General features: G+C 41.7%; 1 protein-coding gene across 1 annotated transcript; it reads right to left on the bottom strand.

Annotated features, from left to right (window-relative positions):
* Positions 1-117975: 117975 nt before the first annotated feature.
* On the bottom strand, positions 117976-249044 carry LOC136121030 (rho guanine nucleotide exchange factor 28-like). The gene is made up of 28 exons (XM_065874826.1): positions 248946-249044; positions 230649-230770; positions 226732-227012; positions 221972-222179; positions 219385-219496; positions 215711-215753; positions 211155-211278; positions 210685-210817; positions 202549-202604; positions 201428-201476; positions 200394-200538; positions 200190-200317; positions 198819-198959; positions 195631-195878; positions 184117-184239; positions 182795-182912; positions 179394-179648; positions 177760-177836; positions 166621-166799; positions 165498-165589; positions 163818-164000; positions 160352-160483; positions 157294-157394; positions 154320-154358; positions 154178-154225; positions 147978-148463; positions 145979-146279; positions 117976-119190 (listed from the first exon to the last, which is right to left on the bottom strand). The coding sequence occupies exons 1-28, from the start codon at positions 249028-249030 to the stop codon at positions 119027-119029; spliced, it is 4173 nt and encodes a 1390-aa protein (XP_065730898.1). The 5' UTR covers positions 249031-249044; the 3' UTR covers positions 117976-119026.
* Positions 249045-288358: the final 39314 nt, after the last annotated feature.

Here is a 288358-nt window from a genome sequence, read left to right as displayed (position 1 = left end):
ATGTTTCCAGTCTGTCACTGGGAAGCCGCGAAGAAGACTGCCAAGAGATGTGTAGAACTGGAATATTAACTAGCTCCCTCACAGCCTGTTCTGACATATTCATAAACTGGATGACGACTTTAGGACCAACATTTGACAACAAAGGAGATGACAACCAGAAAACAATGCTTTGAGTTCATACACATAAATGGTACAGGTGGCCACGCTCACAGGCCTTCTCTGGAAGGTTGCTCTTCAATTTGGAAATGATATTACCAGCAACTGAGCAGAAGCTTCGGGTCCATCTGAACTGTGGCTCTGCCGGTCCACTCCTCATTCACCCGTGTCCTGCTGACTGTAGCATTCACTGGAGGCTCCACTTTTAAGTTAACTCAGGCTGTCGGCTCATTCAAGCGAATTCTCCTGACGCTTCACAAAGAATGAAAAGATAGCCATACCTGAAGCTACAAATGAGAAGCCTGAGTGGGTGGAAGGAGCCATTATCTTCCCCTTTTGTCTGTCTGAGGCCAGCGGTTTTCAAGCTGTCCAGTGTAACTAATTAGCAGAGAGAATTCTGAAGGTATCTTCTTGCCACGCTCATAATGAAACAACCAATTTATTTTTGTGTGTAAACAGATTTGCTATCATGTAAAATTTTTACCTGATATTTACACATTTTCTGCCCCCCCAAATTCAGTCATTTTCATACTACCTTTACAGTTTGGGCTATGTCCCTGGATCACATTTTTTTTTTTTTTTTCCTGGATCACTTTTAAATTGGCTTACTTTGATGACAGTAAGTAGCTATTTCAGACTTGTCTAAGCAGTAGCATTGTGAAATTACAATTTTGGTATGCTTTGTGTGTGTGCCTATATCATTTTTACAGTGTATAATCTCCTACCATGCAAATTTTTTAGGGCCTTGGAGAATAATAGAATACGGATGTGGCACTCCTTAATTAGAGCACTGAAACAATAAAACGGAAAGAAAAACAGTATTGGAGACCTTTGACCTTCCTGGAAATGTGTGGGAGTCGAAATGGATCTGTTTATTTGTTTTTGAGAGGGAAACACTGGGTATTTACCACCTGCTTTGAATCTTTCACCTATCTGTGTGCTTATGGAGAAGCACTCTCCATAAATCAATATCCAGATGCACATTTATTCATCTTTTTATCTGTATTTTTCCTAGTAAACCTATAAATAACCAACCAAAAAATGTTACTCGTGTACTATATAAAAGCATCCTATGTTCTACAGTTTGTAAAAAAAAAAAAAAAATGTTTCATGAATTCAGTTGGTTAATTGGAAGGGCGTAGGGGAAAGCATTTTGATGTGTGACTTCAAGCCGGTTGCTACCACTAAATTCCCAACCTTACTGCTCCTCACGCCCTGGAGAGCCAATCACTGAACCTGGTGCCCTGGGACTATAGTACATAGTCATCTGATCAACTTGGGTAGACAGAGCAGGACCTGGTCTCAGACCTCCGTCCATTTTTCTTTGTAGGGAAGTTGGCCCCATTGGACTCCCTCGAGAAACCGTCATACAGAAAATCTGGATTCATGTCAGGTGGGGAGACAGTTCCTTAAACACCAGAGAGTTCATGGAAATCCATTTGGCCCTCCATATCCATGGGTTCCACATTTGTGGCCACAAGCCGTCTCTCCCTCCTCCCACCTCCCCCATAGTCAGAGAGATGGAAACGCCACTCTGGGCAGGTGTGGCCAAGAAGGGAGACCCTCTCCCCTTACCTCCCAGTCAAGGCATAGAGTATCTCACTGAGCGGGAAAAGACACCAGCATTTCTCACCTCCTTCAGCTCTCATTTGCAGAGAATAAGTTTCTGGCGGTGCAGCCAAGAGGTTGCTCCCTTCCTTCCCGCAAGCCCCAACTCATAACGGACAGGTCCTACCTCAAACATGGAAGGTCCAGAATACTGGCGCTCCAACTGCCCTCACCTCAGCTTGTGCTATGGGTGGAGATCCCATGCTGGGAGAAACACATGGAGAAGACCATAGGCCACTGCCCCTGCCCAGCACCCTGCTCATAAGGCAAGAATGTCACCCTCTTCCCAGCTCTAGAGCAGTGGCTCACAGATTTTTCCAGGGAATAAGGCAGACCACGAAAACAGCGAGTTGCGAACCTCTTCCTAAGGGAGCTAACTTTATTTGAAACCGACTGTGGGGAAGTTCAAGACTAAGGATGCTCTCAAAAACAGCTGATATTTTGGTGGTAAGCAAGTTAAAGGCAGCTGGTAGCTCTCTCAGAAAAACTAAACTGTAAGCCAGCCGGTTCATCAGAGAAAACAAGGGAAAGGGGAAGCTAAGAAAAGCCCTCCCGGGGTCAGAACAAACCTCAAAGCCTGCCCCCGCAAAGGTGCTGGATTTAACAGGATCAGACCGAGGAGCAATTCATGCCCTAGACATTGTCAAAAACACTAGCGCAGGGCTTCCCTGGTGGCGCAGTGGTTGAGAGTCCGCCTGCCGATGCAGGGGACGCGGGTTCGTGCCCCGGTCCGGGAAGATCCCACATGCCGCGGAGCGGCTGCGCCCGTGAGCCATGGCCACTGAGCCTGCGCGTCCGGAGCCCGTGCTTCGCAACGGGAGAGGCCACAACAGTGAGAGGCCCGCGTACCACAAAAACAAAAAACACTAGTGCAATCAGCCAGCAATTACAGGAAACTATCAGGTGGGTGGGATACTGAGCCAGACACCTTAACAGATAAACCGAGGGAAAAAAGAGAGAGCCCTGCTTAGGTGATTGTCATCCTAGGGCGGTTGTGTGCGTGACAAAGTCTCCACCCTCTGAGAGGTGACATCATAAGTTTCATACCATGGGGGAAATAGACATCCCTGCAAGGGGCCAGCCAAATAAACAAACAGCATCAAAAACAAGCCCCAGAGAGGGGCAGGAGGTCAGTATCCCAGTGGAGTTATTTTATATCTCCTGAAAACGTGCAGTTTTCAACAAAAAATTATGAGACGTGGAAGGAAACAAGAAAGTATGACCCACACCCAGGGAATGAAGAAAGAAACAGAAACTGCCTGTGAGAGAGCACAGATATTAGATTTAACAGACAAAGACTTCAAAACAAGAAAGGAAACCAGGCTAAAAAGGGAGGTGTGGTAACGGTGTCTCATCGATAGAGAATATTAATGAATTATTTGGCATTCTTTTACAATGGAGCTTCGCCTTTTCTCCCCGATTATTTAATCATTTCTTTGAATCAGTATGAACACATGGGTATTTAGTTTATTCTATGCTTTGGGTTCTAATTCAATACTCCTACACTTTGCTGTGCAAATTATTCCAGCTTTGTCCATTGGAAGCTCTTTCAGTTGACGTTCCCCCATGAAGGTAGCGTTTGATGGGTTTTGTTTGTTTTGTTTTTGTTTATTTGTTTGTTTTAGCCTTTCTTTACTTCCTGGCACTAGAAGATGCTCCAGGCTCATCTTATATATTTCCTGCCCAGCACTAGAATCAGTCATTTTTCCAAGGAACTCTGGTTTCCTTTATTAGAGAACGGTGTTGGAAGCCTCATTCTGGGTGCTAGGTTTCTTTGCAGAGAAATGAAGATGTTCTAAAGTTGGTTGTGGTGATGGTTACACAGTTTTGTGAATATACTAAAGAGCATTGAACTGTACACTTTAAATGGGTGAATTGTACGGTACGCGAATCTCAGTAGAGCTCTCATTGAAAAGAGGGAAAAAAAGAAAATTAGTCTGGGGGATTACTCTTTCACAAGCAAAAGAGAACTATATAGACAAAAACCGTGCATAATAAATTCTTTTCCAGCTAGAATACAGCATGTGGCCCCAGGGTGCCACATGAGGAATTACTACCTGCAAATTAAAAAGTCTTAAAAACTTGTGGGCCTTTTTAAAGAAAATTAGACCATCCCAAATCATTCAAATGACCTCTTTCCTAGGGCCTTGGGGAGTATTACATGTGGCATTGTTTAATTAGAGCTCTGAAACAATAGGATGGAAAGAACTACAGCTTCAAAAACTCCTACATTCCTGGAAATGCTACAGAGTTTAAACTAGTTTGTCTTTAATGAGAAACAGCGCAGTGGCTTCTAGGCAGCTGCCATGAACTTTTAACGCATCCTGGCTGGTAAGAAGCCCCCCTCCACCCACCCCACCCACCGTACTCAAAACAAAGACCTGGGGCCATATTATGCCTCTAAAGCTGTCAGAAAGCATAAGCCTAAACAGGTGTGAGAGCAGCTTGTTTCCTGAATGCACTCGGAAGCCCAAGACTCCCTTCTCCCATGTGTGGGGCATGATTTATTGCTATGGAAAAGAGTGGGAGAAAGAGGAGATGAGAATTCAGACCCAAGCGGTTATAGGGCCACCTCTAGTGTTTATTATCACAGTTCCCAGAGAGGCCCTGCTGACCTCCTTTCTTGCCCTCACTTTATAATTTGTTCAAAAGCCAAGGCATGCTCTTGACTGTGTGGACATACGTGTAGACATAAGCACAAATGTGTACAAGGAGTTAGATAAGGACATAGGTACTTACATGTATGTGTATACATGTGAGACTGAAATGGAATGTGATGGGTAAGGGTGCCTCTCTGGAGTGAGACTTATTGGGTCCCAAGTCTGGCTCAGTCATGTACCAACAGAGGGCCATGAGTGTGCTACGTCTGTGTCTCAGTTTCTTCATCTATAAATGGGAAGGAAATAATATGTACCTCTGTGATCACCGTGATGATTCAATGAGATACTGTATAGAGCTTGGCATACAGCACATGCATGGCATTGTGTAGGTCTACTTATCATTCATTGGTGATACAATCAGCGTCCAATTTGAAATGCACACACTATGTCCAAAGAAAAACACTTCCAGCTGAGATGCTTTTTAGTTTCTTTCCAATACTTCCTCTACTTTGTGACCTAATTTTCTTTGCAGTTCTGTAAAAAAGTACTTATTCTGATTACAAAAGTCTTTCACGTTCAGTAGGGACGCTTGGAAGTAAAAGGACTAAAGAGAAGCTAAAAATCACCATTATTTTCTGTCAACAATAAAAATTCACATTTTGACATTTTCCTTCCTTTACTTTTTCTATGCTCTTTAACCTGCCTGAGATCACATTATTTATACAGCTTTTTTGTCCCTTTTATTTATTCTTTTTAAATTAATTTTTATTGAGTATAGTTGCTGTACAATGTTGTGTTAGTTTCTACAAAAGATTTTTTTTCTTTTGACGGTGTGGCATGTGGGAATCTTAGTTCCCTGACCATGGATCAAACCCAAGCCACCTGCATTGGAAGCAGCGTCTTAACCACTGGATCACAAGGGAAGTTGTTCCTTTTATATTAAGCATTATAAACTCATCTATATTATCAAAGTTATTTCTAAACTTCTCATTAAATGTGGCATATTGACCACAAGTGTTTCTCTCCTCTCTCTTCTAAAACCCACTTTGAAAGTAAAAGAATTTTTAAAATATGCAATCATAGGGACAAAGAAAATGAGAGGTGAGAGCAAATAAAAGACTATGACAACAGAGTGAAGTAAGTCAGAAAGAGAAAAACAAATACCGTATGCTAACACATATATATGGAATCTAAAAAAAAAAAAGAAAAGTGGTTCTGGAGAACCTAGGGGCAGGACAGGAATAAAGACGTAGACATAGAGAATGGACTTGAGGACACGGGGAGGGGGAAGTGTGAGCTGGGACAAAGTGAGAGAGTAGCATGGACATATATACACTACCAAATGTAAAATAGATAGCTAGTGGGAAGCAACTGCGTAGCAAGGGAGATCATCTCCATGCTTTGTGACCACCGAGAGGGGTGGGATAGGGAGGGTGGGAGGGAGACGCAAGAGGGAGGAGATATGGGGATATATGTATATGTACAGCTGATTCACTTTGTTATAAAGCAGAAACTAACACACCATTGTAAAGCAATTATATTCCAATAAAGATGTTTAAAAAAAAATTAAAAGACTGAAAAAATTTTGGAGGATGGCAGATAGAGAAGCAATGTAATAAATTTTTAGAACAGAGGGGGCTACAGTTCCAAGGCCTGCAGTGGTCAATAGCCCAAGAAGGTCTCTTCACCCTGCAGAACTCAGGCAGACCTAGGACTTGATGGCAACAGGTATCACTGAAGGGTAGAGTGAGATGCAGAGCTGGGAACAGGAGGACTGACTGAAGTCTTAACGTGGAGCTGTTGGATTCTCTGCCCTGCCTCTCTGCCCCTTCTCTCCACTCCCACAGGAAAACTGACATTTAGTCTCTGGATAAATTGAGCCAGAGAGAATCTGGACTCAGGGATACCAGACACAGCAGGGGTGGAAGAGAAGCATGCACATCATTTCAGGAGAATTGCTGCAATTCTGCGTTTGAATTGTAAGAACTCCCTGGCTCTCTTCTCCTTCTGCTTCAAAAAATTTGACCACTAGGGGCTTCCCTGGTGGAGCAGTGGTTGGGTCCGCCTGCCGATGCAGGGGACGCGGGTTCGTGCCCCGGTCCGGGAAGATCCCACATGCTGTGGAGCGGCTGGGCGCGTGAGCCATGGCTGCTGAGCCTGCACATCCAGAGCCTGTGCTCCGCAGCAGGAGAGACCACAGCAGTGGGAGGCCCGCGTACCGCAAAAATAAAAAAAGTAAAAAAAAAAAAAAAAAAAATTTGACAACCGGACGTGTACCCCTAGACAAAAGAATGGAGGAGTCTTTCCTGCAAAAAAACAAAACGAAAAAAACAACACATGCCTTGGGAGAAATGAACTTCAGACAATGGTATTTGAGGGTCCCTGAACAAAAAAGCTGGCTTGCTACCACAATCGCCTTCAGGAGCAACATGTTTTACCTGCACACACAGAGCTTCCAATAAGTTTTCTGGTGTCTCACACTTAAAAATAAACAGAAAACCAAAGATCATCACGCAACAAGGAAATCCTCTGTGGAGGAGGCTGCTAATGTTCTCTTTTCCTCAGCACCCATCTCACAACATTGTCCAGACCCTTGTGACTCATGGGGCCATATGATGGTTCTTCCCATGTGCGCAGAGAGGTTGATGTCACCTCCAGGCCTAGGAGTTTAAAAACAGATCTGCTTTCTCCAGAGCAAGAAGGTATGGTATCTGCAAATACAGCAGGAAATAAGGGAAAGGAACAATCAAAGAACAGGGGCTTTAGAAATTAGAAATATGAGAGCTAAAATTAGAAATATTAGAAATTCAATAGAAGGATTATACAATGAAGTCAAGGAATTATTATGGACTGAATGTTTCTGCCCCAAATTTATATACTGAAACTCTAATCCCCAATGTGATGGTGTTAGGAGGTGGGGCCTTTGGGAGGTAATTATATTCAGATAAGGGCCTGAGGATGGAGCCCCCATGATGGGATTAGTGCCCTTATAAGAAGAGGAAGAGACACCAGAGTTTCCTCCTTCTGCCATGTGAAGATACAGTGACAAGGCAGCCACCTGCAAGGCAGGGAAGGGTCTTTGCCAGGCAACCAAATCAGCCAGCACCTTGATCTTGGATTTTCTAGCCTCTAGAACTAAGAGAAATAAATTTCTATTGTTTAAGCCACCAGTATATGGTATCTTGTTATGGTTGTCCCAGCTGACTAAGACAAGAATCTCCCAGAAAGTCAAAGGCAAATAAATAGAAGAGAAAATTAGAACACCAATCCAAGAGGGTCAATGCTTAATTAGTTGCACTTCTGGAAACAGTAGGAAAACAGAGGGGAGAAAATGTTCAAAGAAGCAATAAAAAAATGAGTCTCCAGATTTAAGGGGATCATCAAAATCTCAACACAATGTAAGCAAAACACCCACAACCAAAGAACATCCTTATGAAAGCTGAGAACACTAGAGATAAAAAGAAAATATTAAAAGTTTCTATGGAGGGGAGAAATTGTAGGAATCATATTCATATGACCAATATCACAAGATCAGTATCTGAAGATAGAATATACTGAAGAAGGACTTCAAAACTCTGAGAGAAAATTATTTCCTATCTAGAATTAATTATATAATTGAGTGAGAATAAAATAGACATTTTCAGACATGCAAGGTCTCAAAATATTTACCTCCCGGGCACCCTTTCTTAGGAAACTACTAGAGGTTGTTCTCCACCAAAATGAGGGAGCACATCAAGAGAAAGGAAACGTGGCATCCAGGGAACTTAGAGACACAGCACAAGAACCTACTGAGGGGAAGTCCCCCACTGACACTGCCCATCAGGTGAGGAGGGCACTGGGTACAGATCAGAGGGAGGTAGGAGTAGGTGGGCCCCTGGGCCGAGCAGCTGAAGTTTGTCAAATGGAGTAATTGGAGCCTTGTTTTCCCTGACACTCCAAGGACAGAGTTAATGGCAGGAGCTGAGCTCTGCTGGAGTGAAGAGATAAGAGGACCACATCTATCACTCCTGAGGCCAGGGAAACCTCCCTGACTGCACATGTGCAGAAAGGCTCCTCGGGGGTCAAAAAGGGAGGGGGCACCACCCCATAATAGGTGCTGTCAAACCTCCCACAGGCGTCTGCACTGGAATCCATCTTGGCAAAAAGTTGCCCATGCATATTGGGGAGGGTCCTCAGGCAGGTCAGATGTGGGAGAAGAAGTGAGATAATTGGTCAAAGGTAAACAAAGACCTGGAAGAACTGCCCTATATAAATGATTTCACCGCCTCCTTACTGCTCTCCTCCTCATTAGGGAGGACCCCACACCCTCACTCTCCAGGAGTATATTTCTGCCTTGCCTCTATCTTAAATAAATAAACTACTTCTCTGTGTGCTTTCCCACACAGCACTAATTGTCTCTAATAATAAACTTTGTGCCTGTTTTTACAGGTTTTGCCTCTTTGAGAAATTCATTTTTCAAATGGGGTAAGAGCCAACCATGCTTCTAGCTTATAGCCTCTGGTGGACTAGAGGCTAGGATTCCTGGTGTTCATCCCAGCTGCCCAGGTTCAATTCCTGGGCAGGGAACTAAGATCTCTCTCTAAGCCACTGCTCACTGCTGTCTCTCTGAGATCAAGAGCAGATGGAAGAAGGACAAGGGACTGAGTGAGGAGGTCTCCCAGGGGAAAAATGACCCCAAAGGTTTGGGGGGTTTGGAAAATAAAATGACATTTGAAAGATATGTTGGAGTTTTATAACACAATATTGTAAAGCAACTATACTCCAATAAAAGTTTTTAAAATAAGATATGTTGGAGTTTTAATTTTTTAAATATAATATAAATAGGCACATAGAAAACTAAGCGAAAGAAAGGCAATGTAATAAGCAAAAGATAAATATTATAAGATTTCACTTATATGTGGAATCTAAAAACAAACAAAAAAACAAAACAGAAACAGGTTCATAGATACAGAGGACAAACTTGTGGTCACCAAGAGAGGAGGGGGTGGGGGGATGGGTGAAATAGGTGAAGGAGATTAAGAAGTACAAACTTCCAGTTATAAAATAAATAAGTCATGGCAATATACAGAATAGGGAAGATAGTCAATAATATCGTAGTAATTTTAAATGGTGACAGAGTGTAACTAGACTGATTGTGGTGATCATCTTGCAATGTATATAAATGTTGTATCACTATGTTGTACACCTGAAACTAACATAACGTTGTATGTCAATGACACTTCAATTTAAAATAAATGAACAGGGCTTCCCTGGTGGAGCAGTGGTTGAGAGTCCGCCTGCCGATGCAGAGGACACAGGTTCGTGCCCCGGTCCGGGAAGATACCACATGCCGCAGAGCGGCTGGGACCGCAAGCCATGGCCGCTGAGCCTGTGCGTCCGGAGCCTGTGCTCCGCAACGGGAGAGGCCACAACAGTGAGAGGCCCGTGTACCGCAAAAAAAAAAAAAGAGGCTTGTTCTCAAAACACGCATAGCTGAATGAGAGTGCATAGGGAGACTGACACAACTGGGAGAATTGGACTTTATTTCCATGTAAAGTGCAGTGATTATTAAAGGATAAATAATAAAGATGTGCTAATCTGAAGCTTACATGTACATCGTTAAAACTCAAGAGTAACCCTTAACAATTGTTTAGTGCTTAGACCAACAAAATATATTTTTCAGGGAGAAGTGTTTTATCACTAGTGTTGTTTAGAATTGCTGGCATATGTTGGTAATAAAAAGCAGACTGACTTATAGTTAGTTTTATTACTGTTTTTAAATTATCTGCAGACAATGAACTGCCCGCTTATTGCTTGTACCCAGGACAGCCACTCCTTCCTGCTACCCTGGGTCACCACTGCCACCAGCCATTTAGGAAAGTTCCAGTAGTTCCATATCCTTGTCAACAGTTGGCATCATGTCTCTTAAAATTTTACACATTCTAGTGGGTGTATAGTATCTCATTGTGGTTTTAATCTTCATTTCCCTGTGATTCATGATATTAAAACCTTTTTCATGTACCTGTTGGTAGTGTATATATCTTCGTGAAGATTTTGTTGAGTTTTTGTTGGAACTGTTTAGCCTTTTATTCTTGAGTTATAAGAGGTCTTTACATATTCTGGATTCAAGTCCTTTGTCAGATATATGTTTTGCAAATACTTTCTCCCAGACTGTGCCTTTTCTATTCATTTTCTTCACATTATCTCTAAATAATTTTACTGCTATCTGTAGTAATTTTTCTGTTTTCATTTTGTATTTAGCCTACTTGCATATTTTTTTCTTGATCATTTATTCTAGAAGTCAATCAATACTAGGAATACTTTTTTTTTTCCAGCTACGCCACACAGCATGTGGGATCTTAGTTCCCCAACCAGGGATCGAACCCACACCCTCTGCAGTGGAAGCACGGAGTATTAACCACTAGACCGCCAGGGTAGTCCAGGAATACTTTCAAAGAAACAACATTTAGCTTGGTTAATCTCTATTCCTCATTTGTGAGTGTGTTAAGTGTATACACGAGTTATTTTATTCATTTCTGAATTTATTATTTCCTTCCTTCTTGTTTCTTTGAATGCTCTGTTACTCTTTCTCTAACTTGTGATTAAACCCTTGGCTAACTTTTGCTTTTAAACATTTTATTTCCTGATAAATATACTTAAAGCTACGTGTACCTCAGACCTGCTTCATCTGAGTCCCTTTAAACTTTTGGAAACAAGCAGCATTGTTAGAAGGCAGTTTTTTAAATAGGGAAATTCACCAAATTTGGGGATTTGGATAAAGAGGGAGAGAATAAATGTTCTTTCATTAACTGCTCTTCCCAGTAGGGTTTTTGCTGCCCTGATATCACTGGGATGCCAGTGGCCTGAGCTATAGGGCCTGTTTCTACAGCCCTGGGGCCGGTAAGGATGATCCTGAGACCACACAGGAAAACAGAGCTTTGTCTCTCCAATCTATCCTCTCCCAGGTGCCTCTGGTGGCCCTGTGTCCTGCCTGCAGCCACCACCACCTCCTCAGGCCCTCCACTCCCAACACACACACACACACACACACACACACACACACACACACACACACACAGGTTTCACTCTCCCTAAGGATTTCTCGCTTTTTTTTTTTTTTTTTTTCCTGGAACTAACCAGAAATCCCTGCTTTCTTCTTATTCCACTAATTTCTCTAGAGTTGATACTAGAAGATGCAGCCACAGATCATGGTGACCCACTGTGGGTACACTGGATCCAGAAATACTCTTCATTTTCAACATTTTCTTAGCTATTCATTAAGCATTACACCTGTAGTTTACTTTAAAAATAATTTTGTCTGTTTTTTTCCCCAAAAACCTCTCTGGGATTTTAATCATGACGGTCTCAGAACTATAAATTAATCTGTGAGGAATTAACGTGTTCATAACAAGCAACACTGCCATTTAGCCATCCAGTGCGAGACTTTGGAAATTCAAGCGTTATTTTATGTCTCTCAATAAAATTGCATTATTTTATTCATTTAGGTGTCACACATTTCTCGTTAAGGTTTTCTAACTGTGTGATATCGTTCACTGCTATGGTGGGTGGGATACTTTTCCATTTTATTTTGTAGTATTATTGTCGATCTACAGAAAAGTCTCTTGATGTTCGTAGACATGTTAGCTATTCATGGCTCTACTATCCTCTCCTCTCAATTCTAATAATTAGGGAGAAATTGGTTTTAAAATTTCCTCTCAAAAGCAAATAAAAATTATTAAACACACTTTCTTTTCATAATAAAGAGAGGGAAAGCTCATATGTGTATTTACTTGGGGCTTCGTCCTTTTCTCTGAGAGTGTTAAGTATCATTATACTTAATATCTTTTTCCCATCTTAAATGTACTATACGGTGGAGACTATAGAGGACAAATTTATAAGATTATTTAGATCGAGAGGGATCATCCCACTCCATGACTCCACTGTTTATATTTTTGTTTGAACACACACACACAGACCCCTGCATAAAAGGAGACTGGGTTATATCTGGAAAGTGTTCACTACATAACTATATGTGTCCACTAGCCTGGTAGACAGCAGACAGACAGAATGAATTAGCACTTTCACAGTCATTAGTGGACATCCACAGAGCAGAGAAAAATCTGAGTCACCCAGATGACTCAGATGAGCACGACCCCATCTGGGGTCAATCAAGAAGACGCTGTGCTTTGTTTCAGCTCTCACACAGAGATGAGCAGAGAATGGAGAGGTAGGGGACCGTGCAGCATGGGGAAAAAAAGCTCCGGCCCTGGGGTCAGTTGAAGGGGGTTTGAATCCCAGCTCTGCAGTTAGTAGTGGGGGCTTAGGCGTGTCACGTCACACTCTGAACCTCATTTTCTCTTTTGTAAAACAAAGAAAATAGGATCCACCAGATGAGTTGCTCTTGGAATTTAAGACTATAATCTGTTTGAGGCGGGGGTGGGGATGTATATTTTCCTTAGGAGCAATGGTTCAGTATTTGCTAATTGAATTGGCTTGATTTGGACTTTATAAAAATGGTAACATACTATATGCGATCTTGTAAAACTTATTTTTTCTCTGCTTTACTCAATATTTGAGAGATTCTGCATCATGTGTGTAGTTCTAATTTATGCATTTTCACAGCCGTGTGGTACTCTACTATCACTATCTGTTCTTAAATTTGCCTATTGATGATCTTTTGGATTGTTTAGATAATTTTTGCTCTTACAGTGAGCTATGACCACTTGCAGATGTGCTAGAAATTACCTAGAGGATATGTCCAGGACTAGAATTCTTGGGTGAGTCAATTAAACCCAATCATTTTCCAGGGTCATGGGACCTGCGCCGACACTCCAGAGCGTAGAAGTGATCCTTTCATCCAGACTCGTGTCAGTGCTCGACGTCAAACTTCTCAATTGTTTGCCAATCTGGTGGGTATAAAATAGGTTCTCGTTTGGGTTTAATCTGTATTTCCTGCCTACTTCTAAAATTGAGCATTTTTTTTCCTGTATATATCCATTATTTGTGTTTCCTTTGCCATAAGATGTCCATTTCTGTGATTTACCTAGTTTTTCGATTTGGTTATTTATGTTGTTGTTGTTGATTTCATACCTGTATTCTTGATACTAAACACTTGCTGGTCTGTATGTTGGAAATCTCTTCTGCAAGTTTGGATCTTATCTCTTTGCTTTCTTTATGGTTTCATTTGATAAACGGAAATGGTCACCTTTCATTTTACTATTCTTTATTTCTATGGTCCTAGCAGTTTCTCCCCATTTTGCCTTCTGTGTAACTACAGTACAGAAGTGACAATACAGACCAATATTTCCACCTGTACAGTACCCCCCAGGAAAAAGCTGGAAGATAGCCCTCCATGGGGAGACCGTCACAATCCTCTTGGTCAGAGGGAAGAAAACCTTACTTGGCCCCAACTTACCAGAACAACAGAAAAATGTATTTTATGCCCCAAAAATTTCAAATCAGATTAGCAAACCCGGCTGTCTAGCTACCTTTAATAAGCCCCAAGCCATCCTGCATTAATGACATAATTCAGCTTCCCCTGACTTTCTCATTTAGTCTGCCCCCCCCCACTCCTCTTTGCCTGTGTGCCCACTCCATCAAATCCTTTTCTTTACCGATGAGGAATAAATCTGTCGAACATGGCTCTTTTCACTTTTTTAAGTTCTTTATCATTGTTATGCCCATATGCCTGACACCATTAAGTTTCCCAGTCCTGAGAAAAAGAGCAGTATTCTTTTTCATACTTAGGTAGCCCTTATATCCAGTTCTTCTGTGCGTTAAAAGAGGAAATCAGATTATTTTTCCACCTACTTGGCTTAAGGGTTTCCTAGAATTTATAAGCAAGTTGCCCGAAAAGAGAATGAAAAGGGGCTGGGGAGGCAGGCAGGACAGAGGGAAGGATCCCTCAAAAAGAAAAAAAGAAAAGCCCCTTACTTGTTCTGACCCCCTTCTCCTCCTCTCAGCGCGGCTTGCTAAGACAATGGGAGAGCCTCCTCTTAAGTCCACTCCTTGCCTGGGATACCTCTGTGGTTCCTGTCCACGCAGAATTGTGCAGACGAGTGTCTGAGTTAACCTGAGAAGGGCCCTCACGATACCTGGACTTCAGTGGTTTGGAAAGAGTTTTGCACAGAACACTAAGGAGGCTGAGGAAAAAAAAAAAAAAGGTACAAAAAAACTAGTTCACCTTCTCCAAGAAAACCCACCATCTGAGAGGGCACGTCTCTTCTGACTGGTCGGTGAGCTTGCCGTTTTAGAGGCACGGCCCTTGTTTTCCAGAAGAATAGACCATCCCCATTCCTCTGATGGCCTCTCTCTTTGGAAACTTTTATTTATGGTCTGATGTGTTGAAACAATAAACATGGGCACCAGCATCTGGGGCTGGGGGAGGCCGGGAGAGGCGTTTCCCAGCTTTGTGTGAGACGTGAAAATGAGGTGGCAGCTTTAGCAGACCCATTCCGGGCCCTTTTCGTCCTGCCAGAGTGCAAGTACCAGCTGAGGCCCGGCACCTTGGTTTATTGTGTGAAGACAGGAAAGAGATCTCTCAATTATCTTCAAATTAACTGCCTCTTGCCATTATCTGTTCCCCGAGGACCAATCAGAGCCTGCGCTTGAAAAAGCTGGGCGTCAGCCTCCCACTTCCTCCACGCTCCGGGATCCCTTCCCACCCATCCCCTCCCGGACACGCGCCCAGCCAAAGTCATCTGTGGCTGCTATTTCTCATGACAAACTTGAATGCTTTAATTAGGAAGCATCTGCGTGTCCACTCTTCCCAAACACCATATGGTACTCAGTATGAAATAGGTTTCGTTTTCATGAAGGCAAAGCCTGAGGAAAGGGCAGTGTTTTGAATAGCAATTGTTGTTCCCACATTGGGTGAAGAATTAATCTGCCGCGCTTCAAAAGGGGAAACAGTGTTTGGAAGAAGGGAAGGCTTTTTCTCTACCCGGCAAAACCTGGAGGAAAAGATATCTCATGTTAGGACACAGCAGAAATCTACTTTCAAGGCTCAGAAATTGAAAACCCTTTACACGTATATTCCAAGAATCTGCCAGTCTAAAGACTTCAGATAAAAGATGTCCTATACTAACGTTTCAACATCTCTTATGTGATGAATCTAGAAAATCTGGGACCCAGTCTGAGAGTGCTAAAGAGGCACCCACTTACCCAGCAGTCTGCTTGTCCTGGTCAGGAGAATGGTTCTCCAAGGGTGTCCTGCGTGGTAGGGAAAAGCAACTACTTTGCTTCTCTGACAGCCATAGACTGACTTGGAAAACATGGCCCAGCAGGATATGGTCTTTGGGTTTATTTTCCTTTCAAATATTGTGTCCTTGAAATAACAAATCTAAGCTTTCCTAAGTTCACATTTCTCTAAAATTCAAGAGCTAACACAAGGCCACACTTCGAGATCTTTGCTCCAGTGAGAAACAGGGGGAGATACAGGCCAAATTCCAACATGGGCCTTTTCCTGCCTTTATGCAAATCTCTCAACATGCAAATGATTAAATAATTAAACCATTCTGGTGTTTCAATAAGCCATTTGTATTTTCTCCCCTGTCCAGTCAGCTCCCATTCTTTTGTTGGAGGCTACAGGAAAGGGTTAGCAAAATCCTTCTGGAGGGTGAGCAATTGGACTGGGAAGGGCTATAATTACTCATTTTCGTTTTAAAATAAATAAAGCAGTGGATGCTATGGAGTGAATGCCATCCCCCGCTTCCTCAGTGAGGGGACTGGTTTCTTTCTTCCTCGTCACCAGGGCCCTTGTTCCTCACGCCAGCACAGGTGTCAGTCACCTCAGTTCCCTCTTAGACTCGACTACATAATTATAAGCTACCACATGTGGCTTCTGAGACACAACTTTAATTATCCAAACTCAGAGCACACAACAGACTCTGAATTGACTGAACAAAAGCCTATTAGAAGGCGATCCCCTGTGGTCACATTGTAATTATTGTCAGGGGCATGGCGGCTGTGGAATTATCTCGGCAATATCTCCCTAAACTTCTATGTCAGAGTCATGTGAATGATGATTTGTGCCATAATCTCATTTCCTTTAATGGCGTGACAGTGAAAATAAAGGAGGGGCTGCCTGGCTTGGGCTCAAAACTCAATTCAAAAGGCTACCGCAGATGTGCAAACACAGCACATCCAGCCATTACTGCCATGAGAGCATCTGTCTTTACACCAGGCGAGCCTGGAGCTGGGAACCGAGGGGCTTTGCCGGTCACAGAGTAGCCACCCAGGCACTCAGCAAGAGCAGCAGAAGGCCCCTGTAAAGGCAAATAAACAGGAACCACCCAGCAATGTGGTTCAGTGTGTCTTTGCCAAAGAAGGTGTTCAGAGAAACTTAAAGCGGTACTTCACGGCAGTGGAAGGTCTTGAAATACAGAACATTACTGTGATGCTCATGAGCCTTCTTTGCTCTCACTAAGGACTCTTTGCCCCCAGGAGATGCTCACATTTTATCCTTGGGACTCCATGAGCAGTACATGTCGCAACTCGGCATGTATCTTTCACTTCTTAAAAATGTGAAGTCGACTGTTCAGCTTCTGTTCAGAAATCCCAGGTCAGCTTAATCACACAGCTTTTAATGGAACATATAAAGAAAAGGCATTAAGTTCAAAACCTACTACTGTTTTAATTGCTTATTTAACAAAACTGCGTCAACGGCTTTCTCTGCGTGTTATTGGCAGGGCAGATAGAGTGATTTAATCAGAGCATGGACTCCTACATTACAAACATAGGAGAATTTTGATTTGTCATCACAGAACTTAGGGACAAATTATATCATCATATTATCACAAATTTTTTTCTTTCCTGCACCTCCACCTTTTTCCTTAGAACTATCGTGTTTTTGGAAGATGTGCTTAAACAAACCTCATAGCCCCCATGAGAAGCCAGCTTCTCCTCATGGTTTGTCTGTGATCACTTCCAAATTAGCAAACCCAGGCATCCAAGACCCATATGATGAGGACCCAGTGTGTGAATCTTGTTTATTTTCCCTTCCTGACCTGCACATGCCATATAAGCTATCCAAACTTAACTCCTCAAAATGTTCATGACTTTCTACCTGGCCATGTCTGTTCACTCTGTTCTCTCAGGCTGGAACGTCCTCCCTCATTTCCTATCCCATCCCTGCTTATGACATCCTATCCATCCTCCTGGACAATTGCAAGTACTACTTACTTCTGCTTACATTCCCAGGACTCGCCATTTGCACCTAAACCTAAACAGTGCTTTCTTTTAGCAGGCTCACCTCTGATGGTCCTTACCTCATTCCACCACGCGTCATGATCATTTGTGTGCTCGTCCCTCTCTGCCTCTTTCCAGAATGTAATCTCCCTAAGGGCAGTGATCAGGAATCACTCATCTATGAACTCATGTATTCATTCATTCAACCATCTACCCATTCAACAGTTATTTGTTTATTATTGATTCAATAACACTATTGAGCATCTAACAGACATTGAGGGACGTTTTAGGTACTGAGGATCTAAGGATAAGAGTGATTAAATAAGACACAGTTCTCTCCATCCCTATCATCAGGGAACTTTGAGTCTAATAGAGAAACATCCTGTGTATCAGTGTTCCCATAGGAGTGGCCCTCAGAGCACACCTAGAACAGAGCCAAATACGTGGCATGTACTCAAACTACATTGGTTGAATTTTTTTTTCTACTGAAGTATAGTTGATTTACAATGTTGTGTTAGTTTCGGGTGCCCTGTAAAGTGGTTCAGTTGTACATTATATATGTATGTATATGTCCTTTTTCAGATTCTTTTCCCCTATAGGTTATTACAAGGTATTGAATATAGTTCCCTGTGCTATACAGTAGGTCCTTGTTGTTTATCTATTTTATATATAGTAGTGTGTATCTGTTAATCCCAAATTCCTAATTGATCCCTCTCCCCCTTCCCCTTTGGTAACTATAAGTTTATTTTATATGTCTGTGAGTCTGTTTCTGTTCTGTAAATAAGTTCTTTGGATCATTTTTTTAGATGCCACATGTAAGTGTTATCATATGCTATTTGTCTTTCTCTTTCTGACTTCAGTTAGTATGATAATCTCTAGGTCCATCCATGTTGCTGCAAATGGCAACATTTCATTCTTTTTTGTGGCTGAGTAATATTCCATTGTATATATGTACCACATCTTCTTTATCCATTCATCTGTTGATGGACACTTAGGTTGCTTCCATGTCTTGGCTATTGCAAAAGTGCTGCTATAAACATTCGGGTGCATGTATCTTTTCTAATTAGAGTTTCATCTTTTTATATTGGTTGAATTTACAGTCAGTAGTAAACTGAGTAAGCCCAATTCCCCCTGAATTCACTTTAGAGTAATAATAGCTTTACCTAAGGGCGCAAAGATGTGTTATCTATGACGATTCCTAAACGATACATCTTTAGAGATATATAGCTCCCTTTCAATAATCCAGAAAGGAAAGGACTGATTTTCCTCACGCATTAAGACTTCAGAGATACTTTCTGAAAGCATATGAGTTAGCACAGACTAGGGGGATGGAGGTGGCAAGAAGGAGAGAGGGGAAGGTGTAATAATTTCTCCTTGAACACTTGGGTCCTTTCCCTCTTTCAGCGGGCAGTTGAGTGTCTGTTAGTTCCAGGTGATGCAACATGGAAAGTGTCATAGAGCTTTGTCCTCTAATGTGAACATTAACTACTGCCGTAAAATCCGAGAAGGCTTCTTGAAGGAAGTCGCCTTGATCTGACTTGAATGAGACAAGTTCATGTCCCCACTGGGAAGCTGAGTCATCCTCATTTCTATCCATCTTCTCTCCAAAATAGTTTTGTTTTGTTTTTTTAAATTAAGATCAAAAGGTGCTTTGATATTTCATTTTTTACACAATTCTTCCTGCTGAGATTTTTTTAAGTCAATGCAAAACCTGCAGTTTAACTAATGGTAAAGTGTCAGTGTTGATTTTTTAGTTTGGACAAGTGCATCATGGTTATGTAAGCAGAAATTAGGTGAGGGGATACAGGAATTCTCTGCACTATCTTTGCAACTTTTCGGTAAATCTAAAATTATTCCCAAATAAAAATATATTTCAACAACTGATGAAAGAAAAATTGATATTCTAAGGCAAGTCAAGGAAAATTTGAACATAAACATTTTTCCCTGACCTTTGGCTTCCTCTCTCCTCTCTGCTGTGCATTGTATATCTGCATTATGCATCGACCAAACCCCCCTCCTCTGCCCCCACTCAAACCTGCTCAACCATAAAGAGCAATATTCTCCTAGCATCAACAAGATAACTCCTTAGGAGATAATCTTTCTGCTTAATCTTGTATGGGACCATGATGACCCACGTTTTGTATGTGTAAACCTCGATTGTGTAAACTGTCAATAATATGCCATTTAATGTACATATGACGTACACTTAATGTCTGTCTCAAAATCTTAAATAACTGTGCTTTGACCTCTAACAGGCGGAACAGTTCTCGGAGCTATCTGAGAGGCTATTCTGGGTTATAATCCTCAATTTGGCTCCAATAAAATTTTCCATTTCTTTCTTAGATCTACTGATTAATTTTTTTGTCGACCCAGTCAACAAACAAACAAAACACACCTTCCCTAAAGCAGTCACTAATAAACAGGAATATCATTTGGAAGCAGAAGCAAAATGCTCACCTTGCCCGTCTCCATCTCTGTTTATGCTCTCATACATCCTCTTCTCAAGCTGACACAAAGATGCAAATCACGGATCCGCTCGCCCCCATCTGTAACCTCTTGAGCTCTTGAACTCTGCATGCAATTATAGGTCAAAGTCTTCTTGCCTGGATTGGACGAGGTGGACCAAGTGACATTTTTCCTTGAGGCGCTAATGGTGACATAGGCTATCCCTGGGGTTCTGACCATGGCTCCGTCATTAGCCAGCTACCATTGTTTTGTAAATCTAATGAATGGTTCCATAGGAAATAACAGAGGAAAGGCTTATTAAAGGTGAAGGCTTCATCCATTAAAATGCTCTTTGTCCTTAATGAAGGTCACTGGAAGACTGATTGCAGGAGGAAATCTTGCTTTATGCTCAGCCATACGTCTTAATCACCCCGTCGAGCAAGTCGTCAGACTGGATTTGCGTCTGCTTTTATTCTTTAAAAACTGTTGGCGAGGGGATTACTGAAACAATCTTGATACGTTTTGCTGTTAGAGAACTGTGTGTGACATACAGCATTCTCCAAATTATGTGAGTTTGTTTTCGGAGGTAAGATATTTTCAAGTATGTATTTTTCCTTTAATCTCTAATCTAACTAAAACTTTGAGATTTCCAATCTCCAATATAGTAACCACTAGTCACATGTGGTTATTGATCATTTAAAATGTGGCTGGGATGAATTGAGATGGGCTGTAAGTATAAAATGTACCCACAAGATTTCAAAAACTTTGTACAGAAATAACTCTTGGAAAAATTTTATATTAATGACATGTTGAAATGGTGATTTTTTTTTTTTAAGTAATGTACTTTTTGGAGCAGTTTTAGGTTTACAGGGAATTTGAGAGGAAACTACAGAGTTCCCATTAATTCCCTCACCACCACCACCCTGGCCCTACCCAGACTTAGTTTCCCCTACTATTACCATCTTGCGTTAGTGCAATACATTTCTTACAATTGATGAGCCAGTATTGATACATTGTTATCAACTAAAGTCCACAGTTTACATTAGGATCCACTCTTTGAGTTTGATATTCTATGGGTTTTCGCAAGTGTGTAATGACGTGTATCCACTGGTCATACAGAACAGTTAAACTATTCTAAAAATCCTCTGTTCTCCATCTATTCATCCCTCCCTCCTCCCGAATCCGTGATCTTTTGCTATACCCATGGTTTGGCCTTTTCCAGAATGTCATATAGTTGGAATCATATAGGACACAGCCTTTCAGATTGGCTTCATTCACTTGGCAATATGCATTTAAGGTTCCTCCATGGTTTTCTTTTTTGTGGCCTGATAACTCATTTCTTTTTTTTTTTCTTTTAATATTTTTTATTGAAGTATAGTTGATTTACAATATTGTGTTCGTTTCAGGTGTACAGCATAGTAATTCAGTATTTTTGCAGATTATACTCCATTATAGGTCATTATAAGATGATGGGTATAATTCCCTGTTCTATGCAACATATCCTTGTTGATTATCTACTTTCTTTTTTTTTTTTTTTTTTTTAAAACATCTTTATTGGGGTATAATTGCTTTACAATGGTGTGTTAGTTTCTGCTTTATAACAAAGTGAATCAGCTATACATATACATATGTTCCCATATGTCTTCCCTCTTGCGTCTCCCTCCCTCCCACTCTCCCCATCCCACCCCTCCAGGCTGTCACAAAGCACCGAGCTAATATCCCTGTGCCTTGCGGCTGCTTCCCCCCAGCTATCTACCTTACTACGTTTGTTAGTGTGTATATGTCCATGACTCTCTCTCGCCCTGTCAAAACTCACCCTTCCCCCTCCCCATATCCTCAAGTCCGTTCTCCAGTAGGTCTGCGTCTTTATTCCTGTCTTACCCTTAGGTTCTTCATGACATTTTTTTCCCCTTAAACTCCATATATATGTGTTAGCATACGGTATTTGTCTTTCTCTTTCTGACTTACTTCACTCTGTATGACAGACTCTAGGTCTATCCATCTCATTACAAATAGCTCAATTTCATTTCTTTTTAAGGCTGAGTAATATTCCATTGTGTATATGTGCCACATCTTCTTTATCCATTCATCCGATGATGGGCGCTTAGGTTGTTTCCATCTCCGGGCTATTGTAAATAGAGCTGCAATGAACATTTTGGTACATGACTCTTTTTGAATTTTGGTTTTCTCAGGGTATATGCCCAGTAGTGGGATTGCTGGGTCATATGGTAATTCTATTTGTAGTTTTTTAAGGAACCTCCATACTGTTCTCCATAGTGGCTGAACCAATTCACATTCCCACCAGCAGTGCAAGAGTGTCCCCTTTTCTCCACACCCTCTCCAGCATTTATTGTTTATAGATTTTTTGATGATGGCCATTCTGACTGGAGTGAGATGATATCTCATTGTAGTTTTGATTTGCATTTCTCTAATGATTAATGATGTTGAGCATTCTTTCATGTGTTTGTTGGCAGTCTGTATATCTTCTTTGGAGAAATGTCTGTTTAGGTCTTCTGCCCATTTTTGGATGGGGTTGTTTGTTTTTTTGTTATTGAGCTGCATGAGCTGCTTGTAAATTTTGGAGATTAATCCTTTGTCAGTTGCTTCATTTGCAAATGTTTTCTCCCATTCTGAGGGTTGTCTTTTGGTCTTGGTTATGGTTTCCTTTGCTGTGCAAAAGCTTTGAAGTTTCATTAGGTCCCATTTGTTTATTTTTGTTTTTATTTCCATTACTCTAGGAGGTGGGTCAGAAAAGATCTTGCTGTGATTTATGTCATAGAGTGTTCTTCCTATGTTTTCCTCTAAGAGTTTGATAGTTTCTGGCCTTACATTTAGGTCTTTAATCCATTTTGAGCTTATTTGATAACTCATTTCTTTTTCATCACCAAATAATATTCCACTGTATGGATGTACCACAGTTTGTGTATCCATACCTATTGAAGAGTATCTTAGTTGCTTCCAAGTCTTAGCAGTTAAGAACAAAGATGCTGTAAACATTCATATGCAGGTTTTGTTGTGGACATAAGTTTTCAACTCATTTGGGTAAATACTGAGGAGCACAGTTACTGGATTGTATGGTATGAAAGTGTTTATTTTGTAAGAAACTGTCCAACTGCCTTCCAAAGTGGCTGTACTATTTTGCATTCTCACCAGCAATGAATGAGAGTTTTGCATCCTCCCCAGCACTGGTGTGGTCAATGATTGGGATTTTAGCCATTTTAATAAGTATGTAGTAGTATCTCACTGTTGTAATTTGTAGTGCCCTGATGACATATAATGTGGAGTATCTTTTCATTTGCTGATTTTCCATCTGTATGGCTTCTTTGGTGATATTTTATTTTTACTTTTATTTTAATTTGTAATTTTGAGTTAAATAAAATGTTTTATTAAATTTTATTTCAACTTTCTCTTTTTCCTTTTTTATGTGGCCAGCAGAAAATTTGAAATTGCATCTGCAGCTCAAATTACATTCCTATCAGATAGTGCTGCCTTAGAGGATCAAAACAATATGTTCAGTGACTGCCTGAGCATAGCTTCTCTTCAAATATACAGTATATATACATTTTTTAAATTGAAATATAGTTTTACAATATTATGTTAGCTTCAGGTGTACTACATAGTGACTTCACATTTGCATACATTACGAAATGATCATGATAAGTCTGGTAACCATCTGTCCCCACATAAAGTTATGACAATATTATTGACTATATTACTTATACTGTATATTACATCCCTGAGGCTTACTTTATAACCAGAAGTTGGTACCTCTTAATCCCCTTCACCTAATTTACCCCATACCCACCCCTCTGGCAACCACCCGTTTGTTCCATATATCTATGAGTCTGTTTTCATTTTGTTTTGTTTTGTTTTTTAGATTCCACATATAAGTGAAATCAAACAGTGATTGTCTTTCTCTGACTTATTTCACTTAGCATAATACCCTCTAGACCCATCCACGTTGTCACAAATGGCAAGATTTCTTTTTCTTTTATTTTTCTTTTTGGCTGAATAATAATCCATTATATATAACCATCTTCTTTATCCATTCACCTATCGATGGACACTAAGGCTGCCTCCATGTCTTGGCTGTTGCAAATAATGCTGCAGTGAACATAGGGGTGCATATATATATTTTCTAATTAGTGTTTTTGTTTTCAAAAAGCATATTCCACTTCAATACCCAGAAGTGGAATTGCTGGATCATATGGTAGTTCTATTTTTGATTTGGGGGGAACCTCCATACTGTTTTCCCTAGTGGTTGCACCAATTTACATTCCCACCAACCATGCACCAGGGTTCCCTTTTCTCCACATCCTTACCAACACTTGTTATTTATTATCTATTTGATGATGGCCATTCTGACAGGTGTGAGGTGGTAGCTCATTGTGGTTTTGATTTGCATTTCCCTGATGATTAGTGATGGTGAGGATCTTTTTTTGTGTCTGTTGGCTACCTGTATGTCTTCTTTGGAAAACTATAGTAGGCAGAATAATGACTTCTATTCAGGGCCTCTGCCCATTTTTAAAATCTAGTTGTTTGTTTTTTTCAGGTTGAGTTCTATGAGTTCTTCATATATTTTGGATATTAACCTTACTGGATATATTATTTGCAAATATCTTCTCCCACTCAGTAGGTTGCCTTTTTGTTTGGTTGATGGTTTCCTTCACTGTGCCAAAGCTTTTTAGTTTGATGTAATCCCATCTGTTTATTTTTGCTTTTGTTTCCCTTGCCAGAGGAGACAGATCCAGAAAGAGATTGCTAAAACTGACGTCAAAGAGTATACTGCCTACGTTTTCCTCTGGGATTTTTATGGTTTCAGGTCTTACACTTAAGTCTTTAATCCATTTGGAGTTTATTTTTGTACATGGTGTGAGAATGTAGTCTAGTCTGATGGACCTAGAGTTAAACCCAGGCAGTGTCATTGTGTAGTCAGAGGGAGGTAGCCTCAAGCAATTTAAAAACTGGCTCAGTATGGGTGGAGATACCATGCTCAGTCTGCGGGGAAAGTGCAGAAAGGGTAAAACTGGCTGTCCTTTCTCCTTCCAACAAGAGCACTGGTACCTAGAAACAAAAGGCCAGGTTCCAGCCTTTTCATTTACTAGTTAATTCTGGGAAGACGGTCAGATGGACACTAAGTTATTTTAATGTAGGTAACAATCTGTTCTGTACATCCAGATGTTGTTGGCATGCCCTGGTGAGACCCCTGAATATGGCAGCCCCATGCTCTGTGGTGAGAACAGGTGGAGCCTCCACCCATGCTTGAGCACACAGTACCAATCAGCCAGGTCAACCAGGTGCGCTCAAACCCTCATCAACCCTCCTGACAGGGGAGCGCCCTGCCATTGTTCTTTAGGGAACGTTACGACTTTCCTTTCCTTGCAGCCGTAGGTGGATGCTTCCACAGTACCCGACACCTTGGAGGAACATTGGGGAAAAGCCAATGATCACAGACGCATGGCATTACAGAAATGTTCCCCCTTTTCTTATTTTAAGGAATTATAGGCAAAAGGAGTTTCTACTTCAGCCACCTACCGTAAGAAGACATTAACCCAGTGGTTGTTCGATCATCTAAACTGTAAAAATGGTTTCTGCTTGCTCTTAGGCTATAGTGTGAAATGGCCTCCTAGAGGATTCTGGGCCTCCAGGAACTTGGCTTGTCGTCCTCAACAGCATCTTTTGAAAATTTCTTTCTCCAGTTAGCAATTACATTTTATACTGTGCATCTTTTGTGAGATATTTTCTTTTCATAGTTTCATAGATATTTTCTTTTCATAGACAGTTTCATTTTCTTTTCATAGCCTAAGATACTAATCGTGGAACACACACAAAAAATCTTGTTTGTCATAAGATCTGAAATAAGAAAGCAAGGCTTATGTCCTGAACTTTTTAAAATGTGCTTGTAATTGGCATTTACACAATATTGTTTTCCTGTCTTACCTAACGTTTCAATGTGTATTTTCTGAAGAGTGTATAGTTCTAGGTCTCATGGGAGTAAAGGTGAGTTTGGGGAATACATGACACAAAGTACTACATCTGACTTGTCTGGGACAGTCAGTGCTTTCACGAAGCGTTGCTAGGTATAGATGTTTGCATCTCTCTGATTTTAGACTTGTCTAATTTTAAATTGTAAGCCCTTTGGGCATCAACCATGACTAATTGTATGTTTCAAAGAGTTCTTAGCGCGTGGTTGGTGCTCAGTAAATGTTAAATAATTGAAAATGTTAACAATAATTACATTTGTAAGCACATTGAACAGGACTGTTCCCAAATATGTGTCAGTGGAGAGCCCAGTGTGTTGTTGGCAGGCAAACAACATGGAATGATAATAACACCAAATGGTCCTCTTGTTTTTCCTAGAAAAAAAATGGGGAATATAGTGGCACTCGAACTGATTTTAAGGTCTATAGTAGGCAGAATAATGGCTTCTCAAAATGTCCATGCCCTAATCCCTGGAACCTGTAAATAAGTTACATGGCAAAGGAGAATCTCCAGGTTTACTAAGGCCACTGTCTAGTAGGGAGCGTAGACAGTATTTTGTCCAGTAAAATGTAAATTTTTTTCTTTTTCAAAATTCCCTTTACTGCTGTTCTAATAGCTTTAATAATATTTAATAATATTTTTTCTTTTTTTTTTTTTGCGGTACGCAGGCCTCTCACTGTCGTGGCCTCTCCTGTTGCGGAGCATGGGCTCCGGACGCGCAGGCTCAGCGGCCATGGCTCACGGGCCTAGCCGCTCTGCGGCATGTGGGATCTTCCCAGACCGGGGCACGAACCCGTGTCCCCTGCATCGGCAGGCAGACTCTCAACCACTGCGCCACCAGGGAAGCCCTAATAATATATTTTAAAGAAAGAAAAAACTATTTTTATAAACAAACATGTAAACCAGTGATTTTTTTCATACAGCTACATGTTTTTCAAGGGCTATGTGATCACATACAGTTCTGAGACTTTTTTTTCCCCCAGATCCTCAATTTCTTACTGTACTTTTTCCTAAAATTAATCTGGTCTGAGACTAACATGCCTATGTTCCCAAAAGCCTTCCTCTGGTTTTTAAAGAAGAAAGGCAATGATATCCTTGGGAATGACTGCATTTCAATGATTCTAAGAGACACAATTTTTTTTCACATTTTAATATCTCTGAAATTAGGGTGCATCTTACAATGATGGTAGGTCACAGCTTGGTAGTATTTTTTCTTTCTTAGCCGCACATAATATAACACAGCATATAAATATGATGAGTAATAGCTTGCAATCAATGCACATATTCATATTCTATAATATATGATATTTAAACTGAAAATAGAAATTTTAGATGTCAACTTGAAAATGTGTGGGGATACATAGTTTCTCAAAATTCTGCAACAATGTGAGCAAAAAACATTTGTAGACCATGGATGCAGACCATTTTCTGCTGAAGTTCAGTGTTTTCATCACAGAACAGAGAGGATTGCTTAAACTAGTCAAGGAAGGGGCTGGCACTGGAGGGTGGTAGTGTAAGAATCGAGCTGTCAGGAATTCAAGCCCAGAGTGCTCGGCATAGGCTGGTCTCAGGAACCGGAAAAATCATTTTCCTAGGCTTTGCACCATTTCTTATGGGCCATGTAGTTTCTCCTCTCTGATTTTCTCTCATGTCTGCCCCCGTTTTTCTGCTTCTCTTAGCAGAAAAGCTTTTTCTTATCTACCCATCAGGGCTCAGATAATGGCCTCAGACCTGAATCTACACAACATTTCAGCTCAGCAACCCACAGCTCACTGGCTCAATTGCTCACAGGTCCCAAACCAAGGAGAGGGTTCTGATTTGTCCAACTCACATAAGACATCCACTCCTGATCCAAACAACTGTGACTTGGAATACCAACATCACTGGGGGCAGAAGTGGTAGTGGGTGGTGGCAGTCCCCAAGGACGGGAGCTGTGAGTAAGCAGGCAGCCACAAACATGTCTACTAGAGTCAGCAATAATAATAACGAACACTTAACAGAGTTCTTACCGTTGCCAGGAACCCTGCTAATCGCTTCAAATACATGAACTCACTTAATCCTCAGTGCAATGCTACGAGGTGGGTTTTGCTATCCACATTTTACAGATGAGGAAACTGCGGCACAGAGAGCTTAAGGGAATTGCCCAAGGTCACAAGTTTGATAAGTGGCAGAGCCTGGCTTCAAACTCTTTGAACTAAACTGCCTCAGCAATTTTCTCTCTTTGTATCTGGACTTGCTTGTGGCCCTAAGCGTGGACTATTCCGTAACCAGGAAGTAGTAACTTACAGCGAGATGGTAGCAATTGACATATATTGCATAACAAAACACCACTGGATATCTTGGGAATTAGGAGGCAGGGAAAGAGGACCTAGCATTTTTAATACGTACTTCATTTCAGGCAGTTTGTATACATTGTGATACTTTATGCACACTATAATCCAAAGAAATAAGTACTAAAATCCCATTTTACTTTTGGAGAAACGGAGTCCAGAGGATTGAGTAACTTGTCCCAGGTTTCACCACCACGAGGGAGCGGAGCCAGAGTCCTGTCCCAGGCCTGACCCCTGGGCCTGTGGCGTTTTCTCTGCCTCCTGTCAGGCTATTGTCAAAACAAACCAGGTGACATGCAAGGTAGAGAGTAAATCAGGCAATCATACAACAAACCAAAACAAGAATCAACTTTCTCAAAGCAAAGTCATTGTTCAAAATTCACTTACAGATATGGATTTGATTAATCCGATGAAGAATATTGGCTATTTCCTTTTGCCTGTACAAGCATTAATCTAGCTGTCCTCTGACTCTCTGTTACAGTTATTGAAGTTTCGACTGAAACAAGGAAAAAGCCCTGGCCAATTCTTCACCTAAGATACAACTTCATGATAAAGTTGATTTTTGCTCTGCCCTTCCTTGTAGCTAATTCTTTGCTTGTTGACTTAAGGTGAATTTCCAAGGTTTCATAGTATAAGAAGAATTTTAACTCTTCTAAGGCACACTGTAAAGGCAGGGACAACTTTTTAGAAAGTCGATTGGTTAAGGCTGGTAAGCTCTAGGAGGTTGGCAAATGACAGGTAGAGCCTGTTAGGCTCTTCTCAGCACCAAGAAACCATCTTGTCAGAGTCGGTCCGGTAGTGACAGCAGAAATAACATGTCACCCTTGAGTGGAAGAGCACAAACCATTTCAGTTCAGGGCATGCAAAGCATTTCTTAAGTTTTCCTTACCTGCTGGGTTTTTTATTTGTTCAATCTTGCATTCACCCAACTCAACGGCTCAACTGCCATTAAGAAGGAGCTGTCTCACCAGTAAAGGCAGGCTGGGGATTTGAACACTGAGTTTCAATGTAAAATCAGAAAGTGACTGGGTCCATTTGTTAGAAAGAGCCAAAGGAGAGGCAGCTCCTGACCAGCTGGGCTTTCTCTGAACCAACAGCCTTAATGGAACCGCCTGAAAGCAGGGAGGCAGTTGATGTGCACCCGGGCTTACTGTGTGCCAGACACCATGCGAGGGTCTTTATCTATGTCATCCCAGCAAGTGTCCCCCTCACAGCAACCCTTTACAGGAGGCCTTATTAAGCCACGTGTTCCTGATGAGGAAACAGAGGCTGAGAAGGTACATGAACTGCTGGGGGTGACACAGCTAGAAGTGACCTAGCAAGGAGTCAAATCCAGGCCTGAACAGCTCTCCAGACCACATTCCGCCACTTCACCATGAGACTCCCTACAGATACTACCCTAATGGACTGCACAGAGTAAGAAGCAACAAAGAATCATTAGCTAGGCCTTCCTAGAAGAACCTGCTCGTAAGTGTTAAATTGTATTTTGTTAGCTGAGCTGCAGCTCACTTCTTGTCCCCTGCTTCCAGGCCTAGAGTCACAGACCCATCTGGAACACAGCTGCCAGAGCATTCCTCCCCAAATGCCATTGTCATTGTGTTACTCCCCTACTAAGACCCCATCACCTATATGATAATGTTCTAGAGCCTTCCCCTGCGCAGGAGAGGAAAGAGACTGAGAAGGCTTGAGAGAGAATCATGGAGAGGAAAAGGCTCTGTGGGAGGTCAAGAAGGGTCAGGTCAAAGGTACAGGAGGGCAAATCACCTGACAAAGGAAAAGGGAACTTCCTTCCTCTGAGATACAAGGAAAGATGAGACAACAAATTCCAAGTCGACTCAGAGGCGGAGTGTTCTTAAAAGGGAATCTCAGACAAGAGATAAGCTGCAATGAAACCTTTTTAAAAGATCCTCCACAGACATAGATCTCTGAGTGTCTGCCAAGAATCATAAAAGGAAATCTGGCTCAAGAGATGAAAGTAACATTGTGTAACAAGGAGAAAACTCGGCCTGCTGGGCTCCTGTGCTGCAAAAACACTCATTCTCAAGTACGGTTCCTGAGGGGGGACCCGGGCTACACCACTCAGATCTCCCCGTGAGAGAAGGCCTGTTATCCCAGCTTCTGGGCATCTGTCAGTGGACAGCCTTCAGCTGGTGGCCGCTTCAGGGAAAGCCTCACTGCAATGAGCCATCTCCATCAAGATCATGCCCCTTCCCAGGCAGCCCCTACCTAGTAGCCTAGTCATTATGGAGTGTGAAGACCTGACCATCTGGCTCAACTCAGGACAACCTGGAAGGCCACCCTAGCTCAACAGCTCCCCGTGGGGATGGCCAAGGCTCTCACTGGCCCTGCATCGCATCTTCCTCCTCTATCCCCACCTGCTGCAGGCTCCTCCCAACCACAGGTGTGGAAGTCAAGGACACCCCTCAATAAATATCCTGCTCGCTACATACACCCTTGGGGCTGCTTCTGCAGCAATTCAACCTGCAGCAGAACTGCTATGAGCAAGGAGCTAAGAGCGCACTAGAAAACTGGTGTCCCTTTGGCCTTATCCCAAGTCCATTCGGACTGTCACAGAGCAGCACAAAATCTCTCACCTTGGGGCTCGGACAACTGCTTGAGCAGGTCTGTTGCTTGGCTGCATTATTATCAAAATAGCTTCCCATGCTACAATGTTCTTATTTTCAAAGAACTCACGGTGATTTCTTCTTATTGGTAAGACTTCTTGAGGTTAGGCAGGTTCATCTTTACTATCCACATATTAACTCAAATTAAGACTTATTAAACACCTATCCAGGCACTGTACTAGGGGATGAAAAAGTGAAAAAAAGTCCCAGGCCTTACAGGACTCCCAGGTGGGTAGAGGACAAGGCATCTGAAACAATGTGAATAGGACTTCAGTGGAGGCACAACAGAGTCTTTTTCCAGTCTAAAGGAGGGTGTGATTGGAGTCTCAAGATGGCAGAAAGAGGGGTGGCTAGAACACATGGAGATCGTGGCCTTTATCACAGGCAGTCAACCATAGTGGAGAACACTGACCCTGAACCCAGACTAAGTGGGTTTGAATCCTGCCTTTGTCACATTCTAGTTCTCAGTAGGCAAGTTACTTAACTTCTCTTGGTCTCAGTTTCCTCTTCTGTAAAATGGTGGTTGTATTACCACAGACCAGGTGGTTTAGATGGGAGTTTATTGCCCACAATTCTGGAGGCTGAGAAGTCCAAGATCAAGGTAGTGGCTGATTTGTTTCCCTGGCAAGAGCACTTTTCCTAGCTTGCAGTTGGCCACTTACCCTCCACGCCGTCACCTGCAACAGAGAGGAAGCAAGCTCTCTGGTGTCTCTTCTTATAAGGACACTAATCCCATCATGAGGACCCCACCCTCTTGACCTCCTGAAACCCATTACTTCCTGAAGCCTCCATCTCCAAATACCAAGACATTGTGAGGTTAGGGGGGGCCTCAGGATATGAATTTGGGAGGCACACAAATCAGTCCATAGCAGTGGTACAAAGAACGCTTTCCTCATAGGGTTTGATGAAGATGAAATGAACCAATAAATGTCAGGTGCCTGCACCCGTGATTGCCACTTATTAGTTAAGCTCTCTTTTCAGGTGCTAGCTGTTTTTATTATCAGAGTCACAGAAACGGAATCAAAAACTGGGACATGTCAAATGCATCAAGACTTTCCTTGCTGGAGCTCAGTGCCTTTGGGCACATTGTCTCTCAAAGGAAGAGAGAAAATGAGCTTATTCTTAGGAACTAGGAACAGGCCTATTTTCATGCAAATATTGGCTTGGAGAGCCCCTTTGCAATCAATTATTACTAAGGTAAAAATCTCCAACCTCTCTATGTTCTTTGTTTTCATACCTCTCTCTTCTTTCCTTTGTGATCAAATGCCTAACAGTCTCGGAAACATGTCCACTTAGGGGATTACTCCTGTTAAAGAGTGTTTAGCTCTTAATCCCACAGGTCACAAGCAGGTTGAAATATAAGACATCATAGAAAAAGAAGAATTTAGTAGGGTTAAGCTAGAGGTGAGAGGTGAAAAGGGGTGAAATGGAATCCCAAGGAACCCCACCTTGATGAAAATACCAGTTAGAGATCGACAATGGATAATTTTTCAGCCCGACTTTCAGTAGCTCTGGAATTGGGTTCAAAAATAATAGTTTTTATTTGGCTTCGAAGGCTTTTTTTACGTCCATAGGGCTTCAAATATATTTTCTACTGGAGACAGGTTGGGTTGTTGGATGAAGTTTTGCATTGGGGAGATGTGGTTAAGAGATTCAGGAGATCCTTAGTTAAGTAAACAAAAGGAGATCTCAAAACAGTTTAGGCTGAGAGAAATGTGTCCTTCATCTTTTCTGGAAATTTTGTTTTAAGTCTCATCCCTACAGGACTGCTGAGTTCACTGACAGTTATTGACAACTTGGTTATTTTGATTGTTGCCATCTCAGTCATTTCCACTGTTGTTAGACTGTAATGTTGACAGCCCAAATCCTCAGATCCCCGGCCGGCCCTTTAGATCTTGCAACTGTTTGGTCCACCTCCTTGGAAGAATGGAGAAAGACTGTTATAATTAGAATGAAGGATGATGGAAAAATTTGAACATACACTGTCAAGGGTGAGGGGGAAACAGATGCCCTCATTCATTTCTTTAAAATAACAGCTTTATTGAGATATAATTCACATAAGATTCATTCTTTTACAGGGTACAATTAAGTGGATTTTAATATATTGTGCAACTAGCACCACTATCTAAATTCAGAACATTTTCATCAGCCCAAATAGAAACCTTGTACCCATGAGCAGTCACTTCGTATTGTCCCCTCCCCCCAGCCCCTGGCAACCAGCCATCTACTTTCTATCTCTGTAGATTTGCCTATTCTGGACATTTCACTATAAATGGACTTATATAATTTGTGACCTTTTGGTTACCTGCTTCTTTTACTTAACATAATATTTTCAAGCTCTCATACATTCTTGATAAGGTGCAAATTAGCTCAATGTTTGGATAAAAATGTGTCACTATCAACCAAAATTTTAAATGCATATACTCTGATTCAGAAATTTTATGTCCAAGAATTAATCCCTCAGAAACGTTCCCACATAAAGGCAGCTGTGCAAAGACATTGGTTGAAGAATTAACAAAGGTTAAGAAAAAAAAAAATCTAAAGTCTATCAGTTAGGGATCTGACTGAATACATTACAGTCCAATTCTACAGTGGAGTGATGTGCAGACATTCACAGAATGAGTAGGTCCTATATGGAATGGTGTGGAATGACCTCCAGAAGCTATTGATGATAAGTGAACATAGCAAGACAGAGAACAGTGTGTAAAGTCGACTTTCACCTGTGTAAAAAAAAGTGTGCACATATATTTATGTGTGTGTACGTATGTACATGTGTATATATATGTATGTGTGTGTGTATATATATATATACACACACACACACATACAGGGAGAGTGAGAGAGAGAGGATGGGGAGGGAGGAGGGAGGGAAAAGACAAAGCTCCTTCTTTGGAGCTCAGGAGGACGAGGAGGAAAATATCTCTCGTAGGATGTCTAAAAATGACAAACAGTGGCTGTCTCCAGGGAAGGGACATGGGAAAGGGGGTCTAGAGGACAGGGAGGGGAACAGAGGGTGACTTACTCCTTACTGTATTCCTTTTAGTGTTGTTTGACTTTTATTTATATCCTTAAAAATTAAAATGGACATGATGTCGATAGAGTTTATGAAGTCACTCCATGGGCATATTAGGACTTGAGCCTCTGCCCAGCTGGGACCGACCGACACCCCAGGGAGAGAGGACCGGTTTTAGTGAAGCAGAAAGATCAGTGATTGAAGCTCAGCGATTACTGTTCTAATCTTCCCAGAGGCCTGGTGTCACCTGCATAGCACTTTCACCTGCCATGTAAAGTAGACACATGCCCTTTGATGTCAAAGACTGCCTGGGAGGAGAACTTCAGAGCTGCTCCATGAATCCCCCATTCCCACTCCCCACATGGTCTCTCTCCCTAATGCTCCTGACCTCGTCGTGCCTTTGGGGAGGGGTTCTGAGTCTGTATTTATACCACTGAACTTTGAAGGGGGCTGTCAGCATTGGGTCTGCGATGCAGGCCATTATCTTAATCCTCCTTGACCTTTGGTGGAAGCACTGCCATTTCCTGTCCTATTTCCTCAGCCTCTCCCTCATCTACTGAAACACTGACCCCAAGCGGGAGAGAAGATATAGTCAAGTTCTCTGCCTCAATACTGTTGCTTCCTGCAAAGTCAGAATCACTTGCAAGTTTGACTCCAGTCAGAGCTCATTGCCTCCCACTAGTGTTGGAATGAAAGTCAAAGAAAGTGAAAGACAGATTGTGTACCTTTTATTTTTAGAAGGGGTGTTTAATAATGGAAGGCATGAGTCATATTTCAATACTGTTAATAATGGCTTTATTTATTTATTTATATCCAATAAGAAGTGAGAAATCCTGTATCCTTAGCTGAAATCTGATATAATTCCTCCCCAGCTGTACAAAAGTCTCTCTGTTGCTAGCTAGAATAAAAGTGTCAATGCATATCATGTATTAAAATTCCCCTGTATTTACCTGACACCTTTTAAGATATCTCTCTAAATTGCCTCAGTAACCTCTCACATCAAAGACTGGTGAGAATGTGTTTTCCTTCCTGTTTGTGTAATGCCTATTCAGAAGGGTGGTAATTAAAAGCAAATCATAATTTTTAAACCTTAAGGGAAACTATTGCATGTAGTGTTGCTGGAAACAGTCAAGTTAGTGGAATGTTAGCTAACACCTACATAAACTACAATTAGTAATGAAATGCCAACTCCAGCAAGCTTTAAAACAAAACCTCCCCCCAAAAAAAAGCATCATGTAAGTAACAGTCGCATTCACATATGTGTATGAAATATCCTCTCTCTGAACTGTACAGCTCTCTGTGTTGCCAGTACTCCAGCGCTCTGACTGCTCACATGCAGGCCCTGAGAAGATGGGCGCCTTGTCCCTGCAGCAGTGGTGCACCCCATGTGTGCCAAACTGGATGCAGCCTTCAATCTGCAATGCCAGCGGCAGCTTAGCCTGGAGAGATCAACAGAGGATGTTTCTCAGTGCCTCTGCATTCCTCAGCAATACTTGACCTTGAAAGCTACGTGGAATGAAAGGAAACCCACTAAAGCTAGCTTCGTGGGTGTCTTTCGATTAATATCCTGTTCAGAGATCCCACCCACGAAACATCAAATCCTTCTTTCCTTTCCAACTGCCACTGCCCTAGAGAGTGGTGGTCTTATTTCTGGCTGTACATTGTAGTCACTTGGAAGGGGTCGGGGTGTTAGGGGAGCAGAGGTTAAAACATACCCCATGCCAGAGACTCTAAATTAATTAGTCTGTGTTGTGCCTTGGAATTAGTATTTTTTAATACCTCCCTAGGTGATTCTGAAGTACTGCCAGGGTCTGGAAACCACTGGAGCCCAGCCCAGACCTTTCTCATTTTCTTACTTGGATTATGGCAAAGGCCTCCTCAAAGCCATCAGGCTTTTGCACCTGAGTTGTCTTACTTTGTTACAGTAGCTGACATTTCTTTTATGAATTCATGTTTCCTAAAGCACAATGAGAAAATAAAGATGGGCATGATGAAAAAAGTAACAACTATGATCAGAAATAACATTCAATATTTTGTTGTCTTTTTCCCCAGATTTTTCTTGTGTACATGTATATAAAATATATATTTACAAAAATGAGCTCCTGCTACGATAGTTCTCCATAATCTTCAATTCTTCTTTAGTGATCTATTGTGGGCAAATTTCACTGACGGTGAATATAGAACCATATCTTTTCTCTTGGTCACATGGCACATGGCTGGGCCCTTGTATTTTTAACCAATCCTTTATTTTAGGGTGGAACATTTACATCGTTTCCTTGCTGGGGTTTTTTGGTCATTGTCTGTGTTAGGTTTTGTTTTGTTTTTACTATTATAAGCTACATTGGAATGAATCATTTGGAACAAAGATTTTTGTGAATGAATCTGTTTACTTAAGATGTATTTCTAAAAGTAAATTTGCTGAGTCAGTGTATCCATTCATTGTAACACATATTGCAAATTGCTCTTCCAAACCACCTGAAAGCCACTAGTACTTTAAAGTGCCTGTTTCTCTAGTCCATCGGCTAACACTGGTCACTACCTTCTTAAAGAAACCTTTGGTCAATCTGGTAAATGAGAAACGTCATCGAAGATGTTTCGGTTGCTAGTGCACTTGAATATTTTTTATCTGTTTTATTGGACATTTGAATTTCTTCTTTTGCCCATTTTCTAGGAGGTGTTCTTTGTCTTATTGTGTAAGAGCCATTTGTATGTTCAGGCTATTAAGTCTATTAAATTTTCCCGAGTTTGTCCTTTTTACGTTTTTTAAAGTTTTTTTTTTTTTAACTTTTGTCCTTTTAATAGTGATTTGGTGGTATACAACTTTTAAATCTTTACCTATTCAAATCTTATTCTGTATGTTTTTGTTTTTTTTTTTCTTTTTGCGGTACGCGGGCCTCTCACTGTTGTGGCCTCTCCCGTTGTGGAGCACAGGCTCCGGATGCGCAGGCTCAGCGGCCATGGCTCACGGGCCCAGCCGCTCCGCGACATGTGGGATCTTCCCGTACCAGGGCACGAACCCGTGTCCCCTGCATCGGCCGGCGGACTCTCAACCACTGCGCCACCAGGGAAGCCCCTTTCCGTATGGTTTTAACTTTTCCATATCATACACTGACAAAGCTTTCCCCCAAGTTAAAATTATATAAATATTTACCTGTGTCTTTTTCTAGTACTTTCATGGTTTTGTTTTTTAAATAATGAAATCTTTGTGACTAACTTCGAAAGCACAAATCAGATCATTCCACTTTCCTCCTTAAATCCTTCCCTGCCTCCCCATTGCCTATAGGATTAAGTTCAAGTTCCTTCACGCCCCTCACATTACCTGGTCACCCTTTAACTACTATGTCCTTTCCATACTTGTTCATAGGGTTCCTTTTTTCTAGAATACACTCTAGGAGTCCCCTTCTCCCTCTATAGATAGGCGACCAAGACTGTTTTGATCATCCCAGCACCCAATACAACCTCAGGAAGAAAACAGATGTTCAGTAACTATTTGTTGAAAGAATGAATAAAATGTTACCTTCTCTGGGAAGACTCTTCCCACGCCCCTGGGTAGAATCTGTTTTATTGTGTTCCTAAAACATGCCTTTCTGGCCACTGTTCCATTATATCACACCATATTTTGTCATTATATTGTATTATAAGTCATCAGACCCACATCTATCTATCGATCCAGTCCAACTCACATCTTATCCCTTGCTCCTCAACAGGAGTGGGACATGCAGTAGATACTCCATATATGCCGTTGGAATTCAGATAAATGGCTTCTGATGAGATCTCCCTGCTGGAAGTTCTGCCTTTGGTGTGCCCAGATGTGTCCTTGTATTTAGAGGTGAAGACCCTGACAGTCTCTAAAAAGACAAACTAAGTTATTAGGTGACAATATATGCTCCCAGATAAAAGCTATAGGGGGGTCAAAATAGTGCACCATGAAAACAGTGCCTCAGAATAATGGCGAAGCATGGTAGTGATGGCTTCGGGCACCCCCTCTTGAGCACCATCCATTCATGCCAGTAAGGATCAGAGCATCATTGCTGGCCCCAGAGCCCTTCCCTAAGTGGATTCAGAACAAAAGAAAACAACTCTGCAATGGGTGAGGAATGGTAAGGTAACCATCTAAATTTTCTATAAGAATGTTGTACCTGAAGAATTAATATATTTCCACAGATGATGAGAGCTGAGTTACTCATATACTGTTCTCCTTGGCTGCCTTTAACTTAGACGTTTAATATGGTTATTTACTGTCCTTCTACATAAAATGCTTTTTAATTTTAGCAGCTTTATTAGATGCCTCCCTTTCATTACAAGCCACCACAAATCCTTTAGACAGTTAGCGGAGTCCTCATTATAAATAATAATCAAAACACTTTCCTCTGCCTCAGTTTCCTCTGCACAGAGGGCTCCATGCGTGAACCACAAAAATGGAGGCTTTTTTACCAAGAAATAGCACTGAAGACCTTTAAGAAAGTTATCTTACAAACTGGTTCCACTTTGTAGCTTGGGACAAGAATTGGGATTTTCTCTGGATGACATCCATGATCATAATCTCTGACATTAAACTGACCTTGGGCATGTCATTTTACCACTGCAAGGTTCAGTTTTCTTATCTGCAAAGCAGCAATGCGGGTGGGTCTATATGATCTCAAGGTTCTTTCCTAACCCGGAGCTGTATCTAATCATCTTTTCCAGGAAGATAGGAACAAAGAGACCACCCCGGCAGAGAAGAGAGAGCCCTCTCGCCTTCTGTCTGGCTCCGTAACCCTACCTTCTGGCAGTCACCCTGCTACACATAAGGGGTAGGGGAGTAAATTCCCAGCCCAGCCACACAAACACACAAGGACCGCTGAGGGCACCTGCATTGTGCCAACCACATGGCTTCCCTTGACAAAGGAGCCCGGCTCTAAGCCAGCTAAGTGTCTGCTAACTGGATAGACACTGTGCTGGGCCACTTTTTAACGACACTGTGCTTTCACTATATGCCTTAGAGGCTGCTAGCAATGGGATAATTTGGTGCTTCTACAAAGGAAGGCCTTTTTTCCTTTTCTTTTCAACTGTATCTTGGGTTTTAATTGCCAGATGTGGGGCTTTAAAGCAGAATTGTTTTGGAGCTGGGAGCCCATTTACACTTACTCAAAGGGACTGGGGACCCAGGCTGGACCCTACCAAAAACAACTTTCTATTCCTAAAGGACATCGCATACCCTCCAGCCTTCACCAGTTCCTGGTGCCCCCAAGTCCACCAAAGAGCCAAAAAAGAGTGAGCTGGCAGGACTGGGACCACCCCTCCTGGATTCCCCCGGCGAAGCCTAGACCTGGACCAAGAAAAGGTTGTTGAGCGAGCGGAGCAGCCTCTCTCTCCTCCACACCTGGCTGAGCCATAAACCCCAGGTGAGGTAAGCATTCCAGTGACTGCCCAGCTCACCTTGCAGCTTCCGGATGAGTCATGATACATGGCACAGACCTCACATCCTACATTCCGAGGCTTTCACATAGCTCCAGGGACCAGCTTACCCTAGCAGGCTGTACTCGGGACAAAGGACAGAGCCCAACCGGTGCCCAAGCAGACATGACACGATAGGGCAGCAGTTAGCCTCATGGGTAAAGGTACCGCTGCAGCCCTAGACTGCCTGGTTTTGTAGCCTGGTTACGTGAACGTGGGTAAATTGCTCGTCAGAAAAACACAGCTGCTCTGTGACAATTAAATGAGTAAATACAGAGTGTGGAATACAGTCCTGGCACAGAATAAACCCTCTAAAGGTTAGTTACTTTATAGACATCAAATAAGCGTCTATCGCCCTTTGTCTCCCTAGATGAAGCTCATAGAATGATTCACACGAATGTTCATGTTTAACCCTTTGAATTTTTGTTCTCCTTCCATGACTTCCTTTGGTGGTGTTCATTTTGATGGTTTCTGCTAGACTATAATGCTGACAATAGGTGGAGGTGGGAGGGCATGTAGTGGGGTGAGGGGGGAGAGGTAACAGCTATTAACTCCTTAAGAGATATCTCCAAAAGAACATATGAATATGGAACAATGATTAGATTTTACTCATAAAACACATGTAATACTGCCTCATATCCTTTTTGCATCAAGGCAAGGGAGACAAGTCATCAGGCTTGAGAGTGAACTCGTTACCAGAAAATGCAGACTCTTAGGCTAGGGGGGTTTTGTTTGCTCAGTTTTGCATATATCTGACCCAACTCTTGTGTTATTTCAAACGGTGGGAAATTTACATGTGCTTGTACATTGAATAACATCAATATACAAAATCAATGCATTTTTTTTCCCCTGGGGGAATCATTATCTCCCAAAGCAGGTCCATTTATGGTCCCGACTCAATTTTTTTTTTTTTTAATGGAGAAATTTGGATAAACTTGGTGATTCAGAAGCGTTGACTGCTACACATAACCCAGTTATGCTTAACTAGTTATTGAACCATAAATGCATGAACTTTGATTTGTAAGTCTCCTCCTCTGTAGCGAACCGTGTTTAGTGATGTTAGGAGGGCTGAGTGAAGTGCCACACTAATGAAGAGGAAAGGCTTTTATAAGGAGCTACTAATTCGTCAGTTAACCACTGTAGAGCTCTCCATCACATTCAGTCTGGTAGATCCGTGTCCATCACACTTTCTACACCTACGAGCTGCGCTGCCCCACAGATGCATGTGGGTATTGAGCGCTAGAAGTATAGCTAGTGTTACCAAAAAACAGAAATTTTAATTTGATTTCATTTTAACGAGTTTATGTTCAAATAGCCCACGTGGCTAGTGGCTACCGTATTGGACAGTGCAGATATAAGAACATTTCCACTCAAATCTCCACAGTGACATAAAAGTCTGCAACTAATCCTTGATGATCTCAAAGTCAAAAACTGCAAATACTCTAAGTTAATATTCCTGCCACAAATCTTTATCAGATTTTTTTAATAGGCAGTGAGCTTATCACCCAAGATATACCGTCTTCAGCCTCTGCTTCAGGACCACAAAAGTATTAGGGAAAGAGATACACTTAGAGAATTTTTCTTTCATTTTCAAGTGCCTACAATTCTCAGATGTTAGACTGATTTCCTCCAATGACCGGTTTTTAGATCAAAGTGTCCAAAAATGATAGGCAAATACATTGTCAGTGATTTCAATTCAGGATGAAGCTGGAACTGAACCTCATTACATTACTCTGAGTGACACGGAAGAATCCTTTACACATCTCGCTCTTTTCGGCTGTAAGCTCTGCGAATCTCATTAACGGATTTTCCTTCGGTCGCCTGAACAATCCATGAGTGACTCACAGTTTGGAACACTTTGTTGCTGAACTACTTTGAAGGGTGGAAGGTGGGAGTGTAGCAAGAATGGGCCGAGAAGGGGAGGAATGGCTAATATGTGCCTTGTTGGCAACTTTTCATTTCGGTAGTTTAAAAAGCAATTAAGGAAAGGAATGAGGGTCCTGACTAGATAGAATTCAATTCCCCCCTTTTAATGGATTCAGAACATGAGGAAACAAGGGTAATCCACCATTGCGTTACTGCTATCACTGGAGTTTGTACTTCAGAGAGCATTCATTCCCTTCACCAAGAGGACACAGAGCTCTGTGTGCTGATTTGGGGGTCAAAAACTACCAGAAAAAGATGAACGAAGAGAACTGGAAGCAGCGCCTCTCAGAGCAGTGATGAAAATGTCTGCTCTTTATTCCGTGGGTCTTTGCTTCTTGTGTGTCCAGACACCTGTCGTGGACTGAGATGCTGTGGGTGGCCCTACCTGTAGGATTTCCAAGCTCATCTGACTCTAGATAAACCTTGGTGTTTTTCAAGGAAGGGCCAGCTTAGGTGCTGGACCGAACAGTGAATAATTGCTTTCTGACTAATTAATGAGCCAGGGTCCTTTGATGTTATAAGGGTGTGGATGGAGCTTAGCGTGGTTGCTTCATGAGGAATCCTGCATCATCGACGGATGTGGCAAACCACTCGGGAGGTGCTTACCAAGAGGTGAACCATCCGTAATGAGATGGTTTTGTAGCTGAGGTTATGAGTCATTGATGTGCATGCCAGGTAGAGGCCGGTGCTGGGCCTCAGTGACACAAAGAAGGTGTTTATAAGCATGGGTTTTAGGAGAATTCCCCCAAATCACAGCAACCACTTATTGAGCACGGGGTGTGCTTTCCACAGATTATCTCTAATCCTCACCATGACCACTTCTGATGGGTGCCATCATTTCCCCTTTTTCCCAGATGAAGGAATCCAGGCCCAGAGAGGATAAAAACCTCACCCAAGATGACACAGATAAAAAGTGATTGAGCCAAGATTAGAACTCTGGTCTTTCTGGCCCCAGAGCCTGTGCTTCTTCTGTTGTTTCTCTAAGACAGGTCGCAGATGGCTGCCTGTCTCAGTTCTGTTTCCCAGTATGATAAGTCCAAGGGCAAGAGGAGGAGTTTCAAGGGTATATTGGCTTCCTGGTTTTAGAGCCGGCGCAGAAAGGAAGGGGAACTAAAGGCCAAAGCCTGGGCATCCTTGGCTGCAGTGGTGCCCCCCTAATACTTAATCCTCTGAAGGAAGTCAGCTGGGGTCCTCGTTAGCTGGGTATGTCCTTGGCAAACCCACTATGCAACCGCTGAATGCAAGTACTTTCTGTCTCACTTTGGCCTCATCAAAGTTCCTGGTGAGTAGCCACAAAAAATTACAAATACAACCATTTTACCTCAGCAATTCTACTTTTAGCAATTTAACTGACGGATGTGCTTGTGTGTGTGCTAAAGGATGAAAGTACAAGTTACTCCTTGCAGCATTTTCTAATAGTGAAAAATAGGGAACAACCCAAATTTTCATCAGTGGGGCACTGATTCCGTAAATGACAGGATGTCCATCTAATGGAAGACAATACAACTGTGAAAGATTGAGGAAGCTCCCTGTAAAATGATATGGAAAGATCTCTAGGAAGGAGAGTTAATTGGAAAAGGATGAAAGTGTTTTAAATATGCTAACTTTTGTGTCAAAGTAGAAAGAAGAAAAGAATCTCATATTTCCTCTTAGGACATAAGGAGACCCTGGAAGAATGTATAAGAAACCAACACCAGCGGGCACCTGTGGGGCTGGGGAGGAAGAACTCGGCAGATGAGGGACCAGGATGGTAGGAAGGGTTTTATCCTTTCTGGGTTTTCATACATGTGAATGTTAATTGTAATCAAGAAATAAATCAAAAGAGAAAAGTGACACATCCTATACTATAAGATGCACTCTCTCTCAGGATGTATTTACAGCAGGGCTGTGCTCTTTTCTCCAGTAAAGAGAAATACCAGACTCAGAAATACCAGGCAGATGGCCAGGGTCCAAATGCTGACTTTCCCACTTCCTAACTGGGTTAAGTTTTCTGAACCTCCGTTTTCTCTCAAAATAAAAAAGGGAGGCAATGACAATATCACTGTGTTGATAGCAGACCAAGATAATGTGTAAAAGTGCAAAGTTCACCCTAAAATGGTCCCAATACATAGTAGCTGTTAACCATTCTAATGCAGTGAACCCTGAGAGCCTGGGCCTTGTTGAATGTCATGAACCCAACCTCCAGAGCGTACCCATTCCTCCTCTTCTGGCTTTGAATTTCACCTTCTCTAAGAAGTCTCACTAGAATGGACCTGCAGACACTTAGCAGTGCTTCTCCCGTACCTCCTATCCTAATGATGCAACCAGCCTTACCATCTTACCGCCAGGTGAACCCATTGTCACCTGGTCACATGAGTGATCCTGGTAGTAAAGCAAATCAATATCTGATGGTAAGTCCTGGGAGGCCAGGTTTTTACCTAACACGGGTGTCTCGAACTCACGTGCTGTAAATGATGTTGGTGACAAGGGCACATCTTCTGGGAGAAAAAGCCAGTAGTTGGCAATTACTGAAATGGATTTCATGCACCTGCAAATTGCTGCTCAGGTCTCGGCTTTCCTGACCGTCAGATGGTAAACGGAAAAGAACTTCTTCAAGACTGCATTTGAATTTAGGAAGCTGAAATTCCCAGGCTCAGCGGCCCATTTTGACAGTCACTTCTGGCCCTCTCTCCCACCTAAGGGCTGTGGCACGGCATTGTCAGGGTGCTATGCTCCTGCAGCACGGCCCGCTGTGCGCTTTACCGTGGCTTTTCTCCTCGATAGCAACACATTCCAGGAAGGACTACCACCTGCCTTTCAACACACACTGAGCAGTTAAGCTGACTCAAAGTTCTCTGTCCACTCTCCTAAATCTAGAAAGTGCCTGTCTCTCCCCTGCAATGCAAGAAGGGTCACCATCTTCCGGCAGCTAAAGCTCCCATCTTTCCACTCCTTTTTGCCTTGCCCTTTCCCTCCCAATGCTGAGAGGAGTTTTGTTCAAGGATGATTTGAACAAAACAATATATCAGGCCTGGTTATCGCCCACCGCCCACCAAAGAACCTGAGCACTAGATTCAAACCTATCCCCTGTCTCTCAAGAAATGAGAGAGAACTGGATGATTTCTCCTTTCCAGTCACCACTGCTTTGCCCCTTCTCCCTCTGCTTCCCTCCTCTCCTGTTACATCCCTTGGACCCTGAAACCTAGGACACCTGAGACTCCACCGCTCATCACTTATGGAGCTGGGCCTGGTGTTCCTCCATCGTGCTTGTTCACTTTCAAGCCTGACTAACCACCCCTGACAGCTCTGGCATTTGCCTTTTTTAGGCACTCAAGCACAGCCACTAAAAGAAGCATAGTTTAAAAGACGATTGTGGAAGCCCTGTGTTTTCAACTCTGATGACACATTTGTAGGCCACTCAATTCTAAACAATAAAGCCTTCTCCAGTTCATACACCTGACAAAGACCAAAAATTTGATTATTTTCAATCCTTAATCATTGCTGACATTTACTGAATGAGTATTAAGTGCCAAGCACTCTTTGAAGTACTGGCCTCAGGTCAAGTTCCCTAGAGGAGCCTGAGATGGGGCTTCCTGGGCCTGCCAGGGAGAACTTTTATTGAGGAGAAACCGTAAAGGAGTGAGAGAAGCAGCGCAGGGCAGGGAGAGAAGCCGGGCAAAGTGTGTTTTCTAGAGAAGTCTAGCCTCAGCCCGATTCCAGGGGAGATCCAGATGGCGAGTTGTACCCGACTGTTGATCCCTTCCAGAAGCAACGGTGCTGGCTCTACTATCCCTGGACCAGAAGGTCACTGGCTCTGAGCCACCCTCAGTGGGGTTGAGTGGGGAGAGCACCTAACAAATGTGGCCAGCAAGACAGCTCCCATCAGCCAAGGGCAAGTCTCTTGGGGAGGTGCAGGTGTGAGTAGCCCAGACCTGCAACAGGTGGGATGCGTGTGGGTACCTGGATAAGGGGTCTGTGTGGAGTAGGAATGGTATCCGTTATCACTTTACAGATGTCAAATGATTTAATCTCCACACCATTGGAGGTAGGTTACTATTATTATTGATACCATCCATATTTTACAGAAGAGGAATCTGAGACACAGAGAGCAGCAAATTGGTGAAGTCCACACAGAACCATGATTTAAACCAAGATGGTCTGCCTTGAACACCTGTGCCTAGCCTCCATACGGAGCTGCTCTTTACATGGGAAGATCTGAAGCAGCATAAATGGGCAAATCCTTTCCCTTACATAGTCACTGAGTCGCTTAGGTTAGCAGTCTCCCCCACTCAGGTAAAATGACTACGACATTTTACGAAGATATAATAAATATTTTTTCATTACCGCAACGCGTAAAGATTGACTAAGACCAACACTTCGGAAAATAAAAGAAAAACTTGTTGGCAAGGCTATTGCACCAAAATGTACATCTCTCATGCAATGATGTATATATTTCTTACTCCGTTTCTAACTTTAAGGCACAGCTCATTATATTTTACTAACTATATTTCCCATACTTTTCATCCATATCTTATTTTTAAAGGTCAAAACAAAAATTATAGACAGTAGGAAACAAACTCCTATATGTGTTATAACAAAGTTTTAAAAATATGGCTTCGAGCAGAAGTTCACATCCCACTTGCTGTGTTTATAATCATGTTTGGTTATTTTCTTTCTCCTGACATCTTCAATTTAACATGAAAGATGAGACAGCGTTACAATTTCCAGTGCTAGGGTTGTGTAAATGGTATGAATCAGAACTAGATGTTCAAGAAAGTGTTTGAAGAGCAGAGATTAATGTAGTTCTATGAAGGGTGCAGAACAGGGCTCTGTTGCTCAAACTAATGACATGCCCCTAAAAAAAGCATTAGCACCTGGAGCAAGGCCAAGGTGAGGAGGCCACACCCTCTAGGCAAACAAAAGGGGAAAACACCTTTGACAATAGCCTTTTGCCCAACAACTCCTGGTTCGTCTCATAATTAATAATGCCACAATACTATCTGCGAATAATACAAACTCTAGGAAACAGACACATTTCATCCCTTTCTCCTGCTACTAGTTAAAGGCTCCTAGTGCGGACGGCTTTGTACGCTGTCTGTTTAGCATTATTCTTCGAGATCTAGACAGTCTCTCTGGGAACCCCAGCCCATGTGTTTCCTGCAGTGTCTTGGCTGAGCTCAGCAAAGCCTAGGATTTCACAAGGTGTTAGGTAGTAAGATCTACCGTGACAGTGTGGACTTCCCCTCGAGGGACCTATTAGTAGGTCAGAATACCTAGCAGACCTACCTAAAAATGGTCCCAGAGGGGCCAAGGAGGTTAACCCAGAGTCCGTGTGGCTGTGAGGGACCAGCTGAAATAAATCAACTGAAAGCTCCCATGGGCCCTTAGTTTAGATAAGCAAAAGCTAGGAAGGGAAGGAGAGAAATGAGGTCTCTATTCTGACTCTCAGAGGGAGAGAAGGAAGTTTGCTAATTAAATTTGGGAGCCCAGGTGAGGGAAAAGACTCCATGATTTGGCTAACGGGGAGGAAATAAATTTGTTGGAAAATTAGAATACTGAAACTCTCATTTAACCTTTGGTCCTTTCTGAATGCTTGAAAGTGGAGAGGTTGGTCTTGGGAAAAAGCAGACAGCTCTGGATTTGAGATTCCCAGGGCTGTGTTGGTGCCACCATGCTCTTTGTTTCAGTAAAAGGAGAGTCTTGCTTGGAGCCCATCCAAGGCTGTCTCATTGCCAGAACACCTAGAGGACCTTGTTATAAAGTGGTCCTTTGTCCCAGGGCTTTCCCTCCCACCCTCTCATCTCCTCCCAGACCCTGTGGCATCAATCATCTCCTCTTGTTTTACCTCTTTAATCTTTCCCTTTCCACTGGCTCCTTCCACTTGGCCTACACACTTGCTCCGGTCCCCTAGAGCCTAAAACAACAACAAAACCTGCCCATGAACTTGTTTCCCTCTCAAGTTACTGTCCCATTTTCTTCCCGTCACCACTCAACTCCCGCTTCCTCTACTTCCTCACCTCCCAGTTATTCCTCGACTCTGCAGCCTGATCCTGCCCCACCTTGGACAGCGCACTCTTGAGGTTCCCGATCCACACATCCAAAGGCCTCTTTCCTCTCTAGCAGTTAACACTGTGCACCACTCCCTTCCTAAAATTTTCCTCATTGTCTTTCAATGCTTTCACTGACAGCAATCAACTACCTCCCCAATGCCTCCCAGACCACCGTTTCCGAGTCTATTTTGCTAGCTCTTCTTCGCCAACCACTTTAGACGTTCGCTAAGGTTCTGTTGCTTACACCCCTCTCTCCATGTGTTCTCCCTGCATGAAGATCTACTCTCCCAGTTTCTACAATCTTCTATACGTGATGCACTCAGATATAAATGCTCAGACCCAGCCTCTCTACTGAACCCAGCATTGCATTGCAAACTACTAGATAACGTGTAGGCACTTCAAATTCAAGAGGTATAAACCAAAGTCATTATCTTCCTTGTTAAATCCTTCTTCTTCCTAAAACCCCTAAGTCTTCTGCTGGCATTGGTACTCTGGCTGCATTCCTTAGGACCATCTTTGACTTGTTTCTCTCCCTCATCAACCGCATGCAATTTAATTTTACAACTCGGATGATACTCCCTCCACTTTGTCTTTCATGGAGGAATCCTTCTTTCTGTCCCCACTGGCCTAGTTTAGACTTCCAGACGGCCTCCTTTCACTTAGAGAATTTTAGAAGTCAGCCAGCCAACTGGTTTTCTCATCACTTCCTCTAATCTGTCTCTCGCACAGACGTAAAGCATCAGGTCATTGAGTTGGTGACGTCATTCCCATCCTCAAAAACATTTGGCAGCCCCCCTGTTATTCACAGAATAAGTCCACCCTCCTTAGCCTGAGCACCCAGGTCTTCTAGAAACCAGTGTCCAACACCTCCTCCTATTACCCTTCCTTCTCCAACACAAACACCCTGGTATTTTTTCAGCTTGCTGCAGGTACTCTGCATTTTCCCTGGCTTTTTAGTATTTTTTCTGCTTAAATACTACTTCCTCCATGAAGTCACCCCAGATAGCAACTCCCCCCCTCCAGAAAAAATAATTCATTACTCTCTTGCTCCGCTCTAATCCACCCCGTCATTTTTGACTTCTATTATACTAGTGCTCCTCAAAGGATCCACATCACCTGGGACTTCGTGAGGAAGGTAATGTAAATTCACGGGCCTGATCCCTAACCTACTGAGTTAGAATCAGTGGGGATGGAGTCCAGGATTTGTCTTAGCAAGCTTGGCAGATGACTGTGAGACAGGCTAGTTCAAGCACAACTGTGTTAGAACCCATGCCCTAGTGCCAATATTATGTGTTTGCACGTGTCTCCCCACATAGACTGTGAACTTCCTGAGGGCAGGGCTTGTCATAATGCTTGGCTCCTCTTGTAAGCATAGGAGTTTAATGCAAGCTTGTTGAGTAGCCACTGGTTGTATCTTGGTGTGGCCTGGAGTACCGCTTAAGTACAGTGATTCTGTGAAGAATTTTGCTGCTCATCAGTAAAAGAATCGACTGTCCAGTTGCAACGTATATATTGTATTTGTCTGTCTTTGTTTGCTGGATTTGATATCAGTGGTGGGAAAAGAGGAGAATGTGTCATTTAATATAAATGTTCCCAAAGAGTTTCTTGCCCAGCCATTGACTTCACCTTGGCTTCCTACTGCTGAGGAAGAAAGTGAGTGCTATCAGACACTGATTATCTACCAGGCACCATGCAAGTTGTTTAATCCTCCCAACAACCTATGTAATACATACTATGATTATCTCCATCTGAATGATGAGCAAATAAAGGCTAAGGTAGGTCATGATCAGCTAGGAGCTCAGCTAGGGGTCTGAGGCTGTCAGTTCTACTCTGAGCTATTACAATAACCCCCTCTATGGCTTCATGCCTGCTAACTAGAACTGGGCTTTTCGTGGAGGCCACAGGATTCTCCACTGGGTCTCCTGAGATCATGTGATTTCCCAACCCAGTTGTGAAACCAGGTTTTACTCTGTCTCCATGTGCCCTGGCTTTGCTTCCACTCTTCTCAAGCACTGAAAACTCTAAGGCTACAACAGCATTTTTCTTGCCAGTTTTTACTAGACTCAAGGTCAAGGCAATTATCACCTGGGCAGAGCCTCCCTCCCATCTTCAGACAGAAGTGAGAAGAGATGCTCATGAAACCCGTTAAAACCTGCCCGGGAGCGCTCTGAGTCAGCAGCCCTGTGAGTCACGGAACACTCTGAGTTGGAGCTGGCAGCAGGGCCATTGGTTTTTATGGAAATGTACTAGGTACTCCCAGGGTATTGTTAATTAGCTTTCAAGGCCCTGGAAATCTCCAGTTGGGGCATGGGATGGTTATTCACAGTTATCCCCTGGCTAGAGGGAGATTGATTTTGGACAAATCCTGTGGTCTGGAAGGCTCTGCTTGCTGAAGCATATGCCCCAAACACCCAGGATGCACCCCTGTCTAGAGCTCTGGGTCTGTTTTCAGAGTCTTGGACTTGAGAGCTGAGTAAAAAGAAAGGTCAGACTCACAGTCCCCGCCCCCCACCTCCATGGGCTTTTCTCAGGTACAGGTTTACCAGAGGACCTGGGGAAAGGCATGTGTTGGAGCTTGGAACTCAGCAAGCTGGCTTGGACCCTGCACAGGTTCTCTTTTTTTGTGGGTGCAGGGGAGGCGGCAGGGGGAATGACTTGACTTTGGCGCCTACTCCCATTCAGCATCTAGAAAGAAAAGCTCAGCTATCTGCCTGGTAAGCCAGCTTGTGAGCACTTTGACCACAGTGTTGAGAAAGTTAACCCCAAACACCAGCTGTCTTCCTTCTTCATGCATTCATTCAACCACCCTTGAGCACCCTTTAGCACCTACATTTACATCAGGTGTTGTAAGTCAGCTGGGGCTGAGTTATGAAGAAGACACCACAGCCCCTTCCCTCACAGAAGTCCCAACCTAAGAGGGTACGTGTATTACTTATCTAGTGACTCCCTAGTCTCTTGGGGTCATCCCCTGCAGGTAACCCCTTGACTCACAATCCCCAGAAGAAGTAGGAAGGAAAACTCAGGCTTCACCCCACTCCCCCTCTCCACTCCTCCCCCACCCTCCCCTCCCCCCTACTCCCGCCCACCCCTCACCCCGCATAAGGAGGCTCAGGAGCAGACTCCCAGCGCCTGGCCCCTCTGGCTCCTCCCTCGTGAGTCCTTCCGGCGTCCTCTTTAGGCAGCCGTAACGTCACTCAGCTGCTCAGCTCTTCCTGAAGCCCTCCCTCAGCCTCAGCCAGGAGAATTCTGTATTTTTCCCCAGCCCTCCTGAGAGCCCTGCTCTACCTGCATTAGAGCCCTCCTTGTTCTTTCTAGATAGCTGCAGAGAAAAATATCTCCTCCACAAATGCGGTTGCCCACCCCAGATTCCAGTCTTACCCACAAGTTACAGACTGGAAAGTTCAAAACTGATTGGGGTCAGCCACATTCTTATTCTGAAACTCTCCCCGGAGGTACTTTAAGAACCGGAGAAACAAGAGAATCCCATCTACCTCCCCCTTACATTGTCATCTCCCAACTGTGGGAAAACGACAGACACAGAGAAGAAATGGTGGGCAGCCAGGGTTGGGGGAAACAGTGGACCTCAGGCCAAAGAAGACCCCTGGCACGTCCTCTCAGAACGTGCTCCTCTCGCTGCTTCTGACGACCCTCTGCGTGAGGAGACAGGTCAGTGAGGTGAACACCAGAGGGCAGGGGACCTGGGAGCAGTGGCAGGGCAGAAGGGGATCCATAGGGGAGCGTGTGCCGAGGGCGCCCCTGCTGGCCTCCTCCAGCACTGCAGAGACCCTGCATACCTAGTGTGAGACCTCCTCCAGGGACACGCAACCTGCAGTGCTGTTTCTGCCCCCTTTCAAGGTGGGTGCGAGGTTTCAGGCTGAGGAGGGGACCGGTGGACCCCAACTGTTTAGTCCCCGAGGTAATTAGCCGTGCATGGCAGCAGAGAGCTTTAGGCTAGTTATAAATTGCCTAGAGTTTGGTTTCACTTCAAATAAGTAGAGCAGAACTACTTTAAACTATATCAAGTTATTACAGATAAAGACATCCAGTTATTTCCTCCCCTCCCTGTAATATGACATCACCCACTCCGTTGTGCTGATTTTTCTGTTTAGCCTTCCCTCCCCAGATGCATCTCCACCTTCATCCCCCGACTCTGAGCTGGGTTCAGGGGAGTGATCCCTGTGTACTGCCTCACTGGGGCCCCATTGCCTCTGGCTTCCAGTCGGTGGGTCCGTGGGAGACTGGAGGGCAGGAGAGAGATCCAAGTATTTCTTCCTGTGCTCCATTTTCTTCAGCAGCGTCTTTCGGGTGCCTCCACACTTCTCGAAATAGAGCTCCTACTGGGCAGCCCCTCTTCTGGGCTCCAACCCTCAACATGGTTGGGGAACATGGTTCCTAAGACTTGGAGGATAACGGGTTCCTGGGGGCCTCAACCTCCCTTACCGGTTCCCTTCACTCTGCATGCACCTCTGTAAATAGTCCTTACCATCTTTTATCTACAAAATCTCAGCCAGGTGTGCCTCCTGGTTCTTGCCAGGATCCTTTCTGATACTCCCATATGCTGTGCAAATGCCCTTCTGCTCCAACACCAGTGCCATCCGATGGTTAATCTAGCTTTTTTGTAGGCGTTTGAGAGGGGTTTTGAGAGCTTAAATTTGTAAATATGGAGACGCTGACTAGATTTCCAGTGTGGTATCTTCATTGGCTATTGGGAGAAGAGACTAGAAAATATAATGGGGAGGGGGGACCAAAAGGTCTTCTGTGTAAAAATAATAATAATTTACTTTTTTTCCCTTTTTTCCATGAAGGCTTCATGTGCTGGGCACTGCGTTAGGTCCTGGGATGAAAAGACGCCCAAGACACAATCTCTGCCCTCATGTTGCTCACAACTTAGGAGGGGAGAAAGAAGCATAAAGAAATAATTATAATAGCATGTGCTGTGGGCCATGTCAGAGCCATGCACAGGTCTGAGACAAATACAGAAGATGACACCTAACCAGAGGATTAGGAAAGGGTCCCAGATGAGGTGACCTTGAATCTGAGCCTTACTAGTGAGTAGGAATTAGTTAGGAGACGGACGCATGGAGGGGAAACTTCTAAACAAGGATATTCCGGGCAGAGCTGGCGGGATTACCATGTGCTTTCACGCTCATCCTTACCTCAAGATTTGGACCCTACCTCAAGACTCTCACACTGCAATTGTGAATGTTGGAATCACTTGGGAAGCATTTATGACTTACGGATGCCTGGGCACCCCTAGATTTACCCTGAAGCAGTAAAGTTAACCTTCAGGAACACTCACTTGCACAGACCCCTCTGGAGGCCCTGGGAGGAGAGGGACCCTGCAACGTGTTCACAAGGTCACATTTTTATAACATTTTCAAAAGTAAGGTACTGTTTTGTTCTTCTTCTTGACAGGGTCCCCTCAAACTATATGCTCTTCTGAACCTACGAACCTAGATCAAGGCCCTACCCAATCCAATTCAATCAGAATCTCTGGGCAGCGGCATGCCTTAAAGCTGCCCAAGTGAATTTAACGTTGGGACAGTGTTGAAACATGGTATATTTTCAGAACTGGAAGAGATCTTAGCGTTCTCAGTAAAACTCCCTAACTTTAAAACTGAAGTAACCCTAAGCCCGGAGGGGTTGAAGGTCCCACAGCTGCTCATCATTGAAGAGCAGAGTCCAAACCTAATTCCCGAGCTCCACATCCATGCCCCTCCTGCTTAGATATCTGGAAACAAGCGCTAGGTACCAAGACACATGTGCTGGCCCTCCCTTCCTTCAAAATCTGGGCCCCAGGGCTCTGGGTTGGTTGGCATCTCGTGGCACCTGCTGATTCACGGAAGCCCAGTGTGACAAACAGAGGGGGTGAGGGCAGCAGGCCTAGGGCTTGGGGAGGTCCCTTAAAGGCTGGAATCCACAGGGAACGCCTTTGGCTCATCTGCTTCAAGGTCAGAGAGAAGAGGTGCAAGACTGTAGCTGCTGGAGCCAGAACATCTTGCAAGAGGCTTTTCTGGAGCCAGTTTTCACCACACTCACAGCCTATGCAATGATCACCTGGGCAGAATCTCCCTTTTCAAACAATTCTGTATGGTGAGAAGCCCAGGAAACCCACCAACATGTTCCCAGGGGCACTGAGTAAGGCAGAAGGTTTTCCCCCAGGTCTGTAAGGTCGTTTATTTCCTAACAGTGCACATCCCAAGGTATTCATAATTAGTCTTTAAATTAGACTTCAAAATGCCTCTTCAGAAGTACTCCTGTACATTCAAAACTCAGCAGGGATATGGAAAGGATGAGACAGTTTGGGGAAACTAGGATAACTTCACTTTGCTGGGAAGTCTATGAGCCACTGGGGCATCTTCAGCTTGGGGACAACAGGAGAGACGGAACTTCAGCTCTGTGTGGGAACTTGCAGCAGGGGGCAAGAGGCTTTGACCTTCACAAGGAGGCTGTGCTGCAAAAGCCTGTCTATTGAGGCAGGAGGTGGCGAAGTTCTGAGCTGCTGCAAAGGAGGCAGAATCGCATCAGGAGAAAGGAGGAGAAGAAATGCACTAGCCAGCACACACAAGATGAAAAGCATTGCCCACCATCAGGATGTTGGACAATGTCTCTTGAATGCTAATTTACTCTTTACAAGATTTAATGGGTACTATCACGATGCCGTTAATGAGACATAGATGTCTCGTAATTACGCTTGTGAGTGCCTGGGACTTCTGCTGCCTCCCACCCACCACTCCCATGGGCCCCCTTCCTGCTCCTGTCATGTGGCTGATTCGGGCAGCGCCGGAGTGCCTGGGTCCAGGCATGATCAGCTGGTCAAGGCTTCAAGCCTGGATCTCTCAGATCCCACAGCTTCAGACCTGTAGTCAGGAGACAAGATGCTTGTGTACATGGGGAAAGAGAAGTTGCTTCCTTGAAGAGACGCTTATAGGAATCTGCTATCCAGTGAAAAGTCGATTTAAATGTTGAAGAAGAAACAATCTCGGCCATGGGGTGTTAGTCGGCCTCCTACCACAGGTGGCTGATTTGGTGGTATGGGTTTACAGAATTTGCTAGTGAACCAAACGTTGGAATCCAAGTAGGATGGATTTGAAGAGAAATATTGAGTACCTTAGCTTCAGAAAATTATGCTCATCTGTGCTCCTTTGGTGTGGGAATACATCAGTCCCTGATGCATCTAAATCATGCGTTTCCATTGTTTCTGTTCCTGTATCTTAACTGACAAAATGTATGTATACACTTCCATAAGACGATGAACAGTTTCAGGCCATAAGAAACATCTTATATAGGCAGGGGAGAGAGAGAACTTTACGGGGAATGCCCAGAGAACCATGCAGGCAACATACACTTGGACGAGCCTCCATGAAGCAGATGAGTTCAGAGGACAGGAGATTCGTGCCCTTCTTTTCAGGGGCTGATAAAGGAAGAGAATGAAATGAATTTAGGGAACTATGATCAGCCTGAAGTTACTTTTTCACTTTTAAGTTTGTCATTCTGACTTTCTGTTTAAGAAAGGCGTTTACAAATCCATGCATTAACTTCTAGCGTATTTCCAAAATTAATCACAATAATCTTTTATCTCTTCCTGCTGTTGTAACAGAAGTCAATCAATGTAAACTGTGTCAAGTAGAATCAATATTTATGTTTTTTTTTAATTTTTAAAATTTTATTTATTTATTTTTGGCTGTGTTGGGTCTTCGTGGCTGCGCACAGGCTTTCTCTAGTTGCGGCGATCAGGGGCTACTCTTCGCTGCGGTGCACGGGCTTCTCATTGCGGTGGCTTCTCTTGTTGTGGAGCACGGGCTCTAGGCGTGTGGGCTTCAGTAGTTGTGGCATGCAGGCTCAGTAGTTGCAGCTCACGGACTCTAGAGCACAGGCTCAGTAGTTGTGGCGCACGGGCTTAGTTGCTCCACGCCATGTGGGATCTTCCCGGACCAGGGCTTGAAACCATGTCCCCTGCATTGGCAGGCAGATTCTTAACCACTGTGCCATCAGGGAAGTCCCAATATTTATGTTTTTGATTCCATAAGAAGGAAATGCAATGTGCCATAAAATGTTTTGGGTATTATGGGGTCTCAATCATTCAATGTAGAACATTCAAATTTTCAAAGCATATGATATCTTGAATAATGACTAGCATCTACTGAACGTCTTTCATGTGCCAGGCCCTCTAATGAGTATTATCTCTTTTAATCTTCACCATAACTTCACTAGCTAGGTACTATTATTAGCCTTTACCACATTCACACACATGCTTTACAGACGAGGAAACTAAGAGGGTAAGAAAACCACCACTGACAGAGCCAGACTTTGAACCAAGGCTCCCAGTTCCCAAAAGTGATAAGATGAACCCTTTAGCCCATGGTACTTATGGAGATACACTGCCCCAATCTCTCTTCAAGGAGAAACGTGCTGCCTAGCTGGAGGAGTGTGGTCTAGCCTCCAGCTTCAGCAAGTCCAGGGTCTACCTCAGTTTCATTGAGACCCCCTCCCCCGAGGTCACCATCCTTCCTGGGGATGCATAAAGGCCAGCCATTTTGAGCCAATGAATGACTCTGATGGGTGCTACTTACCCCAAACTGACCAAGACCTTGTCAGGTTCCTAGACACTTTAGTGTCTAATACATAGGAGATACTCAATTACTGTTTGAGGAATAAATGGATGGATGGATAGATGAATGGATGCATGGATGAATGCTCAATGACCATATTCTTTTTTTTTAATAAAACTGTATTTTATTAAATGTTGGTACCAATAAGTGAGTTACAACATGAAATACATTAGAATAAATTTCTGCATAGTCTATACAGACAGACGAAATATATCAATAAAAATGGGCACAAAGCAAGGAACAACATAAATCTGAATGAATTTCTATACAGGGAGCCACAGCACACGTAGCTAAACAAACATTCCACTAAAAACTAGAACAAAATACAGGAACAGATTACTGCATTGGAAGGAATGTCAATATCATAGTTATTTGGGCAGTTAAATCAAGTAGTTCACAGAAAATTAGTATACAGAAGGCAACAAACGAATTGAATTCCAACAGAAATCATAGGATATCCCCATAACAATGAGCAGAGACACGACGAAAAGGCATCATAGAGGTTTACTTTTTATCTTCAGAACCTACGAAGCCTTCTCCTTTAACTCCCACCAAACACAGACCCTCTGCCACTGCTTCATCCTGACGGGTCTCTTCATCATTAGGTGGCACTACACTAAAAGTGAAGCCAACGTGCTTCAACAGATCAGTAAATCCACGTTTTAAGACTGATTTCACCGTTGTCTATTGCTCTGTAACAGTGTGTTTACTATCAACCCAATGCTTCTCTTCTTGTTTTCACGTCTTTGTAATTTTCTTGGTCGTCGCGAGATCTGAACAGCACCTGGCAACCCTATTATGGTCTTTTCTCTCTAAGTCTTAAAACATTAAGCCTGACTCTAACGTTAGAGAAAAGCTTGTATTGCTTTTGAGCCATGAGTTATTTTTAAAAAGAGAAAAGTATAATGTGAAATAGAAATTATTACAGGAATAATATAAACTCTACGCCCATCAATTTGGGGACTTGTGACATAATTTTTTAAGGTAACTCCTAAAGGGTGCTGCACCCCACCAGTAGGAGAGAATCATAATTGCTATTGCTTGGTCATCCGTTACATTCCTTGCCTCCTAGTTTTGAACATTTTATTGGTAGCACTTAATTCAACATGGGATGATTTTTAGATAACTCTTTCAGTGGGAAAAATACATAGCATATTTTAACTATGATCATTTAAATCATCTATGCACATATACGTCATTTAAACCTCAGAAAACTATGTTTCCAATAGTAGCCTAGTAGCCTGAGCATTGCTCTAACTTATTTCGGTGCTTTTTAAAATGTGGTCCATGGAACACCTGCATCAGAATCCTTTAGGTGGTTTGTTTAAAATGCAGATTCACAGTCTCTGTCCCTTGTTTTCCCCCAAAGTCTACTGAATTAGATTCTCATTTTTAACAAGGTCCCTATGTGATCCTGGGCCCAGCAAAGATTGCCAGCCAGGGCATTTCATCACGGAGTTGGTCAATGACCATTTTCAAGTATTTAATGTTTTCATTCCCTGAGCCTAATTGAAGCTGGAGAAAGAATCCTTTAGGTAAATTCACTTAAAATATCAATGACAAAGAAAAACTTAACTTGAATTTTATGTTAAAAATAAAATTTAAATTCTTAAAATAATTTCTTTTATTAAAAAATTTAGAATATGTTGAAGTAGGCACTATTTTTTTGAAATAGTATTGGGGGATGAAATTTCTCAAAAAACTGACAGCATCTATGAGGACATTGCAATTTCAGGTTGGACTGTTGTGCTTAAAGTAAAAAAACAATACTTTTGAAAAATATAATCAAGATTTTATCGTTTTTCACTAGGGTCTCTCATATTTTGATATGTAACTCTTTGTTCATTGTCCTTCTTTAGTTGCTAACTGACTAAACTCTCTCCCATCTTTATTTGTCCATGGCTGTGTGTGTGTTGCAGGTAGGAGCACAACATCACTTCCAGCAATGTCATAAAATCTAACATCCTTTGCTGGATATTGAGTTTCACTCTGCCTTTTATTTACACTGAATTTTTATTTTGAACAATAGGCAATAAGTGGTCCAGCAATGATATTGATTCAAAGGGCATGAATCAATCCAAGGATTTACTGGTAAATCTGGAACAACCAGTTCTCAGAAAAACAAAGAGCTCTGAATTAGAGTGTTTTCCAATTGCCTAGTACAGACACTGCACCATGGTCAATTCCAAGTGACCCATGGGATGTCACTGAATGAGGAGTTGAGAAGACACATGTACACTGCTTCTGAGAGCCTGTATGAGCCAGCTCCAGCACCCCACTGAATAAATACCAGGGTTAAGCAGAAAGTGAGGTTTGAGTGGTCACCAATTTTTAAATTGGTTAGCTTTTAGTGGATATTTCCATGCTGTGATGACATTTGTCTTCCTAGTAAACCTCGTATTGTAATATAACCTACAGGATTCAATAATTAAGAATCTCATGTACGTCATATAAAGCTCCCTAGAGTTGCCCTCAGATAGTAAATAAAATCTTAATACTATTTCATAATATCTCTAGAGCAGACCCTGATTCATTGTCCCTTCCCTATATCTTGGTGAGTTCTGTTTTTCCCCAAAATAATACTCCCCCCAAATCCACTACCACTCTTACATCCAGGGGTTGAATAGCAGGCCCTTCACACCTTTTTAGGAGTATTCTTCAGAAACATCATGAGGCCTGAAACTAAGCCTAAATCCTTCTGTATTTCTTCCGTCTCCCCAAAAGCACAGGAGCTCCCTTGCAAATTGTTAAGAACTGAAATTTTGCCCACCCCACCCCACCTAGTTCATATGTTGAAGTCCCTATACCCAACGTGGCTTTGTTTTGAGATAAGACAGTTAAAGAGGTAATTTTGGTTAAATGAGGTCCTAAGTGTGGAGTCTTAATCCAATATGACTAATGTCCTCATAGGAAGAGGAAGTGTCACCAGGGAAGCATACACACAGAGAAAAGGCCACTTGAGGACACAGCAAGAAGGCGGCCATCTGCAAGCCAGGAAGAGAGGTCTCACCAGAAACCAATCCTGCCAGCACCTTGACGTTGCTTGACTTCCAGACTCCAGAACAGTAAGAAAATAAATGTCTGTTGTTTAAGCCACCCAATCTGTGGTATTTTGTTATGGCAGCCCTAACAGTCTAATACACAAATGAATTGCTGGAACAACCTTGAACATCTCCTAGTTCTTCGTGATAAGTGCACAAATTAATAATGGCCCTGGGATATGTGCGAACATGTTTGCATGCATAAATTTACGTATGACTCTTTTTAATTTGGTACCCAGGTTATTTATTTAAAGATGGTTGAGAAGGTCGATCTTGGACAATCTGTAGATAATTACAACTTGACCTGCCAGATGAAATGTAACTGTCAGTTTCATTCAAAAAATTTATTCATTTGGAGAATTGCCATGATTAAAATAACACATTCTTGCACATGCTTGTATGAGACCAGTGTAATCAAAGACATGTAGGCCATTAGAAAGAACTTTCGAAGTTTGCTGAGTTAAACCTGGAGTTTCAGATAACCCTTTCTCACTTACCTTTGATCTATTACCTGCTGCTGAAGCAAGATGATAAGGGAAATCAACTAAATTATGAACTTTTTTTTCATGAAATGGGCCAAAGAGGAGTAAAACTTTATTATAAATAAGGAGTATTATTCAGCCTATGTAGACATTACAGACTGGGGCTGACTTATCTCAGACCTGACCAACACAGCTCTATTGGCCAACCACCACCTCCCCCTACCCCCGCCCGGAGTCATTTCTACAAGGTTGACAGTAATTCCAGATCTCTGTGGACCACCTGCAAACACACAAGGCAGCTCACTGTTGAAGGAACTGTGAACAGAGTTTGGTTCTTAGAGCTTGCTTACACTTCTGTTTGCTGCTAACAGAGATCTGGTTAAAGTTCTGGGTTAGGTAAAAGGCTCTCTCTGGCTTTCAAAGCACCTTGGCTTAGCTTCTCCATCCTACTCCACCCAGCCTCTTGTTCCACAGCCTTTCTGCACACAGAGCAACTTTCTGGAACAGGAATCTGAAGTGTTTGGCCTCTCTGCCCTTGGTGTTGACTCAGATCCTGTGAGTGGTCCTTGAAACTAATGAAAATAAGATAAAGATCACGAACAGTCAAACCCACTGAAGAGGAAATGCAAGTGGCTAATAAAGAAAGTACAGTATATTTCAGTAGTGATTAAAAGAATGATATGTGACAACATAATACCTGCCACTTACCAAATTGACGCATTTTGAATAAAAGAATGGCCGTTGAAGGTACATAAACTTGGTTCAACTGCTTTGCCACTCATAGTCTGATGTTACTGGAGAGCGATTTGGCAATATGTATGAAAAAATGTATAAATGACAAAAAAATCTGTAAATATGAGTGCACTTTCTGCTTCCAGCCAAGATGAAGTAAAAGGTACCAGGTTTACTCTCCTGCCTGAAATGACCGAAGAGAATTAGAAAAAACTAGACAAAAAATATATTAAACAGTGGTTTTCAAGATACTCCCTGTAAGACAGAAAACAAATGGGGTGAGCCCTATAAAATTGCTTCATCTTACTCCCTGGTGAGTTCCCAGACCATGGAGCAGGGAGAGTATTCCCTGGTGGATCCCAGAAGGTTCCCTGAGTTGAGGAGAGGGAGCTGAGAATCTGGGGAGACCAAGGCAACTAGAGTTCTTAGAACAAAGTACTGGGGAGGAAAGAGCTTCACAGAGAGTTCTACTGAGTCTCCCTTACAGTGATCAGCACACGCCATATGTGAAAAACTACCCATGGACGGGCAAAGACCAGTTAACAGGATTAGAGGCAACAGTGCCCAGCACTCACACAGGGCTGGATGCAGGGCATGTTCCTATAGGCAGACTGGAAAACCTCACAGTTCATTAGACAGATACACGGAAAGATCTTGCTTCAGTGGTGGGGAAGAAGCCCTAGACAAAGTACAACTCCAGTCTTGCCTAACAAATCTTAAAAGCAAGACTAAAAAAGATACTAAAAAGGACCAAACTATTTCTGATCAACTTAACTGCATTCCAGAACAAAGCTCATGAATATTGATAGGGATAAAAAAATATCCAGTACCCAACAAGGTAAAATTCACAATGTCTGGAATATAATAAAAAAAAAAATTAGCTGTCATGCAAAGAAGCAGGAAAACATGACCTATAATGAGGTGGGTAATCAATCAAAACTGAATGAGAGGGCTTCCCTGGTGGCGCAGTGGTTGAGAGTCCGCCTGCCGATGCAGGGGACACGGGTTCGTGCCCCGATCCGGGAAGATCCCACATGCTGTGGAGCGGATGGGCCCGTGAGCCATGGCCACTGGGCCTGCGCGTCCGGAGCCTGTGCTCTGCAATGGGAGAGGCCACAACAGTGAGAGGCCCGTGTACCGCAAAACAAAACAAAACAAAACAAAACAAAAAAAACTGAATGAGAACTGACAGAGATGTTAACATTATCAGGCAAAAATATGAAAGTTATCATAACTGTATTCCATATGTTCAAAAATTAAGACACTAGAGATTTTTCTTTTTCTTTTCAGCTTTGAAAAGAAAAATTGAGGTATTGAAAGATTTTTAAAAGAAACTTCTGAAGATGAAACTTATACTACGTAAAGTGAAAAAACAATGGTATTAATGACAGATTAGACATTGCAGAAGAAAAAAATCAGTGAATTTGAAGGTACAGCAATAGAAACTCAAAAGAAAATAACTTTTAAAAAAATGAACAAAGCATCAGTGAGGTGTAGGACTTCAAGTAACCTGATATAGGTATAATCAGAGTCCCCCAAGGGGGGAGGGCAGAAAAAAAGGTTTGAAGAAATAATGACCAAAATTTTACCAAAGAATATTATAAACCCCAAATACCAAGAAGCTTGACAGACCTCAAGCCCAAGAGTTAAATGAGCACAAGTAATCAAAACAAGTGATAAAGAGAAAAATCTTCAAAACGGCAAGAGAAAAAGGACATGTTTATAGAACAACAAAAATAAGGATGACATCAGTTTTCTCATAGCAAAACAGAATAGTGGAGCAACATCTTTTAGATACTAAAAGAGACAAAACTGTCAACCTCAAATTCTATATTGAGGGAAAATATCTTTGAAAAGCCAAGTCAAGATACATGCTTCTTCAGACATACAAAATCTGAAAGAATTCATCACCATTAAATCTCCATCAAAAGAAATATTAAAGGATGTCAATCAGAGAAAAGGAAAATGATATCAGATACAGCTCTACACAAAGGAAACAAGAGAACCAGAAATGGTAACTGCATGGGTAAATATATAAGATGATTTTCTTATTAATAAAGTATGTTTAAATGATAATTCACAGTTTAAACAAAAATAGTAACAATGAAGTGTTGGGTTGTAGCAGATGTACAAGTTAAGTTGTATGACACTAATACCACAAAAGTTGAGAGAGAGGAAATGAAAGTATTCTAGTGTAAGATTCTTGAACTACATATAATATCACCTGAAGTCACATAATATCACTTATACTACATGTGAAGTCACTTAATACAACAATATACTACCATGTAGAATGTCGTAAGTAGAGTATGTATACTATACGCCCTGAAGCAACCACTTAAATAACAAAAGGTTTTAATTACTAAGCCAGAGGAGATAAAATAGCATCATTAAAAATATTTCATTAATCTAAAATAAGACATAACAAAGAGGAAAAGGGGAACCAAGAACAGACGAGACAAGTACAAAATACTGCTGAGATAAATTAAAGATCTAAATAAATGGAGAGAGCTATCACGCTCATGAGTCATAAGATTTAATATTAACATGTCAATACTCCCCACATTGAACTGTAGATTCAACACAATCCCAATTAAATCCCAGCACTGTTTCTGTAAAAATTAACAAACTGATTCTCAAATTCACATAGAAACATAAAGGACCTAGAATAGTCTAAACAACCTTGAAAAAGAATAACAAAGTTAGAGAACTTACACTACCCATTTCAAGCCTTATTACGAGGGTCACTAATCACAGCGTCAGATTGGGATCTGAAGGACAAATGATCAAGGGGGCAGAACAGAGTTAAGAAATAGACACCCACATAACAAGACAAGTGATTTTTGACAAAGATGCAAAGGGAATTCAGTGGAGAAAGGATAGTATTTTCAATAAATGCAATGGTACAATTAGATATCCATATGCGAAAAAAAATGAACTTTCATCCATACCTCATACCACATTGAAATATTTATTCAAAATATCCAAAATTCAACCCAAAATAGATCACAGGGGGAGCTAAAGGTAGTTAAAGCCAGGAGGTCTTCAGTCATTAATTTGCCTGACTTAATTTGCATTAGGACTGGAGTTGTTGGGAGAAGCTGGTTTTAAGCACACTGGCCTCCCTCAAATAGACAGGAATGTAGAACCTAAAAAGCAGGGCTGGAGAGGGAGAGTTTGTATTTCCTACTGAGCAGGCCACATGGAGGCCTGGGGAGGCTACAGGGTCTCTGGACACCATGAATGTTTTGCAGACTCAAGGTCCCAGGAGACAGCACGCTGGACAAGGAAGCCAGGCTCCTCTCCCAGAGGCTCCTGCTGGGGTGACCACGTGCCTCCCTCAAGGCTCTGTGATCAGGGAACGTCACAGGGCAAAACAGGAGAGGGTGAGTATGGGGGATCCTGAGCTATCCCAGGTACCCCAGAAATGATTGGGGGAGAGATTGAGGCAGCACTGGAGATCCCGCAGGCTTCAGCTGGCAGGGATGAGCCAATAAATATGCTCATTTTTAAGAGTCTTCATATGAACCCTTAAGTTGGTGAGACATGGAGACATTCGGGTGACAAGGGTACCATAGAAAATACTCTGGAAGAAAATACGTTAATATCATCAGTTTTCATCTTTGGCTGCTGGAGTTCCAGGTGATTTTTATTTTCTTCTTTATAATTTCTGTGCTGTCTGAAAGTTTTACAATAAACATGTGTTACTTTTATAGTTATAAAAAAGCAATAAAGCTATTTATTAAAACTCTCCAAAGCAAAATCCTAAATTAAAAAAGGATGATATGATCCCATTTTAATAAAATACAAACTCAATATAAATGTATAGAAAAGAAGGATGGGTGGCAATACACCAAAATATTCATGGAACGATCATTTGAGTGGTAGAATTGTGAGGGTTTCTTTTTTTCTCACTTTGCTCCAATGAGTGTTTGTCACTTTTATAATCAGAAAGATTATTAAATGATGATTATTTTTTAAATCTAGTGAATAGAAATGAAGGCTGGCTGGACATGCAACTGTATACAAGTCTATTCAGCTCCCTGGGCTCTCTCTTATTCACCTTATAAAATGAGGACAGGTTGGACTAGATGGATTTTAAAGCCCTTTTCACCATAAGAATTAATCTATCTTAAATTCTTGGAGATTACATGTGAAGAACTTTGGTACTCTTATGTTAAAGCTTAAAAATAAAAATAACTAGTAGGAGAGGTTTTTAATTTCTCCAAAAGCTTTCCCCTCCTCAGATTGTCTACTGAGCTGGGCATTCTGCCCTAGATTTCCGTCTTTGAAACAGAGTCCCTTATTGCTTCAGGTGAGATTAATTCTGAAGCTCAGGATTGCTAGACCTTCATGTTTATTTATAAGCTCCTTATTGAGGCACATAACTCGTACTTGCTCGAAAACTGATGTAGCATTTTCCATGCCATACTGCCCATAAATTATCCAAATACCAAGTTCCCAGACTGATTTTCTTCCTTCCCTCCCCCTTTAAATCATCATATTAACCACTCCAACATTTTCCTTCATTGAGGATGTTGATGAATAGGAAGTAAATTATCTGTCAATCGCATAGTCACCAAAGTATGTAAGATTATTCCAGACTTCTTAAAAAGTAGCTATCCAGCACTGCCCACTAGAAATACCAGGAGTCTGATTTCTATTGAGATGTGCTGGGCTCTCCCTGGAAAGTATAACACTCGAGGAATCACATTGGTACACATGCCTTTGATTTTATCAGTTGCCATTATTGCTACGGTTTGCTGAGGAGCAGTGATGCATAGCTCGTTGTGGGCTCACATTTTAGATCACTTACCATGGAAATACTGGGCCCAGGATATACTTTTCCTCTGTTGGTGTCTCTTCCTTAAAGGCATTGGTTCACAAACTCAAGACTGAAATGAAGATCTAGAGCAACTGTAGTATGAAATCTGATGTGTCCCGATTCCTCTTATAGCTGATGACCTCCTTTGGAGGGACACATTTTTATTACCTTCTCAATATGGGTGCCCTAGAGGCTAGTGGGATGTACCACTCATTGATGTGTGCAGTGGATAGCACCATGGTTCTAAGTGTGAGCTTTAGAGTCACATAGATCTGGATTAAATCCTGGCTCTGCCACTTATTAGCTATCATTGGCAGAAAGTTCTCGGGGCTTCTGTTTGCTCAACTGTAAAATGGAAGGAATAATTTACCTACCCCATTGGGTTATTAATGAGGATTAAAAGAGATAAGACACTGTAGACCCCTGAGGAGAGTGTGTAGAGCACAGATAATAGCCAATAAATTTTAGCAGATATGATTAGAAGATGAAGACCATGGCTACTGCATAAGTTCACAGTGAATTGCAATTTTCTTTTCCCTGTTCCTTAGAGGCAATCTGACTTCCCCAGGCAGCCACTCCAGTATTTTGCGTTTAGTTTCTTTTTTCCCAGGTAGGCCATTTTTTTAGCTACGGTGTTTTCTGCTATCATTTGGACAAAGATTTCACATGTTCCTTTGTGTTGTATTCTTACTGCCTGCTTACCGTCTCTGTGTTGGGACCTTCTGGGACACAGGCTGCGGTGATGAGTGAATGACTGCGTGATCTCGCTTAACACAATAAACCCTAAAGGCAACTCTCTCACTTCCAAACGTTGTAAGGCTACTTTTTTAAAAAAGACAGTAAAAGAAAGAAAAAATAGTCCATTTCACTTGTGCTGGTGACAGGGAAAAAAATCTGAGCTCCTTCACGGCTGAAAAGAAAACCACAATGATGACCACTTGCATTTTTCTAGCCAAAGTGCTTTGCAAAAATTATTTTATTTTTGTGGAAAACCAAGGAGATGGGCAGAGGTACAATACTTTAAACTTGTTTTATCTACTAGGAGATTAAGGCATAAAGGAGGGTGAAGCAACGTGCTCTCTACTGCAGCTGCTCAGTAATTCCAAAAGCAGTAGTTCATGGGACCATGAATCACTTTCTCAATGAATATTCTCCTCTCCTTTGGGGAGACCAGAGGCTTCCATTTGCAGTTTATTGGAGCCACTCTGATTATTTAATGGCTAACATTATTGAGCCCCTATTACATAAGCAGATGGTGTTCTGCATTTTTTACATGTATTAACTCATTCAATCCTTCAGCAACTCTATGGGATAAGGACAATAATTACTCCCATACTAACATCAGAATAATGCGGTACTTGTCCGAGGCCACCCAACTGGTATGTAGTAAAGCACCATGGTCAAGAGCCTGAGATTGGCAGAGTCGACCTTGAGGAGCAGCTCTTTGGACCTGTTGCTTCTCTCTTCGCACATTCATCTTTCCATCCACACTCCTCTGCTGTGTGAACAGTAAGCATGGCACTCTTCCAAAGGCAGCCAAGTCTGGGTCCACGAGTTGACTAGCACTTCCTTAAGTAAAGAGAGATGTAGGGGCTTCCCTGGTGGCGCAGTGGTTGAGAGTCTGCCTACCGATGCAGGGGACACGGGTTCGTGCCCCAGTCCGCGAGGATCCCATATGCCGCCGAGCGGCTGGGCCCGTGAGCCATGGCCGCTGAGCCTGCGTGTCCGGAGCCTGTGCTCCGCAACGGGAGAGGCCACAGCAGTGAGGGGCCTGCGTACCACAAAAAATATATAAATAAATAGAGACATGTAAAGAAAGGAAAGTTTGGGACCATTGGCCCAAACCTCAGTTTTGTTTTTCAAACTTCTACCATTTCTTATCCTCAGTCATGAGTGATGAGAAGAAGAAAGGAGCAGCGTGAATAATGCTATGGTCAACCCAAACAGTGAACGAAACAACATCTGGGGAACTGTCTGTTCAACCCCAAGCAAACTGCACTTTGCACCATGCGTCACAAGCTGGACTCTCCTAACTTTTCCAGCCTTAGAATGTCCTTGGTCCTCATTCATCAAAACGATGTGTTGGATGTCTTACGTCTGCACAGAAATCACCCTAAGTCTGTGACTGTCCCACCACTAAGAGGAGGCCAGCCAAATGATGAACTCACTGGTTCATGCTGGGAGTAGGGGGAGAAAGAAACTGGGAGGCTCCTTTGTCTTCAGGCCAAGCAAAGGGTTCACTCTAGCCTCAACTCTTTTTTTAAGCAGGAGAAAAAAATAGGTTGGTGGGATGGGGTCCAAGTAGCTGAGGAGAACGTCACCATTAGGAAGTTGACAGTCCATCCAGATCCCCTGGGCCCCTGAGGCTTTCCACATGAGCCTGCGTCTGTGTAAACCACGTGACACCACGTGGGAGTATGCCTCGTGTGGGACATAAAGGACGTGGGAAGAATAAAATGAGGCAAAGAGACTGGTTTCCAAGTTTGCTGAGGATCTGGTTTCCTTGGGGAAGTCATTCAAGCATGCATTCTGCTCTGTCAAACAGATGGGCTGTTTACATTGCTCCTTTCTCATAAGGATTCTAAATCCACATTAGGACACGAGGAAGAGAAGACAAATAAGGGGGAAAAAGTGTCCAATACCTAAATAAAGTTGTTGGGTATTAGGTGTATCCCACCTCTGCAGAAACAGAATATAGTTTGCCCTGCAAGCGTCCCGGACTCCAACCCAGTCCAGAAGACCAACCACCCCGAGAGGTCATGAGGGGCTCATAGAGGCAGAGGGGAAACTGGTACAAGGTGGTCACAGCTAGCACAACGGCTGGGCAGAGAGAAGATCCAGGGCTGTGCCTGGCCTCTGGGGGGTCCTTAGTGTCGCTCACACACATTGCATACCCTATCATCTACCCCACAGTTTTGACATCGTTCCTATGCTTATGGATTATTAGGTATTCTCCTGGCATTTATTCCTTCCACTCGTACTAAGATCCTAACCTGTAAGCGGAAAATTCATAGACGAGAAAACACAATTAATTTTTAAAAATTGTAAAATGTCAAGAATCAGAAATTCAAAATAAAAACCACAGTGAAATATTTTTCACTTCCAAAATTAGCAAAGAGTTTTAAAGGGTACTACCCAGTTTTGGCAAGAGTGTTATGAAAGGAAGCCTCTGTTGATGATGACGATCTTGCACGTGAGCGAGCCTGGTCCCTAGTTAGTGCTGAATAAAGAATTGTTGAATGAATGAGAAGTTCAAGAAATTCTGCCTTCCAGTTCAACTTGGACTTAGCCTGGCCCACCCTCGCTCGAGACGGTTTTCCCCTGCAGAACATCAAAGTCACCAGAAAGCCTCCGACAGACAGCTATTTTATGAGGTCCTATCTGCCCTAGAATAGTTTCTTTATCATTCTGACAAACAGCCCCAGGGTAAATGACCATATCTCCCTCCACACTGAAGATTCTCCTTGGCCCTGGTGGAAAATGTGATGAGTTTTGCAATAGACTTGAAGTGTGATTCATGTCCTTTGTAAGTAATCGGTTAAGAGGGCATTCAGCAGTATAAACTGTTCTTTGCAGGAAGCCTCAGCTAGTGGTGTGTTGGTTTAATGCAAACCTACTTGGTTCTATAAATACCTAGGGAAGCCACAGAAGTGGTAGTGGGCCACCACTATTTGTTCATCCTGTGAGGTCTTCAACTGGTGGTGAGCTGACTCTCCCTTAATGGAGTCCTCAGAATACATTTTGGGTCGGAAAGAGATAATGGAAGCACAGGGTTCTAGAACTATTAGGACTTAACTCACTCTTACTGCAGATGAGAAAACTGAGGCTCAGAGAGGTGAAATAAATGACCAAAGATAAGCAGCCACAACTGGAACCCCGAGACACTAATTCCCAATCTTGGGCTTCTCCCACGTGAACAGTGTGGGTCACAAAATATTTCACGGAGCACCAGGTCTAAAAGATTTTCTAGGAGAGGAAAGCAGAAGGGGGTTTTATGATGAGGTAAGTTCTTGAAGCAGTGTATACAGTATACTCTCTCCAGCCAAGCCCATACCCCAGCCCCACTTTTGCCTGGAGGTTCACAGGGCACCTCAGAATTTAAAAGGCTCTGAGAAACCATGCAGCAAGGAAAGCTTTTTTTTTTTTTTTTGCGGTACGCAGGCCTCTCACTGTTGTGGCCTCTCCCGTTGCGGAGCACAGGCTCCAGACGTGCAGGCTCAGCGGCCATGGCTCACGGGCCCAGCCGTCCCGCGGCATGTGGGATCTTCTTGGACCGGGGCACGAACCCGTGTCCCCTGCATCGGCAGGCGGATTCTCAACCACTGCGCCACCAGGGAAGCCCAAGGAAAGCTTTTAAGGTTGTTTAAATCATATTTTCCAAGCTTGTTTGACCACAGAATTGCTATTACATTCAATGACATTCTGGCAAAGAAAGATTTAAGGTTGTTTAAATCATATTTTCCAAGTCTGTATGAGCACAGAATCTCTATTACATTCAATGACAATTCCATAGAACGTGTATTCCTCAGAGCACACTTTCAGAAATGCTTGGCTCTAAATCCCACGAGTCTTTCCTTGCCTGAAACTGGCCTCAAACAGGTGATGAAAATGACTACTGGGCCAAAGATGAGACTCAGAAATAAATATCTATCGCTTGCCCAGGAAACCTCCTGGTCTGAAACATTGGGAGGGACTAGCAGATTCCCGCCCCCCCATCTTCATTCCTAAGTCCTAATCCTTCAGAAATACTGTGAACTGGCTCATTTCTTGCCCATATGAAATCTAAATTTTACCAGCATTGTAGTTATGCCATCTCCAAAGCACCTGATGTACCTTGTGCCCAGCCTGGGTAGGGTGGTGGATGTGGTGTGTTTACTCCACAATCCCAGCCCAGGAAGGTGGACCCTTTTAGTCAATTACCACTTCGTTGTTTTTTACCAATGCTTCCTCTTCAAATAGAGCAAGTTTTTGCATTTTCTGCTTTATGGAACTTTTTCCTTAGCTTTAACTGTCATAGGAATAATTAAATAACTTTCTGAGCTCTCTTTATTGGCATTAACTATTGTGGGGAAAAAGTCGAAACTCCCAAAATGATGTCTTCCAATAGCAGAGAATCAGAGGACTAGGTGACTTGTTGTAGAGTTCCAAATGTACTTTCTGAAATATTGGCCTCTCCTAGACTTTCTCAACTCATTTTTTTTTTTTTTTTTGTGGTACGCGGGCCTCTCACTGTTGTGGCCTCTCCCGTTGCGGAGCACGGGCTCCGGACGCACAGGCTCAGCGGCCATGGCTCACGGGCCCAGCCGCTCCGCGGCATGTGGGACCTTCCCGGACCGGGGCACGAACCCGCGTCCTCTGCATCAGCAGGCAGACTCTCAACCACTGCGCCACCAGGGAAGCCCCTCAGTTCATTTTTACGATTCCAGAAAGCATTTAGCTCTCTTTGTGTTGTTAAGAAGCACCGGATCAGGTAAGGTTCATTCATTCTTTTTGACATAATCATTTCCCATGCTGGAAGGTCCCCTGATGGGTCCTCCTCATGCTAACCTGGAGGTTCTTGCAGCCTGTTCCTGCCTCTGCTATTTGACCACCTTGAACAATTCTGAAAAGGACACTAATTGGGAACTGAGCATGACCATAAACGGAGCAATTGAGTTTCTTTGAGAATCTCGTTCCTGCCTCAGAGAAACACACCCAGGGCTCGGCTGAAACACCGGCAAAGAGAGATGGGGTGGCAGCTGGGGGTGGGCACAGCTTGCGCATCTGAAAGGGCTCAGTGGATCCTGTCAGGGGAACTGAACTACAACATGTGAACCGAAGCTTAGCTTAGGGAGGTGGAGGGGAGGTAGGTGCAGCGGGGTATGTGATTTCTGTCCCAAGCACATTTTCCAAAAGTGGTTCCCTCTCCTACATATTTTAAGGTGAGGTATAGACGTGCAGTTAATAAGATGTGAACCTTTGTGAAGTATGTGAGTAAATCACCCGTGGACAAATTTGGGGACAAGAGAAACGGAAAAATGTGGAGCCTTTGTCACGGGCTCTCTCCCCCATCAACCACAGGCACAAAGCCCCTCATGCTCCAGCCGCCTCAGACAGCTTCCCCAGGCATTAAATCGAGCGAAGCCTCTGTGTGCAAAAGCCTGAAGGGATTTTATGGTTTTTGCTTGACCACTCGGGATGGAAATGTTGTCTCTTTTGCGTTAAATGAACACTTCAGTCTAAAGTCTCAGGAGAAAGGCCCCTGCTGTTAAAGCTTTCAGGCCCATTTCTGATAGAGACTAAACTATGTGGAACCCTGACATAATCTGGGAGCAGATCTAGACAATTCTACACTCTACTTTGGGCACCTGAGAAAAAAGGAAAAGATGATAGATTTGAATGGAAAAGGAAGAGACATCGAGTGATTTACAAAGAAAGATTAAAGCAGTTAGACGATAGTTTGGCCAAGACATGTCTAAGATTACAGGGCAAGGTTAAAAAGTCCATAAATATTTGTATCATAAAAAAGTTTCTGTCTCACGGGTACACATACACAGACACACACACACGCGCGCACGCACGCACACACACACCAACACCCCACAGATGGGGTTAAATGCCTTTCCTTTTAGGAGTTTAAAATAGGCTGGTGGAATATTTCCTGCACACCTGGAAGGGTCTAGTGGCTTCTCTCAGGGGAACTGAACTAGAAGTTTAGCTTGGGGGAGGCAGAGGGGAATTCAGGGAGTGATTTCTCTCCCAAGCACATTATCTGAAAGCGTTGTTCTCTTTTGTGGGCAGGTGTGATGGCAAGGAGTGCAGTGTAGGTGAATTTTGGGGTTTATAAGCAGCTCTCATTCCTGTAATTGATGCTTTTGGTGCAGTAAGACATGGAGGAAGAAAACTTGAGATAATAAATTGTTGTCATTGCTGTGTGCAATGATTGGCTACCACTGTTGCCGGCCATGGTGAAGCCAGAAGACTTGACTTGCAGTTCATTGTTTCATTTGAGATTTGCCAAACAGTACAAAAAGGGCTTCAGGTAACTTCGTTATGTGCTCACCTTAGAATACAGCGACTGCCTGCCATTCTTGCTTATAGTTTTATATTACTCAGAAAATCATGTAGCATTCCAAGTCATTCTCCCAAGGTGCATGAACTCTCTGGACACAGAGTTTGATAAGGAAAGATGAGTCCTGCAAGGTCGTCCAAACAGAAGACAAGTTATTCTCAGGCATGTCCTAAAGATGTTAGTGGAAACCTTGAGTGGCAGGATGAAATTAGAGATGACCCACAAAGCCAGTAGATTGGAGCTGAGTCAGACAAGGACTCAACAAAGCACCATGGCTCCCAACTCCATGTTTTGTCACACATCTTTTTGCAGTGTTGCCCACTAAATAGTAAGATGTTTATTTCATAAGTAATAGACATTCACAGTGGGGGAAAGGAGAAAACCCATTTCAGTTGTGATATACCAGCATTATAGTTACCACTTTTCACCACCACCTGTATCCATTCCCTTTGCAAAGAATTTGCAGATCCTTCCACTAGAAACGAAGTCTATTTTCCTCCCCTATTGGCTTTGGCTTGGCCGTGTGGGCAGAACAGACAGTGTACCAACTCCACATCAAAGGCTGAAGAGAGAGGAAGTGTTTCCACTGGCTCCCTTGCCCTTCTGACATTGCCCTGGTTGGTCCGCAGTCCAAGGAAGATGAGACACGTAGAGTAGGCTGGACCCAGCTTGAAGCCACAGCCAGCCAAGCTGAGCTCCACCTGGATCAACTGACCAAAGACACATGGCTGTGAGTGAAGAAAAAGCCATCATTATCCTCGGGCACTGAATTTGGGGGTGGTTTGTTACACACCATTATTGTGGCAAAAGCTAAGTGCTACAAGTGTAAATAGGAAATTAAAAAAAATACCCATAACCCATTATCCAGAGATAACCAATATTTGGTGTGTATTTCTTTCCTAGTATTTATTCATGTATATGTGTATTTGTCCTATGTGTATGCTAACTTTTTTAAAGCTATATATATAGTACATACTGCTTTGAAACTTTTCCCCCCACTGAATTGGAAATTTTTTTCCAAATCAATAAATATATTTTATAGCATATTTTGATGACCTTATAGTGTTCGACAATATTGATGTAGCATATATATTTTAAAATTTTAGTTCCTGAATTTGGGTAGTAGCTGGATATGTTTTTTTATAAACAAGACAATAATACGTAGATTCAAATGTAAATCCTCCTTTAAACACACACGCTCCCCAATAGATATCCTTCCACTCCCCAGAGACAATCACTGTTAAAAGTTTGATTTGTCTTCGTTTAGACCTTTGGCCATGCATTTAATGCATGTACCAATATACCCACACACACATAGGATTTTAAAAGTGAATGGTATTATAATGGTTTTATGATTTGCAGCTTTTCTCATTCACTAAAAAACTCTCTTCTTTTAGAGATTACTGCATGTCAGTCATGTAGGTTTACCTCACGATGTTTAATTGCTGAAAAATATACCACAATGAGGACGTGCTACGGTTTACTGACATACTCCATCATTGGTAGACGTGTGAATCATATCCAAGTTTTTGGACTGTTCAGTGAACATCCCTCTTCCTGCCTCTTGGGTACATACACAAGTGTTTCTCCTGAATCAGTACCTTGAGGGTAGCGGACCCTACAAAAGCTACCCTACTTTTAGCAGACACTGTCAAAGTGCTCTCCGAAAGACTGTGTCTAATTCACCCTCCACCAACAGCGTGCCAGAGGATGCATGAACACCAACACCAGCCAAGTCATCTGTAATTATTTCCAGCTAACTCTTCAGCTTGTCTCAGAATCTCCTAATCTTTAAAATGGCTATGATAATTCTTTCCTGATCATTATTAAAGGAAATTATTCAAAGGAAAGAACTTACCACTATGGGCAATAGCATTGCGCTCATCTTATCGTTATGTGCTAGGCTTTCTCCATGTGGACCTTTACTTCGTCAGCCCAGCCCACTCTCCTTCTCACACTCACACATTTCCCTAGGCCTCCACCTCCTTCACACCTTTCAAAACCCCAATTCTCCCTATCTTTCAAGGTTTAATTGCAGGTCCCTCCTTCATCACACGGTTTACTGACAACTCTGCTGAACTCCCACACATGTCCTTGCTGTGCCTCTTTTTTTTTTTTTTTCACTTTTCTTAGAATTACCAGCCATTTAATAATTGTGTTAAAATCAATGCTATTTATTGGTTCTTAACTCTGTAGGAACCATTGTGCCACATGCTTTGTAGACATTACCTCATTTATCATCACTGTGCTATTATTATTCTCAGCTTACAAAAGAAATTCCAGAGGCTCCAAGAGTTTAAAGATGTACTCAAGGCCACTCATCAGTGGTCAAGCAGAGATTCAAAGCCACATATGTAGGCTGCAAATCCTGCCATCAGCCACTGTAAGGTGGTCCTTACCCTCTCAAGTTCCTGATGGCAGGGGCAGAATCCTTCCTCTCTTTGCATTGTTTTCACAACATAACACAATGCACTGCACATGGAGGCTACTCAGTTACTGTGTTGACGGATCGAAGTTTCTCCCCATCTAGGCCACATTCCAGGCATGAACAATCACTCCTTCCTTCTGTGGCATATCCCATCATAGAAGTCCTAGGGAGAGAGTTAAGATTTTGTTAAGTACACACTATGCACCCAGCCCTTAGGCAAGAGCTACCTGGGCTACATCAGAAATAGATTACACAGCCCCTTGGCTTAAGAAACTCCTACTCCATATTTGAAGAATAAGATGTAAACTATTGGAACAAATTGTTAGGAATCAAAACGCCTACCTCAAAAAAAAAAAGACCTGAGTTAAATCAAGAGTCATATGGCATTGCAACAAGCCATTGGGAAGAGAAAAATCGCCATCAGTTGAGAGCACATGAAATGGCCTTTGAGAAATGGGTGAAAGGAGGTCGGTGGGAGGACATTGCCCAGGTGAGGAACAGGCGGAATGAGGTCATAGGTCCAGAGGTCCAACTCCTCCTCCTTTCCCCTGCCCTGGGCTTCCCTGTTCCTCTATTTCTCTCCCTACAAAGTGGGAATAATGATATAGCACAAAACTTGCACTTAAAAAAAATAATAAAAATGATTAGGCCATGCCTATAAAGCACTTTGAACTCTCTTACAGAAGGGAAGTGACTATAAAAAGGAAACATTATTAGTATGAATGTGGGACAACCCTTTGTGCAAAAATCAGAGCAAGTCTCCTTTCATAATTAATTTCAGTCCTAGAAAGCAGTGGCCTTACAGATTCCTGCATCGAGAAACTTCTCTATCTCTAGATTTCAGACAAAGACATTAGACTGAAAATAACAATTCCTCCTGGAAAATGGAAAGAGTCAAAAATGATCAGGCCCCACTGGTATCTGAATGGGTCAAAGATTTCATGTACAGGGAACAACTTGAACAAGCCAGGTGATAAAGGTGTTTATGAGCTAGTGATTCCATTGGAAGCCTGAAACGTGGCCAGTCTAGCCTTGGGCTGAAATTACCAAACCTCATACTTAAGCCCATTAGAACATGCTTGCACAAAACTGTTAGGTGATGCTGATTGGTTGTGTCCAAAAAACAGTCCACACAGTAAGTGCATTGTTCCCAGCATAATGCTAGGACCTGAGTTCCAGGACTGGAGCATGTTTCCCCAGCAAACAAACTTTGAAAAAGGACAGAATTGCCAACTACCTAGACTATAGGTTTAGGGGATGTCTCCCTCTTGTGGAAGAGGATGTGGGGTGCTCCATGTTGCCAAGATGGCGGGACTGCAGTCAATTTGTCAATGTGATTGGAGGGAGACAGATGGCAGACTAACCCAGAAAGGAATGTGTAACACTTAGAGCTCATGAAGAGTGATACAGACTTCATCCTGAGGAGGTGAGCACCCCAACCCTGGAGGTATTCAAATGCCAAGAAAGACACTAGAGGAGGGGTTCCTGAAACACAGAAAATTGAACTGGAGGACTTCTAGTTGCCTAGTTAAGCCTATGATCAGCGTGTTTCCTCATAATCCCTGGTGGCTCTGATGACTATAAAATGAACCTGGGCACCTATGGTCAACTAATCTATGACAAAGGAGACAAGGATATACAATGGAGAAAAGACAGTCTCTTCAATAAGTGGTGCTGGGAAAACTGGACAGCTACATGTAAAAGAATGAAATTAGAACACTCCCTAACACCATACACAAAAAGAAACTCAAAATGGATTAGAGACCTAAATGTAAGACCGGGCACTATAAAACTCTTAGAGGAAAACATAGGAAGAACACTCTGACATAAATCACAGCAAGATCTTTTCTGATCCACCTCCTAGAGTAATGGAAATAAAAACAAAAATAAACAAATGGGACCTAATGAAACAAAAGATTTTGCACAGCAAAGGAAACCATAAACAAGATGAAAAGACAATCTTCAGAATGGAAGAAAGTATTTGCAAACGAATCAACGGACAAAGGATTAATCTCCAAAATATATAAACAGCTCAATATTAAAAAAAAAAACACCCAATCCAAAAATGGGCAGAAGACCTAAATAGACATTCCTCCAAAGAAGACATACAGATTGCCAACAAACACGTGAAAGGATGCTCAACATCACTAATCATTAGAGAAATGCAAATCGAAACCACAATGAGGTATCACCTCACACCAGTCAGAATGGCCATCATCAAAAAATCTACAAACAACAAATGCTGGAGAGAGTGTGGAGAAAAGGGAACCCTCTTGCACTGTTGGTGGGAATGTAAACTGATACAGCCACTATGGAGAACAGTATGGAGGTTCCTGAAAACCCTAAAAATAGAATTACCATATGACCCAGCAATCCCACTACTGGGCATATACCCAGAGAAAACCACAATTCAAAAAGACACATGCACCCCAATGTTCATTGAAGCAGTATTTACAATAGCCAGGTCATGGAAGCACCCTAAATGCCCATCGACAGACAAATGGATAAAGAAGATATGGTACATATATACAATGGAATATTACTCAGCCATAAAAAGGAACGAAATTGGGTGGTTTGTTGAGACGTGGATGGATCTAGAGACTGTCATACAGAGTGAAGTAAGTCAGAAAGAGAAAAACAAATATCCTATGTTAATGCATATATGTGGAGCCTAGAAAAATGGTACAGATGAACTGGTTTGCAGGGCAGAAATTGAGACATAGATGTAGAGAACAAACGTATGGACACCAAAGGGGGAAAGTGGGGGGGTGGGGATGGTGGTGTGATGAATTGGGAGATTGGCACTGACATGTATACACTGATGTGTATAAAATTGATGACTAATAAGAACCTGCTGTATAAAAAAATTAATAAAATAAAATTCAAAATTTATTTTTAAAAAAATTAATAAAAATAAAATAAAATAAAATGAATCTGGACCCAGGAATGGGGTGGGGGCCAATTCAAAGTCCCCTTTGCAAAATATTCTCCAGTTGCAAACTATTCAGCATCAGCTGTGAGTATTGAACAGACAACATTTCTTGAATGAAGATTAGCAAAGTCTGAGGTTTGAGGATCTTTTTTTTTTTTTTAAGTTTTAATCTCTCTCTCTTTTTTAAAATTAATTTATTTATTTATTTTTGGCTGTGTTGGGTCTTCATTGCTGCACACGGGCTTTCTCTAGTTGCGGCGAGCGGGGGCTACTCTTCGTTGCAGTGCGCAGGCTTTTCATTGCGGTGGCTTCTCTTTGTTGCGGAGCACAGGCTCTAGGCGCGCAGGCTCAGTAGTTGTGGCATGTGGGCTCAGTAGTTGTGGCTCGTGGGCTCTAGGGCACAGGCTCAGTAGTTGTGGCTCACGGGCTTAGTGGCTCGGCGGCATGTGGGATCTTCCCGGACCACGGCTCGAACCCATGTCCCCTGCATTGGCAGGCGGATTCTTAACCACTGTGTCACCAGGGAAGTCCCTGGGGATCTTCTCTTTTTAAAAAAAACTTTTAAGAAAATAAGTATGCCATGATTTGACAGAAAATATTGTGCCCTGCTCTGGATGGAGTATTTTCCCAGGAGCTTGTTAATCCTGGTATTATCATGACCCAAAGAGCTCAAGATATGGGATCAAAGACTTAAGGAAGCAATAATAAATAATATAGCAATAATGACAATAAAGAAAATAATAACAGCCACACAACAACTGTCACTGAGAGGATGCCTACTGATCTGAATTCCATTCTAACCAGATTAACTCATTTAAACCCATTTTACAGATAAGCAGAGCCAATATTGGGAAGTAGACAGTGTAGATCCACATCCAAACATGTAACCATTATGCTACATTTAAGAATATTTTCTGATCTAAATGTCTGTTTTACGTGCTGTGTTTTCAGCACTTTCTCTCGGCCCCTTTTGGGACGTGTGCACTTAGAGTCCACAGCAGCAGGCCTGGTGACAGGCAGATCAAGCCCTGCCATCTCTCCTCTCTGTCACCAGCTGGGTAACCTACTCCTTCTCACCAAGCCTGCTCTCTCCTCTGTAAACCAGAGGTAATAGTATCTCCCTCTCACATGAAGAATGGCCATGTCTGTGCTGCCCCTAGCATGGCGGCTAGCACAAAGGAAGCCCTCAATACATGGGATATATCACGGAGGAACACCCTGGAACTCCTGTGTCATGTGTTTCCGAATGTGACATCATGTTGACAATGAAGGTGGACATTCTGGTCTGTGACTACTGGTCACTTGCCAATATCTGGGCTTTCAGGAGACCAGTCCCACTTTGGGCAGGCAGGGCCCACCAGAAACCCATAGTCTGATTGATTCACCACCTGAGACATGTCAGAGCAGAGACCAGTCTCCCTGGTGTTTGCTATGAAAGTTGCCAAACATGCTCAGTGAGCAGGAATGACGGCCTCCCTCTCTCCATGGCCAGATCCCAGAGCCCGTGGGAAGTCAGCAGCACATGAGATTCCATGAAACCAGTCAGGATGCTCGCAGGGGTGGAGTGCTTCTAAAAGTTACACATTAATTTGGGTCAATTCAGATTTATCTCACATCGCTCATAACTTGATGGGAATCAGAACCATAGGATGCTTCAAAGAGCCCTGATAATCTTCAGGCATTGGGAATTTTTTAGTGAAAGGCAACAGAAAAAAAAAAAAAAAAAAAAAAGGATCTCTCAGCATGTCTTTTCTCAAACAACAGGGCTGTGGAATGAATCCACAGGGCCAGATGGGTGCTTGAAGCTTTATGGACGATAGTTATGCCTTGCACCACAGTGCAAAGCAAAGGGAACGCAGGCTGTGAAACCAGGGATATACATTTGTTGTGATAGACCTCAAATGGAATGGCATTGCGTGTTTCTATGTAAGAGCCATGTGGTTTTAAAGCGTTGTATAAAGAGAAGTTTGGCAAACAGATCCATTTCCCATGGACAGAGATTGTCATTTGAGAACCTTTGTCTTCCCTTAACGCTTGTGGTATGTAGGGCAACCGACAGTCCCAGTTTGCCTGGGGTGGAGGGGTTTCCCAGGACATCGGACTTGGTTTTAAAATTGGGACTGTCCGTAGTAAACTGGGAAGAGTTGGTCACTGCTTCCTGCTTCCTAACCCTTTAGATTCTGGTCCTCTCCTCCCCCCACTCGTCTCCTTTCCCCACCAGATAAATCAGTAGTTCTCCAGGTTAGCTGCACAACAGAGCCATCCGGTGAGCTTTGCAAACGCCCGACACCCAGGCCACGCCTCCCATCCATCACATCACAAGCTCTGAGTGTAGGTCCCAGGCATCAGGCACCAGGGTTTGGAATCGCTGAGCACTAAATGGGCACCAAGTTAACAGCTGGTGGGGGAAGAATGGGGCTGCTAACCGCCACTCCCATTTAAAGGAAATCCTTCTGTAAACTAGGACTCCTCATGGCAAAAATAGGCTCGTGTTAATTGGTTTGATAAATTTGTGTTTTTCTCTCAATGTCTTCCAAACACCAGTAGATGCTTACGTGCAGGCCGTTACCTCTAAGCCTTTTGGGAAGTAATGGACATGTATGGTTTTACCACCACCTATGCTCAGATAACAACATAATGAATTGGACTTGGATATTACTAAAAGGTTCTCATCATTGAGCATCCTAGCATTTTTCACAGCTCTTACAATATTTTTCTTAACCTGACCCATTACTTGTGCTTCAAGACATGGAGGACCAAGGAAGCAAGAGCACTGAAGGCAGACAGACCCGGGTTGGAGTCTTTCTTCTGCTATTTCCTGCCTAAGGAAGGTCAAATCATTTCGCCTCCCTGAGCCTCAATGTGTTGATCCATGAAATGGGGACAATGATGATGTACTGATGGCTTCTTCAGAGAGTCACTGGAAGGTAAAATGAAGGAATGGGGCTTCCCTGGTGGCGCAGTGGTTGAGAGTCCGCCTGCCGATGCGGGGGACACGGGTTCGTGGCCCGGTCTGGGAGGATCCCACATGCCACGGGGTGGCTGGGCCCGTGAGCCATGGCCGCTGAGCCTGCGCGTCCGGAGCCTGTGCTCCGCAACGGGAGAGGCCGCAACGGTGAGAGGCCCGCGTACCGCAAAAAATAAAAAAAATAAAGGAATGAATGTGTTGAGTTGTATCCAGTACCTGGCACCTGGTGGGCACTTAACAAGCAGGAATGTCTTCACTCACCTAGAGGGAGAATGAAGTAAGTGTGCATTTACCCGAAAATGGTTGCTGAGTGTGTGGGAAAATCAATATCTGTGGCTTTGAAGCTGAGGGTTTCCCCTCCTGAGCCAACAGAATCCTTCATCCAGGATAACAGGCAGTTGAACTCCTTCCCAGCCCATTTGCACAGAGCTCCTCCCAGCTCTCTGGAAGATACCGTATTAACATTTGAGCCACAGGCTTTGGCCAGGACCTCCCTGAGCTGTTGCTTTTGATGTGGGCTTAGGATCTCAGGTCACTGGGAGTAAAGCCTCTTTCATCAGCAGAGGAAGAAGGAAAGGAGAATGTGCTCAGAATTTAACCCAGTCTGTTCCAGAGAGACGGAGAAGGGGAGGGTGGGGAGCATTGGGGTGCAGATTAGAGCTTCTAGCTCAGTGAGCTGCTGCGTTGGGTACATGGGAGCAGCCTGTTAGGGGGAAGGACTTTTCCACCTGCTCTAAAGCGGAGCCCACGATCCAGCGCTGTTCACCCCAAGTCCTCCCTCACTCTGCAGTGCTGAGTGAATCCATCCTGCTCATGACTCTGATTTTACAGGATATAAGGCCTTTGCCCCAAGGCTTCATTTGTTCTTCGGAAAACCAATGGGGTACGATCGTCTGGCATCTTCCTGGAGAAGGATAAATGGTTTTCTCCAGTCTCCAGATGTTGTCACCTTGCCGGATAGTGTGTGCCCGCCACTGGCTCCTCTTAATTTAGTCTCCTTTATTCCAGGGAAGCTTGAGGGGGTCAGATGTTCTAAACGAAGGTATCGTTCAGCTCTTCACTGTTACAGGACTAATCTCCATTTAGTTCCTTAGAGAAACAGATTCCACTGCAGACCAGAGGCTCCCTAAGCTGGATGATGATCAGAATCAAAGAAAAAAAGTGCAAAACTCCAGATTTTTTCCAGCACACAGATCTACTAACTGTGAATCTCAGTGGTATGTGGGTGAGGGCTCTCCAGGTAGACAGGGTCAGAATTGAACTGAGTTATATGACATGCAGCTGGTGTCTCGGGGAATTGCCTGGTGTGGGGAGAGACCCCATACGTTTGGTGACCAGAAGTGTCAGAAGTGAAGCATTCTGTGTGAGGAATCAGGGACAGACACACAGGAGACACGTGTTTCTCCCTTACAGTTGCTCTCGGTTGAAAGCCCGGGATGCCCATTTCTGTTTTTCTCCCCGGGTGATATGCCTCTAACATGAGGACAAGGCTACGTGCTCAGACTGCCTGCACAGCCTCCCTCAGACTTATCTCTAGCCATCAGCCCACCCGCCTCTCTGCTTTTCCTTCTGATCCCTGCAAAAACTGGCCTCTTGCAAAAGGCCAACCCATCGGTTTTAGGCCACTTTGTGTCGAAATGCTTTTTCCGAGCAGATGAAATCGACTGATTTCTTTCAGGATACGCCTAACGGTTTCTTTTGAAATCATCTTTTGAACTTAGCTTTCAGCTCTAGGTCGTATTTAGAACATTTGAGAGGCTACAGGAATCAGAAACTAACAATTTTCAGCTCTGGTGGAAGTACTTAACATCCTGTGATTCTCAGCTGGTCAGATGGGACCTTTTCATAATGATAGCATGGTCTTGAAGGACAACTGACCTTCCCCAACTAAATTCCCCCAAAAGTCAGAGTCATTAAGAGTCCCTTCTGCTGCCAAATGGTAGACAATGTAAGCACCTTACAGGTCCCCTTTCCGGACACACCTCTACAACAATCTGTGTTTTAATAACAATGTGGACAGACATACAGGGAACAGAACATGAAGGGAATTCTTAACTCTGAGATGAACAGGAGGGGCAGGAATACCCTTGAGGTAGAATCACAGAGCCAGTTGCAAAATCCACCTTTGGCTTCTAATTTTTTATTTGTCTGATTGTTTTGGTTTTGCTGAATCTCAGTTACCTCTGAATTATAGGGGTAGCAATAATGAGAGTTAACGTTTTCTGAGGGCTATTGTGCTAAGGCTTTTGGATCGGTGCTGTCTCATTTCATCACTACAGAAGTCTGGGTGGTCAGCACTATTAAAACCCTTCTTCCCCATTTTATAGATGAGAAGGTTGAGGCAGACAGAAGCTAAGTGAAATGTCTGAGGCCATAGGTAGCAAACCTGCCTCCGGAGTCTGTGCCCTTAATGGCCGAGTGACACTGTCAACAACTTTCTTAGGCCTGTTGACATACGTTATAGGAAAGGACCTCTCTCCATCTCTACCCCATTCCCACACAGCTGTCATTGTCACCTCTATCGAACCAAGAGGTGACACATGGGCTCTAAGGTCAGCACGCAGTTACTCCTGAGACTCATAACTGTCTTTCCACACCACCCTGTTTCCAGCACCAGACATGACACGTGGACATGGCATCTGGGACCTACTGCTGTTCTGCCTGGTCCCACCCTCCTCCTATCGCACGTGGCAGAATCCAAAGGTGGGACTCAAATCAGAACTTCTCTATGAAGTACTTAAACTGAAGCAACCACGTTTCCTCCAGGTTGTATCCTTATTTCCATAGTTATGATACAGCAGGTACCACTAATGGGCACTTCACATGAGGCCCACACTGCGCTAATCGAATCATTGCCTAATTTAATTATTGCAAATACCTTGCAAGTTTGCTGTTCCCATCTACATCTTAAAAATGAGAAAATAGAATTCAATTATCCCATTTAATAGCTAAGCCACTGAGCTGGGAATGGAACCAGGTGCATGTGATTCCAAATCCATTCTGTCAGCTTCTGCTCTTTGAAACTCGTGATGTCAAGAAGCCTTTTCCGGAGCCCCCGCCCAGTACCAGTCAGTGGGCTGTGCCTCTGTTTTCTCTACTACGTGTTTAATAGGCTTCCGTTTGTCAGGAATTTTTCTATTTGCTCACTTAATGTCTGTCTTCTAAAAGAAAACTGAAAAAGAGTTGAAATAGCATTCTGGAGTGACCTCTGATGCTCCAGTATTAAACTGTCTTTTTATCCAAAGGGGTATAATAATAAATCACAGACAGGGCTTGCTACTCATCAACACTGTCCCTCTCTGCCTGCAGCTCGTCACCTTTTTAATCTCTCTCTCCTACTCTATCCCTCCACACTTTGAGTATCTGCTTATATGAGAAAAGTGTTATAGCATCTACCCAGTGCTAGCATCAATTATCTCACTTTGTCTTTCAAACAAGATCAATTTGATTTGAAAAAGTGAGGAACTGATGCTGAAGGCATCTGAGTGGTGTGCCCTGGGTTGCAGCAGTGGTACCTGGCAGAATTAGAAATCGACAAAGCCCTTTGATGGCAGATCCATCAGAACAGCAACCAAGTTGGTCCAGGCCGATGGGGCCCCCTGCTGCCTGCCCGGGGCCTTCTCCCTCCACATGGAAGACACAAGCCCCAGACCGGTCCCTTCTCCCCTCTTCCGGGCTCACCACTCAGACAACAGTGTGTGGTGGGAACAGTGAGTGCAGACTTGGGAGCCTGAAGATTTGGGGTTTGACTCTTGGTTCAGCTTCTCACTGGCAACTTTTGAGCCTCAATGTGTTTAGCTGCTAAAAGAAGGTAATACTGGACCTCTGCAGTGTTTTCTGAGGAGTCAATGAGAGAATGGTGAGTGAGGAACGTTGTATATGCCTGATTCGCAGCAGGTGCTTATCTGAAATGTGTATCTTCCAAGTCGTTTCCCTCCTTCGACACGACGCCCACCTAGATTAACAGGAACCCAGGGTTCCTTTTTATGTCGTTTATGTTGGTGTTTCTTGGCTGTCACGTCATGACACAAAAGTTGAGAGCTAAGTTGCCAGCAATAAAATGGGAAAACAGTATAGGATAGATATTAAGATTGAGGGTTTTGAGTCCAGCTGCTTAAGCTCCTTCCTACGGCAGACCTTGCTCCTGAGCAGCTGAGTTAATAATTTCTAAGCCTCAGGGTCCTTCTCTGTAAAAGCAGATAATAGTACCTTCCTCAGAGGGGTGGTGCTGTCACCACACTTAGAAGACTTCCTGGCGTATAGTAAATGCATTTCAGCTACCATAATCATTCTTATTATTACTAGTTACAAAGACTGAAATTTAGAAATCATTTCATTTTAAAAACAATCAGTCCTGATTCAAGTTTAATACTTTAATGTCACTTTTTCTTGCATTCTGAATGGAAAAGAAAGGAGCAGAGCCATGGCTACAAGCCAAGAAATGCTCAGAGCCCTAAGAATGCCCACAGAGCGTCGAGCATGTGAGTGGCATGTGACATCTGGTGTCCAAACTCAAATAATAACACATATATGTGTTCATGATATGACAGTCATTATTCTAGATGCTTTATACTTATTAATTTCATCCTCACCAGCATTCCATAGAGTATTATTGTCACCATTTCAAAAATGAAGGAAACTGGGCAGAGAGACTAAATGATTTGCCTAAGACTACACAGTTAATGTCGGAGTGAGGATGTGAACCCAGGCAGTCTGGCTACAAAGCTACATACCCTCTATGCTATACTCTCAAACAAACAAATAAATAAACGTAGAAAACCACAAAATTTTATATCATGTTCTCGACTAAAGAACTTAAATTCCAACAGTTGATTGCCTAATTGAACTTTAGAGCACAACTGGTCTGTAAAATAGGCATCAGTCTGGGGCTTCCCTGGTGGCGCACTGGTTGAGAGTCCGCCTGCCGATGCAGGGGATGCGGATTCGTGCCCCGGTCCGGGAAGATACCACATGCCGCGGAGCGGCTGGTCCCGTGAGCCATGGCCGCTGAGCCTGCGCGTCCGGAGCCTGTGCTCCGCAACGGGAGAGGCCACAAGAGTGAGAGGCCCGCATACCGCAAAAAAAAAACAAAAACAAACAAAAAAACCCTACAACAACAAACCTTCTAACTAATCTGACTCCTTAGCCCAAAAGGGTGTCTTCCAGGCATCAAGTTAAAAATGAGAAGAAATTCGGGCAGATTCCCTACCTAGGATCACAAATATACCAACAGAGAGATGTTTCTTCCTTTTGAGTTATTTTTTTTCCCAACGGGGCATTTTTCTTGTTCTGCAAGGTTGTTGAACTTGAAGAGCAGAGAGCACCTCAGGAGTCTATATCCTTCATCCTCCTGGCTCCAGGAAGGGCCCCATCTAAATCACATTTAATGAAGGGGTGTCTACTCTTTACTTAAACCTCTTCCTTGACATTCCAGCAACTTAAAACCTTCAACCTCAGAAAGTTCTTTCTGTCCACTGGAAGGTCTCCTTCCTAAGCCTGCTTTCCTTTGGCCCCTTCTTGGAGGGGTAGAAGGCGGGCTGTCTGCATTGTATGCACAGTTGCACTTCATATATTTGAAGGCAGATAAATCCCTCTTAATGCCTGTCTTCCTGAGGCTGAAATCCCCTCACCCCACATCTCTGCAGCTCCCTGGTGTCTCCTGCACTGGCTTCCTGCTACCTGCGTCTCTTACTAGAATATATAAAGACTCAACCACATGAAGTCACAATTCTATCAGCTTGGGTGGTAGGGGGGATCGGGGATCAGAGATTCTATTTGACCACAGTGTAGCTAAAGAGAGCCCCACGGGTTATTTGGGGGTAAAAAGATTAGGGACGAGAAACAGGGAAGTATTAAGGAACCGGGAGCTTGTGAAAATTCTTCTTAGGGAATTAAGCAGGTGCTGGCAGATGCAAGTAGGACTTAGTCCAGAAAAAAATTTATCATGGACATTGTAAGGAGAAATTGCTGAAGAGGGAGATGAGTTACTTTTGATCGGTGGTTCTCAAAGTGTGGTTCGGGGTGTCTTAGTTTTCTAGGTCTGCCAAAATAGATTATCGCAAACCGGTGACTTAAAACAACAGAAATTCATTATCTCACAGTTCCGGAGGCCAGGGGTTCAAAATCAAGGTGTAGGCAGGGCCATGCTTTCTGAAGGCACCAGGGATAGATCTGTTCACGCCGCCCTTCGTCTGTGGTGTTGCAGCCAATCACTGGCGGTCCTTGGCTCGTAGACGCATCGCTCCAATTTCCCTCTTGTCACATGGCCTTCTCCCCTGTGTCTCTGCCTCTCTTCTTTTCTTATAAGGACACCAGTCAAACTGGGCTAATGATCCATCCTATTCCAGTATAACCTCATCTTAACTACTTACATTTGAAATGACCCTATTTCCAAATAAAGTCCTATTCAGAGGTTCTGGGAAGGGCATGAATTCGGGGGGCCCCCAGGGGGTTGGTGGGGAACAGTAACTCATTATTCCCGTAAATCAGTTATAAATGTAAATTGTTGGGCCCTACCCAAGACCTACTCAATCAGAAACTCTGGGGGAGGGCTCCACCAAGCTAGTTTAACAAGGCCTCCAGGTGAATCTGATGCTTTTTGAGAAGCACTGATTTTGGTACAACCGAGGCATTTTCCAAAATGCACCAAAGTGACCTTGACTCAGAGTTCAAGACATAGGAGAATATCCTCAGTGACATGCAAAGTGGGCCATTTCATCTGAGATTGCCTCTATGAGTTTATTTTGGTGGGGAAACATATTATTTTTCTATGAAGACATTTAGAGGGTGTCTTGCACTTACATATCAGGAACCAACGTGTGACTGTATTCTGTCACCACGCACTAAGGGACAGCCCAAGAAAAACCCTGAGTAGAAAAACATTCTGATCTTAGATCACAGTTCATAAAGAGCCCTCGACCCCTGCTGAAAGGACTCAGCCTTGTTCTAGATAGTACAAAGGTAAAGTTCAGGATCAAGGCAGCCCAGGAGGAAAACACACCAGGAAGAGGAAGAAGCATCCCCAAAGGAAGCATTTCCAGCTCCCCCTTTGCTGAATAAACGCACCTGCCTGGGATGCTAGATGGAGCTCCTGAATTTGAGTGCCGTCAGCAGAACTTCTGGCAGTCTGAGAAGCTTCATGCTGTATCCTCCAAATTTGCTGAGTTTTTATTGCAGAGTGTAGCCTGGAGACTTTGACTGCCTCTCGGGGTGCAGTAAAGGAAGGGACATGAAAAGAAAGTAAGATAGCATTAGGAAACGCCCCTCCCGCAGCGTGTAATGGAAAACAATCACAGAAAAAAGAAATGGCAACACATCCTTTGGGGGCTCTGCATGCTGCTTTGTGCCTGGGGTTCTATTCTTCTGGAAGGAGTTACGCGGTGATGTCCGCTGCTGTGCAGGCTGCGGGCTCAGGTTTCCCAGACAATATCCTGACTTTGGACACATGTGCCTCAGTGAGATATATGTCCTTCGGCGTGGGAGAGTGCAATGGCTCCCTGGTGGCTTATTAGAAGAGTGAATATGTTAAGCGAGGTTTTTATGTTTAAAATTCTGCGTCTTTCTGACTCACACATGCCTGGAAGAATCATACTGCTTGCTACCTCAATTTTATGCAGAATTAGTCCTCTTAAAAGCTTTTTAAGAGAGAAATCAGGCTATTTAGAACATCAAGTACTGCTCAGATTCTGCGTGTTTTCTATAGGTGCTTCGAGGTTTGGGGAGTGCTGTATCTAAATGGTGTGGATGCCACTGGTTAGCTGCCACATCTGCAAGCATGTTTGTGGGGGATGGGGGTTGAATGGTACCCACCCCCAGAGGCTAGAAGGAGATGAGACAGGAGACAAGACCTTACGTAGATGTAACCCATCACCCTGTGTGTGTGTGTGTGTGTGTGTGTGTGTGTGTCATTCACCCTGCTGGCCTCCTTCCACCCCACCATCCACCCCGCTCCCTACCCCTGTATACTTATCCAATCTCCCTCTGCCTCCCCCCACCAATCCCCAGCCAACACACTGAGGGGGTCAGCCAGGGACCACCAAGCCCTTTATACTTCTCCTGCCCCGTGACCACCACTCACAGGTAACACTGATACCAGCAGAGTCCCAAGTTCCATTTCCAGCAGGCGGGCACCCAAAGGGGCAGAAGGAGAGGCCTGTGTCCCCAGTCCACCCTCAACCCTCACTCCTCGTAGGAGGGAAAAGGCACTTAGGACTCCTGGAGCCAAAGAGACGAAGCCCAAGAGAAGTGTTGCTTGAAAAGTAAATGAGCCCCTCTGACAAAAAGGCTGGCTTTAGTGCACCTAAATACTCCAAGTATTTACACCCAGCCCAGGCCACCCTCCCAGTCTCAGGTGGAAACCCTAAGCACCTATGGGTTAAAATACAGGCAGAGGTTTTCCTGTGAAAAATGCACCCTATCCATGTGTTCTGAAATGCCTGGAGGATCTAGTGAGAGATTAGCCATCAATAACCAATGTCAAAGCCGAGCAAAAAAAGAAAGAGAAAAAAGTTTCCTAAATCAGAGCTCAGCGGGGGCATACTTCCTGTTCCTTTCAGTATCAGTGGAATATTTGGCAGATCTGGGGCTGGAGAGGTGGGGAGCCGTGGATAGTTGGTCTGGAAATGTAGCTGTGTTCTGTTGTGTCTGCTTTTTTTTTTTTTTTTTGCGGTACACGGGCCTCTCACTGTTGTGGCCTCTCCCGTTGTGGAGCACAGGCTCCAGACGCACAGGCTCAGCGGCCATGTCTCACGGACCCAGCCGCTCCGCGGCATGTGGGATCTTTCCGGACCGGGGCACGAACCCGTGCCCCCTGCATCGGCAGGCGGACTCTCAACCACTGCACCACCAGGGAAGCCCTTGTGTCTGCTTTTTAATCAGCCTCATTAATGAGCAGATTTACTTCGATGATGCTAAGTTATGGTATAACAAGTATTATGCAAACAAAATATGAAGCCCCTGAAAACTTTCTGGAAGCACCGCCAAATGCTCTCATAATACTGTCAATGATACAGCATCAGAGCGCTCTCATAAGGTATAAAGGTAAAGATAAGGGATTCCCCTCCCAGCTATTATACACAGCTTGATGAATCGTTCTAATTAGAAAATATGAAAAGTGATGCATATTATCCCAAAGAAGGTTCCTCCTGGGGCAATATTATGTGTAGACTTTTTCAAAAGAAAAGGTCCTTTTGCGTCTCCTGCTGTTTTTTGCTGCTTTTGTGCATAATTATTTAACATCCTTTTCTTTCCAGTCCTTTTGCACACTCTTTTTTTTTAGAGCTTTTTTTAGGAACTTGTCTCTCTTTCTCACATTTCCTTTCATGGAGTAGGAGGATACATTTTTATTTTGTAATAAGGTTGCTCAAACCACTTCCTCAATCTCTCCCTGGAGAACAGGGTTTCAGTAACAGCACTTCGTGGTCTCTTAGAATGTCTTTCCTTTGTTGCTCTCGCTTGGGAGATGGGGGGGAAATGGCACCTTGTCGTGGATCCGGGCCTGGCACCAGAAGCACAGGCGCGTCTCCAGAGATTAAGTACAAGTGGGGAGGGAGGGGCTGGGACCCCACTTGCAACAGCAGCCATCGGCCCCCTCCCTCCCTCCCTTCCCCCCCACCCCACCCACCCACCCCCGCAGGAAAGATAAGGGTTAGGCTGCTTCCCACACTTCGATGCTGGCAGCTTTGCTTCCCCCCCAAGGCCCATTTGTGTGTAGGCAGGCAGCGATGGGGTAGCCGCTTTCATCCCCTTGAAAATATTTATGGCTGGTCATTGCAGATGGCCCTGGGCAGTAGCCTGATAAATTTCCTCGTGATCGGCACTGTCCCCCATTGTGAAACTCAAGATGAAACAATCCTAGAATGAACAAAGGGAGGAAGAACCGAAATTTGCTAATTCCTTATCTTATTGGCAACTCTGCCTGAGCCCCGCATGAGCCACTTTGTTTGGCCCTGGTGACTGACCACTGGCTGAGAAAAAGCCGTTCCTGGAGGGCGTTTCCAGGCCTGAGCTGGAGATGGTTCAAAGGCGCTCCGCCCTGTTTTGGAGAGATCGACACCTCATTCTGCGGGCTGATGGTGCGAAGCTTGGCAGGAAGGGAGGTTGCCCTCTCCTCAACTCTGGAGCAAGAAGTGAACTTTTGAAACTAAATGGTCCCACGGGGGCTTTGCTGGGATTCAGCGGTGAGGCCTCCTTTGCCGAGTCTGGGGGTTTCCGGAGACTCCCTCCCTTCTGACCCATGCTAGGGTATTAAATGTCACATGGTGCCAAGAACCCAGGGTGGCTCTCAGACAGGACTTGCCATCAGAGTGGCTTCAAGAATTGAGGGTGCCCCTAAGGCTTCCACCCAGCCCGGTGCTTGGTGAGTGTGCCGCTCTGGCCGTAGGGTCACATGTGCATGCCTTTGCCTTCCGGCTTGGCCTCTCATCAGTTACGTGATTTGAGTCCCCCTTTACTTCATCTGTAAAATAGAAATGATATTTCTATCAACCTCAGAAGGTAATTGTAAGAGTTAAACACGACAGTGTGTATAATCTCTTGAGTGATATCAAGCACAGAGTGAGCCCTAGTGAGAAACCAGTTATCACTGCCATTGGTATGATGGTGACGTTGTGATGGCTTCCCAGGGACTCTGGGCTGGTGGCTTCCTCAGTCTTTTCATGGGTGAGGGTCTGTGCTTACTGCAGAGCTTCTTCTGGTGCCTGTCCGGCCCCAAGGTTGAGCCCAAAGCCTTGTTGTCAGGAAAATTAGCCCATCCCAGAATGTAAAGCACTAAGGTCTCGCCGCCAATGCTCACTCAAAAGTATTTATATCACAGACAAACGTCCCTGACATACAAGTAACACACATTGAGCACGTAAATAAAAAATTTTTTGACAGAATCAAGTAACACTTAGTCCCACACGATCAAGTGCTATGCGTACCCTCATCGTGTGGCCTCCTCATGCAGCCAAAGGGATGAGCAGTTCACATACATGACTGTGATTGGCCTGCCTTTCACACAATACAACTGCAGCTTTCATTTTATCTTCTCCTTTTCCTAGTTCTCCAGGACATAGAATCAGTGTTTGTGGTGACTGTTTTCCTGATTCTGGAGAAATTTTAAGATATGATGAAAGTCAGTGCCTTCAAATTTCTGAGACTTATAATCACTCCCCCCTATCCCCAAGGCCAATTGGATGGTGCCTCCCAGGCTCAATTCTACACATCTTCTCAGACAGCAAGTGGAATTTCTTATTTACCTTTAAAGGCTTCCCTTCAAGTTCGTTTCTGATTGCCAACAGAAGCCTCCATGTGCGCTGCCAGAGGCGGCCTGCGTTCCCCAAGGAGGACCCTGAACATTCGTACTCTCCTTCCCTCCGTACTCACCCCGGCCATCCTGCGTCACCAGAAAGACCTGTGCCTCACTCTTTCCCATGCAACTCAAGGGATCTAGAACATTCTCCAGCACTGATTGCCTTGGCCACCAGGCGCCATGGCCAGTATTTGCAACATGCTCTGCAGGCCGTCCTTGACCTATCTTACTTCATTCACTCCCAGATCGTTCCTGTGCTCCCCCACAAATGACAATGTCCTCTGCCTCACTGCTGTCCTAGGAGATGTTTCAATCGGTGAATAGACAGGAAAGGTGTTAGCTCAGTAACTGAAGTGTTGGTGTTTCCTACCTCACAAGAAATAAAAGTGTCTTGGGTACTGGGGGAGAGCAGGGGGAGGGGGGCGTCCCATAGGGAAATGAGAATGAAAACGAGAATCTCAGCCCTTTTGTTCCTCAACTTAAACCCTCAGCTTGCTGGGCCCTCATTTTTCGTGAATAAATTTAGGTCAATAAATTTCAGATTTTTTCCCCCAATTTCCCATCTCCACCCATGACCAAATGGGACCGGGTCTCATTTCAAATGGCATGTGGTTTGTAATACCCTTTCAGTGGAATAACATTGAAAGGCTCTCCTTCATGTCCTAAGGTTCCTGAGCCTATAATTAAATCACTTCTGATCAAAGAACACTACTCGTATCACCACTGAAATATACAATCTCTGTGTTCCTAGACAGAGCAATCATCAACTACCAGAAAAGTAATGCTCTTAAGAAGTTGGGACAATCATTTCCGTCTTTGAAGCTGGATCTGGCTTCCTTTAGCTCAATAAAGTCCCTATCCAGGTTGCACATTGTACTGTGAAACATTCTAACACAACGTTAGGATTCTGTTAGGAAGAAATAGGGAATGGGATGGATATCGGGTAGGCAACCAACAGTGTTGACCTTTCAGGGGGCACCAGAGCACTGATGCTGTCTGTACTTACTCTTCATCACACCCCCATGGAGTGGAAGAAAATAGGGGTGGCCGCTAATTCCAAATGGAAAAATACTCCATGGAAATGTCTTACTAGAAATTTCAGGGTAAATTCATAACATAAGACCAGGATACTGCCTTCTACTCCCCACTTCCTGCTTTTCCTGAATAAAGCACCCACTGGACATAGAACTTCACACTGCCCACTGTCTTCCATAACTTCTGCCTTCCAGCTCTTCTGCCTAAGATGCCTCTATCTGGCTTTAGAAGGGACTTCATTTCACTGTGTGTCTTTGTCATGCAGTTGTTCTTTAGAGACAACAGAGATGGAGTCCACAGGATCGTCAATGAAAAGGAAAAGCAAGCTGTGTAATGGAAACAGGCTTGTCTCAGCGTTACATGGCTTATTGGCTGAAGACCCAGAGGACTCAGCTATAAAGGGTCATGGACATTTCCGGCTTCTCTGCCACTCATGTCAGTTGCAAAGTGGTTATCCTCTCCCGTCTCTCTCCACTCAAGAATGACTGAACTGTGATTGGGAAAAGAACTCAAGTCAGTTGCCTTAAACTAAAAAGAAGTTTGATTGGCTCATCTAAGCGAAAACGTAGGGAGATCAGGGATCAGGTGTGATTTACACAAGGTCCAGGCTGTACAGTTCGTGGTTCTCTTGGCTTCAGATAGGTATGGATACTCCACGAATAGTTTTCATTTTTGAGCTCTTATCGATAGAGCTACAGGAGTTCTGGACCTTATGTACATGACCACCTCCATCCTAACATTCCAGGTGAGAGTCCTGAGATTCACTTCGATTGGTTCACTTTGGTCATATGCCTTCCTCCTGAATAGATGACAATGAGCAGGAAACGGGATGTGCTTATTGTCTTAGTTAGCTTAACTAAAAACGACCCCTGGACCGTGGACTATTAGGCTGGACCATCTGAAACTGCTAATAGTCAATTTGTCAATTTTTGACTTGTAGAAACAGTAATTTCTTATGGTCCAACCTAACACATGGGACATGTGTGGAAAGGGATGAAAGCCAAATGAAAACCCACGTGGTTAAACAAGTGGGTAGGAAACCAACACACCCCATGTGTGTCCACTGCAGGGAAGAGGTGGGCAATATCTCTCTGACTGGCCTTACTGTGTATTAGCTATGTTAGGTCGATTTTGCAATTTCTTGGTTTCCACATTCACAAAATGAAAATCACAATAGCACCTACCTTGAAGGGTTGTGTAAGGATTCAGTGAGTTAAAACACAAAAATTTTAGAACAGTATTGAATAACTAGCTCTCAGAGATTATAAGCCAATATATCTCCATTATAGCCATTATAATCTCAGAGATTATAAGCCACCATAAAAGGTGGGTACTTTTATTTCCAGGCAAAGGTGATGGCCTTCATTTGCCATCACCATGGTGCTTTTTGGTTCCTACTTGGGTGACATGCTGTCTTGTAACCAATAGCAATCACTACACTCCCAGAGCATTAATATTCTGGGATTTACTAAAAATTGGAGTCATCTTTCAATTACATTTCATCGCACTGAGAAAAGTTTGCTTGCATTTGGACCCACAGCGGCTCTGCGATCTCCACGCTCTCAAAGCCAGTTGTCTGTGAGTTACCCAAATGACCTAAAGTTGACAAAATCTTCTGCCAGAATCACTTTCTAGAAAGCACAGAGTGGCTCGATAGGCACAGACTCAAATAAGATGACTCTTTTCATGTGCCTCTCAATCCCAAGGGAAATGTCAGGGTTCCCATTCTTCCTGACCCTCTTAAAGGAGGTCTACTTTGCTGGTTGTTGGTAAATCCTGGGTCTCAGAGTTATTGGCAGCATCCTAGGAAAATCATCTTGGTTCATCCCTCTACTTCTCACCAGAATTTTATCAAAACCATCCTAGGCTAGGTGGGCAGCCACACTACCCTGAGGGAACCACCCAGCCCAGCAAGAAGCCCACCCTCTCCCACTTCCTCTGCTCTGCCCTCAGAGGGAACCAGCGTTGCACTGATGGGGCAGCTGCAGGGGGAACGGTGGTGGTAGAGATGGGGGTGGAGTTCGGGCAGAGGAAGAACTGTTCTGAAAGGAGAACAACACCGTCCAACCATGCCCCAGGCTGCCGCCCCCGCCAGCAATCTCTGCTGAGTGTTAGAGCTGGGGTAAAGGGGAGTAGATACCTTCTATAAGATAAGGTGTTCAGGCTGCATGACCTTTACATTCACACTCAGCGACAAACTTCTAGGACTCGGGGGTTTGGGAGATCTGGTGACATCCCTCCCAACCAGTTCCACTCTAAATTCCCAGGGACACCATCTGTTCACACACTTTACAACCCAAGGCAGACCCTGTGCTGGGCTCCAAAAATACAGAACCATGTCAGGCCACAGCCTGCTCTGTATCCACCAAATGGAGTCTCCATCATGAATGCCTTCACGACACAATCCAGGGTACCATCTGGCCAAATATGATTTATCTCTATCTGCCTGGATAATAAGGCCATTGTATAGGAACCACCTTTAATTCATTCTGTTTTTTGCATAATACAAATTAATTGTGATAGCCACAAAGATACTAGCCAGCTTTTAATGCATGGGGATTCTGTATCAGGCAACTAAGCCCTTGCCTGCATTATCTCACTGAAGCCTGACAATAACCCTCTGAGGTATGATGTACCAGCCCCATACCGGGTATGAGGACATGGGGGTCAGGTTCAAAGAGGCTAAGTAACATGCCCAAGGTCATCCAGCTGACGTATGACACAAGGAAGGCAAAACTTAAAGTAGGTGTCTGCATCCATAGTCAATCTCCTTAATTTTTAAAGTGCCCATGTTGCAGCCTCCTTGGGGACAAACACAGATCACTTTCGGCCCCCCTCTCAGCACCCAGCACAGAGCTGAGCACTATTAGAAACTCACAAACCCCTCTTCTCGTTTGCATTTCCTCCCATCAGGCCCACTGAGCTTCCAACAGCTGCCCTGTCCACTTCTGGCTCCACCCCATCTTACTGTTCTTGTCATCATATCATCCACGACTACTGTACAGGAAACAAAAGCAAGAACTATTCGTTTTGGAAGCCATCACAGGTATGAAATGAATTCAGAAAACTTGGCTTCTGGCCTGCTGAAACTTGAGGCATCAAGTAAGCACATGTTGTTCAAGTTTGGGCACTTTTCTAGAGCTGTGTGGCTCCCTTAGCTTTCGTTCCACATTCTTTGGGTGCTTGGCTGGATGTTCAATGTACAGCATTAAATTTAACTTCCCAGCCCTGATAACATCCCAGCTTTGGTAAATGGACCAAGGTACCTGGTAATTCATTTTACCCAAAATGTTCACAGCTCAGCGAGCACGCCTTCATTATCATAGAAATCATTTGAATGTTTAACAAACATATCTGGCATATTCTCAGCATTAGCGGTTCCCATTTTCGCCTAACCTGTCGTGACACGTGCTATGTGTACACAAATCAACAATTCGTACAGGGATGATTTTTCACCGTGTCTGAGAAAAGACGTTCAGATTTCAGATTCTTTAAGGAGAGAGGCTTCTCCTTCTTCGACAGCTTCTGTGTTTTGACTCTGAATAGTTATTCCTCCAGCGTGGTAGGTCCTCCTTCCATTCGAGATCCAGTTTAAGATTCAGACCCTGTATGAAGGTTTCCCTGAGTAATAACACATCTACTGTGCCGTTGTGTAACACTCCCTTTCCCGAGTCGACAGTGTGTGGGAGGATTACGAGGTCACGTGAGCGTGTGGTCCCTTCCATTAGACTCCAGGGGTTTGCCAGTTTCTTTTGTGTGTCTCCCACACACTTTTGTGAAAATATCCTACAGAGACCCTCCAGACAGCCACAGACAGGGTGTCCTAAAACATGAAAAAATATATAGCCTGCTTCTTTTTTGCAGGTTGCCTGCAATTGAGTTGGAGAGATAAGATTTTATAGATGGAATAATAAACCATGTAAGTTACTGTGGTAGATCCCTGGTGTTCGCCAATGTGCAATTTTAATAAGCTTCCTCATGATAGAAGATACATGCCGGCAATCAGCCAAATCATCCAGCCATACACGTAGAGCTTATCCTACACATTGTTGGCTCACAGAGTGTTTAAAAATTTAGAAATTGGCTGCCAAGAAATTTGTAAAAATAGAACATATTGCAGATCTGGTTCCAGCTTTTCTTTAAAAAATCAAATAAGTTTCTCTTTTTGGAAAATAGGTAATGCTGAATCCATATTCCCATTCCAACATGCCTTTGGATGGGGTGTGAGTCCTCCATCTTTCCCTAGTACTCATCGTTTCCTACTTTTTCTTCCAGCACTAAGTCAGAGCTCAGCTAACATTTATCATCTGTTTTTACTTTCTTTAAATTTTAGAATTTTTCTTTGCAAAAAACAAGAAAGAGAAGCGGACTGAGAGGGCTGCCTTTTGTTTTTGTTTTTTTCAAAAAGTGGGTTAGAGGTACATTTCTAATGGAAAGGAAGACTGTGACAATGTGTTTAACAGGAAAAGGTGTGTCTGGGTGAAATAACACAGCTTAATGTTCCATTATGAGACAAAATGTGATGAGAACTATGATCTGTGAACTGGTCAAGAATACATCCGGGGCTTCCCTGGTGGCACAGTGGTTGGGAGTCCGCCTGCCGATGCAGGGGACACGGGTTTGTGCCCCGATCCGGGAAGATCCCACATGCCGCGGAGCGGCTGGGCCCATGAGCCATGGCTGCTGAGCCTGCGCGTCCAGAGCCTGTGCTCCGCAACGGGAGAGGCCACAACAGTGAGAGGCCCGCGTACCACAAAAAAAAAAAAAAAAAAAAAAATGCTTGGGCTTCCCTGGTGGTACAGTGGTTGAGAGTCCTCCTGCCGATGCAGGGGACACGGGTTCGTGCCCCGGTCCGGGAAGATCCCACATGCCGCGGAGCGGCTGGACCCATGAGCCATGGCCACTGAGCCTGCGCGTCCGGAGCAACAATACATCCGGCTGCAAGGAACAGAAAACTCAAAAATATTGGTTGAAGTATGAGGGTCAGCAGCTCCACAAAGCTGTCAGAGACAGACTCCTATCTTTCTTTTTCCATCCTTTGTGCAGTTTTCATGCCCATGGTTGAAAATTACTTTGCACATTTCAGGGAGCAAGAAGGAGAAGGGATACAAGGCAGCCTTCCCCAAGCCCTCTGCCTGTGCCCATTGGCCAGGACTCTGTCACACATCTACTCCTAATTGCAAGGAAACTGGGAAATCAAGTTTCAGCCTCTAGAAGTGAGGCAGAAGGGAGAAGGGAGAAGGGAGATGAGTGAGCCCTTCAATGTTATCGCCACAGTCAGTATGCGGAAAGCTGTGTTTGGAACAGACAGAAATGGAAATGCCATCAGAGTGCGTTGATGAACCTGGCCCTCTGCGCTCATTTGCACGGCCCTGGAAGAATCTGAGGTTGCAGTCCCTGGTCCATGACCTACTACAATTGTTGCAAACCCAAACTTGAATCTTTCAAGGTGTGAGCCTGGTATGTCCGGGGAATCGCTTAGCTGGATGTCAGAGCCCAGTGTAACCCACAGCATCCCCCTCAGATCTGGACTCTGCTTCCCTCTGTCAGGGCCCACACAGTAATGCTGGTGAAATAATAAAATTTTATTTCTTTGTAAGAAAGGGCCCTGAAATGAAAGACAACCAACTTTATAAGTAACTTAAGTCCTATATTTATAGTCGTTAAGGGTCTAAAGGAACACAAATTTTTCTACCACATTTTATTGCATTGTGTGAGGGATATTATTATGTTACAATAATATTCGCAATTCTGGAGATTTGCTAAGGCTTTAAAATGTATCTGCTGTGAATTCCGGGGGTCTACTGTGTATAATAAATTACTGTGTGGTAGAGATCAAAGCCATACACTTAGGGAATCAGGGGAGGGATTAGCATGGGCTGGACTGATCAGGAAGACTTGCATCATTCATTGCTGGAGCAAATGGGCACACAGGTAAACTAAGTTCAAGTGATGGATTCCTTTTTTCCAAGATTATAGCAGCATCTCCATTACCTAGAATTCAGGTAATTTCCCCTATCCGGAACACTTTGGAAAAACACTAAAACAAGCACAAAAGTCTACTAGAATAGCCAAAAGAGAACTCACTAAGTCCATGTACTGAAATGTAAATGTTTTATTCCTAAGGAAACCTCACTCAAATTATGAACTCTTGCTTTACTTAAACGTTCACTAAGACTGGTATTCTGATCTCAGTCTAAAGTTAAGCAGGAATGGCTGACATCATAGAAGTAGACCTACTGATAGAGGCAAGAAGTTACACCAAACAGAATGAGAGCAGGGGAAAATACAAGAAATATTCTAAAAATCAGAAACCCAAAGACCTTGCCGCCCAGAACCATCAAATGAAAAACCATCTAAAGAAGGCCAGTCTTGGATCAGTACAATAACGGTGGTTTTTAACCCTCATTCTGACTCATCAAAAAAGGTTAATTTATGTTGAGAGTCACTGTTTAGTATGTTAGAGAACTGTGTTTTATATTTCAAAAAAGATTTTCATATAAATGATTAAAATAAATATTTTCAATCTTAAAGGGAATAAGTTTCAGTTATCTGGAAAATTCTTATTGGGGAGGACTTAATTCCCTAATAATGCTGGAGAGATGTGACTGTATTGCATCTATAGAGGGAAGTTATGTGTATATGTTCAATTTGTAAAAACATAAGAAAACGATCAATGTTTAGGAGGTAACCATCCTTTTCTAATTATAATCCATTTTGAGTCAATATTGCCATACTTGAACACAGAATGAAATAAACATGCTCCAGGATATTTACTGACCCATACTAACTCCTTAAGTCAATGTGAGTCCTATACAGGTTGCCTCCAAATCATTCCAAACCCCCTCCCTCTCACATATAACACAGGCAAGACTAGACATTACAGGACAGAAAACAGAACAACCAAAGTATAATGCTTATTAACTACAAGCGTATGGAACATGTTTGTTTGTTTTTTTAATTACTACTCTTTATTTATTTATTTAGGCTGCGTTTGGGTCTTCGTTGCCACGTGCGGGCTTTCTCTAGTTGCCATGAGCGGGGGCTACTCTTTGTTGCGGTGCATGGGCTTCTCATTGCATGACTGCTCTTGTTGCAGAGCATGGGCTCTAGGCGCATGGGCTTCAGTAGTTGTGGCACGTGGGCTCAGTAGTTGTGGCTCGCGGGCATACGGGCTTGGTTGATCCATGGCATGTGGGATCTTCCCGGACCAGGGATCAAACCTGTGACCCCTGCATTGGCAGGCAGGCGGATTCTTAACCACTGTACCACCAGGGAAGTCCCTCAAGCATGTTTTAATGACTATGAAACATAGTCATTCATAGTCTATGAACATGGTTCTACGAATGTGGTTCAGTTCAGTCAAATGAACCACAGTATTGAGACGCATCCCTTCCAGTAAACGGATACTAAATATTTTCCATTAAAGAAGTATTAACAGTCTCAAAACTCAGGCCCTTCTCAATTACTCTTCTCTTCCATAACCCCGCTGCCTAAAAGGGTATACGTTATATGGTGTTTGACACTTCAACAGGAAGTAATACAGAGCTACTTGGCTGTTAGTTCTTTTCATATTTCTTTGATAGAGAGTGTGCTTTCTCCTCTTACTCTAATGGAAGAAGGGTTGGACTTTATCAAGTGCCTTCTCTCAGGTGCTCCCGGTCGGGTTTGGCAGTGCCACCTGCCCCAGGAGTCAGGTAGACAGCAAGGGAAAGAACATTGCTCTGGAGGCCATGTGAAGAAGAGGTAATGAGCTTCTTGCTTGCATCTATGAGTCTAATATGAGGCCCAGCATCCGGAGATTGAAAGGTTAAACAGAGATAGGTAAAGGTGTCTGAGGTTGAAAACTAAAGCATCTATTTTTGCTATCAACCTTGATTCTCAAACTAGGGATCAGCACCCTTGTTATCATCATCGTGCTTATTATATATCACCTACCACTTTTTCAGTATGAATGAAGCCCTATGCCAAGCATCTTATATAAACACAAGCTCTTATTGAATCCTGTGAGGTAGCTATTACTTTCCCGTTTTTATTGCTAAGGAAATGGAAGATTAAGTAAAGAGGCTTGCTTCAGTGGTAGAAAATGGTAGCATTTGGGCTATGAACCCAGGCATCTGACTCCAAAGCCCACGACTCAAATGCTGATCAATGTTCTTAATGCTCAGCAAAGCAACCACGTCACCCTCCAACCTCTTCCACAGAGTCAGGCTCGAGGAAACTCTCTCAATCCTGCTTGGAGGGCGTGGCCTAGTTTAAGAGCAGCATCGGGATAGAAATGGAGGGGTTCCAACCCTTTGTGGCTCAGGTTCTGGTCTTTGTTGCTCTCTGGCCTTCTGTACTTCCCAATGACTATCCTAGCTCACGTCAGCCCCTCACGACTCCTTTCACAGTGATGCCCGAGCGGTACAGCTGCAAGCTATCCACGTAGTTATACCTCATAGAAGGCAAGAATGATTGAACTGTAGGGAAAGGGCTTTCCTTGTTGAATTTGTCTTTAAACATGTAGAAGGTCAATTGCCTAGTCCTACAGCTGCCAGGTATTAAAAAGCCCAAGGTAAGCCGACACGATGCTTTGCGGTTTCCTATTAGCTACTTCCCAATCATGTCCAATACGTCTACTAAGACCCTTCTTACCTTCCTGTAAAGCAGGTTGGTTTCTCTCCACTAATATCTTTCAGCAGCATCACTTTCTTTTGGGTCCTTGTTCCCAGATCTTTAAAAGTTTTCATCCCTTTAATTAGCTGGCCCATACAGATGGAGCCAAATGCTCAGAGGAAAAGGAAGACCTAATACATCCTCCTCCTTAGTTAAAACTGTGGGAATCCACTTCTTCCTCCCACCACCTTTCTTCTCAGGACATCACCTGCTTGCTTCTTTTGCCTGGTTCGTGGTTTCCTCTGAGAACTAAGCTTCTAAGTGATTCACATGCCTGGATAGCCAAAAGAACCTAATTCTTGTATTCTGCCCCACTGGCCTCACCCCATCATACCCTTTCATCACCACAGCTGTCCTTTTCCTGAAATCACAGCCACCAGCTTCTCATGGCCTTTGCCAGAGTTGCCTACTCTCTGAAGAGCCCCCTCCTACTCATGGGAACCATACAGAGCCAGCTAACTTTCCCACCTCCTCCGAACTTATCCCCAACACCTTCAAAGTCTGTCCTGCCCCAGGCCCATGCTGGGTTGGGGGCACAGGGGGAAAAGTTGGATCACCTGGAATCTGGAAGAGAAAACTGGCTGGTATGGAAAACTGGGAACTAAAGGGAACGTCAAGGGCAGCCGCAGGGTGAAGAGCTGCCCAGGTAGGGCTGGGCCTGAGAGCAAGAGACAGAAGCCCCAGAGGGTTAAATTGAGAGGGGGAGCACATAGGCCCAGAGTGAGTGAGAGGCGGCAACCAAGCGAGGGGATGAGTTGCACGGAACAACCCAACGCGCAGGGCCAATCCAGAGGAGCCAGGCCAAAACAAATCACGACAGGAGAAGCACAGGATTGAGGGGACTCCAAGGACAGGAATCGGGAGGCAGAAACAGAGCAGAGTTGAAGGGAAGCAGAAGGAATCAAGTGGAAAACAATAAGAAGATGGGGGTAGGGGGTGTGGCATGATAACCAAGGGTCGAGTTTCAATTCCACCACTTAGACAACATCCCAACCATGTTTTGTGTCCGTTCATTCTAGAACAATATATACGTTCATGCACTGTAAGGCCACAAGGGGTTTCTGATGGTTTATTACTCCCTGACCTGAGGCATTGTTTCTAAGAGATGCCAAGGACAGTTGAGTCCAGCTTCCCCCCATAGACTATTCCTTTGCTCATTAGCTGGGCACAGACCTGGACTCAAGTCCGAGTTTTGCTGGTTAAAGTTGACCTACCATTTGGCTGGTTTTGACACACAAAATGGCAATGTTACATGGTTCAAGCTGACATCACAAGAGCTTAGACAGTTTACATTACTTTTCCAAGCCTCAGTTGTCTTCTCTGTAAAATGGAGATAACACCTCCCGTGCTGTAGTGATTCGACGAAGTCACAGATTTTAAGGTGCTTTTTGGTATAATGTCTCATACCTGGTAAATGCTTAATAAACATTAACTATTATTACCCATAGTTTTTAGGAATAAACATTTTGGGATTAAATTTGATAGTAAAACACTAAGAACAAGCACTGGGCAGGTAGTCCTAGACATACATGAAACACTTTTTTAAAAAAAAATCTTTATTGGAGTATAATTGCTTTACAATGGTGTGTTAGTTTCTGCTTTATAACAAAGTGAATCGGCTATACATATACATGTATCCCCATATCTCCTCCCTCTTGCATCTCCCTCCCACCCTCCCTATCCCACCCCTCTAGGTGGTCACAAAGCACTGAGCTGATCTCCCTGTGCTATGTGGCTGCTTCCCACTAGCTATCTGTTTTATGTTTGGTAGTGTATATATGTCCACACCACTCTCTTACTTCGTCCCCGCTTACCTTTCCCCCTCCCCGTGTCCTCAAGTCCATTCTCTAGTAGGTCTGCGTCTTTATCCCTGTCCTGCCCCTAGGTTCTTCAGAACCTTTTTTCTTTTTTAGATTCCATATATATGTGTTAGCATACAGTATTTGTTTTTCTCTTTCTGACTTACTTCACTCTGTATGACAGTCTCTAGGTCCATCCACCTCACTACATATGAAACGCTTTTGATGCCAAGTAGCATGTGGACCTCAGTGAGCTGTTTTATCTCCATCTAACTCAAGCAGGAGCGGAGCATATGTTTAAAACCATGCCCAGGCTTTGAAGTCAGCCAGACAGTGGTGAATGAATCTACCTTTACCACTGGATGACCTTGAGCAAATCACTCAAACTTTCTGAACCTCAGCCTACTTATCGATTATCTGAGGATAATAACAGTACCTGCAGAAATACTGCCTGTGACATGTTAGCACAACACATGACAAGCCATAAGTGATCAATAGATAGTAGTCCTTACATGCTGATTGGATCTCTAGTCTGACCCAGGCCTGCGCACGAATTCCAGCTACCAGCACAAAGCCACAGCAACTCTTGGATAGGAAGAGAACAGTAGATAAGCACGCCCTCCTATCTTCCGTCTATTGACCCATCTCCCACCCAGATTCTAGGACTTGTCTTGCCTAGAGTTCCTGGACTTACTGTGCTGCTGGCCACTGGCCAGTTTTGTTACGTGGCTTGTTGTTTCATGGCAGGCAAATCTGGAGGGCTCTCTGGCTGGGTCTTGGAATTCTTTGCCTGTGGTTTTTGGGTTTCAGAGGTTGGAGGAGAATTCTTGGCAGGTTGTTTCTCATTCCAAATAAAATAGCTTGTTTTAATTAAAAAGACTTATTAGGTTTCTAGGACATCAAATGACTCTTATGAAGGAGAATATTAATTGGTTTCAGTAGAAGCGTCACACAGAAGCAAAGAGAGACTGTTTCCTTCTAGATACAGATGGATTTCAGAACTTGGTGCAAAGAGCCAACAAGAACCCACTGGGTACAGCTGAGGCCGAAATGTCTGCAGGCGGTGGGCTGAGCCTGGTCTGTCTGTTGTTTTTCCCAGTGGGAACTTGAGCGACACCAACCCCACTGCAGCCAGATTACATGTTGCTCTGGGAATCATGTTTTGTCATCTTGCAGAAAAATCTGCACAAACACGTCAACTTTCTTCGGTAAACATCAAAGGCCCACTCCTCTCTTTCATCTTCCCGGCTCTATACCTCCCAGGCTTCTAAGTTGCCTCCTGTGGCTTACTCTCTGCATTGAGATAAGCAGATTTTATCAGCTCAGCTTGTGTGGGGTAACCCACGCTGCACAAACAGACTACAGTGGTAACATGGAAGCAGCTAAGAGAGCTAAGAATACACCATCGTGACATGGGCATGCTGGGCAGAAGTAACAAGGGCCAAGGGACAATTTCACTTTGGTTCAAAAAAAATAAAAATTTTGGACCCTATACCACCCAAATGGTTCTGTTGGAATTACTGGCTTAAGAAAAGGTACTGGGTTCAATTAATGAGTCAATCTTCTGGTATCTTTTTTCTTTTCATAGCGTATAACCTGTGGATTCAAAATGGTCTTCTTTATGGAGTCTGTGGGAACAAGTTCAAGCCCAAGAAGAACATTAGAGCTAGACCCAGTTGGCCTCTAATCCAGCTGAAGAGACTCAGGGGATTTTATGTCTCATTCAACAAACCCTCACACCGGGCCCAACAAATTGTACCTGAGAATCCACTGGGTCAGAAGACAGACCCAATAGGAATTTCTGTGATATCTAAATATGAGGCATCCGGAAACCCCTACCTTTGGGAAATGGCTCCTTTCTCTCCAAGTCTATTCTGGGCTGTATTCATCTTGGTTCAGAGAAATGGATTGAAACCGAATTAGTCTTGGGCAAGTGTGTTTAACCACCAGAGTCCCATCCCTGTTGATTACATGTAACATGCCGGGACAAGAAGGTCATATTCCGACTAAAATTAGCATCTTGCCTGAGAGGTAGCTTTTTACCAAAGCCATGGCAAATGCCATTCCCTTTTGCTCTGTGGGTTTTTGTGGTGACTCTAGCAGCAGTTCCTGAGTGGAAAACCAAAAAGGGTCATACTTAAGTATCTCTCAAGTGACAACAGCTTGAGGTCTCTCCATCCCTCTTCCCTTTATCTTCCCTTCTCTGGGGCGGTGAATGACCATCAGCACTTCCCAGGGGAAGTCACTAAGTTCATGAACTTGATGCCATGGTGAAAAGAGAGGGGTTATGAAAATCCAGAGAACCAGCCAGCTCATGACCACCTAGGTATATACAGCATCATTTCCCCATCTTTGACAATGATGCTATTAGAGGAACCTCTTCTCTTTTCCACTGTGGGAAAGTGGCTTATATTTGTTCTCTTTTCTACTTCTTGATGATGTTGTGAGAATTAATGAGGGGTCCGCCATCCACTTTTAACTTCTCAGATAAAGAAAACCTACGAATAAAAGTCATTTCAAGGGAGTAATGGGGATGGTGAATGCCGTGATACAAATGAAGTATCTGAACGCAAGCTCCAGTAAAGGCTATTAATGTAATCATGGAAGTATGTTGGGGGTTTCCTATGTACAGGGCACTGTTCTAAGAGCTTTGTATACACCTCAAAATAACCTTATGAGGTAGGCATTATTACCCAAACAGACAAATGAAAACCTGAGCCACAGAAGTGTTAGGCAATAACTCACTTAAGTTCATACAAGTAGTCAGCAGTAGCCCCAGGCTTTAAATTGAAATAGTCTGACTCTAGAACCCAGGCTTATCACCGCTATTTCATACTGTGTTTTGTATTCACCTTAGATCTGTTAAGGCCTACTGGTTCTACTGTATCCTATTTACACTGTTTCTACGAAATGGAGAAAATGATGGGGCTAAATTTCTTTCTACAAGGCTAGCATTCTCTCTGGCACATTCCAGCTGATGAACTCCCATCTAATTAGTTTGGGATGAATTAACCTTAAATTACCTTGCCTCTGCACCCCCAAAGTGCTTAGTTGGCACCTTCAGATTGCTCCCCCTGGAGGAGTACTTTGGAACTTCAATGAAACAGTTGAATGTATTAGAGGCAAAATGCCTGCATCAGCGGAGTAAACCCTGACACCATGCATAAGCAGGAACAGCAATGAAATTCCACTCACTGAATTTATGCCAGCCATTCCTAGATGCCCATTTGTAACCTGAGGTTGCCCAGATGAGTCCATCAGGAGGCTTGTCAGAGGCAGTTGTTAGAATTCCACCATCCCCCAAAGCCCTTTCTTTCTCTGCAGGCAAGGTTGGAGCAAAGGGTGGGAGACTTGTGCCCCAGTGGGCTGCATGAAGCTGCCAGCCAGCACGCAGAGCCTCTGGCAAGTAGCACACAGTTCTTTCAGTTCCTTAAGCAATATTGATGGACCCTTGTCTTTCATTAAGCTGCCCGAAAGTCAATCTCTTGATGGATCCCAGAGGGAAAAACCAAGGAGGAAAGAGTTTGTTTACAGATACAGTTCAACAGCAACCAACTTATGAAGCACGTAAAGAATAATCTGCTCCTTGGAGAAATATTTAATTAATATAAATACCCCAAGAGTCAGTCCACATAGATCTGTTTAGAAAATGTGCAATTAGGATAATATACACCACATTTCAAGGACCATAGGGACTGTGTTGCTTTACTCTTTTTTGCCATTGTTGATACTTCACTCTTTTTTGCCATTGTTGTTTCTAAGGGAATAATATATATATATATGTGTGTGTGTGTGTGTGTATGTGTGTATTCTTTTTCCATGTTCAGGAGCAGTATATCCTCTCAAAGGAAGGACAAGGAGCCATATTTGGTGGCAAAATATCACTCCGATTTGGGGAGTCAATGGCTTCTTAACAAGAGTCAGAACTGAAGTTGATTTGGAGCAATGAATGGGATCTGATTAAAAGGACAAACCTCACTGTCAATCAAATTCTGTGTCTACTGACGTGACTCTTAGGACAGCAATCTTGTGCTTTTATCTCTGTTTAGCAAAATGAAATGAGCACCTACTTTTTCTGAAAGGAGACTAAGGGTTCTCTTCTCCTGTTAATTTTTTTTTTTTTTTTTTTTGCGGTACGCGGGCCTCTCACTGTCGTGGCCTCTCCCGTTGCGGAGCACAAGCTCCGGACGCGCAGGCTCAGTGGCCATGGCTCATGGGCCTAGTGGCTCCACGACATGTGGGATCTTCCCGGACCGGGACATGAACTCGTGTCCCCTGCATCGGCAGGCGGACTCTCAACCACTGCGCCACCAGGGAAGCCCTCAAGATCCTTTTAAATCCTTTGGAATGAAACCACACTAGGGGACACTTATCTGGAAGCCAGGTTGACAGAGGAGAGGCCACAACAGCGAGAGGCCCGTGTATCGCAAAAAAAAAAAAAGAAAAATAGTATCTTGAGCTGATCCCTGACGTAAAGTCCTTTACAAGTCTCGCTTCATTAATCTTCAGTGAGAGGGCGAATTTTATTAGACCATCTTATGGATGGGGAAAACTGAAGCACGAGAGTTGAGGCAATCAAGGAGGGCCCAGCCTGTTCTCTGTCGCTGCCTCTTCCCAGTCCGCATTCTGGTCACACTGCACCTTGGGGCAGCCCAAAGGCAGCACTCTTCCCAAAACGGATGACAAGTTTCCAAATGAGGGCGGGTTGCTTTAGCTTTCTGACCTGAGCTTTTCAAACCTCCCACATGTGGCAGGTCAAAGCAGGACCAACCCACATACAGAACCAATTTTTGCCTGTCTGCCTAGAGGGCTGGTGTGTCCAAAGCACACTGGGAAATTTAAGACAGTAACCACTAGTGTCTCTGACACAAGAAATGCCTACCAGGGTCTTTTTCCTGTTCATTATCAAGATTAATTTAAGAATATCCTATAGTAAGCAGAAGGAAAGCAGTGTTTGAATGACTTTTAGCCTCAATGAGATGCAAATTCCTGCAGTGCAAATGCAGAAAGCGCCTCAACTCCTTTGTTTTTAGCCAGAAGTAGATCACCTATTACCCCTCACCACGAAAAGCATGGCAGAGCCCTCATTATCTCATATCCATGCTTTCCAAATCCATCAGCTGCCTGCTACACTGCTGGGCTTTTTAATTTAAATGTCAGCTAAAGTTAGAATGTGTTTTATAAAAATGTCAGAGCCCCGTTAACTTCGCTTCTGGGTTGGTCTCGCCTTTCACTTTGGGGTTGACAACATTAAGGAAATGATTTCTCTAAGAACGCTTGCCCTAAAATTCCTCTTTGAATCTTTATGATACGCTCCTTAAAAATCTGAACTCTGGTGCTCCAGATACCAGTATCTATAAAATAGTCACCTCTCAGCCTGTATGAAAGATTTCTAAATGCTGCCCCACCTTTGAATTCACATTGTGAAGAAAAAAATTATTCGAAAAAGCTGGCATTCGATTGGTGCTTCTCGGTGGGCTTTTGGAGGTGACAACTGTCCTTACAGGACGATCCCACCCACTGCAGCATCTGAGTGTCCCTGCTCCTCCTTTTCGCTAAAAGCTAATAATTCTGCCCAGTTATGGTGACAACCGGAAAACCTTCCACTGATTTCCAAATACCTCCCGAGCTGTGGTATGCTCTAGGTGAGATGAGACTAAATCGAGAGTTTCAAAACCCTCGCATCAGACAAAAACCAACCCAAATACTCACCAGCCCACAAAGTCTCTCCTCACTGGACTCCTCAAACTGTTTGCTTGGGCTGCTCATTTCGTTGCTGGGATTCACCACTCTGTGATGCTGCTTGAACTATATTGTTCTCTTGCTGTAGATGGAGGTCTCATCTGGCTCCACAAATGGTGCCCTGCTGGTGGGCAGATATCTTAGAATAGACATCTGGTGGTGACCCCGTGTCAAGAAGAGTCCTGGGCACAGCAGATGCTCATTGACTTTGTTAGATGAATAGTTGGTGGGTGGATGACAGAGAGGACCTAAATCCTGGACCCCTCTGGCCACTGGCTTAGGAAGAAATACAAGAAGCTCTGTACGCTTCTTGTCCCCCTGGCTTGCCGGGGTTGTGGATTGTGTCTGCAGCATTGTGGCAGTTGGGTTCTTTTGGCCTCATACTAACATAGGGCAGGGCACAATAGAAGGCAAAGAGTAAAGTTTGTTGCTGGGGCAGCAGGTATTAAAGTGACCACGATATACACACACATGGAAAGAATACACATTAACAGGTCACAAGAATAAAACACTTTCTCAAAATGTGATGAGTTAGGGGAAAAGTAGATTTTCCCCTAACTCCCAATACTGGCTCTATTTTTATTTGTTTCAAGGTTTCCATTGTTGCTCTTGTACTAAAGCACCTAACAGATGTCCCTCCAAAGGCGTCAAACCACTGTTGTGGTTTTCCTCCCATCTCTATTTCTTTTGCAGTAAACAAATTACCCAGAATATATTTTTTCCCTTTATATGTGTTGGGGAGAAGAAAAAGACAATTATATTTTTAAACGTCATTTTTCTCATTAATGACCAGAGACAGAAACAAACCACAATTGATTCAAAAGCCAAATCCTAATCCTTTCTATTTCTGTAGCCTCAGCAGGGCTTTCTCCCATGAGATAAATGGAGATAATCCTCACATAAGAGGAAAAGAGGAAAATACAAACAGATTCAACAATCAAGTTTAAGGGTGAATGAACTACAGGTCACGTCTGGAGAGGACAATACAGAAAGGAAGATGTGCACTTGCATTTTCCCCCCAGATGGTGATAAATTCACACTGATCCAATTTGTCCCTCTTCCCCTATCTCTAGAGCTCTCAGTGGCACACAACCGTAAGGTGTCTGACCTTCGCTAAGATCGAGTGCCACCTGCAGCCTTCACCTCGTCAAAAAAGAAAAGAAACAGCCCCATTCATAGACAGAACCACGCTGTTATCAGTGGCACAGCCAAACTGGGTAAAGGGTACATCAGGGGTTGGGGCACGGGATGTCTGACTCTTCAGAGGCATACGTATATGATCAGACACCTACCTCACGCTGGATGAGACAGCTTTGTCATTCTCTCTCTCTCTTTTCTCCCTCTCTTCCCTTGCCTCCCTTTCTTCCCACCCCTGCCCTGCAACGCCCTATTACATCATCCCATTCTGACTCAGCTCCACAGTCTAGGAATGGGAAGAAGCTGAGTTTGGCCACCAAAACGCTAGGACACTATCCCCCAGGAAACAAGCACCTCTGCGTGTGAGGCTCTGATTCCCATTTTCAGACAACACTGCCCCCACAGCTTGGAGACAAAGAAAAAAGCGATCACGCTTCAAAAGATACCGGTTCTGGTCAAATTTCTGCCAGTCCAGCAGAAAAATCTTAGGATGATTTCAGCCAAGTAACTCCTTCCTGCTGACCAGGAGGATGCAACGTGGGGACACTACTCATCTTTGGGGCCACTAAGCAGGATTCAGATGGAACCTAATTTGCTGAACCTGGACCTCAACCTAACATTGATATCATTCAAGTGAAAATAGAAATGTAAAGCTTTAAAAATCAACATTTAGTTCCAACTGAAACAATCAAATATCCTCCAAATCAAACCTGAACTAGATTGATGTTTCATTCACTTTCTAATCTAGAAGGCATTCCCGTGACAATTTCTCCATGGCCTTGGGCAGCCAATCTCTTTCTCGGCTTCCAAGTCACTGATGACACTACACCTGGCAGGTTGGACAATTAACATAGCTCCAATCCGCACACTTGGCCTCCCTGCTAGGTAGTTTACCATTTACACAGTCCAGTTTGATTTCTGAGTGTTCAGAAAGATGGGTTGTTTGAACCCACTGATCCAAGAACATGTTTTTGTATATTCCTATACCTCTTATAAATCAGACCAGAGAAAGGAAGCATGAATGGACCACTTGTCCATTTCAAGCAATTATTCTGTCTGGCATGGGTGGAGGACAAAATAGAGTAGTGTCAGCAGAGGGACGATCAGTGGTTAGTTTTACCAGAGGAAATGTTACGTGTCCAGTGCCAAGCACATCTATCTGTCTGACTGCCTTGTCTCTGATCATCTGTATTTTTTCTCCTCTCTCACGTACACACGTACCCTCTTTAATTACTAGCAGAAAACAGTGCATTCTGCACACTTCACAACATCTGTTCAGGCCTTAATTAATCCAACTCTCACAATCTCCATAGCAACGATGCTTAGCAGGTTCAGTCTCTGCAAGCAGAAATCTTCCCCTGAGTGATTCAAAATATGGCCATTACCGAAACATGTTTACATTAATTCTAGCGTCAGATATAATGAGAATTTTGCACAGAGGGTGTTTGCGTGGAAAGACCAAGTTATGAGATCATATTCAGCATCACCTTAGTAAAATCAACTGCCTCCAACCGGGAACACAAGTTAACACTAATTTTTCAAGGTATTGCAAAAAAAAAAATAAAAATCCCATTACTGCCTTTATGTTACAAGAAATTCCTGTGCTACAGAAGATTAATGACCACAGTTACCTTGATGGAGCATACACTTATTGTTTGTAGGGCAGTTTGAAGAAATGCAAGTGTTAAAAAGAAATTCAGCAGGAGGGGGGCTTCCTGAGCTTCTGGCCCTACAGACCTTAATTAAAAGTCTATTGTTCTTTGCGGGCACCCGCCAACTTCTTCCCCAAATTAGAGCTTGCCAGCAGCAGAGAGGTTCACTGAGCCTTTCAAAGGGGGCCATGAACGCTGCCAAGGGAAAAGTCAAGCACATCTCTGAGAGCCTCTTTTAGCTCCATGGCCTCTACAGATGCTCTCCTTGACGCTGGCTGTATTTGCGTTTATATTTGAAGCTGTTACGTTAGCGATAGTAAAAAGAAACACTGACAACTCTCCAGAAAACCTGCTCAGAACTTAAATATGGTGTTGTGGGGCGCGGTGGTAAAGAGAGCATGGACAAGTGAAGCCAGGCATTTACCCCCAAGTAGTGGTTCAGTCCATACCAGCTCCGTCATTAAATGTTTAACTTGGGTTGCTAACAAGAAGTAAACCACTCATCAGAGTTCCAGCTCCTTTGCCTATTCAAAGAAGGAAGCAGTGAAAGGGAAACAACCCAAAACCCACTGAGGAGGGAGAAGAAAAGAATTTAGACAAACTCTTGGGTAAGTCAAAACTCATTTTAGTAGACAAATCAGATCCCTTCTATGATATACATTGGGGCACCCAGTTGAGCCTCTGAACAAGAAGGGGAACTTCCTGAACCTTCCCCAGTGACTGGAACTCTGTGGGGCCTGGGGACATTGGCCCTGGGGATGATGTATCTCCAAACTGAATGAAAGACAAGTCATTGGGGAAGGGAGGGTTGGGGGTTCCTGCGGGAATAAGGGCCAGTTCTCTAATGTAACTATGGTATCTAGTGAAATTAGCAAAGAAAGTATAATCCTTGTTTCTCACCAAGTTCATTCTTCGTCCGCAGACAACTGTCTCTATGAGCTTTTTGGTTGTTGTAAGTAAAACTTCTGAATTTCCTCTCTGCAGAGAGTTTTATTGGTAGGCAGACTAGTAAGATTCAGTTAAGGGCATGTTGAAGCTTCTCAGCCATGAAGCTTCTACAAAACTACTGAACCATGGTCCCCCTTCAAGTTACTTCACCCAAAACAATATTCAATGACCAGCTTAAAGGAACGGCTTTGAACTCACAAGCCAGAGGCAGAGAAATGGAATGGAAACAGGATCAGCGTTGTAGTTCTAGTTCTGTCGCCTCTTTGATCTCAGATTTCCAAAGGTTCCTGTCCATCCGCTCATCCCCTCAACTGAGTAAGTCTCATGAAGCTCTTACTCTGAGTGCAGCATCATGGCAGGCTTTGTTAGACCATGGACATCTCCCAGGGGAAAGGAAGATGGGCTGTGAAAAACTGAAGCAGTGATGCCCCAGCTAATTTAGCTCAAGCTCGCCTTCCTCCCACCCCTATCACCAGCATGTAATCCCTGCTATCATTTTTAGAGTGGTTACTGTGTGGCGTTTACTGTACTAGGCTTAACTCATTTAGTTTTCACAACAGTCCTGCAAGGCATGTCTATTATTATCCCCTTTCATCGATAAGGGAACTTAGCTCAGAAGCAAGGTTGCGGGATTGTGCAACTCCAAGAGATCCCATTCACGCTGGATTCCACGAGCAAATCCAGACAATGTAAGTGGCGTTGTGTGACCCTGTGGCCCTAGGGAATTTCAGTAAGCAAAGCCCAAGTCTGGTTTTTCCGTACCTTTTCACTGCCTCTGTCACACTTAGTAGAGGGAGTTCTGTGCCTGACAGGCTGTCGGGAAAGAACATGGTGGACTCTTGGTGGTAATCACAGGATCAGTGTGGAATCTTTCTTCCATGTGTCCTCTCTACTCCTTTTTCTTTTCCACAGAGCCTTAAGTGGTAGATGAAGATGGGGTGGGGGGTAAAGCTGATAAAAAAAAGGCAGGCGGTGGTCAAGATAGTGATATAGGAAGATCCCATGTAGTCACCTACCCTGGACACACCGAATCTATAGGAGCATATGGAACAATTTTCTCTGAAAAAGACCTAGACTAGCAAAACAGCTCCACCACATCAGAAAACAAGAAAAGGCCCACACGGAGGCGAGTAGGAGAGGCTGAGATGTGGTCTCACCCTAAACCCCCAGCATGGCAACCCACCATCTGGATGGAACTCACAAACTTCTCCCCAAGGAACAAAGGGTTTATCCCTCACATCAGGCACGCCAATTTTTGGTAGCAGCACTTGACAAGTCCCCCAAACACCTGGCTTGAAAACCAGTGGGGCTCACAACCCCAAGACCCAAAGGGCTGTAGGGACCTGAGGACCAGCTTTTAAAGGGCTTCAGCCTCACTCTCTCCAGGGCCCGGTGCAGAAGCAGCCCTTTGAGAAGCGCACAGACTTTATGTGAAAGAGATTCACGTGCTGATCTTAAAGCCTCAGCCTACAGGGCAGAGCCCCGTACTTTTCCGGAATGGGGATGGAGATGCTGGCACTCCCTAAAGCCAGTGGAGTCCAGTTGTTTTACACTCTGTAGGTGCCGCCTCCCCTCCGGCTGGCACCTCCCTAAAGCCAACTCCCCTCTCCCTGCACTAGCATCTCCCACAGGGGTGCCCCAGGCTTTTGCAGATGCAGCCCAGGGGAATAGAGGCAGGGATGCCACCATCTTTGCGCCCTCCCTCTGCCTGGCTCCAGCTCACCGGTATCCCCCAGAAAGGAGCTGATACACTCTTCTGGCGCCCTAGTTTTTGCAACTGTCATCCAAAGGACACCTCCAGATCGCCCGGCTCTCTTGGCCAGCAGCAGGGCTTTTGCTTGCGTTCCCATACACTGTATGTATTTTGCTGTATTTATATATTTTAAAGTTGCTGCCTGAGGGCCTGGCTTTGTAAACAGCCTAAACCTAGGTGCTGACTGAGGTTCCCCCCGCCCACCTTTAGGACAGATAGGTCTTGGCACACCTCAAATACTGGGAGCCACGAAAAATAAAATAGGCTGCTTGGGCGATCACGAAGGTTTGGGAGATAACCAAAAGCTAGGGCAGGTTTGAACAATAAGGTTCATCTCCTACAACAAGAGCAATCCTGCAAGATCTGGAGAGGTGGCTGTCTCATCTAATATAGAGAAACCCCACAGAGTCAGGTAAAAGGAGAAAAGAGGAATATGTTCCAAAGGAAAGAAAAGATAAAACCTTAGGAAGAAAACTTTACTGAAACAGAGATAAGAAAATAAAGCAGAAGAGCAAAGTGAGACTTCTTCCCTCCTCATCACCACTTTATTCCTCCACTTAAAACTCTGCTTCCTCTCTTCCAATAAGCATCTTCAGGTAGCCCCCAGGAACCCCTTTACTTTTGGTTTCTTGTGGCTTAGGATCAGTAGGTAGATACCCAACTGGCCATTTGACCACAACCCAGTTGCTTTATGGTGGAGGTGGATGTGAAAGGGTGAGGGGACATGGTGTCATCATTCTGCCCAGCGCTCAGCAAGCCAAAATGCTGAGACGCCGAGGTTTGCAGCAAAGAGAGGGCTTATTCGCAAGGCCGCCAAGGGAGAAGCACGAAAGAGCGCATCTCAAATCCACCTCCCAGAAAAGCAAAGGGCTTAGGGGTTGGGCTATTTATGGGATAACAAATAAAGAGGCAGGGCTGGCAAAGGCATGGGGAGCGTGGGGAAAGGATTGGAAAAATCTGTAGTAATCATGGCTCTGCTCAGGTGTAACTAAGCTCCAGGGCTCTGCACGTTCTAAAACGGAGATGCTTGGCACGCTCTGAGGGTGGAGTTTTCAGCCCCCTGACGTCAAAAGGTCACGGAGCGGACACTCACGCATGCCTAGTTGGAGGGTCCTGGTCCTATCCAGTCTTAACCAGGAGCAGCTGACTCCAATTTCCGGAGAACAACTGGGGCAAACATCTTGTTTAGGCTCTGTGCCACCTGGAGGACAGGCAAGTCTTTTGTAGATGACCTTGATTAGTGAAGGCAGGTGAAATGGATTTGACTAATGCTTCCCCAGGGTTTCAGCAGTCCTCCATAATCCAGCTCTCTGTGGAACCTGATCAGTTACCAAGTTGAGAGAGACAGTTCTATGTTTTCTACCACTTGTACCAGAGTGCTTGGAAGAGTCCGAGATAGATGGATTTTCTCCCTGGACACCTTGATCCAGAGGGGAGAAACACGTTCTGCAGAACCTCCAAATGTGTACTCCAGTGGTCTTTTCTTTTGTGTCTCTGGACTTTTGCTTGGGTTTCTCTCCTTACTTGGAATGTCTCTTCCACACCCTCTGACTCTACTTCTATTTCAAGCCTCAGGCATCTCCTACTTTAGGACAACTCCCTTCATTCCACATATTACTGGCCCCAACATGCCCTTTCTCTGAGCTCCCATGGTGATCTGTATTTCTCAGTTATCTGTTCATGTGTTTTGTCTTTTCCAACAATTTGCAGGCATATTCATCTTTACAGGCTTCCTAACAGATTGTTTGGCCTTTAGCAGAGGGTCAGTAAATGTTTACTGAATGAGTTGAATGGAGGTTTAGAGATGCAAATGAGTTGAAAACTAACCTTATGAAGCCTTAGTCCACTCCTATAGCTAGCCATCTCCAGGCACCTGACCCCTCTATTCACTGTTTCTGACTGTGCAGGTGCAATCTGCCTAAGGACTGGGACCAGGCTGACCAATTATTAAAAAAAGCTTATGATATGATAATAATAGCTAGCATATGTTGAGTGATTACTATGCCCCAGGTACTGTTCTAAACACATTGCATAATCATTTAATTCTCACAGTTCTGTAAGGTAATCATCCCTGCTTTATAGGTGAGGAAACTAAGACCTAGAGAGGTAAGTGACAGGCCAAGGACACAGCCAGGAAGTGGAAGGTCTGGCTCCAGAATACTCTACTGCTATGCCTCTCTCATTGAGAAAGACAGCGATGGTTGAACCTTAAAAACCTCAGTTTGATCCTGAGTTTGAATGGTGTGTCCTAGGTCATAAGAAGGAAAACATACTCCTTTTCACTTTTCGCTAATCCCTCGATTTCAGCTTGCTCACCTTCTTCATTTTATATAGCCCTTACACACAACATCACCACCACCACCTCTGCAGCGATTATCTTTCCCCTTTTCTGAATGAGCAGGGCTCCATTTGCGAGTGGGCTGGAAGTGTCGCAGGCAGGACTCCAGCAATTATGCAGCCCTGATGAAGTGCAGAGAAGCTTGGACTACAAATGAGATGCACATGAATTTATGAAACCTGGAAGGAACAGGGCAAAAATGTTGTTTTCCTTTCTGCAACAAATCTCTAAAGGGATGAAGGTTTCCTTAAGATCTTCAATCGGTAGGAAACTTATTTATGATGCTGAGAAACAGGGTGGTTTTCTCCTCAGATGAGTGAATTTATGTTAGAGCCACAGAGTGAATTCCACGAGATCTGAGCTCATTACTTAGCGAGGACAAAGTGAAAAGGAAGAACTTATCAAGAAAGTGTTGAGACTTAGATTCAGTTAAGAAGTCAGAATATTAAATTTAAAAATTACCAAGAGGAATCTATGAATAGAGATTTATCAAATAATGCTGAAGCTTCCCCTGGGTGGCTACACAAAGCCCCAGAGTTTGCAGGGCTTGAAAATGAACTGAGCACATGTATTTTTAAAGAACTCCATGGGGATTTTGAGCATCTTTACCTATTTTCACGTATGGTTATTTCCATAGCCTATGTCAGAAAAAACGGATATTTATAGTTATCAGAGCAAGGATTTATACTGAAATATCTATACGCTTTTAATCTGAAGGATGGAGAATTCTGGAATAGACATTATTGGAGAGAGAGGGAAGATAGATCTTTCTCTCTAGATGTCTTTAGGAATAGAAGATGCACCTTATAGTTTAGGAGTTCATCTTGGAGATGAAGAGACTGATTGAAATTTTAACAAGCTATCATCCATTCTGTGAAAATTAGTCTCTGAATCTGTTAATACGATTGTGACCAAAATGGCCAGAAGAGACAGGAGTCAGAAAAAAGAGTGTCCCCAAAAAGTTTTTTTTAAAAAAAAACTCAGATTAGACTTGCCCAAGTGAAAATATAGGTTACTTATTCCACTGGTAACTTAAGTGGGAAAAAAACATAACGGAACCAGGGTGAATTTTTTTCTCTTCCTATCACAGCTCCCTCCTGGTAAGTGTTGCAAGTCTGGGTGAATTTAGTATTCCTCCTTTATTTTCATTTTTAATAAAGGGAGATTGTGTTTGAGTGTGAAAGGTGTATTTTACTGTGGTTCTCAACAGTTTTAAAATTTCAAAGTAAACTAGCAAGGGAATAGATATTTATTGACACTGACCAAAACATACACAAATACTTCTGAAGAACAAACTGAAAACATTTCCTGGTTTATTTTCTCACACAGAGACCCATAGTACCCTGAAAGCAAGATGTGCCAGTTTTCCTTTGTGGAAAAGCACATTCAGGCAGCAAGCTTCTCCAAGAGAGCAGTTTTTGTCCTTCAGTAACTGTTGGGCAGCGATCCCTCCAGTGAGTGGTGGTCTTTGGTGCTCCCGGGACCAAAAGGAGGCAGGGCCAGCTGAGAGAAGCAAGGGCTAATAAAGTCTTACTTCGGTAGCAAAGCGTTGCTACTAAACTTTACCTCGAACCGACTTGCTGGGGCCACGCCTCTGGGCCGTGTTGAAAGATGCTGCTGAACTATGACTTCAGAGCCCACAAGCATTAGGACCACGAAGGTGCATCTGAACAGTCTCTGCCCCAGGTCCCAAGAGTCCAGATTGTGTCCACAGCAGAGCGGCCACCCAGTTAGGACAGGGGTCCAAATAGGGTACCTCTGTTGCTTGGTGACTGTGACAGCTCACCACCAGGGGTGACCCCTTTGATGTCCCAAAGACTAGCTAAGAAAAGTTCTTTTCCACATCCTCCTGGCCTTTGAGGGCCCTGAGGTCACTCCTCCTAATCAGCTGCTGTGATTGTGAAAATTTGCCAATTATATCACTCTTTCCATCCAAAGTGCTTCACCTAGATCTTAAAAGGCACTTCAAAAAACAAATGATCCCGTAGAAAATACAATATGGAATTTTACTCTAGGGTCATAACAACTTTGAACATATTTCTGCTTATCTAAGTTAATTTCTCCTCCAGGAGTCTGGAATTAGGTGTGATAAGTTAGTGATGATACAAACAGAGTTGTTTTCAATAATTTAATTATTAGACTCATGCCCCCAAAATAAACTTGCACGAAATATTAAACATAACTCCTAAAGCAATTTGGACACAGTCACACACACATCAGGAAAGGAAAAAAAAAATTCTCCCCCAAATGCCTGTATTTTGTTTCATTTGGAAAAATAACAACACAATTAGAGGTAAACAATAGTTTCTTCTGCTCCATCTCCAGTTTCGCCGTCTTGTCTGGTTACTCTCTGTAGATTTAGCTTTGCTTCTGCTATGAACGTCTGCAGCTGAGGGCCATGCAGATTTGAGTCCTGGGGGGGCGGGCATGCAGTCTGAGAGAGGTCCAAATCTGCAACAAACAGCACAGGTCACAGGAGAGTCAGCTTGGGACCTGCAGGTCAGGTGAAACTAGGAGTCAGAGTCAGAGCCCTCGAAGATTGGGAAATGCTGTGGCCATAGAGCTAGCCACGGAGAGAATGACGAGTCCAGCGAGAAAGGAATGAAATGGATATCTAATGATTTAATCAAAATCACTAAAATGGTTGGTTGGGTGTACAAACATCGCCTGTGGCTAAAAATAACCTTTACAAAATACTCCCAGCAAAACCGTCAAACAAAAACTTGTTACCATCTGTGGGCTGTTCAAACACTGCACCTGCTGAGAAGGGGGTGCCCAGTTATTTTTTTAAATGGGTTCAACAGTCTTAGAAATAGTTACCTACCCCAGCTGTGTGCAATAAGCCATATTTGCATCTGCACCGCATCTTCCCTCAGAGTAACTCAAAGTCAAGAACTGATCTGGAAGACTCAAATAAGGTACCTGGGACTTTCCTGATATGGGGAGAGGGAAGGGGAGAAAGGAGATGAAGGATGGAGACCCTCCATGCAAATCTGTTAACAACACACAAATCACTTAGCAAAAGGAACCAGGTTCCTGGGGAAAATCATTCTGGTAACAACTGACTGGGTTTGTTATTTTTCTGGTTACCTAGCAACAGCAGGGCACAGCCCATTTCCCCTTTTCTGATAAAACCCTCTAATACATGGTTTAAAGGAAAGGCAAAGGGGGATTTTGATTTGAAAAAAAAGCAAGGCTGTTGCTGCAAACCATATTCTCTGCATTGCTCCACTGACCATCCTCCCGGAAGCTCAGCTACGTTGGGAAAATTACAAATAACCAGCTTCAGTTGGAGCAAAAAGCAGTCTACATGGAAACCCAGGTGGGGAAGATGCAGCGCCCTGAGGCCCACCTGTTCTCTTTTCAGTCATTAACAAGAGGTCATTCTAATCCTGGCCACATTTTATTCAAAGGCTCTATTATTTAGATGGATACACATAACTGCTAGCACTCTGATGACAAAAATGCTTGTAATTTTTACGCTCCTGACAAGGATCTTTGGTTACTAGCGAAGACAGGAAGCAAGGGCCTGGCTGGAATGAAGAGCAAAATGTCCTCACAGGGCTCCACCTTCAGGGATGCGGCTTCCTTTGCTGTACCCCCTTTCATCACTTCTTCCAGTAGGAGGCATAGCCAGCGGGAGAGGGGCAGCCAGGGCCGCAGGAAGTAGACACAGGTCACCTGGAGGAGCTGACCAGTGCCTCCAAAGCCAGCCCAGGAGGACGCTGGCGGGAGGGGAGGGGAGAGGTGGGGAGGAGAAGGGAGGGGAGAAAATGGAAGGGAGGGGAGGAGAGGGAAGGGGGAAGGGGAAGGGAAAGGAGGGGAGGGGAAGGGAGGGGTTGGGGAAAGGAGGTGAGGCTGCACTCCACAGCTCTGCTCAAAGGTTTAGGCCATCCCTAACTCTAGGTATCAATGGGGCACAAAGAAAAAAATCCATTTACATTGGGGTGACTTGATTCTGTTGATCCTAATCCCGTACCTCAAATATTGGGCTCTCACTCACTACTGAAAACATGACTACTGAAAATGCCTCTAAATCCACCATGTGTACGGTGCCTTCTCTGGGCACAGCAGCTGTTCCAGGCCTTTTACAGTCATCACCTCCTTAAGCCTCCAAATGTTGAAACGCACAATTTACAGATTGGGAAGCTGAGGCTCAGGCTAAAGTCTTGCCCCTCGTGCAGCTAGGAAGTAATCCGGATTGGAACTCAGAGGATCATTCCCACTTGCTCATCTGCTCAAGATTCTCATGGTCCCCATTTCTTGTTGTGCTGGAAATGACCATCTTTGCAGAATTAAGACACCCTGGATGTGTAATGCTTAACCTCCCTAAGTACCAAATTTTGAACACTTACCAAAAAAAGAAAGAAAAAAGACATTCTGAGCTCCTCCAAACCGACACAGTAATTACTGTAAAATTAGGAACCTCCCTCATTCAATCAGGTAAACACAAAAAAAACCCAGGCAATGATTTCACTATCAGGGCAATACAGATCAACCTAGAATGTTCTCTGTCCTTCGCCTGTCTGTGGTCATCACACATTTTCACACTTTTAACTCCTTTTCCTAGCCATTGAAATAAAACCATTTCACCTCTAAAAATAAACATTCCCAGTTAAACTACTGATGTTTAATATCATGCAACCTAAAAAACAAAAACGTGCCTCAGAACTTCCATCTAGCAGAGGCTGACAGACTGGAGAACAGTTCACCTCTGCCACCAACCACAGCGCTGCCTACTAGCCCACAGAAGGTCCAGCCAGGGTGCAAGTAGCGCTACAGGGAGAATGAACAATCATCCATTGAAAGAGGCAGTTGGGACGAGATTGCTGACAAATGTGACAAAGCCGGGCAGAACGGAAGTCCTTAATCCATGTAAGTTTCCTTCCTCTGGGTTATGAAACATGTAGCAAAGAATCCAAAATACTGGTGATTCTAGGCATCTGGGAAGTCCCCTTCATGGTTTCAAGAAAAGACTTGTTCAAAAAGAGCCCAAGAACCAAATACATTTCAGAAAGAATTCTTTTATCTTAAAGGCTCCAGTTCAGGAAGATAGAGAACCAAGAGTAAACATTGGGGGAGGTTTTTCATTTGTGTGTGAGTATAAGGCAGGCAGAGAGAGAGAGATTTAATCAGAATTTTTTCAAATAATAAAAATACAGGAGAAAAACATATCCTGGACCCTAAAGTGAATCAATGGCCCATGTTGTAATCCCATATGTATTAAGGTTGCGCTTGTGTGTCACCTGGAGGGGAACTCAATTTCCTTCTCCACGTTCCTTCTTGGTTTCTACCTGAACTACTTAGGCAAGGTCAGACAGTCTGTCTTTGAAATTAGAAACCGTTCTGTGATTTCTGATTTTATTACTCCATTTCAACCCTGAAAGGACTCCAGCACAGCAACTGTATATTTCTCAAGGTCAGCCACCTTCTTCCACACGCTCTACCCTAGAGAGTATGATCGTCATATAGAACCCTAAACTGAAAAAACATTTGTTAAACCCTCATTGATTCAGAAAGCAGAATTCTTGGGGAGTAGAATTAATCATCCAATTTTATTTGTGATCAAAATGCCTGTAAATTACTGGAAATAAAAATAGAATACCTCTTTTTTTGTGGAGAAAAGAACCCTCTTGTACTGTTGGTAGGAATGTAAATTGATACAGCCACTATGAAGAACAGTATGGAGGTTCCTTAAAAACCTAAAAACAGAATTACCGTATGACCCAGCAATCCCACTACTGGGTATATATCCAAAGAAAACCATAATTCAAAAAGACACATGCACCCCAATGTTTGTTGGGGTTATTGCAGCATTATTTACAATAGCAATGTCATGGAAGCAACTAAATGCCCATCGACAGACGAATGGATAAAGAAGATACGGTACATACATACAATGGAATATTACTCAGCCATAAAAAGGAACGAAATTGGGTCGTTTGTTGAGATGTGGATGGATCTAGAGACTGTCATACAGAGTGAAGTCAGAAAGAGAAAAACAAATATCGTATATTAACGCATATATGTGGATCCTAGAAAAATGGTACAAATGAACCAGTTTGCAGGGCAGAAATTGAGACACAGATGTAGAGAACAAACATATGGACACCAAGGGGGGAAGTGGTGGGGGGTTGGGGTGTGTGTGATGAATTGGGCGATTGGGATTGACATGTATACACTAATACATGTAAAATGGATAACTAATAAGAACCTGCTGTATAAAAAAATAAATAAAATTCAGAAATAAAAAACAGAATACCTCATTTTTTAATAAGCAAAGAAATATTAACACAATCATAATTTGGTCAGATAAAAAACCAAATGCTCTTATGATGAAACAAAACTTCAAACTACAAAGAACCTTTTAATCTACTGTCTCAACACAACTGTCCCTCTTAGTTGACATAAAAGAAATAATTTGATCCTTCCCATACCTCTGGAAACTCAACAGAGTGAGCATTATTAACCTTAAAATAAGGACAAATAGGCTAAAACACATCAAAGCCTAGCTAAACCAAGTGGAGAAGTAGAATCTTGATGCACGTTTTTTTTTTTTCCTATTTAGCTGAACTTCTCTTCACAGCCTAAAACTTATTCCTTCACAAGAAATTTCCTCAGTCTCACTGTAGGGTCTAAGTCAGTCTTCTCATGAAGTTTCTAAAAATGATAAGTATACACATTTTGGCTGGTCCTATCCCCTTTGTCTTATGGGCGGGGGGGGCAGAAAACACCCAGGCCATGGGCTGTATGATGTGCTGATACCCAGAGACAGTTCCCCAAATCCCCCTATTTTTAGCCCTTCATTGTAGCCTTGAAGGGCTAAAAATGCATTTGTTGACATTTGCATTTATCATTTTCACACTTTGCTCACCTGCTACTGGAATTTCAAACTATGAAAGAAGAGAATGTGGGATCTGGATGACATACAACCATAGTGATTGGCACCTGAAAAGCTGACACGAGCGGGAAGAAAAATTGGCCTTCCCTGCATCAGCTCACCATCATTATTCTTTTGAGTCAACTGGATAATTGGTTATTTGCAAGACCAGACTGTATAGTCAAGGTGTAAAATGCAACCACGTGTCACACTGAAAATGAATGAAGTCCCTCCCAAGCTGAGAAGTGAATGAAATCTTTTAAACCACAAGGTCAATGTAACCTTGGGCGAGTCACTTCCGCTCTCTGGGCTTCAGTTCATGAAGGATTGAACTGAAATCATCATTCAGGCCTCTTAAACTTCTTATACTGTAGAAGAACGTTTACACCTGTGTTTTGGCTCAGTAATGCACCAAATACTATTCTAGAAGTGCAACAAGTGAATGCATTTTTCAACTGCTTTCTGCTCAAGGAATACTAATGTATTACCTTAAGTTGCATTTAAAATAATGTTTTAAGGGTAATTTCCGGATATATGCCCCACCCTTCTACTTTCAGTCTTCCCTACAACACGTATTTGAGTTGAGCCCACACGGCCCTCAGAGCACAGGATTTGGAAAGCTACCTAATGAGTGGAAGATAAGGTCCCCGGTCAAAATCTACACTTGATCTTCCCTTCTATGAACAGCAAACCTAACAGTAGTTTGTCATAAAGAAAGCGGTTGCCTATTGTTTTAAAACATTTAATTCATGTAGTCTTTGCCTTTTTCTGGATTTTCTGAACAGAAAAGCATTTTAAATCCTAATAATTTTTAAAGAAAAGCTTTGTTTCAATTTCAAAGCACCAGGATAACTTCCATCATAAACATTAACTGTCCAGGTCTGAATTTAACTCCACATTACCCAATGACCAGACAGCCAGCAGCCCAGTGCTACAAAAACACGTTAAGTCAATGTTCGGATCATTGATGATGCATGTCAGCCCTCTCCGTGTCTTATCCCAATCCATTCTCCCCAAGAAGACTCACAAAACAGAGCTTCACGTCTCTGGGTCCTGGCTCTGTTCTTGGTTATTTTAATGAAGTGTTCCGACTCATACTCTTTACTACTGTATCCCTTGTGCAAGTTCCTATAATCAAAATTCACACTTTCCTAGAATGACACCACCTCAAACAAATTGTCATTCATATTCCAAGTCTGCAAAATAAGTTGTATTCACCCATTTAATGGTCGATTCATGCTTATACTGTGAAACATTTACAAAATTGTTTCCTGAGGGCATTACTGGCAATCACTATTTCTTTCTCAGGAGCATTAAGGCACAGCATTTTCCTTCTAATGGAAAACACTTAATGTACAAAACTCAACGTGTCCTCAGAGCTAAGGAAAATTTCTCTCCCTCACTGCTTTTGCTCAACTACATTTCCCATAGTGAGCCACAAACAGCATGTGAGCATCTGGCATAAAAACCAATCTGGATATCTGAAGCCAATGATCTCAATGAGTGTTAGGATTCCCTACATTACTCCTCACGTACCAATCCTGCACCTGAAATAAAATAACCGAAGGGTACTCTGGGGTTGTATACGTGTAAATGTGTAATGTAAGAAAGCAAACTCATAATTTTTTTAAGTTGTGACTGTTAGAGTTGGGCTTTATTTTCTTACCAGTAATTAACATATTTGGAATAATCTATGTTGGTTATGTAGGTAACACTGATAAGAAACACAGCAATTGAAGCAATCAATACAATGAAGTTACAATTATGTTAACACAAGATGCATTATGATACGTCAATTGTCTCTGTGTGAACTTTGATTTGCTCTCACACTCTCTCACCCAGAAGGGTGCCCGTGTTACTGAGTCATGACCTTAACATCAGCAAGTCCCACGGGAAAACGGGGCAAGTGCCTCCACCTTCCCCTCTTCTCTGAGATGCATTTCAAAGTGTGTTTCTCTAATCAGGATACTAATAGGCATTAATGATAAAAGAATACAGTGGTCAAGTAAGTTGATGAAACCCCGGGTTAATCAAGTTTCTTTATTGACATATTCCTCAGAACTTTAATAGGCTCACCTGTATTATTAATCTCTGAAAGGGAAAAACTGTATGTGGCAGGTCCCAAACTCGGGGAGCTTTTTCTCACAGTGTACTTTTCAGTGTTGTGTTCTATACTTTGGGGAATAGTGCACTAGAGAATAATAAATCTATTATAGACTAAGAAAGAAAGAGACAATAAATGACCAAGATGCCAGAATAAATCAGGGGTGGGAAGCTGGAAATAGGTGAGGTTTTCCAAATTCAGAGACTCTTGACCCTGTATATAACATCTATAGCAGACTCGGGCAATCATCATCAATGGCTGCTAAAAGCATTAGGAGAAGAGCTGATGGGGAACTTTATAATGGATGGACAACATCCGAACCCACGGGTCAATCTTAATAAATCTTAATATCGCAAAGAGAGAAACAGACACCTCAAGCCTCCTGATGGGATGCAAGTGGAAATATACAACATCTACAACATAGGAAACAGACAACTCCATCTATGAAGATTTTTTCATGTCAAAAAATAAAGCCTGCATCTAGTCAAATATCAAATATCTATTCCCAACTACCAGTTTACAGGAAATATAGAGGCAGAAGACTACATTAAGTGACACCACAGGGATCCAATCAGCAAAATCCAGAATGTAGAAAAATTTTTCAGGAAATATATTTTTTTCAGAAAAAAAAATGTCTTTTCACCAAATAAGCAACCCAGTCTTTTCAACAAGTTGTAAGATTTTTTTTTAAAGGCAAGGGAACTTTAGATTAAAAGACTCGTGAGATATACAAACCAAATGCAATACATGAAATTATTTGGATCCCAATTCAAACAAACCAAGGGAAAAAAAATTGAGACAATCAGAGAAATTCAAGTACTGAGAGTATGATTTTAAGTAAAAACTGTTAAATTTTTTAAGGTGTAATAACGATACCGTGGAGACTTCCCGGGCAGTCCAGTGGTTAAGACCTTGCTTTCCACTGCAGGGGGTGTGGGTTTGATCCCTGGTTGGGGAGCGAAGATTCCACATGCCTCATGGCCAAAAAAAACAAAACATAGGGCTTCCCTGGTGGCACAGTGGTTGGGAGTCCACCTGCCGATGCAGGGGACACGGGTTCGTGCCCCGGTCCGGGAAGATCCCACATGCCGCGGAGCGGCTGGGCCCGTGAGCCATGGCCGCTGGGCCTGCGCGTCCTGAGCCTGTGCTCCGCAACGGGAGAGGCCACGGCAGTGAGAGGCCCGCGTACCGCAAAAAAAAAATAAATGATACAGATTCAGGTACGGTCTTTGCTCTTGCCTGGAAAATCTAACATCTCCTCAGTGAAATATAATTCAGAAAAGGTCTCATTTTATACCCTGAGTCCATTTGTCCAGAGCAGTGAATTGATAATGTTCTTTTAGAATTTGGATTCCTATTCTTTAGTCTTCTGAGTTTACTTAAAACTAAAAAGTAACATTTTTTAAGCAATAGGAACTAAAAGATGTACATCTAGTCCAACAATATCTGAGTAAATTTCAGTTCCTAACAGCAGTAGGTGTCAACATATAATGTCAAATGAATGAATGAATTAGTGAATACCTTATTCAAAAATTCTACCTACTGTAATTAGAGTTGTGGGAATCACCAATCTGGAATTCTTATGTTTAGAAAGTACCTTACAATTTCATTTATTCTAATCCTTGTCTTCTCAGTAGGAATGAAGCTGAAAATGCAGTCAAGATAGAACTGCATAATAGGGCTTCTCTCTTTAAGCCACTAACATTATTTGACCTTGAGTCAAGCATTCAATTCAAACCTCACACCAATCCACAATAGTAGGTACACTATGGAATATGAAAAGGAGAGCTGAAAACAAACCGAACTTGAAAATGGAACACAACTCAGGAACACAAGAAGCTGAAGAAAACATCCAAAAACCATAATTAACATCTTCAAAAAAAATTTTTAAGATATTTCGGCCACCAAGCAAGATTCCATAAAATAGGAACTATAAGAGAACAAGGAAAAATCTCTTAGAAATTAAAAATATGCTGGCTGAATTTTTTAAAAAAATCAATGGAAAAGTAGGAGGTTAAGGATGAGAACATCTCCCAGGAAGTAGAACAAAAACATGAAGAAATGGAAATAAACAAAAAAAAACCCAGAAAAATCAGAGGCTCCAAGAGGTCCAATTTATAATTGGAAACAGTTCCAGTAAAGATAAAACTGAAGAGAAGCAATTTTTTGAAGAAGAAAATGTCACAGATTCGAAGGAAAATATATTTCTTGATTGAAAGAGTCTAATGAATAACCAGTAAAAATGATTTTAACAAAAGATCAGACTAAGGCATATTATAAAATTCATCCAAGAATGAATAAAGTGATAATTCCAGAGGCTTCCTAAAGCACAAACAGGTTACAAACAAAGAATTAGGAATCAGAATGGCATCAGACTTTTTAACAGCAACGCTGAGAAGTGGAAGAATCAAATCCTTCAGAATTCCGAAGGAAAATAATTTGGGTATAGAATTCTAAGCCCAGATATATTATAAAAACCAAGTATAAAAGTAGCAAAAATAAATAAAGGAAATGAAAAAGACATTTCAACTGATTTGGAAAAAAAATCCTTTCATTATTAGACCTTTTCTTAGGAAGATTTAGAGATACGTTCCAACAAATAAAGGAATATGCCATAAAAGAGAAAGATTGGGATTGAGGACAATAGGATCCAACACAGGAGAGATATGAAGAGATGTCCCAGGTGACAGCTACACTGCTGGCTGGGACAGCAACAAGGGCATATTAGAGTAAGAGGACAGAGGATTCTGGAAGGGAAATTTCCAGGAAGGAAGATGAAGCTGATAGATTTTGGAATGTGTTGAGTGTATGTAAAATAACATTGATCAGTTATTGAGAGAAGTATAGGAACTCTGGAGGAAAACATAGGAGGTAGAAAAAAAGTGAGCAAATGAAAAAATAAGGCAGATGGTTAAAGTCTCGGTAGGATAGAACAATGACATTATTTTTAGTAGCTTCTGTTCATACAGTTGATTTTTCTCCATCTTAAAAGGGCTCAGCTCTCACAAATGTCCTTTTCTAATCTTAAATGTCTACATATAAGTATAAATATGATTTTTCGGAAAACTACTTCTCAAAGTACGAAATATATTGAGCCCATTCAAAAAGAATGAACGTGTCTGTATAATTAAGATTAGAGACTTCTGAAGTTCTAATATCTGCTGTTAGAAAAAAACCTTTATAAACAGGCACTTCAGAGAGGAAGAAACCTAAAAAGCTAATAAATATTAAAAAGGAACTAAATCTCACTGGTAATTAGGGAAGTACAAATTGAAAGAAAGGGGTTACCCATTCCATACCCATGATATCGGCAAATATTGAAAAGCCTAACAATGCTAAGTGTTGGGGAGAATCTGGAGAAACTCGACCTCTCGTACATTGCTGCTGAGAGTTACACTATATAATTTTAGAGAGAAATCAGTAATACCCAGCGAAACCAAAGACATCCCTACTACTTCTAGGTGTTCATAATCTGCATAAACTCTCACTCATGTGCACAAGGAGATGTGCATAAAAGGATGTTTACTGAGAAGCGTTTGTAATACAAAAATACTGGAAACATCCTAATTGCTCATTAGTAAGGTAATGAATATGCTGGTGTTTTTTCACATAATGGAAGAGCATACAGCAGTTTAAAATTAACTATTTGTGCTACATGTACAAATGAGTGAAAAAAATAAGTTGCAAATAGACATATACACACACATACACATGGAGTGGGGGAGAAAGGGAAGAAGGGCAGGCTGTTTTATACTATCACTACGTACATATGTATCCATAAACAATATATCATTTTTTGTTTTCCACTACATTTATATGTATCCATAAATGATAAACAATATGTCATATTTTTGTTTTGTTAAAACAAAAAGTATGTTTATTGATACATATATATGTTTATGGCATAAAAACATACTGTGGAAATGATATACACCAATTACAGGATATTGGATAACTCTGAATAGGAAAAAAGAAAAAGATAAGGGGAAGGGATTTCATATCTAACATTTCTTTTAAATAAAAAAAGGGCAAAGAGATATCTGAAGCAAATATGGTATAAAGTTAACATTTGTTAAATGCATGCCTGATACAGATTTTCTGTACTTTTCTGTAAGTTTGAAATTTTCATAATTAAAACTTTTATGTTAAAAAAATGCATGAAAATACACAGCAACCAATTGCAATATGTGGTCTTTATTTGTATACTGAGTCCAAAAAACAAGCTGGAAAAAGGACACACGCACTACATTTATAAAACAATTGGAAACTTGAACCCTGACTATATGTTGATATTATGGAAGTTTTGATAATTTTTCCTAGGTGTGATAATAGTTTAAAAAAGAGAGCCTTATCTTTCAGAGATACATACTGAAATGTTATGTATCAGTATATGCTTACAGATGATTTTTAGAATTTGCTTCAAAATAGCACAGGGTGTGTGTTGTTGCTGGGCATGGGGGAATTGGTGGGTAGGAATCTACATAAATCACCACTGGTCATAATTTCCTAATTTTTTGAAGTTGGGTGATGGTACATGAACAGTTATTATACTCCTCTGCTTAATTCTGTACATGTTTCAAACTGTGCATACATTCAGGTAATCAGGGAATATGTCAAGCTCAAACTTTAAATCAAAACAAATTAAGATGTTCCAACCTCAGAGTCCCTGTTAAGAAGCAGGGACAGCTTTTTAAGATTGTGCTGAATTAAACAATATGTAGGTCTCCAGCTACAAGGACAGGGCAGTATTTTCATGGCATTCAATTCCTCTTAAGGCTGTAGAGACCAGGGACTCCTAAGTACCATGGCAATAAAACTGGAAAACTGCCTTCTGCATGACTCTACCCACACTGAAAGAGTTATGCCTCTCATTTTGCTGAAAGAAGAACTGAATTCATTTCTCTGCCAGGTGAATAATGCAGAAAATCAACCTAGGAATTTTAATGCTGCATTTACTTCTTACTGGTTCAGCAGAGGGAAAAGCAGATGTTAAAATTCTTAAGCATACCAGATCCAGTGTTTTTCTTTAAACTAGAAGAAGGCAAGCAATTAGATCAAACACACCCAAGCTAATTAGTTCTACCTCCTTCTTAATAATTATGTTATTACCAGACTTTTTAAAAAAGGCACCCAATTCTTTAAAGGTATATAAATGAGTGTTTTTTTCTCTTGATCAATTACAAAATTATGAGATGTCAAAGAACTTACATGCCTTTTTCTGTTCTGAGAAGTTGGTATTTACAGTTTTCAGAGCAACATAAAATTTTTTCTTTTTAAAAACGAGAATCACTTTGTAATTCTTATCTGTTTGAAATAACATTTGCTGAGAAGCCAAACCCTGAAATATCTTTTCCAACTGCAGCTTTGAATTTATGTCACTCAAAAATGATTAACATTTTAAAAGTACAACATAATATATAGAAAATGTTTTGTTCAATGTAAATTTTCACACTCAACATTCTTTTCATATTTATGTTTGCAATCAGAGGAAAGATTACTACATTACATTTCTGGAAATTAAACTTAAATACTTTTAGAAATTGTACCATTAGAGAAGTAGGCAGTTTGCAGAACAGAGGCAAAATTAGGACTTTATTAAAACAGGAATCAAATGAGAACATATATACTAAGATTAATTACTTTACTCCTTGGAGCCATCTCTTCCTATAGGAGATGATTTTACATTGTCTTATGCGTACAAATGCCATGTGCAGCTACTCTAGACGTTAATATTTGTGCTTCCTGACTTGTGACCTATGACTAACACTGGAGCCTAAGAAACCAATTTCCCTTTAATTATCTACCAGGTGACACAAATTCCCAAGTTTACACTACATCCTCCTCCTTTTAGACAGATCTCTTTCTTCTGTAAACAACTCTTTTGAAGAAGGAGCCATAGCATTACCATACAATTTAACTTCTCTTTAGTGGAATCAGTCACCAAGAGCAAAGAGCAAGTAGCCTCAGTGACTTAGTGACCAACGGCCCCAGCGCCTTCCAGACCAATAAGGGCCACTAAGCACACTGCCCTCTGATAGCCTGTTACCTCACAGAGTAGGAAGATGCAGACACAGATAACTATAAAAGAGGTCAATGAACACTGTCCACAGGCGGACACCACTTCAGAGATCTTCCAAAGAGAGCGTTTTTAGATGTGGTAGCCAGGACAGGCTTCAGAGCAAAGACAGAACTGGAATTGAGCCTGGCTGACCAGCATGTCAACAGGAAGAGGTGGCCTCGGGTGGAGGTATTTTAGGTAGAGCTCACCCCTACTGCAAAGGGGAGGAAATGCTGGATGCCATAAGAAAAGAGAGCTGTTGGGTCTGGTGGAATTATGAGTTAGTGCAGATAAATCAGAGGGGTGGGGATGTGTTGGAAGATTGTGGAGGGCTTTGAATGGGAATGCTGGGAGTTTTAACTTTAGGAGGTAAGTTTTGCAGCTGCTGGTGATCAGGACCCTTCTATGGTCCCGTGTCTATCTACATACTTGGCTTCACCTGCACATGTAGGTCCAAGGCAGGGTCAGAAGGGAGCTGTTATTCCCCATTTTTCATCTGCTTGGAATAAGCCCACATTTAGCCAGTCATGTTTCCATGCCTTTGATGGACAGAACATTATTTATTTTTTCAGTTAGTAGAGGGTGTGTCAGAAGGAAAACTGTTTTGAGCTTCTTGTCCATTCACTCTTCAATCAACACTGAGTGCCTCGTATGTGCCCTGCACTGGGTCGGACACCAGGGAAACCGAGTTGAACAAGACTTTGTCTCAGCACCCAGGAAGTTTATAGCCCAAACAATCACTTCAAAAACTCTTCCAGTTTCTTAAAAGCTAAATAGGCACCAATTCTAGGATGAATTCTACTCCTAGGTATTTATCCAAGAAAAGTGAAAACATAATTCACAAAAAGCCTTGTACAGACTGTTTATAGCAGTTTTATTTATAAGAGCCAAAAACTAGAAATAAGCCAGGTATCTATCCACAGAAGACTGGATAATTGTGGTAAATTCATCTAAGCAAGATTCCTTAGTAATAAAAGGGAACCAATTACAGATTCATGCAACAGCATGGATGCATCTCAAAAACAGTCTGTTGAGTGAAAAAACCCTGGACACACAAAGGTACGTAGTATTTGATTCCATGTCATTCTAGAATAAGCAAAATTAACCTGTGGTTGATGGAAAGCAGACGAGTAGCTGCTTCTGGGAATGAAGGTTGGTTGGTAAGAGGTAGAAGGGAGCTTTCTAGAGTGATGGCAGTACTCTGTGCCTTGAAATTCTTTCCACAAAAATGACTGAATAATAGAGTTAATATCTGAGCATTCAATGTATGTAAATATCTCAAACAATATATAGCAACTTAAGAATCCAGAGGGAAAACAAGTGACAAAATATGGTGGAAAGTAACACAAGGATTTACTGGACACTATAGAATCACAAGGAAGCCTCCTAACCCAGATTGGGAGGGTCTGGATGGGCATTTGGAGGAAAGTGACCCTGGAGCTGGGGTCTTGAAAGACGAACAAGAGTTTACCAGGTTGAGAATAAAGGGTGGAGGACAGGATATTCCTGAAAGAGGAAATAGATGTACAAAAGGAGCAGATTTATGGCCTTTCACATAAATGGAAGAACTTCCTATGGCTGGACCACAGGGAGAGAAAGGACAGAGCAGCATGAGATGAGGCGGAGAGATCAGAGGTCAGATCAGGCCTCCAGGCCCAAGCACATAACCTCCTGCACTTCATCAGCAATGACTAATTTCAGCACACGGTGCATTTGAATAAGCCCAAGGAAGGTGACCCACAAAAGCCCTAAGAGGACTGGACACAAATCCTTATCCACAGGCCCAAATGCTGGCCTAGGGGCTAAACAAAACTCTATCTAAAATTCATTGTGTTGTATCTGGTATTCAGGAGACAACCCACGTGGTAAATCACGTCGGCGTATGTCGTTTGGATTTCAATTGTTCCTACGGGAGAAAGGATGTATTTGAAGGGTGTACCACGCACAATGAGTTTATATCGACACCCACTTACATCACTGGTTTTCTTCCTAGTATACTTTAAGGAATAGTAGCCCTGCAAGGTTCTGGGCCGGAGAAGAGGATATTGTGGTTAAATAGGTTTGGGAAGTGCCACTTTTGGAGAGTCGCAGTACACATGAGCACAATGAAAGTTTTGAAGAAGTTGTGTACTCGCCAAACCGCCATTTCCCAGTACCATCTGATTATGGGAACCTTCTATCATGTACTGTGGAATGTTTTTCGAGAAGTATCTATTTAGATAATACTCCAATGAGACACAATATGTCCTTCAGGTCCCCAGAGCAACTATTTTGGAAGCGGCCCAGTGGATGAAGCAACTGAATGTTCTTCCTAGTGCTCTGCTCCTTTTTTAACACAAGGTGTAACAGTAACAGTGACAATAACTGTGTCTACTAAGTGCTTCCAAAGTTCTCAGAATCGTACGTTTCGTCTTATAAAACCCTCATACCACCTACAAAGTAGATACTGTCAGAAGTCCAATTTTACAGATGAGGAAACTGACACACACCAAGTTTAAACACGTGCTTAAGTTTTCACAGGTGGTAAATCTGAACCCAGGCCTTCTATCTTCACCACTATGCCACTCAGCCACCTCCACTGTTCAATATTAATCAAGTTTATTCCTTCATGCATTCATTTGTTAATCTATTCATTGATTCATTCATTCAAATCCCTCATGTAAAAGTGAAGTACCAGAAAATGCACCTAAAGTTCATTACATTGGAAAAAGCATCATTTTAGTCTATGTTTGCTGAAACTTGGTTTAGGAGGTGGGAGAAGATGGATTCTTTATCTTTTCATCTTTGAATGACAGGGAAATATCACATCACCTACCTTCTTCCCATGAACATATGTCTCGTCTTGATCATTCTGGTCAAAAATGATATTGCTAGGCAGGTTTCCGCCCTAGTGTTTTTTCTGGGTCCTTGTTGAATTAGTCATTTAATCAAGCCCTTCATGAAATAAATTTTCTGAAATTTTCCTGAACCACACATCCTCAAAGTTAGCCAATGGTCTAAAAAGATAAAATAACCATCTCTAAAAAAAATACCCACCATATCTATGTATTACCTATATTTTAATTTGAAATATTGTAACTCCCTGGCAGCGGCATTTGCAAAAACCCTTCCATATTCCTATCAGAAGCAATGATAATTTCTTTGAGTAGGATAATTTTAATGTGATTTTTCCCAGTACTTTGCTCATACAGTTAAGATTTGAGCTTTTCCCCGCTATATCCATTAAGGTAATCACCTCATACCCAGCTCAGAGCAGAGGTAGCTCATAAAAGACAAATGTAGTATCTGATCTTTCACGATGCTTTACCTCAGGCTGCTTGTTCAGCATAAAATAACTAAAATTAAAAAAAAAAATCTTTGCAGATAGTTGAGTGAAGTACCCCAAAAGGCAGCTAAACACACCCTACCCCTCGCAGTACTGCTGCATTCTCCTTTCAAGGGGGATGGGATCCCAGTCCGCAGTCCTCGGGGACACATCAGTGTGTGACTGTACTTCCTCACACTGGAGCCCAAATGCAAAATAGGGCCTCACGATTATGCTGACTAACAGACCATCACATTTTGGCCCAAACCTTCCTTTTGTTTTCTCCTTCCAAGCTATGTGCCGGTGAAAAGTAGTTTGCACATGCAAAACTTTGCGGGTGCATTTTAGAGCTCATGCTGAACAGAAGCATCAAGTGTCTAAAAATACAGGATGAGCTCTACTTTGTGTATAATCTATCATGCCAATCTGGACACATTAACAAGTCATCAAAAATAGGTTAACTATTTTTGGTAGGAATAAATTCATCAAGAGTCAGAAGTTTAATCTACTCATTGGAAGTAACACAGCTTTAAAAGCCTTTAGTTTCTTAAAAGAAGGTTCCATTTTAATCAGATGGAATATATATTAAGAATTATACATTCCGTATTCTTGTTATATAATAACATCCCCAAAACAGAGCCATATGGAAACAAGTCAAGAAAACACAACCTACATTTATCCAAGGGTTTAGGCTTATGTAATTTTAAGAATATTTAATAGCTCCATATTTACTACACTAAAATAAGAAGAAAAAAAAAAATCCAGCACCGCTAAACAGTTGACTGCAAGGGTGCATCTGAAATGACAAGAATACAAGCCTAAGATCCTAAACACAGATTCTAGAAGCTTTTGGCAAAGCCAAGTATGTGAAGTCTCTTTCTCCTTGACTCCTAATATCTCACCATCCCACCTTCTGCCATCTGCCTGTAGCAAATGTCAGTGGGTTCCCAGGATGGAAGCATGTTTCCTTTCTGATTCATTCCTAAAAGACTCCCCAAAATATGGCCTACTGCAACTGAGCATGACTGCCCTGAATTCACGGGAAATCACCAAAGCCATAGCCTTCTTTCAGCCATCCAGAAGAATCAAGAATCCCTCCCATCTAAAGGACTGGTGTCTGAATCGAACACGTACAGACTCCTATACTGACAGCCCAAACCATCTCTGAGAAATAGGAACTTCAAAATTCAGAGTCTACGAGAAAGTACTGAGGCTTCTGAGGACACGTTAGAAAACAGAGCGTTAAAATCACTTCCTGGGGTTTTGCATGGACAGGGCTCTGAGCAGGCGATTCCTGTTTTTTGTTGCTGGCGGATTTATGAGACTCTTAGAACGCAAGGTCCTTATTGCAATGTTATAACATTCTGTGTGATACATTGATTGCAAATCACTGCACAGGGTGCCAAGATCGCTGGTAGGAAGCAGGTCATTAAATAAAATTAAAACTCTGCCAATGTTTTGCTTGTAAATGCTTCTTCCAAAGCTTTACAGCAGCACCAGTCCTTACAAAATGACCTCAATTCACCTGAGAAGTAGAGTCTCCAGTATTTTTGGCAGATGATCCAAATATTCAATATTTAATCCAAACATCCAGCATGTTATGTTTTAGGAAGAAAAACCTGTAGTGTAATGAAATTTGCACAAAGAGAGCTATGGAAAAGAGTGAAAATAATTAAATTCTGCACAGTCGTACTGTGAAATTGTTCAGCAAAAGGCTCAGGGTCCTATCCTGCAGAACTGGGAACCTCTGTAAGACCACATTTTTCCTTAGGTAAGCCTTCAAACCAAGCATTAACATTTCAAATTAAATTGAATTAATATCTTGCCTAGAAAGCGAATGGATACCCTGGCCCCTTCTCCAAGCAAACTCCACAGTGATTTATCATGGCAAGTTAGCATCTCCACAGATCAAAACCCAGGCCCCGGCTTACTTATTATCTGGCTCGAAGTCTGAGCAGAAAAACAGGACAAGACGTTGCCTCCTCAGCCAACTGTTTCTGGGAACTAACCAGCTGAGGACACATAGGTGCCTTTCAGTCAGTCTGTCTGGGGTAGAGCAAAGGGATATATTTCTTAAGATGCCACCACATTTAATTTTAAGATTGCCATGATAAATAAATGATCTTTCAGGCAATACTTTAAGGCTGACAAGCGGACGGTGGTACCAGGGAAATTGGTTCACATTCTAAGAGTGTACTTAACGAAACAAATACTAATTGTTTTGCCTGGGGAGATACACTGGACTGTTAAATAGGATTTAGCAGAAGAAAAAGGGTTTAAGAAAGTGTTTCACTGATGTTGAGCTAGCTGCCCATGTTTAATTTACTGGTGTTCAAGCTACTTTACGGTTAAAAAAGAAATACCCCAGTGAACAGATAGGCTGACTAACTGTTGTTCATATAACAATTAAATGCTAAATTGTTTATGTGACGTCTTCCTAAAAGGACAGCAATGAATTCATTTCTACTTGTTTAGAATAAATTAAGGCATTTTATGGAGAATATGTTTTAACTGTTTGAGCTTTCATTTGCTACACATGGCCATGTGGGGCTATATGTACAATATTCTAAAGGGAAAAATAACTCATATAAGAAGATGCTCTCTAGAGTTGAACAAAGAGTACCTATATCAAACTGATAAATGAGACTATACGTCTGAAGACAAATTTATTTCAACATTAATGAGGAAGAAAAGTTGGCAGCTGTTCAAGTCTGCTACCTAGAATCCAGAAAGGTATTCATGGCAAGCAATTTTATAGTTATCCTGACATTTCAGGAATGCCACCTCACATATACCCATCTTACAAAAGTTTTCAAACTCACTCGACCCAGGTAGCTAGCCTGAAGCACCTGCCTACTCCACCTGTATTAACCCCCATCACACTCCACAAGTCTACTGGCTTTCCTCAACCTGTTTCAATGCCTCAGTCAAGTCAAGCTGTGTGACTCAAGCTCATAGTTGCTTTCATTTCTGCTAAAGAGTGTGGACCTTGACTCCTTCATTCATGTCACAAATTTTTATCAAATGTTCATTAGATGCCAAACACTGTGCACTGTGCTTTGTCAACTGTGACAGAGCAATGAACAAAGGAGATACATGGAGCGCCCCACTCTCTTGAAGCTTATTCTACAGTGGGACAGGCAGACCTTACATAAATTAGTACACATGTCATTAATTCACATTATGAGAAGTGCTAACAAGGGGTGCTTCCTGGTGATTCTGAGCCTTGATTTTTATCAGTCTATACAGGACTAACAAGGACAAATAAATTCAGGATAACTGAACTCAAAAAGAGATGAAGGTCATAAACCAGAATACAATTTTTAAATTTAAAATTGGTTTAAACCGAAATACTCCTGTTGGGTGTTCTCAACATTTTCTTTCTGGCAGGAAAGTCTATTCAGGGAACTCAAGTATTATTAGAAGTTTTCCTGGGGATATATTGATATAATGCAACCATTTATATAATGCAACCCATGAGGGTTGGATGTTCCGTAGATATGGAAGTTCTACATCCCAAGTTGAGATGTTCAGTCTTGCTGCCAAAATCTCTCTTACATTTGGTTCTGAAAACATGGCTGACTGATGTAACTTCTTCTCTCAGAGAGGAACAAAGGGAAACAAAATGCTGTGACTTATTTCCTAAGACAGTTCCGGTGATATACTAACAAACACCTCCTCTTAGACCAATATGGAAAAGTAGTTAACCTTTTATATTCTAATCTATTTCCAGTCTGAGTAAAAAAATTCCCCAATTTACATATTTAAAAAAAAATCACATTTGAAACTATTGGCTTCCTACTGACATTTAGGAGACATTTTCATTTCTATCAGCAGGCCACCTCTGAATCACAATTACAATGAATTCTTTCTACCAGGTAGGGATGAAGCTGAAGTTCACCGGATCCCAGAACATGCTTGGCAATTTTTTTCTTTTTAAGTTCTGCTAACACTTCCTTCTCTTTTGTACAGATGAGGAATTAAGGCTTAGGAATCATGCAGCAGCCCTACGAGCCTGAGTTAGCATTTGAACTGAGGTTCTCTAACGTCAAGCCCAGCACTCCAGGCTGCCAGTGCAGGGGAAGATAACAGGATGGCTGCTTCAGAATCACTTAAGGAAAATGTCAGATACACAAATTTGCAGGCCCAGCCAAGTCCTACCAAGTCAGAATCTCTGCACAGAGGAATTCATATTTCTATTGCCTTCTCCCAGAAACCATGGTACACAGCCAGCTACAGTAACCACGGTTCTAGCAGCCAATCCCACCCACGGCATCTCACTTCTCATGAGCCTCACAGTTAGAGGGTGGCCCTCCGTAACACCATCACAGGATTTTGGGAGCTGGAGTTGGGGGGGAAAAGTGAAAAAGAAAAGTTGTCTTCTTTGAAAAACAGAGACAGCAACCACCATCTCACAGGATGTTGTAAAGGGCAAATGAGACCATGAATTCAAAATGTGCTTTTGAACGGCATGAAGTGCCATGTAATATTACATTAATTCACCCAAACGTGAATTAACTGGGATGGAATTTCCAAGCCAAGAGGAATATAAACTTCTCAATTTAAGTGAAAAAGAAAGTACAAGTTAGACCATCTATTTTTACAAATAAAGTTTTACTGGAACACAGCTAATCTCATTCTTTTTTTTTTAACATCTTGATTGGAGTATAATTGCTTTACAGTCGTGTGTTAATTTCTTAATGTACTGTCTACGGCTGATTTAGAGCTATAACGGCAGAGCTGACTATATGCGACAAAGACTGACGGCCTGAAAAGACGCAAGTATTCACTGTATAGTCCTTTAAGGAAAAGTCTGCCACGCCCTCTGAACCAGATGGTCATATTTTTCTTAGGCAAACATTAAACATCAGTCCTTAGCTGAACACCCCACATTTTAGGCAAGTCCTGAAAATTGAATTTTCACGGTTGGATGGACATGGGGGTGAGAGAGGAGACAGTCCCCAGATTCTGATTTGTGGAAGGCATGATGTTTTCTTTGCCCACTTTGGGTCATTGTCCCAGGAGTCATTGAGACTGACAGGAGCACGCCTTATCCTTCAGGTATGTTTGGTACCTAAATGGTTACAAACTTTCCTTGCAAACCCAACCCTAATCACTTTGAGAGTAAAGCCCCACTGTACTAGAGAGGTCAAATATGTAACCCACAGACCACATATGTGTGTATGTACATGTATGTATATATGTACTTGTATGTAGGGTGGGTTAAGCTAAGGATGACCCAAGGTCAGGCCTAACCCCCTGGAATCCTTCATACTGAGTAGGTTCCCACTTTAGCAGCTTGTTCAAACCAAATTGGAAGCTCGGCGGGGATGAACAGTCAGCCACACGGCTGGCTGGCTGCCTCTGAATCCACCCACCTGCTGGTTTTGCTCTCCTGCTGTGTACTGGGCTCTATTCACTAAGGCGGGATGGCCCTGGCCCAGCTGGCTCACATAGCAAACCTGCCCCCAGAGAACTATGCAGTCAGGAAGTTGGCAGTGAGCACCCTTGGCTCACCAGGCTCTACAAGCAAATGGCATGTTTCCCTTTCCTGGTACAAAATCTGCAAAATCATCTATACTTGTCAGTGAGAAAAATTAAAATTAAGTCTTTGAGCCCAGTTATCTATGCTCTTGTCATAACGCAGATGAACAAGAGCAAGCAGTATTTATTATTTCCTTTAAAATGTTAACCAAAGTGATAGCCAAGATTCTAGAAGAAAAGATAAAGAGCTGATCAATGATTTCCCAATTTTGACTTCTACAAACTCCCATAGATATATCTGGATAATAACTTGATTTCATATGAATATTCTCAACCCTTCAGCTTTGGTTTTATTTAAGCAATCCAAAATAAAGGCATCTAATATTCCCTCCCAATCATACAAAGAGTTCAAAATTCCCAAAGCTCTTTAATTAAGGTCTAGGTTTGGGAAAATGTCCTGATGAATATATAGACATTTTTCTGCCCTAATTTCTGTATTGACACAGGCTTGATAACAGATACCTATATCTACAAATATAAAGAATATAGATATTTACCACAATTTTACTGTTACGCATTTTTTAAACAAAGTTTAGTTCACTCCCCTAACCAAGTTAAAAAAAAAAAAGCTCAGATTGTTAAATTATAGTTCAAATATGGTACATTTCTTAAAAAATTAAAGCTTTCTTGGCACCTAAAAATAGCAAAGAGAAAATAATAATTTTATCCTGTGTTAAAGGCTGAATTGTGTTCCCCCCAAATTCATATATTAAAGTCCTAACCCCCATTACCTCAAAATATATTCGAAGATAGAGCCTTCAAAGAAGTAATTAAGTGAGGTCATTAAGATGGGTCCTAATCCAATATGGCTGATGTCCTTTAAGAAGATGAAATTAGGACACAGATTTGCACAGAGCAAAGACCATGTGAAGACAGGGAGAAGATAACCATCTATAAGCCAAGAAGAGAGACCTCAGAAAAAGCAACCCTGCCAACACCTTGATCTTTGACTTCCAGCCTCCAGAACTTTATTATGGCAGCTCTAGCAAACTTATACATCCACCTTTTCAAATACTTCTTTGTCACTGAAGTTTATATTACCTAACGCCAGCTTCAGTTTTATGGGAAATTGCCTGTAGGTCTTTAATAAAGCTTCCTTCCACACAGATAACACAAATAAGGTACCCATTTCTGAATTACAGAATATATTTAAAACGTTAGAAATTATCACGTACTCACTTCTTAAAGACTATTACTTAAATACTAACTACAGCATAGCCTTTTATTTGGAAATTTTCTATTCTATTTCCATGTGTAAAAAACATGTCATTGAAAGTTTAACGCAGCTGTCTGTATTTAAAAAAATATAACAACATTGCCAAGATGAAGTATTCTGAATACAATGCTTTGAATCTGAAAATATTTTGATGGGCACCAAATTCTAACAAGCAGCAAAGCGAAACACTCTTCTGGAGTCCAAACTTGATAAAGTTATTCTTTTTCCAATGTCAACTACGTGACTAAGGCATGAAATTTGGTTCTCGATTTAAATTTTATCATATGCGTTATGGCAAAACTATGATGCTTTAACTACATTGAAAAGGAACTTTTTAGGTAACCTGCAAATGTTGAGGTACAGATAAAAATATAACTGAAAAGGGAGACTAAGAAGATTTCAGATTACTTATCATACCAGAAAGTATTTTCTCTGTTGATTAATGAAAAAAAGGCAAATATAAACTGAGAGAGACACTGAGTAAATAGTCCTAGAATTCTAAAGCTAGGAGAGAAAAAAAAAGGCACAGAAAGAATGCTTTTTGTTGGTTTTGCCTTTAAGAAGACTAATACAGTTGAGCATTTCATGGGGCCAATTACATAGCAATTGTCCTACAGGGACTATATTGTTTAAAGAAATTCAAATTTTCTGTAGTCTTGGCTAGTGTCCCTCAGAGGAGTGCAGATTAAGTTCCTAAGCCAACCATCTCTTCCACTATAAATAAAATCAAATACCAACTTGGATCTAATGTTCAAACATCAAGAATTTTGTTCGTGAGACAACTTCCAAAACTGGAAAGTAAAGTTCTTTATAAAGTATTACCTTAAAAAATATTTACAAGTAACACGGGGATATTGTTAGGCAACGCTAGAGAAAACAAATGATCCTTAACACAATGTGTCTTACGGGAAAAAAGTGAAGCTGAAGGGTATTTATATCTGAAGATCCTCAGAGCTCATGCAAGCACTGGCTACCACAGCCCAAATGATTGAGAAATATTTTCCAAATGGTAATATTAAAAAAAAGAAGGAAGGGACGAAAACAACAACAAAGAACTGGACCTTCGTCATAAACATCCTGCCAGATATTACAATAGGAGTTATTCTAGTTCTACTCCAACTTCTTTTAAAAGGGCAATTCAAAACAGCATTCTAGAAATTAACAACATGCAGTGTAATGGTTCAGAGCATGGGCTCTGGAACCAGTCTTCCCAGTTCCTCTCTGGCTCTGCTATTTACTAGCTCTGTGGCCTTGGACAAGTCACTGAACCTCTCTGTGCCTCAGTTTCCCCCCTCAAATGGAGATAATAACAGAACCATCTCAGTGGGTGGTTGTGAGTACTAAATGAATTTCTCCATGTCAGACCTTAGCACAGTGCTTGAAATTTGGCAAGTGTCATATAACTGTCAGTGGTGGCAGCGGTGATGGAGATATTGAAAAACCAACTGAACACAAAGTGCACAGGAAAATGTCTGGTGAAGCTGGCTTGAACAAACTAAATGAAAATTCCAATCTAGGTGACAGCTAAACACGCTAGAGAATTTTATTTACATACAATTTTTTCCACCAGGCTTACTGTTCCCAAAATTCACATTTCCACTTATCTGAGCTGCTCTTAGGCACCCAGTACAAGACCAGACAAAAGAGCAAAGCATTCTTTAAGGAGCTGCCTGAAAACAGCTGACCTTAGGGCCTACTGATGAAACCAAACCACGGTTAAACACACATTTAACAAACACACCAGCCAAGAACAGGAGAGGCAAACTTCGTTAGCCAGGGTAGTTGTCACTGATGACCATTCACACAAAGATACAAGAGCAAATGTGAAAGCAGGGGACATTGACATGGCATCATCCTTGATTCTGGCACATGCACTGTCCCCCCCTCCCGCCTCCCACCCCCTCCCCCCCGGCCTACGTGGACAGCACAAGCAGAGTCTAGTGAAGACCACATCAGTGGCTTATGCTGAGCTACTTTTTTTTTTTTTTTTTTGCGGTACGCGGGCCTCTCACTGTTGTGGCCTCTCCCGTTGTGGAGCACAGGCTCCGGACGCGCAGGCTCAGCGGCCATGGCTCACAGGCTCAGCCGCTCCGCGGCATGTGGGATCCTCCCGGACCAGGCCACGAACCCGTGTCCCCTGCATCAGCAGGCGGACTCTCAACCACTGCGCCACCAGAGAAGTCCATTGAGCTACTTTTGATTCTAAGAACTGTGAAAACTCTGGAGTGGCTTGAACAATTTTATCTGGCCCTGACAACCCTCTTAAGAATATATATCCAATTTTCATTCCACTTCCCTACCACCTCCTTAAGCTCTGACTTTCTTCTCTCTCCTCCAAAAACTGCTTATCACGCTTAAGTAAACAAACATAAATAGGGTTTTCTGACCAGTTGCAAAACTCCAGCGCTTGACAGCCCACACTGCATTTCTGATCTAATTCCTCCTGCACACACCAGGACACTCCTGAGAGAGGAAGGCCAGAGTTGATTTTGCTCTCTTCTATCAATGTCCTGAGTGTCCTTGGCCTACACTGGACACAACATCTGAAGCTGAAGCATGTTTTCTCAGTATTTCCCTGGGCTATATTTAATTCCTTACATGTGGAGACACTGGTTTTATATATAATTACTGTTTATTTCCTTAGTACATGTTCTGTCTCCTGTATGCAGGCTGCCAAATGTTTAAAAGCTTTCTACTTTAAAGCACAAGTCAACAGAAATAGGTAGGAGATACAGAAAAAGCAGAAATACTTCTTTCAAACAAAAGTGTAATGTGGTTTAACTCAAACTGAGTTTCTGAATTACCCCAAAGCCAGTATGCAAAATCACAGTGACAACACAGAAAGCACTGCAGATAGCAACTTAATGAATCCAACACAGCAAAGCAACATGTATCAAGAGAAAGCATTCTGCAATATGGTCTCTGTAGTGTTAGGGCTGCAACATAATACATTAAAGGGGTTACACTTTGCTACATTCTGCCCATTTTTTAAACCCCAATTCACTGTTCCATTTTTTTCTTTTTTATTTAAGGAATACTTGAAACGATACTTAAAGAACTATTTCATTCTCTCTTATATGCTGACAAGAAATAAGAATGTTACAGCAATGACCGAACGATGTAAAGAATTATCCACTGCTAAGAATGAACATAATTTGGGTTAGTAATACATCTACTTTCAGGCAGTGTCAGAATTATTTACTCTCTAATTCGGAGAAGCTGAACACATTTAAACCTTTTCATTGCTGACAAATTATCCTACTGACAAACTAAGCATAACTATGAAGCATGGGAACCAATCTCTGTCCAGTTCTGAAGATCTCTATACCACTGCTTGTTTCATGTTTCTGAAACATTTTGCTGTCGGTGATTTATTTCCCATCCATGTGGCCAGCCATTTGTTTATTCTATTGCATGCCATCTGTTTTTCGGTAGAGAGGTTTTGAGTTCTTCTCATTCCCTACCTCATATCCCACAGAAAACAATTTATAATAGACATAGAGTTAAATCATTTGGATTCATGTGGAGTTGGTAACTCGAGCTGCCTTTCATTTATATTTGGCAAATGCTTTAATGGGATTAGCAAATTGTGTCATTACGAGGTACTTACGGAGACACAACACCTTTTTTTTTTTTTTTTACAATGACAAATGATGTTAACAGTTTCATTTGGGGTATTTAATGGCAGTACAGAAGATTTTACTAACATTGCAGGAAATTGCCCCGAGAGACAATAAAGCCCTACCACAAACCCTGTCCATATCTTTTATTTCTGAGAGTCAACAAGTATGTGTATCAGGATGTGGTTGGGTCTACAGTGAGGAATAAATATCAAGTTGCTTCACTTTTCAAGGAAAGTTATTATTTAACCCACAGACCTAAAAACCCTGTCTGGTTCTCACATCTCAGTGGCATCCTCTAAGCCCTCCAACCATGGTCTAGTTGTCTCAATGCTCACAAGTGATGGCCCCCAGACTTCCCCCAAGAAAAGTTTATGCCACAAAGTCCAGCTCATCAGCACCAATTTATTCCCATTCTAGGGCCCACTTTGAATTGCTCTAAAGAAGAGCCAACCATTCAGAAAAACAGCTCCTTGTGGAAACTATACAGATGATGTTTAAAGTATTAATTACCATTTTTACAAGAATCCTTGCTGCTTTGGTGGAGAGGGGGTATCTGATGACAGGACCCAGCGGCTATCCACAGTTCATGGCTGACATCCAAGGGCTGAGAAATGTTCATCTTGAGGTCTACTTGATTTTCACTAGTCCTTACCAAATCGGAATGAGATATACTTGGGGGGTAAGTGGCATCCTGATGGATATCTGCTGGAGTCGGTTTGTTCAAAGTGTCAAGTGACATTTGCGCTAAAGCTTCATTGATGAAGAATGAATTTTCATGACATAAACCCTCAGATTGATTAAGTTCCATTACCTGTGTAAGAAAAAAGAAAAAAACACAATAATTCTTCCAGCAATTTGCACCAGTTTTATAAAGTATTTATTCCTAACAGAATTTAGCAATCAAGATTTTAATGAGTGAGGTGGAGAAGGATATTACCCTTGACTCCCTCCTCCCATCCCCTTTTAATGAGCTAGTACCAAAAACTTCAATTGGCAACACACAGCATATCTTAAAAGAAGGAAAAATCAAATGAAAAGACACATGCAGCTGTGTGCTCACTGCCGTTAAAGTGTTTCTACTTTAAGGGAATAGCATTTTCACTTTTGCTAAATAAAAGTTGAAGACATTCACGTATACATAAAGTATTTGCAATAAATATAATTTAGCCAACTTGAAAGGAAAGTCAGATGTAACACAGATCACTCTTAGAAGCTTGTCAACTTTTACAACTTTATGTACAGTATTTACAATAGCCAGGACATGGAAGCAACCTAAATGTCCATCGACAGATGAATGGATAAAGAAGATGTGGCACATATATACAATGGAATACTACTCAGCCATAAAAAGGAACGAAACTGAGTTATTTGTAGTGAGGTGGATGGACCTAGAGTCTGTCATACAGAGTGAAGTAAGTCAGAAAGAGAAAAGCAAATACCGTATGTTAACGCACATATATGGAACCTAAAAAAAACGGTACTGATGAACCTAGCAGCAGGGCAGGAATAAAGACACAGACGTAGAGAACAGACTTGAGGACACAGTGAGGGGGAGGGGAATCTGGGATGAAATGAGAGAGTGGCACTGACATATATACACTACCAAATGTAAATTAGCTACTGGGAAGCAGCCGCAGAGCACAGGGAGATCAGCTCGGTGCTTTGTGACCACCTAGAGGGGTGGGATAGGGAGGGGGGGAGGGAGGCTCAAGAGGGAGGGGATATGGGGATGTATGTATACTTATAGCTGATTCACTGTGTTGTACAACAGAAACGAACACAACTTTGTAAAGCAATTATATTCCAATAAAGATATTAAAAAAATATAAAAAAATAGAAAGTATCTATGTGCACATAGTACAGAAAAGTAAACTCTTGGAACAAATGGAATTGTCAAGTATGGTTAGAGTGGGTGCAAAATGAAACACGGAATTTTTGGAAAGGCTTTATCCTGCCCAAACATTAATTAGTATACTACTTATGTTAACTGTCATTAGTGAAACGGATTTTGAATTTATGAGGTCAAATTTACAAAAAGAGAATAAGCTTGCAATAACGGAACAGTAGTGTACTCGTTAAATTCGGTACCTATGAACATAAATAGCTTAACTGATCTGCTGAAAGGTAAATCTATACGGAGCTCTGAAGACTGGAGCATATACAGGGGAGCTCGAACTACAGCATGCTCACGGTGAGCGTGCCTCCAGGGTAAAGCTCCCCTCAGTGGTACAACTCTAGTCTGTATTTCTTCCCTCGGGTAAGGGGGGTCTCAGAGTACGATGAACCCATGGTCCAGCAGCACCCGGACCTTTCACGTGTCCGTACTTCAAGTCAAGGTGCATATGTATTGTCTCTAAAGGGTCCCAGCTTTCGTTACCTACCCACCGAGTAACTCTTGTGAGCTCTCACACAAGCAGTGAAAAAGACAGACGTGTGGTCAGTGGCTCCGGAACCACCACGACCACGGCCGTCTCACACGCTGCTTCTGCAAGCACAGGGAGACCCGTACCTCCACGCCTCCTCCAGGCAGCGCCGCGGGAAGGCTCCTCTGGCGGCTGTGCTTCCAGCCACGCAGCAGGCTCTTCTGGGCCCGCATCCTCTCCCTCTCCCTCTCCACCAGGCGCTGGCCCTCCCGCAGCCGCTCCAGGCTCTGCTGGTACTCCTGGCGCTGCTGGTCCAGCTGCCCCCGGCTGCTCAGCAGCAGCTCCTCCTGCAGCCGGCACTCCCTCTCGCGCTCCTGCAGCCGGCTGGCCTTGGCCTCCTGCTCTCGCTGCTGCTGGTCGCACCTGCGGTGCCAGCGCTGCCGGTCCTGCTGGAACTGCTGCTGCAGCTCGTGGAGGTTGGCCAGCTCCTCCCGCCGCTTCTCCAGGCTTCGGCGCTTCTCCTCGTCCTGAAAGGGGCTGCCTCGGAAAGAGGGGCCGGGGGACAGGCCCTCTTGCTGCTGGAGAGCCAGCCTGTGCACCTCAATGTGGCTATCCTGAACGGTCAAGGCGGCCTGTCCGAGCAGAGGGCAAAAAAAGCAAAGGCGTCCGTACCGTGTGCACCTTGGGTTGGTACCACCTCAAGAGCATGACCAAATTATTTTCTCTGAATATCTCTGTCCTTGTTCTAAGTTACCTCCTGAGACTGACCTTGGCACTTCAAATAGACTTGTCTGCATTTCCTTAGTGGTATGGCCTGGAATTTATACACAAAAGAAATAAAGCACAGAAGCAATACTCATCCCCTCTTTTGGAAATGCGGTTTGTTGCTGGTTGTTGGATAATATTTAAGCAATAAGAATTCAGTACCTAAATTCGCAGGACTCTGCATTCCTGTGCTATGCTTTTTCTGAGGTCTTGACAGTCAGTAATTCAGGAGAATTTAAGAATCTATATAAATCTGGTAGTACCCTTTGAGTCTCAAACCGGAAATTACTTAAGCTATATGACATACATGAAGACATAAAAATAAGTCAGCCACTTGGAAGCTTTGCTAAATAACCTTTTTTATAATATAATGCCCAAGAACAGCAGTTAATATCACGTTTAGGAGATGTATAAATGGTAAAGCTAGTCTCATTACTGCTATTTCTTTGTATTACAGCAGGAAGGTCATGCACAAAACACTAAGCTGAAATTCATTTGTTTAATAGAGTGCTAAAAGGAGGCTGGACTGCTTCAGGGGACACAGGTACTCTAAAACCCAGAGGACATTACCAACCAGGGACACAGATACTCTAAAACCCAGAGGACATTACCAACCAGGGACACAGATACTCTAAAACCCAGAGGACATTACCAACCAGGGACACAGATACTCTAAAACCCAGAGGACATTACCAACCAGATTAAAAAAACATTTTGAGTTACGGCATCTGCCTACAAAAAGTTTGGCAGTATCACAGGAAATAACTGACAAGTTTTGGAAGGATTCCACAAAACAAAACAAAAAAATATCTGTAAATGCCCCTGGAAGCTTTTAATTTTAAAAGTCCCCAATGAAAGCACAAAGAAACAGAAAAGGGACAAATTGAAAATGGCCACATACTGGGTATGTGTGTGTATGTTGTGACTCGTTATGAGAAATTATTACTCTCCTAGGGATAAATTCTCATTTTTCTTTCCTAAAAATTTAAAAAGCTGTCCATGTAACAGATGCTGGGAAGATGGGGATTTGACCATTAGTTATTTGTTGACTCAGCAGTTTCCCACGCTTTTGAAGGTTAAAGAACTAAGGTATATTTTAAATTGGTATTTGTCTTGGAGTAAGACTCAAAAATGTATTCAGTGGGGCCTTTTGAAATAAACTTCATGTTTTTAAATTTGAAAATCAATTCAAAAAATTTCAAATTCACATGAATATTTGATTAATGTCTTTTAGCAGTTATTATAAAGAAAACAATGATACCATTGAGAAGAGGTACTAATAACTTTGATATTTAAATATGAAATAATAAGCCATTCAGGACTCTGCTGACCTGGCTAAAGCAAACTGTAGACTGCATATCACCACTTAATTCTAACAAATCCTAAGGGCATCATCAGAGTAAAACAAACAAACAAAAAATCCAACATTTTATATGCCAAAACTGCTATAGGCAATGGTAACTCTTATGTAAGGATTACAATTAGATTAATTAAATGCTACCCTGAAGTATTCTTCATATATATTTAACATTTGGGATAAGACTACTCCCTTCTGTAGCAGAGAGGTGAAATCTGAAGACTGGGTATTCATCTTCACACTTAAAGTTTACATTTACATTTAGGACAGAGAATAACGCTTGCTTTTGAAGTTTAGGAAAATTCCCAATTCACTCTCTCTCCTTTTCTTTTTTTAATTATATTGAAGTATAGTTGATTTACAATGTTGTGTTAATTTCTGCTGTACAGCAAAGTGATTCAGTTATACATGTATATTCGCTCTCTCTTAATTTTTCTCAGCTGAACTGTGTCCTTTCCTTTCTGCCTTGCCTATACCTCATCTCTAATTCTATTCTTCTAACATAGGATCAAATTTCATTTTCATCTGATTCAAAAATCCTTTGTAAAAACTTTAATCATGCATAAAACATTCAGCTTCAAAAGAGATGACTGTGCCGTGAACAGAAATCTTTGAGAGCCCATATCCTTAGACCAGCTCAAATGCTTTGGTTAAGAGAACCCACTATAGAATTTGGTATTTGCTTCAGTGTTGCAAAAACTAGGTCATTTAGGTCATCCAGCTTTTCTGAACCTTGAATCCACAGAGGGCTGCATTCAAGGTTGAAAAGAAGAGATATGACCTTGTGAGTGTTTTCATCAGGCAACACAAGCTGGGACACTCAATGTTTTCATCTCCCAAAAGTTAATGAAGTGCACGCAAACTATACCCCTTCTCAGTTAAAGTTTAAAAGAAAGAATATTTGTTTTACATGAGAAATTAATCTCTAAGACCATCTACCCCAGACCAGCATATCTAATATAAGGCACTAAAGGCATTCCCACTAAATCTTGAATACGACAAGGATGCTTACTATTGCCATTATTATTTAAGACATTTCAGAATTTCTAGCCAAAGCTGTAAGCCAAGAAAATGAAATTGATATAATTATTGAAGAGTAGCCAAAATACCACTGCTTTCAATTTTTTACTTTCTACTTGGAATAGTCCAAAGAATCAACAGAAAAACTATTAAAACAAAAAAACAAAAATTCAATGAGTTGGCCAGTTAAAAAATATATAAAAAACCAATACCTGTATTTATACCAGCAACCAACATTGGGGAAACAGAATGAAAAAAAAAAAAAATTCCATTCACAATAGGAACAAAGAGACAAAAATATCCAGGAATAAACTTAGCAGAAAAAAAAAGTACCTAAACGAAGACAATTACAAAGCTTTCCAGCAGAACATAAAAGAACATGTTTTCAGACAAGAGAACCAATTATTGCCAAAGTGTCAATCCTCCCCAATTTAATTCATAAATATAGTAATATTTTAATTTTACTGTCTCAGTAGAAGATTAAGAAATTTGTCAGACTGATTCAAAAGCTCTTATGAAAGAACATACAGACAAACATGGAAAATAATAAGAGAAGACTGTCATGCATTCAAATGTAATCCAAAACTTTAATAAATAGGATAGTGGTACTAGATCAAGAATAAGAAGATGATCAATAGAACATAAAAGAAGTCTTGATGCAAAGTATTAATAAGAAAACAGCAAATGTAGCATGATATTTTTTTCTGGTAAAAACTTAAAATCAGACTTTTATTTTCCTTATTTTCTTTTAATATTCAATTAGGTATAAGATATGAAATATGAATGACAATAAACCAGTGGGGAAAAGTTTAATTTCAGTAGTAACCCAAAAAATGCAAATTAAGATCATGAGCTAACTTGACCTATTTTCAAATAGAAATTTCCATTACTTCAACATTTTCAAATTGGCAACAAGTTGTCCGTATTACCCTATTGTAAACTTTTTCAGGTGTATGTAATCTATGTCCATGTCCCCTTTTTCTTGCTGATAATGATTTTTTCATGCCTTTTTCTTTTTTTCTCATTAGTATCAATATGAGGTTTTAAAAATTTTACTAATGTCCTAAAAGAAACAATATCTGAATTTTATTGACCTTTTCTATTATTTATTTTCTATATAATTTATGCTAACTTTACTTCTTCCTTCCCTCTACTTTCTTTGGATTTTATTTTGTTGTTTTTTAACTTTTTGAGATAGATGCATAACTCATTGACTTTTAGCTTTTCTTCTTTTTGAATATGTGCTTTTTAAAGCTCTAAATTTTCTCTAAGCATGACTCTAACTATAACGTACATATTTTGATACTTAGTAATTTTATGATCCTTCAGTTAAAACTATTTTATAATCTTCAACATATTCTCTTCATTGAGTCCTGATTTACTTAAGCATATATTTTCTTAATTTCTAAATCAACAGGGATATTCCAGTAGAATATTTGATACTCGTTTCTAAATTAATTGCACTGTGACCCTAGAATATACTTTGTATGATTTTAGTTGCTTGAAATTTGTAGAACCTTACTTTGTGGTCCATAATATGGTAAATTTTTGAAATGTTCCAGGTGTACTTAAAAAGAACGTGTATTATTCAGTTCTTGTGTGTATTATTTTATGTATGTTAATTAGGTCAAGTTTACTTTTCCTGTTATTCCACTGTAACCTAACTGATTTTCTGTTCACTTTTATTATAAAGAGAAATGTGTTATAATCTTAAAAAAAAAAACCTTAAAATCAGACTTTTATTTTCCTTATTTTCTTTTAATATTCAACAGGTATAAGATATGAAATATGAATGACAATAAACCAGTGGGGAAAAACGTTTAATTTCAGTAGTAACCCAAAAAAATGCAAGTTAAGATCGTGAGCTAACTTGACCTATTTTCAAATTGAGGACAAGTAGAGAGGGGTGCTGATTATTTTGGCAATGTCTATCAAAAACCTCAAAAATTAATTTCAGTAATTTATCCTAAGGAAACACTCACATATGTTCAAAGAGATCAGTGCACAAGGATGTGTGCTAGACTGTTACTAACACAAAAGTATAAACTATGAGGAATGGATAAATTCTGTAGCCCTGAATATTATTCAACCATTAAAAATCGTGCTATGGAGGCAAGTGATGACATAGAAAGGTACAGGTTCCAAGAGTATGTATAAAATGATTCAAAAAACTAGAGGGGGCTTCCCTGGTGGCACGGTGGTTGAGAGTCTGCCTGCCGATGCAGGGAACACGGGTTCGTGCCCCGGTCCGGGAAGATCCCACGTGCCGCGGAGCGGCTGGGCCCGTGAGCCATGGCCTCTGAGCCTGTGCGTCCGGAGCCTGTGCTCCGCAACGGGAGAGGCCACAACAGTGAGAGGCCCGCGTACCGCAAAAAAAACACACAAAAAAACCAAACAAAAAAAACACCAGCAAAAACCTAGAGGGATACATACCCTCATGACAATAGTAATTCTCTCACAAAATCACAAGTCATTTTACTTTATGTACCTGTATCAAGATTTTCTATAAATCTGTCTATAAACATTGCTTTCACATCGTTTTAAAATGTTTTTTAACTCACAAATTAAGCAACTGGATGTATTCAGCCTTTCTTGTGCACGACCTAAGGGATCATCCAGCCTCAGAGTCCTCATTTTCACAATGCTTGTCTTTCCTGGACAGACAGTGAGCCGTCTGATTGGCAGACTTTGTGGACCACTTGTCCTTGTGTGCTTGGCCCTCATCACGGTGCCAGGCCCAGAGAGGGAACTTAATAAATGTTAGGTGGATGAACCAAGAAAACAATGAAAGAGCATATGAATTATTTAATTGTCCCAAAGGCCTAAAAAGGCCACATGTGGAAGTGAAAAAAGTTTAGGTGTGAATTTAAGTTTTCACCAGAAAATGTGAAGTCATGCTAGACTCACCTAAGAAAGAGATTCATTGTAAACTTCAAGCCAGATCATACTCATCAATATTTTTTAAAGATATGAACTGTTTTATGGTTTCAGAGAAGAATGGTATAAACTGTAGTGGTGGTGATGCCTCGTGATTACAAAACCAGGTGAAGTTCAAAGCATCTAGCTGAGTTACATTTGGGGTGAGGCTTGGTGTTCTTAAGATCATCCACTACCTCTCAAATGCTCTAATTTTTAAAGTCCAGGACTCATCGAATAAAGTGAGTTGCACGAAGAGAAACATTCACAGGGTCAAAGCATAGTTACCTGAAGGCTATATAAGAGACGGGTTAAATTCTGTATCGCTTGTATAATCTGAAAAATAAGATTGTGAGTGTCAAATTTTTGAAAAAGCATTCACTATCCACAAACAAAGGACGGTAACATATTTAAGGTATGCAGAGCTCACCTCTGACTGTGAAGAACTTGGGAAACTTCTATATTCCACCTAAAATACATAAAAACAGAAGAAAATGAACACACTCTACTCTTGAAAAGCTACACTGTACTGCCCCACTACGACCTCAGGGGAACCACTCCTCTCTCTCAACTCTTCCGTAGCAACTGTTTCCTCCCAGAAATCAAAGCCTGTAGAATTAAACCACCGCTTGATGAGAGAGAACCCCCTCTGTGCAGACTTGGTATCTGAGATGCATGGCAACTTTCCACCCAGCCATCCCTTAAAACACTCAGGGAAGATGGTCAAGGAGCGCTGCAGGCTCCAAGGGACAATGTTTACCTCGTGCAAACCGTATTGTAAAGGGAGCTCTCTGCGCCCAGGTTGAAGTTGTCTCCTGGGCCCAGCTTCCATCCTGGAGGCCAGATTTGGAAGCCAGAGATCATCATGCCTGGTCTCTAACTCACTTTGAGATTTACAAAGCCCCAACAGACAGTGTTTGGGAGGAGAAACCAGACCCAGAGGCAGCCCAAAGGAGAGCGCTCAGCTGGCCAGCTCCAGGTGCCCCCTCTCAGAGCTCACTGGGCCCATGCATGAGCGCCTTAGTAGAAGCCCTGTCAGCAGAGGCCTTGAATGAGGCCACAGGAGACCACGTGCTCCCGGGGGATGCATCTCTACCTCACTCATTGCCTCTCCACTGCACATATTGGGGGCACACGTGGATAGTGAGGGTTTCCAGTTTTCAGAATTCAACATTTGTCTATTTGTTTGTTGTCTCTTTTCTCTCATTAGGATGTAAGCCAACGAGTAGCAAGATTTCATCTGTATTCAGTGCTGTACCTGCAAACCTAAAAACGCTGCCTGGAATGTAATGGACACGCACATTCCATTCTAGACATAAAGAGTGAGGGACCACTAGGCCCTCCACACCTCACGCCATGGGGGTCATCAGATTCCCTGCCCTCCTACAGTCTCCTGCACACCACTTGTGGTCTTGTCTGAGCAGCTTTAAATTGAAACCGCAGGAAACGGTTCTCAGGTAACCTGAGACTTGTTGAATTCAGTTAGTTCAGGCTGATGAGGCCATGATGAGCTAGCCAGGTCTTTTCTTCCCGCCCCTCACCCTTCCCCAACGCTGCCCATGAAAGACGTCATTACTAAGCAGCACCTCAAACAGGGGAAGGACAAACGATGGGAAAGGAGATGAAGTTTAGTCATTAGATCTGCGCCCAACCCTCAGGAAGATAACCGGGGCTGAGAACCCCTGTTCTGTAGTGAGTTCCGGAGTTCTCTCTGCTCTTCTGGTTCTGTCCTTGCTCCACATTCCACTGCTTTTGTAATAAAAAGATTGTATGGGGTATAATTTTTATATTCTACACACATAAGAAACATAGAAATGAGCTGGATTATGCTACGTGTAGTTACTTATTCCCAAGATGCACTTGGTTTGATACCAGGCAGGAATTTTGAACATCATCTTTTTAATGGAGTTCGTCTGCCACCTTGTGGTGAACGTGCATAGCTGCAGTAAGTGCTTTACACACGGGATATTTTGCCATTTGGGTTACAAATCAGTAATTTTGAAAAATCCTTTCAGAATTTTTTTTTTTTAAACCTTAACATATTAAGAAAGATAATTACAAAATACCCATCATATGCTTATTTAAAGTGTGATTTCAAATGATTCTGCCGTGTATGTCAGTTCATTTCGTTTCTAAAAATGCCTTATGAATGGCAACGTTTTCCAGGTAGGTTCATCCAAAGAGCACCCTGAACACGTAACCTCTTACCTGTCACTGAATCATGGAAGGGGAGGGCTTTAGGGGTGGGAACCACCTCAGCTTTCCATTCAAGAGAAAGCTGTTCCTACTCAACCCTCCCCCAACTTCCCCCCCTAGTAACATAAAAGCAGCTGGAAGCTACAGGCTTGAAAGTGAAGTCTGCCCTGAAAAGGATGGAAAAGCAGGAATGTTTTAAGAAGAAATAAGTTAGAAAGCTCAGAGTCAGAGTAAGTGGAGTAAACTCTAACGACTATTTTCATTTTGGCCTATGAAGTTTAAAAAAACACTAAATCACAGCCATCTTTTCTATGGCTCTTAAAATATCTTTGGTTTCTCAGTCATATGTAATATATACAAAAATATATATGATATACAAAACGTTACATAAAGATCTGACAGATGTCATCTTCCCACATTAACACACAGTGGTATCTGGTAAAGTGCCTAATTCGATTTTAGATAAAGTTAAGCTCTTGAGCCCCAGATAATCCTGGGAAGGCCCACTAGCCACTTCTCAGAATCATATTCTTACTCCCTCTCTCTCTCTGACATCTCAGTTTCATTTGACGTTAACAGAAAATTTCATGCACTTAATGTTTAAAAGAGTGTGTTATAACCTATGTGTATAGTGCGTAAAAAAAAAAAAGGTGTTTGGAATCACTTTGCCCCAGAGCAGAAATTGGTTAGGTTGATTACAAGTCTATCACAAAAAGGCAGGTGACAACAGGGGTGGTGACAGGAAAACAATCGTAAAGGAGAGGAAGGTAAAAGAAAGTGAAGAAGCCAGAATATTCCAAAGTCAAAATTGTTTCTGCCACTTTAGCACCACCTGGCTGCATAAGGGCCTGGATGTCCAGGACCACCTCTCAGCCAAGAGTTACTGTATGTAGTGGGTGAAAAGCTTGAGGTTGGCAGGGCGGAAAGTGAGACCAGAAGCAAAAGCGCAGACACACAAATAAACATTTGAGTTTTAAATCTTTTTAATAACTTTTCATTGGTTTCTTGGTTTACACCTACACGATATCAGAAAAGCAAGAACATTTTAAGAAGAAAAAAGTTGGAAAGTTCAAGTACGAATACTGAAATTGAGAACAATGCAGGAGAACGCTTGCGGACTATTCACTGCCGTGGACACACCAGGAGCTGAGGTTGTTTGATTACACAAAGTAACCGCTGCTGTTTACTAACAAATCAGTTCACAATACCTTCTCCCCGGCATCAGAGACCGCCAGGTCGGTTCCCACACCCTCGGTCCCAGGATCCACATCCCAACAGCCTCTTCCTCCTGTCCCTTCTGTGACTAGTGCTGGAAGCACACCATTGAGACAGAAACAAAAAGGACATCATCAAACATCAGCCAGTAGACTGGGTTCTTTGTACTCAGCTGACACATATTCCAAGATAAGAAACATCACAACATCACATGTATAGAATATTCTTATAAGAGGTGCTAAAAAAGTACAGAGCAAAGTGCAGAGTCCCTGCCCCCAGGGAGCTTACACACTAGTAGATGCCAAACTGACCCACAGCATCCCTTGTCACCCATTTTTTACTTTTCTTTCTTTCTAGCGGAGAGGTGTTTGTGGTACCAAAAGGGTAGGATTCTGCATCTCCCTTTCACTTAATAGGAAAAGCCGCCTGCTGGGGGTTAAATTGAAAACAGGCACCATGGAAGAAAATCAAGGGCTGGCAGGCCCGGTCTAAGGAGACGGGTCTGGGAAAGGCTCCCTTAGGGCCGGTACAAGAGCCGTAAACAAGGTTAGAAGGGAGGCATCCAATGGCAGGAATGAAACATGTTTCTAAGCAGGTGAAGACGGTTAATACTTTATGAGCTCAGAGTCATACAAACTGAGAAGCTGTCCTTATCTCCAAATAACTTAACTTTAAAATAATTTCCAAGTGTGTTTTTTCCCTCACCATTCTTACTTATGCTGTAAATTCACAAATACTGTAAATACTGTATATTTAACATATGAAAACACAGAGATATTTCTAGTCCAGAGATATGTTTAAGTACCAAATACAGACTTCATGTCATCCATTAAATCTCCATTGGTGGGATTTTCTTTCTTTACCCACGTGAACTCAGTTAAAATTTATACCGTGCTCACCTTGCACATATTAAAACTAGACTTTCCAAAGCCCTTTCACACACAGAGTCTCATTGGAACCATGTCCAATCAGGACCCTGGTGAAACAGATATTCGCTTTGTGCTATCTTGAAACTTCATTACTGACGAAGGAAATACTTTTTCTTTATTTAAATTAATTAGAAAACACTTTGGGAAATGACAGTCCTCTAAGATTCCAAAGGCCTCTTTTATTCCAAAGACGTTTTTGTTTAAGCAGAAATAGCTCCAAATTATATCAACTAAAAATTAAGTTCATTTTGCCCAAGCTAGTCAACACTTTTTCACTACAGTGAACAAACACTTTATAGAGATTCTTCTGTCACTCAAAAAACGGTTGGACTCTTGGGTACTATTCTTAACTCTTAGAGAGATGCCAAAAGCATTACCAGAGACTTAGCCATTCTCTCTTCCCCCAAGTAGATACGAGGACCATCAAATGGGAAAAGGAGCTGATGGTGAACCAAATGAAGACAGAAGAGTGGCGTGGACCAGGTCTCTCTGCTTCTGTATTCTATTTCAGAATTTCGGAATTTCACAGGAAGTAGATTCTACCAGTCCACCTGATTAGGTATTTCAAGGACTGAAAATAGAGGGCCTTGCTTGGTCTGTAATCTCAGACGGACAGGGGCCCGAGTGAGAAGGACCCAGTCCTCCAAGTCAATCATAGAACCAAACCACCCAGTTACACACTTCTGTTCAGGACAGTGCTTCTCACCCTCGTCAGCTCTAGAGAGAGAATCAAACTCTTGTAGCACCGTGTTCCAATCCAGCCCAGCACTAAACCCCAGCACAAGACTAAACTGGTACAAGACCCCACCAACCTGCCCCTCCTCTACGTGAACCCTGACTTCAAGCCACTGTAAACAGCCTCCCATGGTTCTAGCACACGTCAGGGGAGATGTGGACACAGACGGGGAGAGCCTTCGTTGCCTGGTCTGACAGGAGGTAGGTGCGGCCTGTGCTCTGAGCAGCTGCAGGAGCTGAGTGGAGCCTGTCCAGCTGTCCCCGGGCTGAGGCTGAGAGTGGCAGATCCCTGCACCGTATTTTTAGCTAGACCTTCCTCAATGGCATCAGCAGGCGCTTCTTTAAAAAGCAAATCACCTGGGGCAGTACAACTCCCCTGACAAATCTGGGCTGTGTCCAAATGAAAAACACATGTGCACATCCTGAAACTAGAAACCCAGGATTAGATAAAGTAGAACTGAAGAATAATTATTAGCTCTGGTTAAAAAAAAAATGTATAGAACTTTAAAACTGTACTGCTTCCATGTATCTTAATTAACCAAGGGATGCTGTTAAAGAAATTCTAAGACCATTTAATCCTCCAATCTCTAGCTACTAAAGACATTTTATCTGTGCACAGAAGACCTGGTGGAAGTAAGGTTTTTAATCACCAGGACATAATGAAAACTATATCCTTTATGGTCCTACCTCGGAAACCTCTAGGGAACTAAATATTTAGCTCACAACTATACATATAATTCGGTTCTGAGAAATTACCTAAATCAATTCACCACGTTCTATTTTTCTGTATTTAAAATCTACTGAAACACAGTTTAATAAATGAATTCTGACCTCAGCTAAAGTGTATGATAACAGTAATCAAGAATCTTCCAGCATTTCTGCCTTTAACCCGAACACTAAACCTCATGTGTGTGTGTGTCTGTCTGTCTCTGTCTGTGCATGTGCATGTGTGCATATATGCATTAGATTCTAGTTTTCTGAATTATGTTTTCTGAGTTGACGATATGAGATTAAGGTAAAGGTCCATTCATTCTTTAATGAACTGCAGGGACCCTTTTCCAAAAAACCAAAAAGTGTAAAAGCTCTTTCAAGACTGTATTCAGCAAGTCATAGCAAATACAAGACAGGGTAGGGTTTGAACAAAGTACACAGCTTCCCTGGGTAATGGCAGTATAACCTACAAACTATTCTTTAAGTCCTTGTCCTTGGAACACCAGTGTCACTTCTATAGGTAAAGGAGGCTAGCATATTTATTCTCAGGTTTTTTTCAAAAGAATACACTCGTACCCTTCAAATCAGGACAGAGTCATTGCCTTCATTTTATGTGCCCACTATATGCTCCAGGGACTGTGCCCAGGCTCACTGCAAAGGCTACATGCTCACTTACAAGCAGTAGGTGATCCAGGTGCGTCCCGAGAACTGAACACATCCTGCAAAGCAGGTTCTCCACAACCTTCCTTGGGTGACTGACACGCGTCGCTCGTCTGGGAGGCCTTCACTGCAACTTGCAGGCTCTCGGCTAAGGAGAAGGAGGATAACAAAAGTAAATTAAAAAATATATATGTGTGTGTGTGTGTGTGTGTGTGTGTGTGTGTGTGTGTATATATATATATATATATATATATGGCCCAGGAGCTAAAAATGGCTTTTACCTTTTTAAAGCATTGTTACAATACACACACATGCGCAAAGAAGATTGTGTTCCCCAAACTGTATATGGCCTGCAGAGCCTAAAATATTTACTATCTGGCCCTGTATAGAAAAAGTTTACCAACCCGCAATCTAGACCAATACTTTTAGCATTACTTTATGATAGAGAATTAATTCAGTAAAAAAACAAACAGTATAAAAATAACTCAAATGCAACTTCCAGTAAATTAGTATGCTAGAAAAACTTCCTGAAATCAATTAATTTAAATATGAAATTAGGCATTAGGATTTTATTTTTTATTATTTATTTAGCTGCGCCGGGTCTTAGTTCCGGCACGCAGGATCTTCCTTGCCGCGTGCAGGATCTTTAGTTGCAGCATGCGAACTCTTAGTTGTGGCATGTGGGATCTAGTTCCCTGACCAGGTACTGAACCCGGGCCCCCTGCACTGGGAGGGCAGTCTCAACCACCAGATCACCAGGGAAGTCCCCAGGCATTAGGATTTTAAAACTTGCTACTCAGAAATATTAGCTATTCTTCAAAAGAGTATTTCCCCAAATGTGCCTTAAATAAAATACAGATTCCCAATCTTCACCCTAGACCTACTGGATCAGATTCTCCAGAGGAGAAAACAGGGGATTTGAATTTTAAACAAGCACCAATGGCTACTCTTAGGATCTGGTAAGACTGGGAAACGCCACACCAAGAAAGTCAAGTTCTTATTTACAATTAAAAATTTGCAACTAGCTCATAGGATAGTATAATTCTGAGGACTCTGCAAATATTTCTAAAACCCTCTGTCCAGTGATTCAATCTAGCAACTACTCATTGAGCACCTACTCTGTTCTGGGGGCCACTGGGCATCTGTTAACTAATAAGGAGAGTTTGCAGACTAGAGAAGGAAAGAGACACACACAACTAACTCTACTACAGGGCAGTGCACGATCAGTGCCAAGTTCTACCATCCAGGTATCAGAGCATCACAAAATGCCCAGCAGCACAGGCTAAAATTGAGAGTGCGTGACTTATTTGATAAAGACATCGTCAGGGACAATGAGATGGTCCCTGGTTGTGTCAACCCATTTGGAAGTTCTTCCAGCTTTATTTCTAAAATCTACCTTGCCTCTGCCCACTTCTCTCTACTTGCATTGCCAAAAGTCCTGGTCTAGACCGAGGCCCCAGCCTCTCTCATCTCAGCCTCTGTAAGCACTTCCTAACAGTCTCCAGGCAAACTAGTCTCCTTCCGATCTTGTTTTCCATTCAGCAACCCTCATTCTTTTCAAGATATAAATAAGATCATGCTACACCCATGATTAAAAGCTTCCAACAACTAACTTTCCACTGATTTTGGAATAAAATGTCTCTCTCTCTCTCTCTCTCTCTTTTTTTAAACCACAATCTACAAAGATCTGGTCCCAGCCCACCCATAGCAGCCTCCTCTGCCTCCTGTCACCCTGCCTTCCTTCTTTCACTGAACATGCCAAGCCCATTCCAGATGCAGGGGCTACGTACTCACATTCTGTCTGCCCAGGAATGGTCCTCCCCCAGATCTCCAAACAGCTGGCTTCTCATCTGTCAATTTTCACCTCAAAATATAATCTCAGAGCAGTCTTTCCTGACCTCTCTACAGCAAAGCCTTCCCCTCATCCAATCCCATTATCTTATTTTCTTGTGACTTTCTGAAATAACCTTGTTTCTCTGTGTATTGTTTATCTTCCCCAGCTAGAAGTTTTTATGAAAGCATTACTGTTTCCTTAGTTGGCACCAACAACAGTGCACACAGTAGGTAGATGCTTAATGAATATTTGATGAATAAATGAGTAAGAGATTCCATCAGCGGACTCCACTTCAGACAACCTCTACACCCTCCTTAAGACCTCAGTCTCTTCAACCGTGAAACAGATACAATAGATTTGATCATTTCTAAATTCTCTTCCATAGGTAATGTTCTGAGATTCTAAGGCAGAACTTGGCATACGTTTTCTGCAAACATTTCTGCAGACAGTAAATATTTTAGGCTTTGTGGGCCGTACAGTCTCTGTTGCAACTATTCATCTTTGCCCCTGTAGCAAGAAAGCAGCCATAGACAATATGAAACAAGCGGGTGTGGCTGTGTAACAGGCGGTGGGAGGTGGGATGCATTTAGTCCGTGGTCTGTAATTTACCAACCCACGTGCTGAATGACAGCATTCCCTTCCACGCTCGGGTAGTGGCTCTTTTATCTCCCAAACCCTCTGTCCCTATTGTCACTTCCAGACTATTGGCCCCATTTCCTCCCTAAACCTGTTTTTCCCTTGAAGTTCATGCCACCAGATTATACCACTCATTGGTCCTCCTGGTTGCCATTCATCTACAGACTCCTCAAACGACATGGCACCTTGTGCAAGTTCTCTCACCTCCCCCAGTACTACCCTTGTCAGGATTCTCTGTAATTTCAATTCTGTGAACGCAGTCCTTCCAGTACCCTGGCCTATCATCTCCCTAACTTTTTCCCCTTCAGTGAGCTTGTCCTCCACCCTCCTTCAGCCACCAACTCCCACGGTTATGCCCTAGACTTTGTTATTCTTCACACAGCACCCAGAGGGTTCCTTTTAAAACACAAATCAAGTCACTCCTCTACTCAAAACTCTGTACTGCTTTCCCATCTCACTCAGAATGAAGTTCTGAGTGCTTACCTTGATCCGGTCCATGTAATCTGAGTCCTAAGTAACTCTGACTCATCTCCTGCCACTCTCCACCCCTACGTCACTCTACAACACTCTACGTCCTCCTTGCTGTTCCTCAAACAAGCCTGGCACTCACCTGCCTCAGGACCTTTGCACCTGCTGTTCTCTACATCTGGAACGTTCTTTCCCCAGATATCTACTTGGCTTTCTCACTTACTTCTTGTCTGCTCACATATCACTATATCAAAGAGGGCTTCTCTGGTCATCCTATCAAAAATAGAAACTTCCCAGCCCTATCACTCTCTATTCCATTTACCCTTATTTTTCTTCATAGCACTTGAACCAAACTGACATTTTTTTTTTTTTAATATATGCTGCTGTTTCTGGAATAAGTAAGGACTCTCTGTTTCTGGAGAGTAAGGATTTTGTCTTATTCTGCTGGGTCCTCAGCACCAAGACCGTAGCACATGGCACATCGTAGCTGCCCAATAAACATTTTATGAGTTTGTTGAACCAAATCCTTTTGGAAGCAACTTACCTTCTTTCAGCGCTGCTGCCAGTAATGAGGCTGCCTGGGGAGGCTCTCCGGGGTCTGGTTTAATGAGGAGGTGGGGCTCTAGATGGACATCCTCAAATCCACTCAGCTCTCCAAGTTCAGCATAGATATGCAGCTTCTCTTCCAAATATGTGCAAATTTGTTGGTCTTGGTTACTGAGTATTTCTAAGAAATAGTATTTACCATCGAAAGTTATCACATGAATACAACTAATGAAAATCCAGGCTCTAAGATAAAGATGTTGCTAGTTAGCAAGCAGTACATTGAACAGGTCAAGTACAAGTTATTGATTGGGTGGGACAAACCTAGGTTGAAATCCTAACTATTCTACTTGGTGACTGTAGTTTCCAGCAAATGACTGACATCTCTGAGCTTCCTTTGTCTTTTCTGTAAATTTGCTGTACTCAATAAGTGTTTGTTTCATTTCCCATTCCCCTAATTCCCAAAAACCTTGCAAAGCCGATCTTTGTTTATTCAGGCTGTTTTCTATTAAGATTAAACATGAAGGTCAGGAATGAAAATTGAGGTGGCACTGTCCACGATGAGCGCTTCCCACAAGGGAAAACAATGCAAGGCCTGGAACTGCTCGGCCTTCAGCCAGTCCTGGTCAAAACCAAACATACTGGTTTATGTTTTCATTTCTCAACATCCAATGTCTTTAACCACCTTCGCATGCATCATCTTCCTCTAATTTCAACATGTCACAGAATTCTTAGAGCTTAAAGGGACCTTCACCAGAAGCGAATTCAGGGATCTCAGTCTGCCTCAGAATCACTGAGGAAGAGTTTAAAATACTGATGTCTACAGCCCATTGCCCTCAGATTCTGGGTGAACCGATTGAGGGTGAGGCCCAGGCATCAGAATTTTTAAAGACCTCCCCAAGTGATTCTAAGGCCCAGCCAGAGATGAGAATCACTGAGCTCATCTAATTTCCTTACTTCACAAATTTGGAAACTGAGGACCAGAGCTGTTGTGTTCCTTGTCCAAAGTCATACAACCGTGACCTAACAGTGTGAGATCTAAAATCAAAACACTAGACAACAGGTCCAATGCCCATCTGTACCATACTGTCCACAATTGCTGTTATGTTACATGCAGAATTTTTAAAATATAGTTTTAATCACTAAGGAGGGAGGGAGTCATTTTATTTGAGCACCTTTAGTGCCAGTGTATATATATATATATATATATATATATATATATATATATATATATATATATATATACATATATATATCTCTACTATTGATATCTACTATCTATCTATCTATCTATCTATATATGCATGTATGTATTTTTTTTATGTTTTGTTTTGTTTTTTGAGGTACGCGGGCCTCTCACTGTTGTGGCCTCTCCCGTTGCGGAGCACAGGCTCCGGATGCACAGGCTCAGTGGCCATGGCTCACGGGCCCAGCCGCTTCGCGGTACGTGGGATCCTCCCGGACCGGGGCACGAACCCGTGCCCCCTGCATTGGCAGGCGGACTCTCAACCACTGCGCCACCAGGGAAGCCCCTGTACATATTTTTTTGAGAGTGGTCGGGGTGGGCCTCCAGTGCACAGAATTAATCATTTAGTCATACGTTCCCATTCATGACACCTGGGCTTTCCCAACCTCCAAGGAGAACTGCACGACCCGGGAATGAGAGGCGTCTGCACTATACCTTGACATTGCTGAATTTTGGCCACTCTGGCTTCAGCTTTCCGCCTTTCTTCGTCAGACTCACTTGTCCTTCCCCCTTCTTCTTCTGGGCAACTTTAAAAGACAATAGTCAAGAGAGACAACTGAAACCAAATCCAAGTATCTTTAGGCTCATTAGAAAGACATGGGAACTTGGCAGTAGAATTATTCGGAGAAGAAAAATTCAGCAGAAAGAGAATTCATCATGCCCCCTGGCCAGGAGATTTGGTTTTCTTGAGTATATAATGGACCTTGCATAATATAACATAGCTCTCAAAGTCAGCAGTTTAGGATGACTCAAATATTCCAACAAACACACACATACACAAACATACACTCATACATGCACACAATACCAATGCCACCAGTAGGTACAACTCAAATCATAATTGTTGCTTTCTACTGCATTTGGGCACTTCCATTCTTAATGAGGGTAGAGAGACTGGAGGGGATGGTGGTAGGGTGCCAGGGTGGGTGGGGCGCAGTGGAGGAGGAGGAATTTTATACAACATCATTCAAGATCTAACTAATCAAGTTACCATTAAGAATGATCACCCTCACGCCCCCGTTTATAAAAACTGTCTTTGCACAAGTAATGAGGGGTAAGTTGATGTAGCACACTTAGATCCAGCAATCTAAAAAGGTTTATTGAATGATTTTTCAGAATTAGGGACAAAGAGAAACACAGACATGATCCCTGCCCTCAAGGAGCTTCCAATCTAATAACCAAACATATACACATAAAAAAGATAATAGCTGCAAGGCTGAAGATGACAAGCACCAAATAAATGCTTTGAGAGCAGGTGTTAAGGAATTTCAGGTAAGGAACAGACCAGTGGAACTGAAGACGTCTTCAGGAAGGAGGTGAGCCACGAGCGGCACCAAGATGGGCAGGATTCACACAGGCAGAGGGAGACAGGGCGTTACAGGCAGGAAGGCATGGAGAAAAAAAGGTGCAGATGAGGGGCTACTGCAGGCTGGGGCAGGGGGCGGGGAGCAGACCCTTCTGGCTGGGGCTAAGTTTTCATGCAGGGGAGACACAGTTAGAATATTTTCCCCAATGGAACAAGTCCATTGCCTCAATAATGGACAGAAGAAAATGTTACCTTTCTACTGCCTGTTGGATCCGCCTCATCCAGGTATTCCGCTCCTCCTTGGAGTTGGTATGAATTTCATACATCTCAGGACCAGCAGATGAAGCACTGATCAGAAACATTCCTCTCTCCTCATTCGCAACTTCCCTAGCAATGAGCTTCTGAAGGGAAATAACTGATGGCTTCTGATCCTGCAGAAAATAGGATGGGGTGCAGATGAAACAGTGTCCTATTTAAAGCAAGGGTCTCACAAAACACAGTAGCTAAGGAAAGAAACAGTATCAGGCAAATTTTATTTCACTTCAACCTTTTCTCTTCCACAGAAGAGCTGTGGAAGTTCATAAGATTTCCAATGAAAAGGGTATGCTGAAGAGAGAATGGGAAAAGAGGATACAGGAGAATGTTTGTCCTTAAGAACTGGTGGTTTAAAAGGATATCTTTTAAAAAGACAGAACCATCAGAGCAGTAAGAAAAAAATATCAAAACTGTTGTAGTCAGGGATGGAGAGATTTTTCTAGAAGGGCATGGTATAGGAAACAGTGTATCAAATATTACAAAGAGATTATGAGGGTTGGAAGACCTACAGAGTCCACTGGATTTGGCAGTTAACAGTAACACTGTTTCAACAAGCTGATGGGTACAGAACCCCAAGTACCAAAGAGTAAACTGTAAATATGAAAGATAACACTGGGGAGGCAAGGGCTTCCCTGGTGGCGCAGTGGTTAGGAATCCACCTGCCAATGCAGGGGACACAGGTTTTGAGTCCTGGTCCGGGAAGATTCCACATGCTGCAGAGCAACTAAGCCCATCGGCCACAACTCCTGAGCCTGCACTCCAGAGCCCAGGAGGCACAACTCCTGAAGCCCGGGCGCCTAGAGACCATACTCTGCAACAAGAGAAGCCACCACAATGAGAAGCCCACGCACCGCAAGGAAGAGTAGCCCCCGCTCACCACAACTGCGGAAAGCCCGTGCGCAGCAACAAAGACCCAACCCAGCCAAAAATAAATAAATAAAATAAATAAATTTTTTTAAAAAAAAGAAAGAATGGGGAGGCAAGACCTCAGATTCCCCAGAACCAATGTCTACTGCTATTGTAGTACTGAGCACAATAGCCTCACTGCAACCTGCAAATGCCTCTTGTTCCCACCAACCAGGTGAGCCCTTGGTGGGCAGGAATGGGTCTAATCCATCTTCATATGCCTAACCCAATGTTTTGAATAAAGTAGGCAACTCAATAAATGTCAGTAGAACTATATTTGGCATAATTCTATCAGACAGAAATAGGAACAAAGTCTAAAATTTGGCATCGAAGCCATGATTAAATCACCTTTTCTATCAACATTTACTATGATCCTTCAATGCCCCATTCTAAGCACTAGGGATTCAAAGATGAATAACACACCGATAATACTAATTTGGGTAGGTAGCTATGTTTGAAAATTATGGCCAAAAGAATGCCGGCAGGATGAACAGTTTGGAGGCTAAATATGAAGAATCTTCTGTGGTTTGTGGCTTCTACCACTGTTTACAGAGTTGGTTGCAGCGTGTGGTTTCGCTTCTTGGACTCTTGGACTGAGCGACGCCTTTATCCAGAACACACTGCTCCATCCCTCTCTGCTGACTCCTTGGTGCTGACACGTCGGCTTTCCCAGCATCACCCAGCTCTACCACATCTGAAGTTGTGTGCAAGGTATGACCAGAGGACCTCTTCATTCTATCTTCATCCAATTCTTAAGAGTAGCAAATACAAAAAAGCAACCCATGATGGGACAGACTGCTGGTCTACCCAGTCCTGCTCGCTGCCTCTGCTCATGGAAGTAAAAGCCACTTTGTGGCAGAGCTCTTGGAACACTGCCCGTTCTAATTAGGGAGAGCCCCTGAGCACTGTTAACATCCCTTATTCGAATATGGATCTATTATCTAAGACCATATCTGCTTTCCTTCTTGCAAAGCACAGTTTTAACTTCCTCAGCTTACAAGGTCAGTAGCCTCTGTACATAAAGAGGCAGAGTAGCTTTGAATACACACACACACACACACACACACACACACACACGTGTACATATAACTATCTGAACTAGTTGTTTAGTGTTGCAGGAGAGGAGGTGGTGGCGTCAGATACTTTAAAAATGAAAAATAGGTCAGTGGGTAGAACGTAGCATTAATTAAACCACCACAGACCAGGAAGCATCAGGGACATGACCATGATTATTCAAACTAATCACACATGGACACTAGAGATGATCAAGAATTCAAATTAAATCTCTAGGAATGGAGGTAACCTGTCTCCTTTGGAGACAGCTGTTAAAAACTAGTGATGCAGGGCTTCCCTGGTGGCACAGTGGTTGAGAGTCCGCCTGCCCATGCAGGGGACGCGGGTTCGTGCCCCGGTCTGGGAGGATCCCGCATGCCGCGGAGCGGCTGGGCCCGTGAGCCATGGCCGCTGAGCCTGCGCGTCCAGAGCCTGTGCTCCGCAACGGGAGAGGCCACAACCGTGAGAGGCCCGCGTACCGCAAAAAACAAACAAACAAACAAACAAAAAAACTAGTGATGCAAAGGCCTAACTCAGCCTGCAGAGAGCTTTTCTTTGTGCCACAGCACTTTGACAAAAGATTTTTAAAAATAATTGCTAGCCTTTAAAAACAGCATTTCACTTTTTTAAAAACTCTAGATTTCTGGGTTTTGGGAGAAAGTAGAAGATTGGCAAGCCTGGGCCCATAGCTTCATTTTAAAACACAGGCGACAGCTGAGCCATCCCGGGCCTCTTTGAGACAGGGCATGAATTCACCAGTTGACTGTGGTCCCTACCACTCTCTATCAGCTCCTTGATAGCAAGAGTCCGGTCCAGTTTACTCATTTACATTTCCTGCCCAATCCCGGTAGACACTGGAGTTGACAACCTCTGCCCAAGGGAAAGAGGAAAAGGAACTGCTATATTCAGCCTCATTGTTACACCATATCCACTGGTGATTCCATAAAGTGGCTGATTCTATTAGTGAATCATTCCATTCAGGATTCCACTGTGATAACAAGGTCTTAAGGTCACTTCATATTGAACTTGCACTTGCACATCTACACATTCACTTTGTTTATTTTTATTGTTCATTCATTTTGAAACTCCCTTCTTTGATATTCAAGAGGTCTTCCTAGATTCAGTATTCCAGGATTTAGTGAACACATGTACCTTTTCCTACTCATTTTTAGAGCTCGTCCTACTCCCAGTTCCAGAGTCCTCTTTAAAAAACAACAAAATTCTCTTGTAAGGAAGCTACTCCAACCTCTGGCTACTTTAAGCTGCTTATCTTCTTGGCCATTTTCAAATTCATCATGTCTTCTGCAACACGTAGCAAGTTAAGAATTTACTAAAGAAAAGTTTCAAACAGCACAAGGAGCAGAGCATCTCACCTATGGTCATCAGCATGACGATAACTTTCTAAAATACTATGGCGAGTACTAGGAAATCCAGATATTTGTATACTCCTAGCTAATGCATCAATTCTCTCATGCTGTTAACTACAAAGTAAGATACCTGGGTTTGTGTCCACTAAATGTACATGATGCAACTAAAAAGCCTAGGATTGAACAGTAGTGCACATTGACTCTCAGAATAACGCTTTCTCTTTTGCTCCCTGACATCGACAAGGCCTTGACTGGCCTTTATGAAGACAGCTATGTGGCAGACTAACATTGTCAGGAAACAGTATCAGAACAATCTTACTACTGTCCATAGCCAAACACATTATACCAGGAGGACCTAAGCTGTGGCTGCCTCCATTCTGACATTTGGTGGATTGCATTCCTAGTGTCCCACTTAATGGCAAATGTGCTCTAAGGGTGGCACCAATAACTCTTCAAGAGATCAGATAAGAGGGGAGGGCAGACAGCAGAAGCAAGAAGAACTACAATCCTGCAGCCTGTGGAACAAAAACCACATTCACAGAAAGATAGACAAGATGAAAAGGCAGAGGGCTATGTACCAGATGAAGGAACAAGATAAAACCCCAGAAAAACAACTAAATGAAGTGGAGATAGGCAACCTTCCAGAAAAAGAATTCAGAATAATGATAGTGAAGATGATACAGTACCTCAGAAAAAGAATGGAGGCAAAGATCAAGAAGATGTAAGAAATGTTTAACAAAGACCTAGAAGAATTAAAGAACAAACACCTAGAAGAATTAAAGAACAAAGAGAGATGAACAATACAGTAACTCAAATGAAAAATACACTAGAAGGAATCAGTAGGAGAATAACTGAGGCAGAAGAATGGATAAGTGACCTGGAAGACAGAATGGTAGAATTCACTGTTGCAGAACAGAATAAAGAAAAAAGGAATAAAAAGAAATGAAGACAGCCTAAGGGACCTCTGGGACAACGTTAAATGCAACAACATTTGCATTATAGGGGTCCCAGAAGGAGAAGAGAGAGAGAAAGGACCTAAGAAAATATTTGAAGAGATTATAGTCGAAAACTTCCCTAACATGTGAAAGGAAATAGCCACCCAAGTCCAGAAAGTGCAAAGAGTCCCAGGCAGGATAAACGCAAGGAGAAACATGCCGAGACATATAGTAATCAAATTGACAAAAATTAAAAACAAAGAAAAATTATTGAAAGCAACAAGGGAAAAATGACAAAAAACATACAAGGGAACTCCCATAAGGTTAACAGCTGATTTCTCAGCAGAAACTCTACAAGCCAGAAGGGAGTGGCATGATATATGTAAAGTGATGAAAGGGAAGAAGCTACAACCAAGATTACACTACCAGGCAAGGATCTCATTCAGGTTCGACAGAGAAATCAAAAGCTTTACAGACAAGCAAAAGCTAAGAGAATTCAGCACCACCAAACCAGCTCTACAACAAATGCGAAAAGAACTTCTCTAAGTGGGAAAAACAAGAGAAGAAAAGGACCTACAAAAACAAACCCATAGGGCTTCCCTGGTGGCGCAGTGGTTGAGAGTCCGCCTGCCGATGCAGGGGACACGGGTTCGTGCCCCGGTCTGGGAGGATCCCACATGCCGCGGAGCGGCTGGGCCCGTGAGCCATGGCCGCTGAGCCTGCGCGTCCGGAGCCTGTCCTCCGCAACGGGAGAGGCCACAGCAGTGAGAGGCCCGCGTAACGCATAAAAAAAAAAAAAAAAAAAAAAAAAAACAAACCCATAACAATTAAGAAAATGGTAACAGGAACATACATATCGATAATTACCTTAAACGTGAATGGATTAAATGCTCAAACCAAAAGACACAGGCTCACTGAATGGATACAAAAATAAGACCCATATATATGCTGTCTACACTTCAGTGGGTCTGAAGACCCACTTCAGACCTAGGGACATATACAGACTGAAAGTGAGGGGATGGAAAAAGATATTCCATGCAATTGGAAATTAAAAGAAAGCTGGGTCAGCAAATACTCAATATCAGATAAAACAGACTTTAAAATAAAGAATGTTGCAAGAGACAAGGAAGGACACTACGTAATGATCAAGGGGTCAATCCAAGAAGAAGACATAACAATTATAAGTATATATGCACCCAACATAGGAGCACCTCAATACATAAGTAAACTGCTAACAGCTATAAAAGAGGAAATCGACAGTAACACAGTACTAGTGGGGGACTTTAACACCTCACTTACACCAATGGACAGATCATCCAAACAGAAAATTAATAAGGAAACAGAAGCTCTAAGTGACACAACAGACCAGATAGATTTAAATGATATTTATAGGACATTCCATGCAAAAACAGCAAATTACATTTTCTTCTCAAGTGCACATGGAACATTCTACAGGATAGATCACATCTTGGGTCACAAATCAAGCCTCAGTAAATTTAAGAAAATTGAAATCATATCAAGCATCTTTTCTCATCACAATGCTATGAGGTTAGAAATCAATTACAGGGAAAAAAACCCGTAAAAACCACAAACATATGGAGGCTAAACAATACATTACTAAATAACCAAGGGATCACTGAAGAAATCAAAGAGGAAATCAAAAAATACCTAGAGACAAATGACAATGAAAACATGATGATCCAAAATCTACGGGATGCAGCAAAAGCAATTCTAAGAGGGAAGTTTATAGCAATACAAGCCTACCTCAAGAAACAAGAAACATCTCAAATAAACAATCTAACCTTACACCTAAAGGAACTAGAGAAAGAAGAACAAACAAAACCCAAAGTTAGTAGAAGGAAAGAAATCATAAAGATCAGAGCAGAAATAAATGAAATAGAAACAAAGAAAACAATAGCAAAGATCAATAAAACTAAAAGCTGATTCTTTGACAAGATAAACAAAATTGATAAACCATTAGCCAGACTCATCAAGAAAATGAGGAGAGGACTCAAATCAATAAAATTAGAAATGAAAAAGGAGAAGTTACAGCAGACATCACAGAAATACAAAGCATCCTAAGAGACTACTACAAGTAACTCTATGCCAATAAAATGGACAACCTGGAAGAAATGGACAAATTCTTAGAAAGGTATAACCTTCCAAGACTGAACAGGAAGAAACAGAAAATATGAACAGACCAATCACAAGTAATGAAATTGAAACTGTGATTAAAAGTCTTCCAACAAACAAAAGTCCAGGACCAGATGGCTTCACAAGTGAATTCTATCAAACATTTAGAGAAGAGCTAACATCCATCCTTCTCAAAGTCTTCCAAAAAATTGCAGAGGAAGGAACACTCCCAAACTCATTCTATGAGGCCTCCATCATCCCGATACCAAAACCAGACAAAGATACTACAAAAAAAGAAAATTACAAACCAATATCATGCATGAATATAGATACAAAAATCCTCAACAAAATACTAGCAAACAGAATCCAGCAACACATTAAAAGGATCATCCACCATGATCAAGTGGGATTTATCCCAGGGATGCAAGGATTCTTCAATATACACAAATCAATCAATGTGATACACCATATTAACAAACTGAAGAATAAAAACCATATGATCATCTCAATAGATGCAGAAAAAGCTTTTGACAAAATTCAACACCCATTTATGATAAAAACTCTCCAGAAAGTGGGCATAGGGGAACCTACCTCAACATAATAAAGGCCATAATAAAGGCCACAGCAAACATCATTCTCAATGGTGAAAGCATTTCCTCTAAGATCAGAAACAAGACAAGGATGTCCAACCTTGTCACTATCATTCAACACAGTTTTGGAAGTCCTAGCCACAGCAATCAGAGAAGAAAAAGGAATACAAATTGGAGAAGAAGAAGTAAAACTGTCACTGTTTGCAGATGACGTGATACTATACATAGAGAATCCTAGAGATGCCACCAGAAAACTACTAGAGCTAATCAATGAATTTGGTAAAGTTGTAGCATACAAAATTAATGCACAGAAATCTCTTGCATTCCTATACACTAATGATGAAAAATCTGAAAGAGAAATTAAGGAAACACTCCCAATTACCACTGCAACAAAAAGAATAAAATACGTAGGAATAAACCTACCTAGGGAGACAAAAGATCTGTATGCAGAAAACTACAAGATACTGATGAAAGAAATTAAAGGTGATACAAACAGATGGAGAGATATACCATGTTCTTGGATTGGAAGAATCAATATTTTAAAAATGCATATACTACCCAAAGCAATCTACAGATTCCATAAATCCCTATCAAATAACCAATGGCATTTTTTACAGAACTAGAACAAAAAATCTTAAAATTTGGATGGAGACACAAAAGACCCCAAATAGCCAAAGCAGTCTTGAGGGAAAAAAATGGAGCGAATCAGACTCCCTGACTTCAGACTATACTACAAAGCTACAGTAATGAAGACAATACGGTACTGGCACAAAAACAGAAATATACATCAATGGAACAGGATAGAAAGCCCAGAGATAAACCCACGCACCTATGGTCAACTATTCTATGACAAAGGAGGCAAGGATATACAATGGAGAAAAGACAGTCTCTTCAATAAGTGGTGCTAGGAAAACTGGACAGCTACATGTAAAAGAATGAAATTAAAACATTCCCTAACACCATACACAAAAATAAACTCAAAATGGATTACAGACCTAAATGTAAGACCGGATACTATAAAACTCTTAGAGGAAAACATAGGAAGAACACTCTTTGACCTAAATCACAGCAAGATCTTTTTTGATCCATCCCCTAGAGTAATGGAAATAAAAACAAAAATAAACAAATGGGACCTAATGAAACTTAAATGCTTTTGCAAAGCAAAGGAACTACAAACAAGACAAAAAGACAACCCTCAGAATGGGAGAAAATATTTGCAAATGAATCAATGGACAAAGGATTAATCTCTAAAATATATGAACAGCTCATGCAGTTCAATATTAAAAAAACAAACAACCCAATCCAAAGATGGGCAGAAGATCTAAATAGACATTTCTCCAAAGAAGACATACAGATGGCCAAGAAGCACATGAAAAGCTGCTCAACATCACTAATTATTAGAGAAATACAAATCAAAACTACAAGGAGGTATCACTTCACACCAGTGAGAATGGGCATCATCAGAAAATCTATAAACAACAAATGCTGGAGAGGGTGTGGAGAAAAGGGAACCCTCTTGCACTGTTGGTGGGAATGTAAATTGATACAGCCACTATGGAGAACAGTACAGAGGTTCCTTAAAAAACTAAAAATAGAACTACCATATGACCCAGCAATCCCACTACTGGGCATATACCCTGAGAAAACCATAATTCAAAAAGACACATGCACCCCAATGTTCATTACAGCACTATTTACAATAGCCAGGTTATGGAAGCAACCTAAATGCCCGTCGACAAATGAATGGATAAAGAAGATGTGGTACATATATAAAATTATTTATAATTTATGGCTGAATATTACTCATCCATAAAAAGGAATTAAATTGGGTCATTTGTAGAGATGTGGATGGATCTAGAGACTGTCATACAGAGTGAAGTCAGAAAGAGTAAAACAAATATTGTATATTAACGCATATGTGTGGAACCTAGAAAAATGGTACAGATGAACCTGTTTGCAGGGCAGAAATAGAGACACAGATGTAGAGAACAAATGTATAGACACCAAGTTGGGGGAAGTGACAGTGGCGGGGGCAGGTGTGATGAATTGGGAGATTGGGATTGACATGTATACACTAATATGTATAAAATGGATAACTGATAAGAACCTGCTGTATACAAAAATAAATAAAATAAAATTCAAAAATTCACAAAAAAAGGTATATAAGGCCCCTCCCCCCAAAAAAAAAGAGATCAGGTAAGAGGAACAGGTTCATATTTCAGGTCATATTTTAAGTTGAGCATCACAACTTGATCTGAATCCATTTGCACATTGTCCTAGAAAACAAGATAGCTGTCTTTTTTTTTTAAATTTATTTATTTATTTATTTTTGGCTGTGTTGGGTCTTCGTTTCTGTGCGAGGGCTTTCTCTAGTTGTGGCGAGCGGGGGCCACTCTTCATCACCGTGCGCAGGCCTCTCACTGTCGCGGCCTCTCTTGTTGCGGAGCACAGGCTCCAGATGCGCAGGCTCAGTAGTTGTGGCTCACGGGCCTAGTTGCTCCGTGGCATGTGGGATCTTCCCAGACCAGGGCTCGAACCCGTGTCCCCTGCATCGGCAGGCAGATTCTCAACCACTGCGCCATCAGGGAAGCCCGATAGCTGTCTTTTTGCTGTGTCGAATTTTTGATCCATCAGCAGGTCACCTGGCCTATACCACCCAAGAAGCAGGATTTGCTTCTCTTTCCGGTCTTAGTTTTTGAAGAAACCTTTGTTTATAAAAATGTGGTGTGAATTTGTTTTCTCTTTCAGCATGGCCCTCACCATCCCACAGGGCAAACAAAATGTTCCCACCTTCCTGCTTATTTTCTCTGTGTTCCTTCAGAGCATCCAAGATAATAGCAGAGACAGGTTGTTGGACAAATCAGTAGGTTGTCATGAAATAGGCAATATATACAGTTCAAATGGATCAGGGCCATGGAACTAGTTTAAGGCCTCTTGTTATCCTCTGGTGTAGCTCTGTGAAATAATCTCTGACCTTTATACAACTTGGCATCACTGTGTTGATGAGAGGCAACGTGCTGAACAGGGTGAAGAAGCCTACTGGGCCAACCTGACAAGATGGAGAGGCAGCTGAGACACTGCTCCAGCCTCTTCCTCCCCAGAATCTATCGCTGAGCAGGCATGCTTCTTTGTTTTCTCTGAACGGCATAACATAAACTTCCTTAAGCTCTGAATTTGCCAAAACCAGTTGGAACCGAGGATATCTGCTAATGGTACCCCAATATTCTATCAGTCAATGGATGATAAACACTAACATTGTAAAGAAGCACCATTATACCGCCCACATTGGTACTGCATCTTAGATTCTTTCCTATAACAGGGCCTGATGCTCCATGGTGCTGACAAGGGGTTGACTCATGACATCTTCCATCTTTAAGCGAGTCACTGTGGACAAGATGCTATATAAGAAATGCTATAAAATACTGGTTTTACTGCTAGTCTGAGTCTCACTCTGTGCTGGCAATGAGATAACAATAACACACTACAAAGGTAAGTGTTACATGAACAACCTTAGCATTAGTGGCCATTATGGGAGAATTAAGAAAGAACCGTCTTTACACTTTAGATACCAGGATGGTGTTCTCGTGTCTGGCAGAAGGAGCATCGTAACAGTTATGAATGGAGTTGGCAACTGGTACAGCAGGCACTGTCCAATGGGGATAGAGAAAGTGAGGTGTCAGAAGTGACTTGTTATTCCCAGCATTAACATGTGAGGTGCTGGGGAGTCAGGATTGCAGGGCGAGGGGGTTTCTGGAGGAAAGACCAAGATAGCCAGACAGCAGAGGGTCCCCTTGTGGGGTTTAGTGCAGTGCCTATCCACCAACCAGTATCAAAGTACTTCAATATTTTCACAACTGGTTAAATTGCTGCAACAGTGGACTACCAGTCCTAGTTGTGATAAATCAATGCATATCATGCTTGGTAAACCCAACTGGATCCTTGCTACCGAACACTGTAATCCCTAATAATGGGACGATACCACAGGCATGATCTTGCCAATGACCATTTAATTTCACTAGGAATTTCAGGCATTTTTCAAGGAGATGTGGGATTAAACCAATGAAAACATTCATCACACGGCCATATACTTACAACAGCTGCAAAGATGTACTTCTGGTCTTTTTCTTGTAAAAAGAGCAGCACATCAGTTAGAAGCAGAGCTAGGATATCTTCAAAGGAAAAATATTACTAGTATTAATGAAGCAAACCACAGTTCAAATGCCTTTATTAAAATTCTAATTTCATGTTTAAATAATTTAAATAAACATACTAAAAATAAATACTAACTTTTAGTCTAACTATAAAACCTTTATTAAAATGCCTGTATTATGATAGCTAAAGATATATTTTATAGATAACTCAGTAAGTAAGCTGTGTTTAAGTGCACGCTTGCGTGTGTCATGGTTGGTACAGCTAAATCTCCAGCAAAATTTAATGTTGCAGCCTTCCAAATGGAAGAAAAATATTCAATAAAAAACAAGGTTCTAATAGAACGGAGCAAGCCCTTACCTTTACAGCAAAAAAGTGCTTAATTAAAAATGTTTATGGGCAGCTTCTGCCTTGAATTACTATATATACTAATCTGCTATTTTGTTCCATCTGGATCTGAGGGAAGTGTGAGGTCCTACACCTCCCTTACATACTGTTCACAAGAACCCACCTTCACTATACCACTAACATTCTAACACAAAGTTACCCAGCTGTTCATTCCACAAAACAGATAAAGAGCAAATGACTTGGAGCAACAGGATCTACAGACTGCGGTTAATATTTTAGTTGTGGTTAATATTCTAAGTATGGTTCATGTTTAGTTGCAACACTGCAAGCTGCTGATCAATAAGGCCTTTGGTCATTTGTTGCAAGCACTACCAAAACTTGATAATCCTTCAGTGGGTAGCAACCTTGGAGTACCTGGAATTTAACCACCTCTTCCTCTCATTGCTTACCTAAGGAAGATACTAAGATGTATCAGAAACAAGAAGGTTGGGCCAGTGGTGCTTAACCCTGACTGCAGACTCACCTGGGTGCTTTGAGCATCCCTATGCCTGGGCTTCACCCCCAGACCAATAAAATCAGAACCTCTGGGAGAAGACTTGAGCATCAGTAAAAATTTTAAACTCCAGAGGCCATTCTAGGGTTTTAAATCCAGTGGCCAGTGTTGACAAAGCCTCGGACAAGGTGCTAGCTACAGAATCATTTCTTAAGGATCAGAATAAACTATTTTAGACTCTAACCAGATAAACAGGCAGGTTAATGCCTGATAGCAAACAGCACACCAATGTCCACGTGTATATTTATGCATTATATCATTCGGTCCCAAAGATGATGTTTAGAGCTCATTTTTCCCCTCAATGGTCTGAGCTCCTGGCTGGCTTGGCACACAACAGATTCTGAGTGTGTAGGCACATTTTCCAGGATAATATTTCCATGCCAACAATTAGCAGAATTCTCAGGTCCTTTGATTCAAACATCGCAAACTTGAAAACCCATGCAATACATAGGAAGCCTTTTGCTTGAGGCAGCAAACTTCCCCCTAAGGTTTGTAGCGTGGGCCACCTGTGCCTATGGAAGTTTTCATCTTGATCCTACAGGGGTCTTTCCACTGACCTAGGGTTTGTGTGTGGGCCTGCATCGCTGAACCAGTTTTCTTTGGAAAATCTGTCCTCTGTTAAATGAATAATGTGTGTGAACAAGAGGGAGAAATTGGTCTGTTAGAGCCACGGTACCTTTGAAACGACCCGTAGCGGTTTTCCAATAAACAAGGCCATCGTATAACAGGGTCCTTTCTTTACTCATCAGTGCCTGTTTCCTAAACACGTGGCCATTTTTAAGCTTGGTATATGTTTTGTTTTCAATCTTATTTAGGATCTCAAGCCATTTTTGTTTTTTCTCATATTCGCTGACTTTTAAATCCACAGCTGCAATCATGTCTTTAATTAAGCAAAGAGCTTTGCATAAGTCTTTCTGTTCTTCGGTGTTCTCTGCATGGGAAAAAGAAAGAACAGACACCATGAAATAAGCCAGAGCGCTAATAAGGAAGACGTTTTTTCTTTAGTTTTAAGTAAAGTTAAATACATCATCCAAATAGCAAAAATCCCAGAGCAAAAATATTGGATTAACTTCAAATATTCTATCATCACTCAGCACCCCTCCTCCCCAAAAGGATGGTTGAACTGTGTCATTAAGAAGATTTACTTATCAGATGCTTCAGCAGAAACACTGTGACAATATGATATCTGAATTCTAGAGACTGGTCTGACCTTCCTTCCTAGAGCAGTGAACGTGTCACATCCCAAGTTAGGCCTTCCTTCCACCTTCCCAGACACAGGTAATTAAGCAAACCCCACGTCTAGCTTCTTAGAACTTAACTGAGCTACAAGCCCAAGCTGGAGTCCTTTCCCAGAAGGGAGCTGCAGGGTGACTTGAATAGACCTCGGACTCATTTGCTTTCCTAGATCCCTCTCTCCCTAAAAAAATAACATTTAAAATTATAACTTACAACTGCATTGACATAAAGATATTAATAATATATATTAAAACATTTTTTCAACCTAAAAAAATGGGACCAAGGCACTGTGCAGAGTAGGTAACTCAGCCATGCTCACGCCAACAGAGTAGACGATCATCGAATCCAGCTGTTACTCTGAAATACTGGCCAAATCTCTTATCTCTAGATTATCTTAAGAAAAACTTCTGGAGAAGTTTCTGCAACAGCCTCCTGGAGCTCTAGATGAAACCAAATTTAGCTATTTTCTATATCTGATTTTAAAAAAAAACTAATTGATGTTTACTGAGGTGAATGGAACTGAAAGGGAAAGTTTCAGGAGGTCAGAAAATGCTAGGAGAGGAGAAAGAAAAACAACAGAGAAAATAAAAGATTCTCTAAGAGCCTAGAGCAGCAGAAATAAACACACAGAAATAGCAGTGAAATGGAATAAGAACAAGTCCTCCAAAGGGTCTAAACTTTCCAGGCTCTAAATGCCTCAAATAGGTACACGAGGGCTTTGTGAGAAAACCAAGGAATAGATCGTGACACCAATCATTAACAAGGAAGATTTTCTCATTGCCCATGAAAAGAATATACTTCATTTACTTCACTACTTTACTATACCTGCCACCCACCTAAGCAGCACTCCCCACCATGAAAAAAAAAAAAAAAAGATTCTTCTTTATAAAGAGCATATTTTAAATATAGGAACATTTAGTAGAGAAAATCAAAGTTGAATTACAAAGTGACTTAAAGTAAGGCCAAGAAAAGGTTCCGAGTCTTCTGACCTTCAGGAATAAATTACTGTCTTTTAACCGCTTGCAACTCAAAGTGCAGCAGCATTGGCCCCACCCGGGGGTCTTGTTAGAAATGCTTACCTTGGGTTCTACCCCAGACCTACTGAATCGGAGTCTGCATGTAAATGAGATCCCCAGGTGAGGGGTACTCCTAATGAAATTCTAAAAGCACTGCCATAAAGAGTCACATGAACCAATGTTCCCAGCAACTAGAGAGGTTGGAGAAGTCTGACCTAACTAAGGAGGCAGTGTTCGTTCCGCCACTATGACGTCTACGCCTGCAGAGCCGTAAGTCCCACTTCTCATTTCTGACACACAGCAGGCAATCACTGTGACGCATCCTACCTGGAATCTGGCATGGGATGATTCTTGGAGGAGCACTAGCTGGCCTAACACAGTCTGACAGATGTTAGTCTTTGAGTATTGTATTAAACTTAAGAAAGAGAAAATAACCATAATATAAACTAAAAGTCTTAATTTTGTTTTCATTCTTTAACTGAGAACAAAATTATGAGGCTTTTCTCTTTCTACTGTGCTTATATTTTATGTTAAATTATAGGAAGCGGGCTTCCCTGGTGGCGCAGTCGTTGAGAGTCCACCTGCTGATGCAGGGGGGGACATGGGTTCGTGCCCCGGTCCAGGATGATCCCACATGCCGCAGAGCGGCTGGGCCCGTGAGCCATGGCCACTGAGCCTGCGCGTCCAGAGCCTGTGTTCCGCAACGGGAGAGGCCACAACAGTGAGAGGCCCGTGTACCGCAAAAAAAAAAAAAAAAAAATTATAGGAAGCAATACAAATGGGACATAAGGAATGGATGCTACCATTCCTGCCTGAACTTAGGTCCTAATGTAACTAAAAAAAAAAAAAATGGAAAGACCAAATCATGCATTTCTATTCACCGAGACCCCTTCCAAAAAAAGGATGTTAAAAGTTGACTTTTTAGAGTGGGAATTTAAGATCTCATTACCACTTTCATGATCTCCAAGTCGGTTGGTCATAATAAAGATAATAAAAACAGCTCCCACTTATCAAGCACCTTGTTTATACCAGGCTGTGTACTGGGCACTTTCTGAGACAATCTCACTTAATCCTCACAACAATTCCATAAGATAAAGATTAGTATTCTCATTTGGTAGTGGAGAGAACTGAGGTTCATTTCATTACCTTGCCCAACTAATGAGCGGCAGAGCCAAGTATCTGCAACGGCCATGCAAGTTCACGCAAGGCCAAACCAAAGCCCTTGTTAACAGAAGACGCTACCATCCTAATAATTTACTCACGATCAATAAGCTAGCTTGAGGAACAGGCACTTTTATCTGTTCATTCATTGCACTGTTATATTTATTTATTGATAACCTATTCTGCACTAGGTATTGAATCTAGACCCCTCAAGGAGCTTATAGGCCAGCCATGTGCATTAACAGGTTCATAAAGGACATCCAGATGTTAGTCCTTGAACATGATGAATTGACAGGGTCAAAAATAGCTCCTTCATAAATCATTCTCAATCTAATAAATCACTGCTGGGAAGGTAATAGGAAGGTGAAGAAGAAGAGGTATTAAGGTCTGGATATGGGGAAAATACAGATGGGAAGGGTAGGGTCAAAGTATGAGGAAGTCTACTTGCTTTGGGCTGCTTGGAGGAATTCCGACTATTGGCCAAGTCACATTATGAAAGATAACTTTTCAAAATGGATCCAAATCCTAAGGCTTCACAGTTTTTCCATAATGAAAAATCTTTATGAATCAGGCCCCCACAAGCATCTAGAGCTGTTTACAACACCTCAGCTGTGTTTAAAACTGATGAAAGAGGCAAATGTTTAGCCCAGAAGTCATCGCTCACCCTTTGTGTACTGCAGTATCCTTTCCACCAAGACAGGGTACTTCGTGATGCGCTGAGTGACCAGCAGAATGCATTCTGGGATTCCTCGGCGTCGGGCCAAAAGATTACTATTTCGGAGCTTAAAAATATATATATATGTATATATTTTTAAATATTAATATACACAAACACTACCTCTATTTTCTTTTTAGGTAGGAATTTAATAATACAAAGAACCTGCAACAGTATAATTCTACTCAGACATAACATGCTGAATCACTCATTAAAACTTGATACATTGTCATTAAATTGTGTACTTTGAAATTAATTTCAATAACCCAACTCTCCAAGATTAAGAAGTTTCAAGTTACACTGATGTACTTAGAGTTAATTCCAAAAAGGAGCAGGTTTTAAGACTTATAAGTGCTAAGATTCATGAATAGCAGAAGTTTTGAAAACTACTCAGAAATCAAAGTCACACTTTGAACATGAGTTTGCAATTAACTGTTTGTTTTTCTAACAGGTTTTCCTCTACATTTGTTATTATTCATCGTAGCATTTAAGGTTCCTCTAATCCGGGTAACTTTTTTCTAAATATCTCAAAGGCTTATTTTCAAGTTCTCAACACACACGTATGTTTAAAAAAAAAAAAAAGGAGGAGAATCCAGTAGCATGCTTAAAATGGTAGATAAAAAATTAGAATCTATGAAACTCTAAAGGACAAATTTCTTCAATAAGTAAGTAGGATACCAAAACATTGGGATGGGAAGCATTCAATGTAAAGGCAATTTAAAAATCATAACCCCCCATGGATAATATATAAACCTTGGTCAGATCCTGATCCAATTTTATGAGCTAATGAGGGAAATTTGATTACTGGCCAGCTGTTTGAAGATATTAAAGAATTATTATGTATTTAAGTGGAATAATGCCACTGTAATTTTTAAAAGATATATTGTTCAGTGATACAAGTTATATATGAAATGATGTGCGTCACAGACTTGCTTCAAATTAATCCAGTGGGGGTGGGGTAGGTTCTTTATTTTTACTGTGGTTCTTCTGATTTATAACTTGTCAGGGCATGAAAAGCTTCACAGGATATTACAAAGGTGCTCAGAAGTATGGAGAACATGGCTTCACAAATATAAATACAATAGTAAGTGATTTGGGAGAAATATTTTACTAACACAGAAAAAGAGGCTTTCTATCTTTGCCACAAACCTATCACTTCCTTCTTCCCTGAAAAACAGTACCTAGATGTGAAACTTGGTTAGATCACCTAAAAAACAAGTATGAACTTCAGGCTGGCTTACCATTTTGTAACAGAGTTTTAAAATACTTGCCTTAATAAAATTCTGAAACTTTTTATTCTGCTGGAGTTCTTTAAAGAGGCTAACAGCCTCCTTGTGATGGCTACAGAATTCCCCATATATTTTCTTCATTTTATTTGCATTTTCTTCTGAAAACTGAGAAGAAAAACATTTCAATGATGGTTTATAAATTTAGTCAGTCCTAAACACTAAAAAGAACATGCAATTTTCATATATTTCAGTACATTCTTTGCAAATAAAGAATAAACATCCAGGAATTTCTGACCACAATCACTTCTCTTTCCCAGATACTTTTAAAATTAAAGTAAGAGGAAGTAGTCAAGAGGTAAGAGGAAGACATCAACCTAATGTGATTATATCATATTGAACTAACTCAACTATCAATAGCCCAGTGAAAAACATTTGATATCTTCTATTTTTGTGTGTTTATGCAACTTCATAATTTCAATTTATAGTTTTAATACTTTTATAGATTGAAGGGTATGGGGCACATTTGGGGATCCTCAGGAAGGTTGACATTTACATTGGGTAACTGATCATGTCCATGAACTCAGTCTTCGTTGGGAATTTAATTTTTGTCATCACAAATGGATCAACAGGCAGGTTATCATTAGCCAAGATGACAGAGAAAGATGAGTAACCAGAAGGCCAATTTATTAACTGATGGACAGAAGTAGAGATGTGGGCTGGATATTTCAATAACCTTGACCTGCAGAAAAATCTCTGTAGAAAAATCTACATGGGAACAACTTAGCATCATAGGGTGGTATGGAGAGAATCAGCTGAATAATTTGAATGCCAACGTTTCAGACTCTGGTGACACTAGGTATACATGTGGGTGTTGAAGATCACTGTAACAGAAACCAGAACACACCTACACCTCCTTAGAAAGTACTTAAAATGTACATCCCTATCACTGGTCTTTCCAACTTTGCTCACAGTTTTATCTATGCTTGAGGCCAATACATCTTACGAGATGATCCTTAAACCACCAACAATAATATATAGGTATAAATTTAACAAAACATACACAGGCCTTGCGTGCTGAAAACTACACAATGCTAATGAAAGAAATCAAATAAGATTTAAATAAATATACCATGTTCATAGATTGGAAGACTCAACATAGTAAAGGTGTCAATTTCCCCCAAATTAATGTACAGGCTTAATGCAATTCTTATCAAATCTCAGCAAGTGTCTGTACATATAGACAAGATTATTCTAGAATTTATATCAAAAGGTAAAGAAACTAGGATAAAAACAATTTTGGAAAAGAAGAATAAAGTGAAAGAACTCAGTCTAGACAATTTCAAGATTTATTCTGTAACTACTGTAATTATGACTATGGAAGGATACACATAGATCAATGGAACAAAATAGGAACCCAAAATGCCCAACAGTTTTTGACAGAAGGCAAAAGTAATTTATTGGAGGAAGGATAGCCCTTTCAACAAATGATATTGGAGCAGCTGAACATCCACAGGTCAAAAAATAATAATAATAACCTTGACCAAAGTCTCATATTTTATACAAAAAGTAACTCCAAATGGATCACAGACCTAAATATAAAACATAAAACTATAAAACTTTTAGAAAAAAAAAAAAAGGAGAAAATCTTTGGGATCTCAGGCTAGACAAAGAGGTCTTAGACTTGAAATCAAAAGCATGATCCTTAAAATATGAGGGAGTCCAGGAAAAACTTTGACCTGCGTAAGAGGCAAGAGACCATTGTTTCAAGGTGTGCGAGGAGAGGGGATTCATAGCACTGCCTAAATGAGCTTCAGAGACAGGCGCGAGCCGCGGCTATCAGCGTGGACACCAGAGACTGCCATGAAACGCTAAGGCTGCTGCTGCCGCCACCAAGAAGCCTGTGTGCAAGCACAGGTCACTATCCACACCTCCCCTCCTGGGAGCCTGTGCAGCCCGCCACTGCCAGGGTCCCGTGATCCAGGGACAACTTCCCTGGGAGAACGCAAGGCGCGCCTCAGGCTGCTGCAACATCACGCTGACCTCTGCTGCTGCAGGCTCGCCCCACATTCCGTACTCCTCCCTCCCCCCGGCCTGAGGGAGCCAGAGCCAGCTAATCAGCTGCTCCTTTAATTCCCTCCTGTCTGGGCAAAGAACAGACGCCAGAGGGTGACCTACACGCAGAGGAGGGGCCAAATCTGAAGCTGAATCCAGGGAGCTGTGCGAACAAAGAAGAGAAAGGGAAATCTCTCCCAGCAGCCTCAGGAGCAGCGGATTAAATCTCCACAACTGGATGTACCCTGCATCTGTGGAATACCTGAATAGACAACGAATCATCCCAAATTGAGGAGGTGGACTTTGGGAGCAACTGTAGACATGGGGTTTGCTGTATGGGACTGACTAGATTCTGATTTTTATGTTTACCTTAGTATAGTTTTTAGTGCTTGTTATCATTGGTGGATTTGTTTATTGGTTTGGTTGCTCTGTTCTTTTTTTTTTAATTTTTTTATTTTAATACCTTTTTTTTTCTTGCTTGCTTGCTTTTTTTCCTCCCCTTTCTTCTGAACCGTGTGGCTGACAGGGTCTTTGTGCTCTGGCTGGATGTCAGGCCTGAGCATCTGAGGTGGGAGAGCTGAGTTCAGGACACTGGACCACCAGAGACCTCCAGGCCTCACGTAATATCAATCAGCGAGAGCTCTCCCAGAGATCTTGATCTCAACGCTAAGACCCAGCTCCACTCAACGACCAGCAAGCTCCAGTGCTGGACACCCCATGCCAAACAACTAGCAAGACAGGAACACAACCCCACCCGTTAGCAGAGAGGCTGCCTAAAATCATAAGTTCACAGACACTCCAAAACACACCACCAGATACGGTCCTGTCCACCAGAAAGACAAGATCCAGCCTCACCCACCAGAACACAGGCACCAGGCCCCTCCACCAGGAAGCCTACACAACCCACTGAACCAACCTTACCCACTGGGGGCAGACACCAAAAACAATAGGAACTACGAAACTGCAGCCTGCAAAAATGAGACCCCCACAAAGAAAGTTAAGCAAAATAAGAAGACAGAGAAATACACAGCAGATGAAGGAGCAAAGTAAAACCTCACCAGACCAAACAAATGAAGAGGAAATAGGCAGTCTACCTGAAAAAGAATTCAGAGTAATGATAGTAAAGATGATCCAAAATCTTGGAAATAGAATGGAGAAAATACAAGAAATGCTTAACAAGGGCCTAGAAGAACTAGAGAGCAAACAAACAATGATGAACAATACAATAAATGAAATTAAAAATTCTCTAGAAGGAATCAATAGCAGAATAACTGAGGCAGAAGAACGGATAAGTGACCTGGAAGCTAAAATAGTGGAAATAACTACCACAGAGCAGAATAAAGAAAAAAGAATGAAAAGAACTGAGGATAGTCTCAGAGACCCCTGGGACAACATCAAATGCACCAACATTTGAATTAGAGGGGTCCCAGAAGAAGAAGAGAAAAAGAAAGGGACTGAGAAAATATTTCAAGAGATTATAGTTGAAAATTTCCCTAACATGGGAAAGGAAATAGTCAATCAAGTCCAGGAAGCACAGAGAGTCCCATACAGGATAAATCCAAGGAGAAACACCTCGAGACACATATTAATCAAACTATCAAAAATTAAACACAAAGAAAAAATATTAAAAGCAGCAAGGGAAAAGCAACAAATAACATACAAGGGAATCCCCATAAGGTTAATAGCTGATCTTTCAGCAGAAACTCTGCAGGCCAGAAGGGAGTGGCAGGACATATTAAAAGTGATTAAAGGGAAAAACCTACAACCAAGATTACCCAGCAAGGATCTCATTCAGATTTGACGGGGAAATTAAAATCTTTACAGACAAGCAAAAGCTAAGAGAATTCAGCACCACCAAACCAGCTTTACAATAAATGCTAAAGGAACTTCCCTAGGCAGGAAATACAAGGGAAGAAAAAGACCTACAATAACAAACCCAAAACAATTAAGATAATGGTAATAGGAACATACATATCGATAACTACGTTAAATGTAAATGGATTAAATGCCCCAACCAAAAGACATAGACCGGCTGAATGGATACAAAAACAAGACCCATATATATGCTGTCTACAAGAGACCCACTTCAGACCTAGGGACACATACAGACTGAAAGTGAGGGGATGGAAAAAGATATTCCATGCAAATAGAAATCAAAAGAAGGCTGAAGTAGCAATTTTCATATCAGACAAAATATACTTTAAAATAAAGACTATTACAAGAGTCAAAAAAGGACACTACATAATGATCAAGGGATCAATCCAAGACGAAGATATAACAATTTTAAATACTTATGCACCCACCATAGGAGCACCTCAATACATAAGGCAAATGCTAAAAGCCAAAAAAGGGGAAATCGATAGTAACACGGTCATAGTAGGGGACTTTAACACCCCACTTTCACCAATGGGCAGATCATCCAAAATGAAAATAAATAAGGAAACATAAGCTTTAAATGACACATTAAACAAGATGGACATATTCATATTTAAGGACATTCCATCCAAAAACAACAGAATACACTTTCTTCTCAAGTGCTCATGGAACATTCTCCAGGATAGATCATATCTTGGGTCACAAATCAAGCCTTGGTAAATTTAAGAAAATTGAAATCGTATCAAGTATCTTTTCTGACCACAACGCTATGAGACTAGATATCAATTACAGGAAAAAAACTGTAAAAAATACAAACACATGGAGGCTAAACAATACACTACTTAATAACGAAGATATCACTGAAGAAATCAAAGAGGAAATCAAAAAGTACCTAGAAACAAATGACAATGAAAACACGACAACCCAGAATCTATAGGATGCAGCAAAAGCAGTTCTAAGAGGGAAGTTTATAGCAATACAATCCTACTTCAAGAAACAAGAAACATCTCAAATAAACAACCTAACCTTACACCTAAAGCAATTAAAGAACAAATAAAACCCCCCAAAATTGGCAGAAGGAAAGAAATCATAAAAATCGTATCAGAAATAAATGAAAAAGAAATGAAGGAAACAATAGCAAAGATCAATAAGAGTAAAAGCTGGTTCTTTGACAAGATAAACAAAATTGATAAACCATTAGCCAGACTCATCAAGAAAAAAAGGGAAAAGACTTATATCAACAGAATTAGAAATGAAAAGGGAGAAGTAACAACGGACACTGCAGAAATACAAAAGATCACGAGAGATTACTACAAGCCACTAAATGCCAATAAAATGGACAACTTGGAAGTAATGGACAAATTCTTAGAAAAGCACAACATCTGAGACTGAACCAGGAAGAAATAGAAGATATAAACAGTCCAATCACAAGCACTGAAATTGAAACTGTGATTAAAAATCTTCCAACAAACAAAGCCCAGGACCAGATGGCTTCCCAGGCGAATTCTATCAAACATTCAGAGAAGAGCTAACACCTATCCTTCTCAAACTCTTCCAAAATATAGCAGAGGGAGAAACGCTCCCAAACTCATTCTATGAGGCCACCATCAACCTGATACCAAAACCAAAGCTGTCACAAAGAAAGAAAACTACAGGCCAATATCACTGATGAACACAGATGCAAAAATCCTCAACAAAATACTAGCAAACAGAATCCAGCAGCACATTAAAAGGATCAAACACCATGATCAACTGGGGATTATCCCAGGAATGCAAGGATTCTTCAATATATGCAAATCAATCAATGTGATACACCATATTAAGAACCTGAAGGATAAAAGTCATATGATAATCTCAATAGATGCAGAAAAAGCTTTTGACAAAATTCAATACCCATTTAGGATAAAAACCCTCCAGAAAGTAGGCATACAGGGAACTTATGTCAACATAATAAAGGCCATATATGACAAACCCACAGCCAACATTGTCCTCAATGGTGAAAAACTGAAACCACTTTTACTAAGATAAGGAACAAGACAAGGTTCCCCACTCTCACCACTATTATTCAACATAGTTTTGGAAGCTTTAGCCACAGCAATCAGAGAAGAAAAAGAAATAAAAGGAATCCAAATCAGAAAAGAAGAAGTAAAACTGTCACTGTTTGCAGATGACATGATACTATACATAGAGAATCCTAACGATGCTACCAGAAAATGACTAGAGCTAATCAATGAATTTGGTAATGTAGCAGGATACAAAATTAATGCACAGAAATCTCTTACATTCCTATAAAGTAATGATGAAAAATCTGAAAGAGAAATTAAGGAAACATTCCCATTTATCACTGCAACAAAAAGAATAAAATACCTAGGAATAAACCTATCTAAGGAGACAAAAGACCTGTATGCAGAAAACTATAAGACACTGATGAAAGAAATTAAAGATGATACAAACAGATGGAGAGATATACCATGTTCTTGGATTGGAAGAATCAATACTGTGAAAATGACTATACTACCCAAAGCAATCTACAGATTCAATGCAATCCCTATCAAACTACCAATGGCATTTTTCACAGAACTAGAACAAAAAATATCACAATTTGTATGGAAACACAAAGGACCCCGAATAGCCAAAACAATCTTGAGAAAGAAAAACGGAGCTGGAGGAATCAGGCTCTCTGACTTCAGACTATACTACAAAGCTACAGTAATCAAGACAGCATTGTACTGGCACCAAAACAGAAATACAGATCAATGGAACAGGAGAGAAAGCCCAGAAATAAACCCACACACATATGGTCACCTTATCTTTGATAAAGGAGGCAAGAATATACAATGGAGAAAAGACAGTCTCTTCAATAAGTGGTGCTGGGAAAACTGAACAGCTACATGTAAAAGAATGAAATTAGAACACTCCCTAACACCATACACAAAAATAAACTCAAAATGGATTAAAGACCTAAATGTAAGGCCAAGCACTATCAAACTCTTAGAGGAAAACATAGGCAGAACACTCTATGACATAAGTCACAGCAATATCCTTTGTGACCCACCTCCTAGAGAAATGGAAATAAAAATAAATATAAACAGGGCTTCCCTGGTGGCGCAGTGGTTGAGAGTTCGCCTGCTGATGCAGGAGACATGGGTTCATGTCCCGGTCCGGGAAGATCCCACATGCCGCGGAGCGGCTAGGCCCGTGAGCCATGGCCGCTGAGCCTGTGCATCCAGAGCCTGTGCTCTGCAACGGGAGAGGCCACAACAGTGAGAGGCCCGCGTACTGCAAAAAATATAATAATAATAAAATAAAATAAAATAAACAAATGGGACCTAATGAAACTTAAAAGCTTTTGCACAGCAAAGGAAACCATAAACAAGACGAAAAGACAACCCTCAGAATGCGAGAAAATATTTGCAAATGAAGCAACTGAAAAAGGATTAATCTCTTCAAAATATACAAGCAGCTCATGAAGCTCAATATCAAAAAAAACAAACAACCCAATCCAAAAATGGGCAAAGACCTAAACAGACATTTCTCCAAAGAAGGTATACAGATTGCCAACAAACACATCAAAGGATGCTCAACATCACTAGTCATTAGCGAAATGTAAATCAAAACTACAATGAGGTATCACCTCACACCAGTCAGAATGGACATCATCAAAAAATCTACAAACAATAAATGCTGGAGAGGGTGTGGAGAAAAGGGAATCCTCTTGCACTGTTGGTGGGAATGTAAATTGATACAGCCACTATGGAGAACAGTATGGAGGTTCCCTATAAAACTAAAAACAGAACTACCCTACAACCCAGCAATCCCACTACTGGGCATATATCCTGAGAAAACCATAATTTAAAAAGAATCATGTACCACAATGTTCATTGCAGCACTATTTACAATAGCCAGGATATGGAAGCAACCTAAGTGTCCACTGACAGATGAATGGATAAAGAAGATGTGACATATATATACAATGGAATATTACTCAGCCATAAAAAGAAACGAATTGAGTTATTTGGAGCAAGATGGACGGACCTAGATTCTTTCATACAAAGTGAAAATAAGTCCGAAAGAGAAAAACAAATACCGTATGCTGACACATATATATGGAATCTAAAAAAAAAAAAAAAAAAAGTGGTTCTGAAGAACCTAGGGGCAGGACAGAAACAAAGACGCAGATGTAGAGAATGGACTTGAGGATACGGGAAGGGGGAAGGGTAAGCTGGGACAAAGTGAGAGAGTGGCACTGACATATACACACTACCAAATGTAAACTAGATAGTGGGAAGCAGCTGCATAGCACAGAGAGATCAGCTCGGTGCTTTGTGGCCACCTAGAGGGGTGGTATAGGGAGAGTGGGAGGGAGAGAGACGCAAGAGGGAGGAGATATGGTGATATATGTATATGTATAGCTGATTCACTTTGTTATACAGCAGAAACTAACACACCATTGTAAAGCAACTATACTCCAATAAAGATGTTAAAAAATAAAATAAAATAAAATGAAAGATACCTCATTAACATAGCAAATGACACTTTTTATCACTCAGCACTTAGAAAATTCAAAAGAGCTTTAAGAGTTCTGTGCCTATGGAATAAAAAAAAATGGCTCTGATGAACCTAGGGGCAGGACAGGAATAAAGATGCAGACGTAGAGAATGGACTTGAGGACACGGGGAGGGGGAAAGGTAAGCTGGGACGAAGTGAGAGAGCAGCATTGACATATATACACTACGAAATGTAAAATAGATAGTGGGAAGCAGCTGCATAGCACAGGGAGGTCAGCTCTGGGCTTTGTGACCACCTAGAGGGGTGGCATAGTGAGGGTGGGAGGGAGACACAAGAGGGCAGGGATATGGGGATATATGTATATGTATAGCTGATTCACTTTGTTATACAGCAGAAACTAACACAACATCGTAAAGCAATTATACTCCAATAAAGATGTTAATAAATAAATAAACTGTGGTACATTCATACTCTGGTATACAACTCAACAATAAAAAGGAATGAACTACTGACATACACAGCCATCTAGATGATGCAGAGAATTGTACTGAGTGAAAAAAAGCCAATCCAAAAGGGACATGCTGTGTATATAATCTATCTAACATGTATGTAATTTATATAACTGGATTGAAATGACAAAATTATAGAAAGAACAGATTAGTGACTGCCAGCAGTTGGGGACAGGAGGGAAGTAGGTGTGGCTATAAAATGGCCAGATGAGGAATCCTCATTGTGATAGGAATGTTCTGGCGTTTTGCTGTATCCCTATCAGTATCCTGGTTGTGGTACTGTATTATGGCTCTGTAAGATATTACCATTGGGGAAAAAATAATTTTAAAATGCTACCCCCCTGACCCAATCCTATCAAACAACACACTAGGGGTTGGGAGCACAGAATACCTCGTTCTTAACAAGCTTTAGGAGATTCCTATGTACCTGAAATTGGAAAACCACTGCTATATATCAAGTACGTTCCACATGTTCACAACTTCTCACCAACACTGCAAGTTCCCACTGATTAAATTACCATCATATTCCAGCCCAGCCTCCTGAGATCTATGGAGTCCCCGAGGTTGGAGTGTGGGATTTCCCCAGACTCTCTCATACATCCTTCAACAGCTTGCTCGCCCCCTGCTCCTACAGAGTGCCACTCCCACAGCCATTGTCTGAGGACTTTGCTAATATATTCTTCAGGAGATAACTTTATTTACATAGTATTGGAAGGAAGCCCTTGCCATACCCACTAAGCATGTCCACCAACAGGAACACAAAAGCAGACTTAATCCTTCTCTCTGAACACTGAAGATTTTCCTTTTCATCCAAAAGACCACCAGGCTCACCCTGTGTAATAGCCAATTTCCCAAAACTTGTCCTCAAATTCCATAAAATTAAATAAAAAATATATCTGGTAAAGATGTGAAATTTTTGTTAACTACGAAAGTGACACAAGAACGAAAAAATGTTTTCAATGATTAGAATTAAAAGTCACGATTGCCTGTAACAAGGAAAGAGAGATTATGCAAATACTTTCAAATGATAAAATAATCTCCCACTTCATTTTTGAATGCACTCACTCGGATTCAAGTTCACCAAGACACAATCAGACATTTTTATTCAAACTGTCTTCCCAAGCACTTTACGCTCTCTTAACCTGGCACTGTATGTGTTTCAGGTGAATTATGAAGACGGAACAGGTCTAGGACTTTAAAGATAATATGCAAAGCAGATAGTGCTTTGATTAGAAACTTATTACTAGTGTGGATTTTTACATTGTTAGACATGAGGAAGAAGATTTTGGGCAATTGTCAGGATTCTTTTTGTGTATTAAAAATATTCGTATTTAAGCATGTTTAACGTATAGACCAACAGCTAAACTGAACCGGTGTGTGTGACAGGGTGAAACTGATACAAAATTAATATTTTGGAGGGGGCATTTTGGCGTCTACTTAGAGAACGCCAAACTAAAGTAATTAGCGATAGATCTCCATGCCTTTCCTCAAATGCTGTAAGTGACCGCAAAACATAGCATTGGAGTGAATTCCTGGTGTGTTTTTCCCAAGTGACCCCTTCATTCAATAAACACTTATAGTACCAAGCACTGTTCTAGGTGTTGAAATACAGTGGTAACCGAAGAGACAAGACTCCCTGCCTCACTGGGACTTACAGACTAGTGATGTTAGAAAGCCTCCCCAGAATGTCACTGTGGATATCACAAAGATATATTCTTAACTCAGATCCCAGCTATGCCACTTATGAGATGTGTGACCTTGAGAACGTCATTACTTCTCCATGCCTCAGTTTTAGGGAAAATAAATACTTGCCTCACTGTGTTGTGATGGTTAAGTGAGGTAATATAATGGAAGTACCTTGAAAGTCCCTGCCATGTTAAGGCTGCGGGATACATGTTATTTAACTTCTGTATTAGCATGTTTTAAATGCAGAGCCTCTTTCAGAGAGATCGGGGACCAATACAAATTGTCAAAAGTAAGGTGTTTTTGTTTTTTTTTTTTTAACTAGGAGAGTGGCACAGCCCATTCTCACTGATGCTTCAAACATCCCAAGCACCTAAAAAGTGCCTCCTTTGAGTGAGATTTGCTTGTCTTATCCCCCAGGCATGAACGCCAGGGCTTTCATGATAATAGATCTGCCTCACTCTTCCGAAAATTAGGCAGCACTTATCTTGGAGATATCGGTGAGACTATCACGGGCCACTCAGGAAGGCATGTTACTAGAGAGCCCATCATATCAAGAAGTCTAAGCAGGGAATTCCTTGGTGGTCTAGTGATTAGGACTCCACGCTTTCACTGCAGAGGGCAAGGGTTCAGGCCCTGCTTGGGGAACTAAGATCCTGCAAGCCGCACAGCGCGGCAAAAAAAAAAAAAAAAAAAGTCTAAGTAAATTTTCTCCAGCCAAGTCCTGTGACACACAGAAGAGTCACTGGCTATTAAAAACTCTCAGACATCAGTCATACACACCAACATCAAATAAAAGACAACCAGCTAAACCCATCTGTCAATAATCATAATGAAATCAATTCCAGTTCTCTGCAGGCTTTGAATACTCTAGACAGTCTGCATACCTTTAGGCTTTGAGGTTTTAAGACCTTTAAACCTTTCTCACCTGTTGTACTAGAATATCTCCGATTCGGTTGATGACGAAATTCCTGTCGTTGCCAATACAGGATTCTTGCCTTCGCTCCTTCATACTATAGAAGAAATGCCTGTGGATTTCAAGTAACTCATCTAAACAGGGGAAGATTTTATCCACAGTGCTGTGGTCAAGCTGCAGCTCCTCCTTCATCCCTTTCCTGAAGATCTCAGACATGATGAACAGGGTCTGGATGTGATGCATTTCTGTCTGCATTAGCTCTGAAAGAGGTGAGCAAAAACAAGCTTTAAAAAAACAAGTGTCCTCTGATGTTACCTAGACTTACTGTGGTGATCATTTTACAATATAGACAATTATCATTAAGTTGTACACCTGAAACTAATATAATGTTGTATGTCAATTATACCTCAATTTTTAAAAAAGTATCCCTACTGACCTAAATTAGTAGCTAAACACTGTATGTTACACAAATAAAAAAAAAAAAGAGGGAATGTTTAGGAATAATAATGTTCTTCTACTGTTGAAGTCAGCATTAATTAAACATTTAATGTAAGCTCAAAATATTAAACTATTCTCTTTTTTCCAGACATTATATGAGGATATGTATAAGTCAAGTCCAAGATGTAAGAATCCAATGTAACAAACTTTCGTAATATAACCAGCTAACATCTTTAGGTATCTTCAGTTGGGCACCAGGTTTTATTTTCCCCTGAATGCTCTATAAAATGTAACTTAGTTCACCTCTTTTCTTTCTTTTTCCTTCTTTCATTTTTTTTTTTGTGTGTTTTGTATTGAGTAGGAGCACAATTAATTTGGTGAATTATGTTGAATTAACTATAATAAAGTTCCTCAATGCATACAACAGTAGGTCCTTTCTATTATTGGATCTGTCTCTGAAATTCCATTTTCTCCAGGAGAAAACAATGTGTCATGATCAAGGGACATCATCAAGAGAGTGAAAAGACAACCCCTACAATGGGAGAAAATATTTGCAAATCATGTATTTGATAACGGACTTGAGGTCCAGAATATATAAAGAACTCTTATGACTCAACAACAACAAAAAACCCACTTCAAAATAGGCCAAAGATTTGAATAGATGTTTCTCTAAAGAGATATACCAATAGCCGATGTGCACATGAAAAGATGCACAACATCATCAGCCATCAGGGAAATACAAACCAAAACCACAATGAAACACCACTTTACACACACTACAATAACTGTCGGTTAAAGGATGAACAATAAAGAAGCCTTGGTAAGATGTGGAGAAATTGAAACCCTCATACATTACTGGTGTGAATGTAAAATGGTACAGCTGCTTTGGAAAACAGGCAGTTCTTCAAAAGGTTAAACATAAAGTACGATGTGACCCCCAAAGCGGGAACAACCCAAAATGACCATCAAGTCATGATTAGATGAGCAAAGTGTGGTATATCTATACAATGAAATATTACTCAGCCACAAAAAGAAATAGAGTGCTGATTTCTATTACAGCATGGATGAACCTTGAAGACAATATGTTAAGTGAAAGAAGCCAGGCCCCAAACACTAAATATTGTAATGTTCATAGGGACATACTCGTAGGGACAGAAAGTAGATTAGTGGTTGCCAGGTACTGGTGGGAGGGGACAAAGGGGAGTGACTGCTAATGGGCACAGGGTTTCTTTCTGGAGTGATGAAAATGCTCTGGAATTAAACAGTGGTTGATGGTTGCACAACTTTATAAATATACTAAAACTTTACAAATATACACAGTATAGATTATGCACTGTAAAGGGGTGACTTTTATATCTCAATGTTTTGTGACTATATCTCAATTTTAAAAATGCATCATGAGAGAAAACAATAATTCACAATTTGTAGGAGCATCAGAAGTACAAGTTCTAGGTTAATGAGTATTTCCAAACTCATGTTTTGAAAAAGAACACAAAACATCAGCCATGGAGGGTAAACAAATCTACACGTAGCTTTGTTTATCATTTTATCATAAACAAAACTCTAATTGGGAACTGACTAACTTTAAATTATTATTATTAATTACTGTATCCTACCATATTTTTAATACCTACTCCATACTAAGCATCTACCATATCCGTTAATCCATTTATCTATTATGACCCCCAAAATAGGAATCATGTTCCTTATCTTTAAAAGAGAGACGTGAAGAAGAGAGGTGAAGGATTTTCCCTAGAACACAAGACTTTCTGACCCTGAGGCCAGACCGTGAACTACACGACATGATAATTCATCCCACATGGGTGAGATTATTTTTAATAATATATGAAATCAAGAAATAAATGAAGAAAAATTACAGTATCATATAAATTAAGTGAGACATACTAAAGGGGACAGCATCACTCTTTCCAAGGTAGCTCCCACCTGCACAGCCCTAGATGCCAGCACACTACACATCGGCTCCTCTGACCTACATAACCACCACTTCACACAGGAGAAAAGCGGCCGTCGTCGCCACCGGACTCTGAGGCCCATGCTTTGCACACACAGGATTAGCAAAAACTAAGAGTTAATCTCATATTTAAAGTAAAGTATCTTCTTGGAACCACTTTTTAGCATCTACTTCATACTTGAAAATTTTTTAAAGTTCTTTATTTCCTAACTAGTCTATAATCTAACCTCCCTTAATTCAGACGGCCTTCACCCCAAATAGCATGAAATCGTAAAGCCTCCCACAGTTGAACTCCATACTCAGGACTGAGGCACACAATCACACACGGCCCTAAGCGAGGTGCCGCCAGTCCCTCTGCGTCTACGCGAGTCGCAGTCTCTGGCTGTGTGCAGGCAAACTACAGGGCCCTGCATGCAGCAGCCCTGACTGCCCCACCTTAAAATATGTGAACAGTCACTGTGATTCGTACAACAGAAGAGGTGAAAGAGGAGACCACGCCTAAGTAAACTAGAAAAGGGTAGAAGACATAAAATTTGCTTATACCAGGTACAGACAATGCCTCATTTAAGCCTCACAACACTTTAATCCAGAGTATCATTATCCCCATTTTACAAAAGGAAAAACTGAGGCCCATGTGAGTTAAATATTTTATCTGAGACCAAGTAACTAGGAAATGGTAGAACCGGGATTTGAACCTCGCCTTGAATCCAGGTATGTATGGTTTCAAATGCCATGTACTTTCCTCTGCACCACACTGCCGGAGCCCAGAGAGAATGTTTGAAATGCTTACCAAAAATGACATCCTGTCTTTTGATGACATCCTTCTCCTGCCTACTACAAAATGAGGGGTCCACCACCAGACTCCAAGATTCTGCTTCAAACCCCTGGGCGTCACTGCTGAGGTCACTCCACAGAGACGAATCCACGACATCTAATGTGCGTTGAAGAAAGAAAAGAAAAGCCAGAAGTGGGTGAACACACATAACACAAACAGACCTTCACAGGTGCCCATGTTTATGGATTCATCACCCTAAAGAAACCTGCTATGAACATAGAAACAACTAAGCCAAAATACTGTGATATGCAATGGAAACATCTGAAACCAAACAAGCGAAATGGTTCAAATCAAGATCGCCCTCGTGAAAGCAAAGCAGAATCAGGTATTAAAATAGTGATTGTGTATATGCCAAAAATATATATATACTGAAGATTCTTTTGTTTGTTTTCTTTTTGACTTGCTCTATTTTAGTTTTATTTTTGGTAACCTGCAGAGTCCACGATGTCCTTACAGAATCTTAAACCCACTGATTTCTTTTGCCCTGGGTTGCTTTGCGCTGTTTACTCAAAACTGAATCTTGTACTTGTCCACTTTATTTGCTCTTTACTTGGCTTGCTGTCCTTAATATAAACATGAAGCAGGGTATAAGGCCTCCAGTCACATGTGAGTACAGAGTTTTCTGATAGAATTTGACAACACACATATACCCCTTTCAGGAAAACTAAATTCTATTTGTCCAAACGGCACTCCTTAGAGATATTCTAGCTCAGAGGAGTCAAGATGTGATGACAATGGATTTAAAATAAGCAGATTCCTGGGGAAGAGTCGACCCCCTTCTCTCATCACTACTCCCCCTTCATTTGGTTTTCCTTTGCCTATTAATAACGCTAGGATACAACAAGCAATTCCCCAGATTGTCCTTTCCAAAAACATGGTTTTTAAAAATGCTTTCATTCCCCTAGAAGTAGGAGGCAACATACGGGGATAAATATCTCAGCAATCCAGGCAAGTCCAGCCTTAAGTAACCGAAATATGTATTTTTAATGCATGATCCTATACCAATTCATCAATAGCTGTAAAACATTTTTAAAGAAGAACAAGCACATATTTCTTTCTCTTCATGACGTTTATGACATATTCTTTGGGGAGTATGTCCCTTTAAAAAGATGCATCATGTTTCCTTGGTCACTATCTGGGAGTCTCCTCCGTGGCTCAATTTGCATTCTTTTTAATCAGAAGAACCTGTAGCTAAGTGACACCATGAAACAGAATCCTTTTAAAAAGAATAAAAGAAAACGTTTCCATCTTACATCCTTCAGAAAACATTCCTTTCGGCAAATGCTCACAGAAACCCAAGTAAATGCAAAGGCGTCTTCTCCTCACCTTCCATTAAGAAGGAGTCCGTGGAGGGAGGTGAGCCCATGGGCTGGAACAGCTCATCAGACTGAGACCTGCTTTTCCAGGTGCTCCCGTCACTTTCGGACTCCAAGGATGCCCCTGACCTCCTGAAGCTGGAAGGACAGGGAGAAAAGTCAGCCCCGGCAGCAGCTCTGAGACGTCAAGGTGTAAGACCACACTGAGCCTTACCTTTCCAAGGTGATGCCTGGAACGCTTCTGGACAATGGATGGACTTGCCCTGCTGCTTCCTTCCTCCCCGTCGGCAACCCAACAGGCATGGAGGAGGAAGGGTGCAAGGAGAGCCCAGGCGGTGGGACATCTCTAAACGAAGAATCTGGAAATCAGAATGGATGCTTCATGAGGTTTCCATGGCGGGCAGTAATCCCAACGAGTAAAGATGGTCTCTTAAAAGCCAGAAAGCTGAACACTCCAATGGCCACTTCTAATGTGTCACAAGCCCAGACTTGAAACTAGTCTCCCTGCCACATCCCAACACTTGCTTCAAATGTCCCTTCCAGTTCACACCCTCCTGGTACCCAGGCTGCAGGCCTGCTTCAGCATATCCACTTGGAGACTGTGGGTGGCTGGAATTACACAAACAGACAAGAAAATGGAATGGGGAAACACTGGGACTGCTTGCCCATAAACCACTGCGTGTTCTCCCTAGAGCCAGCTTTAATTAGATACAAGGTGTTATTAGCACTATTACTAGAACGTACACTGTGTGTATAAACAAGCACACACACACACACACACACACACAGAGCATGTAAACAGATTGGAACAATGCTGGGGCGTCTGTTCTTTATGGTATAAGAATGTCAGGCAGATGAAACCTTCAAGCCAAGCTGGGCTGTTCTCTCTCACATATGGAAAATGAAATGATGCCTCAGTACCTTTCTAGTCAGTTTGAAATGTTATGGGCATCCACGCATTTACATTTGATGTGAATTAAAAAGTGACTCTCCGAAAATATTTCAATCCTATGATATTATGTGCTTGGCACACACCTTTCTTAAGTAAAGGGGAAAAATACTTATGTGGAACCCTAAGATATTACAAAGGATTCTACACATGTATGATTTAATGTTATTCCTAAGTTAAGAGGAAAGAAGCAATAATTGGGCAACTGAGAGAACAAAAGGATGGGGTATTTTACATTGGAAAAAATGTGTGTATGTATGAAACTGAAAAAAGTTCTTGCCGTTTTCCACATCACTTACTTCCAAGGATGGTCTGCGGTTTGTTCTTATTATATTTCACTTGGAATTTCTGTAAAGAACATTAGAAACGCAAAAAGTAAGATCAAAGCACCACTGGACTACAAGAATGTCCACAGTTACACAGAACAGGCTTCTCATCTGTACCATTTTCTTTGTTATTTTCTTTCAAACAGAGGAATTCAAAGCAAAAGACATAAAACACAACAAAGAGAAAAATGTGATGACAGGGAGATGAGCAAGTTATAAGGAAGGTTGTGCCTCATGAGCACGTCTCAGCAAGATCCCAGCTTTAGTAAAAGCCCGATGGGACCGAAAATCTCCAGTTCCTGTGTGCAAACCCAGGCTCAAAAAGGAGTTCTTATCAGCACTGCCTTTCTCCTATTTGTTCTTTCTGTTCCTGGCTATTCCTCCCGCCTACAGGACACAATGACCTTGAACACTGGAATGTCATCCTCAACTCTGTGGCCTGACACAATGTGTGTTTCAAGTAACACAGAGTTGGGGACTCCATGCTTCCCTCCGAAGGATCGTCACGCTCACTCATGTGCATCTCTGGCATGGCTTTAGAGTGGGAGACAAAGGACCGCAATGATAAATACCTCCATCTACTCAAGCCCACCCCCAAACACAGAGAACCTTCCTCTAGTCCAGTGGGCCTTACACTGTGGTCCCAGGATCAGCAGCATCACCTGGGAACATGTTTGAAATGCAGATTCTCAGAATCCACCCAGACCTACTGGATGAGGAATTCTGGGAGCGGGGGCCCAGATATCTGTGTTTTAACAGGCCCTCCAGGTGAATCTGATGTGTGCTGATGGTTGAGAATTACTGCTCTAGACCCCATTTACATATGCTCAGGGCTTGCACTGGTAAACCAAGCAGGTCCTGACAGAAAGCCTAACCCACCCACATCATGTAGCGCAAATGGAGTGTTCCCTCTACAAGTGCATAGTTACCTGAATAGGTATACACTTTGAGCATGTGTTATTTTATCACCACAACGACCACCTTAAAAATAAATCTAGACAGTAATAACTAGTAAATCTAAAAACCTAAACAGATAACGTGAAGCAACAAGCTGCATACAAGCGTGTGATATTCACACATGACTGAGAGATTACCTTGGTACACGGAGAGGCGGCATCTTTACAGCCCTTATGTACATTTGCATTACAGTCTGGAACAAAAGGAAAAGATAGAAACGTGTCCATCTTATTTAAGTTAATCTGCAAAGTGAAATGCATATGACTACATCATGCTTTTAAGGGTCATTGTAAAAATAACACATAAACATTAAAAATATTTAGAAAACTTAAAAAGGAAAGAAAAAACATTTAAATCACATGTAGCCCCACCACCAGAGCAGAACATCTAGTAACGCTTTTTGCATTAAATTCTATTTTGCCTGCCTGATCATAACATGGCTACATCTGCTTTCTTTCCCTTAGTTTGTCTAAATACAAGTGTATCCTTATCCTTTTGCATTCCTCTACTTTAGATCTTTCTGAAAATTAAACCTTTAGATATTTCTTGTCAGCAATATAATGCTGTATTTTCTATAATCCATTCTGACAATCTGTTTTTTGTTTGTTTGTTTTTTGGCCGAGTGGCTTGTGGGATCTTAGTTGCCTGACCAGGGATCGAACCCAGTCCCTGCAGTGAGAGCACAGAGTCCTAACCACTGGACCGCCAGGGAGTTCCCTCTTTGTCCTTTTTAAATTAATATTTTTAGTTATTTGTATTTTATATACTCTTTTACAATTTATATGGTAATCAGTGCTCTCTTTGGATTAGTTTGTCCATTTACTTTGTGCTTTATATTGCTTTCTTTTCTATTTTTATTCCTCTCTGGCTTTTTTTGGATCAATTAAATAGTTTTTCTAATGACTTTCTTAATTTTTACAAGTATGGGACATATTTTTAGCTTAATAATTTTTATCCTAGATATTTTGACATTCATATTTAACTTAGTAAAATCTGAAATGAATAGCTTTACGGTCCTTCAAACCACACAAGGATATTTGAATATATGAACCTCACTTCTTCTCCCTCTTAGGTGTTCATCTTGCTGGTTTAAGCCCAGCGGACAGTATTATTGTTTTACACCGTCAATGTTCTTCATTCTTTCCTGCTTCTCCCATCTTTTTTCTGGATTGCTTTTAGTACATTCTTTAGAATTTCCTGAAGTTCTGTTGAGGGCACACCCTCTGTAGCCCTTCCTCGGCGTCCTTGGGGGACTGGTTCTAGGAGCCCCTGGGGATGCTCAAGTCCCTTATATAAAATGGTGCAGAACAATGAAAACAGTCGACTCCCGTATGGACAGACTTAACTGCCAGTCGCACTGTTAATATTTTAGATTCCTTGGAGAGATTCTTCCCCTTCTGCACAGGGTCTCATCGATTATGAAACCTGAAATCATGCACGACGTACACTTCTGTGTCTGCCTGAGAACTCAGGTACTACTATATGCCCTATATTAGTAAGGGACTCCTGACATATGGCAACTGCCTGCTCGTGCCCCAGGGAAAACGCCTATGAAGACGGAAAGAAAGAAAATGCACAACAATGCTAGAGAAAATGTACTGTCAGGCTCCGAGAGAATTCCTACTAACTAGAGGAAACCAAATTAAAAGAGAAAAGTTAGCAGCTTGCCTACATTTCACTTTACAAAACAACGTGGCCGCATCTCACTGAAAGAAGTAAGGGAACACTTTGCCTGCCCCCTCGTGTCCGCAGGCTCAGAGAGCTCCCTGCAAGGGGACTACTTCCTGCCAGGCTGCTGTCTTCTTGCCCCCTCTGCTCTCCCACCTTCACATCACCTACCACCACACCCTCATCCTGCCCACCCCACCCCGAGACGCTGAGTGCACATGGAGGAGCCAGAGGCTTATCAGAAACTTCAGGAGAAAAATCCTTCCACAAGGGTAGCGGGGCTCACTGAGGCCCGTCAAACAGTGACCGCAGCCCCTTGAGAATGGAGCAAGACGCGGAGCCCACAACCTTCCTCCCGCTGTAGGTCTTCGGTGGCACCCAGCCAACACCTCAATGGCCAGTGAGCAGAAGACAGGCTGGTCCACGTACTGGTCCTGCAGGCAAACATCAAAATGGCATGGCTCTCTCCTCACCCCAGAACAAGAGAATGAAAGGATAAGGAAAAAAGTAGAAGCTAGGAGGTACCACAGAACAAAGTTACACTGAAAACTCACAGGAAGAGGGAGCCACTGAATATTATGAAATCCAGAAATGGAGAAGAAAAATTTGTATATTTGAAATGTGTCCTCCCTAAGAGACACAAAACAGACATAAAATAGGACCAAAAGGCCGTGAAGGGAGTATAGGATGTGACCATAGGCCAACAGGATGACAGGGAAACGGAGCTTTGTGAGACGACAAAGTACTACAAGGAAGAAAAAAGAGCAAGAGAGCGGAATTTAAACCAAATTGAGAAGATTCGATGTGACAAAGTATCAAAGCAGTGCTATGAAATTAAACTTGAAAGAGTCCCTCCAGAATGTGGAGAAAAAGAAGCGTATAATTATCAAACAAGGCGTCATACAAATATGACAGATGACAGATCACACTTCTCTAAGGAAGAAATCAGAAAAATGAGGTCAGAAGTAACAACTGACAGCCGCAACTGACAAAAACTTTTAGAAAGCTTAAAAAGAACCAAAAAAGGCAAATCAAAAGGTCTTACTGTTTTCTAGGAAAAAATCATTAAATTATACCTATTCTATAGACACAGTCTGACAATATCCCTATGATCAAAAAATTAAAAGTCCTCAAGCATCTAGGCAGAAAAAGCAGGTTACCAGCAAGGGAATGAGGACAGGCCGGCCCCAGAATTTTCTACTGTACTATAATATTCAATGCCCAGATATAAGGGACCACTGTTGGCAGAGTCTTGAGGGGAAAAGGTTTGACTGAAGAATTTATTTAGCCAGATAAAACTGGTTTTATTGTGTGAAAGAAGCGAAGATATGCCCTTAGATACACAAGATTTCAGAAAACAGATTACTCCAATAACCTTCTTAGAAAAAAAATTACCTGAAATCCTATTGCCTATTAAAAGCAGAATCAAAATTAAGAGTTCAGAATGGATCAGCTTCATCAAAGGAAAAAAAAAAAAGAGCAAAAGTGAGCACTGAAACCAAAGAATCACATCTAAGAAATTATTGTTAAGTACAGACACAGAACTGAATACAAATATCAAATTATTGTTGAAATAGAAAATTATTCCTGGAAGATTAAACACACATTATAAAAGTAATAATAATGAATTCAACATACTCACAGAGGCTAGGGGGAAAAAAGGGTAACTATAAGGGAAATAAGAGTATTCAATTATAAGCCTCACACAGCCTTAAACTTATTATTAGTTAAGTCTTAAAAGAGCATATCTTGCCCAATCCCTGAAGAAGATAAAAGACAACAACACATGGTCTAAATAGCTGAACCAGACATCAAGGAAAACAGCAAAGAACTATAAAAGATAGTTGACAGTTGTAAAATTAAATGTAAATAAGGAAAAAACCCTTATAAAACAAAGGTCTCTCGGTTACATTACAGATTACCTATAGCTAGATTAAAGACACACACCTCAAATTAAAAACACAGAAATAGGTAAGAGAAATACAAACAAAAGGAAAGCAAGAAGAATATTAATTTTAAACAAAGTAAAATTCTTATAAACGGCATTTAACCGCATTAGGGTAGTTTTAAGTTTATGAAAGTTAAATATGCAGTGAAGTTGTGATTAAACTTCTGTGCATCAAATAATGTAACATCAAAATATAGGTAGTGAAATCTATTTATAAACAAGGAGAATTTTATAGAAATACAATATTTGCGGAAAACTAGCAACTCAGGCTTTAATAAAGAAGAATACAGACACCAAGATTTTGAATATTTATATTATTTGTTTTATAGCATATTGTATTTTTAAGATTAGAAATATTAATATTCACAATTTAAAAATACACCATGAAGTAGGATTATTTACCAATAACAGCAGTCTGAACGTTGTATTCTCCTACCCAATGTAAAAAACTTAATAACCAAAGTTTAAATGCCCAATACTCCCTTCCCCCCAAAACTGTAAATCTTAAAACTTCTAAAAGACTATGGTTAAAGAGGAAATTAAACATATACTCAAACTGATTCTAGAATTTAATCTAAGGCAATGATCAAAGATGTGGGCAGTGATATGTGGAAAAGAATGCTCCTTGCAACATTATTTACGTTGTGAAAAAATTGGAAAAAACTTAAATGCACAACAAGTAAGGAACAATTAAGCACATTTGATATCATCAAATGAGACATTAGCATACAAAGCTGACTTTTTGATTAGGAGGGATTCCATAAAAATATGTGATTAGGAGGGATTAGGAGGGATTCCATGTGATTAGGAGGGATTCCATAAAAATATGAATAGCAATTTTCTCTAGGTGGTAAAAGTCTGGATAATTTTGTTTCTCCTTAAACCTTGTATCTTCTATGAATTCTGCTGCCTTTTTAAAAAATATTAATGACCATTTTAAAAGCTAAATATAATCTATGTACTTTCAGCAATTTCCATCTTCCACTAAAACTTTCACGACAACCCACTTGACCAACTCAGTATGAACCAACATATTCTGTACTGCATGAATTTGCCTTTCAGTGATCCCTAAGCTTTCAGTAATCATTAACTACATATGAGTGTCTAAGGGCCCAGCTTTGCGATAGCTGCTGTAGGGGATACAAAAGAACCATTATGTGACTACAGACCTCCAAGAACATAAAGTCTATGCTAGTAGTTAAAATCAGAAGAGGCTGTACATACCCCAGTATTAAACTGGATAGGATAAATAGATCCTAAGTGTGGTGTGCAGGAACTCAAGCCGCAGTGGTCAAGGAAGACCTCCCAAGAAGAGGCAAGAAATCTGGATGAAGTAGAGGAGCAGGGAAAACTGAGAGATAGGAGATTATTGTAAGTGAAGGAACAGAGGCAGGAAAACATACACACTGGGAGAAAAGACAACAGGCCTGGCAAGGCCTCTGGTTGTAAACCAAGGCTGAACAGGGAAGTAACCGTAGGACTAGCCAGCAGGATGCAGGTAGAACCGAATGCACATCTGAAAAGCCTGGGCTTAGTCCAGTAAACAAAAAAGAGAGAAGTCCTCAAGCATATGTGTGCAGATGGAAGCAGTGCTTCATTAAGATTAAGGTGGTGAGGGGCTTCCCTGGTGGCGCAGTGGTTGGGAGTCCGCCTGCCGATGCAGGGGACACGGGTTCGTGCCCCGGTCCGGGAGGATCCCACGTGCCACGGAGCGGCTGGGCCCGTGAGCCATGGCCGCTGAGCCTGTGCGTCTGGAGCCTGTGCTCCCTAACGGGAGAGGCCACAACAGTGAGAGGCCCGCGTACCGCAAAAAAAAAAAAAAAAAAAAAAAAAAAAGATTAAGGTGGTGAAAGTATCCAGAATAAATTGTAAGTAAAAATACCTAGAGAGAGGGGAAACTAGAACAGTTTGCTGTCAGCAGTCCAGAGGTGGTGATGAGAAGCCACCAGAGCAGGAACAGTGAGAAGAAATGAAAGAAGGACCACGTGGACTGGGGTGCCAGGAGGAAGAGGAACTAAGAGTCAACATGCCCAACGTTCGAGCTGGTACCATCAACACAGCAAGAACAGCCTTCTGCATGTGGACTGTAAGGTCGGTTTTAGACACGTTGGTCTGGGAGACAAGAAGATCTTTGGGTGATGATGCCCACAGACAGGGTGTGACCGGGACAGTCTTGGTTTACACTGTAGCTCTGCCATAATGCTCAAATATAGCCACAAGTTACATGGGGGCTCAGCCTCTCTTGGCAACCAGAAATATGGAATTAGAAAGTGAGCGATAAAGATGTGAATCTGGGAAGAACAGGCTTAAGTACAGTATTTTAGAACAAAAGACTGGATGACTATACTTAGAAACAATACCAAGAAAAGAACAGATGCCCAAGAACTGAGTTTGGAGGGTACTCAAAGTTAGGAGAAAGGAGACAATACAGGTGGTAAACAGAAGAGTAGCGTGCCATGGAAAAGAGGACATCTATCTACACAAAGGGACAATAAACATGGAAACAGGAGAGAGATCAGTGAGTCTGAGAACAGTAATGAGGAAAGATGCTAAGGTCAAGGGCAAGACATCTGTTACGTAGTGGGAACAGAGGCCAAAATCAGATGGTTAAGGAAGAAGTGGCAGGAACAGACGTCAGGGCAGTGAGTGGAGGTTGCCCAACTTGAGGAGTTTGTCTTAAAATGAGGGGAGGGAAAGGTCATGGATGTGGCTGGGGGGTACAGCTGAAGAGATCCAGCCCTATGAACAAGAAAAGAGCCACAACCGATGAAACATATGCCATCAAACCCATAAACTGACTGCTGACATGGGGGCAAGCCATTAACAACCCATGAACAGGGACTTCTCTGGTGGTCCAGTGGCTGGGACTCCACGCTCCCAGGGCAGGGGTCCCAGGTTCCATCCCTGGTCGGGGAGCTGGATCCCACAAGCCACAACTGAGAGTTCGCATGCCACAACTGGAGATCTCACATGCCGCAACTAAAGACACCACATTCCACAACTAAAAAGATCCCGCATGCCGCAACTAAAACATCCTGTGTGCCGTGGCTGAGACCCAACACAGCCAAATAAATAAATAAAATGAATGTTTAAAAAAAAATCCACAAACAATACTTTTGGCAAACTTCTAAAAAATTAGCAAATTAAATCACAGCTGAACTGCTTGATGCTATTTGTTTTTTAATTAGTAGACTTTATTTTTTAGAGTAGTTTTACTATTATTATTATTTTGCTTGATGCTATCTCAGGTCACATAAAAGAAAGAAATCAAGTCTCCAAGGAAAGTAAGGTTCAAGCATGCAGTGAAACTGGCATCATTAAAGACAGTGTGAATGGATACATTTAAATTTTTAATTTAATCATTTCTAGGAATTTAATGAAGAACTTTACATATAACCTTCCTCTGCTCCTCACCTCCCTTTGTACTCCCATCCCACCCCCCAAATGTTCCCCTAATTCTGGCCACCAACAAACACCATGAAATGGATTTCACCTGCCTGGGCCTAAATTCCTTTGCACTGAAATATTCTTTCACTCCATAAATATTTACTAAGCCCCTGCTATGCAAAAGCATTGTTCTAGGCACTGTGGATATAGCAGAGAACAAAATCAACAGACAAAAATCCATCCCTCGTAGAGTTTATATTCTGGTGAAGGAGACAGATAATAAAATTGACAAACAGAACAGAGAGTGAATGCTATAGTGGGATAAAAAGGAGGAAAAGGGGGCAAATGAGCCAAGCAGAGGGTGGTCAAGAAAGGCCTGACTGGGGGGGTGTTATCTGAAGCAGACCTGAAGGAGGTGAGGGGACAAATCACACAGCTAACTGAGGGGAGAGCACTGCAGGCAGAGCGAACCGCAGGAAAGGCCCCATGGCAGGAGCATGCCTTATGCCCGGAGTATTGGAAGAACAGCAAAGATGCCAGAGGGACTGAAGCAGAAGAGTGGGAGGAGTGAATGACAGGAGAGATCACGGGGGCCTTGCAGCCTCTGTCAGGGCTCTGGCCATGCTCAGGATGACAGGAAGCCATCGGAGGATCTGGAACACAAGGACAAATGCCTTGACAAACTCGCTCGGACTGAGATTTTGAGAACTATGCTTTTTGCAGTAAAATCACAAGGAGACCAGTTGCAAAGCTACTGAAATGATGGCTTTAGACCAGGGTGATAACAGTGGCAGGGGTGAGAAGAGGCTGACTTCCACATATATTTTGAAGATAGAGCCAGGAGGAATGCTGAAGAGTGTGGCACTGAGAGAAAGAGAGGTATATAGAAATACTCCAAGGTTTTTGGCACGAGCATTTGGCTGGAATGATGGAACTGCCATTAAACTGAGAGGGTCAGTTTGTAGGTGGGCACAGAACGGGGAGAATGGAGCTCCATCTGAGATGCTGTTTAGACAGCATCCAAGTGGAGACATCAGAAGGCAGTGAGGTGTAACAGTCTGGGTTCTAGGAGAGACTATCGCCTGTGGACACAAAGTACTGACTCAACCATCCTCGGTCATTGCTTGCTGATGAAACCACACAGAGACATGAAAACAAAAGTCTACATGAACACACTGAGAATACTGCACTGGCAGTATTCTCAGGGATCTTACTGTTTGGGGAGGCAAAGCACGCACGAAGACAGCACACATGGGGCCCAAGAACTTACTGGAACACTGGAACGACTCTTTCCCCAGGAGCGTTTTATCACAAACCAAACACTGTGGAGTCCCAGAAAATGTTCCAGGGACAAACTGATGTCGACTCAGTTTCTCTTTGTCTTTGGCATCCTTGCCTTTTGTCTTTAGATGTGGCAGCAGCAGCAAAGTGGGGAGAAAAGAGAAATGCTCAGAGCCAATTGACTTACAAAAGTCATACAAAGTCTCTACGTGTTCTATCAGGACAGAAGGGCCACACACCAACAAGTGTGATAATGCCAAAATGTAACAGCACCCAGGATGAAGTGGTCTCAGTATTTTCAATGACTTGGACAATACCCCATAAGGAATACAGAGGTTTTTAAATATGTGTGTACAAAACCTAAGGTAAATGATTTTAAAGGGAAAGTGGAAACTATACTAATTGCTCAGAAACTGAGCATCTACGCTTTATAGACGATAGGCATAAAACCTTAATTACCTTAGATTTATTCCGAGGGCTGGTCATCCTGTTCATGAGGAAGCTGAAAGTTCGGCTCACTTTGTACTTTTCAGACTCTGATTTGGCAGGTATGATGTATTTATCCCATTCTTCTTCCTGAATTCTACAAAAAAGAATCTGTTATCACAGCTTATAAAACTTACCAGAGGGAGCAAAAGAGAGCAGTCATACATATGTGTGTGTATGTATGTGTGTGTATGTATACAAACACGCAGATGTATTTTGTACATATTATTTTTACACATATATATCGTTCAGGCTTTAATGGTTATTCTAAAGATAAGGATAGAAACTATTAAAAATATATCTTATAGATGAATAGGTGGATAAGTGTATGATAAAGCAACTATCTCACAGTGTTAACACTTACAGAATCTAAGTGGTGGAAATAGGTATTCTAATATATAATTCTTTCTAATATATATATTCTTTCTATTATATATATTCTAATATATAATTCTTTCAGCTTTTCTGCATACTTTAAAATTTTCATATTAAAATATTAGAGAAATAAAGGAAATCTTACACTTATAATTTTACTCTGAAAACATTCATCTCCCTGTTTACTAGGCTAATAGAATTTTCCTAGCACATAGAAGCCAAATAACCAACGACATCAAACTGGATTTTATTTATTTTTAGAACAGAGATAATACTCAGCAGACACACATTTCCTTTGTCAATACAGCCTGAGAAACAGACTGTCTGCCTCATGGTTCCATCTCCCCCACTCAATCAGGCTATTTGCAATCTGAGACTCTAGGTTGCAAAGGAGAGAACATTGTGGAAATTCCCCCCAAATAAGAGGCAACTTAGAGGTAATTGTACCCAACCTGTGAACACACTGAACATCACTGATTTTCCTCTAATCCACAGAATCATTCTTTAGGGAAAAAAAAAAAAATCCCAGCTATGAAGAGGAAATTTCCCTGGAACTTTTATATTTCCCCTAGAACTTTCTCTGATGGTCTTGTATTCTAACATTATTACAAAAAGAGGAAGAGAGACTGAATATATTAAAGACCAGCAAAGGCATCATGTCAAACCAGATAACACTTCTGTAGACAATTTCCAAAATGAACATTTCATAACCCATGTCTCTCCTATCCCTCAAACTTCTTACTTGTCAGCATTAGTGGCTAATACATTCATCTCTGGGGAATACCTTCAAAAGCAGTCATACTATTGATATGCACCAAAATACATATGATTACATTTTACAAAAACGACTTAAAAGACAACTTCTAGGACTTCAGTTTTTCTCATCTGATCAAAGACTAAGTTATTTCTAAGGCCCTTTCTCACGCTTAAATATAATAAGTACTTAACTGGTACATATTAGACAAAACTAAGTTATTTGACCTCTATATTAGGTAATTGAGAATTCAAACCTCAGTGAATGCATTTAGCATAAATAATAAATTACTTCAGAGCTACCTCTTGGTCACGCAGGTATAGTCAGGACAGTGGGTGTCCTGCCACTCGAACCCTACACAGTTCATGAAATTGGGTTTGCTACTGAGAGAAAACAGTTGAAAAAGTTAGAAAGGAAAGATGGAAAACAGAAGCGCCCTATACTACTCAGAATAACACAAGGAACTTAGACCCTCTTATTTCCTTTCTACTTCCACAGCCACCTTCTTAGATAAATCACTGGTTAATATATCCGTAAATTTCCATACCTCTTGTGTCTTCGGCATCCTAATTTGCAAAACTCGTAGAATAATATTCAACAGGCTCACTTTTGGAATGGGGAAAAAAGCACACGTGACAGCTGAGAAAGAGTCCTCTCTGGAACACTTTTTTGGGACCCCACCAAGAGCCACCCAATGTCTAAGAGAAGAAAAATATGGGGCGGAAACCTAAATCTCAGAATGGAAGAACGATAAGGTCAATGTGATTTTTGAGGTGAAGAAGTCCTCTCCCCTACTTCGCAGCAGGAACACAACTACACTCTCTCAAATGAAAGAAAATGAGTTCCTGCTTACCAGACTCTACTCCCAACTCCCTATGCTACAGAAGACTGTATCAAGAACAATGTTACAGTTTTGATTTAAAACCTACAGATGCACTGCAATTTATTTTTAAAAAAAGACATAAAATCGTACCACTTAATCTTTAATTCCAAAGGTTGACAAGAACCGAGATGACAAAGTAAACAAAACAAACAAAAAAACTGAAACCCTAAATATTAAAAACTCTGAATCATCTAACCTGGTAGACATGTCAATATCATAGACATGACCCACTTTCAGATTATTACAATGGGAAACACAGTGTAACTTCTGGGCAGATGCAGAAGGTTGGTTGATTCCATGTTTCAAATCTAATTTAACTATGTGGTATTCACTTACGTAAAAATTAGGTACTTTAGAGAAGAACTCAGAAAGGAAAAATCCTCAACTGATTTCACAACAGAATGTAAACAGCTTTTCAATTTATAAGAATCTGGAAAAATTTACTTAAACTCTTTCAACATCCCAGAACAAGAATGCCTAACTCTATTATCAATTTGATGACCAATGGAATTACCCACAATAAAGTTTTACAAGCCCCATTCTTCAGAGATTCTTGGCATTACCTTTTCAATAGGTAAACAGATATTTTAAGTATCTTAATAATATGGATATAGCCTCAATATCTTAATCCTTAACCTATTATATCTATAACCTATTTTTTAAAAGAACTGGGCATCTAAGTATTTAAAAAGCTCCAACTATCCAAATTGAAAACTGACGCAGGTGAAACTTCAACTTTGAACAGCCAGATTCTCATTTTCTTAAAAAAAAAAAAGGTAACAGATGTATCAGATTTAAGATAGATGGTGGCAATAAAATAACTGAGTTGTACCGTATAATCCTAAGATGGGATAGATGAAGTACCTGCTCCTATAAGAATGAGCCTGCAAGGTCTGGAGTGAGCCCCCCTTTTAGCTGGCTGCACTCTTTTCCAGAAACGAAGTGATCAACATAAATAAGGGAATTCCAAAGAAGGCAAACCCCCAAGCAAATGTCTATAGCATGACCAAAGCAAAGCATTAGGTCTAGCCAGGGACCTTACTGGTGTATCCTACAAGGTATCAGGAACATAGCAGGGAAGATGGAATATCTACTCTACTAGATACACCAGGGGATATGACTAAGAAAGTCAGATGCTTTCGGGATGCAGACCCAAGACAGACCCAAGAACAGGAAGAAGAAAACAAGAATGAGGAATATGAGAAAAATATTCATCCCATCCAATACATCCCTATACATCTCATCCAAGTTAACACATTTTATAGGCTAACATTTAACCAATTCTGACACTGGCTCTTCCAGTCTTAAATCCCTCTCTTAATGGAAAATATTTTTGATTTTTAAAAAATCCTTTCAATCAGTCTATTACTGCTCCAATTGTTAAAAAGATAGCAAGGATAAGACTTCTAACCAGAACGATGACCAGAATGATGAACAAATTCCAGACCTAGTCAACAAACCGCTTAAATGAAGTAATAAATGTAAGCAGCTTAAAACAGTGCCAGGCACATAAAAACACCCAACAACGGTCAGTTGCTGCTGCTCCCGCTGTCACCATCATCATTGCCCTGATGTCCTTTCATCATCAGCTTATTCTCAAAGGGCATTCTTAGTCTTCCTCTGTTTTAGCGTTTCAGAATTTCTATTCTGGTCTCCAAAAAATAGGAATGAGCAAAAGGAGATTTTTTTTTTTCCTTCTTCTTCATACTTTCAGTCCAAGATTTAAAGCAAAATAATCCCTCTTGATCTATATAGTAAAAGGTTTCAGAGTTTGAGCATTAATAGCACCCAAATTAAAACCATTTTCCTCCTTTTCCCATGGTCTCTCAAAGCCAAGCACTTATACCATTTCTGACATAACCCCAGGGCTATTTCACAGCGTGATTCACGAGCAGTTAGTTTCTCAAGACCAACAGAGCGCAGCAATCCAGCCTGTTGCTAGTCAGCTGCCCAAGTTTTACTCTGAGGACAGTTTTACCTTCTAGGGAAAAGAGCAGCTTAGGCATACAGCTTTCAAATCTTCATATTAATCAGAGAACTCATAATGCTCAAAGCACTTTCTGCATCATTTATTCTTTGTTTCACACTTAACACTTCTAAGCGATACTCTACAACGACAGACGGCAGGGATGTTTAGGCACTTTCTAAAACTGACCCCGGGGGTCTGTTACCACAATAAGTCTTCTGTCGTAGTGGACAGACCTAGTGAGAACCTGATACCTTTCTAAAGCAGGTGGTCTCATACTGCTCCACGTGCTGCTGTACATTGGAAGTGTTTGGCTTTGAAAATAACCCCAGACTACTCTGTCCCCGGTCCTGAGGCCTGTTCATCTGGGGACTGAAAGGAACAGCTGGCAAACCTACACCCATACAGATCACAAAGGGTACAAAGGATTCAGGCAGACTCATTAGGCAGAAATGTCTCACAAACTATTGAACAGGTATCAAAAATGATGGGCACACATTTCCAAAGACGGATCGAGCAGTCCCTCAGGAAATTTGGAAGGGTTAAAATACCTTTTTTCTCTTGGAGGCTCCGGTAAGCTGTAAGCTCTTTGCTCTACGAGACACAGAACAATAAAATGAAAACGAAGGCAGACAAACGAGCAGTCGTGTGTTAGTCTGAAGTGCACACACTCAACCGTACATTATCGTTACACGTACCACCAGTTAGGAAATAATGAAAAAAGTCATTTTATTTGGGCATTGCTCTGGATATTTTTATCACCTTCTCTAATTTGGAGAGAACGGGGAGGAGGCCAACACAGGGAAACATTTAATGATTTTGTGAACTAAGTTAGCCTCAGCAAGGGGCAGCAAACATTTTCAGAAACGCAGAAAATCAGTTCTATGTTTCTGGATATTTCTCACCAGAGCGTCATCCCTTATTCGTAACACTAATTCCCCAACATACAGAATCAATAAATATCTTAGCGGCTTTTTAGCAAAGCTTAAAAGAAAAGTCTTGAAGGCCAGCCTAAGGAAGAGTCCATTTTAATGGAGCTGTAATGCCTTTACAGAGCAGCCAGTTCGGAGATGTGCTTTGTGGCTCATGAGAAAGGGAGAGCCCCTCCTCCATTGGACTGGGGTGGCTGGGTAGAAGGGGCGGGCTCATGCAATCAGCGTAGCGCCATCTTGTTTCCCAAACCGGAGTACTTACTACAGGGATGGAGCAGAGACACTGATTTAGACAGTGAGAGAGACTGAAGGAGGGAACGGCCACTGTGGAGCACACCATCTACAGAGCAGGGACAAATCCTTTACCGTTACAATCCGGAAGAGTGAAGAGGCAAAACTAGGTTGCAAAGGGAGATAGGCCAGATATATACAGGGGAAAACTAATGAATACATATCTCCTGAAATGTGGAAATATCAACGTTGAACCCAAGACTATCTCGTAGGTAACAGAAAACCTACTCTGAAGAATTCGAAGACTTTTATTTTATTGCCATTAAATATTCTTCAGATTAAGTCATGGGCAGAAATCATTATCCTTTTTGTATACAGACTGAGGTGTCAGGAGAATAAGCCATATATCCCAAATAATCAAGCTAATAAAGTAACAGAATCAGACTCAGACAACTGGACAAAGTCTAACAGGATTCCATCCATCAGTGCACAATAATTTTCAAAAGTACATTCACTTCACTCCTCAAATTTTTAAGTGTAGAGCACTTTTGTCCATCTTGGTGATGCTGTAATTATCATTTTAACATGGAGAATATTCCTTTCTATCTAAATCCATGATGTACCCAAGGGAAATATAGGATTGGATTTTGTTTTATATATAAAAAGCATTAAATAATAAAGTTGCCACCATTGTACTCTTGGTCCCCTCAAAAACAACAACAAAAGCATGATAAATGATCGTAAGTAACCCTCTGAAAGTGACAAGAAAGAGAGGACATCACAAATAAGTAAAAAAGGACTGAAAGACTATCCTGTCTCTGTATATCTGTATTACATCAATAGCTCATTTACGGGCATTTTCCACTGAGGAAGGAAGACTTGGACTCTGTTCAAATAGAAAAAAAAATTTTAGAACTATTCAAAACTCATTGAGAGAGGATTTATAACAACACAAATGTCAATTTACCTCTGATTAAGCAGATTAAACAATGAAACATTAGAATACATCTTTGAAGTAGTCAAGCTTTCACACCTGTGCCTTGATCACACACACACACAGTTAAAATTATTTTTTCTTCCTTAAGAGCTAATTTATTCTTCACAGTCCTATGATTTTGACTGACCTAAATGATACCAATCCAAATGTTTGCTACCATAGAGGAATATCCATTGGAATTTTTGTACATTTAGTGTGTAGCCTCAACCTAAATTGCCTGTTTGTAATACCTCCTGGAGAGTGTCAAACTTCATCCAATAGCCCTATTTTTAAACATACTGTCTAAAGACAAGCTTTTATTCACAGAAAAAACAAAGGAATTGATTTCAGCTTTTTATTCTTTCTAATTCAAACGCGAAGATTTAAGGAATGCATGTAAAGCAAAAATGCCCTCCCTTATTCATTAAAGAATTCATAAATCAGGGCTCTTTCCCCTTATAAACTATCCATTTTTCTCTCAGTCATCTGAGATTTCAAACATCAGAACTGTCGGAATTTAATAATCAGAGATACTACAGATATAAAGGCAAAGGCACCATTTTGCACACTGCACAAAGACTTAGAAGTGTTTTCCAAATAGTTACAGTACAAAGTTAATTCACCATCTCTAAGACTATCAGTGAAAAGGTGTCAAAGCTGCCATTAAAAGGAATCCCAACCTAAACTAAGGTTAGGGAGACCTGGAGATCCTAGAAAGACTTATGGTATTGAAAAAACATCCAGGGCAAATTCAATCCTCTTCTACTCCTGTCCCCTCAAGGTAGTTGTCTCCTTTCTTTCTCTTGGTCCTTTCTCTCCATCTTCCCATTCTAAAAATCAAAACTGACATTTATTATCAGTCCTGTTTTCTCTTTCTCCAAAAAGACATCCCAGAAAGGAAAAGGAAAAAAAAAATGCCTTGTAGCACTTATTCTGTATTTTATGTATTTTGTCTGCTACATTCATTCAACAAATATTGATTGAACATCTCCATACATTGGACATTGCTTTAGGATGGCAGGTCCAAGCACAAAGATGATGCTTTCACTGTTGTTCCACATGGCATAAGGATGCAAAAGAATGGCAATGTAACAAAGCAAGAATAAGAAAAAGGGAAAGGAAAAGAAGGAGTAAAATAAATCCTATTTTAAATATTCTATGCTGGGAAATTGAGAATACTTAAGCACATCTCTCACTTTCTGAGTCTTCTAAGGCTCTTAAGGATAACAGACAAAAAAAGGCATTATCTAATACATTGACAAAAAATTTGTTATAATGCTATGTATTACAGATTGACATTAATACTTCCAAATACAGCTTTAAATGTAATTATTACATAACAAATGGTACACAGAGAGTGTTAAATAATTACATTCCAGAATTAAGCTGAAAATTGGGGTAGCGGCTAAGAAGGGCTACAAGGGCAGCTCTGAGTTGCCACAATTGTTCTATTTATTGATCTCAATTCACTTTTGAAAATTCATCAAGCTACATGCTTATAACATGTACCCCTTTCTGTAGGTATACTACATTTCAATTAAAATTTTATTGTATAAAAGTTGTATTTCTGATTGCTTACATAGGCCACAAAAAAATGTTTGAGATATATTTACTTGTGTTTCAAGTGTGTTCTGTTATTTTAACTTTCTAAAGTCCCTTGTTAAATAAAGAAATGAAGACAATCCATTTTGCAATGCTTTTGCAACTGTGAGGAATTGGATTATTTCAGCAATTTACATGTAGGACAAAAGTAACTTTTATAACTTCCTTAAATAAAATTCTCTAAAGCCCTCACAATAAAGAGCCTAGCATAAATCATAGTTTACACTGTCCTTGAGGAAAACATTTTATTCAAAAAAAATAAGGCAACAGAGAGGTGTGTACACATCTGTGATTTCATCAAAATCAAATTTATACCTTGTCTGATATCCAATGAGAAAAGGATTTTGCTAAGCTTAGAAAAATCAATAGTGAAAATGAAATTGAAAATACTAGCCTGCTGCTCTTACATACTACGCACTTTTACTAACTGAAAATCCACTCTAGAAAAGAATGCTTTCACAGCCAAACGGTAACTAATGCTTACCTTCAGCTGGACTACACACCGTAAAGTCACGGATCAATCGAGTTTTTCCTAAAGAAATTTTGGGTGATGAGCAGGAATAAGAACGTGAGCGGACTCCAGAAAACAATGATTCCTAAAAGAAATCATAACGAAGTTTAAAAACAATTCTACGGAAGACTTGAAAGTATGAGTGTTCATCATCAAAATCAGAACCTTTAAAAAAAGGATTCAACTTGAACGTTTCTGAGGTAATCTTATTAATGATTTGTTTCTGTTTGCCTCTCACAACTTTAAAAATGTTATTGTCTTTCTAATGCTTTAGTAAACTTGAGCTTTTGGGAATAGTTTCTATATTTCCTATATACTTTAGGATACAATCATGACATTCCAACCATGTTGGTTAAAAGTGAAAAATCAAGTCACATGACTTTCTCTGCGTATTCAACGAGTTTGACTTTTTTTTTTAGCCTGAGTTGTCACTTATTTTTGTTACTTTAAACTGTAGCATTTAAGCAAAATTCCATATTAACTGAGATCTCTATACATAATTATTAGAAGGTAGAGGAACAGTCACCTAAAATGACAAGTTTTTAAAAGTTCCTAATGGCTATTCAAGTTTGTAATGTTAGCTGCAGCCTCCAGGAAAGAATGCATCAGGTCATTATACAAATCCTTCTAGTCTGTGCTCATCTTTCAACAGACCTTCCATCCAGCACTTCCTGGGATTTTGCTTGAATTATCACTTATTTATATATGTTCAACTTTATTTCTTTTAAATGACCTTCTATTTTTTTCCTGTTTTCCCAATTACCTATTATTTCTATTATTATATTGGCAACATACATGAAAAATGCAAGCTGGATAGATAATTTAAAAAAATGTTTTTCTTACACGTTCTAGAAAATTTAAATGAATACACAATAGAATGCCACTAAAGCCATTTACGGCACCCAAATCCCATCCAACAGAGGCCTAGTGGCCTTAGGAGTGATGCCCACCCCCATCCATTTTTAAGATACCACTTAAGGTTACAGGTGAAAGAAAGTGGTGCAAAATGTGCTACTAAACTTAAGCCATCAGCAACTGTCCTTCTCACAAGCACTGCTCTCTTTTTCTCCCTAAGTGAACGCACATGGTTGCCCTAGGCTTACGGTTTAGTTGAAGAGCCTGGAGGAAAGTTGGAAACAGAAGCCAGATCTTGCTTCAAAAGGTCTTAAGCCATGGCTCCCTGACTCACTTATTGGGAAAGACCCAGTGGGCCTGGATGTCAGAAAGGCCAACCCGAGTTGTCCTATAACCCTAACAGTGAGTTGGCCACAAAGGGCCCTAGCCAAGTACCACCCTCTGCCTTTAAGTCATGCCTGGTAATCATTTTTCATAACAGGACTTTGAAAATTATCCAGAATTCTTTGGCAAAAAGTTACACAGGGTAATTACAGAGGCAAGGCAAGACATATTTTATAGGACAGATTCTTCTTAAAAGTGAACAGCATGGAACTGTTTCACAAAGAATTACTCTTCATTCCAAGTAATGATGAATTTTTCACAGTTCCATTCAAAATGCAAATCTGAGAAGTAGCTACATTAACAACCATACCTATTTCTTATTATCCAGAAATATCACATGACCTTTAGGTTCAGAAGATTATGACAGCTCCACAGGACTCAGAGCTGAGGGAAGAGGATTCAGGATCCGGGGTCAGAAGGCCTAGATTTGAGTTCTGACTCTATCACCAAGCTTGGGCAATGTGGACATCTAATCTCTCCAGAACTTCAACTGATCAAAAATTAAAATAAAAGTACTCCCTTATATCCTAGGTGAGTTATGAGAAAATTAAACATTTTATATAAAAGCATGTTTTGTATATTGTAGAGAACACTACAAAAATAAAGCATTACCATAACCACCATATGTTTGTGGTATGAGACGTTTGGGCACAGCACACATTGTTTTATAGTAGTAAACTCGATTGAAAAAGAAAACAAGTGGACAACAGAAATCAAAAAGAAAACATAGGTCCAAACAGAAAAGGGCTTTCTCTGCAAGACTGGAAGAGTTTAGTCTTTTTAAAAACCACAACAAAATGAAATTCCAATGCAAAAATGCCAATGACAGAAAAGCTGTCTCCTATGGAAAAACTGACAAAGGAGACATCTGGTGTTCCAGATGAGTCCTTGCAGCCAGGAACGCTCAACAAATGTCACCTCTGCCTTAGCAATATTATTTACCTTAACACCAGTGCCAACTAAAATTTTATGTGTGCAAAACAAGTTTGACCACTTAAACTCACTTCATACTACCAGCTTTTCTCCCATTGCTTAAGGGGTGATGGCAGAAATCACAGTATAAAATGGTAAAATTTTCCAAGTATGTGAAAGATTATCTGTATTGGTGGTGATTCGTGAAAACAAATCAGCCATTGTAAGTAAGGACTATACACATTAGAGTGGGAGAGAGTAAAAAGGCAAGCTCAGGCAGCTCACGGGTCTTCAAAAAAAAAAAGTTTACACATGTGACCATAACATAATTTGTCTTTCAGAGATGGGTGGATTTAGACAACATATTTTTCAGGCTTACGATAAACCAAATTAATACCAATAAGAATACCTTCAGCTGCAGGCTACTTGATAAAGAAAGTGATTCAGTCCTGGAGATATTAAAATCTGGTTCAGTGTTGGTCTCAAAAGAGTCCAATTCATCCCCACTAGGAATGCCAGTTCTCGAGGAACTCTGAGACACTGGAGTGTAGCAAATGCGCGACCGCTCGGAATGCCCCTCTCCTTCACTGTCAGCATCCAGGGCATCAAGGCTGGAACTGGATGGAGCACAAAGTAAACAAACAACTAAATCACCAAGTAAGACAGAGCCATGGGTTTCTTTTTATTTATTTATTTTTTGGGGGGCTGCGTTGGGTCTTTGTTGCTGCTGTGGGCTTTCTCTAGTTGCAGCGAGCGGGGGCTACTCTTCCTTGTGGTGCACGGACTTCTCACTGCAGTGGCTTCTCTTGTTGTGGAGCACAGGCTCTAGGCGTGCTGGCTTCAGTAGTTGTGGCATGCAGGCTCAGTAGTTGTAGCTCACGGGCTCTAGAGCGCAGGCTCAGTAGTTGTGGCGCACAGACTTAGTTGCTCCATGGCATGTGAGATCCTCCCGGACCAGGACTCAAACCTGTGTCCCCTGCACTGGCAGGCGGATTCTTAACCACTGTGCCACTGGGGAAGTCCCGAGCCATGGGTTTCTATTTCTCTGAATTCAGATTTTCTCATTGGCGTCAGCTGCAATGGGCACCCGTTTAATATCTAACAAAATTCATGCTTAAGTGATTTTTATTGTTTTTTTCTCCCCCCAAATAGCCTCTTTTTAAACAAGATTTTATGTTTCCCCAAATGAACATTTCAACCTAGCAAAGGCCACTTCAAGTGCTCTAAGAAACAAAAGCTGGTTCAAGTTAGTACTATCCTCACGATTTTTGCTTTGTAAATATAATTATTACAAGCCCCAAATAGCTACCCTTCAAATATTAAAAACACAGACAAAACAGAGGCACTGAGCTGTCGGGGGTGGGGTGTGGGGGTGGGGTGGGGGGGTGGGGGGGGCAGGGGAGGGCCTTTGGGGCAATTTGCATGTGAAAAATACCACGTGGCATTCCCTCTTTCACCCCTGGACAACACAGGGGGGTGGAGGCACACGTAAGAAAACAAGGAGAGACGTGCAAAGATCTCATCCCAGAGTTGGTGTCAAGAAATGGGTCAGGCACGAGTCAAGTGAGGTTCCAAATATGTCACATTCAATTATCATTTTTAGAGATTTAAAAAAATGATTCCCATGAAACTTACATGTCGGAAACAGGTGGTGATTCTGCTTATCTACTGCTTTTCTTTCCTCATTTAACTTTGATAACCATAAAATTAAAAGGCAAGAATTTGACCTTGCACATTCCTGGCTCCTTCCATCCATCTACATTTTAAACCACTCAAACTTTGAAGCCGAGGGCTTCCACAGGCATGTTAATGCACAGTGCATTTTTAAATGTATTTTTTCTTTGGTTGTTACAATTCTGGAGTTAAAATTTTAATAACAACACAATAAACCATCTTGATTTTGAAACACAAAGAACCAGAAACAGACTTCAAATTTGGTTATTTTCCTTAAAAAACCATAGGCTATTTAACGGCCACTGAATCTCAACTTAATAAATTATATGGCATTTGGAACAGAGATCCTACCATATATGTCTCTAATCCAAATACTCAGACTCATCTCTAATCCTTGAGCTATTTCAGGGTCCCTCCTGGGCACCAGCAAACCCAGCAGTAAAGGCCATGATCGTCACCACTGAGGATTTCCAACGTGGGGTTTTCTCCTTGGAGAACTCATTGAGGGCCTCCACCTTGACCTTGAGGAGGAGAGGACAAATTGGAGGTGGACTTCACACTTTAATTCAACTCCTAAAGATGGTGGAGAGCATAAAGTTATTTCTCATAAAAAAAAAAAAAAACTAAAGCTTAGTTAAGAAAACCTTTCTGGTAAATGCTGATGCGTTGACTATTACAGTAATGTAACTACAAATATTTTAAGGTGCTATGTAGGTTCCTTAGTTCAGTGATGATCAGAAAGAGACCCGGGGTGGGAGTGGAGGGGAGATTTGCTGATGTCTTGTGCCTCTGCATTTGTCTTTCAACTTCTGATCGCCATACTAATGAAAATTAGTTCAAATGGTTGGCTGCCTACGAGAATATCGTGTTTTAACACGAGCCTTTCCAGTTATATACAGCATTTCTCCATCACTATGAATACACCCTAGAAGTATTTTATTTTATTCTTTATAGTATACTTTAAAACATTCATTTTTCTATTCATTCAAACTGGGCTACTATTTTCCTTTGTTAAGCTATTAAACTAAGATATTTGGTATCAAATAATATTATTTAGAATAATAATATTCTTCAGGATTACCTCTAGGTTTCTCATTTTATAACCATTTTTCAAAACCCCATTAGTGGGATACGAAATAGATTCAATAGGTTGTGACCAGCATTTTCTTTTCAAATAGTATAGAATAGAAAAAAGCAGAATATATAAAATAACATGTGGAATGTAACATTTGTTTAAATTTTATGTGTGTGTGTGAGGGGAAGGTTCATGGTATTACAAGGATTTCTTTTTAAAACGAAAAAGAGATTCTTTTTTTCTTTCAAGAATTCTTTGTAAGACAAAAAAGGTTTAAAAAATGTAAGTTTTAAAACAAACACACGTCTTTTATCACCAAATTTTTGTTACATAATTTTTAAAAATAAATGTTGCATTGCTTATTCTCCCCTCAGTTTTTATTGTGAGCCCCAAAATTTCTCCTTCATGAGAAGTTCCCAGCCTCTGGGAATAAATTCACTTATTAATGAATTGGGTGCATTTCACTTTGGGTTCATTATCAATTGTTTCTTGTCTTCCACCATGACACCCACTGAAGGGAGGGTCCCACGGCCATGCCAGGGCCAAGATGGAGCTTTCTGGGGAACTCAAGTCCTTTCTCCTCATTCCTTTATTTTTCAGAGGAGATGGAATGTACAGGAGGTAAGTTCAGAAGGGACCATTTTCTCATAAGACATCATCATCCTCTCCTTATTCCCTCCCCCCACACCTGAGCTATGACATTTTTACAGAGGCTTCAAATTACCTTTACTCAAACTGGACAGTTTTTCTTATATTCAAATCCGTCTGCAGCAGTGGGATGTTTAAATGTCCCAGAGAAGACCATGATCAGAAGATACAATTTAGATATCCTGTGAATATTTGCATATGCAGTACAGAGAGCCCATCTGTGGCTTTTCCTCCTTTTCGCTAGAGAAGCTCCTATAAAGAGCTTATTCACCTCTTGAGATCTGGGTCACAAACTCAACAGATCTTAAAGATCCTGCCAGAATGCATTAATCACATGGTTCAATCTGTCTCTGCAGAGCTCTGGAGAATCTTGCCTTGACCGTCAGCCTCTTGTCCCAAGCAGATTTGTGGAGAGCCCAAAATGTCCCATCAGTTCAATTTGCAGCCATGACCATGCAAGTATCTTTAAAACCATAATTCACACAATAAAAATCTAGAGAAAATCTTTTATTATTTATGCACCAGACATTACTCTTGGTACTCTTGGTACTGTTAAAGTTTTATAACCTCAAGTTATTGTATATCAGTGCAAAATGGAGCCCAGTGATTGGCACCCAGTGACTGCTGCTTCCCCTCCCTTTCACTCCTTTCTGATTAAGCCTCTGTAGAATATTCATTCAGATAAATATTTATATACACACATATGTGTGTGCATTCTATTTTCATTTTGATTCATAATTTTATGTGTAAAACTAGACATATAATCAGAGGTCTAAGGCATGAGGAGAAAACAAGCTATTTCCCAAGGAAAGTAGAGAGAAGGATAAAATGAAATCAGTAAAAATGGGCCTATTCCCTAAAGAAAACAGACAACAGTATGAATGGATAAGACGTGAATACAAAGGTACAGGGTCACACACACACATACACACACACATATATATATAGATAAATATGTACAGTCATATCCTATACAATAAAACTATTGTTTTAGTGACATTTTTACACATACAAGAAACAGTGTAAGGTAACTATAAGTTACAGAGCATAAAAATAAAACAAACACCCATGAGCCCACTCAACTTGAAACGAACACTGGCCACACCATTGTTTTATTCCTTCTCATTCTCTACATTGCCTACTCAATGTAACAACTATCTTAAATTGGGGGATTTTTATCCTCTTCATTCTCATTTGTGATTTCCTTATTGCTTAAGCACATTATACATGCCCTATATTAACAGATTGTTTGCTTTTGCACTTTATAAAAGTGAAATCTAACTGAAGTATTTTGTGGCTCCTTTTTTGCATTCCCCACCATTTGGGCTATTTCCTACTGCAATAAATAGTCTTACATATGTCTCTTAGGACACAGAAGTAAAACTGCTGGGTCATAACATACATGCGTATCCAACTTTATAAGGAAATGCCAAAGTGTTTCCCAAAGTTATTATACAATTTTCACTCCTATGAACTGTACACAGGAGTTTCTATCGTATGCATTTCCACCAAAATATGGTGTTGCACTTTAAAATTTTTGCTTATCTAGTAAGTATTAAATGGTATCTCATGGTTTTCCTCTATTATATTTTTGTCACTTTTCTTATGTATCTTACTTTCAAGGCGAGGAATATAAGAACCTAAAAGGGGGCAAATTTTGATGTAGAAATAAAAATGGTGGGGACAATAACAATAAGAAAATAGAATTTTCTAAGTCCTGCTACAAGGTTCTTTGATTTTCTATATTTTCCCTCTAGAATGTAGTACCTTACCTTCTTTTCTTTAGATGACTTTGTTCCTTTTCAAATCCATGAAGACCAAAAGAAAGATTCAAACTGGAAGCATATGAACTAGATGGTGACATCAAAGACGGTTGGGCTTCGGTGTGTGATGTGACTTCTGTGTTCTCGTTTGGTGGGTACGTGCCAGCGCTGGTTTCAGTAGGAAGGATGGGCTTGCTGCTCTGAGGCCCCAGAGTAGAACCCATGGATTCAAGGCAAGTGTTTTCAGTGATTCCCTCTATATTAATATAGTTAATATCCAAATCACCAACCTGGTAGTTGAAAGAAAAATATTTGCTGAGCAAAGAATAAAGTTTTCATAATTTAAAAACCTTCCAACTTTTATCCTTTTTTGTTTGTTCTTGTTTTGCTTTATGTAAGCAGAGAATTCTTACATGATATATTTTTGTTCACATGGTTGCTATCCCATAATTCACAAAAGGAAGAAGACTGAGCATTTTATAAACTTTATTACAAAACCAGAAACTGACTATGCTTTTAGCATTTTATGAACCACTGACTCAAAAGAGGGGAAATGTTTTAAATACCTGAGAGAAAAACTAAAGAGTAGGCATTTTAGCTTATAAAATAGTTTATAGGAATCTGGGTAACTAAGTTAGTGGTGGTCACATAAATCTGAGTCTCCCAAACCAAAAGAAAACCAAATAAAGCTACATAAGACATATGGATTTAGCAGAACTAGAAGACAGACAATGCCCCAAACTTTAAATTACCTATAAATAATAAACATCAAATCTCAGCAAGAAACCTGTCATATACTTGCCGTAAGCCTTTGCATAGAGTAAGGGCAGCCTGGAAAAATCTGCATGGTAGGGAAAGCAGGGAGCTAGTGGAGGGCCTAAGACTGATCTAAAATCATCACCAGGAAGAGAAAGTACAGCTTCCTCTGGACCGTGTGAAAAATAAAGTCCCGGTTGATCAAAGCGCTTGCTCTAAGGAAGGGGCTTAAAAGTACTGGTGATCTGACGTAGTGGTCATCAAAAGGCATCACTTCTGGGGGAGAAGACAGTAAAAACGAAGAGAGTAACACCATTTAGAAATAAGACAGTGAAGGGGAAAAGAAGCAAAGGGGGAAATGTAGGGCCCTAAATCAACCACCATCATAATAATAATTTACTAAGGCAAAAACAATCAAGGAATGCTAGTGAGTGAGAGTCAAATCAGTAACTGGATATGTACAAAGACTCAAACTAACTCCTCACAAGATACACAATAATTTTTTTAAAAAAATAGTCATTTTACTGAAAAGAAATTTGGTAGATCAAAGATATCCCCAGTAATGGGACAAATTATTGTCATGTGCCTCCTGATACAATGCACTGAGAAGAACATGACATCACCTCTGTAATATTCCTGCCAATCACACATAACCTGAATCTAATCATAAGGAAATATAAGTCAAACCAAAATTAAAGGACAGTATAGCAAAAAACAAAATAAGAAAACAAACAATAACCTGGTCTGTATTCTTCAAAATTATCAATGTCACAAAAGACAAAGACTAAGGAACTGTCCCAGCTTAAAGGAGACTAAAGAGACACAACAACTAAATGCAAGATATGTTATTGAATTTTCTTTTGCTACAAGGAACATTATTGGGACAATTGACTAAAATTGAATAAGGTCTGTAGATAGCTAATAGTACTGTGTCAATGATGATTTCCTGATTTTGGTAACCATATGTGCTTAATAAGAGAATATCCATGCTTTTAGGAAAATACATCATGAAAGATTGAGGGGTAACGGGGCACCATATTTTCAATTTACTCCCAAATGTTTACTATTTATATACATATCATAAGCATTTGCATGTACACACACACAACACATACTTAGAATAATAGAGTAAAATATGGTAAAATTTGGAGATTTTTTTGATAAAGAATATACAGGGATTCTTTGTACTGAATTATGCAGGCTTGAAATGATGTCCAAATTAATGTTTTTTCAAAGTAGTTTACCTGACAGAGTAATTTTCAAAGTAGTTTTTGTCATGTGAGTTTCCTCATTAGATAGGCTGATAACCTTGAAAATTTATGGGAAACATCATAAACAAGCTAGCAATCTTTTCAGGCTTCTGTGCTAGGTTGACGGAGATGAAGAAAATTAGATAAAATTCTTTCCAGATATTGCTAAAAATTATTTTTGATATGCAGATTTTGGACTCGTCATTTTGTCCTTGCTATTCAAATGGACACAGGAACAGTAAAAGAAATGATGTAACTATACTACACCGATATAGTGAACTTTGTGATTTGTATCCAGATTTTGAGTTTTGTTTTCATGGCACAAATTCAGCAATCCTCTTCCTCATTTCAGTTTATCAATCAGGCTGTTCGTATTCTCTTTAAATGTATGATTCACATTATTAAAGCAATATTTCTCTCACTCAAAGTATTTCCAAACAGAAATTGTATCCTAACTTCATCTTTGGTTTGGGAAGTTATGCATTTTTAATGTATTTTAGAACATATAAAGACACAGTTTGCCCCCACATAATGTCCAGTCAAGTATAATTTTAGCTACTTGAAGTAAATGGAAGTGCTGTAGTATTCACTGAGGTTCAGAACGAAAAAAAAAAAAAAAAAAAAAATATATATATATATATAAGGACTCAAATGTATTTCATTTAAACGCTGAGAAAATATGGCAACAGAATAAAACCATTAAAATCAGAATGTGGCTAGAGCAGAGTAAGTCCAATTACCTTGTATCTTCAAAGACTGTCCCCAGAACTCCCGCTTTGTCCTAACTCTGTGTCTCACCCAGATTTCTACAACTAGGGCTGACATTCAGCTGCTTTACACCAAAAAAAACTATACCAGTTATATACAGCTGATGTCCATTCTGATTTATTGGTTCTTCTGTCGTTTTGAATATCATTCCGATCTATGCCATTTATACTATGCATTTAAGGTAACAATGTTTCATAACCCAAAGGAAAAAGCAAAGACATTCGACCAATGGGCTGAACTTGAGACCTACTAGACAGGAAAAAAGTTTATATCAGAGAAAACATCCGTAAGTAATAGGGTTCAATATATGCACACTAACATAACAACAACAAAGGGTAAAACAGATTATTGCTCAATGAACATCTATATAGTGTTTCTTATGTAGGGATTAGGTTTTAAAGCCAGGGGGTAAAGCAGAAATTGCGTGCTCTCAGAATTACTCTTGAAACTCCCTTAAGTCTCTCATAAATTAGGGCGTGCAGAAATTTTCAGATCTATAACTAAACTTAAATTTTATAAATATTAAAATTTGAGGATCACTGAGCTAGAGAAAAGATCAAAGAATAAATCCATACGTAGATGCACATTCAAACCATCCACCTGTATGAGTTTTCACTCACAAATCTCTATCAGGGAATGCGTGGAGAACTCTAAAGGGTTCCAGCTTCCCTACAACATGACACCATTCTGTTTTAATATTAAAGCTCTATAACCTAAGTACACGTTAACAGGTGTGTTGTGAGGATTAAGCAAGTAATTTGTGTGACAGCTTCACGTGGGGCTGACATCAAGCTCTGGCTCTCAGTGTTTGCTGGATTTGAATATGAATACTGCTTAATCAGGTCAGAGAAGAAATTGGTCTCCCAAATGTCATTTCCAGTTTTGGCCTCATGGATGAGCCCTCACACTCTTCTCCTTGAATGGTGTCCTAAGACTCCTCCCACAGTGCTTCTCAGTGGGAGCTACAGTGTGCTGTGTTCTGAAGGAAGGACCTACATTAAATGCTCATATGGCAAGATTTCACAGCAATATCACCTGGGCTGCACTTAGGCGGAAATTTTCAGAGGAACACAGTGATGCGGAATGTATTTCTCACATGCTCAGGTTTTGAAAAGAGGGCAGATCCCCCTAGTAACATCACTCACACCTTACCTGATCTATCACCATGCAGTTAGCATAGACTTCATCACCACCATTCAGCATGTCAGAAAGCCGGCCAGCAGCAAGGAACGTTGGGGGATGCTTGGATTTTTTGAGGACATCAAAGGAACGATCTAGAGGAAAAACGAAAACAGGACAAATAATGTAGAAGGAATTTATTTTACAGTTAAGCTTTACCTTCTTAATCAAACCACAAGAAAAAAATCAAGATGGCATTTTGCTGTCTTCACATATTAAGATCAACACTGCAAATGAATAGCTCTAGATAAACAAATATGTGCCCATTCCAAGCAGTATTTTTCCAATCATGAGAGATGCGCATAAAAATCAATTAGAAAAAAAAAATCAATTAGGTTTTTAGCCTTCAATTCCTAACACTAAACTAAAACTCGTTTCACTTAATAATGTGGAAGCGTTAGTGATCATACTGTGAGCCTCGGACTCCACTGAAGTGTTCAGACTCCAGACCCTTTATTCAAGGACCCAAGATATATTGTCACTATTATATTTTATGTTTTGTTATTATTAATGGTGATTTTACCGTTTTCAGTGTGAGGTACAAGCTTATTAATACTAATCATAGTATATTATACTAATAAGAGATTCTTAATATCTGTAAATGACTTTACTAGGGTAGACTGAAAGTTATAGCCATAGCAAACGTCACCCTCACTGACATTCCAGTACGTTTTCTTCAGTAGGTACAAAAGGGATAGTGTTACGTCTATTCCATCAGAAATGGCACTAATCCTACCACCTGTCTTATTTATGTCATGGCTTAAAATCCAGGTAAGCCTGTGGGAATGAGTCAAGAAGTGGAAAAACATTAATAACTGTTGTGCTAATGTAACAGGAGTACAAAACTCTATTCTTTCCTGGAAAGTCCTAGATGACATTATAAAATTTACATACAAATATGTATGAGCCAAATGGCCCAGGCCTCAGATTCTACATCTAAGTATACCTCTTCCCCACAGAACAGTCAAGTGAGATTTAATTAAGCTTCTTGAGGAAATATACAGTGTAAAAGGAAAACATTGTTTATAGTGTCTCGTTTTATCAATTTATTTAAATAGTTAGCAATATAACATACAAAGCCCATAAATACTTCATAAGTATAATTTTTATGATCAATTACTATATATTTTCATTCTAACTACAAAAAATAAAAGCATGTTCTAAAAGGTATAAATCAAGAATCTGACAAACCCAATGTGTTCTGAAGAAAATACTTGCTCATTTATCATTTTCCAGAATGTTTAAAAAACAATCATAAATAACTCAACATGGCCCTCTGAACTGTAATTAATCCAGCTTAACTGCTCTACAACATCTTAAGTTCACAGACTATAAAACAGCTGGCCTGGGAGGTTGGTTGTGCCCCTTTTTAACCATTTTGATCATGGCTAAATTAAGACTTCATTGAGAACTAGACTATCTTAAGAACTAACAATATACTCAACAAAACAACTGCAAACATTTGATGGATTTTAAGAACATAGAACTAGGGCTTCCCTGGTGGCGCAGTGGTTGAGAGTCTGCCTGCTGATGCAGGGGACACGGGTTCGTGCCCCGGTCCGGGGAGATCCCACATGCCGCGGAGCGGCTGGGCCCGTGAGCCATTGCCGCTGAGCCTGCGTGTCCGGAGCCTGTGCTCCGCGACGGGAGAGGCCACAACAGTGAGAGGCCCGCGTACGGCAAAAAAAAAAAAAAAAAAAAAGAACATAGAACTAAATGAAATAGTACTCCAAATTTTCTGGCACCAGTGAATGTATTGGCCAGTTACCCAATATCCAAGTTCTTAATTACCAAGCGAGCAAGTTCTGTGTTCAGCACTGACCCTCATATCTCCAGGATGAGCAGGACGACGAACTACTTCCTTTTTCACATACACAGGTAAAAGTCACTCGGATTCAACTTTTTCTTCCACAAACAAATCTACCTAGCACAATATAGCAGATCAGAATCTATAAGGAGATCATACACAAGCAGTTAAATAAACTTAAAGATGGTAGAGTTACTTGGACCAAGTTGGGGTCTAATTTGTTTTCTGCATGATTAATTTGATCAGTGTTTTAGAAAATGATGGAATTTTTTTACAAAGACAGATCTATAATCTCTTATCTGTGATTTTGAAATCTAGATATCTCTGAAAATCAAAACTTTTTTCTTAAGTTTGGTTCAAAAATATATTTGTTGGCCTGACCTGAACTCACATGGGGCCCTGAAGAATCCCTATGTACCCCACTTGGTATGAACGTTCATACATTCTGTTGCAGAAATACTACCACACTAGATGATGGCACTGCCCTAGTGTATACTATGCAAGTCATATCATATATAAGCACCATGCCAATAAGATCTGAAAATTCTGAATTCCAAAACAAATATGGTCTCAAGAGTTTCAAAGAAGAGACTGTAGATCTCTATAAAATTAACCATAGCAGATATTAGACCAGTATTTCCCAAGATTTTGTTATTCTTCTACCAAATTCAGTTTTGCCATGTCTATAGATCACCTCTATATTATATTGTCTAGTAGGTTTTAGATTGACTCACCATTTTCCTTTGAAAAAAAATTAATTTTCATAGAAATACCTTATTCTCACTGTAAACAGAAAGCCAGTATTTCCTGTCAAAAGCAGAAGGGAATTATACATACTAAAACAAGGGAACACAAAACAATAAACTACATTCTGACTAAACAGTTTCCTCTCAAAGCTGAAAGTCTACAGGGCCTTTTCTCTGTCATAAAGGAAGAGCCTGAAGGATTTGAGAGGTGTTAAAGAGTCGATGGTGCCAACTGACTTCCTCCTTCAATCAGAAGGTCAAAAGAAAATGGAAAAGGAAATACCTGTCTTACTATGTGACTCAATGTCATCTAGTGTTAGGCTGGGACACCATCTCCAAGATCAACAATGCCCAGAAGAATTTACCCTACACTTTGGATAACTTGCCTAGACCCTGTTCTCATCCTGTTACTTAGGTAATGACAGTAAGTCTTGCTGGGGGAGGACACAACTGTGTCGTGAGAAGGGAAAATCTTCCTCCTCTCTAGATCTGTCATCCCAAACCTGCCATGTAGATTTTCTGAGTCACTCCTTGTAACTATTTATAAAACTGGCCCCCAAATCTTGTGCAGTATAACTCTCTGGAGCATCCATAGCTTCCACTTGCCAAAAGGCACCGAAAAATAATAGGATCTAAAAGTGAACACAGACCAGCAACCAAAAGGTGACACAGACTTACTAGACTTCCACTCCTTTATTAACTTCAACATTAGTCACTGCAAATAACGGGCTTCAAACCAGCAGAATAAGATTTATTGTGGAAAGAAAGTAAGTCTTAAAAAGTACCTTCAAATAAACGTCAGCTACGTATATTAAAGTGGTTAATCCTCTACTGTGCTTCAGCCCAAAGAAAAAGCACAACGGTTTCATTAAAAAAAATAAAACTGATCTTTTCAAGAGTTTCAAGATATATGATTTCATTACTTCCATATGTAACCATTTAGTAGCAAATTAAGTGAAGAAGTATTGCCCCCCCCACCCCAAAAAAAATGTCCTTCAGGTGTTTCGTCAATGACCATATGGAATTAATTTGCAATAAAAAGAATCAGCTCTTTGTCTTAAAGGAATGCTGTTTTGTAAATAGTTTGTCTTAGCAAAAAGCTAAGCAAAATCTAATCTTACAGTTTCGTTGATAGTATGAATTTTTAATATTTGGTAAACCCATATTTCAGACATGGTAAAAAAGTAACTAAAACTCAACTCCCATCCAGTAGCTGCCAATTTTAAATTAGTGAAGAGCAATGTATTGCAGTAATTGAGAGCAAGGGTCCTGGAATGCTTGGATTCAAAGCGCTATTCCACCATCTATTAGCTTGGGTGACTTTGGGCAAGTTACCTAACCTCTCTGTACCTCCATTACCTGATCTATAAAATAGGAATGATAATACTTCTCTCTCACAGAATTGTTGTATGGATTAAATTGTTCAATGTTTTAAGTGATTAGAACACAATCTGACACAAAGAAGGATTTTAATCTGACACAAAGTAAGCACTATGTAAATTCTTGCTATTATTATACAAGTAAATGAGGTTGTATAGTTTTGATACTTTCATGTAGTTTTGCTTCTTAAAAAAAAAAGATTTCAACTTTGGTTATAACTTTTCACATTTAAAATTAACCCAAGGCAACTGGAATGCACAAAACATTCCATTTACTACACGAAGAGCTTTTAAAACGTTTTCACTCTTATTTCAGACTCAGCTAATGTTAAGAAACTTTGAAAAGTCCATCCTGAACAAAGTAACCAAAAAACAAAGCCAACCTGCCCATAAAATTTACCTCCAAGGATGTAAGGATGAGATCCTTACGAAATGGGAGAGATTATAAGAGTGGGACGAACAAAGCATAAAGTCAGGCAATCAGAGACAGCATTTCTCAAGAACAAAGGGAATATTTCAGAAACTACGATGTTCTAACATGATGAAGTGGACTCCGGCCAGGTTCTCCCTGCAGAATGCTTAGAGGATAAACAGTAACTCCGAGGGGATTCCCCATCTCTCCCCGCTCCCATTATTCTCACTGCTCTGTAATGTGATATATGGAACTCTACAGGGACTCCCCGAAGGAGAAATTTTCACTAGCATTTCCTTGCTATAATAGACGCTCTAGTTAGGTGACACAAGAGAGACAACTGAAAGTAAATACATTTCACCCAAAGAAGGAAGGAGAATTAGTACTAGTAAGGAGGAGAGGGAAAGGCAGATGCCTCCCCGTTCTCTGACATTTACACCTATCCCAACTCTGGCAGGAAACAGTTAATAGCAGCAACCAGCCTACGGCCTCTGCAACCTGATTTCTAATGAAATCCAACTCTCCCTCAAGAAGCTAAGGGAAAACGTGGCCTACTTGCCTGGTTATGTAAGAGACCCACACCCAGACATAAACAAACGCGGCTAAGGCAGCCTTCTGCAAACCTGTTGCTGACCTGGTTTGGTCCACTCTGGGTGCCAAGCTCTCGCTGTGAAAGGCAGGAAAGGGCCTCTCAGTTCAGATCTCTCTTGTGTGTACGTGTGTCCCTTTCTCTCTTTCATTCATTCAGTTTTGTTTTAAACCTAGAATGACTAACCACCACCAAAACAGGTAAGGCTGACTTTAGAGTTCTATTCCCAGCACTGCACTGAACCCACGCCCATCACGGTCACCACTGCCCTTCCTATTACAGAATCTGGTAGTCAGTTCTCAGGCCTCATGCCTCGTGTGACCTACAGCAGCCTTCGATACAGATGATCGCCCTTTTGCCCCTTTGTCTCTCTCTCTCTTCCTGCCTTTCCTTCTCAGTCTTCCTAGACTTCTAGATTTGGCAAGTTGCAGTGCTCCAGGGTTAATCCTCAAGCGTCTTCTCTTTCTCTCTGCACTCATTCCCCAGGTCACCTGAAAACGTGGCATCACGTACCATAATATAATGATGACTCCCAAATTTTCACCTCCAGCCTAGCCCTCTCCCCTGAATACAACTGTCTCCTTGGTATCTCCACTGAGCTGTGCAGAAGCCAGGTTAAGCACAACAGGTGTAAAACACAACTCTCCATTTTCCCTCCTACACTGGCTCCTCTCAATAAATAACAACTCTTGGAGTTGCCCTGACTGTTCTCTCTCACAACTGAATAGATGCAGAACCTGACCTTTCCTCATCACCTCCACTACCACCCAGGGCACACCACCACCACCTTCCTGCCAAGACTATTACAAGGTACTGTCTCCTCACCGGTCACCTTGCATCTGCTCCTCTGTCCTAGTCTCCACGGCGTAGACAATGCACTCCTTTCACAGAGGAAATCAAATCATGCCATCCTCTGCACAATTCTCCAGTGGCTTCCCACCTCACCCTGAGTCAAAGCCAAACTTTAGCACAACCTACAGAGCCTAACTGAACTTGCCTGGGCCCCCATTCCAATACTGGGGGGAGTTTCCCACACACTCAAGCAATTCTTGGACACCAGCTGAGCGTCCTACAGCTCAACTCAACTCTGACACTACCTACCCGGAGACAGCATCAGATTTCCACAGGTTAAGGGTTCAATCCTACAAGCTGCCCACCGCCCCCCACCAACTTCAGATGTCAGTTGCAGGTTCAGGTTATTACCTGTGCTTCTGACTGGCTGCAGATTGGAGGTTACCACAAGCCCCTCCTTGGACTTCAGACTTCAGTCACTGGCTGAAACTCCGAGGTTCCCATGACTTCTTCCCCCGGCTTTGATTAATTTGCTAGACCGACTCAGAGACCTCAAATAAACATTTTATTTACCAGATCACCAGTTTATTCTAAAAGGATCTAACTCAGAAACAGCCAGATGGAAGAAGTATATAGGGCAAGGTACTGGGAAAGATCGATGAGCTTCTATGCCCTCTCCTAGCAGGCCAGTCCCACAGCACCTCCACGTGTTCACCAACTGGAAGCTCCCCAAACCCAGTCCATTTGGGGTTTTGCGGAGGCTCCATTAAATAGGCATGATTGATTAAATCTTAGCCATTGGTGATTGAACTCAATCTTCAGCCCCCATCCTTTTTGGTCGAAAGTCACCTCATTAACATAACAAAAGCACCCGTATCACTTTTAGCACTTGCGACATTCTAAGGATGAAGACCAAATATTATTATTATTTTTTTTTTACACAGCAGGTTCTTATTACAAATATTATTTCTTATTATAACCAAAATATCTCAATTACATAACCTGCCCCTCCTCCACCCTCAACCAACCTCTCTGAAGTCTGCTGCCCATTCTCCTCTTTCCAAGTTGGCCTTGCTGTTCTGTGCCTCAGGCCATTTACACCTGCTGTTCTACCGGGACTGCTTTTCTCCTGGATCCTCAGATGGCTCGCTCCCTCCCTTACTTTCTTCAGCTCTCTACTCAAATGTTATCAAAGAGGCTCTCCCTGACCATTATATATATCTATCAAATAGCAACCCCCTAAGCCCTGTTTTATTTCCTCCTACACCATATAACATCACCTAGCATATTATGCATTTATTGTGTATTGTCTGATTCCTTCTACTAGAATGTAACCTCCAGGAGAAGAACGACTTTGAAGGCTTTGTTCACTCCCCCAGTGCCTAGAACCAGGTCAGGTACATAGTAGATACTCAATAAATATTCTCCGAAGGAGTGAATACTTTCTCATTAAGAACACAAACTTTGTACCAGGTACAACTAAGAAACTATCCTCTTCTGGTCTAGTAAACTTTCCTCCAATTCTGAAGGTTTTCTTGTTGCCCAGCTGTTCTTGTGCTACTTCAGGCTGTGATGGGAGTGTCACTTGCTTATTTCTCTCATTCATTCGCCCATTTACGCATTCATTCTCTTTTTCAACATTTACTGAGTATCTACTGACTACCAGTCACTATGCTACCTGGCCCTCAGCCTCCATCTCTGACATCCTCAAATTACAGTCATTATGGACGATCCCCCAGGAGGTCCCCTGCCAAGACTCCAATCACGAGGCTGTCCTCCTTCTCTGGGCTCTTCTTGCCTGTTACCTCTGTGTTTTGTCCTGTGTTGTCTACCACATTTCAGTGATGAGAGTTTCATTTTGCCCCTGCTGTTAGAACAAGTAACTTTCCTGGTTGGTGTCTGAGCTGAAAACAGAACCTCCCATCGGGCAAACCACCACACAGATGCTAAGCACTTCCTGTGTGACACCATCCGACACACCCTCTGTAGCAGTAGCCCAGGAATATTACTTCTTAATCTCTTTATAAAATAGCAGGTAGGTTACTTTTAAAGGAATAATGGGACGATCAGGCCGATTTGCAAAGTAAAGGTACTGGAAGAAGATGATCAGGAAAAAAAAAACATTAAAAGGGAAAGAGTAGAAGCAAACTATTAGGTACTTGAAGAGTAAGCATCTATTGGACACCTGTACCATATTGGGTACTTATACTGGTTAAGATTACTATTATAGCTATCACAAATATAGCACTTCCTATGAGCCAGGCACCGTATGATTTTTACATATTAACTCGTTTGATTCCCAAAACAACCCAATAAAAGCTGTACTATTTGTTATTTCCATTTTGCAGATTAGGAAACTCTGGTGCTATTTTATTAACTTCCCAAGGTCACGTTACTAGTAAGCGGCAGCTCTAGATAGGGAGGTACTCTGCTAGGTAGTTCAAAGTACTTTGTTTAATAATGGGAGTTACTGAGTATCCTATTTTGAGCTAAAGAAAATGGTATTTGAGCAATGCCTGGTATTTTCCCATTAGGAGGTTTCATTAATCGGCTACAGTGTGACTTGTGCCTCGGTGTATTCGTTCACTTCCTGGGCCTGTGCTATCTGCCCCTGGAGATCTACTGCCAGAATATGACAATGTGAGCCTTGCTGAGAAAACATGCATGCAACAGAAAATACATGACGTCATCTGGGTTACCCACACAACAATATGCAAGATAACCGGGAAAAAACTGGGAAGATACACTAAGATGTTAACTGCTGTCTCTAGGTGACGGAGCACAGGTGGTTTTTACTTTCAACACTTTACTGTCTGTAATTTCTACATTTCTAATAACCATTTTAACAACTAAAATAAGGGGGAAAAAACAAGTCATGGTTTAAAAACTTGCCTCCTATTGTCAAAGAACGGCCGTAGGGACTCATGCAAAATAGGTTATCAGTAAATAACCGTATCAGATAATACACATGTAAACATATTAGCTGGAAATGTTTTACCCAAGAGTACCTAGTATTGTTTTTGCCCATCTGCTAACCTCACTCTCCATAACCACAGGAGGTATTATTATGTTCATTTTGTAGATAAGAAAGTTCTGGTCCAAGGAGGGTGATCACGCTCAGACGTTATTAACTGATAGAAGCAGAACGCAAACACAGTGCTGACAGAGACATCCTTTCTCGCTGCAGCTCACTACCTCCCAATTTCCCAAATTCAAATAGCACTTTGCCAAATTCTGAAATGTACAGATAGTCCCTTCTCCCCATGGTCCGAGTGTGCTCTAGAGGAAAGAACAAACCTGCCCTCACAAAAGAAAATGAACATTGTCAGGGTACACTGTCATTTCTCTTCTTGCCTGTTCTTCCTGTACGATTCCCTTAGGATTTTCCTGATATTAGTCTTGGCCTGGAACATCTCTTGGCCTTACTCTTCTAAGCTGGACTTTAAGTTACAAAGGGGATCCATCCAAATTCCAAGATTAGCCTCAGCTCAGGAATTTCCTGTGGGTCATGTGTAAGCTAATGTTACTCAGAAGACTTCAGTTCACACCAAGATGTGCCTGGGAGAACCCAGGGAACCTTTGTCTACCAAACTACAGCGGCTCGAACATGGATCCAAATGTCCAATTCACCCTCAGAACTCAACTCACCCTCCTCGGATCCCGTAAAAAAAAAAGGAAAGTAAGCCCTGGGATGAGATCAGGCCTCTCAACCAGTCCTGTTCACAACGGTAACAGCTGAGGACCAAGTGAACGGACTCCAGAAGTGCTGGGTGTGAGCGCTGTTTCTCCAGTTCTCTTCCTCAGATCCGCAGTTTAAAACCCCTTCAAAACAAGAAGTTACAACTTGGCACTCTAAAATCAGATCCTAAAAGAAGTCCTTTCTGCTGTTTTGAGAGACCTAATTATCAAAAATATTGAAGAAGAAAACAAGCCTTTTCCCTCATAATACACTGAAGGCACCGAGGGAGGTGGGCAAAGAGAAGGAAGAGAGGGAAAGAAAATACAGGCTCAGAGAACAGCTACAATTTTCTCCCAACCCTTCCCAGGTCCTCATTCCTAATTATAGTAGCACAAAGTAGCCTTCAAGAGGACATATGTTTATGTTTGAAAAAGGAGGACTCAAATATGTAAACTTTCTTCTGCCCTTGCTTCCCCCAAGCTATCAAGGAGATGTTCAGTCATGTGTGGTGTGTATGTAGACTTTGGTGTGATGCGATTTAATCAGCAATTCCTTTCCTTCTTGATGCAGTTCTCCAAAGCCTGCAGCCAATTCGTCCACAGAAAGGAAAAACGGGCAAGCTGAGGGGAAAGAAACTAACACGTTATACAAACACCAGAACAGAAGTGAAAGACTTCAAAGTGGCAGAACGTGGACAAAACCACTTCAGGTGACTGTAGACAAAATATATGGGCAAAGTGATGAAGGAGATGCTTCTGTATGCTATCATCACAAGAAACCCTGTGAGTAATTCGAATCCTGCATAACCTTACGGAAAGACACAGGCACATAAATATGATTGTGCCCCCTTCAAAAGTCACCAGGAGCTCCAATTCTCCTGCACCTAGCCCTAGAGCCATGTGTTTTGCCCCCCTTAATATCCCCCAAACTGAGTTCTACTGCAGACAAGGAACTCCACCAGCAAAATAGAGACTTCTCCACTGAAATGTAAATTCTTTCTTTTTCTTTTTTGTTTTGAGGTATAATTGACACATAACATTAGTTTCAGATGTACGACATAATGATTCAATATTTGTATATGCTGCAAAGTAAGTCTGGTTAACATCCATCACCACACAGAGTTACAATTTTTTTTTTCTTGTGATGAGAACTTTTAAAATCTACTCTGTTAGCAGCTTTCAAATACCTTTCACTTATTTTGGGTGAAAGAATATTTTGAATTACTGAACTCGTGAATAGTGGAAAGCACTGCCTAGCACACCTGCAAATTGTTCTGCCTTTCTCCTCGTCGGGTACTTCTGGTTGGTTCCTGAACACTGTTTCATTAGCCTGAGCAACTTCGGGCAGGTTAGCATGAATGAGAGCTGGATAGGAGATTTGTTACAATTCATAACCAGGGCTTTCCATTGGCAGGGGCAATGGAGGCCAAAGGCACAAAACCCGTGGTTTCTCTGCCCGCAGGGAACAGTGTGAGATAGGTCGGGGGCTACTCTGGGGGTGGCCTGGCTTTTCTCCCTTCCACTCAGGGCTCTGAAGGAGGTCACCTTGCAGGCTTCCCCACCCCATCACAAGGACAACCACCACCAAGCACCCTCGGTGAGAGAGCAAGGGCAAGCAGCAGGGCCAGGGCCAGCATTCCTGGGCTACTCCCAGTTGCCTGAGAGGTGAGAATGGATCCTCAATATCACACAGGCCTCTGAGAAGAACAGGAAGTGACTGAGATGAGTCCTCATGGCCGACCACAGGCCCACCACGGTGCAGAGGAAAGGGCCCCGTACCAGATGTTCTTAGGGAAGCGTGTCAGCCAGAGGCAGATTCCGAGGTCTCTGTAGTGTAAGAGCCAAGGTGAGGCCAACTCAGTGAAGGAGAGTCCTGGGTCCCGACCAACACCGGGGAGAGGATCCAGCTGCAGGACTGTGGTCACAGATGCCAGAACACTCAATAAAACAGTGGTGCCTCAGGGAAGAGCTCACGTCAGCAGAGCTGCAGCAGAGACCAGGAGGACCCTGGGGCCTCCTCCACACTACCACCAACTTACCCCCCACCCTCACCAGGAAATCACATTCAATGCCAGCCTGGCAAGAAAGGAGGAAGAAATCTGAGAGAGTAGATATTTTCCTTAAAAAGACTGAGCACCAAAAATGACTATTTTCATTATTGCATCGGACCAAGTTTTCTATGTTTGACTAAAATATACCCTTTCTTGTCCCCACTGTCTAGAGGGTAGTACGTCGTAAGAAAGGTCAGATCTATTATAGATAAAATAGAGAAATAAAGGCAAAATAAAGAAATAAAGGCAAAATGAAAAGCATCTGAGTGTAGTGTAGTAAAACTGTGCATAATACACTTTCACTACTTACTGCCTGCTTTCTGTGATCCAGCTATTGGAGATGTGAAAACAGGTCAGCTCCACCTTCAAGGAATTCAGTGTCTTAGGGGTGAGGGACACTAAATAATAGTTGTGATACAGTAATGTGAGGGCTGTTATAAAAATATACATGAGCCAGAGTGGCACAAAGGAGAGAACGATGAACTCAAGGGAATTCACGGGAGGCTTCCAGAAAAAGGATCCTCAAGCTGCATCTTAAAGGGCACGTTAGAGATTTCTAGTTGGAAGCGGGAGAAATAGTCACCTGGATTTGCTAAACAAAAAGTAAAAGGGGGAGGGGAAAGATTTACTGAAGCCGTGTGAGGGCAACTCCAAAACTGAAGGAATTTGATATCCAAGCCTTGAGAGGACTAGAACGAGGACCCTACCACAAGACTGCTTCTCTTTACATGTGCGCAGTATTTCCTCCCACTACAGACTGCTTTCTCCCAGCTAACGGCTTCCATCCCACCTTTCCAGCGCTGCTACCCAAGAAGGAAGACATCTGCCTCCAGATTCCAGTTTGAAGAATACCAAGGAAACACACTGATTTACCAAGTTGAGATCATGTGCCCACCCTGGGACAACAGCTGTGGCCAGGCAGGAGGAGTGTTGTGATCGGGCCACCTGGGTGGGATGCCCACCCCACTGCATCCAGGAAGGCAAGGTCATATGAGAAGGTGGCAGCATCATTTGGACCCATGGCCAGAGCAGTGGAGGGGCCGCCCACTAAAGAATGTGTGTGCTGTTCAGTGAAGGGCAAGAGAATGTGAGGCAGACAGAACCAACGCACCAGGCCAAGTTAACATTTGGCCCCTCTCTATGTTTCCATGCCCCATGAATCAACAGCGCACAAGCCCGGGCTATCGTCCATCACCTTGATACACTCTATGTATGCCTGACTCTGTCCATTTGCTTGGAAGGACAGTCTATTAAAACCCCACCAGTTCACCGCAGACTATTGAAATGGCATCCCTTTCATGATGCCCTCAACATGAACTGGTCTCTTCACCTTGAACTTTGACAGTAATTTGTCCTGAGCTCCCCTGTTGGACTTACCACATTCTGCCTTAATTAATATATCTGAATAAACCACCATTGGTCCTTCCCCAAAACCGGAGTGGTAGGCAGGAATCTCTTGAACACGGGGTGATAAATTAGAATAGTGCCTCCTTTCCACTGACAGGAGTTAATGCAGAAATGCACCTTGCCTAAGAATTTGAACTAACTCAAAATAAAGGGAAAAAATCAGTTTCAAATATGTAGCTATGTGGTTTGGCAACACGCTTGTAATGGGCCTCCTCTCCCAGGCTGACAATGGTAGGCCTCCTGGCAGAGCCTGAAATTGAAAGTGCTCCACGTGAGGTTATCTGTCTTCATTGTGAGCCAACGAAACCTTAGTAGTTATGTCACCTTTAGGAAAATGTTTCTCTTCCTTAAGAAGGATTTCTGTAGTGACTTATTCCTCCTATGGTATTCAGGCATCCTTTGGGGAATTTCTAGATGGGATACATACATGTACATGAAACTGTGTATGTATTTAACAAAACTTCTTGAAAGAAAGGAAGGGAGGGAGGGAGGGCAGGAAACAGGAAGGAAACAAGTAAGTCCATGAGACAAAAGTAACTCACTTCTAAAAATTATCATTAAACCTTCTGAAATGTCATCATATCTTTAATACGTACCAGGTCAGGGATTATTTTTCAGATTGGGTACCTGCTCTCTAAACACTAAATGAGCTCATGAGATAGCCCAAGACAGTGGTCTCATGCTTCTTATCTCCATTCCCAGCACACTCACTCTCTCGGACTTTATCTTTCTCTGTCTGGGACAAACCTGGGAAGCTTCCAGGATACACTGGAAGCTCTCCCATACCATCCTTTTCTCAGTTCATCCTGCCTCTTATGCCCCTCACCCGACTGTCCAATGCTCCAGTCATCCATTTATCTCTTCCCTCACAAGCCAACGATGTGTGTCAGTACTAGATACATATGTGTGTGGATGTAACAAGACATAGGGATAGCACTAACATTTTACTTCCCCAGTGCCCACTGCCACCTCTATTCCTAGTCCAAGATGCACAGGACAGGGAGAAGCTACGATGGTGAGATACAATGGCACCTTTTGAATATAAGACAGCTACCCAGGGCTTCCCTGGTGGCGCAGTGGTTGAGAGTCCGCCTGCCGATGCAGGGGACGCGGGTTCGTGCCCCGGTCCAGGAAGATCCCACATGCCACGGAGCGGCTGGGCCCGTGAGCCATGGCCGCTGAGCCTGCGCATCCGGAGCCTGTGCTCCGCAACGGGAGAGGCCACAGCAGTGAGAGGCCCACGTACCGCAAAAAAAAAAAAAAAAAAAAAGATAGCTACCCATTGAATTCACCATCCCTTACCTCTACTAAGAGGTGGTGAAACACACTGGAAAGAACAAAACCTTTAAAGTCAAGGACTATGTCCTGTTGAAGGTCTGGCTCTGCATGTATTGGCCCTGATCTTGGGCAACTCATTTCTCTGAGCCTCAGAGCCCCAAACTAATAAATGAAGATGACACCTGACATACAGGTCTTTTATAAGATAACACATGTGAAAACCACTTTGTGTACAACGAATGAATGCCATTCACCTTATTTTACCATGGTTTCTGTTCTCTGTATTTCTTGGTATGGACTTGGACATAACTTTAAAACTCTTTAAGCCTCAGTTTCCTCAACTGTAAAACAGGGATAGTATCTTGAGTTATTTTGAGAATCAAATGTTATAAGTATAAAGTACCTACCACAGCTTAGTAAACAATGGTTATTATGATTAATAAAGTAGTACATACATACTAGTTATTTTGACTATGACTACAGAAAGTTTGGTCCTATCTAAGCTCTTCAAGGTTGTTAAGTTTTCAAATAGGCATCGCCTCTTGCATCAGCAAAAAAAAAAAGCAGTCTTTCACATTTGTGTCATTACAGAGGCATGTGATGGATATGAGCTGGAGCAGGAGAGAATGAGACACACGGCATAAGTGGATGAAAGGCACAAAGAGAAGAAGAGCTCAACACTTTCTGGGACCTGATGATTCATACTAAAATGCATTTTAAAGACAACAATTATGGGGAACTTAGGTGAAGTCCAAACCCTATATTTAAAAATTTTTCATTAGTAAAAATTAAATGTCTTCGTTGACTCTCCTACTGAAATCAACAAAACGAAAATCCAGGCATTCCTGGAGTCCTTGAAGTGGACAGTCGTGGATTCTGGCCCACACCAATCATTAACCACTCAGTTTCCAGTACAGCCTGTCCTGGGCTGCCCACAATATGACAAAGGGCAACTTTGATATCCCAGGAATACATTTTGGGCAGTTTGGTTTTAACTGCTTTCACCCTCTGCTTACATCGCATTCCCCTCTAGACACCAGTCATTTCCAAAGGCGTTGCTGCTAAGTTAGATCCTTTTCTCTTTCCTTCTGAGGGCATGAGGATAAGAAAGTAGTAGATGTGGCTTTTAGTTAACATATAAGTATTGATGGGTTTCAAGAAAGCAGTAGATGTGGTTTTTAGTTAATATATAAATATTGATGGGTTTCTGCTAATCCAATTTTCCTCTTATTACCAAACCCTCTAAATTTTCACTTCTCGAAACAAACCAGTAATGTGTACGTGTGTCTATCAAAGAACAGTGATAATAAGGCAGGAGGGGATATTAAAAGAAAGAGAATACTAACAAGGAGGATCAGGACACAAAAAAGAAGAGAGAATAAAAAATATTTCTGACCAAATATGAAAGGTTTGCTAGTAAGCCAGAAATCCCAAGCCCTCAACACCCCTTCAAGATTTCCCAGGAGACCAGAACCCACATCCTGAGAATGATGTCGGTGATGATTAGAAGGAAGGAAAGACTAAGGAAGAAACTCAAGCCACCTTAGTTTTAAAGACTGACAGAATAAGGGACAAGAGACCACAGCTTTTCACAACCTAACCACGGAACTGAAAAAAATCAGGTTCCTTGGTGCTTTTTCTACTATATGAAGGTGGAACATCTGTATCCTGGGAGAGGTAGGATCCATTCCAAATGCTTAAGATCCCTGTAAGCAGGGACAGTATCCGTCTCATTCACTATTTCGTCCCACCCTCTAGGAAGCACCTGGCACTCTGGACATGCTCACTGAACACTCAAATGATTCCCCATCACTTGACTTCTTTGGGCCCCATCATACTCACCTATAAAATGAGGTGGTTGGGCCTGGTCATTTCTAAGGCCCTTTTGGCTGTAATGTCTATGGTTCTGGGATTCCGTTCAGCTGACATTACAGTGTGACCAAACCCACCCTTCACACCTAGGTCGTCTTCATTTAACAGACAAAGGAAGCATGGGACACAGTCTGACCATCCCCAGCTCTCTGCTACCGATCTTAGTTTCACTTGTCCTTTGTTTATCAGTGGCCAATAGTTAATCATTTTCAAATCCCAGGTACCTGCTTTCACTTGAATTGAGTTTAATTTATACATGGCTATGTTATGACTTTCTGCTGTAGTTCAAACTGGCTGCGCTCCAGCTTTGGATTTCAAAGGAGAACGTGATTAACGCATTCCCTACAACTCCACTGTGACTCTCAAGGTTCTCCACTGGCCTCCTAATCATTAATCCCACATCTCTCCAGGCTGTTAGGCTACCTAACGAGGCCTCCCTACAACATAGGCATCCAATCCGCTAGCCAGGCAATATAAACACAAACCTATATAAAGCAGATTATTCCCCAAATTTAACTGGATGAGAATTAGCACAAAGATTTAGTAGTCTTACAGAACTGCTACCTGCCCTCAAGAATTTCTCCATGTACGAGAACTAATAACATTCACTCTAAGGAATTAAGGACTTCGTGTATCTCCCCTCTCAGAAGTCATTTAAAAGTTTTTAAAAAATTATTTGGAAACAATTTCAAACTTCCAGAAAAGTTGAAAGAATAAGAATAGCACAACGGACACCAATACATCCTCTTTACCCAGATTTACCTATTGTTAACATTTTACTCCATTTTCCATTTGAATCTGAGCTTGCTTTCACATGCACACATTTGTGCGCCCTATAGATACTCCCCTCCCCCCGAAACAATTCATGGTAAGCTGCATTTATATCATGGCCCTTTACCCCCAAAGAAGAAGCAATTACATTTTAAAATAGGATATAAGGAAAATAGAATGTTGTACAAATGTTTTAAGTCCTCAGTGATAGACCTTCAAGAATGGCAATGAACAGCGTGGGAGATTTGCTCAGGGTGAGGCTTTCTACTATTCCTAGAGAGTCAACCCACTGTATTCCTGGGATCAGCCTTGATCCCAGGCCAAGAGCAAACACACACGCACGCGTGTGCGTGCACACACACACACCCCTCCATTTTATTTTAGAAGGAAAAAGAAGCCTTGGAATGAAACAGGAACGGTGACAACCGCCAGCTTCCATTTTTCTCCAGGTAAAGCACAGGGTGATATGGTTGGTCATTCTGTTCTCAAGAGAGAATTCTGCTCCCCCAGGACAAAGCTACAGAGGCGGCCCACTTTCAGAAACACCTCTTGTGCTTATAAGCTCACAAAAATGTTTCTGTTTGAACTAAAAACATAACCACATAAAGTCCCTCTACAACACAAGAAAGGGCTACTCACTACCTTTCTAGCTTTGATAAACCTCAGAAGGCAACAATCACCATCTGCTGGGGATGGTGCACCGGATACTCAGGCCACCTCCGCTGTTCCCTAACACCAACTTGTCCCTTGGTTTCCAAGACCTGCACCACAAGAGTGGGTGCAGGTGAGGGGGAATAAGCAGCGTGAAGCCACTCCATTATTATCACGCTGCAAATAAATAGCTCTTCTGCCTTTGGCAGGAAAGCATTTTGCATACTTGGTAATTACTGTTAATAAACTTTTTAATATGTGATTGCATCCCCTGGAGAAATAGAGGCTTTCTTACTGAAATTACTTTCTTAAAATCCCTTCCTTAGAGCATCTACAAAATCAAGAAAGTAGAGTAGAAAATAAAGAATTTTGTTAGGTGTAAGAAATTTTTTTTAATTAGCACACACTTGAAAACTAAAACACAAATGCAGCGGACACCCGGTACTAAGCGCACGCATAGTTCTCTGCACACCCCACAAAGACCAGACACATTTAAATCAACAAGACACTTTATTGTCAAGGTAACACCAAGGTAACTGAGCAAATGAATCCGAAACATTTACCTTGCACTAAACTCCCCCCCCTTTTTTTTTTAAAGGAATAGTGCATGCACAATACAGCACAAAGGAAGATTTAAAGTGAAAGGAACACAAGAAGGATGAGTAGGTTTACCTTAGAAGTCTATCTATAAAATATTTATATTATAAGAGTTTTATGAAGACATGTATAAACATGCACTTATCAGAAAGAGTCTTGCAAAGCAACGAGGAGAAGAAAGGTAAGAATAGGAAGATGCCTGGCTTGGCTCCGGGGGTAGTAAAAGATCGCGTGATCTACCTTGTTTGGACGCCCTCCGTCGAATCTTCATTTTGGGGAAGGAAGGCCACGAGTAGTTAAAAGGTGAGTCCGAGTCAGAATCCATCTTTTTGTCTTGATGAAATCAACAGATTCAACAGCAGAGACTCAGGAAGAACTCGGACATCCCCAGCCAGGAGGCGAGTCTCCCGTGTGATGTAAAAGGAAGGAATGGGGCTGGGTGAAAGCTGCGAACACCGGGAGGGAGAGGCAATAAATGTTTTGCTTCCTTCAGGCGTTCAGGCATGTAGACCAAGAAGGAGGCTATAAATATGCAAGCCAAACTGGGAAAGTAAAAGGAGGCGAGCACAGCAGCTCAGAGTGGTACTGGTACACCGCAGTCCAGTTATTCAAAAGGTCACTGGGAGCAAATGAATCATTAACTCTCTTCTCGTTGCTGGAAATGGAAATGAAGAAGAAAGGTAACCGCGAATTGAAAGAGAGCCACCTGAGACTCAAGAAAACCCTCCCAATGCAGACGCCTGTTTTGGTCGGGAGCTAGAGGATCATTTCTCAGAAAAGCCACCCTGTGCAGCATGAGATAAAGGTTGAGGTTTATGCGTGTGGACAGCCAGAAAGCTCCAGTACACAGACAAATAAAGGCCGTCATACTCAGGGCAGGGGTTTTTCCAGAGCAATCTATTCTTTCATACCATTGGCAGCTTTTCAGATCTAAGAGCCAAAACAACTCTGATAATTCATTTAACAATCCAGTCTCCCTGTCCTTTTAATCCAAAAGGGGTTGGAAGCTTTAACTTTTAACCAGAATCGTACTTATTAAATTCATGTAAAGTCATCTACTTTACCGTTTAGCACAATTGGGGCGTTTTTTCTCAAATTGTCACCAAGTTTGGCCATCAGTCACAAGGAGCTGGGCGCCTTTGGGGCTCTGATCTAAACTCACAGTCCATCTCAATGGAGCTAGCGACTAATTTACCACAAACCAACAGTTCTTACACAGTCTCCCTGAACAACTCGTCGGTAATTAGCATTCAGTAGAAGCCCATTACTGCCTCCCCATAAATCGTTGACACTGCTCAAACTTACTTCTCTAAACCCCCACCGGCAGGCGCACAGATACATGGGCCCCAAATAAGCTCCAGCACGGCAGCCAAGGTCTGCAGCAGAAAAAAAGTATATCCCAAGTCTCGTACGGGAGTCTCTTTTAAGCATTTCTTTTCACAGAAGCATTGTATTTTGTTTTGAGGGCATCTGACGGCCAAATAAACTAAAGGAGAGTGGAAACAATGTGAGGATCCTTTCAACTCTGCAGACCTGGAACATGACAATATGTGTCTTAATTAACATTCATCTCTTTACTTCAATTATTTCAAAAATTGTTGGCACTCTCGTGCCATGCTGTGTGAGAAAACAGATGCATAACCTGCTCCCTGATAGCTAATCCTGTCTGATTGGGCTGGGGTTGGGTGAGGGGTACAGATAGATGCGAAGGAAATCAGAATTACATACGTCACCTCTGTGTTCATATGGGTTGCTATGTAAATACAGCATACAAGTAGATCAGCTATAAGCTATGTAATGACAAGCATCACAACTAAATTAAAACAAAAAATACATTCTCTACTTTGTGACCTTTTATTTGAAGAATAAGTACATATGTTTCTTACTCAGCTGGAGCAACTGTAAGGAAAAATTACTCTCAACTCTACTATCAGATAAGAGAGTTTTAGTCCATACACAACTTTCTATAAGAAAATAGATAAAATCTTGTGAACGGGTTTCCATTCATACTCAGTTTTAGGACTTAGAACACTGTAGGCAGCTGCTAAACGAATGAATGATTTACACAGTTAAGTCCCAACCCGTAGACGAAGAATCTTTATATGACAGCTGTAATAGTTTTAGTAAATATCTGCTAACTGAAGTGTGTATCTTGACCCAAAAAAAAATGCTATGAGAACTCTGGTAAAGTGTTTAAATATATATTTGCATTTTATTCATCATAACAGTGTCTACATTTGCAAACAGCAATACTGTTGGGTGGAGAAAACCCTTTGTTCTCTAAGGCTCCATACAATACTTGGGGTGTGCACAGAATTCTTGCCTGCCTGAGAGATGTCCAGAGACCCTAGAAAGGGACCCTCCACAAGTGTAGACAAACACCATTTGGAAATGAAGGTACTGGGTCAGGAAATACTGTTATCTTGCTCATTATCATGCAAAGTAAAGTTTTAGAGCCACTAAACCTGGGATAAATCCCAGGTCAACAAACTACTGGAGTGGGCTGCTTCTCTCTTAGGCACCAGAGACAGGTCAGAAGACCTTCAGGACAATGCAGAGATATGAAAGAACTTTGTAAAATGCAGTTCTTGAGTTGAGATGCCAGGTAGGTGCATCTCAATCTAATTATCCCCAAAGCACAGTCCTTGTTGACTAATTCCATATCAACTGATTGTTGATATAGAAATTATTCTGGCAATAAAACTACTAGAATTACCCAACCAGTACACATGAGAAACCCAACAAGAGACTTTCCAATCTAACTTGCTTTATTATTTATCGACATGGTTTAAAGAATAAATTGAGTTTACTGACCAGCAGTGTGCGTAGTTAACATAAAAAGTGGAGTATCAAATATTGTGTTGACAGTCTTTTTTTAGGCCAACTCGTTTTCTTACCAAAGAATTTCTCCTGAATATGGGTCATTTATCCTCCTTGTTTTCTACAGTAATTGAGTTTGTCCCAGGGTTGGGTCAATGTGATTGCATTTAAATTAATTCAAGATGTTATTTACATCTCATTCATATTCAACGGCTTAATTTCTTTGCTTTCTCTGACGGGCTGATTGCAATTGCAGTTGGCAGAATTCAATGATACATCCCCAAGGCCACTTTCTCACCAGATATCATACAACCATGACAACGTAAGAATGTAAATGATTTCATCAGCCTTACTGTGCCCGCTCTAATTAGAAAATCCTTTACTTAGAAAATAACCTCCATAAAGTCTCAATTATCCAGGACACATGCTGTCACCTACCTCTCAACAATGATAAAACTGAACCTCCCTAGAAGAGTATTTATATTTCAATTTAAATTACAGTATTTGTACAGTTTTCTTATCCTCCAATGGGATCCAAAATTCCCTGAGGACAAAAACTGTGTTTTACGTTCATATTTTTAAGGAGCCTCAAGCTGAAAAGAAAAAGTACGGGATTTTGGAGACACATATAGATGGTCGCCGGCTTATGATGGTTCAACTTAGGATTTTTCGACGTTACCGATGGTGCAGAAGCAACACGCATTCAGTAGAAACTGGACCTGGAATTCGGAAGTTTGATCTCTTGCCAGACTGGCGATATGCCCTATGACACTCTGTCATGACGCTGAGCACTGGCAGCGAGTACAGATCCCAGTCAGCCACACGATCATGAGGGTAAACACCCTATACGCTTACAGCCATTCTGTACCCATACAATCATTCTGTTTTTCAGTTTCATTACCATATTCAATAAATTACGAGATATTCAACACTTTATTATAAAATATGCTTTGTGTTAGATGATGATGCCCAATTGTAGGCTAATGGATGTGTTCTGAGCATTTAAAATATGCTAGGCTAAGCCAGGACTCTCAGCAGGTTAGATTTATTAAATGCATTTTTCACTTATGATATTTTCAACTTATGATGGTTTTATTGGGGCATGACCCCATCATAAGTCAAGGAAGATCTATATATCTGGACTCTGTCACTTATTTACTTAGTGGTCCTAACCAAGTCACTCATACCTTCTGATGCTCAGTTGTTTCCTATAAAATGGGATATCTCTACTTCAAAGAGTTGTAAGGATCAAATGAGATTATAACAGTAAAGAACATACGTTTTCACTAAGTTTTAGTTTAAATGTTAACTGTAAATAAGGTTTCCCTTTCATTATATTTCTCTCCTATATTATAGACACTGAAAGATTCTTATCTTTATCTCAAGAGTAATAGCTTGATTTTCAAAACAGAGACACGGCAAAATGAAAAGAAGTTCCAAGGAAATCATACTGAGACAGAAAGAGGAGGATTTGTTTTGCTTTTCTGCTCCATTGTTTGACCACCAGAGACTAGTTTTTAACACTGTTAAACACCATTCTTGGGGAAAAAAATAATAAAAAAAAATATACACAGACAAAAGGCAGCAGGACCCATGATGTAAGGACAAGCCTATCCTGGATAATTTCAGCCTAAACAGTGACAATTTCATCAAGTTCTAGCATTAGGTGAAAGTCAGAGATGATCAAAGTCTTCCTCAAAAACCTCTTAGAAGGCACCATGTCATCACTCTAAGTTCAACAGAAACAGTTCTTTGCTGGAGAACATTGTTACCTCAGTCGGGCACCAGAAGAAATGGTTGGCTTGGGCTCCCCTGGTGGCGCAGTGGCTCAGAGTCTGCCTGCCAATGCAGGGGACGTGGGTTCGTGCCCCGGTCTGGGAAGATCCCACATGCCGTGGAGCGGCTGGGCCCGTGAGCCATGGCCGCTGAGCCTGCGCGTCCGGAGCCTGTGCTCCGCAACAGGAGAGGCCACAACAGTGAGAGGCCCGTGTACCGCAAAAGAAAAAAAAAAAGAAATGGTTGTTTTTCACTGAGAGGCCATGTTTTACAGAAAACAAAGGTCTTAAAAGCACAGCTCACATCCACGTGTAAGATGCACTCACTGTGAGCCCCAGGGAGGGAAGCGCACGTTCACGTCCAGCCTCATGCTCACTCAGGGCTGTTACACTCACTGAGTGTAGAACCACCTGAGGTTCAAATTATTATTTTTCTCCCTATCTCCCTCCCTGTTGTATTTTTTTAATAGAGCCTATAAAGTTGAATTCACATAAAATAGACATGAAGTAGGAGCATGGTACAATGGTGGTCATAAATTAGAAACCCAGGGTGCCACCATTCATAATACCACCTTACTTTAAAAATAAGAATACTTTTTACTTCTTATCTACCTTAATTACCTTGATTTATTTGAAGAAAAGCTCCTCATGCCCCTCCGAAAGTTCTGATATGCCCCATTATGTCATCCTACTATCTAAGGGGGGAAAAAACCCAGACACAACCTAGAAGTCCAACAAATGAAATTACCTGTATTATGATATACCCACATGTAATACAAAAAGAGAAAAAAATTCTCAAAAACACTTCAGGATAGGAAAATAATAGATTTTCTGACCAAAGTAACATATTAAAGAATTATGTTGTCAAAGCCTCCACCAGCATTTAGGATTGCTACAGATACAGGTTCTACTTAGCTGATTCTCTTAAGGAAATAAAGATCCTTGGTGGACCTCTTTTTGTCTTAAACACTGAAGTTCCTGGGCATAACCTGAAAGGAAAGAATTAGGACAAATTCACTAAGTTTTTCTGAATGATACATTATGAAGAATTTTGAATTTGTCCTGAAGAGGTAGCTGTGGATAGTAAATGTAAGGGTCCCTGGAGGTGGAAGAAGCAAGGTTATGGGCCATAAGTCTGGACAGAGAAAGGATGGAGGGGGAGGAAAGTATCTTGTTACAGCCTGAGGAGAAAAAAAATTCTTCATAGTAGGAAGAGCTGAGGCACCTAGGGAAGCAACATCTATGATTACATTTGAAGTTTTTTCTGATAATGTTCCAATTTTAATTTTTCCAAACCTTCGGAAAAAGTTTCTTACATATATGGACTTATTCACAAACTTTTTTTTAAATCAATTTTAACATCAAAGTTCAACCTATTGTTCTATAGACTTTTACGGTCATTCACATGTAAATAAGTTAAAAGAGCAAAGAATTTAAATCGTTTTAATACAAGTGTTATCAAGCCTACAGTTCTGAAGCTGAAATTCACACAAAATGTGATGGATGATCCTGTTTGTTTGGGTTTTTTTTTAAGGGTGGGCTCATCTTGTATATGCTACTGGAGTATTGCTGCTTCTAGGCCCTCTCAACTGACACAGCAATGAAATATGTGTGTCCTAACCTAGGTATATACACGTACCTACAAATATTTCCATACGCAACCATGTGTATCTATTTTAACTAATCATGAGTACATAGTGATGTCCACATCTCTCATTCATTAGCACATGGATCATTCCGGCCTCCTCCCCTTGCTTCTCTGTAAACTCCCACTCCAATAGTGAAAAACCTGACACCTACTCTCCATCATCCATTGACTTACTTATTTCCAGTATATGTTAATAGTGGTATCAGAAATGTTAACCTGTACCCCTATGGGAAACAACTTTCTCACCTAGAAGACATGCTCATGTACAGTTTCTTTTGCTTTTATTCTTACAGACTCTACTCATTTCCAAAGTTACTGAGGTCTGCACCCTGCTCCCATCCTCTACAGTGAGGTTGTTTCCAAAGTTTTTAGTACAATTAGGTTGTTTTGCTACATTTTGCATTCCATCACAGGATCCTCCAACCTCTTAATTTTTTATTTGCACACATTGAAGTTTCCTCTCTGTGCCATAAAGTTCTATGGGCTTTGACAAATGCAGTGTCATGTATCTACCATTACAGTATCGTAAAGAATATTCACCACCCTAAGATAAAACCCCGCAATGACAGGAATATGTAGAAAGGACACAGAAGCCAACTGAAAGAGTCCCTCATCACCAAAGCTAGAACACTCTGAATAAAGTAGTACTAGATTACTACCCAAAGTGTAAAATAAATATCCATGAATTTATACTGACATAAATGACTGAATAAATAAGTGAGAGGGATAAAAATCTCCCATGGATTAGAATTCCAAATAGTTTTAGACACTTTGCCCACAGGGAAGCATACAGATAACTCCTCATTCCTAAAGTGTGGGTTGCACATTATGACTTCCTTCCAAAGAACACAATATGGGAAGAGGAATGGGGAAGAGTAACTTTACAGTGGAGAAACCTGACAAACGCTAGCTCTACCAGGTAATCAAGGTCATCATCAACACTGACAAGTCATGCCGATATTATATGCTATTGATATAATGGGATGGAAATGGCACTTAACCTCTGTGGTCTTCCTCCCCAAACCCATAACCTCGGTTTAATGACAGAGAAACCACCCCAAAATTACCAATGAAGGGACATTCTATGGAATACATGACCAGTATTCCTCAAAAACGTCAAGATCATCAAAAATAAGCCAAGGGGAGCCTAAGGAAACACAGCTGAATGTAATATGGTATGCTGGGACAGAAGAAGGAAACTAGATAAAAACTAAGGAAATCTAAATAAAGGATGGACTTTAGTCAATAATAATGTATCAAAACTGGTTCATTAATTTTAACAAATATACCATAATAATATATGATGTTAATAATAAGGGAAACTAGGGGAGTCTAGGGGGCTGGGTGTATGGGAACTCTCTGTACCATCTTTGCAACTTTTCTGTAAATCTAAAACTGTTCTACAAAATAAAGTGTAAAAATGTGTTAAAGGATGGGGACAAAATGTACAGACTCTATGTTCATTAAATATTTGTGGAATTCATGCTCAAAGACAGTGTGCATTGCTTATTCAGATACATAGAATTCAAGTCACGCATAAAACTCTATTTCCCTTTGCTTAAGTTCTGAAGTGAAGTTCCCATGTAGCTCTGAGGGAACTAATTAGACATTGAAAGATTATATGCTAAAAATAATTGCAATTTCTCAGAAACAGATAGTTTCCCTTTGGGGTTAATATGTTCCTAAGAGTTAACCCTAATGAGGAGCCCCCACTGAACACTTGGGGGGGTAGGTAAGTCTACTTCGGTTAGATCAGCAGAAATCTAATGGTAGATAAATCTCAAGAATCTGGATGAAGCCCAGCTCGCTTACTCAAAGTGTGCTTCAAAATTCTAGACACCTTTAACTTCACTCTTTATTCTGTTTTTTGTTTGTTATTTTAAATGTTATGAAGAAACAAAAGACTATTTACCCCGGGCTCTCGTATTCGGCATATGATTGCATCACTTCTTTCCTATGCTTTACACGTATTCTTCAGAAGAACCTCATATTGAATAAGAAGAATAAGTTCTGTTGGATTTCTTGCCCATGACTGAAGTAAGAGGCCATGTTTCATAAAAATGTCTTCCAAATTAGGCACTCTAAAAGTTATAGCAAATTGTCCCAATAAATTGATAGAGCTCGTACTGTCTGGCAATGAAAGCTAACCAGAATCTTAATCGCCCTAAAGTCCCTTCCAAGGGATTAACCACTGGGTACTCAGCAAGCCTAAACTCACATAAACACACTGACACTGCAATCAAGCCCGAAACCTAAGGATTCCCCTGTGCGGGCAATCCTTTCATTAACCGTCTGCACACACAGGTATTCCGAAGTGTTTCAACAAAAGAAAAGGGGACAAAATCCTTAAGTGGAAATTTAACTTTCCACAAAAAGCATTTACAAATACTATTTCCAGGATGTATTTCCTATTTTTCATTTGTTTCATGTTTTATAAGGTAGTTGTAGTTTCCTTAAGATTTTATACTTGTTTGAAATTTATAATGATTTGATTTAATCAAAACAGAATCTTTAGGGACAGAAGCTATGGAATTATTCACTAAGCTGGTTTATTTGGAGTTGAGGATCCTGTTTTGGAGAATGAAAATTTTAGAGTTCAGAGAAAGAACTGCCATTTTCTTCCCCTCCTAGATTACATTTCAGAAATTAAGTTGGTTTGTGACATGAAAGAAAAAGGTGATTTAGAATACACTACAGCTAAGTGGGTACTACTGTCAAACATCAGGCCTCCCTGTAACGTCCTATGACATTGGTGTAAACAACCATCCACTCCCTTCATCCCGAACTGTGCACCTCTTAAGTCCAATAAATGAATGTGACAGCAAACTACAATCGCTTGATTCCTTCTTAATGTTTAAAAATCATCTTTAAAGGTTTAATCATCTCATTTAGGTTCAAGTATTTAGGAAACTTTCAATGAATTTTTTTGTTTTTTACCTTTCCCACGGATCTACCATGATGTTGATGGTGATCATCATTAAAAGTCTGCAAACCTAATACAAATGGGCCTCCATTAATTGCTTTTGTAACCAACTGAGATAAAAGTAGAACCACAATTCTCCAATTCCCAAAACACTGAAAACCCAGTAAGTCAGAGTGATTTCAGCAGAGCAGGGCTTCCTTAAGGAGCTATGTCATGGTTCTCAACCTTGGCTGTACCTGAGAATCACCTGGGAAGCTTTTACAACTCCTGCAACACAGGCTGCACTTCAGGCCAATTAGGTCAGACTTCTGTGGGGGTGGGACCAGGGCTTCAGGATTGTTTGTTAAAGCTCCAAGGTAATTCCAACGGGCCGGCAGAGTTCAGATAACAGAGTACTTAGATTAATTAGCGACTCCTAATCTTAACTCACTTTTATTTTGTTTTTAAACACATATTTGTGATCAAAAACTAGGCAGAACATTAGATCTATCATTAGACCAGACAGCTTCCTAGCCTTGGGACTTGTTTAAAAAAAAAAAAAACATAAAAAATTATAAGAAAAGACGATAACATGAAGACATTACACCTACAATAAGACTTTAGTTCCTTCACATTTCCTTGTCTGTAGTATTATATTAACCTGAAAACCCCTAAGTTCTTTTTTAACTTACGGGATAAAAGTCTGTCAGTAAATATTCCAATTGTCTAATTTAAAGAAAAATGCTTTATTCGCATTCCACAAGGAGAACTTTATCCAGAGAATGAAACCACAAATAGAAAAGGCGGAACACTCACGATAAGAGAACCAAGTTCAGCTTATACCACTCAGCAGAATTCCAGTAAGTTGACAATTTCTTCTACCAAAACCAATTTTTAAAACCTCAACAACTGCAATAAGAAAGTTTCATCGAAGTGAAGGAAAGGAATAAAATCTGAATCAGAACTTTTACAAATAACTGTGCATTCCGAGTGATCTTCTTGGGATATTTCTCCAGCCCCAGCCCCTGTATTTCAAAACCGAAACACTGGTAAGCTTTGGTTTGTGGTGGAAAGATGACCCCACAAACAGAAGAGAAAAGAAGAAAATCTACCCAAAACTTTTATAGCCCGGGGCATAAAGAGAGACCTGCCAGAAATTAGGCTTGAAAACTTACTTTTCAGAAGGCTAAGAGCTCTGCTAAGGTTACTCCCTCTTCCTTTTTTTCCTTTTTTCTTTTCTTTCATGTTTCATGCAACAGTTCCGAGATCTCAACATAGATACACATGAGTTACTAAATAATCACAGCCAAAAGAGGGCCAGCTTCCAGTGACATGGGTCCTAGATCTTAAGATTCCACATTTTGGACCTTGTTTCTGCAAATAAAGTTTCAAGATGTTTCCAAGCAACTTAAAATTGCTGTTTTATAAGGTTTCATAGCTTAGTAGCATCAATTCCATTTCCAAACTTTAAGTTAGTATAAGAAGAAAAGACTAACCTAATTAGTCCTACTTATTGGTGGTTTGCCAGACTAGCACAGTGACTGCACCGTCTCCACCCAGCTCACCACCTAAATCCATGGGCCTGGACTCTCCCGGACACACCCACAAAAGCGGATCTTGGATAAAGAGTTCCTGCTGCCCCTAACATTCTGTTCTGAGGGACTGTTCTTTGGATCTCCCAATCATTTCCTTCCAGTTTCCCTTTGGTGATGTTTTCCTAAGCTTCCTATGTGGGGTCTCTGTTTCTCTCTGTCTTGTCTGTGTCAGCTCGGTTGAGCACCCTGAAACACCTCACTTCCTACTGTTTGTTTCTGTTTCTGCTTCCTTCTCTTCCCGACTCGTCTGGATGAGTTTTTCTGGTATCAAGTCAGGTTTCCTTTCACATCCAGCTTTGGTTCATCTGTCTCCCTAGTGCCCACCTTCCCAGTCTCAACACCCACTAAGAGGTTTTCTCATATTACATGTAAGTAATGAAGAGTAACAGCAAGGAAGTGACCCAGGGCATTAACCAATAACTGGGATTCGAGCCTCAGCATGTACTGACAATTGGGCCACTCTGTAAAATCAACAATACATATTATAAAAAGGAGGGGTTTGTTTTGTTTTCCTGGTCGATAAACACTTGCGGAAAGAATCTATGACATTTTCCCTTCTTCATACAAAAGTAATCATAGAAAAATGTACAGCATCATTTTAAGCTACCTTCTAAAATGAAGCTTACTTATGGCATATAATGTTACATGAATAAAGCAGGACATAGAATTCTATTGTTTACATGATCACAACTATGATCACGTAAACACACCAAAATTTAATAGTAGCTGCTTTGGGGGTGGCAGAACGATAGGGCTGTTTTTCTATTCTAAAATTTCTAATTTTTCTACTGTGAGCATTTATTACTTCTGTAATTACAAAAGACAAAATTAATTTATTTTTTCTAAGCGTAACAATATGACGCTTAGAACCTCCGGCACTTGCATCAAGCTCTCTCTCCGCCAGCCAAAGAGCAGATACGGCACCACTTCTGGCCCAGCACTTCACGGTACCGAGACTTCACAGGCAGGAGGAGGATGCCAGCCAATTCCACCACCACTGCCCCTAGGGTCTCTACCTCCCTACCACCTTCTCCCACGGGGAAAGTTAAACATGCTCTGAGCTCTTGTCGTAACATGTCAGTTTTACCAATCCTTCATTTTTCCATCCAAATGGTCATACAATACACAGCTTGAGCCAGTAAAGTTCAAGTTATCTTCAGTCCAGTGCAGGCAGCGGCTGATAAATTACTGCAGGAAAGTCAGTTTCAACACGAGTGTCACTAAATCTGGGCTGTCCCGTACAACCTCACTCACACTTGAATATCACTTGCTGAGGGAGCAGGAGTGTCACCCTCCAGGGGCTTCTGTAACCCACCTGAGACACTGGCACTCTTGTTTCACAGTCCTCAGGCACAAACTTAACTTTTAACTGGAAATCTGAGTTTCTCATCAGGCACATGGCTTTATTTTTTCAGATTCAACCTTTCAAAAGAAGAGTATGCAAGACAACAACTAACCAAGCTGTTTCCGGCTTTGCCAATCCAGTGATGGCTTATGCATCTTTGTTTGCAGCTGGTATTCCAACGGGGCAGCCAAAGCTCACCCTCTCCACTGTATTTCCCAGAGGTTGTCCACGTTTCCCGCTAGATGTCCGCATCACTTCTCCCTGGTACAACATTCACAGCTGCCCACTGTTGCGCTTCTATTCTTTAATCATATTTAGCCCCATATCCTTGAGCCAAATGGACCCTTCCTTCCTTTTAATTTCCATATTGACCCATTTCATTTACCTTCTCTTCTACCCTTTCCTCCAAATGCTTTGCCCTCTCCCCGCACCCTACTTGACCAGAATGTGAAGGCACTGCACGCTGAGGAGTCTCACTCTTCACTGTGGCAGCGACAGAATTGGACCCCAGCGCTCAACTCATACTCTCCCCTTTGAGCAAAAGGCCAAGCCCTCACAGTTATCCACAGAGAGCGGGGCCCTCACTTCTGGACTCACCATAAATGTAATCTTACTATCACTACTCACTACTGTGGTGGTTCGGGGGCGCCAGCTTGGATGAGGTTACCAGCTGTTACCCACCGGAGACTTTATTCTTCCGATCAGTAGTCATTTTCAGTGTATAAACTAATGGTGAGCTGGTTCCTGATGCTCATGGGCCAACGACAGCAACACAAAGGGAGCTTACTCCGGTGTTTCCTTGTCCAGTGCAAAAAATAAAGTTCAAAGGCAGTTCCTCAGTCACACTGGTCACACGTCACATGCTATATAGACATATGTGGCTACCTGGCTATATCTGAATAGCGCGGATACAGAACATGCCCGTCATCACAGAAAGTTCCACTGGAACGGCGCTGATGTCGTTTATGAGATCGCGCTAAACTCACGTCACACCATTTTGAATAATATCAATCAGCAAAGCCATATACCTCAATGCCACGTTTATCAGCACTTCCTTAGAGACCAAGCAGAATATAAGCACATATAAAGTAGAACGGTTTAGAAGCGCCCATGGGGAAAAGCCATTTCCGGTTCCAGACACCAGCGTACCACCTGATTCTATTATGTTCTTTGCATAAAATCAGGTGACCTTTTCTAATCCACCAAGTTCAAATGAACAACAAAGCCAATGTTCGCACAAGGGATAACCATTCATAGACCTTCTCATAAATCACCGGATTAATGTCATACACGCTCATCTCTCTCAAATTCTTTATCACATCCCTCCTCAGACACGACATTATTGACAAAACACCCCGATTGGGTCAGGCTACTGCAATTTCCATAACATGCGCCTTCTTACCCAGCAAGGATACCGGTTTGAGAACGGAGTGAATTTTTGCAGCCTAACATGAAAATAATCCTGCTGTCTAATACTTGTAACAGCCAGCACTCCTCCCCCACCAGCAACCTGTCTCGGTAAACATTCTCCAAAGCGAACATTCCTGGGAGCATGATGCAATCTGGAGATGAGACATCCTGCATGCGTGAGCAGCAGTCGAGCTCTGGGCTTCAACAGCCCGCGACACTCATCCACGTGGGCACGTTTGCCTTCATTTCTCCTTCCTCTTCCCCTCTTCTGGAAGTAAATCATTCCTCTTACCTTCTATAGCAGAAATATTAAAGGTGTGCACAAAGCCCGGTATGATCTAGTTTCTATTCCAATTTCAGTAGTACCTCACACAAGGAGAGCCAGAAAGCACCTCTGGCTTGTGGCCAAACTACAAGCAGCACAGCCAACCGATGCTGAGGGTGCTTCCTCCTCACCCTGCTTTATTCTTGTAACTGCTTTGTTGCATGCCTGCACTCCCCAGGGAGCCCCCTGCACCGCCAGGCTCCGCAAGCCACCCACCTTCACTACTAAGTTCACCCAGGGAGCTGTCTTGCTTTTCCCTGATTTCACATCAGCCCAAGCACTTGGTCACTGCCATAGCCACCACCACACCCCTGTCACTCCCAAGACTGCTCTGCCCAGGCACCTTGCAGGTGTGTGAGCTGCTTCAGCTTCACTGAGCCTGAAGAAACCAACTGGGCAATTTCTGGATTATCTGCTTCCCACTTATCAGCCCCAGACCATCCAAGTGCCCGGACGAGGCATCTGCTGATAGCCCAGCCTGTGCATGTCCTCAAACCCCCAAGAGCTTCATCGGGCTCTAACTCAAAGGTTAAGTCTGGAGCCCTGATTAGCCCTGAAGAATTAGAAAATGCCCGAGGAGGAGATTTGGGGAGGTGCCCCTTGGGGAGTGGTGAATTACAATGCTTGTGAGCAGACAAGAATTCCCAGGGCCAAGGGGAGAAATACTTTCCCCTTGCCAAGGGAGCTCCTGGTTCCTTTGAAGGGACACCCACATCAGATCCATGTCCCAGGATAAGCGTCTGGTCTTTTCCTGAGGCCAGGGGATAAGATCACACAGGCTCAGCTCCTAAGGGGACCCCCCTATCGGGTATCAAAATAGGATAGTGGTAGGGCTTCCCTGGTGGCGCAGTGGTTGAGAGTCCGCCTGCCGATGCAAGGGACACGGGTTCGTGTCCCGGTCCGGGAAGATCCCACATGCCGTGGAGCGGCTGGGCCCGTGAGCCGTGGCCGCTGAGCCTGCGCGTCCGGAGCCTTTGCTCCACAACGGGAGAGGCCACAACAGTGAGGCCCACGTACCACAAAAAAAAAAAAATAGGATAGCGGTAAACTTGGGGATTCTGAGGCCAGACAGGATGAAGTTATGAGTCTCAACTGCCCCATTTACCCTCTACCAGTGGGCTCAGTCGCCATCACCTGAAACGGAAGCTGGTAGTGCCAACCTCATAGGAATAACAAGGTAACATATGACAAGCCCCGAGCCAACATCTGACTCAGAGTAAAACTGTCTAGAAAAGCTTGGATTGCTTTCTTTGTTTTGATTTGTTTTCTTTTGTTTTTTAGAGTGTAAATGGAGACTGAATGCCTGAAGTCATAGTATTATAACTGATGCTGCAAAAAAAATTTACCTGGGTGGGTTTCAAGAAATAGACAAGGCTCCCAGGAAGGAAGATTTTATTTCTAAGTAGATTTTCTTCTTGTCGCCTGCATACCTGGGTCTGTGATACCCCCATATGCATGCTGGGGGGAGCAATATTTTGGAACATACCCAAATATAGACTGTCCTGGTCTTCATGTTCATTCAGTTGAACCACTGGGCTTTTCACACGCTGGAAAAGATAAAGTCAGGGGGCTTTTTTACAAGTTACTTACTTGATAACAGTAATGTTTATTTTTGCAAATGAAAAAACAACCTAAGAAAACATCAGTAAAGACATGTTACATGTGTCACCACACGTAAACAGAAAACTAGTCTTGTACGTAATATTAAGAGCTAGAAATAAGGGAAGAATCTGCCCCAAGCTGATGCATGCCTAAAAGCTATCCATAGGTTATTCTATATTCAGAGAATATCTCCCAAGTTCATTCTTGCAATGGCATTGTTGGCAAGCATCTGTAGATATCATCTTCAAGTACAAACTTTTGGAAAAGGTATACCGTCGTCTTGCATATACAACTACGACCCAGAAAGACAGCTAGGTTTGCTCATTAAGAGTAGAGATCTAAAATTCGATAAAGGAAGCAATTTCAAGTTATTCTGAATGTGCCCTGGGACATATCCCTGAGGGGTTTTTTTTGCTTTGGGTTTTTTATCCTATGTTTATTACTGCTAGGTCTTCACTTCTACTTCAACTCTGGAGAGAAGCACAAAGATGAAAATGGGCAGGGAATCATTACCTTTACATTCTCCTCTCCAGGCGATGATCTGCTGGACACCAAATTCTTAATCTCTGCAAAAGGAATCATTCTTATCAGGATCTGCTGATAGGAATTTCCATTAAAAAAAAAAAGGAAGAAGAATAAAAAGGAAAATAAAAAAAGAAACTAGATGACAAATGCAAATGAGTTGCTCAGAGCCGTCTGTGTGGAACTAGGTTTTAGATTAGGCTTCTTAAAAATCAACTCTCCGAAGAGCAGAGTATCTGATAACCTGACAGCCCACGCTCTGGTATTATTTGTGTGGACCAAGATGTAAACAAGTCCAGGAGCTCTCACAGGAAATCCTGAGGAAGACAATGATTGTTAAATAAACAAATGCCCCTGATTCAGAAGGAAGGCTGTGCACTGACCGAAGCCTCTTCAAAACAGCACAGATTCTAAGGACGTGACTCGTACCCACCTGAGGAAATCCCACGTCTCCTTCCTCAAGTGCCACCGATTTCATGTTTCAAACGAGCCTAATTCATTCTAGATGAGGTTTGGTTTTCCCTTGTCCATTGTTTAATGTCAAGAACATCAGCACAGCCCTCGGGCTGGGACCTCAGACAGTGCCAGCCCCATGCACACCGGGGGCCTTCGCTCTGAAAAGAGGCTTTCCTGGAAGCATCAGTGGTCATGATGTTCTGGGATGAACAGAAGGTCCACTTAAGGTGTGCTTTTCTCTGTGTCTTGATTGATTGGTTTTCTTCCCAAATACTCAGTTGCCCGTAAACAAGAGCCACTGTTATTGAAATAACCACCAAAAGTAGGTTTGGGCCTAAGGAAAACAGAAGTGTTGGGCGCTCCTAACAAGGGCAGCTGGATGGAAATCTTCACCCTGAATTTGTATTAATATACAACACTGTGGGCCCAGGCCCTCTTCTCGACCCCTCAGCTTCCCTGCCCCCCAGGCCCTGCTGGATGCCAGTTCTGGGGAGCCCCTTAGTTTCCCCACCAGGTCCATTAACTAGGCATTCCCTCCTACACTTTGCCACTCCTGTTAATTTCAGTCACGTGAGGCCTCAAACCTCCAAGTGGATTTATTCAAGCCCTTCTTACTGCCTGGCAACAAGGCCAGTTTCCATCCATGTTTCTGCTTAAAAAAAGCATAAGGTTTTCGTTTAGGTGGCTTTCCATGATGAATCTTAACAAGGTAAGGATGGAGCAGAGAAGTCAACAGACACAAAGTCATGATGTTTTTTTTTTTAAATCTGCATAACAATAACTTTGAATTTGCTTTATATCACACAAGTTAGTAAGATATCTGCCCTCCACAACAGTATATTGCTCTTGAATTCATAATGCATATTAGCTTCTATGATGAAAAATGAAAGGGTGATAGCCTCAATTTCATGTGGTCATGTCAACTGACCTCTACAGGGAGTAAGGACAAGGCTGTAGCTGACACCCAGCCTGGGCAGCCTGTGCTCCTCAGCAACCCCACCTACCTTTACATGCACACCCCACATAAGGCCTCCAGGTGGCAGCAGAGTACCATCTGCAGAACAAGAGGGCCCGCGATGGGAATGTCAAAATGAGACACCTTCTTCACCCTTCAAAAGCCTGCTGTTTAAGCACCGAAGTCCAAAACACTATATTAAGAGAAAGTTTTTGTTCTACCGCACAGATGCAGAAAACTGATGTGAAGCACCTACTATAGTGTTTACCATATGGGAGCACAGCAGGTCTTCTGTTTTAAAATACATATACCCAAATCCTAAAAATTGGGTGAAGGAGGGTAACTAGAACTAAAGTTTCAACAGGCACATCTGCATAGACAGCAAGAGAGTCACACACATTTTTACTGCCCATCACTGGATATTCCTTTAGAGACATTTCAGACCATATGCTTTTAAATGATAACAATTCTGCATTTCTAAAGAATTCTGTACCTACAACACTGATGTAGGTGATGAATAATACACATTTTATTCAAGACTGCTGATGAAGAAGGCTCTATCGTCAGGTAATCCACCTGTAACGACAAAGGATGTGTTCACCCAGTAATATGTTCAGAGTCCACTCCAGTGGTATGTTCAGATTCCAGCTCCCTACCCCTCTCAAAAGGCTAGTCTTCATACACTGCCAGCCTACATTTTCCTTACAGTCTAATGCAATTTTGTTCAATATTCAAACAAATACTACAAACTATGTTAAAATAGACGTCTTTATAAAACGTATAATCATTTTTAAAACAACTTTCAAGGTTATAAAATTATCTCAAAATCATTAAAAATATTTGTGGGACTTCCCTGGCAGCGCAGTGGTTAAGAATCCGCCTGCCAATGTAGGGGACACAGGTTCGAGCCCTGGTCCGGAAAGATCCCACATGCCGCGGGGCAACTAAGCCCGTGCGCCACAACTATTGGGCCTGAGCTCTAGAGTCCACGAGCCACAACTACTGAGCCCATGAGCCACAACTACTGAAGCCCGTGCGCCTAGAGCCCGTGCTCCGCAACAAGAGAAGCCATCACAGTGAGAAGCCTGTGCACCGCAACGAAGAGTAGCCCCCGCTCACCGCAACTGGAGAAAGCCTGCGCACAGCAACAAAGACCCAATGCAGCCAAAAAAATTTAAAAAATAAACTTAAAAAAAATTTGTGACAGGATAATCCTGTATCTTTAATTAATCTAGGATGATACAGAACTATATCTTAGAGCTTTTAAAGAATTTGGCACTCCTTCCACCAGAGTTTAATCAAATTGCTCCAGGAGAGTTTCTGCTAAATGACGAGGATCCTTTTACACTCACCCACTGCACCACCAACTGCATGGTGCAATCAAACCACTCATTGCTATAGCAACCTTCAGCAGATAATGATATCAGTAACCCCAAGCTATTCTGTTTTAAAGGCCTATTAATCTCCCTTTCAAGGCCTACCCAGAAGTAAGGATCTCCACCTCCTAAATCAGATTTGCCAAACATCATAAACATGTTTTTTATTGCCATACTATAATGGACCAAGAAATAATCTCTAATATTCATGTTCACCAGGGACACTGCACTAGCAAACAGCATAAGATCAATACCAGTGTCTTGTTAGGAAACAGATTAGCCTAATAGAGCTCAACTCTGGGCACAAGTCATACCGTCTCCTTTTGAGAAATGGGACCATGGAGGCTGGACTTAAGCAAAGAGAAAGCTTAAATGGAAAATACAGGGTGCTCAGTATTCTCCTTCAGCTACAATTTGCTGTGTCATCTGACTCCTCCCCCAGGAAGGAGGCAAAAAGGATCTCGATCAGAGCCAGCCAGACAACTACTGCTGCTTCACCCCGACCCTCAGGTTCAGCTCTCCACGATCAAGTCCCCAGCTGGGTTAGACATGCAGGGCAGCATCAAAAGCACAAAGGAAAACACGGGTCACGCTCTCAGCTTCCTCTGTCTGCCCCATAAATGCCCAAAGGGACTCATAGGGGTAGTTCACAGTCTTTGAATGAATCCTCTTCTCCCAATAGACTATTAGCTCTGGGAAGGCTGGATCCAAATCAATTTAAGCCCAACACCTGTATCTCCAGGGCCAAGCAGGGTGCCTAGCATATTACAGATGCTGAATAAATGTTTCTCTCCTCCATGTAGATCTGATGGCCCAAAATAACTGATGAGATGCAATAGATCTTTAGGGACAAGAAAGGGAAAGTTGTTTACTTTATTAAATTACTAATTCAAATACTCCAATACCGGAGCTATTTCATCACAGCTTCTGAACTACCGGCTGGATGAGACAAATGAATGTTTTCCCCCTGGCTTCCTCCCACCCCTCCAGCTCTGCAAGCCCAAAAGTCACCCTTTCCTCTCTAGTTACGCATTGGAGTTTCACTAAGAACTTCACTTCACGAGTCACCTTAATATTTTACCCTAGTGTGCGTGTCTGATTCACAACTGCTAGAGAATTAAAATGGCAAAGGGAAAAAATTTGAAAAACCATCTACCGCTCTCAATTCACAGGCTATTATAACACTCTGATCTTTTGTTTCAGTATCTCAATTACTCCCTTTTTTTTTTTTCTAAAGGTGGGAGTACTAATCCCACCTTTACTAATGCCAACTGATAGCTGTTGGCATTCCCAGTATAAATATGGACTGGGAGAAACAATGAGGCACTTATCAATAGAAATATCAACATGAGCCCTGTTAGTCCATGAGTCCCAACGTTCCATATAATTTAACAAGCTCAACCGGGCCCCCAGTGATCCGGGCCTCCAGGATCTGCAGTCAGGGAGAGGATGCCAAGGCGAGAGAAGACCTCAAGCAACTCAAAACGTGCTCTTTTACAATATAATTTTTACATTTCTACTCTGAATTCTTTCAGAAAAAAATTAAGACATCTTTTTTGAAATACGTAGTGTTTTTTTTTTAATTCAAATTATTCGTGACACTTTTTTGAGTCACGAAAGTAATTAAGAAAACTTGAAAGGGACTGAGGAAAAAAATCCATAAATCCACCATTAATGGTTTAGTATATTCCCTTCACACATATACACATATATATTTGTATTTGTATATTTGTATATATATGTATGTATATACATATATGCACGTATATACATGTATATATATGTATGTATGTATACATATATATAACAGCTTTGAGGTATAATTCAATACCATACTATTCATCTATTTAAAGTGTACAATTCAATGACTTTTAATATACTCAGAGCTGTGCAATCATCACCACAACCAGTTTTAGAACATTTTCATCACCCCAACAAGAAAGCCCATACCCATTAGTACTCGCTACCCATTTCTCCCCGACCACCACCGCTCCCACCCCAGCCCTAAGCAACCACTACATCTACTTTTTGTCTTAATGGATCCCATTTTGGATACTTCACAGAAATGGAATTATACAATATGTGGTCTTTTGTAACTGGCTTCTTTCACAAGGCATGTTGTCAAGGTCCATTTGTGTTATAATGTGTCCGTATCTCATTCCTTTTTATTGCCAAATACTACTCCATTGTATGGATAGATCACATTTTGTGTATCCATTCCTCAGCTGATGGACTTTTTGGATTGTTTCCATTTGGGGCAGTTATGAATAATGCTGCTTTGAGCATTTGTGTGTAAGTTTCAGGAGATCTATGTTTTTATTTCTCTTGAGTATATATCTAGGAGTGTCATCACTAGGTCATATGGTAACTCTATGTTTAATATGCTTTTATAATATAGATTTTTTACATCTAGAGTGTGCACTCTCTCCCACCCTCCCCACCCCCCACCCCCATAAGATCTCAAACAGTCAAAAATTAAGTCATGGAGTAAAATAAAAGATATCACCCTCAGCCCCCAAATTTGGTGGCAACTAGCAACTAAGCAGAAGCTCTAAATCATTATACTTCAAACTGAGGTCAGGACAGAATTTTCCTAACTTACTCAACTGCTTGAATAAAATGAGGCAAAGTCATCTTTCAACAATATAAACAAGATTCAGTTTTCTCTTTGGAATCCTTTTATGTCCCTAAGATTTCACACTTAGAGTCTATTTCAATTCAGGGGGAAAAACTCCTTAAATATACCTTCAACTTATAAGCTTATTTCAAGTATTAGACTCCTCAGTTGATATGCTTGGTAAATGCTTGTCCTTCCTCCTAACCTGCTAATCGGACCCAGCTGGAACAAAGTATCCATAGCAGATGGGAGCAGAATCCGTCGTATCTAGGTGAATTCTGAGGAATCTGAGATCCTTTCCAGCTCAAACTAGGATTCTTTAATTCTGTGATGAACTGGGGGAGGCAAGGTGGAGAATTTTTCTTTATATGAAAATACTAATATTATTATAACAATATACAAAATGAGCATCATATCAGCTTGAGATCTTATTTTGGCCTTTTAAGGATGAAACTCATTCTCTTCTGCAGGCAGGAGGAGAACATGGACTGGCAAAGTCAGTCTCTAAAAGAAACAGAGAGAAGACTGAGCCTCTCTGTCGAATGAAAGAAGCACAGGTGACTTCCTGGAGCTAGGAAGTACATTCTACGGGTATGGAGTGTAACTGTCTTGCAAATGTCCAGGTACCTAGCTTCTAGGCAGCAACACTGACCAAGCCCTTGGATGGATATTCCACAGTGAGGCTAAGATAAGAGCTGTGTATCCAGCTGAGTAATCACCCACGCAGAACAGCCTCCTTAATTGCTGTCCTAAATGCCCAACACATCAGGTACCAGCCACCCTGGTTAAAGGACCTGCATCTTGATAAGACATTGGAATCATATTCAACAGTTCTAAAAAGACATTGGGCCACAGTATTCAAAATGAAAAATCTTGGAAAGGAAATTTTGCATGGATAAAAGACTTCTTGGTTTTCCCAATAATATCTCACAGGAGATATTCAAATAAGGAGAATCTATCATATGATATCACTCATATGTGGAATCTAAAAAAAGGGTACAAATGAACTTATCTACAAAAGAGAGACAGAGTTACAGATGTAGAAAACAAACTTACGGCTACCAGAGGGAAAGGGGAGAGGGATAAACTGGGAGACTGGGATGGACATATACACTCTACTATATATAAAACGGATAACTAATAAGAACCTACTGAATGGCACAGGGAACTCTACTCAATACTCTGTAATGGCATATATGGGAAAAGAATCTAAAAAAGAGTGGAGATATAGAGATATATAAAACTGATTCACTTTGCTGTACACCTGAAACTAACACAACATTGTAAATCAACTAGACACCAATAAAAATTTTTTAAAAAAGGAGAATCCACCACACAACTCCCTCTTCCCATTTCACTCACGTAGAGCACACAGAGAAGAGCTGTACCCCCATCTAAGGAATATTCAAGCAGAAAATCTGCTCACCTGGTCACCGCGAGGTGAAGAGCTGTGTCCTGATATCCCAGCACACACAAGATCACCACTAAGTCCGCTCTAGCCACGTGCTATAACTTGCACTCATCACAAGATAGTGTTGGCTAAGCGTCCACAGTCAGATACTGATCAAGGTGCCCCACCTGTATTTTCTCATTTAAACCTTATTTTGAAGGAAGTATGAAATGACACTCCCACTCCACCATTTTCCACAAAAGGAAACACAGCTGAGTAACTTGCATCCTGTTCAGAAGCCAGTTCGTGGCAGAGCTGAGGTTTTCAGCAGAGTCTGCTTGTTGCCGATGTGTCATCAAGACCTGTCCCTGCATGTGGGTCACAGTCTCCCATCGTAAGGACTTTATGAGACAGGTCGGTCACATGGAGGAGAGCTCGTTTCAAGGCAACAATTCCAATTTTGCACTTTTCCATCACACAAAAGCTGGAGAGAACTCTAGAGCAGCAGTCCGAAGACTAAATAGGAAAAGAGTCTGTTAGAGAAGGGTGGTGGGTATCTACAGTGTGGTGGGCAACAATTTACCCACCTGAGTTCGGACTGCCTGGGCAAGCTGTGTCACCTCACACAAGTTATGTGACCTCTCTCTGCTACCACCTCCTTGTGCACAAAATGGGGAGAATTGATTCCTGACTCCCAGAAATGTCCCTCTCTCCATGGTCACTGGGACGTGTGCTCCCTGAGTGTGCAAACTTGGCTCGGTTCCCAGCTGCGTCCCCAGCGCCTCGAGCCGTGTTCGTCACTCCACAAAGGCGCGAGTGAAATTCAATGGAAGTAAACTCCATGAGATGAGGGCTTTTTTCTCTTTGCCTTTTTGGTCACTGCTTCATCAGAAAAGACTTACTGAATGGGTAAGTCAATGGGCCTGTAGCGCTCACGTCCGCCTGCCTAGAGCGGGCCTTGCGTTTGGACCCATGGCCTCTCGCACGGGATGGGGAGGAGGAAGCCCCGCTGAGCCCACTGGGAGCTGCTGCCTCAGCCCTGAAGGAGATGATTTTGCCCTCTCCCTTTGTGACTGGCACTCGTGTTCCAATCCCTACTCCTTATGTCCTCGCTAAATGAGAATGTGGAAGATAAGTAATGGGGAGAAGTGAACACAGTAAAGGACTAGTCACATAAAAGTCGAGACAGCAAATTACACAGGGTTTTTTTAAAACTCCAAAATAATGAAAGAAAATGGATTCATACAGTGAGTGATCAACAGTATTGCAATGGTTGCTTGTCTTATGGCCCCATAGACTCTAGGCAGGCAGCAGCCTCCTGAAAAACATCAAAAAGTACAGTGGGGGGCCCTGGTCCGGGGGGATCCCACATGCCGCGGAGCGGCTGGGCCCGTGAGCCATGGCCGCTGAGCCTGCGCGTCCGGAGCCTGTGCTCCACAACGGGCGGGGCCACAACAGTGAGAGGCCCGCGTACCAAAAAAAGAAAATAAAGAAAAAGTACAGTGGGCTGTGTGGCGAGGCATGGGTGATCTCAGTACTCAAGATGACCATGAGTAGTTTTAAAAGTGTCTCCCTAGCTTAGCTCCCTCCCAGTGTGAGCATTACGTACTAATAGATGGAGAGAACCCACATGATCGTGAAAAAGGAGGGCATAAGCTTAAAAGAAAGGGCAGGATCAGGGGAGATGAGGAACAGCAACATTTCCAAAGCACCTTCCACAGACCACTTTCATGAGACGCTGAGAGCTAAGAAAAAGGGATTCTCCCATGATCAAGTTAGAGAACTGTGAGGTTAAACAAGAAACACAGGTTTCTTGACTTCAAGCCTTAACTAGAACCTACAAAACGTTAAACGTATTCTCAGTTTCCAAAAGGGGGGGTTTCATATATAGCATTTTCTACTTATTTGGACAAAGAATACTTATTTCTCAGAGCATCTTCCAACGTTGGTGTTCGGTACAATGCTCTTTAGGAGCTCCTAGAGTAGGAGATCAAATAACGACAAAGGCGGCAAGGGACAAAACGGAGTCAGTTGGTGGATCACTACATACTCATAATTAGCTTACTCATCTGAACACAGTGAAAATGAGGTGACCTTTTGGCCATATAATTCATTTGGAATAACATCCCATCATTCTGGGAGGACAATTACGATCATGAAATTATGGAAACATAATTGGTTCAGAGACAATAATAAAACCATTTATCACACCACCAGAGACAAAGTAAATTTCCAAGCTAAAGGTATTATAATCTTTTAATCAATGGCAGCTACAGATACACACTTAAAAGTTCCCTTCCTATCCACTGCCCCAGGAGGCAGAACATTATCTATTAAGAATCTTCTGTGAGATCTCAAAGGGAAAGTTTGCTTTGGGGGTTAAAGGGAAAAAAACAAACAAACAACCAAGCTCTTACACTCAAAATGTTTTGTTTTTCCAGTTGAGTCACCGGCAGGCTCATGAATGAACAAAAGCTAATTGAATGTTTTCACTTTAGGTGAATCCTGCCCTCTGCTGGAATGTGCACACAGTTTCTAACATGTCCTCCAAACGTATACAGATAAAAGCAAGGTCTGTAAAGTATACACGTTAATTACTTGGCGCTAGAGAACTTGAGTTTCTGTCCAAATTCTTTTGCTTATTGGTTGAGTGACTTCAGCCCAGCTGGCAGCCAGGTGTATTAACTTGCCTGGCCCCCTGGGCCCATCAAACTCAACCTGTCTAAAACTGAGTAGGTATTTTGTCACGATCCTGCTTCCTGTAAGGCCTGTCCCACCAGGAATGGAAGAATCACCCTTCTCCCTTGCCACTGACACCCACCTGACATCCTACACCTTCAGGACAGTATCCATCGGTCCCTCTGTCTCCAATCTCATTATACGGCTATGGTGCAGACTGTCTTCTGTATTTCTCTCAGCAGCCCCTGGCCCCTCCAACTATTCTTCACGCTCTCACAGAGTGACCTTTCTAAATAACAACCTGATCTAATTTGCTTAAAACAGTTCCCAGAGCTGTCAAGGTGGAGTTCCAGTTCCTTGCCTTGTGTACAAGCCCTGCTGATCTGCCTCTCTTTCAGGCCTATGTTCCTGGCATCATATACACACCCCTATACTCCAGGACCACAAAACAACTTGCATCTCCCCCAACGCATCATCTGGTTCAGGGCTCTGTACTGCATGTAGTCCCATTGTCTAGAATTCCCTTCCCTCCCTTAGATCACAGCTCCAGGGTCACCTCCACCAAGAAGCTTTCCCTGACCACCATCACAAGCCACAGAGTTCTCACAGTATTACTTGCCTATGACTCCTATAGCACTTATACTGTGCTGGGACAGCTTGTTTTTCTGCACTAGTCCCAAACTGTCAGTCCCTTGAGGGCAAGAACTTAGAATTTCAGCACTTGTTTAGACCTCACTTTGTTCTAAGTCAGTTTGGAGGTGGATTACAAGGGAAGAAAAATGTATACAATGATAGAGTAAAAATCAGGAGTTGATTTAAAAAAAAAAAAAGGAAAAGCAAGAGTGAAGGCTTAAGAAATAAGGGTAATATCAAAACGCGGTCAGCAGTACCCTACAAATTTGCAACCGGCAGGCCAGAAACTTAGCACCAGGTTTACCAGCCAACTAGAAGCAAGAAACCTGATCAGTTACTGTCAGAGTAGTAAAAGCCAAGCCCAATGCTCAGGAGATGACAGCGCTCGTGACATGAGCCCTGAGTTTTCTCCCACGGGTCTGCAGGAGAAAGTGTGAAACTCACCACCACCTCCTTGGGCAGGTATGGCAAGCTGCAGCTCCCTCCACGCAGCCAGCGCACCACCCACAGGGGAGAGCAGTGAGGGCAACTCCACAGGGGCCCAAGCGGTGCAGCTTGGGTGGGAAGCTCAACTGGTTGGCTTAACCCGGGACTGAGTGCAGGTGCGTGGGGCACACACACTTAGAACAACCGGTCTTCCAGCTGTCGACACTGGTGGCTTGGGAACAGGAGTCTTGTCCTATTTTTTCTCCCTAACCCCAGCATCTAGCATGCTGTGTCTCAGCCCTATCAGACTATTGTCGCTTTACATGAACAGATATTTTGTAATGTCTGCTCCACTGATCTGAAATTAAGTAGATAATATAACCCTACCCCCAGACATAAATAAACCTAACCTCGCATTTAGTTTCAAAAAATAAAAAGCACTCTAAAATATGAAGCAAAAGGATCGTAATTGATAATAAGATAATATGTATTAAAACCTTTGCCCTGACTACCCTGGAAGACATAGTGATGTATGGTCAGATTCCTAAAACCACTGGGTTTTGGAAAACAAAAAACAAAACGACAATCCGTTCCATATAAACAGTACAGGAGTATTCAAGAACACAGGTTAAGATACTCCAGCGAATCAAAACCCGTGTTTATTACTAGGACTTGCTAACAGATCAGACCTACTTGCATACATTAAAGGGGAAAGAACCTGAATAGAAGTAGAGATCACATACCCAGACAAACTGCCAAGTTAGAAAAAACAACGAAGGACGATATTCCTGCCTACAAGCTGGGTGTTAACGTCCAGGTGCGCCATCAACACGACTCCACGTTATGACGTGGAACAGAGTAGTGACAATGTATTTTAAACATACAACTCTTGCTGCGGACGCCCACCTCGAGCAGATTTGTACATTCAGTCTCTGAAGTTCCATCAGGGCTGTGCAGGACAACCTGGGTTGGGTAGGGCCGTCTGTACCCTGAAGAACCCCCAGCGCGCCCCCTCCTGTCACCTCTACACGCCAGTGGTGCTCCCCAGAACCCATGGCAACAAAGACACCCTCACGGCCTCCATCCTCTAAGACCCCCTGAGCCAGCACAGAGCAGGAGCTCCACACAGGTGGAGCGAGCTGGAGAACAGGTGAGTGACGGAGGACTTAACGGAACGAACGGACTGAACTTGGAAATGAGGGGAACACTCTCTGCGTGTCAGGAGAGGTCCCCAAAGATCAGGAATGTGGGAGGAACCCAGTAAATGCTAACCGAATGAAAAGTGGAAACACACAGTACCTTGGTGCGGTGCTGCTGGAGGACCCTGGGGCCCAGTGGCACCCCAGCACCCTGCTCTTGCCTCCCTCAGCTCCTGCTCTTCTCCACCACACACTTCAACTCCCAGGTGACTAGTTAGTTCTGAGCTCTTTCTGCGTTCCTGGGGTTGGGAAGGAACATGCGTACCTTCTTCGGTTTCTGCAGTGCTGGAGGGCATATCTGATTTTTCCTCTGACCTGGCTTCTTGCTCTTCAAGAGCCTAAGAGAGGAAGGAAAAAAAAAAAAAAAAAAATCACTGAAAGCCATTTGAGGCTTCAGATAAGCAATAAGAGATGAAAATCACAATCGAGCATCTCAGAGCCGGGACAGGCCAGAGGCATGGCCTGGAGAGGCACGGGCAGATAGGGTGGTAAAGCTGCTGGGAGAACATGTAAGCAGCACCCCGGATGACATGAGAGACAGCGGGAGGAACCAGAGACAAGGGCCAAAACTGTCCCTGCCACTAGTCCTCGCTGCTTCCCCAGATCACACCACCAGAAGGTTCTCAGGAACATGACGCATGAACCAAAAGGGGGACAGAGAACAGAAAATCTTGAAACCTGTAAGGACTGCTGTTTGACGCATCTGCCCACCTAGACCAACCTCCATCCACACCCTAAGACACAGGGATTGGGGGCCTGGAGATGGGGGTAGGACCACTATCACAGGCAGGACCCAGGATGAGCTACACGTTGGTACATGCTGGTGCAGGCTGTCCCTGGCCAAGACTGAGCTGTGATCTGTAGAGAGAAGATGCCTTTAGAGCCCTCTGTATTTTCTTTTCAAATAGATTCCCCACAGCCAGTGAAAATGCGAAGAGACGGAATTATGTGTTGATGTGTCAAAAACTGCCCAAGACTGCGTCAGCGCATGTTCCAAAACAAATACATGGGTAAACTGAGGCAAGCAACCCTACAACTGACCCAGAGCCCCGAATCCACCCCCGCCGGGCATGTTATTGAGCTCAGCATATCAAGTGCCTTGCTCATGACTATTTCAGGACATCCTGAGGCCAGAGCAAAGAGAACATGAAAATATACATAACTGACCAAATCACAAAGAGGCAGGGAACAAGCAGTACCCGGTCACCCACCCTCTGTGGCTATTAACCGCTCCCAGCCTTACTCCCAGGACACAGTACTCTCTCTTTTAGGGCCCGCCATGGAATTAACGGATGGACCGAAGCAGGTATATGTCTGGAGAGGTACTAAGGAGATGGTAGCATGAGTACCTGGGGTTAAAAGAGGGCTAACCACGCAGGCTCAAGGCCAAAGACAACCACTTACTAGCTTACAGGTTTATTATAAGCGGATATAACTCGGGAACAGCCAGATGGAAGAGATGCATGGGGCAAGGTATGGGGAAAGGGCACGGAGCTTCCACGCCCCTCCTAGCAGGCTCGTCACCCAGTACCTCCACAAGTTCACCAACCTAGAAAGTTCTCCGAATCCAGTCCTTTGGGGTTTTTATGGAGGCTTGCGTTATTACGTAGGCATGACAGATTAAATCTCTGTCCACTGGTGATTAAACTCCATCTCCAGGCCCTTTCCCCTCCCTGGAGGTGGGACTGAAATTTACCACAGGTAACTAGCCCCCATCCTTAGGTGCTTTCCAAAAGTTGCCTCATTAACATAACAAAAAAACACCTTTATCTGCTCCACACTTAGGAAATCCTAAGGGTCTGGGGGCTGTGAGCCAAGAACCATGGACGGAGACCAGATATATTTCTTATTGTAAGTTACAATATCACAGTGTCTTAAAGAACCTCAGCCCCATTCCCTTCTCAGTCTCCCTATGCACTACCCAGCCAAGAGCTTAGGACAGGAAGAACGAAAAAGGGGTGCTGGTACTTGGAACACAAGGCCATCCCACTGCAATGGATTCTTCTTTTATTAAGTGTTTTCCATAAAATTAAAATCTCTGATAAACTGGAAAGTAATCTTCATTTGGTCTTTGTTATTGTAAAGTCCACTACAATCAATTATTAATGCATCTAGATTTACTCATCCTACATCTCCCCCAATGTCATCAGTAATAATTATCTCAAGTTACAAGTAATCACGAATCCGACCGAAGAAGCTGGAAGTTTTTATAATGCAACGAACGTTCAGAATTTTTGCTTTACATGGAGCATGCTCTCGCCTTTGCAGGAGCTCTGTGGTCTTACTGTAGTCTGAGTGTCCCCTCTAAGGACACACGTGTTGCTGAGCTCTGCCCCTCTGAAACTGCAGGGAGAGGCACTCACCCTGAGTAAGGCTGCTGGGCCTCTGCCCCAGTGAAACAGCCACCCCTGGGGGCCTGGGTGAGAAGCCACAGGGATGGCTGAGAACTTCTGTTTCTTTAAACAGAAAGTACCCTTAAGCAAAATGAGGAGATACTGTATGCCAGAAAATTATCCACTGAACTCCCTAAACCCAACAGAGGTAGTTCACACTCTGAAGAGCATGTTTATTTTAACTATTTAATAAAACCCTATATGGAGTAAGCAATAATCTTGGATGTATAATGTTTCTGGTTAAACCTTCAATTTAGTTATATAAAGCAAACATTTTACAAAAGCCAAAACTGATAAGTACCAATATCAGTTTTCTGATAACAGTAAACTGACTGCTTACTTTGTAAAGCCTATATAGTCATGAAACTGGTGCTTATTAATGGATGGGCTTGAGGAGCCTGCGGGGGCAGAGGGTTTGCCGGGGGGTGTCACACGATCTGGTGAGTGAATCCATTATACCCCTGAGCACTCTCGACTAAATTGACTGAAGCCCTTTTACTCAAAAGAACATTCTACTTGATAATAATTAAAATATATGAATATGCTTTACAGTCTTTCAGATTCAACAAAAAAATAAAAATAATGAAGATGAAACATTTTAAACCCTGAGATGGGCATGCTCTGATAACAGTCAAAGCTGATGTCTGGGCCACGGTGGGAGGGGGAAAAATCTCTTTGAAAAAGAACTGGTCTCAAGTGACCAGTCCCCATTCAAGAAGAATCTGTACACTGAAACAAAGGCTTAACTATATCTAAGCCTTAAGAAATCCCAGAAGAAGATATTATTCATTTAAAATAACCCTAAAGGCAACTGCTTTAGATAAGAATTATAATACAGTCAATAAGTTAATAGAAAATACCCAATATCAGAATATTAAACATCAGTGATACTGGTTCATGAAAAGTAAAGGAAACAATATTACACAAATTACTATTTTCTACCTGCCACCAAAATATCATATAATAATCTTCCTTCTACTGGTGTAACAGTTTCTAATTCCATGTCCCTCAAAGTCCCATTAGAAAAAAAGGAAGTGCTACCCCCAACCAAAATAGTGTTCCCAAAACAACGAGTTTGCTGTCTGCACCCTCAAAGAGCGTGAGTTATTATGTCTTATACCACAATAAAGGGCACAAACCTTGAGGAGAAAGGCTCTATCCCAAAAGTATTTCCTAAAGAGTTTAATATCCGCCTCCAACAAATGCTCGGCTGTGTGATTAAGCGTCAGGGTCAGTGTTTCTGATGAGTGAATATACCGCAGGGAGGCATCTTCGCTGAGCAGCACGCGGGAGAAACCTGGGGAACGTCTGCCCTGGAAGCTGAAACATCACAAATCAAAACCCACGGTCCCAATACCCTTCATTGTCCCTGATATTACAAACCCAACTGGCAAAACAAGCCATAAAAGCTACCTACTGAAGACAGGTACATAAGGTCATGTAAATAGATCATAATAAAGTCATCTTTGTTTTTCCACCTAGAGAAGACGTCAAATGAAAAGCTGTCCACATATATTATATACTATAAAGATTTACGTAATTAATGCAACAATACTGACTTTTAAACATAGTATTTTACCTCATTCTCCCTTTAACCTGAAAAGATGCCTCTGGCCTTAATGGCACCACGTGTAGTACCACAAATTAGCTGGCAGCCGACAGTTTATTAGGCGATTACAGTGGAAAACAGATATGATCTCCAGAGAGCATGGTGAGGTTTGGATGTTACAAACAAGCGAGATACTCACAACACACTGGTCTACTGTTGTAAATCATTTCCTCATGCAAATTAAAACCTGCATAAATTTGATCGTGTTGCATTCTTGAATTCATTCATAAACAAAGGAACAATATTCCCAAACGAAATTCCTGAATATTGGCTTATTTTCCATTCTGTTGTGGTTAAGAACAACTGCACGTTTATTAGCTTTATGTAGGCTTCATGGTTAATGTCATAATATTCTGGATGGCCTATAGGTCATGTAGTAGCAATGGTAAAGAGGCCTCGGGAGGGAGACGCTAGTGCTCCCAGGTTACAGCCTGCCTCAGCATGTTGTCACAGCCCCCAGACGCTCCCAGATTCTTCAGTTCACAGAACTAGCTCTATGTCTCTTTTCTCTTCTTCCATTACCTCATTTTGTTAATCAGCATTTGTATATTTGCAAAATTATAGTATAGCTCCAACCACAAAAATGCTACCTCTGTCACATGGAGTGACAAAAGAGATCCATTAAGAGCACCTGTACTCTAAGATTTGTGGCATCTCCCCAAACTCTTGACACAATTATTTGCAAGGACTTCAGAATCTTCTAGAAAACAACGCCCCATGCCAACTACAAGCCACTGAAGTGAATGATTCAGGCTGAGCAATAAGATTTTTGTAATTAATTTAGAAAATGGAGGCTCCATCACATAATCAAAAGTTAGCTTACAGTCTACTTCTAATCCCATCCATGAATGGATTTATTAGACATGTAAACATTTTTTATTTTCATTTTATTGGAGTATAGTTGATTTACAATGTTGTGTTAGATTCAGGTGTACAGCAAAGTGATTCAGTTATACATATACATATACTCATTCTTTTTTAGATTTTCTTCTCTTAAAGGTTATCAAAGAATACTGAATAGAGTTCCCTGTGCTACACAGTAGGTCCTTGTTGGTAATCTATCTTATATTCAGTAGTGTGTGTATGTTCATCCCAAGCTCCTGATTTATCCCTCCCTCCAATGTTTCCCCTTTGGTAACCATAAGTTTCTTTTCCATATCTGTAAGTCTGTTTCTGCTTTGTAAATATGTTCATCTGTATCATTTCTTAAATTAGATTCTACGTATGAGTGATATCACATGATGCTTGTCTTTCTCTGTTTGACATACTTCACTTAGTATGATCATCTCTAGGTCCATCCATGTGGCTGCGAATGGTATTATTTCATTCTTTTTTATGGCTGAGTAATATTCCATTGTGTATATATACCACATCTTCTTTATCCATTCCTCTGCTGATGGACATTTAGGTTGCTTCTATGTCTTGGCTATTGTAAATAGTGATGCTATGAACATTCAGGTGTGTGTATCTTTTCGGATTATGGTTTTCTCTGGATATATGCCAGGAGCGGGATTGCTGGATTATGCAGTAACTCTATTTTTAGTTTTTTAAGGAACCTCCATACTGTTCTCCCTAGTGGCTGCACCAATTTACATTCCTACCAACAGTGTAGGACGGTTCCCTTTTCTCCACACCCTCTCCAGCATTTATTGTTTGTGGACTTTTTGGCCATTCTGACCGGTAAGAGATGATACCTCATCGTAGTTTTGATTTGCATTTCTCTGATAATTAGTGATGTTGAGCTTTTTGGACATCTGTGTGTCTTCTTTGGAGAAATGTCTATTTAGATCTTCTGCCCATTTTTTGATTAGGTTGTTTGGGGTTTTTTTGACATAGAGGATGTGTAAACTTTAAAAACACATGTCATCTTCTGGTCTTGGACACAACAGAAAGATACAAAGCTACCAAAGATGAAGTGAGGCTCCGGGTCCTCAGTGTAACCCTGAACTATCCACAATGACAGAGTCAGAGGAAGTGGTCCTGTCTTACCCTTTTTAGCTAAAGAAAGTGGGGTCACGGTAGAGCAAAGATAAAGGCAATTCCATTGGGATGGGCTCTTTCCTTAGTTGGCGGTCACTTGACCAAGTAAGAACAAAAATAAACAGAAAGCTGTGACTTCAACATGCACTTAGGTAGCATACGACCATAAATTAATTACATTGAGTTCCATGGGACAAATGAAACATACCAGTCCATTAGGACACACCATGTAATAACACTGATAATATTTAATATTTATGTAGTAATTTGTCATTTTCACTGTAGTTTCCCACTTATTTTTTACCACATGTTAAGTCAAGGAAACCACTGTATAGGATATAATGACCAATCTGAACCGCTCTAAGTAACAAACATTAAAAATGTTGGTATCATCCTCAACATAGAGAACTTTACAGTTGACAAATTATTTCACTTCCATTATCTCTAGATCCTAATAACCAGCCCATTGGCTACATAGTATCTTGGGGTTTGTTTGTTATTCATTGATTCAACAAAAACTTATATTCTTTCAATGAATGTATATGCTGAACACAGTGGGTAAAACAAATAGTTTCAGTCCTCAAATGATTTAGGATGGAGACATATATGAAATACATGACTATATATATAAAATTATAAATTATGATTTATATTATAAATGAATAATAATTTTAATCACAATTAATACTGTAAATTAATCATAATTGTAAAAGACCATAACATAGAAGGCCTCTCTGATGAAGTGACATTTAAGCAAAAACCTGAAAGATAAGTAGGGGCTAGGCTACTGTTTCCCAACTTTTCTTCTTCTTACAGCCAGCCCCCCAATCATGGAGCCTTTTAAGACATTTTTCCTGACTCCCTCTCCCCCATGAAATGTGAATACCAAATATATCTGTATATCTGTTTATGTATGATATGTATATCTGTACTTTATACATGGGAACTAATGGTAAAATATAAACCAATGTTAGCTCGTGGTTTGGTTATTTTAATTTTTCCATAATGCTTGGAAGACTTCAGAGAAACAGACTGAGAGAGAATCTATCAGGTATCCAAACTCACTTTGTGATGTCTTCAAACAGCTTGGAGCATCCACCATGTAAAGCTAAGTCTAATGGCGTGGCACCCTCCTCGTTGGGTAAAGCCAAGGCCTGGATTCCTCCAGGGAGACACAGGAGGAACTGGGAAAGCTTAGCAAGGCCCCATCTCACAGCCAGGTGCAGGAGAGACTCTCTATGTAGAGAAACTGAAAAGAAAAACATGTAATATTAGTTCCTTCATTTAGAAAGTTTGTCTTATATATTTTATCAAAGAGATTGTCAAAGTAAGAATAGTAATAGTAAACATGTCAGAGCTGGAAGGAACCATCAAAAGCATCTAATCCAGAAACTTCATTTTACAGATGCGGAGAGGTCAAGTGATTTGTGCAAGGTCAGGGAGGTGCTGGAGCCAGCTTCACTCATCACTGGTACAACGTTGTTCAGTGCACTATGGTTCAGTGCACGTTCGCATCACCTTTCACTCATGTTCAGTGAGGTCATCCATGGAAAACAAGTGCTAGGAGCACACCATCCTTTGGAAACAGACATCGTCAATTTCCAAGGTGTCCTCTAAGGAGATGCTGTTACCCTGGCAGGACAGGCTACTAGAGGCCAAGAATGTCAAGGAGCCTCCATTTCCACTTTTTGTCCTCAGAGGTGCTCCTCTCCGGTCAGCAGCTGGGGCAGAAATGGACTCTGAGTCCATGGTCTCTCTCAAACTTTGTGGAGGTACTTCTACCCATTTATTAGAGCTTTGGGATTATTTCAGTGTTGCCAAAACCACACACACCAGTGCTCTGCTTCAAAAATTCGGCCTGTGCCTCTTCACATCCGCCTTGATAAGGGGGTTCCTGCTTGGTTTGTGTCTGGGTTTTTGCTGTTGGTGTTTGCCACTGTGTCTTATGGTTGTTTCCTGACTGTATCTTCTTGCAGGCTGAGGGCATCCTGGAAGTTTTTTATTCCTAACACCTAGCATGGTATATGGCAAACTGAAGTCACTCTGTATTTCTTGAGTTGAATGGCAGCTGACTACTAAAATCTCAATTATTTGTGTATGTTTAAATTGTCTAATTTGTATAGAGTTTGTCCTCCTGTATTTCTCCTACAATGACTCAGTGCCTGGAACACAGCTGGCCCATGATAAACATTACATTGGAAACATGTAAAAGAATACATTTGCTTACATTTGAAAAAGCTAGGCCCATGAACTCCATTGACATCAAGACACACCTTAAAACAAACCTAGTCTTAACAACTGAACATGAAAATCCTAACACTCAAGATCTGTCAGAATAAGTACTCAGTAAGAATCTGAGTTATACATACCCTCCAGTTAAGTAATGTTATTGGCTGTTTGTAAACCGAAAGAGATCCACAGGATGCTGCATCACACTGGAGTAGAAGGGCCCAACAGGGTAGGACCTTATCTGTCTTTTATCCTAGCACAGTGCCTGGCATGTGTATGTGCTCTATAAATATTTGCTTGTTGAATGAATAAATGACCAATGGCTCTTTCCCTGATGACCACCCGTGACAGTTAGCTTTTAATACATGGCTACAGCTGCTACTTGGAGCATCTGTCATTCTTAGTTCTACCGCTGATACCTCCTGAGAAAAATCTGTGAACACAAAGTACATACTCCCACACAGCTTGGACATTGAAGACAAAAACTACCTACTTCTCCACCCAGCTTACTGTCTACACTAATATGATTTTGCTATTCCGTCGTCTTTATTAGCATAACTTCACCAGTCTAGGAGACTCTTGCCTAGGCAAAGACTGACTATTTGTTAGAGGAACTTCCTTCAAGGCCCATTAACTCTTTAGCAGGAAGCATTGACAGTTTAAGCCGCAAAACCAATCTTTAACTACTATATCATGATCCTTACCTAAACCTAATCAAAATCCCTTCCCTGACACCCCCTTGCCATCACTCCTCCCCTGCATCCAAAGACCCTCATCAAACCAAACTTCGAGTTCTCCACAAATCCCAACCTTGCCTTCCCCCTTCAAGATCCTGCTAAGGCTCAGGGCTTCCTTGGTGGCGCAGTGGTTGAGAGTCCGCCTGCCGATGCAGGGGACACGGGTTCGTGCCCCGGTCCGGGAGGATCCCACATGCCGCGGAGCGACTAGGCCCGTGAGCCATGGCCGCTGAGCCTGTGCGTCCAGAGCCTGTAAGATTCTGCTAAGGCTCAATGGAGGCAGAGTTCTCCCTTATCAAGGCCGGCAATAAACTCAGCTTTGTCTTACCAGCAGGTTGTGGCGATGATGTGTGTGGAGCCAGCATCCAACAAAGCTCTAGCCTGAAACAATCAGAAGGAAGTGCTCCGCAGCACATGGATGCAAAAGAAAACTGCTTAGCTTACATTTTTAGTTGGTTTAGACTATTTCTATATCTAGATCAATGAGCTTAAAGCATTATATTTCAAGTATGTAAATGCCACAGACTTCACTGTGTATTTGCTCCATCCATCTGTGTGACACAGCACCGACCCCCCTCAGTAAAATGACACCTGAAATGCCAAAACGTCTGAAAACAGACAAAGCAGTGCACCCCACCAGACATCTGTTTAATATACTTGCTATCTTCTAAAGGCTATTAAAGAACTTATCTTTAATTATTTTATCCTTTAAGTCTTTGATCTTTAAACTCACTTAATTAGAAAGAAAGGTTTTTACTCTTAACAGATTCCCAGCAAGGCATGTTTGGTAACATTTACACTCTTTTTCCTCCTTAAATAATAATCGTGAAGAGACCTGTTAGGATCACGTAACAACACACGCACACACACGCGCACACACACACACACACACACACACACACACACTGCCCAGTGTACCAGGTGGCATGAGGTTGTAACCAGCCACACGAGGATGGAATTTCTAAGTCACGGATCTCAGTCTGAACCTAGGGAGAAATGCCTATGGTTATACGAGATACAATTTTTTTCCAAGAAAAATACGACCAAAAGGGAACATCTAAACCAGCGGTCCCCAACCTTTTTGTCACCAGGGACCAGTTTCGTGGAAGACAATTTTTCCACAGACGGGGCAGGGGGAGGATGGTTCAGGGGTAATGCGAGTGATGGGAAGCAATGGGGAGCGGCAGATGAAGCTTTGCTCGCTCGCCCACCGCTTACCTCCTGCTGTGCGGCCCGGTTCCTAAACCTTTCGGGTTCCCTTTTAAAATCATACCACTGATAAAGGCAATATGGTGTCAACCATTTAAATGGTACTCCCTATAGTGCCTGGAGCAAGACCCTAAGTACCCTCCAACCTGGGCTGTAGTTCACCGTACCCAAGCTGATTCCTGCACCAGCAGAACTTCCCAGGCCTGTTTGCTAGCCCAGCTCCCTGTTCTCTCCTTTCTGGTTCCATCTTCATATCCTGTTCAATGGGAGAGGACAGCAAACATGTGGGACTGAGTGCTCACTGCTGCCCCTCTCCGTCCCTCCAAATCCAGAGAAGAGAAGATCTTCTGATGTTTGAAGAAACAAAAGGCTGCCCAAAATGTGTTAAGAAAGAGTTTTATCACTCAGTATAGAAGTTCAGAGCCTAGAATCAGGCAAACAGCTTGAAATAGGAAACATCATGACATATATAAATAATTCTGCTTGCTATAGAGTTTCAGATTCTTAACAGGAGTCAGGAAAACAAGCTGTGGAAAGGGGTTCTACAATTTGGTAGACATGGGGGTGTTTAATTAAAATGAACGGGTTTTTTTTTTACCAAATAAATTTGTCTCTTCCTGTTTATTTGGTACCAGGAGTTATTTGAACTAATGTAACTAAAGCAGAATTACTAATAATTGCTCTAATGGAAACCATTCAAAGGTGTGACTTGTACCATCCTGGCAGCAAGATCACCCAGACATAAAAAGGAACAGCAGGCTGGGACGTTCAATCAACACACTCATCACGGCATAAAGTGGGGCTCATCTGCCCCCGTGACAGGGAGGGAGGCTCAAAGCCCACGCCTCTCACTCTGCCACACCTCAGTTTCTCTGCCTGGAAAATGAGGCTGTCACGTCAAAGACCCAAGGTCCTAGGAATACTCATCCTTGCCTTGACTCTTTGGGGATCAAAGATCCGTGACATACAGCACAGACCGAGAGCCCTTCCGGAGCACCTGAGGCGCAAGAATAGCAGGGGTGGCCAGTTTGGTTGTTACTGAAGGAGCTGATTTTATGTACTGTTCAGTCCAAACTTGGGACCATTATCACACCTACACAAGGTCTGACTGTGCCTTTAAGGTACAGGAAATTCAGGATGGAAGATTGAAAAATAAATTATCAGGGCCTCAGGAACTCACATGCACTGCTAGAGGAAATGTAAATTGACACACCCACTGTGGAAAACATTGTGGTATAATCTAATAAATGTGAAGAAACGAATGTCTTATGGCTGAGCAATTCCACTCCTACATACAAGCCCCAGTGAGGACAATGCTTTGTATGCACCTGGAAGCATGCATAAAAATGTAAAATGGTCAAAAATAGAAGTGATCTTAATCACTTGATTAATCACTTAATCAACAACAGAATAAGTTGCAGTATAATCATACACAAGTATTCTAACAATAAAAACGAATTACAGACCAATATAGAAGAAACCAAGAAACACAATGTTGAGGGGGAAAAGTCACAAAAGGATACACAGAATATGTTTTAATTAATATGAAGTTTTTAAAAAGTGAAAACAAGCCATATTATATACAAATATATGGGTAGTAAAACTATAAGGAAAAACCAGGTGACGGTTACTCTAAAAGTCAGCATAATAACTCCAAGGGGAAAGAGTTGAATGTGGCTGGGAAAGAATGAGGGGTGTTGGTACTTCTGGGGTCCAATGATGTCTGTATGTTTCTCTCTCTCTTCCCATTCACCCCCACATAGTTGTGTTCAAGACCCTCCTCAGAACAATTAAAATTATAGGGAAGGGCCCAAGCATCAG

This window comes from Phocoena phocoena, chromosome 3 (genome assembly GCF_963924675.1).
Source record: "Phocoena phocoena chromosome 3, mPhoPho1.1, whole genome shotgun sequence".
NCBI lineage: Eukaryota > Metazoa > Chordata > Mammalia > Artiodactyla > Phocoenidae > Phocoena > Phocoena phocoena.
The sequence above is the reverse complement of the archived record's forward strand: the minus strand, read 5'-3'. Positions and strand labels throughout refer to the sequence as shown.

Excerpts from the sequence above, each read along its gene's own strand:
- LOC136121030 (XM_065874826.1), bottom strand. The coding sequence starts at position 249,030 with ATGGATTCTGACTCGGACTCACCTTTTAACTACTCGTGGCCTTCCTTC. Across the intron at positions 184,240-195,630 it reads GAGATATTCTAGTACAACAG|TTTTCAGAAGAAAATGCAAA; the intron begins GTGAGAAAGGTT and ends TTTTCTTCTCAG. Across the intron at positions 165,590-166,620 it reads ATCCAACAGGCAGTAGAAAG|TTGCCCAGAAGAAGAAGGGG; the intron begins GTAACATTTTCT and ends TGTCTTTTAAAG.